The 255,635-nt window shown below is 41.6% G+C and overlaps 4 protein-coding genes and 1 long non-coding RNA gene across 10 annotated transcripts; all 5 read left to right on the top strand.

Annotated features, from left to right (window-relative positions):
- The first annotated feature begins 14,648 nt into the window (after positions 1-14,648).
- On the top strand, positions 14,649-174,247 carry LOC311035428 (uncharacterized protein). Of its 6 annotated transcripts, XM_084043611.1 has the most exons (11): positions 14,649-14,739; positions 22,883-23,012; positions 24,875-24,997; positions 26,192-26,332; positions 26,848-26,988; positions 27,674-27,820; positions 90,424-90,525; positions 91,135-91,954; positions 168,937-169,675; positions 171,405-171,566; positions 173,452-174,247. In XM_084043611.1, the coding sequence occupies exons 2-10, from the start codon at positions 22,964-22,966 to the stop codon at positions 171,531-171,533; spliced, it is 2,391 nt and encodes a 796-aa protein (XP_083899737.1). In that variant the 5' UTR covers positions 14,649-14,739; positions 22,883-22,963; the 3' UTR covers positions 171,534-171,566; positions 173,452-174,247. The 6 variants fall into 6 exon arrangements, with proteins under 6 accessions (XP_083899737.1, XP_083899735.1, XP_083899738.1 ...); XM_084043609.1 differs by lacking the exons at positions 168,937-169,675; positions 171,405-171,566; positions 173,452-174,247 and adding an exon at positions 93,802-94,317 and having other exon boundaries at positions 91,135-92,999; XM_084043610.1 differs by lacking the exons at positions 14,649-14,739; positions 168,937-169,675; positions 171,405-171,566; positions 173,452-174,247 and adding exons at positions 22,148-22,261; positions 93,802-94,317 and having other exon boundaries at positions 91,135-92,999.
- Positions 65,863-85,674, top strand: LOC311035106 (uncharacterized protein; the record flags this gene model as incomplete). Its single annotated transcript, XM_084043187.1, has 9 exons — positions 65,863-65,985; positions 67,333-67,463; positions 68,100-68,240; positions 69,404-69,538; positions 70,633-70,773; positions 71,930-72,064; positions 78,616-78,717; positions 78,960-80,816; positions 85,616-85,674. Exons 2-9 carry the CDS (start codon positions 67,430-67,432, stop codon positions 85,672-85,674), a joined length of 2,604 nt encoding a protein of 867 aa, XP_083899313.1. The 5' UTR covers positions 65,863-65,985; positions 67,333-67,429.
- Positions 125,895-128,252, top strand: LOC311035105 (uncharacterized protein; the record flags this gene model as incomplete). Its single annotated transcript, XM_084043186.1, has 3 exons — positions 125,895-126,042; positions 126,484-127,445; positions 128,226-128,252. 3 exons carry the CDS (start codon positions 125,895-125,897, stop codon positions 128,250-128,252), a joined length of 1,137 nt encoding a protein of 378 aa, XP_083899312.1.
- Positions 174,248-192,921: 18,674 nt separating the features above from the next.
- Positions 192,922-194,306, top strand: LOC311034670. The gene is made up of 4 exons (XR_014599613.1): positions 192,922-193,062; positions 193,197-193,330; positions 193,477-193,580; positions 193,814-194,306. It is a non-coding gene; the product is annotated as an uncharacterized lncRNA (long non-coding RNA).
- Positions 194,307-194,768: 462 nt separating this feature from the next.
- LOC311035104 (uncharacterized protein) lies at positions 194,769-206,638 on the top strand (the record flags this gene model as incomplete). The annotated part of the gene is made up of 6 exons (XM_084043185.1): positions 194,769-195,054; positions 200,288-200,434; positions 202,727-202,975; positions 204,081-204,758; positions 205,738-205,833; positions 206,436-206,638. 6 exons carry the CDS (start codon positions 194,769-194,771, stop codon positions 206,636-206,638), a joined length of 1,659 nt encoding a protein of 552 aa, XP_083899311.1.
- Between the last annotated feature and the right edge of the window lie 48,997 nt (positions 206,639-255,635).

The following is a 255,635-nucleotide window of genomic DNA, read 5'->3' as shown; positions in this document are numbered from 1 at the left end:
CGACGTCCAAGTCTCGACCTTAGCCATAGGTCGCTAAAGTCGCGACCTCAGCGACGTCAGGTCCCGACGCACGTTGCCTGCCAGTTAGGTCGCCAGCAAGACCAGTGTGCCAGGCTCCCGACCGACTATCTATCTATCTATCTATCTATCTATCTATCTATCTATCTATCTATCTGTCTGTCTGTCTGTCTGTCTGTCTGTCTGTCTGTCTGTCTGTCTGTCTGTCTGTCTGTCTGTCTGTCTGTCTGTCTGTCTGTCTGTCTGTCTGTATGTCTAGAAGTAAAAGTATAGAAACATGGAAATACTCCAGTAATAATAATAAAGTCTATTATTGCAATAGGTCGATAACAACAACAATAATAATAATTTAAAAAATCAATTTCTCCACCATAATAAAGAATGTGATGATATTATATACATAATAATTTAATTCCAACATGAACTCTAACGCAGATAGATAGATAGATAGATAGATAGATAGATACATAGATAGATAGATAGATAGATAGATAGATAGATAGTTAAAGGGGTTTAAAATCATTTCCATGGGCAAAAATGTCGTCTTAATGTAATTTTTTTTCTTAAATTATTTATTCACCTTGGAGGGGGGACGCACAGCAATAACATGGGGGTTAACTGCGTCTGTGTTTGTATTACAGCCGCGGACTTTTGACAGACATAACAATAATAATAATAATAATAATAATCCTACACTTTGCAGAGTAAAAATGTTTTATATTATAACCATACATTAACCACTTCAGCCATATTTTATACAAAGGCTAGCGGACAGTAGGCTGTTGTGTACTGTATAAGTACGTCACAGCATGGATTTACGTGCGTAATTACGCGCAAGAAACCCTGGCTTGATATCCTTTGATAGACAGATTATTATGAGTGACGACGCAAGGGGTGTGTGGAGGTGGGGGGATTAATGAAGGAATAAGTATTTGAAATGCAACCTAAATTGGGAGTAGAACATGACTCGTCATGGCCGTAGGCCTACTGCGTACTTGTCCGCTTGATTTTCGCTTGCTATGTTTGATAGACAGAAAATAAATTCATGATTCATACACCAAATGAAAATAGAAACGTGATAGATCATAGAAAACTTTTAATTACAAGAATCCATTGATTACTGACAGAGTTCTCCCTTAGTAAAATGTCAACTCCGCTCCATGCCCTGTTTGAAAATAGACGATCTACAAGCTCACAATAGCCTATTATTTATTTGAAATTTATTATGAGTGGGGGGGGGGGGGGCACATGGGGGGTGGGGACGGGGGGCTTGCCATTAGAGACGCTGGTCAGGCACAGCATGCTCGACCTTCCCAACTTGGTCATGTCGTGCCCGACGTGGTCGTTAAATACCCGACCTGGTCGTTAAATACCCGACCTAGTCGTTAAGTACCCGACCTGGTCGTTAAATACCCGACCTGGTCGTTAAATACCCGACCTGGTCGTTAAGTACCCGACCTGGTCGTTAAGTACCCGACCTGGTCATGACGCACGACGCAGCGTCGCGGGGCACTCCAGCCGCGACTAAGGAAACGACTAGCGGCTAAGGAAACGACTAGCAACTAAGGAGCCGACTATCACGACCTAGGCGACTTCAGACACAACCTGAGTCGAGTCGGTGGTGGATTTCGCTGTCTCTCCCACAGGGGCCCTACACAGGATACGGGACACATGCACGCGCGCGCGCTGCTCGGGTTTCCCGCGGATAAAGTTACTTTTTTTGTTACTTTATTTTGGTTTTAGTGTGCTGCGCAGCCTGCGCTGATGTGAACGCAGTAATGCACGTTATTTTCTGCTGAAGGGAGGGGGCGGAGAGGGGGCCTCTTTGATCGGCGGGTAGGCGGGGCCCCACGCAACCTGCATAGTGTGCCTGTAGGGAGAAGCGGCCCTGTTTTGTCATAAAGGATAGACTTTTGCTTTTAATTATTAAATAGATTGATGGCTCAAGGGTATAACCAATAGGCTAACACAATTTCACAGTTTCTATTCTTTCTGTAGGCTGAAAATCCACCAGCACCCAATTATAAATACATCAACAGCACTGTTCCTGTGTTTTTTGATGGGGAATAAAACCTCCTGCACCTTGTAGGCCTTGATGCGATGACTGTGGCCCCAAAGGTCAACTTTTGAAAGTCGTAGGGTTGAGGTTGGTGATAAGCAACTTTAGCAAGTACTAAAATGTGTATTCATGTGGAAAACTCACTGCTAAAGCATGCAGAGGTACTGCTCGACAGTGAGGGTTTTCACTTCCTTCTTCTCTTGCCGTTACCACACAATGTGGTTTACAATAAAGACAAGCTTTAGATCCTATAGGACATATAGGCTTGTACAGCAGACACCAACCTAGCATCTGTCTAAATAACTTATGTGACAGAGGTCACTAACTATAGACTATACACCACCTAAGGAATTTCACACACGGTTCAGAAATATATATGTAAAGAATGTATGTCTACTTCTATGGGGAGAAGGTAAACAATGATTTTTTGTCTAAAAAAAACGAAATAAACTTACATTCTTAAATGTTTTCTATTAAATTCATATTTCTATATTTCTGTTTGCAGTTAATGTTGTTCAGTTAGAACAGTGCTAGAACAGCAGAATGGTTTCAGAATGGCCGATGCCAGAGACACCGTGACTTTGAACTGCTTCAATCAAGGCAACTTCAGGAACTTCTCCTAGTACAAGCACAGTCTTGGAGATAAACACTGAGCTGTTAGTGTCCCGGATCAGATTCAAAGGGAATACTACTTTTTCCGAAAGATTTAAGAACGATCCTCATTTTTCCAAGGTCGCAGGAGAAGAAATAAATCATCATATATAAAGAAATACAAGACCAGGAGACCTGGTTCTGCCAGACCTAGAATAAATTCCTGGCTGTCTGTCCCTTTTATACAGCCGGTAAACGGGAAACGTTGAAAAAAGACCGGCTGTACAACGGGAAACATTGCAGAGCCTCATGTAGGCCAGACCCTGGGTCTGGCAATAATGATATTTCTTTATATTATTGTCAAAATGTTTGCATTTCTTTTATCCATGTTGTTGAATTATTGTCTTTCAAATGTTAAAATCATTTTGAAAAGGTTCAGTGCATTGAGTTGTATTTGAACAATGTGAGGCCGATCACATTTTCCTGTGTAATTAACCTCTTCTTGCTATTAAGACAGTGGAAAGTACCTAGTGGTCTCTACATCTCTGAGAGGGCCTGATCACTGCTATAGCCTTGTCCACCAGTTTGACAATGTGGTAGAGATATTGGTTTCGGTTCCTCAACATTGCAGCAAGAACAAAATTATAATTAAGATAATTAAGAATAAGATGTCGTGTGCATGGGTCATACTGCTAAATATTACACATACATTGTACATACAGTGTGTGTGTGTGTGTGTGTGTGTGTGTGTGTGTGTGTGTGTGTGTGTGTGTGTGTGTGTGTCATTTTCAACCTCTTCCTCTCAGCAGTCACTCTCCTCTCCCACAAAGCTCTGGGACCCACAGACGGCATTCACATACAGTTCCGGCTGGACGGCAGTCTCTTCAACATCCGGCGCCTCCAGGCCTTCACCAAAACCACAAAACAAACCATCCTTGAACTTCAGTATGCTGACGATTGTGCTCTCCTGGCCCACACGCCAGATTCTCTGCAACGTGCACTTAACGTGGTCTCATCCATATACAGTGCCTTAGGACTCAAGGTCAACATATCAAAAACCCAGGTCATTATGCAACACTCTACCCACCAGTCAGAAGTGCCTGTCTTCAACATTGATGGCCAGCAGCTCACCATCGTTCCACACTTCACTTACCTCGGAAGCGTCCTGTCCCCCACATGTAACATCGACCATGACATCCAGGTCCGTGTTGGCTTAGCCTCTGCTGCATTCGGCAGGCTCAAAACCAGGGTCTTCCTCAGTAGAAACCTGACAGTTTCCACCAAGGCAGCTGTATACAGAGCAGTCTGTTTGTCCACACTGCTATATGGCTCGGAAGCCTGGACCCCGTACCAAAGGCACGTCAGAATCCTGGAGAGATTCCACATCCGCTGCCTACAACGGATCCTGGGTCTGACCTGGGAGGACAGGGTCCCATATGTGGATATCTATGACCGGACCCAAACACCCAGCATTCAAGTGTTCCTTGCGCAAAGACATCTGCGCTGGGTGGGGCATGTAATCCGCATGCCCACCCAGAGGCTCCCCCGACAGATCCTCTACGGCCAACTCCAGGAAGGCTGTAGGTCTCCCGGGGGACAGCGGAAACGCTACAAGGACCACATAAAAACCCTCCTGAAGCGCTGTGCTATCCAACCCTCGGCACTAGAAGACCTGGCTGCTGATCGCCATACCTGGCGCACCACCAGTCACGAGGGGATCGCACACCTCCAGGAGCAGACCACAGAGAGGAGAAAGCAGCAACGTGTGCAGCGACACCAGCGTGCTGCAGGGGCCCCCCTCTCATGTGTGGACTTCATCTGCCCCACATGTGGCAAACCATGCGGGTCACGCATTGGCCTGCACAGTCACATGCAATGGCACAACCGCAATCCCCCTCAATAACCCATTCCTGGAGCAACGTCATCATCGAAATCGATGGACAGCCATAAGCAAGTAAGTGTGTGTGTGTGTGTGTGTGCGGGCATTGAAGTGGATGTGAGTAGTAGGCAGGGAAGCAACAGTTGTTCATAAACCTGGTTGTTTGGGCCAAATTGGGGGAACTAGCAGTATAGGCTCTCAGAGCCTATACTGGTCATGCCACAGCTTTTTATTTAAGATCTCCTTGTTATCTTTTCAGTATTACACTCCCCCCCCCCCCCCCCCCTCTGCACTGAAATTCCCAAAAAGTATGCAGTCTTAATTTAATTGCAACATGCTTGAGGTTGTTTATATAATCACAATTATACAACAGGTAGTTCCGACCAAGCAATCTGATTGGTTGAAATAGCTATCTAGTCGTGCTTCAAACCAGCATGATAGCACGGGCCGAATCACATTAATAAATCACTCCGCACTGCAGTCCGCACCTGATTAGACCATATATGGCACAGCTGTGCTGTGACATCACGCTGTCCCATGGTAGGAAAACAAACAGACAGTAGCCTGACCCACCGCCGCCACCGGTGAACAAACAGCTATGCAAAATGGACTATTTATGCGAAAATAGCCGATCTACAAGTTCACAACTTGTCGCCATCGCGACGTGTTGTCAGCTTGTAGATCAGCTATTTTGGCCACGTGACACGGTCGTACGACGGAGCATATAGCCTACTGGAATCAGCTGTGTTGATGAGACGATGCCTCAGAGCGCTGCTACAGGGACTATTTAATGTCTCAGTCAAATAAACTCTTCTCTTTACAGGGAAACGGATAATAGCGAAACATTTTTATTATGAATTGCCCCACAATATGAATACATTTGGATGTGTTTTGTTGGTAACTGTTGTATAATCGCAATATTACACTCGAGGGTGTGCTTTACCTACATTATTGGCACTTCAGTGATGCTTGCGGAACTCGGCTCCGCCTCGTTCCTGACCGCATCCTCCCTCTAATGAGGAGAGCACAAGAGTACAGTATGTAACAATAGCAGCAGGGGGAGGGGGCTTTTTTTTGCACTTCATCTAGACAACATAGATATGTCTGTATTGTATTTTACAGATTACTTAGATTACTATAAGTGGAAAAGAATAATGTTTAAAGATGCTGCATTTGCATTGACTGCAATTACTTCATGTCCATGGTACTAGGCTGGTCAGTACATGAGTAACATTACCACCTGGTGGTGGTTTGCTGAGAATTACAGCTTGTCTACTTAGTACTGTATGCCTGCTATCAGAACACTGCCTGCTTTGTGAATAAACAATAGCGCTGAGTTTCGCTGTGTTATTATTATTATGTGTAAATCTGTCTTTCCTATGAGCCAGTGGTCGGCCACACAGCACCCCTCACTTAAAGTAATGGTTTCATGGCCATGGTAGTCACAAGCAATCTCTAATGACATCATCACAAGACAGAGCAATCAGTTTGTCCAATCACACACAGCTCCACCTCTAAGATGTGGTCTATGTCTGTAAACTGTTTCCACTAAAGAGACACACTTGAAGATGATGGCAGCACCAAAGATTGTCCTGCATCTCATGTTACTTATATGGGGAGAAGGTAAAATACCACTATATCTTTTTTACCTACACTCAAAATAAACAACGATTTTCAATGTTATTTATTATATATTTATATATACATATATATATATTTCTGTTTCCAGTTCATTTTGCTAAGCTGTCACTGGTTGAACAGCTGAAGGATGTCGGAGACACCGTGACTTTGAGCTGCTTCGTTCAAGATCTGTCACGAATCGGCCACGGAAGGAAAGGGAGGACCCAAGCGCAGGACGCAACACAGGTGTAAGATAATAAATGATACTTTACTTCAATAAAAGACAGAACAGAAAACAACCTCACAACAAGAGGGATCACGGACAGGTACAAAACCAACAGAACAGGGACAGGCAGGTCCGCCGTGAGCAATAATTATAATCCAGCGACAAGGCTGCCGGCTGGAAAGTCTTAAATACAAAACACAAGTCATTAGCCCAAGGGCTTGCAGCCGGGCACGCTGCGGGTCCAGGCACAGCAAGGCCAGAATCAGAGTCAAGAGAAGGAAGGGGGCGGGGCCGAAACCCCGCACCGTGACAGTACCTCCCCTCCACGGGACGACTTCCAGGCGTCCCAGAACCGGGGGGGGGGGGGGGGGGCAGAGACGAGACCGGGAGGGGCACTGCCAGGGCTCTGCGCGGAGGGCATCGGCGCAGAGGGCGCAGGCAGAGTAGAGCGAAGAGGTGAAGGTCGAGGCCGGGAAACCAACCGGGTCCAGCCGAACAGCGGCAGGGGAAAGCCGGAATGGCAGGCGAAGAACCGGGGCAGAGACGGGGGGGGGGGGGGGGGGGGGCGGGGGAAGATGCCAGGGCTCTGCGCGGAGGGCATCCGCGCAGAGGGCGCAGGCAGGTAGGAACAGAGTAGTGGGTCGAGGCCAGGGGGTCCGCCAGGGTCCAGCCGGCAGGCTGGGGAGACCTGGACGACAGGCGACGATCCGGGGGGGGGGGGGGGGGGGGGGTCGAAAACCAAGACAGAAAGAGGAAAGACCCCGGACTGCGACGACCGGAGAACGGGACACGAGCGGCCCTGCCGGGGCCGCGGACCAGTCAGGAGGACCGGACGGCGCACCTGGATACTGGCGCCGCCCGTCCAGGTTCGGGCCCCCCGGCAGGCCGCCCGTCGTTGGTCGCCGCTGGCCCGGGGCGAAACAGGAGCTGGAGACAGGATAGGTCAGAAAGAGAGACAGAGGGGAAAAACCAAGGCAAGAAAGGTGAGCACAAAAAACAGGACCACAGCAGCAACAAACTAACTAAAAAGGGTAGCAGCAGAACAGAACAGGAACTTAACTTCTCTACTTAGGACGCGGGGGCCTCACGAGGCAGTTGTTGATCTGGTGGTCCCCGTCGCCACAGTAGAAGCAAAGTCCAAGCCGGGCCCGCCGCCGCTTCACCGTCTCGGGCTCCGGCGGGAACCCTTCCAAAGGAGGAGAAGCAGGACGGGGAACAGGAACAGGACGGCGAGAGAGAAGAGAATCGGAGGACACCGCCCGGCGAGGACAGTGACTCTCCCTCTCGCGGGAGTAACCGGGACGACTCCCCGAAGACGACCTCCATCGCCGGGCTCGCGCTCCCTCGGGGGAGGGAGTGTGGTGACGAACCCGTGGCATCCCCCGACGGCGGGTTCTCCCGCGGGTCGGAGGCCGGGTACGGGCCCTCACCCGCAGGTCCGAGGAAGAGGAGGCCGTGGCCGCGGGCTGCGGAGTGGAACTGGAGTCCGAGGCTCCGGAGGATCCGCTCCCCGTGTCGGGAACATCCACCTCCACGGCGTGAGAGCGGACCGTCGCCGCCGCCGAGCGCGCGGGGGCGGGCGCCCTCTCCGCCTGGAGCATACGTTCCCACATGTTGGAGACACGGAACAATATCGCGGAATGGCCGCCCGACAGGCTCGTCTCGAGGCGCAGCAGGCGGTCCTCTATACGGCGCAGGGTGACAAAGATGGCGTCCAAACACCCCATGATGACCACGCCATCCACTGCGTCTCCAGGCGCCGTCATGCGCCCCGCTGGATCCATAGTATGGCTGGATTATACTGTCACGAATCGGCCACGGAAGGAAAGGGAGGACCCAAGCGCAGGACGCAACACAGGTGTAAGATAATAAATGATACTTTACTTCAATAAAAGACAGAACAGAAAACAACCTCACAACAAGAGGGATCACGGACAGGTACAAAACCAACAGAACAGGGACAGGCAGGTCCGCCGTGAGCAATAATTATAATCCAGCGACAAGGCTGCCGGCTGGAAAGTCTTAAATACAAAACACAAGTCATTAGCCCAAGGGCTTGCAGCCGGGCACGCTGCGGGTCCAGGCACAGCAAGGCCAGAATCAGAGTCAAGAGAAGGAAGGGGGCGGGGCCGAAACCCCGCACCGTGACAAGATCACTTCAAGCTCTACTACTGGTACAAGCTACGTTTTGGAGATAAACCTGAGCCGTTAGCGTTCCGGAACAAGTACAATGACAAAGCTACTTTCTTCGAGAAATTAAACAATTCCCGTTTCTCGGTGGTCACAGGAGAAAGAAAGAATCATCTCAAGATCTCAGATGTGCAAATGTCAGACTCTGCTGTGTATTACTGTGGGATGTGGCGGCTTACTGAAATTCAGTTCCAAGAAGGAATCAGGCTCCATGTTAAAGGTTCCTCATCCAGCATCCAAGCCATTGTCCAGCAGCCTCCAGAGAAGAAGCCAGGAGAGTCTGTGACTCTGAACTGCACCGTCCACACTGCTGGTACTTACAACTGTGCTGTGGCCTCATGTGGGGAGATAGGGGGCGGGGACAGTGAGGAAGATGAGTATCGTAACCAGATGAAGATCCTGGTGTTTCTCTCCATCAGCAGAATTGGAGTCGTGCTCTGCTGTGTCCTCATCTTCACCATCATCTACATGAGCAGAAAATAGACATAGACTTGTGGACAGATAAAAACACACATTATTATTTGTCTCTCACTTGTTTAGCTTGCTGAACCTCTTCATCAGATTTTGTCTCATAATGCTCTATAATGCCACCATTATAATATTTCCATTTGCATCCAAAATAGCTTTATTTTTCAACAGACATTATGAACAACAATATTATTATGATTCTATTCTATACTATTCTATTCTATATTACGTTTATTTTACTAGCTTTAATATATAATGACATTTCTTATATTATCAAAAAGCTGTGATTTACTTTACTTGGGTGTCATTTAAAAAAAGAAAAAGTACACTGTGTGCATTGAGATGTGTGAGAACAATGTGATGTGTGTTGTACCAACGGACCACGTTTTCCTGTGTAAAAACCTCTTCTTGGTATTTTGACTGAGTGGAAAGTTCCTAGTGGTCTCTACAGGGGGGCACATCACTCTTGTCAGCCTATAGCCAGCAGTTTGATGTGGTATATATTGGTTTCGGTTCCTCAACATTGCAGCAAGAATTAAGAATAACAAGACATAATAAGGCAAGGCTTGTGCTGTGTGCATGGGTCTTACTGCTATATATTACATGCATATGTATACAGTATGTGTAGGCTACATGTGTGCATGCATGCATGTGTGCATGCGTGTGTGCATGCGTGCGTGCATGTGTGCGAGCGTGCATGTGTGCGTGTGTGCTTGCGTGTCTGTACAGACAGGCAATAGGCTTTTAGTGTCAATTGTTCATACACCTGGTTGTCTGAGAGCGAAGTAAGTTAACTGTCTCAGAGCCTACTTGTCATGTCGCTTTCTAATTAATAAAGATCTCCTTACATTCTCTTCAGTATTAAACCTTATATTCTTCTGGACTTGAATTCAAAAAGAAAAAAAACTTGACGTGCTTAATTTGGTTGCAGCGTGCTTGATTAAACACGTACTTGATTACACAAGTAAAAGGTGAACATAAGCCAACATGTAAGTCATAAAGCTCTAAAAAACGAAGTTCATAGCTGCTGTGCAGTAATGGTTCAGGACTAGGGATTTTGAGAAGGAACAAGGAGGAAGTGAATGAAAGAGAAAATAGCAAGAGAAGGAAACCAAATGAGAAATACAGGATCGGGTCATTGAGAAGAACTGTTTGGATCAAAATGTTCATTAAACCTTGACAGCATCAGCACAATGCCTGAGAAGGTATAAGATGTTTATTCTGCATCACCCAGGTCGTGAACTCACAGCAGTTCTCACAAAAGGCATGTCATAAGGGGAAAATCTGAGGTGACTACTAACATTTATGAACAGGGCAGGCTGGCCATATCTAGCACCATAAACATTTTCCAACTACGAGGTGAAGTAGTTGGAAAATGAGGTGAAGGAAACAGCAACACATTATTTGTAAAAAATATTTGTAACCGAAGTAAAACTACTGGGCTAATACTACAACCCACGGTCGCTGTCCACAGTAAAATGTACCACCATCGATTCTCTACACGGAACCCTGGCCTAAAGCTACATAAGGGGGAAGACACTCTAAACCAGTAGTCTTCAACAGGGGGTATGGGATCCCCAGGGGGTCCTCAGAGTTACCACTCTGAGGAGTTACACTCTCTACTCTCGACTATCAAATCTATGCCTGATAGGATTCTTTTTTTCCATAAACCACTTGAACCCTAGCATCCCTATTCTGGGGGCGAGGTGTTGTGAGCTTGTAGACCTGCTATTTTTGGCAAATAGGTTTGAAAATACACATGAACATGAATCCAACACTGATGATAGTGAGTCTATGAAGCTATCAATGAAAAAGTTGAATCTGCAACACAATTTTATACAATGTGTAGTGGGGGTCCCTGCTTCATCTCTCTCTCTCAGCTGGACCTAAAAAACGTTGAAAGACCCCTGCTCTAAACAACGCCTACAGTAACTAACGCCAAACACAAGCTATGCCCTAGCCTTACATAGAGCCAGATTTTCAGAAACCTCTGCCTAGGCAGAGTTATCAAAATGTTTCGCTGTGCAAGACTAGTTTTACCCTTTAGCACACTGGACCTAAACAGAGCACTGAAACAGAGCTCCTCCTGCTAACAACCTCCACTCTGCAACCACTTCCTTCAGAGAGCACAAGCAGTAGGATGTAACAATAGCAGCAGGGGGAGGGATATCACTTTAGGCCGATTTCAAGCTATAGTGTCAACAAGTCAATTATCAATACAACATTCTGGCACTTTTTGTCTGTCTGTCTTTTTTTTTTTTTTTTTATATACCTTTTTTAGGCTATTTCTGACTTTATTGATAGGAAAGTAGGCTGACAGGAAATGGGGAGAGAGATTGAATGGTAATAAACATTGAATAGGCTACTAGGAGAATGTGGGAGGAAATAGGTTTAATTAGTTGTACAGTTCATGAGAAAAAGAGAGTGATGAACTTCATAATTTCAAGCAGCTCAAAGCAAATGAACATTTCTGCTTACTTGGGCTTACAAGCTGTGACTTTGTACATCTGCTATTTCTGAACATTTAAAAAAGAAATCTTGAAAAGTGTTTGAAAAATGTTGAATCATTTTAATCTTTTTAAACACAAATCTTCTCTTCCGGGGGTGGGGGGGACAAAACATTTTCAGATGGGGGTCCGTGGCCAAATATATATCAGTTTGGGGTCCTTGACACGAAAAGGTTTGAGAACCACTGTATTAGCCTAGAGTGCCAGTTGAGGACATTTGGCATAGGACTGGACCTACTGTATGTGCCAAGTTGTGTTCATTTTCATGCATGGGAAGGTATTTCCTGGCAGAATAAGAGATCATTAATTAGTATGGTGCAGCTCTGTTGCTTACTAGTCTGCCATGTTTTTTAATCTGCTGTAGTCTTTAACCTGAACTGGAAAACAAACTACAACATCAGGCTGGGGTTTCATGGCCCCTGTAATGTCTAAATGGAAGTTCATTTCATCCACTAGAGGGCATGATAACGCAACAAAATAATAACTTATTAACCTCCATATGCTGGCCTTTTAGTGTAAAGTAACAAAGTACATTCGAGTAGTACTGTAGCCTATAATTAAGTAAAATTTTGAGGTATTTTTTTTAACTTTACTGGAGTGTTTCCAAATGTCAGTACTTTTACTTCTATTCCACTACATCTCAGAGGCAAATATTGTAATTTTACTCCACTACAATTATTTTTAGAAGTTTAGTTACTAGTTACTTTGTAGATTTTGATTATTATTACAAAACATACATTAACCATATACATTACCACATTAACCGTTTTATCCATTCTTTATATTTGAAAACTTGTGAAATGAGACATTCTGCACAATGAGTACTTTTACTTTTGTCTCGTGAGCAGCAGTGGTAATGTAACATCATAGACAGAGCCAGCTCTGACTAATTTAGTGTCCTATAGGCAAGAGGCTCTGTTGTTTATGAATTTTAGATCGTATCGGTGAGTATGCCATTCCCATACCATAATTTATCACATGATCACAATTATTTTGTGATCATGTGATAATTTTTGAATGTTTCAGTTGATGTTGCACTACTGTTTTATATATATTTATCCATTTGTATTAATTCCTAGATTAGTGGTTCTCAAACTTTTTAATTTCAAGGACCCCCATGACTCTGAGAGAAATGGAACCAAATGGACCATACGTGTCCATTTGGTTCCATACACTCTCAGAGTTACAGACATGTAAGGGTCCATTTCGAACCCCCTCAAGAAACCTAGAATTTCTTTTTTTTAATATACACTGTTATTGGATTGGTACTACTCAGTATGGACCGATACTCAAGTTATAGGTATCGATATCGGGAAGGAAAAAATGGGGACCACGCTCCTCTTTGGGCAGCACTCAGGTGGGTGAAGCTGAAAATTGAAGTTGCCCCGTGAGATATGATAGGTATCAAAAAAAAAAAGGTAGGGTAAGTGATAGCCTATATATGTTAAAGGAGAGATCCGTCCATTTTAAGTGTTATCTTTGATGTGTCGCTAATCACTCACCAACATTGAAAGGGACGTTGAGTTATTAACCTGGCGTCTGTGAGAGAAACAAGCAACCAGCGTCATCTCGTTCTGCACGAACGGTAGCTTGTGTGCGACATTCAGTGCATGTTTGAGTGAGACTCCACGATGAGCAGTAGTAGAGAAAAAAAATACTTTGCATCGGTTATAATAGACGATTTTCACTCTTACACAGGCTCCCATTATGCCAACGGAGGGGGTCGCCAGACTGGACGACAGGGGACTCCCTGGAATAACTCAACGTCCCTTTCAATGTTGGTGAGTGATTAGCGACACATCAAAGATAACACTTAAAATGGCCGGATCTCTCCTTTAATAGCTCTATATTCTGATAGAAGGCTACTCATTGCTAGAGTGTTTGTTCAGTAACGGGAGTCTCCCCGTCTCATACATAAAATGCATTTTCAGGTCGGGATATCTATTTTATCCAGCCAGGCAGAGAACTTGCACAGAATACAGAATAAACAAGTGCAGGAAAAAATAAACAAGGGCTGAAAATGTTCAACCCACCTGAAAATGAATTTCTGTTTATTAAAGAGCTGGAGCGATGGGGAGACCCCTGTTACTGAACAAACACAATAGCAATCATTACTATCAGAATATATAGTGCTTTAACCTTTTAACAAAATAAACGTTTTGTTTTAACAAAACATATCAGTTACCCTACCTTTATAATGAATCAGTACAAAAATCCTGACAAAAATAAATAAATGCATTTCACACCCTTTGGATTGTATTAATAAAGTTATTAATACAGCCATAATCCATTTATACTACTTATCTCAAGGTATGTGGGCAAAACCGTATCTGTACTGCCTCCTGGGGAAAGTTATACTTGTGTTTTGAATTATTCTTTTGTTGTAATCTTTATTGAGAACAGCCATGAAGAAGCATTCTTATGCATTCTCCTTACTACATTGAATTCTGAATACAGGTTAGGCCTATATGTTATTCATCATGACTGCCCTCTATTGACGGGGTTTGGTAACTGCACTAGAGACGTTTGTACTAAAGTTTCACTTCCTGAATCCTGTTTATCCTCCATGGTAAACAGAACACTCGCCCCAAAACACACTCGCCCCCATTTTTTTCCGCCGACCACTCACTTCCAGCGGTTCTTGTATTTGTTTTTGAGCATACATTTAGAAATAAGTTAAGGTAAGGGTTACGCATACTTTTACAGAGGTTAAGGTTAGGAATAAGTTTAGGTTTAGGCATAGTTTTACTGAGGTTAAGTTTAGGAATAAGGTTAGGTTCGTTTAGGCATAGTTTTACTGAGGTTATGTTTAGGAATAAGGTTAGGTTCGTTGGCTTAGGCATAGTTTTACTGAGGTTATGTTTAGGAATAAGGTTAGGTTTAGGCATAGTTTTACTGAGGTTATGTTTAGGAATAAGGTTAGGTTATAGGCATAGTTTTTATACTGAGGTTGCGTTTAGGAATACCAGGTGGCGACCGTTCCGAGGTTGTCGGACAGACCCGGAATTTCCCCGCGGCGACTGTGTTTTGGGGCGAGTGTTTTGGTATTCATACTCCATTACTTTGTGACAGAGCTACTGTCCGTTGGATCTTGAGCTATATATCGCGTTGAATACAAGCAGTGAGAGGGTGCTGCAAATCCAGTCGTTTTCCTCGTCCAAACCTCGGAGTAGTTTTATCCGTGAGTATCAGAAGAAGGTTAAACAGTGCCATAGATGTATTATTAGAGTGGAGGATGTTTGTTTGACGTTGAGGTTGACTTGAGAGAATTCTTGTTTAGTTGTTTTCCAGTCTATGGTTGCCACATCTAGCCATTGTTCACATGACGGTCTGTCTGCGTCACGATGACAGTCATTTCAGGGCTACCACATATCAAGCTTATTGTCTGTAATGATAATAGATGGTGAATTCTCGATACATGAAAAACATGATGTTGTAGATACAGTGGTGCTAACCTGTGGGTCCCTGATTTTTTTGGGGGTGGGGGTCTCCAGGTCAGTAAAGTGACAATGTAAGGACTTTTAAGACCTTTCCAAAACCTTTAAAAGTTGACTAAATATTGTTTAAGTGGTTAATATCTGAAAAATAATACACATGAATCCTACATATTAGTAGAAAAGATCATGATTCGTGAGTAAAACAAACTATTAATTTACACAACAACACTGATGATTTTGCTGTCAAACAAGTCTATAAAGCAATGTTTAATCGGCAACACAATTTATTACAATATGTAATAGGGGGGTTCCGTGCTTCATCTCTCAGCTAAGGGGTACTTGGCCTGAAAAACTGCTGCTGTTAAGAAAACATGTTCTATACTCACTTTGGTGTTTAAAACTTACCTAGGCTACTGTAAAATCACAGGTTAAAAACACATTAATGGTTAAAACACTTTAAATGGTTAAAAAGCAACTGAAAGCTATATTTCATTGTTAACTTATAATGTTACAATGTTTAAAAAAAAAGTCATGCCTTTTGACGGGGAAGGGGGGGGGGGTCCTTTGGGGGGAGTCCAGGGTTGTCCCCAGATAAATGATGGATATTTAGGAACCAAATGAGAGTGTACAAATGGAAGCAAATGGACCCTTACGGTCCTTTTTGTTTTAATTTTTACTCTCTCAGAGTTACGGTGGTCCGTGGTCTAATGCAAGGTTCTCAAAGTGGGGTCCGGGGACCGCCAGGGCCCTATATATATACACATAAGCTGTTTTTAAAAAAATCTTGAAATTATGTGATTTAAAAGAAAATATTTTTTACATTTTTAACACCACAAATATCTTGTATGGGGTTCAGATTAGGGTACGCAGCCAAATACACATTCGTTTAGGGAACTTGAAAAAAGTTTGAGAACCACTGCCTTACATTGTTCGGTAAAATACTTATTTTCTGTTTATGTTTCCAGTTTGACAAAATTGATGAACATCCCAGTCATGCCATACTCGGTTCTTCATTTTGTTTGCTCTCTGTCTAAGCCTTGGTAAAGACAACAGTCTTCCACGCCGACATCTCGCCACTCCGACTAGTGGCTTCCGCGTGCGGTTAGGGTTAGGGTGAGGGTTAGGTATAGGGTTCGTTAACGTCGGAAAGGCGACATGTCGGAAAGCCGCCATGTAACCCGTAAAGACGCAATTGCCAGGGCCCTGTCCTAATCTCAGTCACATTTTTATGTATGACTCACATCCCCCCTCAACCCCCCCCCCCCCGGAACCGCTGCCGGTCATCAAATTATTGGCTCAGGAATGCAACAAAATCTAAAAAATATCCATGAATTCAAGTCTCCATGGGGTGACTAATAGAAAAAAAGTCATTTTTGGGGGTGAACTATCCCTTGAAGGACCCACATTAAAATGCATTAGGCCGTGGACCCTCATCTGATATATCTTGTGCCATGGTCCCCTGCATACAAGATTTGTGTTGTTGAGATGTTTAAAAAACATACACACGGACCCCCGGGAGTACCCCGAACCCCACTTTGAGAAACCACCAGTCTACCCATTCAATACAGCTGGTCATTATTCATTAAAGCAACATCCAGCCTTATAGTGAGTGCAAATACTGTATGACCCAGTACCAGTGTTGATTTCGTCGACTAAAACTATGACAAAAGATGTTCGTCGACTACCAATTTCGTCAACAAATCAAAACTAGCCTAAATGTTAGAGAGGGACTAGTGGAGAAGAGATCCAGTAGAACTAAGACAAGTCATGTTACTGTATGTTTGGTTGCACTCAGGTGTTGCACTCTGAAAATAGCAGATCTTCAAGCTCACAACGCGTCGTGCTGCGACGCGCTGTGAGCTTGTAGATCGGCTATTTTCAGCATGCAACCAAGTGTAAAATCATCCATTATGATGCCGTCACGGCCCGCCAAAATACATTTTAGTCGACTAAATCAACTGTGCATTTAGTCGACTATAATCTTATGATATTTAGTCGACTAAAACTAGACAAAAACATTTCTTAAAATATGAAAATATGACAAACTAAATGGAATTTGATTCAAAAGACTATGACTGAAACTGAATAAACATTTGCTGTCAAAATCAACACTATGACCCACTGACCCAGGCCAGTGCAAAGATTGTAACACTCCCAATTGAACCCACTAGAAGCTCGGCCCTGCTATGCAGGGCCTCGCGTCTAGCCCGCGGCCACGCCCACGTAGCGCCCGCGGCCACTTGGCAGCGCATATAAGTGGCGTAGTGTCATGAGGGCCAGTGGGGCCGTGGCTCGGTCAGTGAAGACCCTGTAGCGCGGATGATATGTGGCATAAAGGGGCAGATTTTAAATCTCCAGAGGAAACATCCGTGGGCTACCATTGGTTCAGCGATGTGTGCGGTCGCCCTGCGGCCCCTCCTCCTCCACCGATGTGCAGTATTGAGAGCCCTGACGTCACAACATTTGGAGCGATGGGCACTGCACTCTGGTTGGTTAGGGTACACCTAGGGCCCAGGTAGAACCCAGTTAAAGCCTGCATGGGCAAACCCAGTTAGGACCCGCCTTGGTCCCACATAAACGTGGCTAGTTGGGGCCCACCTAAGGGCCAGGTAGAAGCTACTTATAGCCCGCATGGGCATCGCAGTTAAGACCCACCTCGGCCCCACATAGAATTGCCTAGGTGGGGCCCACCTAAGGCCCAGGTAGAACACACGTATGTCCCACAAGGGCATCCCAGTTGGGACTGAAGTGGATCCTGCTGACATTGCTGACATGGGGTCCATATGGTTTAGCCCACCTTGAAAGCATATGGGAAGTACGCTGGCGTGCTGGCTGGAATGCAAACGCTGCATCATACCTGTAGTGTGTAGTTTGATGTTGTGTGTGTAACAGACATACCTGCAGTGTGTAGATCAATGTCCATATGAAAGTCAATGCCCAGCAGTGTCTTTTTTTTTCTCCAGCAGAGTTTCTAGTGTCTCTATCTCTCTCTGGAAGAGGTTGCACATGAACTCTGCAGCCGCACTGAGGCGCTCCAACACAAAGACTCTGACATTAAGCTGCTTCACACAACAAACATCAGCACCACGCTGCTGTTTGTCCAAAAGACACAATATGTCCTCTCCCACCAACGTCATGTGTTCATTTATCGACAGCCGTACAGACTCCTTTGGACATTTTACCTTGTTTATCCAGCTCTCATGGACTCTCCCCTAATACAGTGGTTCTCAACCTTTAGATGTGAATCTTAGCCAATCGGGATGGAATATGAAAGATTAAACAGATCCGTGTTGATCACATGACTATAGAGATCATGTGTACCGATTTGCGTGAAATTTAGATAAAATCGGAAGGAGTAATGTAAAGAAATATGTTTTACATAAGTCGGCCTCCTGGTGGCGCTATTAAAGGTAGATGTGAAAAATGCAGGGGAAAGGTTTTTCCTTGACCTCTAGAGAGTGCACATACAAAGTTTTACACAGATTGGTGCAGTTATAGGTAAAAACACAAATCGGACTGTTATAGCGCCACCATGAGGCTGATTAGAAAAATCTCAAGTGGAATTTCTTCCTCGGCATAGTGGGAATGTGGGTGCAAAGTTGCACGGAAATTGCATGCTGTGTTCATAATTTGAGGCATTTTGGTCAAAACGGAGCAGTCCTGCAAACTTTGGCAGCCATTTTTAGTCAATCAGGATGGAATATGAAAAATCTGAAAGACTATTTAAAAAAAAAAATGACTATAGAGATACTGTGTATCGATTTGCGTGATGTTAGGACAAAATATGTAGGAGTACTGTGAGAAAATGTGTTTTGCAAAAAGCGGCCTCCTGGTGGCACTATAACAGGGCCATGTGAAAGAAATGGGGCAGAGGTTCTGAATTGGCATCCAGGGAGTGTGTGTGCATCGTTTCGCTGCGATCAAGCCAACGATGCAGGAGATTAGCTATCCACAGACGGACGGACAGGGGGTAAAACATACTCTCGCGCCATGCCTTTCGGCCTGGCGGAGACAATAAAAAAGCTAAAGTAAAGGAAAAGACATTTACTGCAACAGAAGTAGTCAACAAACTATACTATAAAACATTGGCCACATTGTCAAATAATATAAGAAAGAGGCAAACATGTTGAAAATAGCCGATCTACAAGCTTACAATGCCTCTCAAAGTGAGGCATTGTGAGCTTGTAGATCTGCTATTTTCACAATATTGACTTGTGGAACGGAGTCAAACAAATTTCACATACATTTCGGTCCGACCGATGATCTGAAATTACTACATTACCATAATGCAGCCTAAGCGTGCGTTGCACGGGGCGGTCCTGCCATTACGTTAGTTACTGGAGTTGCTGTGGAGCTACACCAGAAGACACACTGTCACAAGCCCACAACATACTACACCATCTACAATGGACTAACGGAGCAGCAATAATAACATTTACCACACGAACGTGCATTGTTGACAAAGTGATGCACAGCCGCTGCAGGCTGTGCATCACTTTGCATCACGTTAGCGTTAGCTACATGCCAACTATCACAGCGCCCTGTCCGTCGTCGCTGCGACTGACTCTGGTGGCTACAGTCATAGATATATAAACACTACAGCAAGCTCTCTGCGATGCCATTGTCTGGAAACTGCTCTTAGCGTGACACGACCAATGAGAGTGAGCGCTTTCGTTGTTGCTAAGATACGGTGCATGGCACACGGCGTCTCTGGCCCATAGCTTGTAGATCTCTCACACATGATTGGCGTAGGCTGCGTTGGCAGGTCTGACTTTTTGTATAAGCAATGGTCGGCTTATTTTTACTCGCCTTTGGGCTCGTTCGCATAGTGCGCACGGCAGCGCGACGTGGCAACGGACGTGGCAACGTGAAAGGGTGGTCACTGTTTGGCAGATGATGATTGGCTGGTGAGATTAACCACCCGGAAGTAAATTGCGAGCAGACACTTTATGACACTTTATGATTATTAGAAAAGGAGGCACATGTGAAGGTTGAAAATTAAGTAGAATTACTTATATACTTTTGCATGAGTGATTTTTGTAGCAAGTTGGGAGTAAAATGGAGCAGTGCTTTGGCCGTGAGTTGTTCCTTAGTGGTTGAGGTTCCAAAGGCGCACGGCTCTCTGATTGTATTGTTGGGATATTACAGAGGAATAATCTGTTAAGTAATGGAGAGATCATATACTGTAGGCCAGCGGTTCTCAAACGTTTTCATGTCAAGGACCCCTAAATGAATGTGTATTTGACGGTGGACCCCCACCCCCAGTACAAGATTTGTGTTGTTCAAAATGTTTCCATATTATTTTAAAAATAGCAGATCTACAAGCTTACAACGTGTGTGTGCATGTGTGTTTGTATATATTAAAGTGGTTACATAGATTTTTATGATATTTTTTTTATACATTTTTGGGGACCCCCTGTAACCCCTCTGAAGGACCCCTGGGGGTCCCCAGGTGCTACTTTGAGAACCACTCCTAATAGGCAAGGCACATTATAGCACATTTCAACAACGAGGAAATTACATCAAGCAAAGGAAACACAATTATACAATGACATTAGGATGTATAAAAACAAAAGAAGAAAAAAATAGAAAAAGTGCTCCTCGGAGCACAGGTCTCCGCCAGGTCAGGTACGTTATTGTGGCCTCCTGGTGGCGTTATAATAGGCCAATGTGAAAAGGGTGCCATTTATTCTTAGGTCTTTCACGGCAATCAGACACTGCATTCATGATTTGAGGCATTTTGTTCCAAAAATGTGTTTTGCTAAATTAGACCTGCTGGTGGCGCTATAACAGGCCAATGTGAAAAGGGTGGCATTTCTTCCTCGGCCTAGTGGGAATGTGCGTGTGAAATTTCACGGAAATCGCAAGCTGCGTGCATAGTTTGAGGCTTTTTGTTCAAAACGGACCAATCCTGCAAACTTTGGGAGCCAACCATAGGTAATGAGGATGGAATAAGGGAAATCGGACAGATCCGTGTTGATCACATGACTATAGAGATACTGTGTACCGATTTGCATGACGTTTGGATAAAATCTGTAGGAGTAATGTAAAAAAATGGGTTTTGCACAAATCGGCCTCCTGGTGGCGCTATAACAGGCCCATGTGAAAACATTGGGGCAGAGGTTCTGAATTGGCATCGAGGGAGTGTGTGTGCACAGTTTCGGAGCGAACGGGCCAACGGGGCCGGAGATTAGCTGGTAACACACAGACAGGACGGACACACACACGGACACACGGACACACGGACGGACGGACGGAGGGTAAAACATACTCTCTCGCCATGCCTTCGGCCTGGCGGAGACAATAACAGTTACAATTAAAGAGCAGCAGATAAAGAAAAAGAAAAGTAACTCAGTCAAAGGCAGAAGCGAACAGAAAGGTCATATATCCACCTCCCAACAGTAGTAGGAACTACACTGTGTGTGATAGCTAACCAGCGTTGCCATGTCTGCTTATTATAAGCGACTTTGGGCTTTAGTTTAGTTGCGGGCTACGTTTTTTTGGGCTTGTTTCTCAAGTAAAGTGTAGTTGCTTTTTTGGGCTTGCTTCCTAATGTTGTTCAACCCAGTGGTTCTATGTATTTGTCCATGGACCCCCCCTCATCTAAAAATATGTTGTGCCAGGGACCCCTGTCCGTACCAGATTTGAAACTTGAAACTTCTTTTACTATTTTTGTTAGAAAATAGCAGATCTGCAAACTCACAACGCATCACATCACAACACTTTGTGAGCTTGTAAATCTGCTATTTTCAAATAGCCGATGCATTGGTTTAAAGAGCTCGATGGCCTAGTCCAAGGGTTCCCAAACTTTTCAGGCCGCGACCCCCCAAAATGATCATATTTGAACCCCCACCCTGACAAGCACTTGTAGACATTACATTTAGTTTGACTCGGTTCCACAGATAGATATTGTTAAAATAGCCAAACTGCAAGCTCACAACGCCTCGCACTGCGAGGGGTTGTGAGCTTGTAGATCGACTCTTTTCGCAATGTTTGCCTAACGTCTTTCTTACGTAATATTTGGGGACCCCCTGGATCCCCAGTTTGGGAACCACTGGCCTGGTCGCTTCTCTTGGTCTTGTTTTCATAGACCGGGTCCGGGTTGCTTACTTCTCTCGCAGAATCTGGCAACACTGTAGCCAACAAAGGAATTCACCTTCCTTGTAAGCTAACCAACCAGGAAGTGAAATCCTACTGATGCAACTCGGAGAAACGTGTGATTCTGTACTTTGAGTGACATACGTACACTTTCCTTCAGTTTTTCAGGTAATAACATTGATATTCCTGTAAGATAGGAATGTAATGAAACTAGGACAACTGATATGTTGCCGTGTTTAAGTTCATTAGTAACATTTTATTGTTATTGCAACATTGTCTGAAATAATCAGATCATGACATTGTGTTTTTTGGGACACTGTCTTTATTTCCGTATTGTGGGTTAAAATGTTACGGAAGCTGTGTTTGAGTTTACAGTTGTAGTGTGGGGGTGTTGAGAACCATGTGGGAAACTGTGTGGCAGTTAGTAATTACTTTACTTACTTAGGCCTTTTATATTCCCTAGAGGTGTTTTAAAGTGACACACACACACACACACACACACACACACACACACACACACACACACACACACACACACACACACACACACACACACACACACACACAGAGCGCACATTCATACATGCAGGGGAGAGAAAGGAGCCAGAAACACATTTCCTGGTCTGTTTATTCTTGGCTTACCGCAGTCTCTCTCTCTCTCTCTCTCGCTCTCTCTCTCTCTCGCTCTCTCTCTTTTGGTCAACCATATTTGAGGGCCTTAGTGAATGATTGACAGATTACTAGGTCCAGGTTTATTTATTTTTTATTATTCTGTTTTTGTTTGTTTAGATCCGGAGCAATTCATAAAACATTTGCCGCGACACCCATCCGTTTTCCATCAGTGTGTGAAGAAGAACAAGAGTTGCAGTGATGAAAACCACCATGTTGAAACCAGCAGAGACCAAGTTACACGGAATAGGTATGTACTGTTTTACTATGTTCACTGTGAACATTTAGTCTGAATAGGTATGTAATACCCTGGTGCCCAAATGCCGAAGATTAGAGCCGTGGTTCTCAACCTTTTCAGGCCGTGACCCCCCCCCCCCCCAAAAAAAATAATCATACAACAATCTCCACCCTGACAAGCATTTGGAATTGTAGGAGGCATTACATTTCGTTTGACTCGGTTCCACAAATAAATGTTGTGAAAATAGCTATGTGAGCTTGTAGATCAGCTATTTTCACAATTTTCCCCTCTTTCTTATATTATTTGACAATTTGGACAATGTTTGACCTGTTTTTTATGCTATAGTTTGTTGATTACTTTTAATGCAGTAATGATCTTTTTTCATTTCATTTATTTTCTTTTTTTCAAGTATTAAAAAGGTCTTAAAACTCCATAAATTGTCACTTTACTGTCATCTGGGGACCCTCCCAAAATCATGTGTCGTCCCCCCCCCCGACCCACAGGTTGAGAACCACGGGATTAGAGCAGCGAGCAGGCGTACTGGGGTTTCAGACGAATGATAGAAGCATGCACAATATCGTTTTTAAATGTGGTTTTAAATGCAGAAGTTTAGCAATACCAGCTTCCATGGCAGCTTCAAGAATCCTCCTGGGGTCTTTGTTTTGGCTCACCACAATAACAACTGCCTAGAGGCGCAGTAAAATGACATCATACATACCAGCTTAACCAGTTACTCTCCCTTAAAGCCTAAAAGGGACAATGGCTGACTGGCTGACACACACACACACACACACACACACACACACACACACACACACACACACACACACACACACACACACACACACACACACACACACACACACACACACACACACACACACACACACACACACACAGCAAAGTTAGTTAATATAGCATCACAATCAGTATTTAAACTATATACATCTGGTATTTGAAAATAGCCGATCCACAAGCTCACAACACATCCTGATGCAACGCGTTGTGAGCTTGTAGAGCTGCTATTTTCAACAAAAACGTGAAAATAAGCTTATAATAAGTGGACATGGCAACACTGATTGGAATAGCAGCGTTCTTTATGATGTCACCATCTCACCACTGTATCATGTTCAGTGCAGATCTACAAGCTAACAATACGTCCCATCGCAAGGTGTTGTTAGCTTGTAGATCTGTTGTTTTTGTTGGCTTAATGTGCATTTTACAATGCAAATATTGCCTCTTTTCGTTTTATTATTTATAAATGTAAATATTTTTACTCTTAGATAAAAGAAAACTGAAATAAATGCCATTTATTTATGACATACACTGACCGACTGTGTATCTTAAAAGGTGCAGTAAGTGATATTTTTAAGTAAGTGCTCTATATTCTGATCAAATAAAAAAACATGCTATAGAGTTTTTCATTAACACAAGTCTCCATGTCTCTCCAGCTCTCTAGTAAACAGAAAATATATTTTCAGGTCAGGATACCAATTTTTTTCCAATCAGGATAGAGAACTCACACAGGATACAGGATAAACACGTGAAACTGAAGGTGATGACACAAAGAAATGAGCAGACACAATTGGAACTGTAACACAAAAAAACCTAGGCCGATAAAAGGGTACTCTCTTCCGATTGGATAACATTGGCAACCCATCTGAACATTTATTCTGCGGTTTATTAAAGAGCTAGAGAGACAGGGAGAATGCAATGATTACTCTATTGAATATAGAGCTTTAACGTAAAAATAATATATATATATATGTATTTTTTGTTTTAACCATAAATATCATTTTTAAATGAGTGCCCAGGTGATTACTCTATTATTATTATGCCATTCTTGCAATCGTTTTTTGTCCCTCTCTCTACAGAAAAGCAAGGTCCGGAGCCTACCAACACCCAGAATGGTATGGGGAATCACCCTCTCTCCGAGCGGCAGCAGGTGGCCTTGCTCATGAAAATGACAGCTGGAGGAGAGTCTGTCAACAGTCCAGGTGCGTGCTTGTAATGGAGGCTACGTCTCCCCTGGGGGTTATTCATTTTAAACAGTTTATACATGATTAACACAAGTCAATGATTGTGGTTTGTTTTAATGATGAAGACAAACCAATGATTGAGTACTTTGTTGTTAATGATAAATTGGTCTCAAATTAAAAAAAGTCTCCCCTGAACCTCCAGAAACCCTTCAATTAAAGTAAACATTAACTGCACACACAGAGAGATAAACATGAATCAAACATTATGCAGACTGAGGCAGTATGATCTCCAAAATGTGCTGAGACTACCACCCACAACAAATTAGATATCATGTTTAACAACTACACAGACATCAGAACCAGAGGACATTTCATAAAGGACTGGCTGCAATAAGGCTGCTCTCGGCCAGAAAACTGGAGCGCACCTTCAACCAGGCTTTATCTTGATAAATGACCACAGATTTTAAGTTTATACAGCATTCTCGCTTAACAATTTTGACATTTCTGTGTGGTGCATTATGGGATTTGTGCTTTGTTGTAAGTCAAAGATGCATTGAAGGAGGCATGACCTCGGCCCTGGGCTCCCTAGGCTGGGGGGGAGTGTAGCGCCCAGGATCACCAGGATCACTCATAATTGGCATCGGGTGAAAAAAAGTTTCAAAATCGTGGGATAAAAAAATATTTAAAAAAAAGAAGTCAAAGATGGTGGATTTAGAAAGATATGCCATCCCAATTGTAGTCACTAGAGGCGAGATGGTACACAAATGGCATACAAATGGTCTCCTAAGTGTCTGATGGCAGATCTCGCGAACGTCCTCTGTCTACTGGTGGTGTTGATTTGATCCTGATCTGTCCGTCTGAAACTCTTTTGAGTGTCAAAATGTTCGGAAAATTGTGTGACTTGTGGCGATTTTGGTCCAATGTTTAGTTCAGTGACCATGGAGCTAAAGAATAGTTCAGAAGCTGTGTTCATGTTCACTTCTCCCATTGAAATGAATTAACTCCCACCTAATTTTGGTCTCCTAAAAAGGCATGCACCTACGTCACCCAGATACGAGAAGTAAACCGTAGATGGCATGTCTTTCCTTTTTTTTGTTGTCTTGGGTCCACACAAGTCAACTCTGATGCATCCTCAGTAAAGTGGGCGGATCATGTTCACTTCCACGTATTTCTTTACTATTCTTTGGTATTTCTTCCCCCCCCCCCCTTTAGATCCAGAGCATTTAAAAAAGCATTTGACACCCAGGCCTGACAACACCCATCCTGAAGGTTTCCATCAGAGTGTGAAGAACAGAGTTGTAGCAGTGAAGCAGACCCTCATGTTGAAACCAGTGATCAAGTTACACAGAATAGGTATGTACTGTTCTACTCTAACATACCTGTGTTTCAAATTGTTATGTGTTTTCTCGTAATCAAATGTCCTACTTCATCATACAAGAGTGTCACACAAAAGTAGTGAAAATAGCAGATCTACAAGCTTGTAGATCGGCTATTCACACTATCTTAATAACTGTCTTCAGTTATTAACGTTTCGACCACGGTCTGTGTCCGCCGTTTTTCAAGTGGCTGCGTGGTGTTAGTGCAAAATGCATCAATAATTAGCTGTGTTAAGTCCACACAAGTCAACTCTGATGCCTCCTTCGTAAAGTGGGCGGGTCAGGTTCACTTACAGGCATTTCTTTACTATTCTTTGGTAATCTATTAATTTTTTATTACTCTTTAGATCCAGAGCATTTAAAAAATCATTTGGCACCCAGGCCTGACAGCACCCATCCTAAAGGTTTCCGTCAGAGTGAGAGTGAAAGATCTGGGGCTATTTATGTTATTATTATCATTATTTTTTCATTTATTTATTCTTTTTCTTTTAGATCCGGGGCTGTTAAAACAACATTTGACATCCAGCTCTAACAACACCCATCCTAAAGGTTTCCGTCAGAGTGTGAAGAACAGAGTAGTAGCAGTGAAGCAGACCACCATGTTGAAACCAGTGATCAAGTTACACAGAATAGGTATGTACTGTTTCACTATAACATAACGTTTACTGTCACGATTACATTGAATCGTCAACTTGACGATTAATTGTCATACAAATAATTGCGATTAACAATGTAATTGTGTTTTTGACATTGAACATTGGAACGTATGAATAAAGATAAAATGATAGGATTCGTAATAAGAAATTGCACAGGGCAGACATGACAAATAACTTAAATATACAATAATTTCTTTGTGTATTTAATACTTTTATACTTAAAAATAAATAAATAGCCGAAATAGCTGATCTACAAGCTTTAAAGCTTACAATGCGTCAAAGAAAGTATATGCCAAAAATATGCCAAAATGTGCCAAAAATATGCCAGCATGGATGTCTGGCTTTATCTGAAGAAAACTGTAACTGTATACTATAGCTTAACACTGTGGTGTACCCACCCCTTAAAACGTTTTTTTGGCCCACAAACAATTCGATCTTGTCACCTTTTTCACCCCTGGTCTGTTTGCATGCCTGCTGGGGGGAATGAGTGCTCCCTCTGGTGTTGTGCCCGTGGATGACACACGGAGGACCCAAAACATACTTATGTTTTTGATCAACAATATCGAGGACTTAAATGCAAGACTGGAATGACATTATGAATAGATCAGGTCTATTTTTTGTATTATTCTTATTTTTTCATTTATTTATTATTTTTCTTTTAGATCCGGGGCTGTTAAAACAACATTTGACATCCAGCTCTAACGACACCCATCCTAAAGTTCTCCATCAGAGTGTGAAGAACAGAGTTGTAGCAGCGAAGCAGACCACCATGTTGAAACCAGTGATCAAGTTACACAGACACAGAATAGGTATGTACTGTACTGTTTTACTCTGCACAGGCTTTGGGGACTTCACCGCAGCATGGTCTGTGCGGATGACGAAGGCCATTAACTACTACTGCATGTGGACGACTTCACCCATTTTCAACTTATCTTCATATAATTCAGAAACCCGCCTACCAGTGACATAATTGTTTGGCAGGATTTACATTTTTTTATTTTGATTTTTTTATTAACCCATTTAGACCTGAGGCCGATTCTAAAAACGCTTTCTAAATCCTGACCTAAGTTTTCTGAAAAACAGCCGTCTCTATTGCTCCAATGGTAGCCCACATTACAAATGTATCCATCAGCCAATGTCACGTCCCACAATAATTCAAGCTGGCGAGAGTAATCCCTCTGTATAACAAGGAAAGAAATTAGAACCTGGCAATTACCGCCCTGTTTCCATCCTTTGTTCCATCTCAAAGGTTATAGAGAGATTAATTCACGATCAGATCAGTAGTTACCTCGCAGAATGAAAAACGCTGTTTGAATTTCAATCTGGCTCCACTGACTCCGCACTTGGCTTTCCGATAACAAACTGTCTTAACAACACCTTGGCAAAACACAATCCATTGTTTTTGGGTCCAAACATACCTTTTGTAATTCAAACGATTTCAAAGTCAGAGTTGACAATATTGTAATCTCACAAGCTGTATTCTTGACAAAAGAAAAGTGTAAAAATGGCATCAAAAGTTATTAAGAAAGTCAATCAAAGATTTGTGGGCAGAATTTCCTCTTAACAAACAAAAGTGCTGTCAAGACTATAGCTGGAGCCCTCATTCAATGCCAGCTAATTCCAACACACTTTGCTAGTTTGGGATGGCTCAGGGTAGAAGACATGGTTAATCAAATATCAATGGGATTGGTATTTAAGATAGTCAAAGGGACAGTGCCCTCAACACCCTCATACCTGTCACTACTGTGACACCCACAGCCACAACACTAGAGGGAAAATTGTCATTCTACTACTCTGCCACCAAAATGTGGAATGCACTGACACCATCCTACAGGTTAAGTGTTAAAGGCTGATGTATGCGATGCATGAATCTGCTCTTATCAGGTCTATGTTTTCTATCTCAGATACCCGTCCTGCCCTGTCCTCAGTTAAACCAAGACAGCGCCACTGTGACCAATGTGGACAGAGCTTCGTTTCAATTTATTATCTCAAAGTACACCAGCGAATTCATACCGGAGAGAGGCCTTACAGCTGTGAACAATGTGGAGAAAAGTTCAGTAGACTGGATGTTCTAAAAGAACACAAGAGAACGCACACTGGAGAGAAGCCTCACCGCTGTGAACAATGTGGGAAAGGATTCACTCAAAAATCCACCCTCATAGACCACAAGAATGTTCACACTGGAGAGAGGCCGTTCAGCTGTGAAGTATGTGGGATGCATTTATCTCGGCATTCAGCCTTAAAAAGACACATCCGTGTCATGCATATTGCAGAAAGACCTTACTGTTGTGACGAGTGTGGGAAAAGGTTCGCTCAAATGACTCAGCTAACATTTCACCAGAAACGTCACACTAAGCCTTACTGTGAACAATGTGATAAAACATTCACAACAAAATCTGGCTTCAGACAACACAAGAAGCTTCACACCGGAGTGAAGCCGTTCAGCTGTGAAATATGTGGGAAGAGTTTTCCGTATAGAACACCCTTTAAACGACACATGATGGTCCATACAGGAGAAAAACCTTACTACTGTGGGCAGTGTGGGTGTAGGTTCGCTCAACTAGGTAGTTTCAAAGCACACCAGAGAATTCACACCGGAGAGAAGCCCTACGGCTGTGACGGATGTGAGAAATGGTTCAGTGATAAGTCTTACCTCAAAGCACACCGGAGAATTCACACTGGAGAGAAACCTTATAGCTGTGATCAATGTGGGGAAACGTTTAGATTCTTGACCCATGTCACTACGCATAAGAGAATTCACACCGGAGAGAAGCCGTACCGCTGTGACCAATGTGGGGATAGCTTCAGGCAAAAGCAGCACCTCGTGGCGCACACCAGAATGCACACCGGAGAGAAACGCTTTACGTGTGACCAATGTGGAAAAATGTTCAACGAATTGCATATGTTCAACAAACACCAGAGAATCCACACTGGAGAGGAGCCTTACTGCTGTGACCAGTGTGGGAAAAAGTTTGCTGTGTTGCCTAATTTCAAAAAACACCTGAAAACCCACAGTTTGGAGAAGCCTCACTGCTGTGACCAATGTGGGAAGAAGTTCAAGGTTCGGTCTCACCTCAAAAGACACCATAGAATTCACACCGGAGAGAAGCCTTACGGCTGTGACCAGTGTGAGAAAAGGTTCATTACAAGTACAAGCCTCAAAGTACACGAGAGAGTACACACTACAGAGAAGCTTTACGCCTGTGACCAGTGTGGGAAAAAATTCAATGTAAAGACAAATCTCATAAGACACCAAGTAATTCATACTGGACTGAAGCCTCACGGCTGTGACCAGTGTGAGAAAACGTTCTCTCATGCTAGTAATCTGAAAGCACATCTAAGAAGCCACACTGGAGAGAAGCCCTTTTTCTGTGTCCAGTGTGGGAAATGGTTCGCTACATTGGGTAATCTCAAGGTGCACCACTTAAGTCACACTAGAACTCGCAAAGAGAGGCCTAAAGTTGTGTACACAATGGCAGCTACAAAGACACAGTCTACCGTTCATTTTCAAAGGAAGCCGGCGACATGAAGATGCAAAGATACACCCGACGTTTGTAGCTGCTGCAAAAGCTACAACAGCTCCAATGCTACAAAAAGGTTCAGCTGGTTTCAACTTCAGCTACAAAGATGCAAATATGCTGTGTGGCTTTGTATCTTTTGTATCTGCCAGTGTGAACGAATAGCATTGGGGCGGTGGGTACACTGTCGCGTCGCGTCGCAAGTTGTAGGGAAGCGTCGAGCATCGGATAGCAGCGAGCTTGTTGTTGAAAAAGACATCAGGCCAATAGGCCATTTTTAGCACCATAGTAGCCGTCTGTCGGTGTCGTCTCTCAGGTGCATTCAGCAACTATTTTTTCACACCTTCCAACCAGGCCTGGAATTTCGTCATTTTAGGGGCAAGGCCACTTGGCCTTTGGTGTTGTAATTTTTTGGAGGGCACAAAGGCCAAATGCCAGGGCAGGAAGGCCATCCAAAAAAAAAAAAGTTTTTTAAGTCCAAAAAAGTTTTGGACTTAAAAAAGTCCACGGAAATAATGCATTTAACTTGAAGGTTAAGGATGAATGTATTTTAATATATTATAAGAATTGTATAACTATCTGTGAAATATAACCCATTTATTTCACAAAATAATGTGTTGGCAAATGACCAATATTTGGTTATATAGGTCTCAATATGTCACATTCAGCCCTGGACTTCATTGACTGAAGTAGGGGTCACATTAATCACATTAGATTCACAGATTAGGGGTCTTCAACCTTTTCAGGCCAGGGACCCCCAAACTGATGGGGTGATGGAGCAGGGACCCCCTACCTCGTAGGGTAGGTAGGGGGTAGGCTACTATATATATATCATATATTTATGTATAAAATTGTGTTTTATATAAATACACATGAAAAAATTGCCTGCTCCTACGCACAGGTTGACCCAGTAGGTGTGCAAAAGGACCTTTCTCAGGGGCGTCAATTGGGTATGGCAAGGCATGGCAGGTGCCATACCTTGGCTCCAGAAAAAAAAGAGAAATAAAATCATGAATAGTAGCCTAATGCAGGTGTAAGACCATTGTGTTTGCTTTGTGTTATAGGTATAATCTAATGCATAGTTTCTATGCATTTCAGGGGTTTTGGGGGGGTTGACCCCCTAAAAAAAAGGATAGATGTCCCTTATTTTAATCTCTGGGAGTTGGCAACCCTAACCTTTCCATACCTTAGCTTTTGCTGAACTGACACCACTGATCTTTCTCTACAAAATATGTATAAACATACCATGTTATTGTGCATTCATTACTAAGCTATTAAAATATGTCATGTTATGTTTAAAGACAAATTTACATTTTTGAAAAAAAAAGAATGAAAACAAGTTTTTAAAGTTTTTAAAAACAAAAATATTTTTTAATCAAACAACAATTTCGCGGACCCCCTGCAGTACCTTCGCGGACCCCCTAGGGGTCGCGGACCCCCTGTTGAAGACCTCTGGTAGAGATTTTGTCTTTTCCCCACAAGTTATTTTCATTCAAATGAAATGTGATTGAACTTGCACTAATTTTTCACTCTTTAAAATATAGTATTTCTTATTATTAATAATTACAGCTTGTAGATTGGCTATTTTCACGATTTTAAATTGTTTTTAAATAATAATAAAAAGGAACATACAAGATTTCCACCCCACAGCCATAATATATAGCCAATATATGGTTCTGTATGAGTCCGTTTTTGCAGATTTCATTCTAATTGGCTACTATGCCTGCATATGAATTTCATGAGCCTGGGTAGGTCACCCTGGCTTGGCGGAGATATGCCCTGTTGCGCACACTCCACCACACACTGCGCTGCAGGTGAAAGTAATTCACTTAACGAGGGCTGTGTTGCGCACCAACAAACGGACTAAAACTGTCACATTCTAGCTGTTGAAATAAACTTCCCAATTAGAACATTGTTGACAAACGAACAGATATCATGGATGTGGTTTGCAAAAGGAATATATATTTCTTGTCCATCAGAGCGGTGAGGTCACTCTTTTGTATGATATTGATAGCCTAAACTTTTAATTTGTCTGCAGTTATTCTGTTGCTTGCTTTATATTAAGACTTATAATTTGGGGATTTCGCTGTATTTTATTAGATGTATTCATCTATATTTTGCTGTTGAAAAAAACATCGGGGCACATCGGTCTGTAGGACTACGGAATCCTCTCTCTCTCTCTCAGGCTAGAAATCAATTCAATTCAATTCAACAGGCTGCGTTAGATTTATCTCCGGTTTGGCCCGGTAATGCTTTTGTGTCTATTACACGGTGTTGCGGGATTCCGAAGGTTCATAGGAGGCTCAAAATCAAACCTACCTACCACTGTGCATGTTGTAGCTGCGCAGCTCAACCAAAGGGACTGGTGTCTAAAAAAACGTATTGACAGGAAAATCGCGCAGAGGAAAAACTGTGAAATCAGTTGCTGGGCGCAGCTGGGGCACCACGGCCACTGTGGCCGTGAAGGCATGTCATTATTCGAGGGGCACACGGCCAATAAGAGGGGCAACGACGGCCGTGGCCGCCGTGAAATTCCTGCCCTGCTTCCAACCGACTGATCTCCCTGCCAGTCTGTAGTAATCTGTGGTAGTCTATTTGGTGGAGAGCTATCTAAAAACGGCAGACATGAGTGACCGAGCACGCTGTACTTACGCCTGTAACCAGTGTGAAATCACACCAGATAATTCACACGGGAAAACCTGAAGACCCAGTTCTTCTACCTTGTTTTTAGTTCTGTTAGAGGGTGTCCAATGGTTTTATTTCCACTTTGTCTGTCCACTGCATGCATTTTAATGTGTTTTTTTTTCTTTTCTTTTTTTCCGATAGATTTGTTCTTTTGATCTGTTCTACCGGAAGTTACTTGTTTATAACTTGCCTTGTATGTGGCTATCAGGTTGTTGCTGGTCGTCTTTGATTGGAAAGCACTTAAGGTCAACTGCTGTTGTCTTTAAATGTATATATCAGTGTTGTACTTGGTATAAAACATTAAAAACTCAAATGATGCAATTATCTGCTGACATAACGCCACTAACATCTGAATGATGTTATTCAAAGATTTTGGAAGGATTCATTTAGTTGATAAAGCTTCACTAAATCACTTTTGTGTAGCTCAGTAATCTTCCACTTGACATTAGGGCAAATGCTTTACATTTATTTAGATAATTTCATGTCAATTATTTGTGCTGTTATGGTTAGTGAAAGTTACAATCATTCAGTGGTGGATTTACTCAGTAAAATGAATGGTTTACTCATTTTACTCTTAAGTAAAAGTACCAATACCACAATGTAGAAATACTCTGTTAGAAATAAAAGTCTGGTATTCAAAATGTACTTGAGTAACTTTTACTGAAAGTAAACCTTTATTTATTCTCGAAAAGAGCATTGAGGTTTACCCTCATTTGCAATGCTGTCGAGATTACATATACAAAAAAATCAACAATTAAGGCACATACAGACATAAAACATGTTAAGTTAAAAACAATTACATGGTCAAATGTTTTGAAAATAGCAGATCTACAAACTCACAACGCGTTGCTATTTTCAAATAGCTTAAGTATACATAGGGTTGAAGTGGTTAATGTATATTTTGTAATAATGATACAAATCTTCAAAGTAACTAGTAAGTAAAGCTTTTAAATAATTGTAGTCGATTAACAAGTACAATATTTGCCTCTGAGATGTAGTGGAGTAGAAGTAAATACATTGAAAAATGGAAATACTCCAGTAGAGTAAAAGTACCTTAACATTGTACTCAAGTACAGTACTTGTGTACATGTACGTAGTTACTTTACACCACTGCTGTTATGGTTATTGAAAGTTACAATCATTTATACACACTAGCTTATGCTGCCACTTGCCTTAATTGAAGAAGAGCTCAATCCTACCCACTTCACCCAATCATTTTAAGGGGTATAAATTAAATGCAAACATATCCATCAATGTATCACATACAGTGTTGATTTTGTGACAACAAATGTCACTGACGAAAACGGGAAAAAAACTAAGCTATAATGACTAAAACTAAGACTAAATATTTTGACAATTTCATCAACAAATAAAAACTAAACTAAAGTGTTAATGAGGGAGATCCAGTAGAACTAAAAGACAAGTAATTTTATGTTTGGTTGTGCTCGGGTGTTGCGCTCTGAAAATATCAGATCTACACGCGTTGTGAGCTTGTAGATCTGCTATTTTAAGCATGCAACCAAGTGCAAGATCAGCCACGACGCCATCAAGGCCCGCCAAAATACATTTTAGTCGACTAAATCAACTGTAGATTTAGTGGACTAACATCTTATGATATTTAGTCGACTAAATCTAGACAAAAACTAAAACATTTCAGAGGACTAAAATATGACTAAATGAAACTTTATTCAAAAGACTATGACTAAAACGGAATCAAAATTTGCTGTAAAAATCAACACTGTCACATCAAATGAGATGAACTGTTTTGCTAAAAAAGTGCCAGATCACTCCCATAAGATTCAGATCTTATGTCTTCGCCTTAAATAGATATAATTTTCACCTTTTGTACCTGTTTCATACCCCTGTTCTTGTATGTATGTATTATGCTCTGTTTTATCCTATATAATGTAAATGTACTCTATTGTCTGCCTGTTTTTGTTTTTATGTGTTTTTCTTTTGTGGGGATGCAGATGTAAATTAGCATCTTTGCTAAATCCTGTGTATTTACATTATATTGATATGTATTGTTCATTAATATGCGGTGTCCCGCCTGAATAAACAAATAAAGTAAAGTAAAGATATCTCTTTTTTTTTAATATATGGGGGGAAAAAAAGTTAAAGTATTGGAAAAATCACGCTTGTAGATCGGCTATTTTCAAATGGCTGAAATATAGGGCTGAAGTGGTTAATGTATGTTTTGTAATAATCAAAATCTACAAAGTAGCTATAAAGCATTCACGGTTGACCATTCATTACGCTCTTTGCTTATCTGTCTTTAAATATCTGATATATTTTTCTCAGTCATACTAGCCTGCCTGAAAGCCTACTGTCTGTCTCGTGTCTTTGTGTCCTTGCACTGCGTTTATTGGAGCATGCTGACATATGTATATAATTGCTACTATGTGCAGTGCTGATGAGACTGGAGCTGGAGCAGCTGGATCCGAGCTGGATCCTGTTTTTTAGGGTTACATTCATGTTAACATAAGTTATGATAAGGTTCAAGGTTACGGTTAGAGTTCAGTCAGACAACTCTTGTATTGAATAAATATATTTAATGAGCATTAATGTAAAATATATCAACCATAAATATCGACAAGCATATTTGGCTTTGAGGCTCTGTGTGTGTGTGTGTGTGTGTGTGTGTGTGTGTGTGTGTGTGTGTGTGTGTGTGTGTGTGTGTGTGTGTGTGTGTTCGTTCTTGTGTTGTGTTCTCGCTTGCACGCATGCGGGGGTATGTGTAAAAGTTGAAGAAACCAGTAGTTCTCTCTGTTGTTATGTAAGTGTACACACAGTATACTGTATGTAACCAGATGGAGTCAACTAGTACTCACATTATACACACTACGCCACACCCAATTACAGGGTGGGAGACCCGAGTTAATATTTAGTTAAGCTTCCCAAAAGTAAGTATTCAGTTTGAGTGAATAGACAGAGAGGTCGGCTTTAACTACAAAATGACAATTTATTCACAGTTAGGAGAATTGTACAAAGCATTTATATCTTTAATGGTCAAAACTATGTCCAATAGTAGATTGCATAGGGCCACTAAAAAGACAGATAAAATAGCTTGGCTAAGTAGCTGCACTGAAATGTACTCATTGGTTAAGCCAATTAAGTGCAAATCTTCAGTATAACCATTAACCAAGTATATTTCTGTCTCAGGCTGTAGCCTAATTAAACCTCTTGGTTTTGGACAGGTGCCACAGCGGCTATAGCACTGAATCTAAGTACAGCACAAAATAAAAAAAGTAGCAGCATAAACTATAAAAAAAACTGTAATAAAAACAAACATTGAATTAGTCTCACCATTTACCCTGGTGCTATCCACAAGTTTCCTAGGGCGTTGCGGGCATCACTTCCTGGCAATTTAATCCAATCAAATCCAATGACATCCAAAGAAATCGACAGGAAGTGATGCCCACAACCCCTAGGAAACTTGTGGATAGATGTTTGGCTGATGTCTGGTTGGAATCAGAATCAAATTCTGACTACTACTTCGACATCAGCCCAACCTTTACAATAATATACCCAGTACAAAATTACCAGTAAAATGCATTCAGTGTGCTTTACAATGTTTATCGTGAAAGTTAACACATACCCTGTTAACAGGTGGTCAGGAATGCCCAGGTTGTTGGTGCAAACAGTTCGCTCGGTCCTAGCACCGCCTGCATGATAAAATACACCAGCGTGAGAACTCATTCTTTTCATTCATAAAAAGCGGTTGTGCTGTCGCAATGCAAAAGCTAGCCTACCTCCAGACCCGTGTGTAAACACACTAGCAGGGCTCTAGTTCGGCGCTCTTTGACGCACGTCTAACAAAGAAGAGATAAACATGTACATAAATAACCTGTAGAATGTCAAACATTCAAATCGAATTCAGGAACATGTTTGTGCTGTTGCAGTACAAAGTAAACCTACCTTTGTTTCTCTAAGCCTGTGTGCAAACACACACTCCCACACAAGCAGGGCTCTGTGCTCCTAAACGAACGTGTAACAAAGAAAAACATGTGCGTAAGATACCTGAAGGATGTCTACATAAATCAAACTAGAAACAGATAACACTACCTCATTAAAACAAAGGCTTACCTTCATACTTGACGCTACGAGCACAAACATTCAACGCAACCCGCCACGAAACAGGGACGTGGCGGGGAACCTGGGCAAACGCAGTTTAACACTCTGCCTGCCCAGGGGTGGTGCTGCTACCCACACCGGTTCCCAGTCCCACTGATTACATGTACCTACACAATAAAATCCTCAGTGTTAATGTGCAGTACCCATTAAATGAGGGTGCTTTTACTGCGTACTGTATGCCATTGCTGAGTTCTCATTTCCCCTGTTGTTTGTTAACTCGGGCTCATGCTTATTACTCTGATCTTGCACTTTGTAAGTAACTCTGTTGTCGTCACACTGAAATGGCAGATCTTCGAGCTCAAGCTTGTAGATCGTCTACTCTATTTATGGTGTGCAACTAAGTATACATCAACCTTCATGGTTTAGACTGGCTTCATGGTTCTGCAATTATTACATGTTCAAAGCACTGTGTGTTTCATGGTTTGGTTTTCTGAGGAGCTACCAGCTCCTTCAGAATGTCAACTCAACACACCTGCACAGCCACACGTGTCTCTATCTAGCTACTCAGTGTGCAGTGGTGGAAGAAGTACTCAGATATTTTACTTAAGTAAAAGTAGCAATATAAACACAATATAAAAATATGACAAGTAAAAAGCCTGTGTTCAAAATGTTACTTGAGTAAAAGTACAAAAGTATTGGCATCAAAATATACTTAAAGTACCAAAAGTAAAAATACTGACATTTTCGAAAATAGCTGATCTAAAAGCTCACAACGCATCGCAATGCGACGCGTTTCGAGCTTGTAAAACGACTATTTTCAAATAGCCTATGTATAAAATAGGGCTAACGTGGTTAATGTATGTTTTATAATATAATAATTTATACCTGCAAAGTAACTAGTAACTAAAGTTTTCAAATAATTGTAGTGGAGTATAAGTACAATATTTGCCTCTGAGATGAGTAGAAGTAAAAGTATTGGAAATACTCCAGTAAAGTAAAAACACCTCAAAACAAACTGTACTTAAGGACAGTACTTGAGTAAATGTACTTAGTTCCTTTACACCACTGTCAGTGTGTCACAACATACAGCAGCAACGGCGCCACAAAGCTCAACAGAGTCGCTTTAATTGAAGGGCTTCCACCGTGCGTCGTAGTGGCCACAGTTGTTGTGTTGCTGGCAGAGGTCTCTGCAGTGGTCACTGCCATGGGCGCTGCTGTCGTGGGTTCTGTGGTCGTGGGTTCTGCGGTCGTGGGATCTGCTGTCGTGGGTGCTGTGGTCATGGGTTCTGCTGTCGTGGGTTCTGCTGTCGTGGGTTCTGCGGTCGTGGGTTCTGCGGTCGTGGGTTCTGCTGTCGTGGGTTCTGCTGTCGTGGGTTCTGCGGTCGTGGGTTCTGCGGTCGTGGGTGCTGCGGTCGTGGGTGCTGCTGTCGTGGGTTCTGCTGTCGTGGGTTCTGCGGTCGTGGGTTCTGCGGTCGTGGGTTCTGCGGTCGTGGGTTCTGCGGTCGTGGGTTCTGCGGTCGTGGGTGCTGCGGTCGTGGGTGCTGCGGTCGTGGGTGCTGCGGTCGTGGGTGCTGATGTCTTGGGTTCTGCTGTCGTGGGTTCTTCTGTCGTGGGTTCTGCTGTCGTGGGTTCTTCGGTCGTGGGTTCTGCTGTCGTGGGTTCTGCTGTCGTGGGTTCTGCTGTCGTGGGTTCTGCTGTCGTGGGTTCTTCGGTCGTGGGTTCTGCTGTCGTGGGTGCTGCTGTCGTGGGTTCTGCTGTCGTGGGTTCTGTGGTCGTGGGTTCTGCGGCCGTGGGTGCTGCTGTCGTGGGTGCTGCTGTCGTGGGTTCTGCTGTCGTGGGTTCTGCTGTCGTGGGTTCTGCGGTCGTGGGTTCTGCGGTCGTGGGTGCTGCTGTCGTGGGTGCTGCTGTCGTGGGTGCTGCTGTCGTGGGTGCTGCTGTCGTGGGTTCTGCTGTGATGGGTTCTGCGGTCGTGGGTGCTGCTGTCGTGGGTGCTGCGGTCGTGGGTTCTGCGGTCGTGGGTTCTTCTGTCGTGGGTTCTTCTGTCGTGGGTTCTGCTGTCGTGGGTTCTGCTGTCGTGGGTTCTGCGGTCGTTGGTGCTGCTGTCGTGGTTTCTGCGGCCGTGGTTTCTGCGGTCGTGGGTGCGGCGGTCGTGGGTTCTGTCGTCGTGGGTTCTGCTGTCGTGGGTTCTGCGGTCGTGGGTCCTGCGGTCGTGGGTGCTGCGGTCGTGGGTTCTGCTGTCGTGGGTTCTGTTGTCGTGGGTTCTGCGGTCGTGGGTTCTGCTGTCGTGGGTACTGTTGTCGTGGGTTCTGCGGTCGTGGGTTCTGCGGTCGTGGATGCTGCGGTCGTGGGATCTGTTGTCGTGGGTTCTGTTGTCGTGGGTTCTGCTGTCGTGGGTGCTGCGGTCGTGGGTGCTGCGGTCGTGGATGCTGCGGTCGTGGGTTCTGCTGTCGTGGGTTCTGCTGTCGTGGGTTCTGCTGTCGTGGTTTCTGCAGCCGTGGTTTCTGCTGTCGTGGATGAGGCGGTCGTGGGTTCTGTGGTCGTGGGTTCTGTGGTCGTGGGTGCTGCGGTCGTTGGTGCTGTGGTCGTTGGTGCGGCGGTCGTGGGTTCTGCTGTCGTGGGTTCTGCTGTCGTGGGTTCTGCGGTCGTGGGTGCTGTGGTCGTTGGTGCGGCAGTTGTGGGTGTGGCGGTCATCGCTGCGGTGGTGTTGGAAGTGACGTCTGGAACCGGGGTTGTTCCAGCCTAGGTGGAATTATGGATGGAGAGGATGAGATACAGTATATTAGTCAGTGCCATTTTCAGTGTTTTGTAAAGTTATAGTGGTAGGCTATAGAACTTCTGATGTGTGCCATCAAGAAATGCCTCTGTTAGGGTCGAGGGCTATTATCAGAGAGAGAGGGCTGTTTTGCTAGTCCAAATAAAAGGATGACAGGACCGACCTAAAAAACAGACATCACTATAATATGTATATATGTTCGTTTTTTTAAATTATTATATTATAATACATTTTATTTTTTATAATAAGAAAACGTCTTATGTGGCAGATTATAGGACTAGTAGAAGTCCACCCAAGACAAGGTCAATTACTGTTGAGAATGAGCTCTGGCACAACTTCACTCACATACAATGAGCATGGAAATGGAATTAATACTTATACAGGAATAAGACCAAAGCCACACTTTACTTGCTTGTAGATCTGCTACTTTTGCTATTTTTGATTTGAATTCTGAAAATTAATAGTTTTGGAGGTTTCCACCCGACAGAGACGATATACAGTATAACTACATGATTAAATATGTACCTAGAGTTACAAAACAATGCGCCGCAATTTATTGCAGTACATATAACACTTGCTGCTGTCATTGAATGCAACAGAGGACTGTGGCTCTATTGTACACTGTCACCTGTCCCGAATCGTTAGTAGATCTGTTATTCTTAGCTAATAACATAGTTCTAACCATTTAAGCCCTATATACTGTACTGCAGCACACAATGAATAGCAAAAATAGCCAATCTACAAGCTCACAACTCGCTCACAGTGCAATGCGATGTGCTGTAGATCTGCTGTTTTTTTATTTTTTGGGGGAAAATGTTCGCCTACATGACCAAAATAGGGACATCTGGTTGAAAATGGCCTTATTTCATCAAGACTGGTGACCAGGGATGGGCTGACGGTGGAGCCCACCGGAGCACCGCTCCACTAGCTCTGATGCTGCAGGCACGCGCGCCCCACATGCGCACGCCCGCGAGAGAGCCGTCAACGCGCGTTGACGGCGCCTCAACACCTAGAACAATAGCCGCCTACCTGGCTGCTTTGCATAACGTTAAGCAACTCGAGAAAAGCCATGGAATTGAATGTGTTTACATTCCTCTCACAATGAGAAAAGGGATTCAGCCATGTAAAGGGCTTTCATATAAAACTAAAAGTGAAATAAAATAATTAATTCATTGACACAAAAATTAAAACAATACATTATCAATGCCACAAAATAATAAGAAGTATAATTACATTAAAAATCACATATGTTGAGTACGGTATTTCAACTAGCACTGAGCTGAGTGGCTGTGTGCACATGCGCGCGCCTGCATATGCGCATGCATGTGCACGTGCACGTGACGTCTTTAAAATAGAGCTCCACCAGCTCAAAAATCCACAGCACACCCCTGCTGATGACCGTTATGCCGCCAAAAAAACAAACCACTTCGACTAATACCAAGCGTTGGTGAGATAATTTGAAGAACGGTTATGTCATGAACAATTATGTCAAGTGAGATGCAGAACAAGAATACTTTATGTAGTCGAATAATTACCTGCGCTGCAACTGAAGCCAGAAGAGTCAGCGCACACAGTCCCAGAGCCAGAATCTTCATGATGTCAAGAAGTGTGCAGATGTATCACTGGAATTGTTATAACGATGTTCAAACCACTGACATATTATGGTCAAAGTATTTCTGATGTTATTTAAGCCTTTAATGCGTCAGTCTGCTGTCCACACGTATGTCCTATCCTTCTGGATATTGAGAATTGGTTAACGTACTGTTTTTTTCCAACAGCTTTATATAGCAAGGTGTGTGTGTGTGTGTGTGTGTGTGTGTGTGTGTGTGTGTGTGAGACATACACCTTGGCCCTGGTACAGTACGTACCAGGAAGATACAGTTACAGTTGGTTAATTGTGTGTGTGTTAAAACTAACAACACTAACGCACTCACCTTGCAGTGTGTGCGTGCGTAAATGCGTGCATGCGTGTGCGAGCGTGTGTGTCTGTTCTACCTGTTTATGTGCAAGCTTCTTAACTCTCAGTGTGCTGTGTGTATTCCTATGTTTAGTATGAGTAGCAAGGTTCATTGTGGCTGTTGCGTGGGTATCACAAACGTAACTTGCCCATATATAAAGACCAATTTAAACTATACTTTCAGGCCTGAAAATCTAGTATACCAAACTTAATTAATACATCACGGACGTTTGAATTTAGTCTGTAAATGCAACTTTTCTACAGCTCATTGAAAATAACTAATAGCAGCACAATTAACTTGTGTGCTTTGGATTATCTTCCTGGACAATCAAACAAACCAACAATGCTTTGGAAAATGCCAGTTAATATCAAGTACACCGTGATCTATGGGCTGAACATGACCGACCGCCAGTATGGTCATTTAATAGCTGTTTACCCTGCTGAAAGCTGAAAGAAAAACCCCAGCATAGACGAGCTTAAGATGGTTGCTGGTTTTAGCTGGTCTTAACTGGTGTTATCCAATGTATGAATGAATGAACCATTGTAAAGCGCTTTGAGTAAGTTTGAGTACTTATAAAAGCGCCATAAAAATGCAATTCATTATAAAAATGCAATCCATTAGGCTGGTGTAGTTGGTTTAATGATAGCAGAAGAATGTCTGCTGTCTCACGGAAATGTCTTTTAGGTAATATTTAGAATGGCACGGGCAACTCACAAGTTATCCGTGCCATTCTAAATAAAAAAGTATCTGAAGGACATTTCCTTGAGTGTTGGCATTCTTCTGCTGCCATTGAACTCTTCTGAGCCATGTAAGGCCTACCCTGTAAATGTGTTTGTTTGTTTGGCTGGACACCCAGCTGGAATCTCCTGGTCAAGCTGGTAGGCTGGATTGGCCTTCATTGAAAATTCTGCTACTGGGAATCACGACTGTTGGGCCGATTTTAAACATTTGTGGCGGAGGTTCTTCCTTGGCCTCCTGGGAATGTGTGTGCAAACTTTCACGCCCTTTGCAACACACTCCCACCTCACATCAAAGGCATTTTTTTGTTTGCTCCTATATAAAGTTTATTTTTATATCTGTTTTGTAAAGCGACTTTGGGTACTAAGAAAAGTGCTATATAAGTCTGATGTATTATTAATATTATTATTATTATTGGTCCAACGGTGCGGAGATCCCTGGCTATTGGAAAAAATGCCAGAAAAAAACAAATGACAAAATAGCTTATCTACAAGCTCACAGCACGTCTAAATGTGACGTGTTGAGAGCTTTTTTCACTATATTAGATTTACTATGTTCATTATATTTGAAAGTGGAATTCGTAATTCATAATGTATTGTTTCCCCCCTTCCTATAAATGTAGTGGAGTCAAAAGCACAATATTTGTCTTTCAAATGTAATGGAGTGAAGTTAATAGGCTAATAATAAAAAAAGGTAAAGTACACATACTCTTAAGGCCCCATAAAGATTTGTGTTTAAAACTTTCAAAAGTATTAAGAAATTGTAAGATTCTTCAAGATGTAGAACAGCTATTTGTAGGATTTGAACCCAAGACCTTTGGGTCTTTAACACAGTGAGCTATTGAACTTGTTAATCATATGAAGCCAAATGGATTTATCACAAAAAAAGCCAGTGTTTTGTGCTCCAAACTGCTCAATAAACTATCCAGACAAGAAACAGTACAACAAACAACGATATAAAAATAAAATCAACTGCATATCTTGATATATTTTGTTTGTATCATTGTTTGTTGTTAGTTAAAATAGGAGGAAAACCGATTCAGAGCAGGCAGCATGGTAGCTCACTGTGAAGACACTGTCTACATCAGTGGTTTTCAACCCTTTTCATATAAAGGTCCATTATTTATTCCGCATTTGAGCCACGGACCAAAAACTTTTAAAAACATTTTTGGAAAAGATTTTGTCCACAATTCCATGCTGTATTGATAGGAGAGATAACAGGCAAACGTTGGTAAAAATAACAATTATTTTACATTCTCTAATTGTGTAGACTTTTTATAAAGCAAGTAATGCAGATGTTTAACAATAATTTTACTTTTGAGAGCGTATAAATGAACTTTACACTCTCATGAGTAAAATGATCTTTACACTCAAAAGTTAAAGATCTATAAGGGTCCTTTCGTTACCAACTCTCCATCGTTTAGCTGGGGACCACCTGGAACCCCCTCAAGGACCACTGGCGGTCCCCGGACCACTGATTGAGAACCACTGCTCTATGATCCAAAGGCCGTGGGTTCAAATCCTCCCGCTTCTTTATTGTGAAGCATGTTTTGAAGACTACCATCCAGAAACGAGTAAAAGAAACATGTGCAAATGTGTGGAGGTGCCGTAGGGCAGCGGATAGTTGGTCTTTGGCAAATACCACACGGCGACCATGGGCACAGGTTCAATTCCAACTCCTGCAAGCAAGGCCACAGGTTCAAGTCCAGCCTAGGGAGGCACCGAAGCCAATAGACCCCTTAACAGACAAGGTCACACTGGTTGCAAATGAAACCCATTCTGCAGGTCTCGCTAGGACGCACAGCACTATAACCAACACACAAGAGGGGGGGTTGGGGTGCTGAAACCAGCGCACCCCAAAACAACAGGTTGAGAATTGATTGCATGAAACAATCACATGTGTGTGTGTGTGTGTGTGTGTGTGTGTGTGTGTGTGTGTGTGTGTGTGTGTGTGTGTGTGTGTGTGTGTGTGTGTGTGTGTGTGTGTGTGTGTGTGTGTGTGTGTGTCCGAAGCCAGGAGATTCAAATGGCGCGGGCCGGGGTGGGGTTGGCTGGGACATACTGTACCATTAGGTTTAAATAGGATATGGAACATTTGAACTGCTTTACTCCTTGTACTCTCTGTTGAAAGGCAACTTTTAGATGTTCGTCATTACGCACAAACCTTAGGAACATTTATACATAATAAAAAAGAATCACAACCCATTGTCCTCAACATATGGTGCTTTATTTAAAATGTATGTGACCCCCCCCCATAAAATGGTCTCACCCAGAGCCTTCCCGTGATCCCCCCCTGCCCTTCCACGCCCCCTTCCCAAAAAACAACAACCGTCAACAACATATAGATTCAATTTTGATTCAATGTTGGAATTTCAATAATTAATTTCATTGTACCATAAGTCAATGTTGATTTAACAACTTTCGCTATAAGTACAAGTACAATATTTGCCTCTGAAATGTAGTGGAGTAGAAGTAAAAGTACTGAGAATTGGAAATACACCAGTAAAGTAAAAAATACCTCAACATTTTAATTAAGTAGCCTACACTTGAATAAATGTACTTAGTTACTTTACATCACTGCTCACACCTGTCCTTAGTTGATGTCTAAATGGAAGTTCATTTCATCCACTAGAGGGCAGGATAAGACAACAAAACGATCACATAATTATTGCTTCTCTTTAGAAATACTCTGTTACAAGTAAAAGTCCGGAATTCAAAATGTACTTAAAGTACCAAAAGTCATGCAGAATGTCATTTCACAAGTTTTCCAATGTATTTAATGTATACAAATCTTTTGAAAATAGCAGATGTACAAGCTCACAATGCGTTGCATCGCCACGCATTGTGAGCTTGTAGATCGGCTATTTTCAAATGGCCAAAATCTATATTTTGTAATGATAATCAAAATCTACAAACAGGTAACTAAAGTTGAGTAAAAGTACAATATTTGCCTCTGAGGTGTAATAAAGTAAAAGTATTGAAAATTGGAAAAACATTAAAGTAAGAAATACCTCAAAATTGTACTTATAAGCACAGTACTTGAGTAAATATACTTACAGTATAGTTACTTTAACTGGCAGTGGCAATGTGACACCATAGAATGTGAAAGTAGGTAGCTGATATATTGCACTTTTACCTTAGCGCTAGGTATACTCTTGGTTGCTTGTTTTAGCAGAAAATGCACTTAGGACTTCTGGTGATAGTTTTCGTTTCCTACCTATGTTGAATGCACTTATTGTAAGTCGCTTTGGATAAAAGCGTCTGCTAAATGACTGTAATGTAATGTAATGTAGACAGAGCAGAGCCAGCTCTGACAAATTTAGTGTCCTATACTATTAGACAAGATGCAGTTTCTGTATTTCATTAGATTCCCCTTTATTAGATGATAGTGTTTCTACATTGCAGTATTGATGCTTTTACTTAAAGGAGTAGTTCAACCCCCAAAAAATAAAAATTCTATCAATTACACACCCCATGAAGCATTGAATTCATGGAGAGTTTTTTTGTTGTCGCACTCAAGCCAATAATTTGATTAACAGAAATATTCTAATGTATCCGGTAGGAGACTCAAAGGAGACTCTTTGAACTCTCCTACCGGAGAGACTGCCGGTCATCAAATTATTGTCTCAGGAATGCTACAAAAACAAAACAATCTCCATGAATTCAAGGCTTCATGGGGTGTGTAACTGATAGAAAATAAGTCCTTTTTTGGGTGAACTGCTCCTTTAAGTACAACATTTGAGTACTTTTTACTCTGCTGATGTCCCTGTACAGAGGTCAGTGAGTGAACCACATGTGACCCCAGCAATGTCTCCAGTATTGCTTTCATCTGTTGCTGCTTACAGCATGGATGCCAGTGTTGTTATTGGTTCACAGTTCAGTCACATGATTCCCTAACAGGTTATGAAAAAAAAAAGAAAACACTGTAGGCTCAGTCACATTTACAGGACACATGTGGAGTGATGGCCATCATGTGATCCCTGCAGTATGTGTTAGTTTAGAGATGGTTAAGTTTAGGCATTAGTTTAGAGATGGTTACATTTAGGCATCATTAGGTTAGAGATGATACACCACTTGAACCCTAGTGTCCCTATATATTCTGGTTTAGGCATTCGTTTAGATATGGTTAAATCGTAGTCATTAGTTTACACACACACACACACACACACACACACACACACACACACACACACACACACACACACACACACACACACACACACACACACACACACACACACACTCATTTTGACAATTTATCTACTGACATTTATCTACTGAAAGCTAGTTTATTTCAATCAAGAAAATAAAAGACTGAACTGTTGAAGGAAGGTGCCTGAAAAAAAGTGAAGTATGGTGTGAACGGGAAAGTAAGGAAAGCTAGCCCGTCATAGAATTTGACTGGCACCAGTTTAAAGGAATGAAAACTACACACATACAGTAGTGCAAATCATTTATTGGGTTATAGCCCACAAATTAGTATATAGGATGAGCTTTAGAGATACAGTTCAAAATGAATGAGGAGTGCACCTATTGGAATCATATATGAGTAAATGATATAACACCCCCACAGGGAAGCTGATATAACAAAGTGTAGCATTGGTAATATTATTGTGTCCTCATTACGCAAGGTCTGAGTTAACAGTAATAAAAGTAGGTTTCATGAGCAGGCATACACCATGAGGTGAAGCCATGAATACTAATCTAAACACAGATGTTTGTCTGCAGGAAACCGTTACAGACAGACATGCTTTAGCATAGATTAGAGAAACCACACACGCACACACACGCACGCGGAGCAGGGCAGAAAGGATACTAATTTCTGGTCTATTACTTAACCGTTCATTTTGGCTTAGGGCCTGCAAAGCCCTCTATGGCTGCGAATCTCTTTCTCTCTCTCTCTGTGTCAGGGAGGAGGACCCAAAATGTACTGGATAGGCTAATATGATCATCAACATGAAGGGCTTTAATGCATGATTGTAATGAATAGATCTGCGGCTGTTAATGTTTTATTATTATATATATACGTACATTCTGATTTTGTTTCACGATCCGGAGCTATTCACAGAACATTTGGCGCCGCGGTTAACATTTGCACAAGTTACACAGAATCGGTGTACTGTTTTACTATGTTCACTATAAACATTTGGTCTAATAGGTATGTACTGTTTTCCTCAGTTATCTCCGGTCGTGGGTGCGGCGGTCGTGGGTGCGGCGGTCGTTTTCCGGCGTTCGGTTTCCTCAGTTATCTCCGGTCGTGGGATTTGTGACCTTGGCTGTCGTGGTTGCGGCGGCCGCGGATGCACCGGTCTTCCCTGCGGCGGTCTTCCCCGCGGCAATCTCTGCGGCGGTTTTGGAAATGACGGCTGGAATCGGGCCTGTTCCAGCCTAGGTGGAATTATGGATGGAGAGGAAGAGATATGAGTCAGTGTTTTGTAAAGTTATAGTGGTAGGCTATAGGACTATGGGGTGCATTTCGCCTTTCCGACATGTTGCCTTTCCGACGTTGACGAACCCTATACCTAACCCTAACCCTAACCCTAACCGCACGCGGAAGCCACTAGTCGGAGTGGCGAGATGTCGGAATGGAAGGAGAACCCCAGGACTATGTGTGCCATGCAAGAAATGCCTCTGTTAGGGTCAAGGGCTATTATCAGAGAGAGAGGGCCGTTATGGTAGTCCAAATAAAAGGATGGCAGGACCGACCTAAAAAACAGTCATCATTATAATACTTATACAGGAATAAGGCCAAAGCCACACTTTACTTGCTTGTAGATCTGCTACTTTTGCTATTTTTGAATATGAATTCTGAAAAGTAACAGTTTTGGAGGTTTCCACCCGACAGAGACGATATACAGTATAACTACAAAACAAAACAATGCGTCACAATTTACTACAGTAAATATAACACTTCCTGCTGTCATTGAACGCAACAGAGGACTGTGGCTCTATTGTACACTGTCACCTGTCCCGAATTGTTGGTAGATCTGTTATTTTTAGCTAATAACATAGTTATAACCACTTAAGCCCTATATACTGTACTGCAGCACACAATGAATAGCAAAAATAACCAATCTACAAGCTCACAACTCGCTCACAGTGCAATGCGATGTGCTGTAGATCTGCTGTTTTGCTATTTTTGCCAATTAAAATATCTGTTTTATTTTTTGAAAATGTTCGCCTATATGACCAAAACAGGGACATCTGGTTGAAAGTGGCCTTATGTCTTCATGACTGATGACCATTATGCCCCCAAAAAAACTAACCACTTACAACTAATACCAAGCAATTGGTGAGATCATTTGATGAACGGTTATGTCACGAACAATGTATGTCAACAGTGGTGGAAAAGTACTTTTTTACTTGAGTAAAAGTATCAATACTGCAATGTAGAAATACTCTGTTACTAGTAAGAATCAGAAATTCAGAATTTACTTGATTAAAAGTACAAAAGTATTGGTATCAAAATGTACTTAAAGTAAAGTAAAAGTACTAAAATGTTTGAAAATAGCCTACTGTATGTATAAAATCGGCTGAAGTGGTTAATGTATGTTTTATAATATAATCATTTATCTGCAAAGAAACTAGTAACTAAAGTTTTCAAATACTTGTAGTGGAGTAAAAGTACAATATTTGCCTCTGAGATGTAGTGGAGTAGAAGTAAAAGTATTGAAAATTGGACATACTCAAGTAAAGTAAAAAATATCTCAACATTGTACTTAAGTACAGTACTTGAGTAAATGTACAGTACTTAGTTACTTTACACCACTCTATGTCAAGTGAGATGCAGAAAAAGAATACTTTATATAGTCGAATAATTACCTGCGCTGCAACTGAAGCTATAAGAATCAGCGCACACAGTCCCAGAGCCAGAGTCTTCATGGTGTCAAGAAGTGTGCAGACGTATCACTGGAATTGTTATAACGATGTTCAAACCGTTGTTCAGTCTGCTGTCCACACGTCCGTCCTGTCCTTCTGGATATTGAGAATTGGTTAACGTACTGTCTGTTGCAACAGCTTTATATAGCAATACAGCAAGGTGAGTGTGTGTGTGTGTGTGTGTGTGTGTGTGTGTGTGTGTGTGTGTGTGAGACATACACCTTGGCCCTCGTACCAGGAAGATACAGTTACAGTGGGTTAATTGTGTGCTTTAAAACTAACAACACTTACACACTCACCTTGCTGTGTGTGTGTGTGTGTGTGTGTGTGTGTGTGTGTGTGTGTGTGTGTGTGTGTGTGTGTGTGTGCGTGCGTGTGCGTCTAAGTATCTTAGTTCTCAGTGTGCTGTGTGTATTCCTATGTTTAGTAGGAGTAGCAAGGTTCATTGTGGCTGTTGCGTAGGTATCACAAGCGTAACTTGCCCATATATAAAGACCAATTTAAACTATACTTTCAGGCCTGAAAATCTAGTATACCAAACTTAATTAATAAATCATGGACGTTTGAATTTAGTCTGTAAATGCAACTTCTCTACAGCTCATTGAAAATAACTAATAGCACAATTAACTTGGATAATGCAAGTTAATATCAAGTACACCGTGATCTATGGGCTGAACATGACCGACCGCCAGTATGGTCATTTAATAGCTGTTTTACCCTGCTGAAAGCTGAAAGAAAAACCCCAGCATAGACAAGCTTACAGTAAGATGGTTGCTGGTTTTAGCCGGTCTTAGCTGGTGTTATCCAATATATGAATGAATGAACCATTGTAAACCGCTTTGAGTAAGTTTGAGCCTTAAAAATGCAATTCATTACGAAAATGCGATTCATTAGGCTGGTGTAGTTGGTTTAGTGATAGCAGAATGTCTGCTGTCTCACGGAAATGTCTTTGAGGTATTATTTAGAATGGCACGGGCAACTCACAAGTTACCCGTGCCATTCTAAATAAAAAGTATCTGAAAGACATTTCCTTGAGTGTTGGCATTCTTCTGCTGCCATTGAACTCTTCTGAGCCATGTAGGCTTACGCTGTAAATGTGTTTGTTTGTGAGCTCACATTCTTTAGTTTAGTTGGATTACCATGCTGGACAAGCTTCCAGCTGGACACCCAGCTGGAATCTGTTGGTCAAGCTGGTAGGCTGGACTGGCCTTCATTGAAAATTCTGCTACTGTGAATCACTGTTGGGCCAATTTTAAACATTGGTGGCGCAGGTTCTTCTTTGGCCTCCTGGGAGTGTGTGTGCAAACTTTCACACCCTTTTGAACCCACTCCCACCTCACATCAAAGCCTTTTTTTTACTGTGATACTGACGTCATACTAAAATAATACTGACAATGAAACTGACCATGATACTATCTGTTATTTTGACAAGTGACACCGTTGTATGACAAAGTATGAATCAAGTTTCAGTGTACGAGTGTTCAGAAATCTGATCAGAATCTAATTTCAAACCACTTCATTCATAGAAAAAAAATGCCAGAAAAAAACAAATGTCAAAATAGCTTATCTAAGCTCACAGCACGTCTAAATGTGACGTGTTGTGAGCTTGTAGATAAGCTATTTTCACTACTATATTAGATTTACTATGTTCATTATGGAATTTGTAATTCATAATGTATTGTTCCTATAAATGTAGTGGAGGCAAAAAAAAAAAAAAGTTTAAAACTCTTTAAAAAAGACATTGTAAGATTCTTCAAGATGTAGATCAGCTATTTGCAGGATTTGAACCCAGGACCTTTGGATCATGTAGAGAGGGTCTTTAAACAGTGAGCTATTGAACTTGTTGCTAATGTGAAACCAAATGGATTCATCACAAAAAAGCCAGAGTTTTTTGCTCCAAACGGCTCCATAGACAGCAGATCCAGACAAGCTTCCTGTTCTAACGTAACTATGTTTAAGCAATATTACACGAGAGGGTGTGCTTTACCGTCATTATTGGCACGCCAGTGATGCGGTCAGGAACGAGGCGCAGCCGAGTTCCGCCAGCATCACTGAAGTGCCAATAATGTAAGGTAAAGCACACCCTCGAGTGTAATATTGCGATTATACAACAGTTACCAACAAAACACATCCAAATGTATTCATATTGTGGGGCAATTCATAATAAAAATGTTTCGCTATTATGTTTCCCTGTAAAGAGAAGAGTTTATTTGACTGAGACAAAATAGTCCCTGTAGCAGCGCTCTGAGGCACTCAGAGCGCGCAGCTGAGGCACAACACCGCTGATTCCAGTAGGCTATATGCTCCGTCGTACGAAGGTATCGCGCGGCGAAAATAGCCGATCTACAAGCTCACAACGCGTCACGTTGTGAACTTGTAGATCGGCTATTTTATAACATACATTGGACTGTTAACGAAATGGGAGTAATTTTACTTTAACATAGGAGGATATTTATACAGTATGGATGTTACCATTGAAATAAAGCACACTTTTTTCCCAGTTATTCCTTTTATTATAGGATTTTAGGCGATTTAGGCTACAACATACATAAACATAGTCCATTTTGCGTAGCTGTTTGTTCTCCGGTGGGTCAGGATACTCTCTGTTTGTTTTCGTACCGTGGGACAGCGTGACGTCACAGCACATCTGTGCCATATATGGTCTAAGCAGGCGCTGACTGCAGTGCGGAGTGATTTATTAATGTGATTCGGCCCGTGCTATGATGCTGGTTTGAAGCACGGCTAGAAAGCTATTTCAACCAATCAGATTGCTTGGTCGGAACTACCTGTTGTATAATTGTACTTCACTCAAAGACTTGATTTTATCATTTAAAACACCCGGTCTCTTCTACTTCAAAAGGTTTCCACCATGGGAACAGGATTATATTTAAATTAGTATTGTTATCTATTTCATCTTACCAGTGTGTCAAATGCTCTTGGGAGTGGCTCTCACCACCCCCTGAAGCTATGGGAATATATTGTAATTAGGCTCCAGTGTGTCTCTTCTGGGGATAAGACATCAACATTATAACATTACGTTTGTATACCAAAATGGTTCTTATGACAAATGGGTTTGGACTTCATATTTATGTTTAATAAACAAGTCCAGGACCCGAATACACGACACACACACACACACACGCACACACACACACACACACACACACACGCACGCACGCACGCACGCACGCACGCACGCACGCACACACACACACGCACGCACGCACGCACGCGCACGCACGCACGCACTCTTTTTTTATTGGGTTATAGTCCACAAAAGAGTATGTAGAATGAGCTGTAGAGATTCAGTTCAAAATTAATTAGGAGTGCACCTAGGAATCATTTATGAGTGAATGATATAACACCCCCACAGAGAAGCTTACATAACAAAGTGTAGCATTGGTAATATTATTGTGTTCTCATTGCTTAAGGTCTGAGTTAAGCAATATTACACGAGAGGGTGTGCTTTACCGTCATTATTGGCACGCCAGTGATGCGGTCAGGAACGAGGCGCAGCCGAGTTCCGCCAGCATCGCTGAAGTGCCAATAATGTAAGGTAAAGCACACCCTCGAGTGTAATATTGCGATTATACAACAGTTACCAACAAAACACATTCAAATGTATTCATATTGTGGGGCAATTAATAATAAAAATGTTTCGCTATTGTCCGTTTCCCTGTAAAGAGAAGAGTTTTTGACTGAGAGACATTAAATAGTCCCTGTAGCAGCGCTTTGAGTTTGAGGCACCGTCTCATCAACACAGCTGAGCTATCAATGCTTGCGCAGCGGAATGAATTCCAGTAGGCTATATGCTCCGTCGTACGACCGTGTCACGCGGCCAAAATAACTGATCTACAAGCTGACAACGCGTTGCGATGGCGACGCGTTGTGAACTTGTAGATCGGCTATTTTGGCCGCGTGACACGGTCGTACGACGGAGCATATAGCCTACTGGACTGTTAACGAAATGGGAGTAATTTTACTTTACACAGGAGGATATTTATAACCTTCTAACCATTGATCAACCGTAAATCCACCAAATTAACAACATAGTCCATTTTGCATAGCTGTTTGTTCTCCGGTGGCGGCGGTGGGTCAGGCTACTGTCTGTTTGTTTTCCTACCGTGGGACAGCTTGACTTCACAGCACAGCTGTGCCATATATGGTCTAATCAGGTGCGGACTGGACTGCAGTGCGGAGTGATTTATTAATGTGATTAGGCCCGTGCTATGATGCTGGTTTGAAGCACGGCTAGAAAGCTATTTCAACCAATCAGATTGCTTGGTCGGAACTACCTGTTGTGTAATTGACAGTAATACAAGCAGGTATCGTGAGCAGTCATTAGGGCCAGGAAACACATGTCCTGGTCTGTTTATTGGCTCAGCGCCAACTCTCTGTGGCCGCAGATGCAGACTCCCCCCCCTCTCTCTCTCTCTCTCTCTCTCTCTCTCCCTGTGTGTCGGGGAGGTGGACCCAAAATGTACTGCATAGGCTAATCATCAACATCAAGGGCTTTAATGCATGGTTGTAATGAATAGATATGTATTTGTTCATTCTTTATTATTATATAGTATACGTAGTATATTCTGATTTTGTTTACAGATCTGGAGCTATTCACGAAACTTTTGACGCCACGGCCACCTAAAGCTTTCCATTAGAGTGTGAAGAACAGAGTTGTAGCAGTGATGCAGACTACCATGTTGAAACCGTGATCAAGTTACACAGAATAGGTATGTGCTGTTTTATTGTGTTCATTATAAACATTTAGTCTAATAGGTATGTACTGTTTTACTATGTTCATTATAAACATTTAGTCTAATAGGTATGTACTGTTTTATTATGTTCACTGTAAACATATAGTCTAATAGGTATGTACTGTTTTATTATGTTACTGTACACATTTAGTATTAATAGCTGTTGTAGGAATTGTAAGAAGACTTTAACTTTTCTTGTTGATTGCACAAACACCATTTTTGCTCACAACAATGACAACTGCCTAGAGGCAGAAAAATGACATCATCTCAGCCAGTGTTGCCTATTTGAAAATAGCCGATCTACAAGCTCAAAGGCTTTGCATTGTGAGCTTGTAGATCTGCTATTATCAAAAGATCTGGAAAGAAAAAGTGAAATGTTTGTAATATTTCTGAAACATTTTAACAGCATAAATCTTGTATGGGGGCCTGGTACAAACTATTTTAAGATGAGGGGGTACATATATAAATAAATACATATTATTTTGTGTCCTTGACATGAAAATATTTGAGAAACACTGGTTTAAACAACATTAGGAAGCAAGCCCAAATAAGTAAATAACTTAAAGGCCAGTCCACACCAATGCAACTCCTTGCAACCATTATCCCCAAAGTGGCAGTTGCAAGTTAGAAGCACACACAGGACAAGTGCATGCGGTTAACCATAAGCACACATGACAAAGCACATGCAGATAACCATAAGCACCCAGGACAAACAAACTCATGTTCGACCCCGGATTATTATCAATGAACACACACAGAGCATCTATACATAGCCAGTTCATGACAGATAACCAGTTCACAACTGGATTTTCTCCCATCCTACACAAACCTCCACGCACGCGCACGCACACACACACACACGCACACGCACACACACACACGCACACACACACATGTGTGTCGTCTCACACATACACGCACATTCATGTACTCTCATGCACGGGAACCAGTTACCTTGAACATTCAGAACAAACAAGATCCAGGCCTCTCTATTGGACCATACAACTCCGAACGCACACACCCGACACACAGAATTGACTGAGGTGCATGTAGGCAGACACTCACTTTAAATTCCCTATAAAGGCAGACGGAACAAAGCGAGGTACCAACTCTCACCCTTTTCCGTCTTCTCTTATCCATTTGTCGCCTAGTCTCGCGTGGCCAGACTGTTGCCTCCCACAATTTACAAATGTTTCCAGCATACAGTCTGGGACTCGGAAGCTCTGATCATGTGTAAGGGGAAAGCGGATGCCCCTCCCCTACCCACGTCCGTTTCAGCATTGTGAAGTGGCGCAAAGGAGTCCGACTGGAATCAACGAATCTCATAAACATCGTTTATGTCTACTAGTGTCTTCTTTCACAGTTTTTTCGGCGTTAATTCCATGATGCCTTTCTCAGTTTTCTGTGATAAACAATCCTCGCACAAATAACATGAATCTACCGCTCCTATGACTATGCTTCCGCCTCGGTTCTGTTTCCACTAGGACTACAGGTCCGCGGGCACCGCGTAGTGATTGGTCGAATGTTTTTCCGGTCTGAACAACTTCCGTTACACAGCTTTCGGGAAGTGGAGTTCCAGACTCTATATAGCATTCAGAGATTGTGGAATAGTAGTCTGGTGACGCGAGACTATTTGTCGCCCATTCCTATACACTTCCTTCCCTTTACCCCTCCATTCTTCACTTTCTGTAATAACTGTTGTTATACGTAGAACTTTGTTAAAGCCTCAGCGTCCCGTCTTTCCCAACCCTGAAGATACCACACTTTCTTTCTTTCTTTTTTTCGTTCAATCCAGAGCATTTCAAAAAACATTTGACAACCAGCTGTAACAACATCCATCCTAAAGGTTTCCATCAGAGTGTGAAGAACACAGTTGTAGCAGCGATGCAGACCACCATGTTGAAACCAGTGATCAAGTTACACAGAATAGGTATGTGTTGTTTTACTATACTAGAGGTTTGGCCCGCTATACGGCCCACACATCTAGAGTTCTGGGTCGCTACGCGGCCCTCACACCTACGTTGCACTGCCAATCCGATCAATATGTCTGAGTCAGTGTCGGGGGCTTTGTCAGTGTACCTGTTGTACCCGTCTGTCTGTGTCCCTTTCGTTCCCATGTATGGAAATACCTGATGTAGTTAGTATATGCCCATAACCTGTTTATTGGCATGCCCATATATGGGCTTATTGGTTGGATCAGCAGTTCTGGACAACTGGATATCCATTTGTGCCTATATATGGACATATCAGGATCGGTGGTTCCGGACTACCACGTTTTCGAACGACTCTGCGGAGGGCACCGCACTCCCTCGAGTACCTGGCCAATGTGCGCCGAGTTCGAAGTCGGTCGGTCTCATATATGCACATGACCGCATATGCTGGTATAGTGGTCTGAACTCTAGCTCCAGAATACCAGGTTTCCATATGCCTATATATGGCCGTATCGGGTTTGTTTATGATTACGTCTGAGTCAGATTGACGTGGCCGTGGTCCTGCCTATATTTGGGTGTATCGGGTCTGTAAATATAGCTATTTGTTGATGACATGTATTGATGTGTTGATATGCTCTGTTGATGAATTGAATACATAGGACCACGGTGGAAACAAGTCCTCAGGACTTGTTTGTGTTATATGTTTAGCCTAAATGTTTTACTGTACCTCTGTGCTGTTTCAATCATTTGAGGTTAGGCCAGCTGTTTATAAGCCAGAGGCTCTAAGAATGGCAATTTTGTTCTGTCAAACACTTTGATATCAAAACAAGACATCTTGAAAACGGCTGGCTGGATTGTTGTGGGATTTGCTGTGAACCTTCATGCTTCCCAGTAGATACTGATGTTGGTGGCCCATGGCCTTTTACAACAACTCCACAAGTATTCCAGTTGCACACAATGTATGTTTAAATCAAGTGGGATTAGTGCACTTGCTCTGTACAGTGCATGATGATTAAACATGTAATGAATCAATACAGTTATAGGCCAAGTCTTGGCCAAGTCTATTCACCCATTAATGTATGTTATTGTTGAAGTTGACTTATATATATCCTGAATTAATGGTATTTAAATTTCAGACCAGTCTTTGGAGTCCAGACTGCAGGTGAAGATGAACTCTCCAGACACAGCCAGGTCTGTTTCCAATAAACAGAAGAAACAAGGAGACCACCAGGACCTCGGTAAGTTTCATGTTTCTGTTTCTTTGCTTCTGTTGACCATCGTCTTTCACATCTAATGTAACAGTGGAGATTAATGTTGATGATTATGTTATTTCTCTCTCGTACAAAATTCAAATTTCGTCAAAGATGTAGACACATGTAAAACGGACCTTTCTTGTAATATAAGCTTTGCACTTAGATGCTGATTAATGCATGAAGCTAGCTCTATGATGTCTGTGTTTTCTATCTCAGATTCCTGTCCTGCTCTGTCCTCAGTTAAACAAAGACGGTGGTGCTGTGACCAATGTGAACAAAGCTTCACCTCAGTTTATCGTCTAAAAGTACACCAGCAAATTCACACCGGAGAGAAGCCTCACTGTGACCAATGTGGACAAAGCTTCACCTCAGTTTATCATCTAAAAGTACACCAGCAAATTCACAACGGAGAGAAGCCTCACTGTGAACAATGTGGCAAAACCTTCAGTGTAAAATCTAGCCTTGTACAACACCAGAAGATTCACACTGGAGAGAAGCCATTCAGCTGTGAAATATGTGGGAAGTGTTTTGCTCAGTCTGTACATTTAAAAAATCATGAGATTATCCATAGTGGAGAGAAACCGTATTGTTGTGACCAGTGTTGGAAAAAGTTCAAACAATTGTCTGATCTAAAAAAACACCAGAAAACGCACACTGGAGAGAGGCCTTACTGCTGTGACCAGTGTGGAAAAAGCTTCACTAGACTGAACCATCTGAAAATACACCAGCGAATACACACCGGAGAGAAACCTTACAGCTGCGGCCAATGTGGGGACAAGTTTACTCAAATGGGTATTCTCAAAATACACCAGAGAATGCACACTGGAGAGAAGCCTTACTGCTGTGACCAATGTGGGAAAAGCTTCAGACAAAGGCCTCACCTTGTGACACACAAGAGGATTCACACTGGAGAGAAACGTTACTGCTGTGACCAGTGTGGGAAAAGGTTTGACGACAAGCGTTGTCTCAAAGAACACCACAGAATTCACACTGGAGAGAAGCCTTACTGCTGTGACACATGTTCTAAAAGGTTCAGAACATTGTCTGATCTCAAAAATCACCAGAGATCTCACAGTGGACAGAAGCCTTACTCCTGTGACCAGTGTGGGAAAAAGTTCTCTACATCATCTTGTCTCAAAGTACACCAGGTAATTCACACCGGAGCAAAACCTTACAGCTGTGCCCAGTGTGGTAAAAGGTGCACTCAAAGGGGTAATCTTAAAACACACCAAATGATTCACACAGGAGAGAAGCCTTACAGCTGTGACCAGTGTGGGAAAAGGTTCAGTACATTGTCTTCTCTCAAAAATCACCACATAATTCACACTGGAGAGAAGCCTTATAGCTGTGACCAGTGTGGGAAAAGGTTTACTCTAAAACAAGATCTCAAAATACACCAACGGATACACACCGGAGAGAAGCCTTACAGCTGTGTCCAGTGTGGTAAAAAGTTCAGTACATCTTCTAGTCTCAAAGTACACCATAGAATTCACACCGGAGAGAAACCCTACTGCTGCGACCAGTGTGGGAAAAGGTTTAGTAAATCATCTCACCTCATACAACACAAGATAAATCACACAGGAGTGAGGTCATTCGGCTGTGACCAGTGTGGGAAAGGTTTTACTGTATCATCTAAGCTTGTACAACACAAGTTAACTCACACTGGTGAGAAGCCATTCAGCTGTGAAATGTGTGGGAAGTGTTTTACTCAGCGTGGACACTTAAAAACTCATCAGCGCATCCATACTGGAGAGCTTACTGCTGTGACCGATCCAGGACCATCTCTGTTAAACAGGTGGAACATGAAGACCACCAGGACCTCAGTAAGTTTCATTCTCACTGTCTATTTCTTTCTCTCACAGCCAAGCTGCTAATAGTTCCACTATAGACTCTCTAGAAGAACCAAGGATCAGCGTTAACTTGTTTTTTACCTTGCCTGGCCAGCTAACTGGCCTGGATGTTGAGTAGAGTTGTGGAAAATAATTGATTATAAGATGCATTGCAATGCGGCTGTGCACGATTCTGCATCGATGCAGTGACATGATGTGATGTTTTATAGCCTACATACATAGCATATTACATACATGTATTGTTTATTAAGTTCCTCTGACACAACGTTTCATTCAACTGTCTGTGGTGCTGTGACTGAGTGGGTGATAGTCATTATTCATAAAGGCCAGTGTTTTCAAAGCAGAGAATTAAATCAGCTGTAATTACGTCTGCTTTCACACTCTACAGTGTGTTCGACACACTCACAATACATCACAAGCTGGTAGGTCCATACAGCTATCCCACAGTGCCCTTCTCTCACAGATGTGAAAAACTTTTTTTTCTTTTTCTTTTAAGTACATGTAGATTGAGGATCAAAAGAGGCGCACATCCATTATCCATTTAAAGGAAGGTGCTGAATTGAATTTCCAACTACAAAACTTTAGAAACAAAATAAAAGTTTCCGCACCGTAGTTCCCTCTTTGCTTATTTATTTTTGGTATCACCTGAGCAGGCTGAGCATGTGTGTATATGTAGCACAATTCTAAAGTTTTAATTCAAGGATTTGTTTGTTATTGAAGACTGAGCATTATTTCAATAGGTTGGCTAGGTCTTAACCATTTACTTACTTCTGTTTACAATATTTAATTTAATCTTAAGACATTTATGTTTGTATTAACTGAGACATTAGCGGTATAGACAAATATAGAACATTGAGATGCATCTTAGAATCAAATCGCTAACTTCAAAATCAAATTGAATCGTGAGACCAATGAAGACACCTCTAATGTTGATGTTGAGGCAAATATATCACTGTACTGCATTAAACACAGTAGTTTAGGCGCACGCACGCACGTACGCACACACACACACACACACACACACACACACACACACACACACACACACACACACACACACACACACACACACACACACACTGATGTAGTAGAGCAGAAAATAAGACAGATTTAGACTCAGCCCTATCATTACACAACCAAGAGTAAAATGCATAACAAACAGTTTTTCCTGGTTAAGAATGTATTAAGATCAGAAATCCCAGGATCCTAATTTCCATTTTGCAACCTTAAAGTGTACATAGCTGCACCTCTGCTCTAATAATAACAACAGTGCTCCTCTTGATGCTCTGGGTTTTGGGTAATGCTCTGGGTAGAAATGACTTAGAACGTTTAATTTTCTACTCAATGTTCTACCCAGTGTGAGTTTCATGCATGTCAACATGTCCTGTCTTACTTTGCCATCCAATGTGTTCACCTCTCTCACAGGCTCCGTTAAGCAGCTCTGAGTCATCTGATGATTGATGTCCAACTACCAGGGTCCTCTGGACATCCAGGAGGATAAGGCGCGCCGTCTAAAGCTGACTTGAGCCACGAGAGGCCCCGCAGAGTCGTTGTGCCGAGCGTTGCGAAGTCCGCTCCAGCCATCTCGGCGCCGTTCGAGTTATGTGATAGGGACGAACTCATAGGGTACCCCCCCCTTTCAGTCAAACGTTTGACGTTTGGGAGTGAGAGTGTGTTGTATTTACGAGTTTAGAGGTTGAGAATTAACCTAGTTCAGTGGTTTTCAACCGGGTCCTTGAGGGAGTACCAGGGGGTCCCCAGCGAAATTGGTTCACATAGCGTCACATTCATTTTTAACCACTTAGCTTTGGCTATTCAAAAATAGCAGATGTACAAGCTCATAGCGCGGCACCGAGTGCCGCGCTATGAGCTTGTAGATCTGCTATTTTGGAATATATATCTTTGAATATTGATATTTTTTAAAGCGAAAATTAACTGATATCTTTGCTTCTGGGGGTCCCTGGCACAAAACATTTTCAAATGGGGGTCCACGGCCAAATGTATATCAATTTAGGGGTCCTTGGCATGAAAAAGGTTGAAAACCACTGACCTAGATGAATAGTAAAACAAATATATAGATAATGTTAATTCATAAAAATGTCATACCTTTTGGACAGAAATGTTGTGAAATTGTGATTCATTCATTGTAATTGTCTCCGCCATGACGAAGACTCCGACATTGGCCTATTATAACGCCACCAGGACGCCACATTAACCTACCTGACCAGGCGGAGACTTGTGCTCCGATGAGCACTTTTTCTATTTTGATTTGATTTTAAACATATATTGTAGCAGTCTTTTTGGCGACACCCCTTTTAGCTCTGTTGTCATTACAGTGTTTATACAAAATGCTTAATTAGATACATTTCCGGTACATTTCTGGTGCCTGGGGCAAACATCAACATGACTTTTGTTTAATTGAAACGGTTACACAGTATGACTTTAATAAATCAGAATATATTATGAATAATCTAATCTTTTTATGTTTCTTTTTATTCCATACTACTTTATTTCGTTTGTGATTCTTTTTATAGCAACGTTTTTAAATAGTTTCATGAATATTTAGCACATAATCACATTTCATTATATAAATTATGTTATAGTTGAATCAGTTGTGTATGTGGACTAACACATGTTTGTCCAGCATTGTGCTTGTACTTAAGCACTCCAGGTTATTGTTCTGTTCGTTGAGTCAATGATGACCATGTCCTTTAATTCCATAGGCTTCTTTATTTATATCGACCACATGTGCACAAATGTTTGTCAGATGCATCAACTCTATATGAACTCCCTTCCTGCCTCTGTGCATTCATTATATAGATACTGACCCACTACTGACACTACTGACACCTTGTGGCTACAGACAATACAAACTATCATGGATAATCATCACAGTTATCATGTTTTTTCTTTTCTGTTTTTTTTTTCACGATTTTTGTAACTCTATTTTTTCACCCAGTGCCAATGCCTAAGCTGTAATCCTGAGCACTACTCTCCCTCTGCCAGCCTGGGGAGAGGCCCGAACTGAGCTCATGCTTCCTTCAATGCATGAGGAGTGAGCAGGCCACTTCTTATCACCTGACAGGGGGGAGTTTCCCTGGTAGGACGTAGCGCGTGGAAGGAACACGTTATTCCAACCAGTTCCTTTTCCCTCCATCAGGCTCCCCGGCTAACCAGGGGGAGGCAGTATAGAGACCAGGATTACTGCATGTTTTTTGTGAGGGTACCTACCCTAGGGGACACGAGGAGAACATGCAAACTCCACACAGAAAGGCCCTGCGCCCACAGCGTCCCCAGGGGGAATCGAACGCAGGACCTTCTACCTGTAGGGTATCATGTCTGAATGACTGGAGACCTGTGTGGGTATCATGTCTAAATGCAATTTGCATTGACGGCAATTGTATACATTAAGATATAGCTTAACATTATGTCAAAAGGTTTGGGAGGTACCATACTGAAGCTTCCTGTAGATGTTTGCTTAGATGTATCTGTATTACTTTGATCATTCAAACATCTGGCTGTGGATCGTTTCTGGAGAACAGTCTGAAGATGCTGTCACTGTGTGTGAGTTAAAATGTGGAGGGAGATGGGTTTAATTAAATGTACAGTTCACAAGAAAAATGTATCATTATTCTGACCAGTTCAAAGCATACAGTAACTTATATTTTGGTAATAGTGTGCACGACTGATTTGTTATGCATTTTCAAATAAAGACGGTTGCTCTAGCACCACCATCAGCACTATTATCATTTAGTGCCATTTCGATTATGCTTCCACCTCTTGGTTCTCCAACATCTCAACGACACTGACAACTAAGCCTCAGACCAAGCAAACAATACAATACGGTAGAAGCAATTTTTTTTTGTTTATACTTAAAATCCAGAGCATCAAGAGGAGCACTGTTATTATTAGAGCAGAGGTGCAGCTATGTACACTTTAATGTTGCATACAGGGCATTAGGATCCTGGGATTTCTGATCTTAACAGTAGCCTACTGTTTTTTTTTTTGTTACAAAAAAATGTACTTCCTGCTGATTTTGCTATTTTTATTAAGAAGAAAACCCGGACTGGATCCGCGGATCCGGATCCGGGTTTTCAGTAGTAAAATCAGCAGGAAGTTGACATTTTTATAAAAATAAATAAACAGTATATATTGTCTTATATTGTCTGAATCAGCTTCATTTGCGTTCGTTTATGTGCTAACAGAGTGACTGTGAGAGCTGTTTCACTGTACAATGTAAATCAATGAGGAGCATATTTTGAATTATCAATTTATAATCAAGGACTTATCTTTGACTTATTTTTGATTTGTTGTCATGCATGGGAAGGCATTTCCTGGCAGAATAATTTAGAATAAAGAAGTTCAAAAATACAAGAGGGACAGGCGTAGCTGCCTGGCCATTAACATTGTTCATTGCAACCTGAAGAAGTTGCAAAGATGCAAGAGGCATTGCTCACATCTCTCCTTACTTAATGTCCAAATAGAAGAGGTTCATTTCATCCACTAGAGGGAAGCATAAGACAACAAAATGATCACATATTGAACTCCATTTGTCTTCATACATAATGGCCATTTCAGTATTGTGTGCAGTTGCAATGTAACATAACAGACAAAGCCAGCTCTGACACATTTAGTGTCCTATAAGCAAGAGGTTCTGTACTTTCTGTATTGTATTTTATTTGTTTCCGGTTCCAAACTTTAAGCGTATACTTGTTTAATATACTGTATAGTGCAACTATTAGCAAAGAAAAACTATGAGATCCTAATTCGCGTTTTCAGAGTAACACAAGACGCAGACATCATTCATTTGCAAAAAGTGTAACTCCCTTCCCCCTCCAAGACCACCATAAGAGAGCTCCTGTCTGCAATTTACAACTTTACTGGAGCCAGACAAGTCTTCTAGCTTGCCAAAATAAAGGACCCCCCTGCACTGTTTCTCTGTTAGTATACCTTTACTACTGCTATATTGATGATCTCTTGTATAGTATAGGCTTTTTGTGTTACCCTTTAGCATTATTGTATAACACCTGTACTTTTTGCAAACTGTTAAAAAAGTATTCAATCGATCAATCAATCAAAACTCTTAAGCTTATAGTTAATATTATGGCCCATGGCTTAATACATACTTTATGTAATGTCTCAATGACAAGCGTCATGTCTCCATGGCAACGGTGTGAGCCAGTACAAGTTTCAGGGGTTAAAAGCCATAAGTGTCTCTCAGCCTGAGAGACTTTAAATGACATCAATGAGTCAACAAATATGCCTCAAAGGCCTTGAGTATGAATTACTACTGTGAGATAGTAATTCAGGTACTTTCAGTGTGATATATATTACTATTATTATTATTATTATTATTATTATTATTATTATTATTACACCTATAATCTAGTGTGTGATACATTGTAGGAGTAGTAGTTGTTTAATAAAGTGGTTATTAACATTATGTTGACCTGTATTCTCCTACATTATTGACAATATTAACCATGCACTTAGTACTTAGAACCCTAAAGAATATGTTGACCGAGTTCCCCCAACGGTTCATACTTATAGCCTCATTCTTTTTTCACTCTTCACCAAATGTCTTCGATAAAAAAGCTGATCTACAAGCGTGAACTTATATAGATCTGCTTAATGAATCAGAAGAAATGCATTTCACATCCTTTGGCCTGTATGATGGATTTAAAAAAAGTTATTAATACAGCCATAATCTGTTCATACCTCACTCTTATCTCATAAATGGGCAAATTCTATCCTAATCTCAGACACATTTGTATGTATGGCCCTACACACCATTGGTTCTGAAAGTGGGATCGGGGGACCCCCAGGGGTCCTTGGGGGGGTACCAGGGGGTCCCCAGCTAAATTTGTTGGTATAGCGTCACGATCATTTTAACCACTTATACCCATATTTTATACTTTGGCTATTCAAGAATTGCAGATATACAAGCTCACAGCGACGCGCTATGAGCTTGTACACAAGATCCCCCACCATGGGATCCCTGGTTTATGTGTTAATTTAGATGGTTAAGTTTAGGCATTAGTTTAGAGATGGTTACATTTAGGCATCATTAGGTTAGAAAGGATTAACCACTTGAACCCTATATGTATCTGTGTCTCTATATATTCTGATTCTTACAGTGTACTCTCTCTCTCTCTCTCTCTCTCTCTCTCTCTCTCTCTCTCTCTCTCTCTCTCTCTCTCTCCTTCTCTCTCTTAACCCTGGACAGGGTGTGTCTCCCTTTTGTGTATACTTCCTGGAGCAGGGCAGGATACACATTCCTGGTCTATTACTAACATCTGTTCTTGGCTTAGGGCCTGCAAAGCTCTCGTAGCTGCGAATCTCTCTCTCTCTCTCTCTCTCTCTCTCTCTGTCAGGGGGAGGACCCTGTTGTATCTAGGGTTGGGAAAGACAGGACACTGAGGCTTTAACAACATAGTTTATTACAGAAAGTGGAGAACGAGGGATAAAGGGAAGGAGAGGTATAGGAATGGGCGACAAATGGATAAGAGAAGAAGGAAAAGGATGAGAGGGGGTAACTCTGAGGGTCGCTTTGTTCTTTAAAGTGAGTGTCTGTCTACATCAGTGAATTCTATGTGTCGGGTGTGTGCGCTCTGAGTTGTATGGTCCAATAGAGAGGCCTGGATCTTGTTTGTTCTGAATGTTCAAGGTAACTGGTTCCCGTGCATGAGAGAACATGAGAGTACATGTATGTGTGTGTGTGTGTGTGTGTGTGTGTGTGTGTGTGTGTGTGTGTGTGTGTGTGTGTGTGTGTGTGTGTGTGTGTGTGTGTGTGTGTGTGTGTGTGTGTGTGTGTGTGTGTGTGGGATGGGAGAAAATCCAGCTGTGAACTGGTTACTGTCATATAGGTGAGTCAATATATGGTTTAACCCCCAAAACATTTATACAAAAGGTTTTTCAATGGATTCTGGTAGTATTTGTCATGCTAAATAACATGTTGACCAACATATACGTCCCAGAAAGCCGTCATTTTCAAAATGGCGTCCCAGATGGCTGAAACTGATTTAAATGGTGAAATCAGTATCATCTGAAGGTATTTTTTTTGTGTAACGGTACCACAATAAATTGAGATTTTAAGCTCCCGGCTGCCATTTTGGACGCCATCTTGAAAATGAAGCCTTTCCGGAAGGTGTATTTTCCGAGATTTTTAGTATGTTCATAAGCATGTCTAGAGGTACCAGAATCAAGTGAAAAATCATTCGTATATATTTTTTCTATTGAGATAAATAGACATTTTAACCTTGGCCAGCTGCCATTTTGAACGCCATCTTGGAAATGATGCCTTTCCGGAAGGCATATTTTCCTAAATTTGTAGTACGGTCTTAAGCATGCATAGAGGTACCAGAATCAGTGAAAAATCCTTTGTAACATTTTTTTCCATTTGAGATATAGCCATTTTAAGCTCCCTGCAGCCATCTGGGACGCCATCTTGAAAATGGCGGCTTTCTGGGACGTATATTTTGGTAAACCTTTAGTATGTTATTTAGCATGCCAAATACTACCAAAATCCATAGAAAAACCTTTTGTATCAATTTTTTGGGGGTTAAGTGATTTTTTTTCATAGATTGACTCACCTATCAACTGGCTACATATAGATGCTCAGTGTGTGTTCATCAATCAATAATAATCCGGGGTCGAACGTGAGTTTGTTTGTCCTGTGTGCTTATGGTTAACCGCATGTACTTGTCCTGTGTGTGCTTCCAACTTGAACCTGTGATGATGAAGATGAGGCGATGTATAATGGCGATATATAATGTGTGTGTATGCTACAGATATACTACAAGCCAAAATGTACTGCGTAGGCTGATATGATCATCAACATCGTGGGCTTTAATGCATGATTGTAATGTTTTTTTTTAATTATATATGTATATTCTGATTTTGTTTTAAGATCTGGAGCTATTCACAAAACATTTGGCGCCACCGTTAACGACGCCCACCTAAAGTATTGTGAAGTGTGAAGAGTTGTAGCAGTGAAGCAGACCACCATGTTGAAACCAGTGATCAAGTTACACAGAATAGGTTTGTACCGTTTTACTATAACAGTACTTTATGATGTCAATCATAGTACTAATGTCATACACTGTCCTACTATGTTAGAAAGTACTGTGATAATGGGTACAGCACCAAGTACTCTGACAACGGCTACAACGAGCATAACCGAGAGGCATAATTCCCAACAAAACCGTTCCCAAACGGGCACCGTTCCAATTATAGGCATGTTCCCAACAGGCATAGTTTCCATAGCCTAGAAACCAGACGAATCTGCCCACTCAGTTGTGATTGGATGTTGCTGCCCCCGAAGTTGTGGGACACCAATCAGGGGCCAGTATGCAAATATGGGGCGGGTTTATCACCAGAGGCATTCTCTTTTATCCCCCGGGTTCCACACAGAGATTCCAAGCTATAGTTTCCAGTGGGCACCGTTCCAAATAGGTATCGGCCTATTTCTGTAAAGTTCAAGTTATCTGTCTTATCTGTCTGTCTGTGAGTCTGTCTGGACACACATCCCCATATATGGGCTGGACATGTCCAATGTCAAAGCAAATTGCTGCTGTAAGACAACCGTTTTCTGTTATTATTGATGATGTCATACTAGAACCCGATCAGTGAGATAGACAATCTTATTTTAATGATGTATTATTTTTCTTTTTGTAGATCCGGAGCTATTCATGATACATTTGACACCCAGGCCTGACAACGCCCATCCTAAAGTTCTCCGTCAGAGTGTGAAGAACAGGGTTGTAGCAGTGATGCAGACCACCATGTTGAAACCAGTGATCAAGTTACACAGAATAGGTTTGTACTGTTTTACCATGTTCATTACAAACATTTAGTGTAATAGCTATGTACTGTTTGTCTACACAAGGCCGAAGGCCGAAGGCGTGGCAGAGATGTTTTGCACCCTGGCCTCTTGGTCCTAGAGGCCAAGGAAAAACCTTTGCCCTGCAATTTTCACAACTGCCTTTTATAGTTTCAATAGGAGACCGACTTATGAAAAACATTGTTTTATATTACTCCAGATCTTCCAAATTCCTCTCAAATTGATACACATGATCTCTATAGTCATGTGATCAAGATGGCTCTGTTTGATTTTTCATATTCCATCCTGATTGGCTAAGATTGCCATTTAAAGTTTACAGGAGTGGCCCGTTTTGAACAAAATGCCTCATGAACGCAGCGTCCGATTGCCGTGCAACTTTGCACGCACATTTGCATTAAGTTGAGCAACAAATGCCACCCTTTTAACATTGCCCTAATATAGTGCCACCAGGAGGCCGATTTTAGCAAAACACAGTTGTTATAATATTACTCCTACAGATTTTGTCCAAACATCACGCAAATCGGTACACATTATCTCTATAGTCATGTGATCAAGATGGATCTGTCTGATTCATCATATTCCATCAACATTGCTGGCCCACAATAACCTACCTGACCTGGCGGAGACCTGTAGCCTGGGATCCAGCCTGCTTCACTACGTTCGGCGATTTTTTTCTCACTTCGTTTCTCAGTCTGGAAAGCCTCCTATCTCCAAGGGAGGCGGGACATGCCATACGGCTGAAAACAAGCCGTGGCTTCTGATTAGTCTGTGGTGCGGGGCGGGACAAAAACACCAGTGTGATCGTTGTTATTCGTGATTTGTTTGAACAACATCCAATCACCAACGACGTTGCCTACGTAACATATATAGTTCCAGTGTAGTTCTGCAAAACGAGTCAAAGAGGAGCCTTTCCAGACTGAGAAATGAAGTGAGAAAAAAAAGAATAAAAAATCAGTCAATCAATCAATCAAGGTCTTTACTGCCTGATTTGAATAACATTGGAATGATTGGGTCTAATTCTTTATTATTCTTATGTTATGTTATGTAATTTATTCCCATGTTCTTTCTTTCTTTCTTTCTTTCTTTCTTTCTTTCTTTCTTTCTTTCTTTCTTTCTTTCTTTCTTTCTATCGATCCAGAGCATTTCAAAAAACATTTGACAACCAGCTCTAACAAAAGCCATCCTAAAGTTTTCCATCAGAGTGTGAAGAACAGAGTTGTAGCAGTGATGCAGACCACCATGTTGAGACCAGTGATCAAGTTACACAGAATAGGTATGTGTTGTTTTCCTATACTAGAGGTTCAGGTCGCTACGCAGCCCTCACACCTACGTTGCACCGCCAATCCGGCCAATATGTCTGAGTCGCAGTTTTGGGGGGCTTTGTCAGAGTACCCGTTGTACGTGCAACGGGTACACACACACACACACACACACACACACACACACACACACACACACACACACACACACACACACACACACACACACACACTCACACACGTCGGATTTTCCTTATTTAATCCATTTTTTATTTTCTTTCTTTCTTTCTTTCTTTCTTTCTTTCTTTCTTTCTTTCTTTCTTTCTTTCGATCCAGAGCATTTCAAAAAACATTTGACACCCAGCTCTAACAACACCCATCCTAAAGTTTTCCATCAGAGTGTGAAGAACAGAGTTGCAGCAGTGAAGCAGACCACCATGTTGAAACCAGTGATCAAGTTACACAGAATAGGTTTGTACCGTTTTACTATAACATTACTCTATGATGTCAATCATAGTACTAATGTCATACACTGTCCTACTATTTTAGAAAGTACTGTATTAATGGGTACTGCACTAAGTACTCTGACAACGGCTACAACGAGCATAACCGAGAGACATACTTCCCAACAACATCGTTCCCAAGCGGGCACCGTTCCAATTATAGAAAATGTTCCCAACAGGCATAGTTTCCATAGCTTGGAAACCAGACGAATCTGCCCGCTCAGTTGTGATTGGATGTTGCTGCCCCCAAAGTTGTGGGACACCAATCAGGGGCCAGTATGCAAATATGGGGCGGGTTTATCACCAGAGGCATTCTCTTTTATCCCCCGGGTTCCACACAGAGATTCCAAGCTATAGTTTCCAGTGGGCACCGTTCCAAATAGGTATCGGCCTATTTCTGTAAAGTTCAAGTTATCTGTCTTATGTGTCTGTCTGTGAGTCTGTCTGGACACACATCTCCATATATGGGCTGGATATGCCCAATGTCAAAGAAAATTGCTGCTGTAAGACAACCGTTTTCTGTTATTATTGATGATGTCATACCAGAACCCGATCAGTAAGACAGACAATCTTATTTTAATGATGTATTATTTTTCTTTTTGTAGATCCGGAGCTATTCATGATACATTTGACACCCAGGCCTGACAACGCCCATCCTAAAGTTCTCCGTCAGAGTGTGAAGAACAGAGTTGTAGCAGTGAAGCAGACCACCATGTTGAGACCAGTGATCAAGTTACACAGAATAGGTTTGTACTGTTTCACTATGTTCATTATAAACATTTAGTGTAATAGCTATGTACTGTTTGTCTACGCCAGGCTGAAGGCCGAAGGCGTGGCAGAGATGTTTTGCACCCTGGCCTCTAGGTCCTAGAGGCCAAGGAAAAACCTTTGCCCTGCAATTTTCACCACTGCCTTTTATAGTTTCAATAGGAGACCGACTTATGAAAAACATTGTTTTATATTACTCCAGATCTTCCAAATTCCACTCAAATTGGTACACATGATCTCTATAGTCATGTGATCAAGATGGCTCTGTTTGATTTTTCATATTCCATCCTGATTGGCTAAGATTGACATTTAAAGTTTACAGGAGTGGCCCGTTTTGAACAAAATGCCTCATGAACGCAGCGTCCGATTGCCGTGCAACTTTGCATGCACATTCGCATTAAGTTGAGGAACAAATGCCACCCTTTTAACATTGCCCTAATATAGTGCCACCAGGAGGCCGATTTTAGCAAAACACATTTGTTATAATATTACTCCTACAGATTTTGTCCAAACATCACGCAAATCGGTACACATTATCTCTATAGTCATGTGATCAAGATGGATCTGTCTGATTCATCATATTCCATCAATATTGCTGGCCCACAATAACCTACCTGACCTGGCGGAGACCTGTAGCCTGGGATCCAGCCTGCTTCACTACGTTCGGCGGATTTTTTTTCTCACTTCGTTTCTCAGTCTTGAAAGCCTCCTATCTCCAAGGGACATGCCATACGGCTGAAAACGAGCCGTGGCTTCTGATTAGCCTGTGGTGCGGGGCAGGGCACAAAAACACCAGTGTGATCGTTGTGATTCGTGATTTGTTTGAACAACATCCAATCAGCAACGACGTTGCCTATGTAACAAATGTAGTTCCAGTGTAGTTCTGCAAAACGAGTCAAAGAGGAGCCTTTCCAGACATGAAATTGAAATGAAGTGAGAAAAAAATATCAGTCAATCAATCAATCAAGGTCTTTACTGCCTGATTGGAATAACATTGGAATGATTGGGGCTAATTCTTTATTATTCTTATGTTATGTTATGTAATTTATTCCCATGTTCTTTCTTTCTTTCTTTCTTTCTTTCTTTCTTTCTTTCTTTCTTTCTTTCTTTCTTTCTTTCTTTCTATCGATCCAGAGCATTTCAAAAAACATTTGACAACCAGCTCTAACAACAGCCATCCTAAAGTTTTCCATCAGAGTGTGAAGAACAGAGTTGTAGCAGTGATGCAGACCACCATGTTGAGACCAGTGATCAAGTTACACAGAATAGGTATGTGTTGTTTTACTATACTAGAGGTTCGGGTCGCTACGCGGTCCTCACACCTACGTTGCACCGCCAATCCGGCCAATATGTCAGAGTCACAGTGTCGGGGGCTTTGTCAGAGTACCCGTTGTACGTGCAACGGGTAAACACACACACACACACACGCACGCACGCACGCACGCACGCACACGCACACGCATACGCACACACAAACACAAACTAAAAATATAGCTGCAAGCAGCAATGAGCGGTTTCGAGAATAATGGCAGACTGGCAGACTGGCAGACTGTGACAGAGTGGCAGACTGGCAGACTGTGACAGAGTGGCAGACTGGCAGACTGTGACAGACTGGCAGACTGGCAGACTGTGACAGACTGGCAGACTGGCAGACTGGCAGACTGGCAGACTGTGACAGAGTGGCAGACTGGCAGACTGTGACAGAGTGGCAGACTGGCAGACTGTGACAGAGTGGCAGACTGTGACAGAGTGGCAGACTGGCAGACTGGCAGACTGTGACAGAGTGGCAGACTGGCAGACAGACAGACTGTGACAGAGTGGCAGACTGGCAGACTGGCAGACTGGCAGACTGGCAGACTGTGACAGAGTGGCAGACTGGCAGACAGACAGACTGTGACAGACTGGCAGACTGGCAGACTGGCAGACAGTGACAGAGTGGCAGACTGGCAGACTGGCAGACTGTGACAGAGTGGCAGACTGGCAGACTGGCAGACAGACAGACTGGCAGACTGGCAGACAGACAGACTGGCAGACTGGCAGACAGACAGACTGTGACAGACTGGCAGACTGGCAGACAGTGACAGAGTGGCAGACTGGCAGACTGGCAGACTGTGACAGAGTGGCAGACTGGCAGACTGGCAGACAGACAGACTGTGGCAGACTGGCAGACTGTGACAGAGTGGCAGACTGGCAGACTGTGACAGAGTGGCAGACTGGCAGACTGTGACAGAGTGGCAGACAGACAGACAGACAGACAGACAGACAGACAGACAGACTGTGACAGAGTGGCAGAGTGGCAGACAGACAGACAGTGACAGAGTGGCAGACTGGCAGACTGGCAGACAGACAGACTGTGGCAGACTGGCAGACAGACAGACAGACAGACAGACAGACAGACAGACAGACAGACAGACAGTGACAGAGTGGCAGACTGGCAGACAGACAGACAGACAGACAGTATGGCAGACTGGCAGACTGGCAGACTGGCAGACAGACAGACAGATAGTGGCAGACTGGCAGACAGACAGACAGACTGTGACAGAGTGACAGAGTGGCAGACTGGCAGACTGGCAGACAGACAGACAGTGACAGAGTGGCAGACTGGCAGACAGACAGTGACAGAGTGGCAGACTGACAGACAGACAGTGACAGAGTGACAGACTGGCAGACTGGCAGACAGTGACAGAGTGGCAGACTGGCAGACAGACAGACAGACAGACAGTGACAGATTGGCAGACAGACAGTGACAGAGTGAGAGAGAGGCAGACAGATAGACAGGCTACCAGGAGTATGTTTGTAACAAAGTAAGAATTCCAAATAATGATCACCTCAATGCATTGTTGGGGACAGGGATCAAACCAGCGACCTAATGGATTCACAGGCTGCCTCTCTTCTCATTGAGCTAGAGATATGGCCTCCCTGATGGTGTCTGTTGATATCTATAGGTTTTTCCGTCTGTTATGGACCAAGCCTCTGTTTCGCTAACTACTGTAGATCACTGATTCACAAAACATTTACCAATAAAGTTTTTTTTTTGTGTGAAAATAGTCGATCTACAAGCTCACAACGCGTTGCTATCTGAAAAGTTGTGAGATTGTAGATCGGCTATTTTCACAAGAAAGTATGTCATACATAAAAAACAACTACTCTCAAAAAAGCATTTCATGTTCTTGTTTAAAAATTGCACATGTCTGAATTAACAGGGTCATGTTTTGTATAATGCAATATAAATGTAAACTGTAATAAGTGGGATTTGAACCAGGGACCTTCGGCACATGAGGCTCACACTCTACTGGTGGAGCTATTGAATCGACAGCATTAGATAGTGAGAAAGGAGAATCCAACAACACAAAACAAAAGGGCAAATGAATTACGTCATACATTGAAAATAACTACTTTCAAGTATGCATTTCTCGTTATCTTTAACAATTGCACATGTATTGATACAGTCATTTTGTGTGCAATGCAATTGAGTTGAGGTCTGCATGAGGTGAGATTTGAACCAGCGACCCTGTGGTATCAAGGCAGATGATTAAGCCATTGGCCCAACAGACCCGAACTGATGAAAAGGGAGTTCACACACATGACACACTTTCACGCAAATTGCTCAGAAATGCTGGATTTAAATGTTTTTCAAACTGCTCAAAATTGCAGACAATCTAAGGGCGGAGCTTACTGGTCAAAGTGATAGATATGTTCCTCATTGATACAGTCATGTTATGTGCAATGCAATTATAATGAAGTCTACCTGAGGTGGTATTCGAACCAGCAACCCTGTGGTTTCAAGGCAGATGATTAAGCTATCAAGCTATTGAACCTACACATCTGAACTAGTGAAAAGGGAGTTCACACACATGACACACTTTCACGCAAATTGCTCAGAAATCCTGGATTTAAATGTTTTTCAAACTGCTCAAAATTGCAGACAATCTAAGGGCAGAGCTTACTGGTCAAAGTGATACATGTGTTCCTCATGAGTCAAGGCACATGTGTAAGCAGGTTTAACGGCTGTCGGCCAAACGAGGCATGACTTTTGCCTGTTTAAAGTTTGCATTTTCAAAAAATTGCTATAGCGCCCCCCTTTGACCAATTGGAGTAAGATTGGTTTCAGTGATACTTGGAATGACCTTCTACAATATTGCAAAGTGTCAAACAAATGCGAGTCTGCATGTATGTTTTAGGGGCAGATGAATAATTGTCATAAAACTGCAATTTTCATTGGCTTATAAAAGCTTAACGTTTTCACTTATGGAAAATCCGCTTGCTCACGTCTGTCGGCATTGGTCCAAAGTTCATGTGTATACAGTTTCGTACAGATTGCTCAATCTGTACGAAGGAAGAGTCTTTTTTACTGCTTTTCATAGAATTCGAAATGGTGGGAGATCTAAAGGTCAGAGGTCAAAAGTCAGAGTGTGAAAGTTGTTAGGCATGAGGAGACGCATGTGTGCATCGAAGTTTCATGGCTGTGGGTCAAACAGGGCATGAGTTGTACCTGTTCAAAGTTGGCATATTTCAATTGAGTGCTACAGCGCCACCCTTTGGCCAATGTTTGTGAGTTTCGGGTTTTCGCCGTTTGGCATAGCCCTCTACCATATTGCCGAATTTCATAAAAAGTGACCACGCGGTTAGGCCAGAACTGGCAAAACCGGCGGAAGAATAATGAACTCTTACAGATGTAATAGGGTTCGAAGCCTGATAGGCTCTCGAAAACTAATAATAGTGAAAGCCAAGGAATGCAATAAGGCTTCGAAGCCTTACAGGCTCTCGAAACCTTAAAAAGAGGGAATGAAGTACATCATACATTGAAAACAACTACTCTCAATAAGCATTTCATTTAACAATTGCATGTTTATTCATTGATACAGTCATGTTGTGTGCAATGCAATTGAGTTGAGGTCTGCATGAGGTGAGATTTGAACCGGCGACCCTCTGGTATCAAGGCAGATGATTAAGCCATTGGGCCAACAGACCCGAACTGATGAAAAGGGAGTTCACACACATGACACACTTTCACGCAAATTGCTCAGAAATAGTGGATTTAAATGTTTTTCAAACTGCTCAAAATTGCAGACAATCTAAGGGCGGAGTTTACTGGTTAACAATTGCACATGTATTCATTGATACAGTCATGTTGTGTGCAATGCAATTATAATGAATTCTACATGACGTGGGATTCGAACCAGGAACCCTGTGGTTTCAAGGCAGATGATTAAGCCATTGGGCCAACAGACCTGTACTAGTGAAAAGGGAGTCTACACACATGACACACTTTCACGCAAATTGCTCAGAAATCCTTGGTTTAAATGTTTTTCAAACTGCTCAATATATTTCGGAATGGAAACTAGTGGAAAATAGTCGATCTACAAGCTCACAACGCGTTGCTATCTAAAAAGGTGTGAGATTGTAGATCGGCTATTTTCACAAGAAAGTATGTCATACATAAAAAACAACTACTCTCAAAAGCATTTTGTGTTATTGTCTAAACATTGCACATGTCTGAATTAACAGGGTCATGTTTTGTACAATGCAATTTAAATGTGAACTGTAATAAGTGGGATTCGAACCAGGGACCTTTGGCACATGAGACTCACACTCTACTGGTGGAGCTATCCAATACACAGCCTTAGACAGTGAAAAGGGAGAATCCAACAAAACAAAACAAAAGCGCGAATGAAGTACGTCATACATTGAAAATAACTACTTTCAAGTATTCATTTCTCGTCATCTTTAACAATTGCACATGTATTCATTGATATAGTCATGTTGTGTGCAATGCAATTATAATTAAGTCTACCTGAGGTGGGATTCGAACCGGCTACCCTATGGTTTCAAGGCAGATGATTAAGCGATCAAGCTATTGAACCAACACACCTGAACCTGTGAAAAAGGGCCTCAAACATGTATTTGACACAGTTTCATGCAAATTGCTCAGAAATCCTGGATTTAAATGTTTTTCAAACTGCTCAAAATTGCAGACAATCTAAGGGCAGAGCTTACTGGTCAAAGTGATACATGTGTTCCTCATGAGTCAAGGCACATGTGTAAGCAGGTTTAACGGCTGTCGGCCAAACGAGGCATGACTTTTGCCTGTTTAAAGTTTGCATTTTCAAAAAATTGCTATAGCGCCCCCCTTTGACCAATTGGAGTAAGATTGGTTTCAGTGATACTTGGAAGGACCCTCTACAATATTGCAAAGTGTCAAACAAATGTGAGTCTGCATGTATGTGTTAGGGGCAGATGAATAATTTTAAAAAAGCTGCAATTTTCATTGGCTTATAAAAGCTTAACGTTCTCACTTATGGAAAATCCGCTTGGTTACGTCTGTCGGCATTGGTCCAAAGTTCATGTGTATACAGTTTCGTACAGATTGCTCATAAATCCCAGGAGGAGTAGGCTTTTTACTGCTTTTTACTGCTTTTCATAGAATTCGAAATGGTGGGAGATCTAAAGGTCAGAGGTCAAAAGTCAGAGTGTGAAAGTTGTTAGGCATGAGGAGACGCATGTGTGCATCGAAGTTTCATGGCTGTGGGTCAAACAGGGCATGAGTTGTACCTGTTCAAAGTTGGCATATTTCAATTGAGTGCTACAGCGCCACCCTTTGGCCAATGTTTGTGAGTTTCGGGTTTTCGCCGTTTGGCATAGCCCTCTACCATATTGCCGAATTTCATAAAAAGTGACCACGCGGTTAGGCCAGAACTGGCAAAACCGGCGGAAGAATAATGAACTCTTACAGATGTAATAGGGTTCGAAGCCTGATAGGCTCTCGAAACCTAATGACCCATCTACAATTTGAGTAAAAGTACTTTAAGCACTTGAAAGTTACTTCAGTGAGTAAAAATATTTAAAAGTAAATACATTGAGTAAAAATACTTAAAAGATGTTTCTGCCATCATAAAGTTCTTTTAAAGCATTCTTAGGCTAATAATAGCTTAATGAAATGAACTCATCGAAGCAGGGCCGGCCCTAAGATTTTCATGGCCCTAAGCAAGATTAGGAGATAGATGAAATAATTACGATATGACTTTTTTTTTTCTTTTTTATAGCAGCAGCCGGCCCTGGGTGGGATTAGTAATAATTATAGTAATAATAAACTGTATTTGTAAAGCACCTTTCATGACATGAAATGCATCTCAAAGTGCTTTACAGAGCAAGAATACAATAACAGCAGAAGTACAAATGATTTAACATTAAAGCAAAAAAGAAAAGCAAAAGCATAAAACAACATTAAAATAATATCAAAACTTGCTCTGCACAGTGCATGTCTGCATGATGATTAAATAAGTAATGAATCAATACAGAAGTTATTGGCCAAATCTATTAATCCAGGGGTATTCAACTAGATTAGGCAGGGGGCCACAACTGTAAAATAATTTGGAGTTGGGGGCCACACAGTGCGCACACAATTTGCGCGCACGCGCGGGTCTAGTTCGGTCTAATTCGGGTCTAATTCGGTTCTATTTGACCAATATAAATCAACCTTTTTTCGGGTCTAATTCAGTCTAATTCGGTTCTATTTAAGGTTCTAAGTTAAGTTCCAATGAAAGATGGCCTTTCAAGAACTAATGAAGGATAAATAATTTGTACTGTTTTAACTTTGATAACATAAAAACGAACATATATTTACATAAATAATAATTATGAAAATAAAAAAAATAAAAAATAAAAAAAGTTTTTTTTTTGGAATATGGCCAGGGGCCACAAGGAAGCTCCTCGCAGGCCGCACGTGGCCCGCGGGCCGCCAGTTGAATAAATTAATCCATTAATGTATGTTATTGTTGAAGTTGACTTTATATCCTGAATTAATGGTATTTCAATTTCAGATCAGTCTATGGAGTCCAGACTGCAGGTGAAGAAGAACTCTCCAGACACAGCCACGTCTGTTTCTAATAAACAGAAGGAACATGGAGACCACCAGGACCTCGGTAAGTTTCATACTCTGTTTCTTTTCTTTATCTGCTGAACATCGTCTTTCACTTCTAATGTAAAACTGGAGATTAATGTTGATGATTATTTTATTTCTCACTTGTACAAAATTCAAAAATTCAAATTTCGTCAAAGATATAGACACGGACGAAACAGACCTTTCTTGTAATATAGGCTTTGAAATTAGATGCTGATTAATGCACAAAGCTGGCTCTTATGATGTCTGTGTTTTCTCTGTCAGATACCTGTCGTGTCCTGTCCTCAGTTAAACAAAGACGGTGGTGCTGTGACCAATGTGGACAAAGCTTCACCTCAGTTTATCATCTAAAAGTACACCGGCAAATTCACTCCGGAGGGAAGCCTTACTGTGAACAATGTGGCAAAATCTTCAGTGTAAAATCTAGCCTCGTACAACACCAGAAGATTCACACTGGAGAGAAGCCATTCAGCTGTGAAATATGTGGGAAGTGTTTTACTCATGTTGTACTCTTAAAAAGACATAAGTATGTACATACTGGAGAGAAACCTTACTGCTGTGACCAGTGTGAGAAAAAGTTCAAACAATTGTCTCATCTAAAACAACACCAGAACATTCACAATAGAGAGAAGCCTTACTGCTGTGACCAGTGTGGGAAAAGCTTTCATAGACTGGAACATCTCAAAATACACCAGCGTATTCACACCGGAGAGAAACCTTACAGCTGCGGCCAATGTGGGGACAAGTTTACTCAAATGTGTAATCTCAGAACACACCAGAGATTGCACACTGGAGAGAAGCCTTACTGCTGTGACCAATGTGGGAAAAGCTTCAGACAAAGGCCTCACCTTGTGAAACACAAGAGAATTCACACTGGAGAGAAGCGTTACTGCTGTGACCTATGTGGGAAAAAGTTTGGTGACATGCGTTGTCTCAAAGAACACCAGAGAATTCACACTGGAGAGAAGCCTTACTGCTGTGACACATGTTGTAAAATGTTCAGTACATTGTCTAGTCTCAAAGTACACCAGCGATCTCACAGTGGACAGAAGCCTTACTCCTGTGACCAGTGTGGGAAAAAGTTCACTACATCATCTGGTCTCAAAGTACACCAGATAATTCACACCGGAGTAAAACCTTACAACTGTGCCCAGTGTGGTAAAAGGTTCACTCAAAGGGATAGTTTAAAAAAACACCAAATGATTCACACTGGAGAGAAGCCTTACAGCTGTGACCAGTGTGGGAAAAGATTCAGTACATTGTCTTCTCTCAAAAAACACCGCCGAATTCATACTGGAGAAAAGCCTTATAGCTGTGACCAATGTGGGAAAAGGTTTACTCTAAAACCAGATCTCAAAATACACCAACGGATACACACTGGAGAGAAGCCTTACAGGTGTGTCCAGTGTGGTAAAAAGTTCAGAACATCTTATAGTCTCAAAGTACACCATAGAATTCACACCGGAGAGAAACCTTACTGCTGCGACCAGTGTGGGAAAAGGTTTAGTAAATTGTCTCACCTCGTACAACACAAGATAAATCACACCGGAGTAAGGTCATTCAGCTGTGAACAGTGTGGGAAAAGCTTCACTCAAAAGTCAATCCTTGTACAACACAAAAAAATTCACACTGAAGAGAAGCCTCACAGCTGTGACCAATGTGGGAAGAAGTTCAATAGATTGGATTCTCTAAAAACACACCAGAGAATTCACACTGGAGAGAAGCCTTACTGCTGTGACCAGTGTGGGAAAAGGTTCGCTCTAAAGGCGGATCTCAACAAACATCAAAGAATTCACAGTGGAGAGAAGCCTTACTGCTGTGACCAGTGTGGGAAAAGGTCCACTACATTGTTTAGTCATAAAGTACACCAGAGAATACACACTGGAGAGAAGCCTTACTGCTGTGACCAGTGTGGGAAAGGTTTTACTGTATCATCTCACCTCGTACAACACAAGTTAACTCACACTGGTGTGAAGCCATTCAGCTGTGAAATGTGTGGGAAGTGTTTTACTCAGCATGTACACTTAAAAACTCATCGCTGCATCCATACTGGAGAGCTTACTAATGTGACCCATCCAGGACCATCTCTGTTAAACAGGAGGAACCTGAAGACCCCCCCCAGTAAGATCATTCTCACTGTTTATTTATTTTTGTCACATCCAAGCTGCTAATAGTTCCACTATAGACTCTCTAGAAGTGTTAACTTGTTTTTTACCTTGCCTGGCCAGCTAACTGGCCTGGATGTTGAGTAGAGGTCAGGGAAAGAATTGATTATAAGATGCATCGCAATGCAGCCGTGCACGATTCTGCATCAATGCAGAGACGTAATGTATCGCGCGAGCGAAATCTCCGACTTTTGGGCGAAATGTCTGGGCGAAATATCCGACTTTTTGGGCGAACGTCCGGCCGGGCGAAATGACTGGTATTCTTTCAAATACCCACTACAGTTGAAACAAATACAAGCCCGGGTCACTATTAGAGGAAATACGGTAGCTGCACCTATGCTCTGGATTTTAAGTACAAACAAACAAACAAAATGGCTTCTACAGTATTGTATTGTTTGCTTATTAGACATAACTTAGAACATTTAATTGTCTACTCAATGTTCTACCCAGTGTGAGTTTCATGCATGTCAACATGTCCTGTCTTACTTTGCCATCCAATGTGTGTGGCAGCGGTGGCCTAGTGGTTAGAGGGGCGGCCTTGATACCGGAAGGTCCCTAGTTCGATTCCCCAATTCATCACATCAATCATGAATCACCGCTGAATAGCCCTTGAGCAAGGCTTCCATGCAGGGTCCGGCTGGAAACAAGTTTCGTACTTAGTCCGACACCCTGGGTAAACAACAAACTTTGCTTTGCTTTGCTTTGCTTTGCTTTGCTTTGTTCACCTCTCTCACAGGCTCCGTTAAGCAGCTCTGAGTCATCTGATGATTGATGTCCAGCTACCAGGGTCCTCTGGACATCCAGGAGGATAAGGAGCGCCGTCTAAAGCGGACTTGAGCCACGAGAGGCCCCGCAGAGTCGCTGTGCCGAGCGTTGCGAAGTCCACTTCAGCCGTCCCAGCGCTGTTCGAGTTATATGTCCCGATAGGGACAGAATCGTAACTCATAGGGTACCCCCCCCCCCCCTTACAGTCAAACGTTTGACATTTGGGAGTGAGAGTGTGTTATATTTACAAGTCTAGAGCAGTGGTCTTCAACAGGGGGTCCGGGACCCCTAGGGGGTCCTCAGAGCTACTACAGGGGGTCCGCCAAATATTTGTGTGATAGGATTTAGTTTTTTTACATTAACCACTTGAACCCTAGAATTCCTTTTCTGAGGGCAACATTAGCCGAAAATAGACGATCTACAAGCTTTTTATGAAAATAAATAATCAGTACTGGGTTTGGTGATGTTCTATATTGTCTGAATCAGCTTTGTTTGCGTTTGTTTATGTGCTAACAGAGTGAATGTGAGAGCTGTTTCACTGTACAATGTAAATTAACGAGGAGCATATTTTGAATTATCAATTTCTAATCAAGGGAGCACTTATTTTTGATTTCTTGTCCACCTTTGGAGTTACATCATGGCAACCCAAACCTCTACCAAAGTGGTCTTGCCCTTTAAGATAGTCAAAGAGACAGTGCTCTCAATACCCTCATACCTGTGTAACTACTTCTCTAAAGATGGTACCACACACATTTAGAACAAACATGGGACAGTTCTCGTTCTACTGCTCTGCCACCAAAATGTGGAATGCCCTGATACCATCCATTAAAGGATGTGTAAGAACAAAAAGAAACATCTATCAGGAGACCACAAGGGGATGCAAATGCAATGTTCCATCTCTTTGTACATATAGTGTTTGTATTGGTTGATGACATGTATTTTTGTGTATAATGTTTGTGCAATGTTGATGAGTTTAATACAGGACCACAATGGAAACAAGTCCCCAGTATGTTTTTGTGTTATTTACTGTACCATGTGCTATTTACATTTCTGACAAAGGTATTCAATCAATAAAAGCACACAATGCCAGTTGAGGATGATTGACTGGACATATCTGAACTATATGTGTGAAAGTGTTGTTTATTGTCATGCATGGGAAGGCATTTCCTGGCAGAATAATTTAGAATGAAGAAGTTCAAAAATACAAGAGGGACAGGCGTAGCTGCCTGGCCATTAACATTGTTCATTGCAACCTGAAGAAGTTGCAAAGATGCAAGAGGCCTCCTTACTGTACTTAATGTCCAAATAGAGGTTCATTTCATCCACTAGAGGGCAGCATAAGACAACAAAATTATCACATATTGAACTCCATTTGTCTTCATATATAATGGCCATTTCGGTATTGTGTGCAGTTGCAATGTAACATAATAGACAGAGCCAGCTCTGACACATTTAGTGTATAAGCAAGAGGTTCTGTACTTTCTGTATTTTATTTTATTTGTTTCCGGTTCCAAGCTTTATGCGTATACTTGTTGAATATACTGTATAGTGCAAATATTAGTAAAGAAAAACAATGCGATCCTAATTCGCGTTTTCAGAGTAACACAAAACGCTGACATCATTCATTTGCAAAAATGAATAGGAAGGTGCATAACTACCCATGTACTAGTCTGGGAGGCATTGCCTCGGAGTTTGGACAGCGGGGGCGCGGCCACTGCGTTGTGATTCAAATCAACAGCCAATGAAGAAAAGGGGGCGGGATCCACATGCAGTGGGTGTTGCATCTAAATAGGATCGACGGGAAGCAATTTCCCCTTGAGAAATTTCGGCCGCCATTGTTGTGTACTGCTGTTTGCCTCTCGTCTGACTTTTTACACGAGTTGCACAGCTCCAGACCGGTAAGAGGCGTGTCCGCTCAGATTCAGAGCGTAAATTACATCCCGCCCACAAATCCCAGGGCTCTGGCCCAGAAGTTCCTCGCCGAGCCGGCGAAAACTTCTGGGAACTCAGATTACCCATGTACCTGTCAAACCACTTCAAAAGAGTGAGAACACAGGGAGCTCCACTGATCTCATTCCCCCTAGATCCGGCACAAACATGGGGACAAATTCATTGTACTGTTATGCCACCAAAATGTGGAATGCCCCCACCAACAGCCATCAAAAAGTGTGACTCCCAATTCCCTCCTTCAAAACCGCCATGAAGAGCACCTGTCTGTAATTTGCAACTGGACTTAGACAAGTCTTCTAGCTTGCCAAAAGAAATGACCCTCCAACAGTTTTTCTGTCAATATACTTTCTTGTATAGTTTTGTATCTCTTTATATGTCTTGATGAATTGAATACATACTGTAGGACCACAATGGAAACAAGCCCCCAGGGCTTATTGTGTTATCCATTTAGCATTATTAGTTAGAAGCAGTTAGAAGCAGATATGTAACTTTAATCTGTGCTGCAAACTGTACAAATTTGTATTCAATCAATCAATCAAACCTCTTAAGCTTAGTTTATATTAAGCCTCATTGCTCATGGCTTTTATACTTAATACATGTCTCAATGACAAGGATCATGTCTCCATTGCAACAGTGTGAGCCAGTAGAAGTTTCAGGAGTTAAAGCCAAGTGTCTCTCAGCCTGAGAGACTTTAAATGACATTAATGAGCCTCAAAGGCCTTGTCTTACACAGTATGAATACGACTTTAGGTCCTAATGTGAGGTAGGAGAGTTTTTATTCATTTAGAAACCGACTTTCAGTGTGATTATATTATTATTATTATTGTCTCCGCCAGGAGACATTGTTTTCACTTTCCACATGTCAAGCTAACATTGGTCAAGCCTCACGTGACACGTGACAATACGGTGAAATAGTGTGATCTGATTGGCTAGTGACGTATAGCGGCCTATAAATACATTTGTCACTTTGAAAGAGTCTTAGCCTCTTTCAAAGTGAGGTAAGACAGGAATAATCACACTTACACAGACAGGACAGATAGGACACTTACATAGGACACTTACATAGACAGGACGGATAGGACACTTATACAGACAGGACGGATAGGACACTTATACAGACAGGACGGATAGGACACTTATAGAGACAGGACGGATAGGACAGTTATACAGACGGATAGGACACTTGTGTCATGTTACTATGACACAGTAACATGTTCTATTTTTTGTAAGAATTAGAACATAAGAAGTAGAACATTCCCAACATTCCCAAGTCTGCTGGCGGAGACTTGTGCTCCGAGGAGCACTTTTTCTAGTTATTATTATTATTGTCTCCGCCAGGAGACTACGTTTTCGTTCTCGTCCTTCCGTGTGTCCACCAAGCTAACATTGGTCAAGCTTCACGTGACACGTGACAATATGTTGAAAGGGTGTGCTGTGATTGGCTAGCGAGACGCATGATGAAATAGTGGGAACAGCCTATCCTAATCTCAGACACACTTGTATGTATGGCCCAACAGGGGTCTTTGGGGGGTACCAGGGGGTCCCCAGCAAAATTAGTTGATATAGCGTCACAATAATTTTAACCACTTACCCATATTTCATACTTTGGCTATTCACAAATAGCAGACCTATAGGCTCATAGCGCGGCTTGCAGATCTGCTATTTTTGAAAAATCCCTGGCACAAAATATTTTTGAGATGGGGGGGGGGGGGTCCACAGCCAAATACATATAATTTTGGGGGTCCTTGACATGAAAAAGTTTAAGAACCACTGTCCTGAACACCCATGCAGGCACACACACACACACACACACACATACACGCGCGCGCGCACACGCACGCACGCACGCACGCACGCACGCACGCACGCACACACACACACACACACACACACACACACACACACACAGCTCAGAGCAGAAAGGATACGCATTCCTAATCTATTACTAGCTGTCATTCTTGGCTTAGGGCCTGCCAAGGCTCTCTTAGCTCAGTTGCGGATCTCTCACTCACTCACTCTCTCACTCTCTCTCTCTCTCAGGGAGGAGGACCCAGAATCTGCGCATTATGATCATCAACATCGAGGGCTTTAATGCATGATTGTAATGATAGATGAATAGATCCTGATTTTGTTTTAAGATCCGGAGCTGTTCACAAAACATTTGTTGCCGCGGTTAACAACGGCCACCCTACAGTTTTCCATCAGAGTGTGATCACACTCTGACTTCGAAGAACAGAGTTGTAGCAGCGATGCAGACCATCATGTTGAAACCAGTGATCAAGTTACATAGGATAGGTATGTACTGTTTTACTATGTTCATTATAAACATTTAGTCTAATGGTGTTGTAGCAATTGTAAGAATATTGAAACTTTTGTCGTTGACTGTACAACCAACACCATTTTTATTCACAAGCATATTAACTGCCAAGTGTGCCAAGGGGCAGCAAAATGGCATCATAACAGACCGTTGCCAGATTTTGAAGAAACAAGCAACTAGGCCACATGAGCGCACACACACACACACACACACACACACACACACACACACACACACACACACACACACACACACACACACACACACACACACACACACACACACACACACACACACAACATTAGGAAGCAAGCCCAAATAAGCAACTACACTTTAGAAACAAGCCCAAAAACCCGCAACCCGCAACTACCAATATTTACAAGCGACTTTACAGAGAAAAAAAAAAGCCCAAAGTCACTTATAATAAGCGGACATGGCAACACTGATCCAGCCACGCAGTATCTCCCTCTTAACCTATTCAAACCAGGAACGCGCATCTGTGTAACCACTTTATCCATATTTTATACTTTGGCTATTAAAAAATAGCTGATATACAAGCACAGCACCGAGTGCCACGCTATGAGCTTGCAGATCTGCTATTTTTGAAAAATATTTGAATATATATATATATAGGTCTATATATATAAATATATATTTTTTTAAGGAAACGTTTTTGACGAAAATATTTGCTTCTGGAGCAAAATATTTTGAGTTGGGGGTCGCGGTCAAATACTTAGGCCTAAATTCGGGGGTCCTTGCATGAAAAAGTTTGAGCACCACTGACGTAGCAACAATATGTGTTTCAGAAAACTGTTGGGATTTAGAGGACATGCGTAGAATTGGTCTCAGATCTAAATGGGTTAAAGCAAATGGGTTAGTGGCTTTAAATGGGTTATTCACAAATAGCAGACCTATAAGCTCATAGCGCGGCTTGCAGATCTGCTATTTTTGAAAAATCCCTGGCACAAAATATTTTTGAGATGGGGGGGGTCCACAGCCAAATACATATAATTTTGGGGGTCCTTGACATGAAAAAGTTTAAGAACCACTGTCCTGAACACCCATACAGGCACACACACACACACCAGCGCGTGCACGCACGCACGCACGCACGCACGCACGCACGCACGCACGCACGCACGCACGCACACACACACACACACACACACACACACACACACACACACACACACACACACACACACACACAGCTCAGAGCAGAAAGGATACGCATTCCTAGTCTATTATAGCTGTCATTCTTGGCTTAGGGCCTGCCAAGGCTCTCTTAGCTCAGCTGCGGATCTCTCTCTCTCTCTCTCTCTCTCTCTGTGTCAGGGAGGAGGACCCAGAATCTGCACATTATGATCATCAACATCGAGGGCTTTAATGCATGATTGTAATGATCGATGAATAGATCTTGATTTTGTTTTAAGATCCGGAGCTATACTCACAAAACATTTGTTGCCGCACCCACCCTACAGTTTTCCATCAGAGTGTGAAGAACAGAGTTGTAGCAGTGATGCAGACCACCATGTTGAAACCAGTGATCAAGTTACATAGGATAGGTATGTAGCCTACTGTTTTACTATGTTCATTATAAACATTTAGTCTAATGGTGTTGTAGCAATTGTAAGAATATTGAAACTTTTGTCGTTGACTGTACAACCAACACCATTTTTATTCACAAGCATATTAACTGCCAAGTGTGCCAAGGGGCAGCAAAATGGCATCATAACAGACAGCGTTGCCAGATTTTGAAGAAACAAGCAACTAGGCCACATGAGCGCACACACACACACACACACACACACACACACACACACACACACACACTGACACACAACATTAGGAAGCTAGCCCAAATAAGCAACTACACTTTAGAAACAAGCCCAAAAACCCGCAACCCGCAACTACCAATATTTACAAGCGACTTTACAGAGAAAAAAAAGGCCAAAGTCACTTATAATAAGCGGACATGGCAACACTGATCCCAGCCACGCAGTATCTCCCTCTTAACATATTCAAACCAGGAACGCATCTGTGTAACCACTTTATCCATATTTTATACTTTGGCTATTAAAAAATAGCAGATATACAAGCACAGCACCGAGTGCCACGCCTTGAGCTTGCAGATCTGCTATTTTTGTGCAAATATTAAAAAAAAAAAATATATATATATATATATATATATATATATATATATATATATATATATATATATATATATATATATATTTTTTTTTTAAGGAAACATTTTTGACTAAAATATTTGCTTCTGGAACAAAATATTTTGAGATGGGGGTCGGCGGTCAAATACTTAGGCCTAAATTCGGGGGTCCTTGCATAAAAAAGTTTGAGCACCACTGACGTAGCAACAATATGTGTTTCAGAAAACTGTTGGGATTTAGAGGACATGCGTAGAATTGGTCTCAGATCTAAATGGATTAAAGGGACCATCTCCATCCGGCCCCAAACCCTAGCTATGATGAATCATATACTGTACCCTTTCTTGGTTGGTACCACCATTTTCAATATATTTTAAGTTATTTGTCATATCTGCCCTGTGCAATTTCTGTTTACAGACCCTAAAAAGTAAACAAAAGCAATTTGTATTTACATGTTCCATGCCAAAAAAACAAAATTAAACCTTTAACCACAATTATTTGTACAACAATTAATCATCAGCTAAAAGGTCAGGATCGTTACAGCCCTAATGACAGACCCCCCGCCTCACCCATCGTACTTGTCTGGCACCGGCCAAAGCTTCTGCCTTCTTCAGACCCTTTATCACGTGCTGCAAATTGGTATAAACACGTTTCTTATCTGTCCCCGATTCCTGTTGCCTTCCTATCATTTCACACAGAGGTTCAGAGCAATTAAACTGACGTTATACACAACACCATAGATGGGAGAGGAGAGCCCAGGGAATGCATGTAAATATGACATGATACATAGTGTTAGGGGTGAAGTCGGGAAGACCTCAGAAAGTAGATTGGTGAAGATCTACGAGGGAGTCCAGGCCGGCTAGTTGCCTCCTGGAGTATTGGGCTGTTAAGCTTATCGTCAGAGTTGTTTGGATGAACAACTAAAAGGGGATGAGATAGTTAGCTGAATAGACTTTAAGAAACTGTTATAATCTTTTATTATCAGACAGCTAGAACAGGAAGGGGACGAGATAGATAAAGGGCCGAGGGATGACATCATCGTCGGAGATGGCGTAACGGTCACATAACCGTTACGTCACCCTCAGACCTCAGAAAGTAGATTGGTGAAGATCTACGAGGGAGTCCAGGCCGGCTGGTTGCCTCCTGGAGTATTGGGCTGTTAAGCTTATCGTCAGAGTTGTTCGAATGAACAACTAAAAGGGGATGAGATAGTTAGCTGAATAGACTTTAAGAAACTGTTAGTAATCTTTTATTATCAGACAGCTAGAACAGGAAGGGGACGAGATAGATAAAGGGCTGAGGGATGACATCATCGTCGGAGATGGCGTAACGGTCACATAACCGTTACGTCACCCTTAACACATAGGCCTATATGACAAGCAGGCACCGACGCATGTGACACACCATTCATTATACATTAATTATTTCAAGCAAATATGCTTTTATTGCCTGGTCTATTGGTGCCTAAAGTTGCTGTTCTTCATCTCAAGTGTAAATAACTCATTTAAGATGATCAACTCATAAAGATTATTATCGTGATTGGTGATCGCCACGGCCTGGGATCATTTTGATGCCCCCTCGGGAACATGGGGCCCTATGCACAGTGTGTGGTATGCGAGTGCGTTGCGGCGGTACTGAATACACACATAGCAGGTACTTGTGTATTTAGCATCCGGGATGCTACAGCAGTATCAGGCGACTACACATGTATCTACACTAACATTGTGGCATCTGGTGTTACACAAAGACGAATACATACTGTATGTAGTGTTTCTTTTCTTTTTTTTTGCCCCACATTCCACCGACTGGGTTGGACCAACCAGGGCTCAGTAGGCCTATGTGCTAGAGGTAAGCCCATGGGGGCACCAGAATGTACTGACTGACATGTACATCCTTAGCCTACATCAGCTGTGCAGGCTAAAAGTATACCACAACTTTGTGTTGTCAACATGCCTATGTTAACATGCATAATATGTTTGGAATTGTTTTCAAGCCAGCTAAGAGGTTCAAAGAAAGGGCACTTTTGGTCAGTTGAACACTTTGGTATCAGAACAAGACATCTTGAAAACTGGCTGCATTGTCATCGTTGGATTTGCTGTGAACCTTCATGCTTCCCAGTAGATACTGACGTTGGCGACCCATGGCCTTTTACTTAACGCCACTTTTAGGCCAAGTATTCAAGTTGCACACATTTAAGTCAAGTGGGATTAGTGCACTTGCTCTGCACACTGCATGATGAATTGAAAAGTAATTGATGAATCAATGTACAAGTTGCTGTCCAAGTCTATTCCTCCATTAATGTCTTTTATTGTTGAAGTTGACTTAATACATACTGAATTAATGGGATTTCAATTCCTTCATTCCAGACCAGTCTATGGAGTCCAGACTGCAGGTGAAGATGAACTCTCCAGACACAGCCAGGTCTGTTTCTATTAAACAGAAGGAGCATGGAGACAGTCAGGACCTCGGTAAGTTTCATTTTCTCTCTCTTAATTTATGCCTATATATCCTTCCTACATGTTGGTTTAACTTAGTAACATCATTTATAAAGTTCATTGAATGAACACTCAAAAATATTTTGTAAATACATTCAAGACTTCTTACGTTGTTTGTAGTAATCCAACACTCGAAAATATTCAATATTTACATTCATGTCTTCATTCTTATACACATTTATACACCCGAATGCGTGCGTATACCCATATACACACATTCTAATATGCATACCGTTATATACAAAGGCCAACACTACCACATCACACCAATACCCCTCAATCTACGTGTTACACCTTATATAATCAGTTTAATTTTGTACTGTATAACATTTATATTTTCTATAAATCCCTTAATTATCATGTCTATATTTCTCCAAGATAATCTGCTTGTACTGTTTTTTAAATTGTATTATATTTTTACATTGTTGCACCACTCTGTTTCCCTCTCATAAGAAATTCAATAACATTTGTCAAAGATATAGACACATGTAAAACGGACCTTTCTTATAATTTAGGCTCTGAAATTAGATGCTGATCAATGCATGAATCTGGCTCTAATCAGGTCTGTGTTTTCTATCTCAGATACCTGTCCTGTCTTGTCCTCAGTTAAACCAAGACGGTGCTGTTGTGACCAATGTGGACAAAGCTTCACCTCAGTGTATTTTCTCAAAGTACATCAGCAAATTCATACCGGAGAGAAGCCTTACTGCTGTGAACAATGTGGCAAAATCTTCACTGTAAAATCTAGCCTCGTACAACACCAGAAGATTCACACAGGAGAGAAGTCATTCAGCTGTGAAATGTGTGAAAAGTGTTTTACTCATGCCGGACACTTAAAAAGACATAAGTATGTACATACTGGAGGGAAACCTTACTGTTGTGACCAGTGTGGGAAAATGTTCAAACAATTGTCTGATCTAAAAAAACACCAGAGAATTCACACTGGAGAGAGGCCTTACTGCTGTGACCAGTGTGGAAAAAGCTACACTAGACCGAACCATCTCAAAAGACACCAACGAATTCACACCGGAGAGAAACCTTACAGCTGCGGCCAATGTTGGGAAAAGTTTACTGAAATGGGTATTCTCAAAATACACCAGAGAATGCATACTGGAGAGAAGCCTTACTGCTGTGACCAATGTGGGAAAAGCTTCAGACAAAGGCCTCACCTTGTGACACACAAGAGAATTCACACTGGAGAGAAACGTTACTGCTGTGACCAATGTGGGAAAAAGTTTGATGACAAGCGCCATCTCAAAGAACACCAGAGAATTCACACTGGAGAGAAGCCTTACTGCTGTGACACATGTTCTAAAATGTTCAGTACATTGTCTGGTCTCAAAGTACACCAGAGATTTCATAGTGGACAGAAGCCTTACTGCTGTGACCAGTGTGGGAAAAGGTTCACTATATCATCTAATCTCAAAGTACACCAGAGAATACACACCGGAGCAAAACCTTACAGCTGTGCCCAGTGTGGTAAAAGGTTCACTCGAAGGGATAGTTTTAAAAAACACCAATTGATTCACACTGGAGAGAAGCCTTACAGCTGTGACCAGTGTGGGAAAAGGTTCAGTACATTGGCTTCTCTCAAAAAACACCACAGCGTTCACACTGGAGAGAAGCTTCACAGCTGTGACCAATGTGGGAAAAGGTTTACTCTAAAACCAGATCTCAAAATACACCAACGGATACACACTGGAGAGAAGCCTTACAGCTGTGTCCAGTGTGGTAAAAAGTTCAGAACATCTTCTTATCTCAAAGTACACCATAGAATTCACACCGGAGAGAAACCTTACTGCTGCGACCAGTGTGGGAAAAGGTTCAGTAAATCGTCTCACCTCGTACAACACAAGATAAATCACACTGGAGTGAGGTCATTCAGCTGTGACCAGTGTGAGAAAAGCTTCACTCAAAAGTCAATCCTTGTACAACACAAAAAAATTCACACTGAAGAGAAGCCTCACAGCTGTGACCAATGTGGGAAGAAGTTCAACAGATTGGATTCTCTCAAAAAACACCAGAGAATTCACACTGGAGAAAAGCCTTACTGCTGTGACCAGTGTGGGAAAAGGTTCGCTCTAAAGGCGGATCTCAAAACACACCAAAGAATTCACACTGGAGAGAAGCCTTACTGCTGTGACCAGTGTGGGAAAAAGTCCACTACATTGTTTAGTCATAAAGTACACCAGAGAATACACACTGGAGAGAAGCCTTACTGCTGTGACCAGTGTGGGAAAAGTTTTACTGTATCATCTCACCTCGTACAACACAAGTTAACTCACACTGGTGTGAAGCCATTCAGCTGTGAAATGTGTGGGAAGTGTTTTACTCAGCGTGCATCCTTCAAAAGGCATCGGTGCATCCATACTGGAGAGCCTACTGCTCTGACCCATACAGGACCATCTCTATTAAACAAGAGGAATATGAAGACCACCAGGACATCAGTAAGTCTCATTCTCTCTGTTTCTGTCTTTCTCTCACATCCAAGCCATCCATATTTCAACTGGGCTTTTAGCCGTGGTTGCCGCAGTTAACGCGGTTTGGGTGGATTCGGGTCAATCAAATATAATTATTAATTAACATCGGATAAACCGCGGGTGAAATATTGCGGTAAATAAATTAATGACATCTAATATATCTATCCATAAAATAGCTAAATCTCTGCGTGCTTGTGTCTGTGTGAGTGTGTAGAGCAGCCCCTGCGATGCGATCACAAAATGCATTGATTTAGCCTATGGAATGTCGGTGGCTCGTGCGTCTTTTTTCTTTTTTTAAACCGGCACTGCTCTGCTGCGCTGGCAGTTGGATGCTGCATGTCTGTTGGATGCCTGTATGTTGGATGCCGCACTGTTCATCGCAGCAGAGCAGTGCGCTCTGTATGTTCAGCGCAGCACCGGTTTAAAAAAAAGAAAAAAAGACGCACCGACATTCCATAGGCTAAAATCAAAGCATTTTGATTGCATCGCACAACTAATACTAAAACTAACGGGGAATACCAGAAAATAATAATATTTTGACATACGGGAAAAACGGTTCGTGCGGATATTTAAATTGGATAATATAATTATTGCGGTTGGATAACGGGCGGATAATTAATTTGTACATGCGGATTCGGGTGACGCATCTCTAGTATGTTGGCTTATTAGACATGACTTCCAACATTTAATTGTCTACTCAATGTTCTACTCAGTGTGAGTTACATGCATGCTCTGTCTTACTTTGCCATCAAATGTGTTTCTCTCACAGGCTCCGTTAAGCAGCTCTGAGTCATCTGATCATTGATGTCCAACTACCAGGGTCCTCTGGACATCCAGGAGGATGAACCTATGTGAACTTTCTACTTACATTTACTTTTTAGTTTGAGGTTGTATTTAGAGCTGATGAGTTTAGAGGTTGAGAATTTACCTATAGTTGAATTGTTAAAAATGTTTATACATAAAAATGTCTACATTTTGGACAGGCATTTTGTAACATTTTGACTAGTTCTTCACCAATTAATTTGATTTCATTTTTAAACAATTATTTTAGCCGTTTTAGTGTTGTAATAAACAGGTCAAAAGCGTGGGTATACCAAACTTTTCTCAGCTGTTCCTTAATGTAATTGTTGACGTAGAATGCTTGATACATTTTTGTATTGTGCATAATTAATGAGACAATTTGCATATTTGAATAGATTAGCAGAAATAATGAGTTGTGTTTTGGTGATTGTTTTTGTAAATTAATATTGTGTCTCAGTTAGGTGCAAGCTACAGTATGTGCAATGTAACCATTGGGAATGTTTAAAGTGGTTAATTAGCATAGATTATGCATATAACAACTCAAAGCAAACACATGGTTATTAGTCTTCTAGTTTGCCAAAAAAAATACCCCCCACTGTTTTTATGTAAATATACTTTTACTGCTCCTAGTATTGATGATTTCTACTAGTATAGTATTGCATGTCTTTATATGTCTTGATTAATTGAATACATAGGACCACAATAGAAACAAGCCCTCAGGGCTTTTTGTGTATCCTTTTAGCATGTATTGTATAATGTGCATCTGTTCAATCAATCAGTCAAGCCTTTTAAGCTTAGTTTATACTAGACAAGCCTCATGGCTCTCTAGGTGTTTATATGTAATACAATGTCTCAATGACAAGCTTCTTGTCTCCATGGTAACGGTGTGAGCCGGTAGAAGTTTTAGGAGTTATAAGCCAAGTGTCTCACAGCCTGTGAGACTTTCCTAATCAATGAGCCAACAAATCTGCCTCAAAGGCGTTGTCTTACACAAAAATAGCTGATCTACAAGCTCTGTGACGAGTTGTGAACTTATAGATTTGCTTATTTCTGCAGAATGTTCACATCATTTTCACCAAATGTCGGCCCCAGAATTAGGGATGGGTCCAAATAATTGAATATTCGAGTAATCGTTTGTAGGATACCTAGTATGGCTGTAATATGTATTTATTCTCTATTTTGCGTTTACAGGAAGTAATTCAAAATATAGGGACTTTTGATATAACAAATACACAAAAATGGATTGACCGTGGGCATGCTCTAAAAGTGTGAAAAACATGTTTTTTTTTTTTTCTCCACGTCTTTAATGGTTTAGTTACAATAATGTAAAAGATATACATGCTACTGTCTTTGTTTATTTCTGAAAATCAGTTTATAGGCCAATGCAATGCTGTTATTGTAACCTATGATAGTCATTTGATGAAAAAACTAAACAAATCCCCAGAACAATTTTACCCAAAGAAATCCCACCATAAAAAATAATCAAAACAAATAAATATATTATTTTAGTCAAATAATCAGTATGAATAGAATTATACTAATCGATTATCATTTTGGTCACTTTTACACATCCCTACCCAGAATAGGGACGCTGGGATTCATGTGGTTATAATGAATCAGAAGTAATGCATTTCACATCCTTTGGAGTCTGTATGATGGATTTAAAAACAAAATAAGTTATTAATACAGACATAATAGTATTACATTAATACTACATTCTTTTATCATAGGGCACAGTCTATCCTATGGCCCTGCACACACACCTATACAGGCGCTTACACACAAACACGTACGGGCACGCACGCACGCACGTACGCACGCACGCACGCGCACACACACACACACACACACACACACACACACACACACACACACACACACACACACACACACACACACACACACACACACACACACATACACACACACTGCACCCTGTCTCTCTCACTTACTCTCAGGAGAATATTAGTCTGCCCCTTCAATGCCAACACGATCTCATTAGCAAACGTAGCCTACAATGGATAAGTAATGACCACACCATGAAAACGTGCATAGATTAAGTTAGGTCTTGAAATACATAACATATTTACTGCCAATACTTCCGCTTGTTATGTTTATTTGTCCCCTGTATGTACATTACATATTCAAAATGGTCAGTAAGAATACATTGAGTATTCTAGCAGGAGCACTCATCCAATGTCACTTCCCACACCAAAGGGAGCTCCACAAATCACGTTCAACCCAGATTTGGCTCTAACAAGGGATACACATACATGCATTCATTCTACTGTACTGCTATGCCACAACAATGTGGAATGCCCTAACAACATAAAAAAGGTGAATCCTTACTCTCCTTCAAAACTGCTCAAAAAGAGCACTTACAGGTGTCATGTATAAAGGCTCTTGATTTACAACATAAACGTTTAAGCAAATTGTACATGCGTTTTGACCTTTTCTACAGCACCCATGAGTGTATCCTGCTTCCATCTGTGATGGCACAAATTGGCATGATCACGGCCCCTGTTGTGCCCTTGATGTGACTATTTTGCCACTGAGCGTGCTTCTGCACCTCCCTTGCCCTGCTCCTATTTCCCCTCAGCCAATCTCCTACTCTCCCTTCTACCTGAGGCCAAGAGTTGCCCTGAGTCTTGTCACCTGTGAGGACCAGCTGAGCCTGGTTGGGTGACGATCTCCTGAGACTATAAAGCAGGGGTGGGCAAGGTTGATGATGGAGATTGCCACCATATTTCCACACTCACTCGAGGGCTACATTGCTTACACTGTCTTTGTTTTTTGGTGGTATTTTTTAATTGGAATCCTGAAAAGTATCATTTTTATTTAATTTCAAATGTATTTACTTATATTATGTTAACTTTATTAACTTAAATACAAATACATTGGACATACAAAAAATTAAAAATACTAATACTAATATAGACTGAAGTAATTAAAGTGGGTCATGTTTGCATGTTTGGAATTGTAACAGCTGAAATCAATAGTGTATCAGTAATCCGATATTAACCTGCGGGCCGCATTAAGTGAAGGTGGGGGCCACATGTGGCCCCCGGGGCCGCCAGTTGCCCATGTATGCTTTAAAGACATATGTTTTAGTGTATTCAGCGCTGGGTCATAAGAAGTGTGTCAGGTTCTCTGTTGCCAGTGTCATGTTATGAGTTCAGTTATTGTGTTAGTTACTAGAGTGTTTCTGTAAGTTGTATCATTGTTCATCTGTGTCATTCTTAGTAAACTTAGGTTTGTGATCCTCATCTCCTGCGTTGTCTGAGTTCCTGCTCTTGCATGGGTCCTACATTCCTGACATGAATGAAGGTAGATATAGGCTAAATGAGAATTTGTACCTGTCGTTTCTATTTGCAGGGGCCTCTAACCGTTGGCCGGAAGGCAAGAGCCTGTACTCAAGATTTAGGGGATGAGAGCCGTCCGCTCTAATAGATGACGCTTTCTTAAGCAGATGCTTGTCATAAATATATGACTGAGACAGCTGCATTGTACCCCCACAATCTTGCTAGCCCCCCCTCACGACCCCGTTAAGGGCATTATTCGGTCACTGAGCCAACAAATCTGCCTCACAGGCGTTGTCTTCAGTGGTGTAAAGTAACTAAGTACATTGAAGTACTGTACTTAAGTACAATTTTGAGGTACTTTTACTTTACTGAAGTATTTCCAATTGTCTGTACGTTTGCTTCTACTCCACTACATCTCAGAGGCAAATATTATACTTTTACTCCACTACCATTATTTGAAAACTTTAGTTACTAGTTACTTTGTAGATTTTGATTATTATTACAAAACATACATTAACTACTAAATACATTTCGGCCATTTGAACATAGTCGATCTACAAGCTCACAATGTGTCGTGATGCAACGCATTGTGAGCTTGTAGTTATGCTATTTTCAAAAGATTTTTATACATTTGAAAACCTATGCAGACATTCTGCACAATGAGTATTTTACTTTTGTACTTTAAGTACATTTTGATACCAATACTTTTGTACTTTTACTCAAGTATATTTTGAATATCGGACTTCTACGTGTAACTATATAAATACTTTTACTTAAGTAAAACATGTGAGTACTTCCACCGCTGGTTGTCCTCTCACACAGTATAAATTAGACTTTGGGTCCTACTCTCAGGTAGGAAGGATTCATTGTTATTTGTTTCTAGTCAGACTTTCAGTGTGATTATAATAATATTATGATCTAGTGTGTGATAAATTCAATTGTAGGAGTAGTAGTGTAGTGTAGGAGTAGTGTTTAATTAAGTGGTTATTAACATTATGTTGTCGTGTATTTTCCTACATTATTGACAGTATTAACCACTTGAACCCTATATACTTTGTTGACCGGGTTTCCCCCAGCGTCCATACTTATAGTCTCATTCTTTTTTTACCTCTTCATCAAATGTCTTCGATGAAAATAGCTGATCTACAAGCGCTGTGACAAGATGTGTTTTGCAGATTGTTCACATTATTTTCATCCAATGTTGCCCAGTATAGGGACGCTGGGATTCATGTTGCCCAGTTCTCGACAATTTAAGGACCTTTAAGACCTTTTTAATACTTAAAAAAAAGAAAGAAAAAGACCATTACTGCATCAAGTAATCAACAAACTGTACTATACATTTTCAAATAATATAAGAAAAAGGCAACAATTGTGAAAATAGCCGATCTACGAGCTTGTAGATCAGCTATTTTCACAATATTTATCTGTGGAATGGAGTCATGCGCAATTCAATGCCTCAACTTTTACATTCCACAATGCTGTTGTGGGGGGTCCCCAGTTCAAATATGATTATTTTGGGGGGTCCCCAGCTGAAATATGATTATTTTGGGGGGTCCCCAGCTCAAATATGATTATTTTGGAGGGTTACAGCCTGAAAAGGTTGAGAACCACTGGCCTAGTTAATGAATCAGTACAACACTGACAAATAAAAAATCATTTCACATTTTGGACTGTATGGTGGATTAATTCATTACTAAAGTTATTAATACATCCACAATCTGTTCATACTACACTCTTATCTCAAGATAAGTGGAGACAGTCTCTCCTATGATGTCAGACACATTTGTACGGCCCCCACACACACCCATACAGGCGAGTGAGCGCGCGCGCACACACACACACACACACACACATACACACACACACACACACACACACACACACACACACACACACACACACACACACACACAATCCAACTGCACCCTGTCTCTCTCAGGAGATAGTTGTCTACCCCTTCTATGCACCTGGTGCGTTGAAGGCGCCATCATAGCGCCGTAGTGAGTGTAAACACTACCAGAGTACAGTATGTCCCAGTGCAAAGATGAGTGAGTGAACCACATGTGGCACACGCACGCACGCGCACACACACACACACACACGCACACACACACACACACACACACACACACACACACACACACACACACACACACACACACACACACACACACACACACACACACACACACACACACACACACACACCACCACCACGCACCACACACCACACACCACACACACACACACACACACACACAGGGGAGAGAGAGGAACCACATTCCTGGTCAGTGGCCACCTGTTCCTTCTTGTGGCCACCTGTTCCTCTCTCTCTCTCTCTCTCTCTCTCTCTCTCTCTCTCTCTCTCTCTCTCTCTCTCTCTCTCTCTCTCTCTGTCTCTCTCTCTGTCAGGGGGAGGAGGATGTGCACTGCGTTTTCGTTCAACAATATCGAGGGCTTTAAAGCATGATTGTAACGATAGATTTATATTTACTGTTTTAATCTGAGGTTGTTTTTATATCCAGGGCTACTCGTAAGACATTTGTCGCCACGGTTAACGACGCCCATCCTAAAGTTTTCCATCAGAGTGTGAAGAACAGAGTTGTAGCAGTGATGCAGACCACCATGTTGAAACCAGTGATCAAGTTACACAGAATGGGTTTGTGCTGTTTTACTATGTTCATTATAAATCAATTTAGTCAAATGGGTATTGTAGGAATTGCAAGAATGAAAGGACTTCAACTTTTCTCGTTGACTGCAAAAACAAGTTTAAGTTGAAATGTAATTGTGTGTTTGACATTGAACATTGGATGAATACAACTTTAATTTCCGTTTGCCTTTTAGGCTACCTAATAATAAATTGCACAAAGTAGATATGACAAATAACCTAAATATACAAATACATTATTGACATACTTAATCATTTTATAGATGTAAAAATAGCAGAAATAGCTGATCTACAAGCTTACAACACATCACAAAGTGGCGCGTTGTAAGCTTGTAGATCTGCTATTTCTGCTTTTTTTTATATTTGAAAATGTGCGAACATTTTTCAACATGGAAACGATTATGAAATAATTGTAACAGGCCTAATTTAGATAAGTGGTTCTGTACTTTGCCACCGACCCCCATCTGAAAATGTTGAGTGCCAGGGACCCATTTCACTTACCAATATATTATTAACAAATGAAGAAAAAGCAACACATTCTGTGATAGCCTGGCATGACTAAATATCACTGCGTAGCCATTAGTCTGGAATCTCTGTGTGGAACCTGCATTTCCAATGCAGGCGAATACAAAAAAACTTGATAAACCCGGCCCATATTTGCATATACTGGGCCCTGATCACCAATCAGGGCCCAGTATATGCGAATATGGGCCGCTTCGGGGGCAGGGAAATCCAATCACAACCGAGCGGGGCCAGACTAATTCTGCCGAGGGCTATATATACTTTTTTTTTTTGCACTGGCAGATTTGTCTGGTTTCCAGGCTAATTCTGTGAGGTCAACAGAAAAGCTAATAGGCATATGAAATGTCCAAGCTAATAGGTTAGTTGAACTTGCCTGACCTTTTTCTGTGTGTGTGTGTGTGTGTGTGTGTGTGTGTGTGTGTGTGTGTGTGTGTGTGTGTGTGTGTGTGTGTGTGTGTGTGTGTGTGTGTGTGTGTGTGTGTGTGTGTGTGTGTGTGTGTGTGTGCGTGCGTGCGTGTGCGTGTGTGTGTGCTACAATAAATGTACGAAATCTTGGTACGTACATATGTAGAGTACATCCCATCTGTAGTTCATATATCTATATAACTTGTAGTTTTTGATCAATACCAAGGTCATGTATATGAATTGTCAATAAATGCATCGATCAATGAATCAATCAATCAATCAATCAATCAATCAAGGGCTTCACTGCCTGGAATAACATTGAAATGATTAGGGCTATTTCTTTATTATTCAAATTTTCTTTCTTCTTTCTTTCTATCGATCCAGAGCATTTAAAAACACATTTGACATCCAGCTCAATCAACAGCCATCCTAAAGATTTCAATCAGAGTGTGAAGAACAGAGTTGTAGCAGCGGTGCAGACCACCATGTTGAAACCAGTGATCAAGTTACACAGAATAGGTATGTACTGTTTTACTAATGGAGCATGCACAAAAACTAATTTCACCCACTGTTTTACACCTGTAAACCTGTGAAGGCTGTGATGTGACAATAAAGTCGATTCTGATTCTAATAGGTATGTACTGTTTTACTATGTTCTCACATGTGTGGCCTGGGTTTGATCCAGGGCACCGGCAACTCAGCGTATGAGTAGCACGGCATGGGTAGCTATAAGTGTTGTAAGAAAGTACTGGCTGGGGGCGTGTTCTCTCCTCCGCGTCATCAGTGCCCACACCCTAGGTGGGGTTGGCGAAAGGGCCTTTCTGTGTGGAGTTTGCATGTTCTCCCCATGTCTCCTAGGGTAGGTACCCTCACAAAAAAACATGCAGTAATCCTGGTCACTATACTGCCTCCCCCTGGCCAGCCGGGGCGCCTGATGGAGGGGAAGGGAACTGGTTGGAATAACGTGTTCCTTCCACGCGCTACGTCCAACCAGGGAAACTCTCCCCTGTCAGGTGACAAGAAGGTCAGTTGGCTCTCATGCATTGAAGGAGGCATGAGCTCAGCCCTGGCCTCCCTAGGTTGGCAGAGGGAAGGTAGTGCCCAGGATTACACGCTTAGGCATTGGCACCAGGGTGAAAAAATAGGGGTTACAAAATCGTGGGATAAAAATGTGTTAAAAAAAAAAGAAAGTACTGGGAGCAGATGGTAGGTGTTACGCTTCAACCAGGTGGCAAGCATCCGTTTTTTTAAGATGAGGCCGATAAAGAAGAGCCATTTCTGCTGCAATTCTCGTTATTGGCCCTGCAGATGTTGCTATTTCCCCCTCCTGCTGGCTGCAGACAAACTAACACTCCTTTCAAGTGAATGAGGTTTTGGCCGGACTTTATACTTGATTTTATTACCTTAGCTAACATTTTCATAAATAATTTTATGTTTTCAATCGCTAGTTGAAAGATTTGAAAGACATGCGTTTAATAAATGATGGTCCCATAAATGTTTTAATTAATGATAAAGTAGGGTACGCACTATGCTTCTAGGGGTTTCTACTGGTTCTACCGAGTGAAGACCTGCCCTCACTGCCCTTTCAGCCAATAGCATTCGTTTCCGGTTGCTTTTTGCGACCGGAAGTTCCAAAATGATGGATTTGAATTGGCAGAAAAAGAGGCTTCAAAACTAGTCTGTAGAAACCAATGGGTCTGCCTTCGTCCATATGTTTTACAGTCAATGGCTTATTGGCTTCACCTCAGAATTCTATCTCCCAGTGGTCTAGTGCAGTGTTTATCAACCCTGGTACGCGGGACACTTTTGTACCGCGAAGTAATGGTAGGTGTTCCGCGTAAAATTTCGAATGAAAAAGAAAGAAGTCAACCCCCTCCACCCAGAACAATAGATGCGTCGTGGACTGCTGCTGCCTTGAGCCATTGGCTCATCGTCCGTCGCGGACACACATCCAGTGAATCGACCCTCGCACATATAAATGCAAATGTGTGGCTTTGTCTACTCTTCACGGGGCCATCACTGTACTCGCCTAGCTGGCAGGTACTCAGGGGTGAAAGTGGGTCGGAACGGCCCGATACGAAGAGGGGCTGTTAAAAGCCCATATTATAATCTGCCATGTTGAATGTACTAACGTTAAATCAACATACGGGTTAGATTTCTTATAAAGTGCTTCTAAATGGCTCCAGGGTGTCAGTGTGAACGTAATCCGTGGTTTGTTGTGTTTAATTACTCCACGGCTGCTGCGAGCCTGCGACGTTGACTGACTGGGGTAAGCGAAAGTCTCGCCCCAATGCACGCTACCCCCATTTGTTTTCGTGGACCTGCGGTTCTTGTATTTGTTTTACTGAGGATAAGGTTAGAAATAAGTTTAGGATTAGGCATAGTTTTACCGATGTTACGTTTAGGATTAAGGTTAGGTTTAGATATAGTTTACTGAGGTTACGTTTAGGAATACCAGATGGGCGACTGTGTTTTGGGGCGAGTGTTTTGGTATCAGTCTGCAGTGGGCAACTGGGAGCTCCGTGTGTGCTTGTCATCATTCTCAGCCAGGATACAAACTCTGCGTTCAGCGAAACAAGCTCAAGTTTCACACTAAGACTTTTGTAGAGTTGTATTGTGGCCTAATTTTTTATTTTATTTTTACAAATCTTTTTATTACGTTTTAAAGTATTTCTCTAAAAAAGGACTGAAGTTTCAAACAAAGACACTGTCTCTTTCCTTTTTTTTTCTTTTTAAAGTTATTTTTTGAGTGAGTGCTGTCATAAATGTTTGGATGTTGTGTTTTTAGAAGTATATTGGGTTTAGTACAGAAGTACAGAGTAAAAAATAAGTTTTACTCTGGTAAGGTGAAATCAAAGTCCTCGGGTCAGCATTGACCCACGTTTAATGTTCAAGGTTTCTTTATTACATCTTGTGTACATGAGAGTAAATATTTTGTAGCAGCATATACTGTATATATATACTGTGTATATATATATATATATATATATATATATATATATATATATATATATATATATATATGTATATATATATGTATATATATATATATATATATATATGTATATATATATATATATACGTATATATATATATATATGTATATATATATATATATATATATATATATATATATATATATATATATATATATATATATATATATATATATATATATAAATAATAGCAAATCTGACCTACTTATTACTTAAATGAATGAAGGGAATTTAAATACGGTCAAATGCTGCTAGAGGGAATGGACTTTTATAATATAGTATATATTTTATAGTATACAAGTTTATTAAGTATATTTCAAGTAAGTGACATACTGGTAAAACATTGCAATGTGTTGTTCTGCTCACCTTCAACTTGAGTCAACATATGAGGAGATTAGGGCTGTTTTTTTGTTTTTGTTTAAATATATATATATATATATATATATATATTTTTTTTTCCACTATTCTCATTGTTGTCATTTATTTATTTATTTTATTTATTGCAGATCCCGAGCTATTCATGATACATTTGACACCCAGGCCTGATAACATCCATCCTAGAGTTTTCCATCAGAGTGTGAAGAACAGAGTTGTAGCAGTGATGCAGACCACCATGTTGAAACCAGTGATCAAGTTACACAGAATAGGTATGTACTGTTTATTTTAATATGTTCACTGTATGTTCACTACTTATTACTTTAATAAATAAAGGGAATTTAAATACGGTCACATGCTGCTAGAGGGAATGGACTTTTATAATAAAGTTCAAGTATATTTCCATTTAAGTCACAGTAAGTGACATACTGGTAAACCGTTGCGATGTGTTGCTCTGCTCACCTTCAACTAGAGTCAACATAATATGTTGACATAATATGTCATAACATAATGATGAGATTAGGGCTCATTTTTTATACTATTCTTATTGTTGTCATTTATAAGAATAAAAATGAAACATCTTTTCTTTCTTCTTTTTTTTTGCAGATCCTGAGCTATTCATGATACATTTGACACCCAGGCCCAATAACATCCATCCTAAAGTTTTCCATCAGAGTGTGAAGAACAGAGTTGTAGCAGTGATGCAGACCACCATGTTGAAACCAGTGATCAAGTTACACAGAATAGGTATGTACTGTTTTATCTATGTTCATTATAAACATTTAGTCTAATAGGTTTGTACTGTTCTACTATGTTCATTGTAAACATTTTGTCTAATGGGTTTGTACTGTTCTACCATGTTCATAGGTATGTACTGTTTTACTATGTTCATTATAAACATTTAGTCGAATAGGTATGTACTAAACATTTAGTCTAATAGGTATGTACTGTTTTACTATGTTCACTGTAAACATTTAGTCTAATAGATACTGTTTTATGTTCACGGTAAACATTTAGTCTAACAGATACTGTTTTGACTGTTTGGGGTTAATGTCGGAAATGTCTAGTGGCTTTAACCACTGCCATAGTTCCTCTCAGGTTTGCTGAATTTACGGCAATGGTACGCCACCCCCTCCACCATGCTGGGAGGCCGGGGATAGCATTGCCCCCAGGCCCAGGCCCTCAGTGCTATAGCATCCGTAACCAGAATGGTGGGCTTGGCTTCTATTGTGGGTGTGTGTGTGTGTGTGTGTGTGTGTGTGTGTGTGTGTGTGTGTGTGTGTGTGTGTGTGTGTGTGTGTGTGTGTGTGTGTGTTCTTCACCAGCCGATGTAGGGGCACAGCAATTACGGAACAGCCAGTAGTATGATTCTGTTGCCTGAGAATTTCGGTTGTGGTCAATTTCAGACTGCTGCCACCTGGCCGTCGGTGCTCACTTTGTGACCCACAACTTTGTGTTGTCAACATGCCCATGTTAACTGACCCATGGCCTTTTACAATAACACCATATTTTGGCCAAATATTCCAGTTGCACACAAGTGCACTAATAACACAAAGTATTATTAGTGCACTTGCTCTGCACAGTGCATGATGATCAAAAGAATAATAATTGCTGAATCAATACACATCTATTAATGTCTGCTATTGTTAAAGTTGACTTAATATTTAATGGGATTTCAATTCCTTAACTCCAGACCAGTCTATGGAGTCCAGACTGCCAGGGAAAATGAACTCTCCAGACACAGCCAGGTCTGTTTCTATTAAACAGAAGGAACATGGAGACCACCAGGACCTCAGTAAGTTTCACGCTCTCTCTGTTTCTTTGATTTTTTTTCTTGTGTCCCTCATCTTTCACATCTAATGTAAACTGCCATTTTGTGTAATGTAGAATATGAACTTCGATGCTGTTAAATGCACAAATCTGGCTCATGCATTCAATCTGGCTCTGTGTTTTCTATCTTAGATACCTGTCCTGCCCTGTCCTCAGTTAAAACAAGACAACATTGCAGCTGTGACCGATGTGGACTAAGCTTCACTTCACGTTATTATCTCAAAGTGCACAAGCAAATTCACACCGGAGAGAAGCCTTACTGCTGTGAACAATGTGGAAAAAGCTTCACTGTCAAATCTAGCCTCATACAACACAAGAAGATTCACACTGGAGAGAGGCCTTACTGCTGTGACCAGTGTTTGAAAAGGTTCACTCTAAAGGCAGATCTGAAAAAACACCTAAAAATTCACACTGGAGAGAAGCCTTACTGCTGTGACCAGTGTTTGAAAAGATTTTCTGATATGTCTTATCTCAAAACACACCAGAAAAGTCACACTGGAGAGAAGCCTTATTGCTGTGACCAATGTGGGAAAAGCTACTCTAGACTGGAACATCTTAAAATACACCAGCGAATACACACCGGAGAGAAACCTTACAGCTGTGACCAATGTGGGGAAACGTTTACTCAATCCAGTATTCTCAAAATACACCAGAGAATGCACACTGGAGAAAAGCCTTACTGCTGTGACCAATGTGGAAAAAGCTTCAGACAAAAGCCTCACCTTGTAAAACACAAGAGAATTCACACTGGAGAGAAACGTTACTGCTGTGACCAATGTGGGAAAAAGTTTGATGACATGCGTCGTCTCAAAGAACACCAGAGAATTCACACTGGAGAGAAGCCTTACTGCTGTGGCACGTGTTATAAAATGTTCAGTACATTGTCTAGTCTCAAAGTACACCAGAGATTTCACAGTGGACAGAAGCCATACTCCTGTGACCAGTGTGGGAAAAGCTACACCTTAGGATCTCAGCTTAAAAGTCACCAGAAGATTCACACAGGAGAGAAGCCTTACTGCTGTGACCAGTGTGGGCTACGGTTTACTTTAGGGTCTCAGCTTAAAAGTCACCAGAAGATTCACCAGAAGAAGATTCACACAGGAGAGAAGCCTTACTCCTGTGACCAGTGTGGTAAAATGTTAAGTTCTGTGTATTCTCTAAAAACCCACCAGATGATTCACTCTGGAGAGAAGCCTCACAGCTGTGACCAGTGTGGGAAAAGGTTCATTCTAAAGGCGGATCTCAAAACACACCAAAGAATTCACAGTGGAGAGAAGCCTTACTGCTGTGTCCAGTGTGCGAAAAGGTTCACTACACTGTCTGCTCTCAATATACACCAGAGAATTCACACCGGAGAGAAATCTTACTACTGTGACAAGTGTGGGAAAATGTTTCGCAGATCGCATCACCTGAAACTACACGAGGTAACTCACACTGGAGTGAGGCCGTTCAGCTGTGACCAGTGTGAGAAAAGCTTCACCGGAAAGTGTAGCCTCGTACAACACCAGAGAATGCACACTGGAGAGAAACCTTACTGCTGTGATCAGTGTGGGAAGAGGTTCAATAGATTTGATTCTCTCAAAAAACACCATATAATTCACACTGGACAAAAGCGTTACTGCTGTGATCAGTGTGGGAAAAGGTTCCCTACTAAGACAGTGCTCAAGATACACCAAATAATCCACAGTGGAGAGAAGCCTTACTGCTGTGACCAGTGTGGGAAAAAGTCCACTACATTGTCTAATCATAAAGTACACCAGAGAATACACACCGGAGAGAAGCCTTACTGCTGTGACCAGTGTGGGAAAAGTTTTACTGTATCATCTCACCTCGTACAACACAAGTTAACTCACACTGGTGTGAAGCCATTCAGCTGTGCAATGTGTGGGAAGTGTTTTACTCAGCAGGGACACATAAAAACTCATCGGTGCATGCATACTGGAGAGCTTACCGCTGTGACCCATCCAGGACCATCTATGATAAACAGGAGAAACCGGAAGACCACCAGTACCTCAGTAAGTTTCATATATCTGCAGAATGCACCTACATTTATGGAAAGCCAAAAGGATAATATTTCACTTCACATCTCCTGTACACTTGTACTATCACAGAGTTTAATGAACACTGGAGTTTTTACTGTGTGTAACCTACTCTGAAGTGCCACTCTCTCACAGAAACACTTATTTTTGTATGTTATATATATGTAGCACTATTCTAAAGTTGTAACTCACTGCAGAAGGATTCATTTTTTGTTATTGAAGACTGCCCAATCTCACAATAGGTTGGCTAAGCCTTAACCATTTATTTTATTATTATCGTTTACAATATTTCATTTAATGTTAAGACATGTTTGCCTGAGGGTGAGTGATTCTAAAAACATGTTACAGCACTTCACGAATAAAAAAGGAGTCATAAAACTGCTTGTATTAGCTGCTTGAGCCAATAGCGGTTAAATATAGAACATTTAGATGCATCGTAGACTTGAAGGGGGCCTTACAAAATGTAATTGTCTACTCAATGTTCTACTCAGTGTGAGTTGCATGCATGTTAACATACCGTCTTACTTTGCCATCAAATGTGTTCAACTCTCTCACAGGCTCCGTTAAGCAGCTCTGAGTCATCTGAAGATTGATGTCCAACTACCACGGTCCTCTGGACATCCAGGAGGATGAACCTGTGTGAACATTCTACTTAACATTTATCATAGTTTGGGGCTTTAATTAGAGCTCAGTTTGGAGTTGTAGAATTAACGTATAATTGAATGGTTAATTTCAATTGTTTATTCATAAGAATGTCACACCTTTTAGCTTCCGTATTAGGCATTGTGTGACAATTTGACTAGTTGATATTGAAAACATATTAATGAAGTAGTAAATGTTGAGACCCTTCTAATCCATATTAATACATTAGGTTCCTTTTATGCCATATTCCCTTCATGAAATATTTTTCCAATGACATTCTTAAATCATTTGATGCATATTCAGCATCATAATGACATAATAATGACATTTCATTGTACAGAATATGTTATAGTTTTATCAGTTGTGGGGTAATACTGCAGTGGACCTAAATGTTTTTGTGCAAATACATGTAGCAATATTGAACAAAGTCAAATCATTGGACCAATCACTTTTTATTTAAAATTAATGTTTATTTGTATTAGTTTTACCTCATATCTTTTTAAAATACGCTTTTAATAGCTTTAGTTAACTACAATAACCCTGTGCTATACCTAGCTATTCTCTATCTGTGTCAAAGAGGGAGGTGTTCGTCCATGAGCAACTCCTCCTATTGAAGCAAAAGTTACACAGAACCCATAAGGGTCCATTTGGTTCCATTTGTACACACTCAAGAGTTACAGACCTATACAGGTCTATTTGGTTCCTAACTACCAATAATAACTATCTATCATTTAACTGGGGACCCCCCTGAAACAACCTCAAGGACCCATGGGGGTCCTCGGACCCCACTTTGAGAACCACTGTGCTAAGGAACCTTCGACAGCAAAGCCACCACTGACACAGAGCTCTCCAATATGACACAAAACCAACCTCCGTCTTGTTCTGTGAACAATGCTTTAAAGGACAACTTTGTCAGGTGGCAGGTCAGGTGGCTTTGGCAGGTGGCCAAATATGTATTTATTCACACAATAACACGGCGATTTCTTTATTATTATTTACAGTAGCTCTTCTAGACCGCAATAACTCACATCTGGCCATCAAAGACCTTTTTTATTGTGTAAAAAATACATATTTAGACGCCTGCCCAAATGCCCCCGCCCCCTAAAAAAAAATACGAAAATTGCTAAAACTATAGAAAGCAGTAAATGAAAAAATGTTAACGCTCATCTTTTATTTACTTTAATTACAAGCTAAAACATAAACCTTGGTTGTAAAAAAACAAAGTTGTCCTTTACTTCATGAATTGTAGTGCTTTGTTTTCACTGTGTTGTGTTGTTTTCATTATATTCTAGCGTGTGATGATAATATTGTAGGAGTAGCAGTTGTTTAATAAAGTTGTTAATAACATTATGTCGTCCTGTATATACCTATTATCCACTTGAACCTTACAGTATAATAGCTTTTGCCAAATGTTCGCTTATTCATGCTCTGAACAGGGATGCTGGGATTAATGGGTTTAAAACAACACTAATTCAAAAATAGATGCAATTCAGTCCATCATCCTTGGACTGTATGATGTATGATGAATAAGATTTGTCCAAAACTATTTTACTACACAGAGTATTGTAATATATGGGTTTATTTCATGTATTCAGTCCGGATTCACATTCATCCACTTGTTACTGTCTCTTTAAGAGCCCTGTGAGGTGCTCTGATCTAGCCAATGAAGCAATTGGCCAATGAGGTTTCTCAATTAATAGACTGCTCTGTGAAGTCAACACCAGCCCCGGTAATGTGATTTAGCTAATTGCATGGCCACAGAGGACAGAATGTTCTGGAAAGAACATGAGACAGAAGCCTGTTAAACAAACAGCTAGAAGAAAGACAGACACAAAGACGTGTGATGAATGTGAACATAATATTTACTGTTAAAAAATGTTTTGGTTGATCCCATCTCTTTTTGAGACAGGAGTGCTTTTGATCCTGATGAAACATTTGATCCTGAATCTCTTTGAATTCAGTGAACACTGACTTGGTGAGTTGAACTGTAGGCCTACTGTGTTTGTGACAGACTGCAGCAGCAGCCTCTGTCTAATTTTCATGTTTTTTTTTTCATTCAGTTTTCATTTCATTGAGCATCCAGCTAATTGTAAATGTACTGTTAGTAGTAAGATGATGTATTTTTATTTATTTATTTTGATTTCTAAACATTTAAGGGCGTGATCCTAATTTGTGAATGTATGACACTGTTGTATAAACAGGTCCGTTTTTTTTGGTGCTTTTATTGGAGTTGGAGTGATATTGCCATATCACTTCCGATGGATGAAGTTTGATGGCGAGCTACCCAAGATACTACTGATCAAGATCTCAAAGCAGAACCCTTAAACAGATATTGAGCACTTGGTAGTGTGGTAGCACTCAACACTACTCATCTCACATCACTGCAGCAGCAGTGAGACTCACAGTGCTAGCCACTTGCACTGCAAACACCTACCCATACCTGGATGGACACTCAGTGAACTTTACAGTTACACTGTCATTCACTACACACTCAGATGGACTCTTTAGCCACACATTCATTAATCTCATACACAACTTACTGCCACACACAGTGGAACTCACTTTGGACTTTTAAAACCTGTAAATGGACATTTATGGTTATTATTACGTTCATGGGAATTGTAATGTGAATATTGATCTAGTGATTTGATTTAACAATGTTGATTGAGTGATTAAGTGAAATTGAGTATATACTGTGAATGTTTTGAGCCGGGTAATTTCATTAAAGGGACACTTCACCCCAAAAAAACTTTGTTTCAATGGATTAGTCACCCCATGGAGACTTGAATTCATGGATATTTTTTATTTTTTGTCTCATTCCTAAGATAATAATTTGATGTCCAGCGGACCGGTAGGCAGCGGTTCCGGTAGGAGACACAACGGAGACTCGTTGTGTCTCCTACCGGAACCACTGCCGGTCATCAAATTATCGTCTTAGGAATGAGACAAAAAACTAAAAAAATATCCATGCATTCAAGTCTCCATGGGGTGACTAATCCATTGAAACAACGTTTTTTTTTGGGTGAAGTGTCCCTTTAAGGTGTTTTGATTTTCTAAATAGGATAATGCATTGATAGAAAAACAAATACTTACCGTGAACCTAAACAAGGAATAATTTACTTTATACTTACCTTAGTTAGACCAAAACCTGAAAAGTATAAACAAATAGATCTAAAACCTGAAAGGGAAACTAAAATAGAGACCAGGGCAGGAATTTCTCGGCGGCCACGGCGGCCATGGCCGTCGTTGCCCCTCTCATTGGCCGTGTGCCCCTCGAATAATGACATGCCTTCACGGCCACAGTGGCCGTGGTGCCCCAGCTGCGCCCAGCAACTGATTTCACAGTTTTTCCTCTGCGCGATTTTCTTGTCAATACGTTTTTTTTTTAGTCACCAGTCCCTTTGGTTCAGCTGCGCAGCTACAACATGCACAGTGGTAGGTAGGTTTGATTTTAAGCCTCCTATGAACCTTCGGAATCCCGCAACACAGTGTAATAGACACAAAAGCATTACCGGGCCAAACAGGAGATAAATCTAACGCAGCCTGAACTAATCAATGGTAGATTTGATTTCTAGCCTGAGAGAGAGAGAGAGAGAGAGAGAGAGAGAGAGGATTCTGTAGTCCTACAGACCGATGTGCCCCGATGTTTTTTTCAACAGCAAAATATAGATGAATACATCTAATAAAATACAGCAAAATCCTCAAATTATGAGTCTTAATATAAAGCAAGCAACAGAATAACTGCAAACAAATTAAAAGTGTAGGCTATCAATATCATACAAAAGAGTGACCTCACCGCTCTGATGGACAAGAAATAAATCCTTTTGCAAACCACATCCATGATATCTGTCAACAATGTTCTAATTGGGAAGTTTATTTAAGTTTAAATTCAGCAGAATGTGACAGTTTTAGTCAGTTTTTTGGTGCGCAACACAGCCCTCGTTTAAGTGATTGCTTTCACCTGCTGCTGCAGTGTGCGGAGCTTGTGCGCAACAGGGCATATCTCCGCCAAGCCAGGGTGACCTACCCAGGGCCATAGATTCATATGCAGGCATAGTAGCCAATTAGAATGAAATCTGCAAAAACGGACTAATATACTGATACAGAACCATATATTGGCTATATATTATGGCTTTCAGGTGGAAATCTTGTATGTTCCTTTTTTATTATTATTTAAAAACAATTTAAAATCATGAAAATAGCCAATCTACAAGCTGTAATTATTAATAATGAAGAAATACTATATTTTAAAGAGAGAGAAAATCAACTAAAGTCATTATTAGTGCAAGTTCAATCACATTTCATTTGAATGAAAATAACTTGTGGGGAAAATACATAAAATCTCTCAGAGGTCTTCAACAGGGGGTCCACGACCCCTAGGGGGTCCACGAAGGTACTGCAGGGGGTCCACGAAATTGTTGTTTGATTTAAAAAAAAATGTTTTTAAAAACTTTAAAAACTTTTTTCTTCTTTTTTTTCCAAAAATGTAAATTTGTCTTTAAACATAACATGACATATTTTAATAGCTTAGTAATGAATGCACAATAACATGGTATGTTTATACATATTTTGTAGAGAAAGATCAGTGGTGTCAGTTCAGCAAAAGCTAAGGTATGGCAAGGTTAGGGTTGCCAACTCCCAGAGATTAAAATAAGGGACATCTATCCTTTTTTTAGGGGTTCAACCCCCCCAAAACCCCTGAAATGCATAGAAACTATGCATTATACCTATAACACAATGCAAACACAATGGTCTGGTCTTACACCTGCATTAGGCTACTATTCATGATTTTTTTTTCTGGAGCCAAGGTATGGCACCTGCCATGCCTTGCCATACCCAATTGACGCCCCTGAGAAAGGTCCTTTTGCACACCTACTGGGTCAACCTGTGCGTAGGAGCAGGCAATTTTTTCATGTTTATTTATATAAAACACAATTTTATACATAAATATATGATATATAGTAGCCTACCCCCTACCCTACGAGGTAGGGGGTCCCTGCTCCATCACCCCATCAGTTTGGGGGTCCCTGGCCTGAAAATGTTGAAGACCCCTAATTATTCTGTGAATCTAATGTGATTAATGTGACCCCTACTTCAGTCAGTGAAGTCCAGGGCTGAATGTGACATATTGAGACCTATATAACTAAATATTGGTCATTTGCCAACACATTATTTTGTGAAATAAATGAGTTATATTTCACAGATAGTTATACAATTCTTATAATATATTAAAATACAATCATCCTTAACCTTCAAGTTAAATGCATTATTTCTGGGGACTTAAACACTTTTTTTTTTGGATGGCCTTCCTGCCCTGGCATTTGGCCTTTGTGCCCTCCAAAAAATTACAACACCAAAGGCCAAGTGGCCTTGCCCCTAAAATGACGAAATTCCAGGCCTGATAGAGACTAAAATAAGATTTAGAAAAGTACTTACGTGTTTAACCTGTGGTTTCATAGGGGTGTGTAAAAGGAGGTACTTATCTGTGACACTTAACTGTCTAAGCACAGTTGGTTTTCTTTTGTTTTATGTGATTGTTATTGTTTTGTGCGTCTGCCATTCTATTTTTATTTGCTGTTAATACAAGCCGTCGGGCTACTATAAAACCTTACCCATGGTCTGTGGTCTAAATTATTCTTCTGTGATAGCCTACTGCTCTTCCGAACCTAGTAACTAGTCCTATAATACCCTGCCTGTAATAACTGTATCATCATCAGGGTTGCCATGTCCACTTATTATAAGCGACTTTGGGCTTGTGTTTCTGTAAAGCTGCTTGTAAATATTGGTAGTGGTGGGTTGCGGTTTTTGGGGTTTGTTTCTAAAGTGTAAGTTTGCTTATTTGTGCTTGTTTCCTAATGTTGTTTGAACCAGTTTGGTTCAGTTTTGTGTTGTTAAAATGTTTCACAAATATTCCACATTTTACTCACTTTTTTCAAGATTTGTTTAGAAAATAGCAGATCTACAAGCTCACAACGCGCCGTCGCATCGTGGCGCGTTGTGAGCTTGCAAATCGGCTATTTTCAAACAGCCAATTTATACAGGTTTAAAGTCCTCATGTGGCCAATTCAGTCGGTTATTTTTGTTTCCATTGACCTGGTTGCTTATTTCTCTCCCAAAATCTGGCAACAGTGGTCACCATCCTATTCCCCCAACCCCTCACTCTGGATGAAAGCGGGGTAAGCGTGTGAGAACGGGGAATGATTGATTGATTGATTGAATACTTTATAAGCAGTTTGTACAAACTTGTATAAGCTTGAACATCTGCTATTTCTGAACATTTTAGAAACATCTTGAATCATTTTCAAAACACTTTTTTTAAAACACAAATCTTCTCTTCTGGGGGGTTCTTGGCACAAAATATTTTCAGAATGGGGGGCCTGTGGCCAAATACATGTTATTTTGGGGTCTTTGGCACATTTTTTTTAGAACTACTTAATGGGTTAAGTAAGAATCTGTTTGCTGTCAAGGGCAGCTGAGAAAGTAGTGTCAGTTAGGATTTAACCACAAGAACAAGGCAGTTGCTATAGTAACAGCCTAGCTGGAAAGAGGAACTAACTGTGAAGGCAGTAGAAAACAGGAAACCACAGACAGGGTGGGAGCGACCCAAGCAGAAGTGCAAGTGACAACCCAGACAAAGTTGTGATAATCATTTATTTATTGATAGATTTATTGAAAGCAAGTTTATTTCAATCAAGAAAAGAAAAGATTGAACTGTTGAAGGAAGGTACCTGAACATTTTTAAGTATGGTGTGAACGGGAAAGTAAGGAAAGTTAGTTAGTTAAATCATTTATTGGGTTATAGCCCACAACATATTATATAGAATGAACTGTAGAGAAATACAGTTCAAAATGAATGAGGAGCGCACCTAGGAATCATTTATGAGTGAATGATATAACACCCCCACAGAGAAGCTGATATAACAAAGTGTAGCATTGGTAATATTATTGTGTCCTCATTGCGCAAGGTTTCATGAGCAGGCATACACCATAAGGTGAAGCCACGAGCAAATGGTGGTGAAGTACAACTCTAGTCTTTGCACAGTGCAACCAACCGCTCCTTATCTAAACACAGGTGTTTGTCTGCAGGAAACCGATAGAGAGACCAGGAAACCGTTAGAGAGACAGACACAGAAACCACACACACTCACACACGCGCACACGCACACACACGCACGCACGCACACACACACACACACACACACACACACACACACACACACACACACACACACACACACACACACACACACACACACACACACACACACACACACACACACACACACACACACACACACACGAGGGGAGAGACATGAGGGGAGAGAAGGAGCACATTTTTCTTTTTCTCTCTGAGGGAAGAGGACCCAAAACGTAAGCTACTGCGTTTTCAATCAACATTATTGAGGCTGTAATGCTTGATTGTAATGACAGATTGATAGATCCGAGGCTTTTTCTTTCTCATTTTGTTTTTATACCCAGAGCTGTTCATGAAACATTTGGCCAGGGTTAACGACACCCATCCTAAAGTTTTCCATCACAGTGTGAAGAACAGAGTTGTAGCGGTGAAGCAGACCACCATGTTGAAACCAGTGATCAAGTTACACAGAATAGGTGTGTGCTGTTTTACTATGTTCATTATAAACATTTAGTCTAATAGCTATGTACTGTTTTACTATGTTCATTATAAACATTTAGTCTAATAGGTGTGTACTGTTTTATTATGTTCATTATAAACATTTAGTCTAATATCTATGTACTGTTTTACTATGTTCATTATAAACATTTAGTCTAATAGCTATGTACTGTTTTATTATGTTCATTATAAACATTTAGTCTAATAGGTGTGTACTGTTTTATTATGTTCATTATAAACATTTAGTCTAATAGGTGTGTACTGTTTTACTATGTTCATTATACACATTTAGTCTAATAGGTGTGTACTGTTTTATTATGTTCATTATAAACATTTAGTCTAATAGGTATGTACTGTTTTACTATGTTCATTATACACATTTAATGTAATAGGTTTGTACAGTTTTACTATATTACTCAAGATGATGTCATATTGACATCTGGCATGGACTAGATATGCCTGCGTCAGAGCAAATTGCTGCTGTAACACAACGGTTTCTGTTGTGTGCGTTATACTAGAACTCGTTCAGACAGACAGACAGACAGACAGACAGACAGAATATTCTATGAATATGCATGCTAATAAGCAGTTAATGATGAACCAATATCTTTAATATAATGTGTTGATAAACTATATTGAGGGTTTTAATGCAGCATATAGGAATGACATGAAAAGATATGGGCTTTTTGTCTCCGCCAGGCTGAAGGCATGGCCGAGACTATGTTTTGCACCCTGTCTGTCTGTCCGTCCGTCCATCCGTCCGTCCGTCCGTCCGCCTTCCCCCCTCTTCATTCTTCACATGGGCCTGTTATAGCGCCACCAGGAGGCCAATTTTTACTAAACAATTATTTTGACAGTCGGCCTACAGATTTTTACCAAACATCACGCAAATCTACACAGTATCTCTATAGACATTTAATTAAACGGGTCTTTCAGATTTTGCATATTCCATCCTGATTGGCTAAGATTGGCTTCCAAAGTTTGCAGGAGTGCTCCGTTTTGAACAAAATGCCTCAAATCATGAACACTGCGTTCGATTTCTGTGAAATGTTGCATGCATATTCCCACTAGGCCGAGAAAGAAATGACAATTGATTTTTTTCAAATCAGCCTCATGGTAGTGCTGTAACAGGCCGATTCGTGTTTTTACCTATAACAGATTTTTCATATTCCATCCTGATTGGCTAACATTGACATCTAAAGCTTGCAGGAGTGGCCCGTTTTGAACGAAATTCCGCAAATCATGAATGCAGTGTCCGATTGCGGTGAAACTTTGCACACACATTTGCACTACACTGAGTAATAAATGCCACCCTTTTAACATTTCCATATTATAGCGCCACCAGGAATATGATTTTTGTGATTTTTTTTTTTTAATATTATGATTTTTCATATTCCATCCTGATTGGCAAATTCCAAACATTGCTGGCCCACAATAACCTACCTGACTTTGACCTTTTTGTAGTTTTGTATTATTAATTAATTTGTTTGTTTGTTTGTAGATCCGGAGCTATTCATGAAACATTTGACATCCAGCTCTAACAACGGCGATCCTATCGGCGTTTTCCATCAGAGTGTGAAGAACAGAGTTGTAGCAGTGATGCAGACCACCATGTTGAAACCAGTGATCAAGTTACACAGAATAGGTTTGTTCTGTTTAACTATGTTCATTGTAAACATACATTTTTAGTCTGCATTTGTGTGTGTAATGGGGCCACTTGGCTTCTTCTCCTTTTAGAGTTGTTCCCATGCTTCACCAAAATAGAGGTACATTTTGGATCAGAGAATGTTTTTTATAATAGTGGGACATTCAATTGATAAACCCCTCAAACTCATTACAAAACGTTTAACCACAATTATTTGTACGACAATTAATTATCAGCTAAAATGTCAGGGTCGTGACCCTAATGACGCTAATGAACCCTGATGACAAGGCATTTTTCCCATCTCACCCATCTCACTTGTCTGGCACCAGCAAATGCTTCTGCCTTCTTCAGCCCCTTCATTGCGTGCTGCAAATTGATACGAATACGTTTAATCTCTCTCTGCCCCTCGACTCTAAACTGATGTTATACACAACACAATAATCACAAGACAGGGGAGAAGAGCCCAGGGAATGCATGTAAATACTACATGATACATTGGCATATATGACGTGCAGGCACCGACACATTGACACACCATTCATTATTTCGAGAAAAAGCACTACTCTCACGCCCTGCCTCTAAGGGGGGGGCAGTGCGGGAGGGGAGCGGAAAAAAAGGAGCCCAGGGGGGGAGGAGCGGGTGCAAGGAAGCGAAGGCGTGTGTGTGTGCGGGTTATGTTAAATTCATGAGAACCATGTGTTCGTGTGTGGAGAGAGTAGGCCTGAAGTTTGTCCTTGGTGTTTTCACCCAGTGTAGTTATCTCGTGCGCTGGTGTCAGAGCGATAACACAGCGAGTTGTGAGGCTGTGGGAGACGTCCTTGATTGGGTTCCGACCCAGAGTCATAACAACAGGTGTCCATGGGGGGTGGGGGGGGGGGGGGGGGTCTTCTTCTCCACAATGTAGCCACCGGAGGTTGTCCAGTTTGATGTTGTCCAGTTTGGTGTCCAGCTTGAGGACCCTCTCATTGATGTTATTCGTGTCGCATTTCAGTTCAGTGGTCACACCCGTCTGAGTTGTCAGCGCTCTGCCAATCTCCATTATCATTACAGGCAGCCTGGGGGCTCCATCCAGGGCAGCTGTCTTGCCAATTTTCCGATACACAAGTGCAATGCCCGCTCCAATTAGCAAAAAACCTGTTATCGAACCACCTAAGCCTATGCTGTCTATTTTCCAAGTCAAGGAGCAACGGTTCTACTCCGAGTCTCTCACAGGTGACTGAACTTCTCACCCTATCTCTAAGGGAGAGGCCAGCTGCCACCCGTCCGAGAAAACTCATTTTTTTCGGCAGCTTGTATCCGCAATCTTATATCTTTTTTTTCGGTCATGACCCTACATTTCATGACCATAAATAACTCATCTAAGACTATAAACTCATTTATGATCATTATTGTGATTGCTGATTGGCTTTAATATGTTTATATTTATTTGTTTATTATTGACACTGTGGTGAAGCTAAATTGTTTGTGGGTCACTCCTCTGCAGTGCTGACAGTCCTGTTGATTGGAAGGGGCCAAGCACTGTAGAGGAGGGGTGTTTCATTCCCTGTAGTGCAGCAGATTAACTCATTTTTTCAAGACGATACTTCACTTTGGTATAGAAGCATGAAATTTGGCACAGATACTCTCCAAGGTCTACTCTTTAGGGAACAGGCGCGTGCCACTCAAAATTCCAAGATGGCGGCCCCAAAATCTAAGATGTCCGCCCAAAAACGTGCTTTTTCCTTTATAACTCGAAATGCCTTGATTTTAAGCCCCATAGATATATTAAAGTTGAATATAAAGTTGGGTATTGTGGACATTTTGGTACCAAGTACATGTCTGTATCCATTACGGTTCTTGAGATACATCATATAGAAACTTGTATATACCCGGAAAAGTGAGAATTTTGTAAGATTGATTGTTGTTACGAGAACATGGATTTATGAAAATGTTACTCTCATAACCTGATATTTTCAGTAGGGTTACTTACTATTAAGACAACCTGAGGGTTGTCTTATTAGTTAAAGATGTCGGCCCTTTTTTCAAGATGGCCGTCAAATTCTCATTATATCAATCGTTCAAACAGTGATGCAAGTATATAAGTACACTCTAAAGTTTTTTTTTAGTGAAAGGGTGCTTGTCCCTCATATTCAAGATGACAACACTTTTCAAGATGTCTGCCACTTATACCGAATGCTCATTATGTCAATTTTTCAAAGTGTAACATACATTTAAGCAAAAATATTCAGCAAGGGTTTTGTTATGCTGCTGATTCATGTATCAGTATGAGAGAACATTTTAATGAGTTTAATAATTATGTATAGTAGAGTGAATGTCACTACACAACCAGGGCACACTGGTGACATCACTGCTGTGGAACTCAGCATGGGGTTCAGTGCCAGTTGATCTAGTTGTACTAATACTGTAGTTGTTGTCTAGTAGTGATAGTATAGCTTTGTTTAGTGTCCCAAATGCTGTCTAACAGCCACATGTCAATTAGCTAGTACTAGTTAGATGTAGTTAGATAGCCGCACCTGAATTGACAGGTTGTGCCAGCGCGGGAGAGCCGAGCCAAGGGTAAGTGGGGCATTACAAGACTTGTTCATGTATTCTTACCTGGAAGGTGTACAGATCACATGGGACTTAAATGGCACTGGATGAATGATCGGGCTAGGTGTAGGTGACCCAAACCTAGTTGAATCCCATACCCGAATGTGTAGCATTATGATTAAAGTGGTATATAAGGATAACCCCTCGGCCGTAATCAGACATGGCAAATGCAAACCCAATGTTAGCCAAGAGGCAAACTGATTGGAAGAAATGCTGTCTTTGTCAGACAGACAAGAAAGAAGATCTCCAATCACCACCTACCCATCATGTTCTTCAACATGATGGCTATACAATGCTCGCCACCAACGTTCCACTCTTCCATGAGATCAAGCAAATGCCAATGATACTGGACCTGGGAAGGCTGGATGAAGGTGGTGGGATAGAAGCTACTTTGAGAAGGAACCAAGCAAAGTACCATTTAAACTGTCGAGCTTTGTTCAACAACACAAAGTTACTTCGTGCAAGGAAGAGACACTCCAATACTCAGTGCAGTGAAACAGATGACAGCCAAGTAAAGCATCGCAAATCCATGATGCAAAAAAGTAAGGATGATCAGGTTTGCTTTCTTTGTGATAAGATATCTCCTGCATCTGAGCTCAGCCAGGTCATGACAATGCACACAAACAACAGACTACATGAATGTGCACACACACTGAATGATGGTAAATTATTGGCTAAACTCAGTGGGGGTGATGCCATTGCACAGGAGCTGAAATACCATCCTGCGTGCCTCGCTTGTCTTTACGGGTGCAATACGTTAGTCCGACAGCGCATTCCTCCGACAGCGCAGTGCTCCGACATTAAACAGTAAACCCGAACCCAACCCGCACCCTAACCCTAACCGCACGCGGATGCCACATAGTCGGAGAAAAGGTCTGTCGGATTAACGCATGCCTCCCGTCTTTACAACAGGGAGAAACTCCACCTCAGAAGACTTGAGTCCCTTCAGAGTGAAACAGTTCAAACAGATCTCTTTCCTCAGGCTCTCTGTGAATTGGTGAACTATATTGTAGACACCAGTCACTACCTCCTTCCGACTTGCAGATATGTGCAACCTGTACCAGCAGCGTCTGGAGCAACTGGGTGTTAACTCCCCTCCAGTAAACTGTACTAGACTTAAGGAAAACTGTGCGGTTGCAAATGTGAATAGAGCAAGTACACTGAAAACCTTGTGGTGGGCCTGGAGCCTATCGAGTACCGTGATGACAAGTGCACCTTCCTTGATATGATGCCCCTGATGCAACCCATAATACTGAGTGCCAAGCAGGGAGAACTGTAGTATTTCAGATGGTCTTTCGTTTGACTCGGCGGGGGATCGAATGCACAACCTTTCAAATTCAGTGTGGACATTAACATCTTTAATTTTTGCTGGTCATTGAATTTTGCGATAACAGTGGCCCTTTGTATGCCTGCATCTTGCAAAAGGCAGCATCTTGATTTTTTTACTGGCTATACACTTTTTCAAAAAGAGTGGCCAACACAATATGTGTAGCACATATGCTTGCATCACTATTTAAGCATTGTGACAATGAATATAGGACAGGAGTGGAAGACATGTTAAAAAACGGTCGCCATCTTGAATTTTTACTGGCCATTTTCCAAACGAGTGGCCCTTCCTCTCTGTAAGCTGCACGTTGCCGTGGTGGAGAGGCTTGAGTACTCCAGTGATCCTGAGGGCTATGCCGGTGGGGATTTTAATTTATATCCCTGGCAAGTTTAACTAAGCCGGATAGGTCAAAGGGGAGGAGGCAGACAGGTTGAGGGTTGGCCATGGGGATATCTACCCCATAACCCAGGAACAAATTCAATTCAAGTCCCAGGATCCCAGGAACAAATTCCCTGGAACAAATTCAAAGTGAAGTATCGTTTCACTAATCTGCTGTACGATTGATATAATGAGAATTTGACGGCCATCTTGAAAAAAAGTCTGGTTTAAGAGTTCTATGTTATAAACCTAAGGAAAGTAAAAGATTATGAAAATAACATTTTCATATGACCATATTCACTTAACAACCATCAATGTTACAAATGTATCACTCTCCCGAGTCTGTACAAGTTTCTACATGCTGTATCTCAAGAACCGTAATGGATACAGACATGTACTTGGTACCAAAATGTCCACGATACCCAACTTTATATTCAACTTCAATATATTTATGGGGCTTAAAATCAAGGCATTTTGAGTTATAAAGGAAAAAACACATTTTTGGGCGGACATCTTGGATTTTGGGGCCGCCATCTTGGAATTTTGAGTGGCACGCGCCTTTTTCCTAAAGAGTAGACCTTGGAGAGTATCTGTGCCAAATTTCATGCTTCTATACCAAAGTGAAGTATCGTTTCACAATTCTGCTGTACTACTGCCTAGAACGACTAAAACGACTTCTGTCCCTAAGCCATGCCTGCCTAGAACGACTATAACGACTTTTAAAAAAAAAAACAAAAAAAAAATTATATATATATATATATATATATATTTATTTTTAATTTTTTTATTTTTTTATTTTACCCAAAGACCAAGGAGATATGATTTTTCGAAGATCTAGACTCCCATCCACTTCCTTGTTAACTTAAAACCTAAAAATGCTGTAGCTCGGCTCCTGAGTACTTTTTTTTTTCAATTAAAAATCTTGGCAGTGGGCAAACGCGGCCAGAAATAATTCTGGCAGTGAATGAAGTTATTCAGCATTTTGCTTGTATGTGTTTGGCGCCTGAAATATTTATTGAAGGGCATTTATTGAAAATAAGTTGAAGAAGCATTTATGTAATTGTAGATTAACTCATGGGCCTTGGTTTGCCTCGTTTGAGATAATGGATACAAATGACTTTAATGGTGCTTGGTTTATCCCACCTGGTTAAAAGGCAGGCATGCTACAGGTGTAGGGGTTCAGTTTGGCTTGGGGCTTGCAGGCGACAACATCAGGGAAGAGCTGCCAGGGTCCTAGATAGAAAGGGCATTGCCTGTGTCCAGTTTCTTTAAGTTGTGGTTTGTTGTTTTTCCTGAGTGTTTATTTCCTAATTTTGGAAGATTTACTTTTGGCCAATCTATCCCAGTCTGAAATCTGCATAGTGGACCTGTCTACTTTTGGAGCCTTGAACCGTCGGCCAACCTTTCCACAGTAACATCACAGGTTTACAGGTGTAAAACAGTGGGTGAAATTCATTTTTGGCCAGCTCTACATTGTTTTTGTTATTTCCATAAGATAAAGGGAAGAAGAAGGGGGCAAGGGGGAAGACAAAACAAGACAAATAAATTAAAGACAAAACGAATTATCCATATATTTACACATAGTACCTGATATCTATCCAGTGCGGTAAATAGGCTACCTGAGGTAAGACATAAAGTGCGGTAAGTAGCCTACCTGAGGTAAGACATAAAGTGCGGTAAGTAGCCTACCTGAGGTAAGACATAAAGTGCGGTAAGTAACTGAGGTAAGACATAAACGTGCGCGAGCATAGCAGCAGATATATACTGTACTATGGACGTTGGATGTGGGAGAAAAAGGATGCCGTCCTCTTTGATGTGTACTCGAAAGAACTTGAACTCGCTGACCCTTTCAGCTCGATTGATGAGGATGGGTGCATGATCTCTCTGAGGCCTCCTGAAGTCCATGATCAGTTCATTGGTCTTGTCGACGTTGAGAGTGAGGTTCTTCTCCCGGCGCCGAGTGCCAGTGAGTTGATCTCATCTTTAGGCAGACTCATCATTGTTGATAATCCAACCTATCACTGTTGTGTCGTCTGCATACTTGATGATGGTGTTGGAGTCATATGTGGCTGTGCAGTCATGCGTGTACAGAGGTAGAGGAGAGGGCTCAGCACGTATCCCTGGGGTGCTCCAGTGTTGAGGGTCAGGGGGTCAGATGGGATGCTGCCCATTCTCACCACCTGATTTCGGTTTGTCAGGAAGTCTTGTATCCAGTCGCACATGCTTGGGTGTAGCTCTAGGTCTCATAGCTTTGTGACAAGCTTTGCAGGGACAATGGTGTTGAATCGTAAGCTGTAGTCCATGCATACTTACATATGTCTTTCAGCTGCTTATCATCCATGTGCGAGAGGACGGTTTGGAGAGCCATGGCAATAGCGTCATTGGTATATCTGTTTTGACGGTACGCAAACTGCCACAGGTCCAGCAAGGCAGGTAGCGTGGAGCAGATGTATTCTCTCATCAGCTTCTGAAAGCAGTTGCTGACTATTTGGGTGAGACACAGGTCTCCAGTCATTCAGGCATGTCACTTTGGCCTTTTTGGGGATGGGCACAATGGTTGACATTTTGAAGCCTGCGAGGACCACAGCCTGGGAGACGGAAAGGTTGAAGATGTCAGCATCCGCTGTGCAGGCTAAAAGCACACCACAACTTTGTGTTGTCAACATGCCTATGATAACAATGCATATGCTTGGAATGGAGCCTCTATGAACAGTGATTTTGGTCTATAAAACGCTTTGCTGACTGAATTGTCATTGGATTTGCTGTGAACTTTTATGCTTCCCAGTAGATAGTGATGTTGGTGACTCATGGCCTTTTCAAATAATGCCATATTTAAGACAAATATTCCACATGCACACAAGCTATTTCTAAATCAAGTGGGATTAGTGCACTTGTTCTGCACAGTGCATGATGATAAAAGGTAATTGCTTAATAAATACACAAGTCATTGCCATGTCTATTCCTCCATTAATGTCTGTTATTGTTGAAGTTGACTTGATATATTCTAGATTAATGGGATTTCAAATCCTTCATTTCAGACCATTCTATGGAGTCCAGACTGCAGGTGAAGATGAACTCTCCAGACACAGCCAGGTCTGTTTCTATTAAACGGAACAAACCTGGAGACCACCAGGACCTCGGTAAGTTCCATGCTTTTTCTGTTTCTTTACTTTATTCTGTTGACCATCATCTTTCACTTCAAATGTAAAACTGGAGATTACTGTTGATGATTATTTTTTCTCTCTCTCTAAATGTTTTTAAAACCATTTGTCAAAGAAGCAGAGACACAGTAAAACTGACATTTCGTGTAATGTAGAATCTGAACTTTGATGCTAATAGATATTATAAATCTGGCTCTTATCAGGTTTGTGTTTTCTATCTTAGATACCTGTCCTACTCTGTCCTCGGTTAAAACAAGGCGATGCTGCTGTGACCAATGTGGACAAAGCTTCACTTCACTTTATTTTCTCAAAGTACACAAGCAAATTCACAACAGAGAGAAGCCTTACTGCTGTGAACAATGTGGTAAAATCTTCACTGTCAAATCTAGCCTCATACAACACAAGAAGATTCACACTGGAGAGAGGCCTTACTGCTGTGACCAGTGTTTGAAAAGGTTCACTCTAAAGACGGATCTGAAAAAACACCTAAAAATTCACACTGGAGAGAAGCCTTACTGCTGTGACCAGTGTTTGAAAAGATTTTCTGATATGTCTTATCTCAAAACACACCAGAAAAGTCACACTGGAGAGAAGCCTTATTGCTGTGACCAATGTGGGAAAAGCTTCTCTACTCTAAACCATCTCAAAATACACCAGCGAATACACACCGGAGAGAAACCTTACAGCTGTGACCAATGTGGGGAAAAGTTTACTCAATCCAGTAATCTCAAAACACACCAGAGAATGCACACTGGAGAGAAGCCTTACTGCTGTGACCAATGTGGGAAAAGCTTCAGACAAAGGCCTCACCTCGTGACACACAAGAGAATTCACACCGAAGAGAAACTTTACTGCTGTGACCAATGTGGGAAAAAGTGTAATGACCTGCATTGTTTCCAAATACACCAGAGAACTCACACTGGAGAGAAGCCTTACTGCTGTGTCATATGTTGGAAAATGTTCAGTACATTGTCTTATCTCAAAGTACACCAGAGATTTCACTCTGGAGAGAAGCCTTATAGCTGTGACCAGTGTGGGAAAAGCTACACCTTAGGGTCTCAGCTCAAATTTCACCAAAAAAAACACAGTGGAGGGAAGCCTTACTGCTGTGACCAGTGTGGGAAACTGTTTACTTTAGGGTATCAGCTTAAAAGTCACCAGAAGATTCACCAGAAGATTCACACAGGAGAGAAGCCTTACTCCTGTGACCAGTGTGGTAAAATGTTAAGTTCTGTGAATTCTTTAAAAAGCCACCAGATGATTCACTCTGGAGAGAAGCCTCACAGCTGTGACCAGTGTGGGAAAAGGTTCATTCTAAAGGCGGATCTCAAAAAACACCAAAGAATTCACAGTGGAGAGAAGCCTTACTGCTGTGACCAGTGTGCGAAAAAGTTCACTACACTGTCTACTCTCAATATACACCAGAGAATTCACACCGGAGAGAAATCTTACTACTGTGACAAGTGTGGGAAAATGTTTCGCAGATCGCATCACCTCAAACGACACGAGGCAACTCACACTGGAGTGAGGTTATTCAGCTGTGACCAGTGTGGGAAAAGCTTTGCTCGTAAGTGCAGCCTCGTACAACACCAGATAATGCACAGTGGAGAGAAGCCTTACTGCTGTGACCAGTGTGGGGAAAGGTTCAATAGATTGGATTCTCTCAAAAAACACCAGAGAATTCACACTGGAGAGAAGCCTTACTGCTGTGACCAGTGTGGGAAAAGGTTTAGACTAAAGCCGGATCTCAAAACACACCAAAGAATTCACAGTGGAGAGAAGCCTTACTGCTGTGAACAGTGTGGGAAAAAGTCCACTACATCGTCTGGTCATAAAGTACACCAGAGAATACACACCGGAGAGAAGCCTTACTGCTGTGACCAGTGTGGGAAAAGTTTTACTGTATCATCTAGCCTCGTAAATCACAAGTTAACTCACACTGGTGTGAAGCCATTCAGCTGTGCAATGTGTGGGAAGTGTTTTACTCTGCATGGACAATTAAAAACTCATCATTGCATCCATACTGGAGAGCTTACTGCTGTGACCCATCCAGGACCATCTCTGTTAAACAAGAGAAACCTGAAGACCACCAGGACCTCAGTAAGTCTCATTATCACTTTGTCTTTCCTTCTCCCGTGTCCAAGTTACTAATAGACTCTCCAGAAGAACCGAGGCTCAGTGTTAACTTGTTTTGTACCTTGCCTGGCCAGCTAACTAGACTAGATGTTGAGTAGAGGTTTGGAAAATAATATCTGCAACCTTAAAGTGTATATAAAGCGACACCTATGTTCTAATAATAACATTGCTCCTCTTGATATGCTGGGTTTTAAGTACAAACAAACAAACAAACAAACAAACAAACAAACAAACAAACAGGCAAAATAGCTTCTACAGTATTGTATTGTTGGCTTATTTGACATGACTTAAATCATTTATTTGTCTACTCAATGTTCTACTCAGTGTGAGTTTCATGCATGTTAACAATTCCTGTCTTACTTTGCCATCCAATGTGTTCAACTCTCTCACAGGCTCCGTTAAGCAGCTCTGAGTCATCTGATGATTGATGTCCAACGACCAGGGTCCTCTGGACATCCAGGAGGATGAATCTGCGTGAGCTCTGACTTAACATTTACTATAGTTAAGATAGTTTGAGGTTTTATTTAGAGCTTCTGAGTGTGGAGTTTGATAATTTACCTATGGTTGAATTGTTAAAATGTTTGGATTTTTGGACATTTTCCACAGTAGGGTGTGACTGACATCGTGTCTAGTTCTTTATTTAAAGGGCATTTCACCGATTTTTTACTCAATCCTGTTTTATTGAAGTTGAGGAGATACAGTGTATGTGAGTGTGATGATGTCTTCCCCTGTGACATCACAAAGGTGAAATGCCAGTTCTTCGTGGACTAAAATGCCATGTTTCCTGAAGTTCCAGTCAAACCGGGCCCTCCAGCTGTCAATCACCTTGTTGTCAAGACTGTCAAATATCTTGTCAGACTGTAACAAGTGGACAGGGAAGAGAGAGGGGTGTGGTTGACGGTTGTTTAGTTTGGCTTTTGTTTGGTATTTAGTTCAGTCATGCAATTCTTTTAAACTTGTTAGTTAGTAATTTGTATTGTGTCTGCAAATGTTTGTGTTGTTACAGAATGATCTTCTAAAGTTATTGTGGGAGTGTCACGTTGCCCTTCACTGTGGAGAGGCTGGTAGACAAAATAACCTTGAGCAGTCTTAAGAACATCGGCTGGAGGGGACAAAACACACTCCAACAACATGTTTATTATGTAAAAAATGGGATTGTTATATTTTGTTAAAATGGGATTTGGATGCAAAGTCGGTGAAGTGCTCCATTAATTGTATAATCTGATTGAAAGAACATATTAATTCATTAGTAATTATATATAATCGAATCCATATTAACAAATCAGCATATGTTATGAATCATATAATCTTTTATGTATGTTTGCTGTAATACCATATTATTCCTTCTTGTGAACGTTTTTATTTTGTTTTTCAACGTTCTTAAATCATTTATTGGATATACAGTGGTCTACTGAAGGTTTGATTCTGGCTATATAGCCAACAATGGGATGTCATTTATGACTGGGGAGGCATAACGTTCCTTTTAGGTTTTTACTTATGAAATGCACAGGCACGGTTTACAGGTTGGGTCAGTGTGTGGTTCTACAGGAGAAATAATAAATAAAACATATACAGACAATCAATATCAATGCAGTATTTGGCAAACTTAAACAAACAGTTCAAATGTGTGAGCAATAATACAACATACTGTGCTCGTTGGCGAGTGACTCATGAGGAGGTCACTCTGACCCCTGAATCACCAGTTGAGCCTTTTGTACAAGTAGGCTACATAATAACATGTCATTATATAAATTACTTTACAGTTGTATCAGTTATGGTGTATACTGCAGTGGACAAACCTAAATGTATGTCATGTTGCATTAAACTAAGTGAAAACATTGGGCCAAGGACGGTAACTGCATCTGGCAACGCTACACTCATCTATTCTCTGTCTGTGTCAAAGACATTGGTGTTTGTCCATGAGCAACCCAACTCCTCCTATTGAAGCAAGGACTTCCTGCTAAGTTACCTTGGTAGCATGCTGCCTCTATGGACGGTGGTACCGTCCACTCTACGCTATATTCATACTCCCAAGTTGGTAGTTACAGATCTGTAAGGGTCCATTTGGTTCCTAACAATCAATAATAACTATCAATAATTTAGCTGGGGACCCCCTGAAATCACCTCAAGGACCCCTGGGGTCAGGTTGAGAACCAATACCCTTATAACTAGATGCAGTTAAGGCTCCAAGGAACCCTGGACACAGCAAAGCCACCACTGCCACAGAGCTCTCCAAGACGCCACAACACCAACCTCCGTCTTGTTCTGTGAACAATGCTTTAATATTCATGAATTCTAGTGCTTTGTTTTCACAGTAGGCTATTGTGTTGTTTTCATTATATTCTAGTGTGTGATGATAACATTGTAGGAGTAGCAGTTGTTTAATAAAGTTGTTATTAACATTATGCTGTCCTTTATATTCCTATTATCCACTTGAACCCTATATTCTTCTTTGAAATGTCTTTGCTGAAAATAGCTGATCCATACGTTTGTAGATCTGCTAATTTGCCAAATGTTCGCTTAAAATCACATGCTCTGAATAGGGACGCTGGGATTCATGTGGTTAATGAACCGGTACAACACTAATTAAAAAGGAAATGCATTTCATATCCTTTTGACTGTAGCCTATGATGGATTCATTGATAAAGTCATTAATACAGCCATAATACATTCATACTACATTCTTAGGACATGAGGTAGAACCTGACACAGTAATGGTGGTGTTGGGGGTCCCAGGAGATAACAGTCCTCTTAAAGCAAGTGTAACCCAGGTTTCAAATAAAGTCAATTATAGGAATGAAAAGTCAAATAGGCCTAGATCAGTATAAAAAGTCATACTGGATTAAATAAACTAATGGTCAATTCATGATATCAAATGCTCTTTATTTAAAAACAACAATAGATAGTTGGTTCATAAAAAGTAATACATAATCTTAAAAAGGTTAAAATCTGAGGCTGTTGTGTGTAAAATGAGCTGAAACCATTTTCTATGAGAGGTTAAAAATCGGATTTGACAAATCCCTTTAAGTGCACTCCAATGTATAAGGTGCACTGCCCCTTTAAGAAGTCTCTTCCTGACTGCTGCAGTGTGTGTGTGTGTGTGTGTGTGTGTGTGTGAAGAAACAGCAACAGAGTGAACAGACAGAAAAACGTCTTTTTTAGACTGTTTTAAGTTACATTTTGTGAGTTAAATTATTATTTTTGTACAACTTGAGTGATTGAAGATTTAACTAAGTTTGAGAAGTTGTTTGAGTCTACAAAAACGAACTTTGTGACTGTTTAGCAGTTGAATACAGACAAGAGAGATTTTTTCATGAAATGTTTGGACAAGATGGATTCCTCACCATGTGTGTGTGGTAGTGGGAGACAGCACACACAGTCACAGAAGACATCAGATGGTCAGTAAAACCAAAAGAAGTCAAAAATAAATAGGTCTCACCTGTTAAAATAGGCTATACACATAGAATAAAGACTGACCGGTCATAAATAGAAACAATCTTAGTTTAACTTAACTGAACAAACATTTAGTTCATATACTAAATGGAAAACTAAACCTGAGAGTCTGCTCTATAAGAAAAGGGTTAAAACTAAGGGTTTTTGAATATTACCTGCCTGCCTACCTCCACCATTGTACATAGTTTGTATGCATACTGTGAAACTATTATTTTCTTTATTCTACCTTCAGTAAAGCTTGCCGGCTTATTTACATTTAAGCTCTTGTCTCTGATCTATTCATTTCAACCACTCCCTACGAATCTAGAAGCGTAAAGGTTGTTACACACCGGGGCGAACCGGCGAAAATAGCGAAAATACGCAAAATTCGGACTCGTTCCGAATAATTAAAAGACGCTTTTTCGCTTCGCTTTTTCGCTTTTTCGCTCCATGTACGGAGCCATTGACTTTATAAGGTTTAAAAAAAAAACGCATTATTCGCACGAAAAAAACGCCCCGGTGTGTAAGGACCTTTATCCTGGTCCAATATCATATATATAAGTTGCCTGTGATACAGTGACACAAGTGCTACACAAGGGTTCCCAAACCTTTCAGGCCGCTAGCCCCCAAAATAATTATAATTATTTGAACTGGGAACCCCTGAAAATAATCATATTTGAACTGGGGACCCCCCCAAAATATCATATTTGAAGTGGGACCGCCTAAAATGATCATATTTGAACTGGGGACCTCCTAAAATAATCATATTTGAACTGGGGATCCCCTCAAATAATCATATTTGAACTGGGGACCGCCCAAAATAATCATATTTTAACTGGGGACCCCCCACCCTGACAAGCACTTGGAATTGTAGGCATTACATTTAGTTTGATTCGGTTTCACAGATAAATATTGTGAAAATAGCCGAATTACAAACTTGTAGATCGGCTATTTTCACAATGTTTGCCTCTTTCTTGTGTCATTTTTGACAATTTGGTATTAAAAAGGTCTTTAAAGCAATTACATGTTAACGAAATGTGTAGTTACCCTGTATACACTTATACTGTGTGTTGGTTTGTTTACTGTTGAGAGAGAAAACAATTAAGCTAATAACCTGGGGACCCCCCAAAATCATTTGGGGACCCCCCTGGGTCCCAACCCCCAGTTTGGGAACCAGTATCTTAGAGGACGCAACTCCGCTATGGCGGGATTTGTGACCCTCTTGGCACGTAGACTCATTTTATTGAACTGGAAACAGGCCCAACCTCCCACATTCAATGTTGATCAATGTAACACCGTAAATTGGAGAAACTTAGAATTACATCGCAGGGTTCTGTACGAGAAATGTAATAAAACTTGGCAGCTCTTTATTGACTACGTAGAGGCCAGGCGATGAATGTCCTCTGGTTTATTGTGGTTTATTATGAGATATCATTATTGTTCAGCCACCATAAAAACAGCCTTTGTATGTTGGTTTTATTTTTAATTCTTATTGTAACGGCTCCTCGGCTTGGTAGGTACAGTATATAGGTAATAATGAGACAGTTGAGTTTCAAACTGATGCTGGGTTTATTTCTCTGGATTACCATAGCTCAGCACCGTGAAAACTATAGAAAAATATACACAAAAATATGCTTTCACTAAATGACAATAAAGCCATTAGACAAACATTTGACCAAAAGAGATGAACATATTATAAAGTTGCGGCAACATAAAGTAGAACAACTATCAGTAAAAGTAGGTAAGGATTAGCCCAACTATCAGTGCAAGTAATAGTTGTTTGAACTTGACTACAAACAAATAATGCACTTCTTAAAGGGTAAGACCACTTTGGTAGAGGTTTGGGTTGTGTAGTTACCTTGCCATGATGTAACTCCAAAGGTGGGCAAGAAATCAAAAATAATTGCTCCATTGATTAGAAATTGATAATTCAAAATATGCTCCTCATTGACTTACATTGTACGGTAAAACAGCTCACAAAGTCACTCTTTTAGCACGTAAATGAACCCAAACAAAGTTGATTCAGACAATATAGAGCATCACCAAACCCAGTACTGTTTGTTTTTTTAATAAAAATGTTAACTTCCTGTTGATTTTACTATTTGAAGATCCGGATCCGGATCCGCGGATCCAGTCCAGGTTTTCTACTTATTAAAAATGGCAAAATCAACAGGAAGTTGACATTTTTATTTAAAAAAAAAAAACAGTACTGGGTTTGGTGATGTTCTATATTATCTGAATCAACTTTGTTTGTGTTCGTTTTTGTGCTAAAAGAGTGACTTTGTGAGCTGTTTTACCGTACAATGTAAGTCAATGAGGAGCATATTTTGAATTATCAATTTCTAATCAATGGAGCAATTATTTTTGATTTCTTGCCCACCTTTGGAGTTACATCATGGCAAGGTAACTACACAACCCAAACCTCTACCAAAGTGGTCTTACCCTTTAAACAGTACACATAAGCCAACTTGGAACAATAAACAACATTAGACATATGACATTACCCTTTGTAAACATGACATGCTTTAAGTACACATGTGCTTCTGTTGCATTCAACATGGCATGGCATTGATGTGAACATGAACAAAATGAGAAAGAAAAAGCCTCGGATCTATTAATCTGTAATTACAATCAAGCATTACAGCCTCAATGATGTTTATTGAAAAGCAGTAGCTTACGTTTTGGGCCCTCTTCCCTCAGAGAGAAAAATAAAAATGTGCTCCTTTTCTCCCCTCGTGTGTGCGTGCGTGTTCATGTGTGTATATGAAGGGTGGCCTGGAAGGGTGTATGAACTTTATTGTTGTTAGGCCTCCACTTCCAAACCTAGACCCAGCTCTAAGGGTCTTTGTCCGTTCAACAGGGCAGACAGGCTGAGTTTCACACCTGCACAGGTGAGAGGCAGAAAGGATCGGATGAGTATCCATCGTAATTAAAAACACAGAATTACACTCATCAAACCAAATGGATTAACGAAAACATTTTCACATCGAGAAATAAAACTGTCAGTAAACACAACTGAAAAAGTATTTATGCTTGTACGTAATAGAGTGTGCTTTTGTCTCCCTAATTAAATAGTTTAAGTAATCTGGGTGGAGTCGTTTTCAGAGCTTTCACTAACAAATACAGCAGATGAGGTTTAAGTGTCGGGGTGGGAGACCTCCATAGTTAAGTGAGACACATTTAGAGCATGTCCAAACATTCCTATCAAACCCATGATATTCATTCTGAAATCGGTACCTACCAATCTATAACTAAAGACAGATTATGCTCTTGACATAAGCATTGTACAAGCCCAAAAACAAATTGCCTTCAACCAACGGTTGGGGAAGACTCGGATTATCACCTTTTAGAATGTTGCACATACCCAAGTGTAAACACAATGTTCAACTCCACATTTATAACATGCATCATAATTATTTTTAATGAACATTAATACTCGTAATTTTGAACAAAAAACAAGATTGAGTCTATTTATGGCACTGCCTCTTTGTCCAATCTTTAGCCATCAATAATAAGTTACTATGTGCAGTTTCTGAACGAAGCCGCACAAATCCCGACGCTGTGTTCAATTGCAAAGCCGCACAACACAGGCTGCCTGCATGTGTGCATGCAAGTCCTAGTGTGGGATGAACCATGTCTGTGGCTAAATGCAAGGATTTCAATCTAACTTTCACATGCAAGTTTTACTTCACTTTCAGCAACAAGGGGGGAAAAGGAGACAATAACTTCAGCAGCACATAATTCCTTTCATCAATTATGTTTTATCTTTTTATGTTTTCTCACCAGTCAATATGCCAATCCCCCCCCCTCCCCCATGTGTATAGTCCTCGTCACGGTCAATCCCTAGTCTGTCTGGCCTTGGGTAGGGTGTAGACAACCACATTAAGTCCGAAGCCATCTCTTTCCACTTGACAGTGAGGAGTTTCACCATGAGGGCCAACATGTGCAGAGGAACACGTGATACCTCCCAGTTCCGCTCTACGCTGAATAGGTGCTCTGATACAGTGACAGAACACTCTCCCCTACCGGCTTCCCACCCACAAACACAGCCAATGGACTCTGTATACAGTAACTGTAGTTCCAGGTTTTCAGAAGGTTGTATACCCGTTTCCTGTTCCAGTTCCCTTTCCCCATTGCTTTGTTTGATTGGCTCGGCAGCAGGTTTTAACTGGAAGATATCGTTTGTATAGAATGTAGTTGTTTAACTTCATATATGTGGTCAATTTATCATGACAGAGCCTATTTAAAAATAAAAATTCAGAGAACCGGCAGGTGCGGGCACTGGCACGCATTGTATCCGAATAAAGCAACCTATTTTCGGCATGGCCCATTTAGAAGTCCCCCCTGCATCACTCCCTGGTGATCGGGGAAACAAACTGCTGTTGAGGAGGGGGGGGGGGGGGGGGGGGGGGCGGTCTCTGAACTTGCCTACAATCCCTCGCCCCAAAACACGCTCACGCGGTTCTTGTATATTCTTGTATTTGTTCTATACTGCTGAGGATAAGGTTAGAAATAAGTTTAGGGATAGGCATAGTTTTACTGAGGTTTAGTTTAGGGATAAGGTGTTTTGGCACCATTTTACTGAGGTTACGTTTAGTAATAAGGTTAGGTTTAGGCATAGTTTACCGAGGTTACGTTTAGGAATACCAGGTGAATACCGCCCAATGTGCGGTGAGTGTTTTGGGGCGAGTGTTTTGGTACTCGTTAGCGAATGAGATTTTGTTCATTTAAATCGGCTGTTGACATTAAACTATGCGAGAACAGACTATATGGATTTGGGAGCGGTCTCATTTTATACATAAAACTGAAGGTTAAAGAGATTCATATAATAGAAAGCTGGTCGTCGGGTCCATCCATGGAACCGAACTGACCCGGCTCGAGTCTCCGGTTCTGGGCGGACCTGTGCTACCCTCTACCACAGAGGGAGGTGTCTTTTAGTCTTTGTTTTGGCAGGTTTTCCCGCCTGCATGACCTATTGTCCCGCTGAACTATAGACTAGGGATTAAGTATATACGTTTAGGGTAAATCTAGATTTTAATTGGAATTAATAGTTCTATGCCCACTTCCTATCAATGAAAAATGTATACAGTATAAGCTAGTGTAGTCAGTTCACAAACTGCAAATTATTGCTACTAAACTGAGATGATACTATCTTCTATGACCCATGTCCCTGACCAGTTGTACCACACACAACATTTGCATTTGATCATGTTCATTATATCTGGGGTGAGTAGAGTCTCTGACTTCAAACAAATTTAAAGCTGTGTAATTTGCTTAGATTAATTAAATGGCTCAACCTTTCACAATCACACATGTTCCCGTTTGCAACCCGGGCTGGTGACATTTTAATATAAAGAAATCTCTCTTTAGTTAAATTGTTTTTTATTATGCAAACAAATTATCAAATTCAAAAAGTTAAACAGGCTGCTGGAACAAAGGTGCTTAAAGACAAGAAGAGCTAGCTGCTCATTTCTTGAGATCCAGTGGTCTGGTCAGTTGCTTCCAGTCTCCCCAGTCGCCATGTGCTCGGCCGTGTCCCCATCTCCTCCGCCATCAGACTCAGTCCATCCCTGCTTCCCCATGATTATAGTCCACGCCTCGTCAACCTTTGATTGAATTGAGTGAAACATTTATTTTGAAGTTTGCAGAAAAAAGCACATAAAAGTACAGTTCAAATACACGGTCGACTAAATCAAATTAAAACCCCCAAAAGTCTATGGTTGGTTTCAATTGAGGTTCTTTTGTACTCAATTCATAGGGCTCTTCCTCCAGTTCCTCCGGCTCCTCTGGCTGCTCTGGTTGCTCCTCCGGCTGCTCTGGCTGCTCCTCCGGCTCCTCTGTTTCCTCTGGCTCCTCCGGCTCCTCTGGCTCCTCCGGCTGCTCATCCTCGGCCTTCACCGTCTGGTCAACCTTGAATTTAATGAATAATTTATTTAGAAGTTTGCAGATATAAAGCACATGAAAGCACAGTTCAAATACAAGGCCAACTAAATAAAATTAAAACGCCAAAAAGCCTATGGCTTGTTTCAATTGGGGTCCTATTGTACTCAATTCATAGTGCATACCTCGATTTTTAGAGTTCACAGAGCTGTCTGTAGTCAGCGGACGCCAGATATGACTGCTTCCACGCTGCTTTAGCGTCTGCTAACACCGCGCGGCTGTATGCACGGGCATGTCTTGAGTCCCCTCCAAACCTCAACCTGGGCGCTCCCACTATGGAGAACGCTCGTCGATACGGTGGTGATGGAGAAAGGGTCAGGGTTGAGTGTAGCAGCCCATTTAAGAGTAGCAATATCGTCTTTAATCTTCGCAGCGCGCTTGCAGCTCGAATTGGTCTCCGTTTCCGGTGAGGGTCTACGGCTTCGGCTTCGGCTTTTTGGCGGTTTCTTCTTACTGCCGCCCTTGGGGCCGGTTTTGCTAAACCTTTCTCTGCCAGACACGTTGCTTGCTTGAGGGTTGAACGCCGACGTAAAGACCTGTCGTAGTGACAAACACGGCATTGTATAAGAAACCAATGCTCCACCCCCCAGGATACCCGAACCATACAGATTCTACCACTTTCGTTCACGTGATCCACATACAACGGCCCCCACCTGTAGTAGCCTGATTATCACAGAGAGTGGGCGGGGTCTATGGTTTGTAACCCGGCTACGCATGCATGATAGACACACATGGCCGGAAGAGGGGCTCATACAAATCCACGCCCACTTTTGACACAACGCCGCTACTCGAGGTCCTTTAGAACGATGAACTGCAGCTCTCAATGCAATCTCTATGAGAGGCATTGTAAAATACCGTAATTTCACTGGATAACTACTGGGGCTGTAGCGATTTTTTTTGTGTTCTAGTAAACTGCCATTCGTTGAATTTATCCTTTTTAATGTCCCATATCTGTCATCTCGATATACTACCCACAATATACTATAATATACTCCATCAGTGTGTCAAAATGTCTAGCTTCTGAAAATCGTTTAAGTGGTCGCATGGTATATGCGTCACGGACGCATCCCTTTCAGCAACAAGGCGGGAAAAATGAGACAATAACTTCAGCAGCACATCATTTCTTTCATCAATTATGTTCTATCTTTTTTATCTTTTCTCACCAGTCAATATGCCAATTAATTTTCCATTAAGGATGTAACAATTTGATAAGATTCACGATATTTGGTTAAAGATACGATTTTCTCACTTTCTAGTTCAGTACCGTTTCCATTGTATGTGCACAGTAATTGACAGTATGCACCAAGAGGCGATTAGTTAACATGCTAATGAACACTTTCGTACCAGCGCTAACACCTAGCGACCAAAATTACATGATTCAAGCGATTAAAAATATATTTTCACGTCCGGTGGGATTGTTTTATCTAGGGATGTGATCTAATCTAATTTCAAATCTAATGTGAATATTCTACTGCCCTGGCGATGATTCTTTGACTATTCGACACAGCTAACCTAAAGCCACACCGCGTTGCATCCCCGACACGTTGTGGGCTTGCAGATCAGCTTGTGCTTGGCGCACGACACTGTCATATAAACAGAGTTCAGGGAGACGAGCATGAGAGGCGGAGTCGAGCTACAGGACTGACAGAGAGAGGCAGAGAATTAAGAGCTCCTCTACATTAGGCTACAGTTGTACTGAGATATCAAACAGCTGACAGCGTGAACAATAAATCAATGGCAACTTACTGTACAGTAGCATTAGCCTATATTTTAGCTGTAAATTAAAAAAAAAAAAAAAAAAATCTAATTGGAGACTGCCAGGCATCCCTAGTTGTATCGCCATCCATCTATATAAATAACCAGCTAAGTGGTTCAGTGAACCGGTGGGTTTCCAAGGCTACTTACACACACTTCCTTTTCAATTAGGCCCCCACTGAAAACCAGGACTTTAGGATGAGTACTTACTTTGACGGTGGCATCCTTGTGCAGCTTGTATTGGGCTACAATGGCAACGAGTGTGAGGTTGGTGTTTGCGTCCCAAATCGCTTGCATGGCTGTCTCCAGTTTGTCGTTTACTTCCTTGTAGACACTAGCTCCGTATTCTGGATAGTTGTTGCTATAGACATGACCGAAGGGGAGGGTGATTTTACATGATATTTGAAAAAGTATGTGTTTCTTTATTCTGCTGCAAAATGTCTAGTTTTCAATAATTGTCTGTCTTACACCCAGGCGTGCATCTGTATTATGTCTCCCTTGTTGTACTGGACAGTAAGTGGCGTTGTAGATGTTTGGTTGAAGTTGGTTGTTGTCGAGGAACAACTCGCAGCCGGCGAGCCACCCCAGCCGACAACGCCAGCTCCATTGAAAGTGGTGTGTCCCAGTCCACAGCACAGTTCAAGTTGACATACTTCTGTTTGTAGGCAAACTTAACCTTTCCAGTCAACGTGCTGGTGATGTAGGAGAACAGCTGATTAAATACAGATTAAGTGATTGCTAGCTAATACTGTGTATAGAGAGGTTTCCCGTTTTTCTGGAAATGTTTTCCACTGCCTTTTGGTTTCCTAGTTGTCTTTTATCAGCTACGGTTTCAGAGCCAAGTAATCTTTTGTTTTAAAAGCCAAGCTCTTGAAAGTGAAACTTAACTAAGATTTATGTAGAATACAAATCAGCTTATTATCCCCTGCCTTTGAAATTGTATTTAGAGTAGCCATTTATTCTTAGCTCTTTTTTTTCATACATGGGGCAAACAGGAGACACAGCTCTCCCTACAAAATATGCCGGCCACTATGACGCATCACTTCAACGAACAGCAGCGGCCAATGAGGCATTGAGAAAATGCCAGAAATCTAAAGCCTGGCACTTCTATAGTCAGACGACAGCCAAAAGCACCTGCATTATGTAACCAATAACACAGTCATCTTACCCAGTGGCTAGCCAAAATGTGCTGTCAACGGTCACGGTTCCTTGGCCCATCTCAACTATTTTAGTACAGTCACACAGTAGAAATGGGACAATAAAGTATAGCTGAGATGGTTTTCCTGACCTGATCTTCAAGAGTGATCCCTGTTAACATGTTGTTCGGGTCTGTCACTGTCTGTAGGGAGTTTGTGATGGTCAAGGCATGTTTTGGCACCTTGCGATTTATTTCCAGTTTCTTGGGGAGACGGGTACCAGTATCACCAACTATTCTGAATCCCTGAGACAAACAAGGACAGCCAGCCACAAGAATAAAGTTAAGGTTGAGCACTAGTGGTAAATGGTAAATGGTGCATTTATATAGCGCTTTTATCCAAAGCGCTTTACATTGATTGTGCCATTCACCCATTCACACACCGATGGCGGAGGAAACCATGCAAGGCACCAACCTGCTCATCGGGAGCAATTAGGGGTTCAGCGTCTCGCTCAAGGACACTTCAACACAGCCCGGGATCGAAGTGTGAACCTTGCGGTTTCCAGTTCACTCTACCCGGCCACCCCTGAGCCCAGGGCCGCTGACAGGCGGGGCTAAAGGGTACAGATGTCCCCCCACCCGGAGCGGGGGGGCCTCAGGTGAGGGGGGTCCCGCCGTAACAGAGACGTCGCAAATGTATTTATTTATATTTGTGTGGCGAGTGGCGACGACGAGGTCACTGGACCGGTTTAACTGCGCGCAGCGCTGCGCTGCGCTGCCGGCTGCGCCGCTCTGGCTGGTGGAGGGGGGGGGGGTCACACAGCTGAGCTACCCATAATCACTGTGTATGCGCGCTGCGTGCGTCGCGACTTGTCTGTGAGAGAGAGAGAGGGAGAGAGAGAGAGAGAGAGAGAGAGAGAGAGAGTGGGGGGGGGGGGGGGGGGGGGGGGGGGGGGGGGGGTTGCCAGGTAAAGTGTATGTAAAAAGCAAACATTTGCGAAAACCTGCCCTTACAGTATTGATTGATTGATTGAATATTTTATTGGCAGAAAGTACAGTTAAAACACTTTGTCTAAAAGGTCCGTCCAAAAAAGTCCTTGCGGTCTTGTTTCCATTGAGGTCCTTGGTATTCAATTCATAAACATATAATATTCATTGACCGGTTGCTTATTGCTCTCACAGAATACATGGCAACACTAGAAGGGGTCGGTCGGGTGAGAAAAGTAAACAGGATTTATGATGAGACAGAAAATAGCATGTTTTCAACTAGAAATTATGAATTTAGGAGATATTTGGACGTTGGAGGGACATCTATTGTGAGTGAGTACAGAATGTTTAATGTGCATAAATGGCCGCCGTGCCTAAGTAAAAGTGCAAAAGTATAAAATGCACTCGTATCGAAAGTAAAAGTACTCATTATGCAGAATGTCCCATTTCAAGTTTTCAAATGTATAAAAACCTTTTGAAAATAGCAGATCTACAAGCTCTGTGAGCTTGTAGATCTCTGTGAGCTGTAGATCTCACCCTATAAAGGCTACATCTCGAGTAAAAGTACTCACAAGGACTGGAGTACTTTTACTTTTGTTACTCAAAGTACATTTTTATACCAATACTTTTGTACCTTTACTGAAATACATTTTGAATTGACTTTTACTTGTAAGGGAGTATTTCTACATTGCAGTATTTATAATTTTACTTAAGTAAAACATGAGAATACTTTTTCCACCACTGGTTATGAACAGAACTGACTATATATTGGCTTGAGGTGGCTAAAGTGGCCAACGCGAAATCGCGCAGACACCCGACTTAATGTTTTGAGGTAAAAAATAATAATAAATTAATTCAAAAACCGAGAAAAACCCGAATAAAATGATAAGAAATTAATAAATAACCGAATTAAAACCGGAAAAAAATCGCGCGCGTGCATGAGGCATGGGGGGGGGGCCCACTTTCAAAAAACCTGTCCCCCCGAATCCTGTCCTCAGCCCTGAGCCACTCGTTTGCCATTCGCAAAATCAAGAAAGAGTGCTTACCACTAGTGCTTACCCATCTTTCGAGCTTTTTCTTGACATCAAACTCCACCGTGTTACCTCCTAAAGGATTAATTTCATTCAAGTTAAACCATTTTGCAAACTTAATATTGTACATGTTGTGGCACTTTGTTGTGCTTATTTCACTACAATGATCATTGGTCAACATGTAAGAAAAAGGATAAAGAGGAAGAAAAAATTCTCATCATCATCTGATGATGTCATAAATAAATGTCAGGTTTGTGTGAATAAAAGATAACTTAATGGAGCAATCGCCATGCCTTTTTAGCAGTTGTCGGTAATATGCATGTTATTGTTTTACCCGTCCGTTCGTCCGTCCGTCCGTCCGTCCGTCCGTGTGTGTGTGTGTGTGTGTGTGTGTGTGTGTGTGTGTGTGTGTGTGTGTGTGTGTGTGTGTGTGTGTGTGTGTGTGTGTGTGTGTGTGTGTGTGTGTGTGTGTGTGTGTGTGTGTGTGTGTGTGTGTGTTGTGTGTGTGTCCGTGTCCGTGTGTGTCCGTGTGTCCTGTTTGTGTGTTAGCAGCTAATCTCTGGCACCGTTGGCCCGGTCGCTCCGAAACTGTGCACACACACTCCCTGGATGCCAATTCAGAACCTCTGCCTCAAACTTTTCACATGGGCCTGTTATAGCTCCACCTGGAGGCCGATTTGTGCAAAACCCATTTTTTAATATTACTCCTACAGATTTTATCCAAACGTCATGCAAATCGGTACACAGTATCTCTACAGTCATGTGATCAACACGGATCTGTCCGATTTCCCATATTCCATCCTCATTGCCTATGGTTGGCTTCCAAAGTTTGCAGGATTGGTCCATTTTGAACAAAATGCCTCAAACCATGAACGCAGCTTGCGATTTCCGTGAAATTTCACAAACACATTCCCACTAGGCCAAGGAAGAAATGCCACCCTTTTTCACATTGGCCTGTTATAGCGTCACCAGCAGGTCTAATTTAGCAAAACACATTTTTGGAACAAAATGCCTCACATCATGAATGCAGTGTCCCATTGCCGTGAACGACCTAAGAAGAAATGGCACCCTTTTCACATTGGCCTATTATAGCGCCACCAGGAGGCCACAATAACGTACCTGACCTGGTGGAGAGCTGTAAATTGTATAATAATTAGTAATTGATTTGTGAGATTACTATAATGTGTAGCCTACCTCTATTTGTTCAATGTCAATTGTATACAAAAAAGATAAGAGGGCACTATAACTGCAATTTATATTCCTGTTTGATTATTGATTTATTATTGTTTTATTTATTTCATTTCAGTGATATAGTGTGTGTGTGTGTGTGTGTGTGTGTGTGTGTGTGTGTGTGTGTGTGTGTGTGTGTGTGTGTGTGTGTGTGTGTGTGTGTGTGTGTGTGTGTGTGTGTGTGTGTGTGAGAGTGTGCTCGTTCATGTGTGTATATGAAGGGTGGTCTGGAAGGGTGTATGACTCTCTGCCTGAACTACTGTCCCAGTCTGTCCCTGCCCATGTATTTAGAACTCTGGCATTTTATAGTCTATTCACCAACTTTCAGATAAATGTGAGTCTTCTACAACCTTCAACGGACGCTGGTGTAAAGAAGGTGTAAAGAAGTCATGGGTGAAATTAGTTTTTGTCCGGTGATAAGCTTAGACTTTTTACGGGGGCCAGTTACAAATTGCAGCCACCTGTAGGCGCTCTTTTATAGAGGTTTTGAAGGAGGCACATTTTGTTATGACTGTTGGCAGGACATTCCACATTCTACCGGCATAGCAGATAGAAAGAAAAGAAGGTGGAATTTAGTGGTAATGATGAGGATATTCATATTTAATCCACATTTAATCTGATCTGACATTGTTATGATCATGAATATCTCCCAAACCTTAGTAGTGTTAGTACTGTTATAATACTAAATCTCCTATCTGACTATTGGAATGTGTTTTAGCAGTCTCGTGTCTTCACTTGGATCATTCCAGAGTGTTATGTTACACTAAGGGACTGGGGCCTGTCTGTGACTTTTTGACCCTTGGAGCCCCAACTTTGTGTTTATGTTACAGAGAGAGAGAGAGAGAGAGAGAGAGAGAGAGAGAGAGAGGGGGGGGGGGGGGGCAGGTGGGGGTGTTGGGTTGGGTGTCCTGTCTCCTGCACTCTCCTGGTTCCCTGGTTAACTCTCTCCCTCTCCCTCTCTCTCTGCAAAAATAGCAGATCTACAAGCTCAAAATGATACGAGAGTCTGTCTGCCCGACGGTATATGCAATGTGGCCCTCTGGAGTGAGTGTGGAAATATAGTGGCCTTCTACATCATCAAAGTTGCCCACCCCTGCTCTAGTGCATGATATTCCGCTTGCCTGCTTATTATTATATCCTGATATCCTGTTTCAAAGGAAACCTTTTGTCTGCAGGAAACCAACAGACATGCTTTAGCATAGATAAGAGAAACCGCACGCACGCGCGCACGCACGCACGCACGCACGCACGCACGCACGCACGCACGCACGCACGCACGCACGCACGCACGGGGAGAGAAGGAGCCCATTTTAATTTTTCACTCTGAGGGAGAGGACCCAAAGTATAAGCTGCTGCGTTTTCATTCAACATTATTGAGGCTGTAATGCTTGATTGTAATGACAGATTAATAGCAACCTTAAGGCTTTTTCTTTCTCATTTTGTTTTTATATCAAGAAACATGAATGACGCTCATCCTAACGTCTTCCGTCAGAGTGTGAAGAACAGAGTTGTAGCAGTGATGCAGACCACCATGTTGAAACCAGTGATCAAGTTACACAGAATAGGTATGTACTGTTTTACTATGTTTATTGTAAACATTTAGTCTAATAGGTATGTACAGATTTATTATGTTACTGTAAACATTTGTGGCCCTATCTTGGGCACCGCCTTACCCCTTAACCCTAAACTTACTAGCCATTTTTTTAAAATACTTCAACTAGCCGATCTACATCGACACATTGTGAGCTAGCAGGGCGGGAAATTGCCGTTTTCAATACACGATAGTGCACTTGGTGATACAAGCGCGAAATTTGGCACAGATGTCCTTCATATGACCCTAATTGATAATCAACCTCTGGCCACGCAAAAATCCTAAGATTTCAAGATGGCCACCACCAGTTTTCAAAATGGCTGCAACTGGGCAAATGTTTTGGACTATATAACTTTGCTGGGGCTTATTTTAATATATGAGAATATGTTCTGGAGGTATTTCTACCCAGTACGATCAAAAATAACATTAGGTTCCAATATGGCGGCATGTTTTCCAATATGGCTGCCGATAAATTGCAGAAATGTGCATCTGCTTATGGTTTATCCACATGAGCTTGTAGTACATGTATTTGTATTAATTACCATACATAGAATCCATTTATGGAACATTTGAAAGTGATTTATTAGCTTGGTAAAGCTTAGCGCTTACTTTTTGTTTTCATCATCAAGTCATGATAAACACATTCTCATTTACAATGGTGGCTGGGCAAGTGACAGGCCAGTGTACTAGCAACTGCAACCACAGAGGGGTGTGCAGATAAGTCCAAACTTAAAGCATTTGCAGTGTCCAGAACATGCTTTTTTACTTCCACATCGTGTCAGCTTCTGGCATAATTTGGCAAACAGGACTGCACAATAGTGACTGGCCCTGTATATGTCCTACTTGGAATGCACTTCACTTGCATTCACTTCCTTGTAGGAACTACTTCTATGAAGTTCTATCGTACATGAGTACTATGAACTCCTCAATGACTTGCATATGTTTATCATTTATTGCAACAGGTGTTGAACCTAATTTGGAGAAGTTGTCTGCCATGCTGACCTTTTTCCCTTTCCATGGAAGGACGAAACTGTGGCATCCCCTGATTGCATGAAAGAAGCAAAGACCTGATGACTTTGATTCAATAGCTGATGCAATTTCATGAACAGGGATCCATCTGAGATCCTTCCCTCCTTCCAAAGGCAATCCACAGCTAATTCAAGACAAGGCTTTGAACAAGTGAAACTGTTATGTCAACAATGTCAGTATCTGAGGCAGAGCTCAGAGGATAGCATCTGACACATCATGATTCACAGCTCAGATACTGACGTCTTATAGACCCCCTGGTATTGCTGAGGTGGAGCGCCACACTCACCGTACCGTACACTGATCCTGATCGAACCCATGACCATGTGATCCGAAGGTGAAAGCTCTACCGACTGAGCTACCCAGACACAAAGACTTGGCTTGAAAAAGCTGTTGAAGAACCTCAGATGGATCCCTCTTCATGAAAATGCATCAGCTATTGGATCAAAGTCATCAGGTCTTTGCTTCTTTCATGCGTTCAGCAGATGCCATACAGTTTTGTCCTTCCACGGAAAGAGAAAAGGGTCAGCACCTGTTTGAGAAAATATCCCTATATATATATATCTAAGTTTTTGTATTTATTGGTGAACATATTGAAAATTCTGTTGCCATAGGTCATTAAAAAGCTACCAAATCACTTTAAAATGTGCTATAAATTGATTCTGTGTATGGTAATTAATACAAATACATGTGCTACAAGCTCATGTGAATGTACATTTATGCAATGTATCGGCAGCCATATTGGAAAATATGCCGCCATATTGGAACCTAATATATATTTTTTAATCTGATTTGGTAGAAATACTGTCAGAACATATTCTCCTACATTAAAATAAGGGGGAAATCAAAGATTTACAGCCCCAGCAAAGTGATATAGTCCAAAATGTTGGCCCAGTTGCAGCCATTTTGAAAACTGGTGGTGGCCATCTTGAAATCTTAGGATTTTTGTGTGGCCAGAGGTTGATTATCAATTAGGGTCATATGAAGGACATCTGTGCCAAATTTCGCGCTTGTATCACCAAGTGCACTATGGTATCAATTTCCCGCCCTGCTAAGCTTGTAGATTGGCTATTTGAACTATTTGAAAATGTTTGTCAAAATAGTAAAAAATGACAAAGAAGTTTAGGGATAAGGGGTAAGGCGGCGCCCACGATAGGGCCCTTGGTCTAATAGCTATGTACTGATTTATTATGTTATGTAAACATCTAGTCTAATAGGTATACTGATTTTTTTTTCTTTTCTTAAGAATTATAATTTACATTTGTGTGGTCGTGGAACTGTGTGTGTGTGTGTGTGTGTGTGTGTGTGTGTGTGTGTGTGTGTGTGTGTGTGTGTGTGTGTGTGTGTGTGTGTGTGTGTGTGTGTGTGTGTGTGTGTGTGTGTGTGTGTGTGTGTGTGTGTGTGTGTGTGTGTGTGTGTGTGCGAGAGAGAGAGAGAGAGAGAGAGGGAGAGAAACAATGTTGCCATATGTTGTGAGAGAGATAAGCAACCAGGGGCCTGTTTCACGAAACCTATATTGGTTATTATTATGCTTATTATTATAAATAAATTAAATTATAAATTCATAAATATAATACTTTTTTTTTTAACTGGAAACACAGTTTTCTGCTCCTCATTATCAACCTGTGGTTTGGATCCTGTTTCCAAGGAAACCTTTTGTCTGCAGGAAACCGACAGAAATGCTTTAGCATAGATAAGAGAAACCGCACGCACGCACGTACGCACGCACGCACGCACGCACGCACGCACGCACGCACGCACGCACGCACGCACGCACGCACACACACACACACACACACACACACACACACACACACACACTCGGGGAGAGAAGGAGCCCATTTTCATTTTTCATTTTTCGCTGATTGCAACACAAAGATGCAACCAGTTACACTAATTATACACAAACAAGAGTGCAACACACACACGCGCGCGCGCACACACACACACACACACACACACACACACACACACACACACACACACACACACACACACACACACACACACACACACACACACACACACACACACAGGGAGAGAGAGAGAGAGAGAGAGAGAGAGAGAGAGAGAGAGAGAGAGAGAGAGAGAGAGAGAGAGAGAGAGAGAGAGAGAGAGAGAGAGAGAGAGAGAGAGAGAGAGAGAGAGAGAGAGAGAGAGAGAGAGAGCGTGCGTGCGTGTGCGTTTCCCAACAAGGTGTTGCAATTCATAGGTGCCGGAAGGGGGGCAAGACAAATAATAGAACACCAGATACACCACATGTGGTGTATCTGGTGTGTCCATGGAAACTAATGTGGCATTGCAGAACACAAGATACTCAATATATGGGGGAACAAAGCACACGCCCAAACTATTCACCTGTTTCTTGGCTGTGTGTTTTCCACTTCCTGTCGGATTTCATTGGATATCATTAGTCATCTGACCGGTTTCATTGGATTTCATTGGATCAAAAGACAGGAAGTGGAACACAGTGAAAAGTCTAGGAAACAGGTGGATACTTCCGTGGAATTTAAGTGCACATGCACTGTGGCATGTGTGATCATGGACTCCTTATTCATCGAGGTGAAAACACATAATTTAAAGTCATTGGGCCTCATGCAGCAATAAGTTCCTATTACATTTCTTCCTAAGTGAATTCCTAAGAGAAATCGAGTCAGATTCATGAAACATTCTTAAAAGGCAGAATTGTAACTATCGTAATCGTAAAGTTCATCCCAATTACCATAGGTAGCCGCCCCACCAATCCCCATAAGGCATGACTGCATGGCTCATGCCTGCAGTCACACCTGTGTGTGATTGCTGCACACAGAAATCACAGGAAATCACACACAGAAATAAAATTGAGAGAATGAAGTAAAGAATATAGATGGTTGCACACCAGACTCCAAACATAAAAATAAATACATTAATAGTTCTGTGGAGGTACTTCTGAAATGAACAGAAACTTGTTTTATTTAATTAATTAATGTATTTTATTATTTCTCTCACATTAATCAACATATCACCACTAGACATCAATGTACATTTGCTGAAATTAGCAGTTAAAAATGTTATCCATATTTCATGTTCAGGAGTAGCGTTGGTAGTGGATATAAAACATTTTATTACTGAAAGCTGGAGGGTGGATATGGAGGGTCTTTAAGGTAGCAGCTGCTTGCTACGTAATGGGGTGGAAATAAGGGTGATATGGTGGTGCAAGGAGGGGTTTAGGGGGCTGTGTGGGGGGTATGGGGGTGAAAACACTGAGCTTGTAGATCGGCTATTTTCAAACAAAGTATAAAATAGGGTTAAAGTGATTACACTGTTCCTCGTTTGCTGTGGACCCCCTAGAACCCCCTTGGGACAGATCACAGCTAAGAAAACATTGGAGTATACCAAAATCTTCTTAAAAACCTCTTAAGTGGGTCGAAGAAGAAATGCCCTCTTAAGAAAGTGTGCGTAGATTCTCTTCTTACCTAAGAACAGATCACAATTAAGAAAACATTGGAGTATACCAAAATCTTCTTAAAAACTTTTTAAGTGGGTTTAAGAAGAAATTTCCTCTTAAGAACGGTTGCTGCATGAGGCCCATTGTTAATGTCTCTTATTGTAAGCTAGTACAGCAAGGCTAGATTTCATATGGAGTATAGCTTACATCTTGCTGACTGTGTTAGAACAGTATTTTAGGTTTGTCGGGTCCATAAAATAATGGGTGCTGACCGGGTTTGTCTTTTTTTTTCTTTCTTTTTTTTTGTCGGCTCCCCTCGGATCTTGGAAACCATTTCAGGGGTCCAGTAGGGTTTGGGTTCGTCATTTTGAACCTGTGTATAATATTTAATAATCTAATATGTTTATTATTTATTCTGACTTCTTTATTACTAAGGGATGTTTATTGAAATGCAATGTTTCATAAAGTTCTTCTAACTTTCACTATAGACCATATTCACACGGCGGCCATGTTTCTATGAAGTCAATGAAAGTTGTCACCCCGGGTGGCGGCACTTTCAATGTTAAATTCCAATATGGCCGCCGTGTGAATATGGTCTATACACTAGCATAGTAGCATCAGGTGTTTGCATACATTTTTCCCCCCTTTTTGACCACATTGTCCCTCGGGCTGGGTTGGACCCTCTAGGGGTCAGAATTGTGACACCCCTGGTCTAGAGGTAAGGCCATGGGGGTACCAATATAGACAGACAGATGTAGACATCCTTAGCCTGCATCAGCTGTGCAGGCTAAAAACACACGAAAACACCACACAATGTAACATGCCCATGTTACATGCATATGCTTGGAATATTTTAGGCCAGCTAAGAGGCTCAGAATTTGCTCTGAACTATCTTCCCAGTAGATAGTGATGTTGGTGATCCATATGGCCTTTTCCATTAATGCCATATTTTGGCCAAATATTCTAGTTGCACACAATATATTTTTAAATGAAGTGGGATTTGTGCACTTGCTCTGCACAGTGCATGATGATAAAAAATAAGTATAATTGCTGAATCAATACACATCCATTATTGTCTGTTATTGTTGAAGTTGACTTAATATAAGTGTCCTATGTTAATGGGAATTCCTTAATTCCAGACCAGTCTATGGAGTGCGGACTGCCGGTGAAGATGAACTCTCAAGACACAGCCAGGTCTGTTTCTAATAAACAGAAGGAACATGGAGACCAACAGGACCTCGGTAAGTTTCAAGCTCTCTTTTTCTTTGCTTTCTTTAATGTTGTCCATCATCTTTCACATCTAATGTAAAACTGAAGATTATTGTTACTGTCTCTCCTAAAAAAAAGTAAAAACTATTTGGCAAAGACACATTGTAAAACTGACATTTCGTGTAATGTAGGCAATGAACTACAATGCTGGTGAATGTATGAATCTGGCTCTTATCAGGTTTGTGTTTTCTATCTTAGATACCCATCTTGCCCTGTCCTCAGTTACAACAAGACGATTCTGCTGTAACCAATGTGGACTAAGCTTCACTTCACTTTATTATCTCAAAGTACACAAGCAAATTCACACCGGAGAGAAGCCTTACTGCTGTGAACAATGTGGAAAAAGCTTCACTGTCAAATCTAGCCTCGTACAACACAAGAAGATTCACACTGGAGAGAGGCCTTACTGCTGTGACCAGTGTTTGAAAAGGTTCACTCTAAAGGCAGATCTGAAAAAACACCTAAAAATTCACACTGGAGAGAAGCCTTACTGCTGTGACCAGTGTTTGAAAAGATTTTCTGATATGTCTTATCTCAAAACACACCAGAAAAGTCACACTGGAGAGAAGCCTTATTGCTGTGACCAATGTGGGAAAAGCTACTCTAGACTGGAACATCTTAAAATACACCAGCGAATACACACCGGAGAGAAACCTTACAGCTGTGACCAATGTGGGGAAAGGTTTACTCAATCCAGTATTCTCAAAATACACCAGAGAATGCACACTGGAGAGAAGCCTTTCTGCTGTGACCAATGTGGGAAAAGCTTCAGACAAAGGCCTCACCTTGTGAAACACAAGAGAATTCACACTGGAGAGAAGCCTTACTGCTGTGACCAATGTGGGAAGAAGTTTGGCGACAATCCTCAACTCAAAGAACATCAGAGAATTCACACTGGAGAGAAGCCTTACTGCTGTGGCACGTGTTATAAAATGTTCAGAACACTGACTCATCTCAAAGTACACCAGAAATGTCACAGTGGACAGAAGCCTTACTCCTGTGACCAGTGTGGAAAAAGCTACACCTTAGGGTCTCAGCTTAAAAGTCACCAGAAGATTCACAAAGGAGAGAAGCCTTACTTCTGTGACCAGTGTGGGCTACGGTTTACTTTAGGGTCTCAGCTTAAAAGTCACCAGAAGATTCACCAGAAGAAGATTCACCAGAAGAAGATTCACACAGGAGAGAAGCCTTACTCCTGTGACCAGTGTGGCAAAATGTTAAGTTCTGTGCTTTCTTTAAAAAGACACCAGATGAATCACTCTAGAGAGAAGCCTCACAGCTGTGACCAGTGTGGGAAAAGGTTTGCTCTAAAGCCGGCTCTCAAATCACACCAAAGAATGCACACTGGAGAGAAGCCTTACTGCTGTGTCCAGTGTGCGAAAAGGTTCACTAGACTGTCTACTCTCAATATTCACCAGAGAATTCACACCGGAGAGAAATCTTACTACTGTGACAAGTGTGGGAAAATGTTTCGCAGATCGCATCACCTGAAACTACACGAGGTAACTCACACTGGAGTGAGGTCATTCAGCTGTGACCAGTGTGGGAAAAGCTTCACTCAAAATAGTAGCCTCGTTCAACACCAGATAATTCACAGTGGAGAGAAGCCTTACTGCTGTGACCAGTGTGGGAAAAGGTTCAATAGATTGGATTCTCTCAAAAAACACCAGAGAATTCACACTGGAGAAAAGCGTTACTGCTGTGACCAGTGTGGGAAAAGGTTCGCTCTAAAGGGGGATCTCAACAAACACCAAATAACTCACAGTGGAGAGAAGCCTTACTGCTGTGACCAGTGTGGGAAAAAGTCCACTACATCGTCTGGTCATAAAGTACACCAGAGAATACACACCGGAGAGAAGCCTTACTGCTGTGACCAGTGTGGGAAAAAGTCCACTACATTGTCTGGTCATAAAGTACACCAGATAATACACACCGGAGAGAAGCCTTACAGCTGTGATCAGTGTGGGAAGTGTTTTACTCAGTGTGGATCCTTCAAAAGGCATCGGTGCATCCATACTGGAGAGCTTACTGCTGTGACCCATCCAGGACCATCTCTGTTAAACAGGAGGAACATGAAGACCACCAGGACCTCAGTAAGTCTCATTCTCACAGTTTATTTCGCTCACATCCTAGCTACTAGGTTCCAAAATAGGCTTTCTAGAAGAATCCAGGCTCAGTGTGAACTCATTGTGTATATTTGGGTTCCCAAATCTATTTTTCCTGGTTAAGAATAGATCGAAATAAGAAATCCCGGGATGCTAATTCCCTATACAGTAGGCAACCCTAGAGCAGTGGTTCTCAAAGTGGGGTCCGGGGACTCCCAGGAGTCTTTGAGGGAGTTCCAGGGGGCCCCCAGCTAAATGATAGATAGTTAAGAACCAAATGGACCCTTATGGATCTGTAACTCAGAGAGTGTACAAAAACATTTGTAAACTCTCTAAGTTAAATTCACATTGATTTTACAATATAAATTGGGGTCCCAAAGAAAGAAATGCCATTAAATGGGGGTTCGTAGCCTAATGCATGTCAAACTGGGGGTCTTTGAAATTAAAAACCACTGCTAGAGCCGTAAAAATCTTGGCACATCTTTTCAAATGGAGGTCCGCAGGCTAGTAAGTGTCAATTTGGGGGTCCTTGACGTGAAAAGGTTTGACAACCACTGCCCTAGAGTGCACCTTTAGCTGCAGCTATGCTCTAATAATAATAGTGCTCCCCTTAGTGTCTTTTATTTAATGCAAACAAACAGGCAAAATGTCTTATGTATCTATTAGACATGGTTTACGACATCGAATGTTATACTCAAATGTTCTACTCAGTGTTAGTTTAATGCATGTCAACATGCTCTGTCTTACTTTGCCATCAAATGTGTTCACCTCTCTCACAGGCTCCGTTAAGCAGCTCTGAGCCATCTGATGATTGATGTCCAACTACCAGGGTCCTCTGGACATCCAGGAGGATGAACCTGTGGGAAGTTTCTGCTTACATTTGCCATAATTAAAGGACGACTTCACCGCTTTTCAACCTAGCTTCATATAATTGGTCCTCACTCATTGGTCCTCACTCATGATGAAATGGTACAATTTTTTTCTACTTGGTCTGTGTCTCATAGGAGGGCTGTGGACAGTCCAGAAACCCGTCTACCAGTGACATCATCGTTAGGCAGGATTTTTTTTTTCAACAAGATTTCACATTTTTTATTTAGATTTGTATTAACACGAGAACAATGGCTTCTTTTATTGCATTGCAACTTTCCAGGAATAGAAAGCCTGCAGTTTCTGTTAGCTTGGATTCCCCATTGATGATGTCACTGGTAGACGGGACTCTGAACTGTCCACAACCCTCCTCTGAGACACAGACCGAGTAGATTTTTTTTTTACCATTTTATCATGAGTATTAGTGAGGACCAATTATATGAAGACATGTTGAAAAGTGGTGAAGTCGTCCTTTAAGATAGTTTGAGATTGTATTTAGAGCTGCTGAGTGTGGAGTTTGAGAATTTACCTATAGTTGTTAAAAATGTTTATTCATAAAATCTCATACCTTTTGGAGAGTTTCCATAGTAGGGCATTGTGTGACGGTGGCCCTCATTTATAAAAGTTGCGCAGACCAAATAATGGGCGTACGCCGAGTTCACCGCAATTGTCAGGATGTATCAATATATCGTGACTTTGACTTGAGTGTACGGCCCGCTCAGATCTCACGTCTGGTCTGAGGGCGTGTAGGATTTGTCTTCACCAGCTTGTTCCATCGTAGACATGCGGAGCAGCATTGTCTGACCATCTGACAGGCATCTAAACAATGCATTCACTCCAGAAATGTATAGGTATAAAACTAATATAATACATGAGAGAAAGAAAATATTTGTAAGGGCATACATCGACGATGTGTCTAAGACTCTACATCATATTCCCTAATACAGTGGATCTCAAACGTTTTAATTTCAAGGAACCCCAAGTTGGTGTGCATTAGGACACCAACCCCGATGACCAGATGGCCCCTTACGGGTCCTGTTGGTTCTATTTGTACACGCTTAGAGTTAAGCGCACTACATACTCCATACAGCGTCTGAAAATCTCCCGGGTGGGAAAGGCTTTCCGAAACATAAGAACTATATATGGGAGAGTCAGGACATCTGGACGCACGGGTTCCGAGGAAAGGTTTTGGGACCGCCCTTTCCGAAGCTCGGAATGAAGCTCGATTTGGAGTTATATCACCTCTCTTTCTGAAGAAAGTTGTGCATGTTCACTTTTTTTTCTCATTATGATCGCAAGTCTTATCGTTTCTAAACACACCGGCGATACGTGCACGCCGCTCAGACAACAGACATTCCGATCGGGGCGGAGTCTCTGTCCAGCAGCCCAGCGTAAAAACACCATGTTTCGCCATGTGAGCGGAAAACTCACTTACTTTTTCACCTCTCCACAGACCTCGCTAAATCCCTTATGATCGCGTGTTCAACTGTTTGTAGACAAACAGGGTAGTTGTGTGAGTGGCCCAGAGAAGAAATGTTCAATCGGCGACATTCCATTTAGCAGTAGTAGCAGTTTCTAAACAGCGTTTCTGTTACAATCCTTATGTCTAGGAGTGAAGGACTGTGACATAAAGTTGGTGTGTGAAATGAAGCTTTATTGATTTTGACCGTTTTTTCTATGGCATACAGAAAGTGACAGATATTGAATATACAAATAGGTGAATTAACTTAAATTATACAAACTTTATAAAGGGACCCCAGTGCAGAAAATCAATAAACAAATATAAGAAGCTTACCTACTCTTTTAAACCCCTATCTAGCCTAATCTCTATCAAATCAAAATTACATCAAATCCCTAATCTAAACTAACTTCCCTAATCTAACCTGAATCAAAACAAGACAAGTACAAAAAGCAGGCACTAGCGGCCCAACATAAATACACAACAAAGTTGTGCACCGTATTTTTACTTCTGAGGGTTATCACTTATCCGTGGGTCAATACTATTATAGCAAGCTCGAGGCAACCAGGACGCAATACAAGGCAACACAGAATACCAGGGGATACCAAACTTTTAGCCCCCAAAGTATTGACAATATGTTTAAATGGACAGCGTGTAGCAGCACAGCTTTAGCACACCACACACTGCCAATGTGCACAGCTGTTGACAGCACTTAAATAGGTGGCCTTCTTCAGTGATTGGTCCAGTCTGATTGAAGGTGCCTAGCCAATCAATGGCAGCCAGGTGTCCTCCACAGCAGGACCTGAGCTGGATAAATGCATGTCAGGGTGCATACCAATACAACAGTGAAGACAATAACTAAAACCCTTACATGTAACACCCCCACCCTCAAAATCAAATCCCGGACGAGCCCCCATTTATGTTACAATCCTTATGTCTAGGAGTGAAGGACTGTGACATAAAGTTGGTGTGTGAAATGAAGCTTTATTGGTTTTGACCGTTTTTTCTATGGCATACAGAAAGTGACAGATATCGAATATACAAATAGGTGAATTAACTTAAATTATACAAACTTTATAAAGGGACCCCAGTGCAGAAAATCAATAAACAAATATACGATACGATACGATACGATAATACTTTATTGTCAGTTTGCACTGAAATTTGTCTTGCGACCCAGAAACAGCCATGTATGCAACATATAACAGTACACACATTTGACATGACACAAGAAAACAACAAAATACAAATACATACATAAAGACATGCAAAGACAAGAGCAATGTCCAAAAAAATATAAGAAGCTTACCTACTCTTTTAAACCCCTATCTAGCCTAATCTCTATCAAATCAAAATTACATCAAATCCCTAATCTAAACTAACATCCCTAATCAGGAGAGAGCACTGAACATGCATTTTCTGTTTAATAAAGAGCTGGAGAGACATGGGAGACTCCTTTTACTGAACAAACACTCTATAGCAATGAGTTCTATCAGAATATAGAGCTATTTAACCAAAGTAAATCACTTACCCTACCTTTAAGGGTCCATTTGGTTCTTTTTGTACACTCTCAGAGTTACAGACCTGTAAGGTTCCATTTGGTTCCTAGATATCAATAATACAGTTTACAGTTTGCAGTTTAGGCATTTAGCAGACGCTCTTAATCCAGAGCAATTTACTTATAATAACTATCAATAATTTAGCTGGGGGACCCTTGAAACCACCTCAAGGACCCATTGGGTTACGGTGAGAACCACTACCCTTATACTTATTGTCGGAAAGACATGGCTTTCAGATCAGCCTTTCAACCCTGCTTCCCTTAACCTTGGGTACCTTGGACCCCTTATGGCAAATCCCAGCCCAGGGCAGGTGATATGAAGTCTCATGTCTGCCTATTAAACGATGGTCAAAGAAGAGAGGAATTAATAGGACAGAGAATAGCACATGCAGCGGGGCTCATAAACCTTGCTTATAAGCTTACAATAATGAAGAATGAATCAAATCACTTAACTGCATAGTGCTGTGTGTGTAAAGCTTGTATTGCTAAAATTACACATCTTAGGGACAGGATGTTACTGCAATACATACACACGCAAAGTGGTTACTGGACGCCAAAGTTACTGGACGTGCATTGGGTCATGATAGGGCCTCGTATGACACAGGAGATGTCGACAGGACTGGTCACTCAGAAGTGGCAAACAGGATGAAGAAATACATGAGAATGTAATCTGAATCTAATCTCTAATTTGGTTGTGTTATATCGTAGAACCAATTATAAATTATGCTAACGCGTGATATCAATTATCTGAACTCATGTTACTATGATGTACAGTACTATGACAAAATGGTTATTTTTGTGAATTATTGTTGATTTAATTCATTCTTATACTTTGAGACTATGAGTCAGTCCTTCCTTAATATTACTTTTTTGATCCTGAAGAAATAATCAAGAATGTGATTATATTATTTTGGTTTATTTTATTGTTTTTTGACCATACTGTATTATTATGTCTAATCATGTGTTTGAATTGTACTCAACTTGGGAGATGTAATGTATGGGGCTGTTTGTGCAGCAGTGACAGTGGAGCAAGGAGGCAAACAGAAGTTGGTTAAATGACGAAATTAAGTAGGAAAGTACATAGCAGGTGCATCCTGTACTTTGGGCTGGTGAATGCAGATTACACCCCCCCCCCCCACACACACACACACACACACACACACACACACACACACACACACACACACACACACACACACACACACACACAGACAGACAGACACACACGCAAACGCAAACGCAAACGCACACACACACACACACACACACACACACACACACACACACACACACACACACACACACACACACACACACACACACACACACACACACACACACACACACACAGGCAGAAGCACTCACATAGATTGCTTAGGGCGTGGGGGCACAACACTGCTGCAATACACACAGGCACAGGCTCACACATGTGTGAGGCACGAATGCTGTGATACAGACACACACGCATATGGGAAAAGTACCGGGCCATGACAAGATCACAGGAGGGAGGTCAAGAAAGAGGATCTTGACTTTAATGAAGCAGAGAGGCAGATCTAATGCTGGACATGATGGAAAATTATGATTATTTGAATAATGTAATTAATCAACAGTATTGATCATGCTGAAGTATGAAACCAACTAAAATATATGTGTACAACATCTGATAATGAAATGGAGGAGAAGATCTGATGCTTAATAGGCTTGTCAGTGGGTAATACCGTGCCAGGCCACTAGGCGTCGCTGACAGGCTTTCTTACACCAGTGCAGTGTTAAATACCACCAGACAGGCTCGGACTTGGAACCCTCAGCCTGAGGGTTCCAAGTCCGAGCCTGTCTGGTGGTTACCCTAACCCTCCGTTTCTCTTCCCCTGAGGGCCTCAGGGGAAGAGAAACAGAGGCCGGCCCAAAAACACCTGGCGGGGGGTCTCCAGGCAGACACCAAGAGACTGGGATGCACCTTCCACCTATCGAGCTGTCCTGGTCACAGATAGAAAAGAACGCCAGTGACCGAGAACTCTGGAGGTCCATGGTCGACGGCCACGGCCTATTCCCTGTTAAGGGTGTCAGGCATAACTAAGTAATTAGGTTTAATAGAGTTGTTTATATTTAGGTAGTTTATAGATATTTAAGTTTAGGCATTAGGTTATAGATATGTAAGTTTAGATTTAAGTTTTTGGTTAGAAATGGTTAAGTTGGCGTGAAGGTTTAATTGAATTGATAGATCAACCCCTCAATCATCCCTCCTCCATTTGTTCATCATTTCTAGGTGAAATTGTATGTACCTATAGTTTGATAGATGAGAGTGCTAATCACCTCCAGACCAGGCCATCATCCAGTTTGTTGTAGTAGGCTACCCAAGAGACAAAATAAAAACCAACTGTATCACATTCACATCAACTTTACTTGTGTTTTAATTCACTGAAATCATTCTAATGGCTCTGGAACTAATCCTGTCAAAATTATTACACTGTATTTGCCTGATCATCGGAATCATGAAATATTCACAATATGTTTTTCTTAGTTGTCAGAATTGTTTCTATTCATCTGTATACATTTGCATGTTGAAAGATATAAGCCAATAAAGCGGTTCCGGTAGGAGACACAAAGAGTCTTCCTACCGGAACCACTGCCTACCGGTTTAATTGCTGGTCATCAAATTATGGGCTTAGGAATGCGACAAAAACAAAAACAAATATCCATGAATTCAAGTCTCCATGGCGTGACTAATAGATAGAAAAAAAGTTATTATTTTTTTGGGTGAACTATCCCTTTAAGAATTGACGAAGGGAGGTAAGCTCCGCCTACTTCCTGAAACAACATCAGCTGTAGTGACCTTATTTATTCTAGGTAGTGACGGGGACGCGCACTGGCCTTTCCCAATTCCCACCACGTATGTGAGAGAGGCGCGTGCGTCACAGACAGTGGTGGAAAAAGTACTCAAATGTCTTACTTAAGTAAAAGTATAAATACTGCTAGAAACAAGTAAAGTATAGGTTACAAGTAAAAGTCCGGTAATTCAAACTTACTTGAGTAAAAGTTTTATTGGCATCAAAATATACTTTAAAGTACCGAAAGCATTTCACAAGTTTTCAAATACATCAAATGTATAAAAAGCTTTTGAAAATAGCAGATCTACAAGCTCACAACGCGTCATTAGATTGTAGATCTGCTATTTTCAAACAGCCAATGTGAAGTGATAAATGTATGTTTTGTAATAATAATCACAATCAAAAAGTAAGTAGCTAAAGTTTTCAAATAATTGTTGTGGAGTAAAAAAAGTACAATATTTGTCTCTTAGTAGAGTAAAATGACTGCAAAAAGGGAAATGCTCCAGTAAAGCAAAAGGATACCTCAAAAGTGTACTTAAAGTACAGTACTTGAGTACATGTACTTAGCAACTACTTTACACCACTAGTCACAAAAGGGGGCGTTGCCAAGTTACGTTATCCGGTGGGAAAGGCCATTTAAGGCTCGTTTGCGTCGGGGACGCGCCCGTCGCGCAGGCAACCAGTTGAACCAAAGGGCAGTAAATCATTCCGATGTAGGACAGTGATATATTAATCCAAAAGACGGTAATCAGTAACCAATAAGCTCTGGTCCGTCGTAATCTATCTATCTATCGGGTAGCAGCGTTTCACTAACAGTAGGACCTGGATTTCTTTGCCTCGGTAAAAGGTGAGCAATGTTCACTGTTCAGTAGACGTATTTATGATTCTGACGTTTTCAATCTACGAGAGTTGTAGGGTTCACGCCCCATTGACACAGGGACTTTCAGCACTATGCCCCGTAGACACTCCAATTTGGAGTGTCTACGGGGCATAGTGTTACCAATAATACTAATTAAGGCTCTGTTCCATTTAGTGTGGCATAGTGGTTGTCTTATTTTCAAGGACCTCCATAGCTCTGAGAGTGTACAAATGGAACCAAATGGACCCGTAAGGGTCCATTTGGTTCCATTTGTACACTTTCAGAGTTACACACCCACCATAAGGGGCCATTTGGGAACCAAAATGGAGTGTTTCTAGTGAGCCAACATGCACAATATCAGCACCCTGACCAGAATGGAACAGAGCCTTCATTAGTATCATTGGTAACACCTGGGAAGGAAGTAAGGAAGGGGCCCAATTTGTTTCCAATATGGCTGCTGTGCATAAAGCCTATTGAACTCACAGAATTGACGTTGAGTCAATAAATCTAATAAACCGGATGTCATGTCAAGCGGGTAATCATAAATAAATACAAACAATACACAAGGAATGCCTTCTGCAAACGCAATACATAAAAAAAGAAAAGAAAATGATGAAAGACTACATTTCCCATGAACACGGCTGCTGTAGGGACAGTGATTTCAGACCCGGAGGTAGTAGTTCTTAAGACTTTTAAGGCAGAATTAATTCCATTTTCGCCAGAAACAGGCTGTACCAACTATGAATGGATATCATAAACAATGCAGAGCCTTCCCCCTGACAGAAATGCCGGGGTGGTGTGTTTATTTTTGGAACACAGTTCTTATATGACGTGATCTTAGATTCCCCTATGGGGATTTGAACCATAGACAGTAAAAAGAATGGACAAAGCCACACCATTGGTTTCTACAGACCGCAAATGAAGCCGATTGTTCAGGAATTTCAAATCCGCCATCTTTCTATATGGCTTCATATCGCGTCATATCCTGCGCAATGCAACCAGACCAATATTGGTTGGGTAGCTTGTCAATCAAGAGCGGGGCGGGGAATGAATGCTATTGGTTTTGTAGCTTGTCAATCAAATCATCCCGCCTCTCCTAGAGCATACCCTACTTTATCGTCCATTTTATAATAATTTACCAAAACGCATCATCATGATGATTAAAAGAAGCATGATTGTAATGACGGATGAATAGATTCGGGGGATGAATAGATTTGGGGGATGAATAGATTCGGGGCTGTTTTTTAATTATTATTCTTATATTTTGTTTCTAGATCCGAAGCTATTCATGATACATCAGGCCCCAGGCCTAATGACGCCCATCCTACAGTTTTCCATCAGAGTGTGAAGAACAGAGTTGTAGCAGACCATCATGTTGAAACCAGTGATCAACTTACACAGAATAGGTATGTGTTGTTCTACTATTACAATACATTACTCAATAGGATGTCATATTGTTGAGAAAATTGCTTCTGTAAGACAACGGTTAACTGTTGTGTGCGATTTCATACTAGAACTCGATCAGTGAGACAGACAGACAGACAGACAGACAGAATATTCCATGTATATGCATGCTAATATGAAGCTAGTTAACCCATTTAGACCGGGAAAGAACCTTTGTCATTTTTAGATTTCTTTGGCTATTCAAAAGTCACACCCTGTGTCAAGGAAGCGGTGCCTTTGGGGCGGGCCTTAGCTCATTTCAGTTTGTCCCTATTGGTGGTCTGAGTCCACTTACCAAATTTGTACTTGGTAGCATGCTGCAAACTGGAATGATGGCTGTTTAAAGCCCAGCCAATGGGCAGACAGAGGGGACGGGGCTTAAGTAATGACAGTTAGTCCCTATTGCTGGCTTTAGTCCATGTACAAAATTTGTACTCCATAGCATGCTGCGAACTTGAGTTATGGCTGTTTGAAGGCCAGCCAATGGGAAGACAGAGGGGGCGGGGCTTCAGCAATTCATGCTGGTCCCTATTGGTGGTCTAAGTCCACATACCAAATGTGGACTTGGTGGCATGCTGCAAACTGGAGTTATAGCTGTTTAAAATCCCGTGCTCATACGGGCGCTGGGGGTCCCTGGACCCCTCTTTGATAACTTCATCAATTCATGCTCGTGCCTATTGGTGGTCTAAGTCCACATACCAAATGTGGACTTGGTGGCATGCTGCAAACTGGAGTTATAGCTGTTTAAAATCCTGTGCTCATCCCGTGCTCATACGGGCGCTGGGGGTCCCTGGACCCCTCTTTGATAACGTCATCAATTCATGCTCGTCCCTATTGGTGGTCTAAGTCCACATACCAAATTTGGACTTGGTGGCATGCTGCAAACTGAAGTTATAGCTGTTTGCTTCTTTGCCGTGCTCATCCCGTGCTCACACAAACGGACGGACGGACGGACCCGCAGACAGAGTCAAACGTAGAGCGGTTGGCACCGCTAAAAAGTTTTCAAAAATAGCCGATCAAATCTTTGCTTCTGGGGGATTCTACAAATGTATCAGTGGTGCTCAAACGTTGTCATGTCAAGGACCACTCAAAAAAATTATATTTATTTGGCTGCGGACCCCCATCTCAAAATGTGTTGTTCCAGGGACCCCTCCCAGAAGCAAAGATTTTAGTAAAAAATGGTACACAAATGTATGCACACATTTTCAAGATTATTCGTGCTACCAGCTTGTAGATCTGCTATTTTTGAATCGTGCCCAAAGTATAAAATAATGGTTAAAGTGGTTACACAGATGCGTTCTAATGGGTTGAATGATGAATATTATGTATCTTTAATATAATGGGTTGATTAAACTTTATTAAGGGGTTTAATGCAATATTGGAATGACATGAAAAGACCTGGGCATTGTTTAAATATTATTATTTTTTGTTGTTTGTTTGTAGACCCGGTGCTAATCATGAAGCATTTAACATCCAGCAACAACAGCCATCCTACAGTTTTCCATCAGAGTGTGAAGAACAGAGTTGTAGCAGTGATGCAGACCACCATGTTGAAACCAGTGATCAAGTTACACAGAATAGGTATGTACTGTTTTATTATGTTTATTATAAACATTTAGTCTAATGGGTATATACTGTTTATTATGTTCATTGTAAACATTTAGTCTAATAGGCATGTATTATTTTACTATGTTCAATTAAATTCAATTTTATTAACCCATTTATACCTGTTGTAACCTATTCGTTGTTATACCTTTCAATCCGGGAGCCACCTCTGTGTCTCATTAGTTGGTGCTATACTGTACATAGAGCAACATAATTTTGTATTCATCTTTCAAGTAAGAATTTGAACGTTTTCAGAAAACTTAGGTTAGGTTTTAGAAGTTGTTTTTAGAATCGGCCTCAGGTCTAAATAATAAAGTGTCAAATCATTATTTCTCAAGACACTTTACATGTAGAGTAGACATGTTTGTATTAAGCGACTTTGGGCTTCTTTTTCTGTAAAGTTGCTTGTAAATGTTGGGCTTTTTTTGGGCTTGTTTCTAAAGTGTAGTTGCTTATTTGGGCTTGCTTCCACATTTTTGAATTATTATTTAAACCAGTGGTTCTCTTGTCAAATACTTTCATGTCATGGACCCCCAAATTGATATGTATTTGTCCCTATCTTCCATCTGAAAATCTCACAAAATACATATTTTTTCAAGATGCATATACTGTAGGTTTTAAGTGCTCACTTTTTTTTAATAGTCACTTTTCATAGACCTGGTTTTTCTCTCGCAAAATCTGGAAACACTGATCATACACTTCAGGGTCTAATTCAGCCTTAGCTGCAGCAGGAATGTAGCCTACATTGTATTTGCCGTACTATTTATGCCAGCATAAGCCATGGCCAATGCAGGGCTAACAGTACTGTAGCCTATACCTAACTTTATATTTCTACCTCCTAACAATGACTAATCTCTCAAGAACAGATTCTGCTCTCCGCTTGAATCTGTCGGGGGGGGGGGGGGGGTTCGTCATAACATGTACGCACTGGCCTACAAGTGGGTGTGCCTTCAGGAAAGATATTCACATTTTAACTTGCTCTTTCATCATAGAAACAAGTGGGCTTATAACCAAAACGATCCATGTTCTCTGGGAGAAGTGGTGTTAGTGTTCCGTGTAGAAATATTGTTAGTGGGAATGAAAACATAAGCGCACCACCGGAAGTGGAGCGCTGAGGGCAGACCAAAAACCCCGGTTTCGTTGCGCACGGTGCTCCATTTAGCTCCCCCCAGAGCCAAGTGAAAGAGTAAAAAAACAGCAGGCGCTGTTTTTCCTTTTTATTTGGCGATGGGTTCCCAGATTGAACAATGACAGACAAGCAGACAGTGCATAATAAAAAACTAAACACAACAAATGTCTCCATTCGGAAATCAGATTGGGTTACTTTTAGAATGATTATCATATCATACAATTATTTGCATAATGAACATTTGCTTTAGGCCTATATTAATGTGTCTATTTGTAGCTAGTTGTAGTAGTTATAGAAAATACATATTTACATATGATATGGAATAGGCAGCAGAAGTTATTTTTTTTTGCTTGTTTATTTTAGGGGGAAATAAGGGATTTTTCCTTATTATGGGATCAATACTTGATGAATGTCCTGGGCCAGTGGTTACAATGGTTGGGCCAGTGATTTTGGACATTTCCCTTAATGTTAGGGATGTTAACAATTAATCTATCGATTAACTACCGTTAAGAATTTATTTGATTAAAATTATCGATTTTCAATCAATTGAAAAAATATATTTTTGAAAAAAAATATATATATTTTTGTTTAAGTATTTTATTTTGGGGGCTAGTGAAAGTTACAGGTATGGTGTGTGTGATATCAAATGTTGATTTACCATAATCACAGTAATCCTTAATCATATTCCATCCTATTCAAGGGCTTTTGGAGAGAAATGAGACTCCATAGAGCACTGCAGAGGGGAGGTGTGTGTGTGTGTGTGTGTGTGTGTGTGTGTGTGTGTCTGTGTACAGCTGATGCTCGTTCATGTTATATACATCAAGGCAATTATGTTTCTGCACTCATTTTCGGTTTCGGACAAGAATTTTCCTTTTGGTCCTAGACAACGCTGCTTATCAATTAATCTGTTAATCGATTGATAAGGTTATCAATTAATGAATTCATCGATAATTTGCACCCCTGACCTGACCCATAGGTTAAGTATGTGACACATCACCGACACAAACAGACCCATAGCCTTCACAGATCTAAAAGGCACTTCCGCATACTGTACGTCACATACTATTACTTGGACACATGAACAGTGAGGATTTCACTGCATGCGTTGTGTGAGCGAGATGCCTTAGAGTAGACACTGAAAGCGAGTTGTTGCCCTCACAAAGTTTACAATGGAAAGCAATGTTTTTATCTTTTGACTGACGCAATCTCAGAATTATGACAATACCTCCAAGTGTTTAAAGTGTGCCTTTACGCGCTGTGCTTTGTTTTGAGCCACACACACACGCACGCACACATGCAGGCTGGGCTGTATGTGATTGGCCTCTTTTCTTGTCCAGGACTTAGTTGGACTCTAGCTATCATGGCCTGCCGCTCCTTTGCAACCTCTTGATGGATGTGCTCAACACAGCTTCTGTCAACCAGCTGTGCTGACTCTGCACATGGACCCTTCAGGTTGGGATACTCTGTGGAAGCATTGTTCCACATAGAGGCCAAACAGGGCCTGGACTGCCCTCCTCATGTGCTTCCCTTGTAGGATATGCCTAGTTGTGGTATATATACCTCCCTCGTTCCTAGCTTCATTAAGCCCACTATCTTCTATGGTGTTGCTGGTAGCCCTTAAGGTGACTCTCCACCAAACAGACTACTTCAGACTACAACAGACTGCAACAGAGTTGGCAAAAGTTGGCATTTCGTTCAGCACAAGCAGTCGGCTGATCCGCACATTGTTGTGCAAATGCCATCACTGGCCTACCAGATCTTGCCAGTGTTGCCAGGTCTGCTTATTGTAAGCGACTTTGGGCTTGTTTTTCTGTAAAGTCGCTTGTAAATATTTATAATTGCAGGTTGCTTTTGTTTGGGCTTTTTGAAAATACCTGATTTAATAGGGCTCAGGTGGTGAAACTGGTCGCTTCTTTTGGGCTTGTTTTCATAGACCTTTCATAGACCTGCTCGCTTGTTTCACTCGCACCAAAACAAAACACACATAGCATTTTTAGCACTAGTCTAGTCGGGACCGACCAAGCAAGTTCGGTTTCTCATCGGCGGGTCGATGGAGGTCCCGACCCGACGGAATGACGCTATCCGCCAACAATTTGTCGGCAGCAGACGCTTTCCAATGCTGAGCCTTTAGTGCTGTCATCACAGTATGCATTTTCACCCATAGTCTCAGGTCTCATGACCAAGCTCATCATAGTCTTCCGGTCATTGACTGCCCATGACTATGCAGTTGGTCTGTTGTGTCAAGAGTGTTTGCCATTCATGAGCTAGTGCTGCAATCAAAGACCTCTGTCAAAAGCTTCTCAGGTGCCAGGATTGAGTTACAAGCTGACCAGGTATGTATATTGTGATGCTTAACCCTGGTTGCAGCTGCAGGATGTGGTCAAGCTTGGACTGTTGTTGCCTCTGATCTTTCAGAGGGCAACTGGTCATTTCCAGAAGTAGTGTCCATAACTGGACATTTAACTCAGTAGGCTGTGATGGAGGTCTGACCTCTAAGCCCTCAAAGACATCTTGCTGGGAACCCAAGCGCTTGGCAGGTCATCTGCTGGCATGGTGACCATGACCTGGACATCCTCAGCTTCAGTTGTGTGCATGATGAAACTTGAAAGTAATAGTGTCTTGTGCTTAGTAGGGTTTGATTTCTTCAAGGCTTGTTCCAGGTTCAAAGTCAGCACATTTTCCACAAATCAAACGATGCTAATAAGGAAAGGTTGCACGACAAGAGATGAATTTATGGACATCCGAACAGACCTGGACTGTAAGATTGAATATATATTGATCCTTCTCAATACACTGGTTTCAGCCTCATTATTACATCATTTATGCAAATTATGCTTAATTACAAAAGGTGACATAATTAGTTAGGACAAGATAGGAATATCTGGACATGTTAACGGACTCAGAGTTGCTCTTTGACTCTCATATGAGAGTCAAAGAGCATCTTTCTACGTTGACATAACTTTCATAATGTATGCACATTATGCAAAGTGAGAAATGTGGCATGATTGCACCATGGTAACAAGATGAATTTCTAGACATCACCAACATAGACTTAGACTCTTATATCACCTTTCTAAGTTAACTAGAAGGAAAGGTAAATACACCAACATAATGAGATTCTAAGAGGGTTTCCAAGTTACACCGCTTACAAGGAAATGGGGTTGCACATTCATGTTCGGGGCACGGGTGCAAGCTATATTCAACAGCCAATAACTGAAGAACAGAGGGTCGCGGTGACATGCTTTCCCCCCCCGATGGGAGCAGTGACACTCCTCCGTCTTTTGCGACACTCTGTGTGTCGATCGTCCTGGAGAGAAATATTGAAAGGTTAGTAAAAATGCTCAAAAACGCTGGCACTGGCTGCACACTACCAGAAAAAACTCTGGCAGTGAATGAGTTAATTCTCATTCTACGACAGGATCTCATGGGAAAAGTGCTTGGAACCCGGCAAGAATTGACAGCAGCATACGTCAAAGATTCCATTATGCAAATGTTCACACTTTTTGGCAGAAGTGAACAACTGAGCCTATTACGTATCTCCCCCACTATAGTGTCTGTTGCAGTTGACTTGTACATCCTGAATTAATGTGAATTAAATTCTGCAATTCCAGATCAGTCTATGGAGTCCAGACTGCAGGTGAAGATGAAGAGCAATTCTCCAGCCAGGACTGTTTCTATTAAACGGAAGAAACCTGGAGACCTCAGTAAGTTTATTTACTTCATTCTGTTGTCCCTCATCTTTCACTTATAATGTAAAACTGGAGAATAATATTGATGGTTATTTTGTCTCTCTCCTAAAAAAAAAAGTCTGGGATGCAGAGACATTTCTATATTTCAAAGTAAAACTGACTTTTGTTGTGATGAAGGCTCTGAATTGAAAGGCTGATTTAATGTGTAAAGTTGGCTTTTTAATGTGTAAGGTCTGTTTTTCTTTATTTTTATTTTATTTTTTATCTCAGATACCTCTCCTGCCCTGTCCTCAGTTAAACCAAGACAATATTGCTGTGACCAGTGTGGACAACACTTCACTTCATGGTATTATCTGAAAGTACACCAGCAAATTCACACAGATCAGAAACCTTACAGTTGTGAACAATGCGGCAAAATCTTCACAAAAAAATCTAGCCTGGTAATACACGAGAGAATTCACACTGGAGTGAGGCCATTCGGCTGTGAACTTTGTGGGAAGGGTTTTACTAATTCTGGAGGCTTGAAAATACATATGATTAACCATACTGGAGAGAAGCCTTACTGCTGTGACCAGTGTGGGAAAAGGTTTGGTGCAAAGTCTAGATTAGAAATGCACCAGACAATCCATGTTGGAGAGAGGCCTTACTACTGTGACCAATGTGGGAAAAATTTCCCTAGACTGTATCATCTCATAATACACCAGCGAGTGCACACCGGAGAGAAACCTTACTGCTGTGGCGAATGTGGTGAAAGCTTCACACAAGGCTCTACACTCAAAATACACCAGAGAAGGCACACTGGCGAGAAGCCTTTCTGCTGTGACCAATGTGGTAAAAGCTTCAGACAAACGTCTAACCTTAGTACACACAAGAGAAGCCACACTGGGGAGAAACATTACAGCTGTGACCAATGTGGGAAAAAGTTCAGTGACAATCGTTGTTTAAAACAGCATCATAAAACTCACACTGGAGAGAAGCCTTACTGCTGTGTCACGTGTTGGAGACCGTTCAGTACGGCGTCTCATCTCAAAGTACACCAGAGAGTCCACACTGGAGAGAAGCCTTATCACTGTGACCAGTGTGGGAAAAGCTACCAATCACGGTATGGGCTCAAAATACACCAAAGAAGTCACACGGGAGAGAAGCCTTACTGCTGTGACCATTGTGGGGCAAGGTTCAGTGTATTGGCTGTTTTCAAATTACACAAAGCAATTCACAGTGGAGAGAAGCCCTACCGGTGTGACCAGTGTGGGAAAACGTTTGCTCGTAAGGATTGTCTAAAATCACATCAGAAAGTTCACACTGGAGAGAAGACTCACGGCTGCGACCAGTGTGGGAAATGGTTTGCTGTAAAGAAGGCTCTCAAAACACACTATATAATTCACACTGGAGAGAAGCCTCACTGCTGTGAACAGTGTGGGAAAAAATTCACTGCACGGTCTACTCTCAAACAACACGAGAAAACTCACACCGGAGTGAAACCTTACTGCTGTGAGATGTGTGGGAAAGTGTTCCGCAGATCGCATCAGCTCGCATATCACAAGATGTCTCACACTGGACTGAAGCCATCATTCAGCTGTAACCAGTGTGAGAAAAGCTTCACTCAATATTCTACTCACAAAAAACGCCAATGCATTCACACTGGAGAGAAGCCTTACAGCTGCGACCAGTGTGAGAAAAAGTTCACTGCGTTGTCTAATCTCAAAGTACACCAGAGAATTCACACTAGAGAGGAGCCTTATCAGCGCATCCATACTGGAGAGAAACCTGACTGCTGTGACCCACCCAGGACCATCTCTAGTACACAGGAGGAGATCTCCAGGACCTCAGTAAGTTTAATTGACCCTCATTTATCAACCTTGCACAGACCAAAAATGGGGTGTACGCTGATCTAACTGCAATTTAACATTCTATGGTCACTTCGACGTGTGCTTGCTGTAACCAACGCTCATATCTCACGTCAGGTCTCTAGGTCGTGTACTCGTTTTCATATTAGATATGCAGTGCGGTATTTTCTTGACAATCTGACAGGAATCTAAACGTACGCAGCAGCCACGTATGATTCACTTAAAAGGATGTTACAGAACACTTTCTGCCTTTTTTTGTAAAAAAAACATTACATTAATATTCATAATAAAAAAAGGCTTCATAAATGACTTAAAAAGACTAAAGTCAAAGGAAGTTTTAAATTTGTATTTAGGTCTTAAAAAATCACACCCAGTGTGAAGTGGGCGGTGTGTGGTCATCACAACATGACTCACTTTAAAAAAAGGATAAATTACTTTTTTTAAAGTCCATACTGCTATTCATAGGGCTGCACATGTGTCATGTGTTTCGATAGCCAATCACATTACAGTTAGTGGTGATGACACTAGCTGTAATGTGATTGGCTGACTTTGCAAAAGTATCGATTTGCATTAACAATGGAAGGGTTAGGGGTGTACAATGCGTTGTAGACTATTGGCCAATCACGGTGCAGGATTGGTCAGTGTCCAAAACTCACTTATAAAAATGCCATAAAATGCTTCCTGTTCTAATACAAAATTCGTAACTATGAGTGAATCTATTCAGGTGATAAATAGACTGGTCGTAGTTGGTTTCCTGGCATTCCTGGCACTTAATAAACTATGGATATTATGACTGCCCTGTTATGTATGTAAACATTAGGGCTATCTTGGCTTCGATACAAAATTGACCCAACATTTTTGTTATTTGTGTGTGTGTGTGTGTGTGTGTGTGTGTGTGTGTGTGTGTGTGTGTGTGTGTGTGTGTGTGTGTGTGTGTGTGTGTGTGTGTGTGTGTGTGTGTGTGTTGTTATCGATAAATTGGTTTTAAACGTAAGTCTGAGGGTTATTAAAACAAAAGTTTAGATTTTTTTTAGTGGCCTGAAAAGGTTGAGAACCGCTGCTGTAGAGAGAGGTAGCCACTCCCAGTAGGGGTGGGTTAAATTAATCGATACGCCAATAATCGTATCGTATTCCTTGACGATAATCGTATCGATACAGAGGCTACCATATCAATACGGCAGGAAATGCTGTGTTAGACACGGCTTTAAAAAAAACAAAACATCAGCATCAGTTTCTGCTCGACAGTGACGATATACATGAAAAAAAAACTTCAATCTATTAAATGTATCCATCAAAACATTATTTATTATTTAAATGTTATCAACTAAGTTTTTCAAATTCATTTTGGATTTTGGAAACTGGAAATTTTCTGACAATATACTGGTCAAAACATCAGCAATCGGTGTTCTAGGTTGTTGGCAATACCCAGCCCTAACTCCCAGGCACATTCACCTTGGCTCTGAGTATAATATTAACATCACTGTAAATATTGTGCAGGAATGCCCTGCATCGTAATTTGTTCATAATTTAGTTGGATATATAGTATGTGTACCATGGACACAGGGATGGTTGGTTTAATGCCTCCTCTCTTTAAAAAAAAACATCCTTCAGAGACGCAGGACCCGGACCGTTAAACCATGACAACCAAGTTAAGTGGTCTAAAACCATGATTGTCATGATTTTGTTTTTGTCTTTCCCTCTCTCTTTACAGAGCAGCAAGGTCCGGAGCGGAAGCGCATTAGAAAGGAGCCTACCAACACCCAGAATGGTATGGGGATGCCAGGGATCCGGGCCGGGAATCACCCTCTCTCCGAGCGGCAGCAGGTGGCCTTGCTCATGAAAATGACAGCTGAAGAGTCCGTCAACAGTCCAGGTTGGTGCTCGTAATGGAGGCCACCTCTCCATTATCTCCATTGCCTTGTACAGTTTTAGTTATTTATATTGTATTGTGTAGCTGCTCTTTTGTATTTGATTATTGTATTCCTCCTATCTGAATCGCTCTGAGACGGAGAATCGTCTTTAGAAGGACTGTGGTCATCACGTCTAGATTTAGAGATTTTTTTGAAAACAGGTTAAAGGGCAAGACCACTTTGGTAGAGATTTGGGTTGTGTAGTTACCTTGCCATGATGTAACTCCAAAGGTCAATTATTGAGGGGAAGCCAGATTTCTTCAGAGATCAATTGTTTAATGCAGGTCTAAAACATAGATATCAAACAAGACAGGTAAGCTCAGGGTATTTGGAACTTCCAAAGTCAGAAGTACTTTAAAAAACTGTTATTTATAGAGCCACCCAACAATGGAACTCATTATCCGTAAATATTAGACAAATTAAGAGCAAATATGTATTCAAAAAATCTATTAAACAGATATTAATGGGAGAGATCACACAATTAGAATGATCAATATGTTTTTGTACATGATGTTTAACCAATGTTTCTGTGTCTATATCATTGGCACTTTTAATGTAGCTTAGTTTTGGACTGACGAGTGTCAGTTGATGGTTGTATGTATATTGTATGTTGTTTTATGTTGTGATGTTTTATGTGGACCCCAGGAAGACTAGCGACCGCGGCAGCGGAAGCTAATGGGGATCCGAATAAAGAAAGAAAGAAAGAAAGAAAGGTGGACAAGAAATCAAAATGAATTGCTCCATTTATTAGAATTATTCCATTCTAATTGAAAATATGCTCCTCATTGACTTGCCAGACCCATTGTACGGTAAAACAGCTCTCAAAGTCACTCTTTTAGCACATAAACGAACGCAAACAAAGTTGATTCAGACAATATAGAACATCACCAAAACCCAGTACGTTTTTTTTTTTTTTATAAAAAATTATAACGTCCTGTTGATTTTGATTTTTATTATTAAAAAGAAAACCGCGGAGCCGAATCTTCAAATAGTAAAATCAGCAGGAAGTTGACATATATATATATATATATATATATATATATATATAAAAAAAAAAAACAGTACTCGGTTTGGTAATGTTTGTTTACATTTGTTTACGTGCTAAAAGAGTGACTTTGAGAGCTGTTTTACAATGCAAGTCAATGAGGAGCATATTTTGAATTATCAATTTCTAATCAATGGAGCAATTATTTTTGATTTCTTGTTCACCTTACATCATGGCAAGGTAACTACACAACCCAAACCTCTACCAAAATGGTCTTGCAGTTGACTGCCATGGACGAGTTGCCTCGTCAAATTCTGCCAGGGCTCACAGTGCCAACGACGAGTTTGGACACGTTTTTTTCTTCTTTTTTTCTCACACAGAACTAGGAGATAACGTGATCCAAATAAAATATTTACTTCTCCATTCACTCCCTGGTTAACTTATTACTTAAAAATCCTGTATTTTTTTCTTGTGATGTATTTTTGCCCAAACATGCTATTTTTAACGGCGTACAACAAGCGAACAGGAGGTCGCGATGACATTTTTTTCATCAGGGGATGAGAGATAAATATTCTGTGACTACTTGAAAAGGTAAGAAAATCAAAAAAATGCTGGCAGTCTGGGCCTTATTTAGTTGTACATACTCTGGCAGTTAAACAGTTAAATGGTCTAACTCCACAATCCATTACCACGTACTTCACATACTTTTTACATGTTTTCAGCCATTGATTTATAAAGTGTTTAGAAACAAATCATTGACTTTCCTTTTCAGGGTCCTTAACGTCGGACCCTGGTGTTAGATTCATGCATGTTAACATGTCCTGTCTTTGTCATCCAATGTGTTCTGTTAAACTCTCTCACAGGCTCCCTTAAGCAGCTCTGAGTCATCTGATGATTGATGTCCAACTACCAGGGTCCTCTGGACATCCAGGAGGAAGACTCTGTGTGATCCTTCTACTTACAATGACCATAGTTTGAGGTTGTATTCAGAGCTTCTGAGTTTGGAGTAAAACAAATGCAGTTGGTAGCGCTGTCGCGTCACAGCTAGAAGGGTCCTGGGTTCGATTCCAGCCGGGGCCGTTGTGGCCGCTGGGGGCGTGTTCTCTCCTCCGCGTCATCAGTGCCCATACCCTAGGTGGGGTTGGCGAAAGGGCCTTTCTGTGTGGAGTTTGCATGTTCCCCTCGTGTCCCCTAGGGTAGGTACCCTCACAAAAACATGCAGTAATCCTGGTCACTATACTGCCTCCCCCTGGTCAGCCGGGGCGCCTGATAGAGGGGAAAGGAACTGGTTGGAATAACATGTTCCTTCCACGTGCTACGTCCTACCGAGGAAACTCCCCCCTGTCAGGTGATAAGAAGCGGCCTGCTCACTCAGTGTTGAAGGAAGCATGAGCTCAGTTCGGGGCTCTCCCCAGGCTGGCAGTGGGAGAGTAGTGCCCAGGAATACGCCATTGGCACTGGGTGAAAAAATCGTAGGATCATCTTTTTTTTCTTTTTTTTATGCAGATTCATAAAAATGCCACACCTTTTTGACAGTTTCCATAGGCATTGTATGACTTTGTGACAGGTTCTCCGTTAATAATAATTTGATATATGAAATAACCTATTGATTGATGAATGAATTGTGAATTATGTAATCATTGTACGTTTCCTCCTATCGTATACACAGATGTATAATAAGTAATAGATTTTTGAGATTACTATAACGTGTACCTCTATTTGTTCCATGTCAATTGTATAAAAAAACGAATAAACAGACTTAAAAAAAAACTGATTAGAGATGTGTTTTCCTGTTTGATTATTGATTTATTAATTTAATTTCAGCTTTAGTGTGTGTGTGTGTGTGTGTGTGTGTGTGTGTGTGTGTGTGTGTGTGTGTGTGTGTGTGTGTGTGTGTGTGTGTGTGTGTGTGTGTGTGTGTGTGTGTGTGTGTGTGTGTGACTCCCACCCTGAATTACTGTCCCAGTGGCCTGCCCATGTCTTCTTTTCACCAAGTTTCAGATCAATGTGAGTCTTCTACAACCTTCAACGGACGCTGGTGTAAAGAACAGGACAGACAAAAAGAAAGAGCGACAGGGAAACATGTTGAGGATAGACAAAAAAAGAAGGTGTTTATTTTTATGTTCATGAATATCTCCCAAACCTTAGTAGTGTTAGTATTATCATTTTGAATGTCCTATCTGACTATTGGAATGTGTTTTAGCAGATCTCCTGTCTACACTTTGATCATTCCAGAGTGTTATCTAGCCCCAACTTGTGTCTATGTTTAACAAGCCCCAACTTGTGTTTATGTTACTGAGAATGAAGAGAGGGAGGGAGAGAGGGGAATGTGTTGGGTTTCCTGCTCTCTCTCCTGGTTCATGGTTAACTCTCTGTCTGTCTGTCTGTCTGTCTGTCTGTGGGAGGGAGGAGGATCCACACAGACCGAGTAGGAAAAAATCGTACCATTTTATCATGAGCATTAGTGAGGAGCAATTATGTGGGCAAAGTCGTCCTTTCAGGTAAAACATAATACGTTTGAATTTTCAGCTGACTTCCACTTCTATCCTGTATCCTGTATGAGTATCCTGAAAATGTGTTTTCTGTTTACTAAAGACCTGGAGAGACCCTGGTTACTGAACAAACACTTCATAGCAATGGTTACTATCATAATATATTGTAGTAGAGATAACCAGTTATAAAAAATAAATCACTTATTGCACCTTTAGCCGAAAGCAATTCTTATGCTAAGTCTAATTCTAATGCAACCCTTGACAGCCCAAACAGAAATGTCCGATCCGATTGTATTAAACCACTTTAAAATCACCGTCATTGTAGCTGTGCGGAAAGCTTGCTGGATTATCCTCTTTGCATCTTTGTATCTAGTTTTTGATTCATAAAAATCCACCATAGACATGTTATGAGCTACTCTCTGTCAATAAAGTTTGGAAGCGCTCATGGGAAATCACTCAACGGTCCTTGGTACCACCTGTTTCTAAATGTGAGAGACAGGTAAATTACTCATAATACAGGAGGCAGCAGGACGTTGAGTTATAGCAAACGAGCGCTTCCAAACTCCAACACTTAACAATAATCACCTGCACGGAATATTTATTGACAGAAAGTAGCTCATAACATGTCTATGATGCATTTTTATGAAACAAAAACTTGGCCGCACGTCAATGTGGTGGGATATCCTTAACAGTAATCACACGCACATTGTGTCTTGGTGTTAAAAGTAACCTACTTCTGCCCTGTAATATGTCACCGTGGTCACGTGTTGTGTTGTGTGACCCACAGTTAAATAAGGGGGGTGGGTCACAAATCACTTCACCTGATGAAGGTCATGTGGCCGAAATGTTGCGCCACCTGTACCACTTTCTGTGTTTTAAAGTAAAAAAAAAAAAAAACATTTTTGAAAATGCTTGAATATTTTTTTTTTAAACACAAATCTTTTATTCTGGTGGTCCCCTGGCAAAAACCTTTTCAGATAAGGGGTCCTTGGCACAAAAACGTTTGAGAACTATAACTATACTGATGCATTGGTAGAATCGGACTCAGGTCTTAGTGGTTAAACTATAGGGTTTAAACTTTAATGTGTCGTGAGGATCATGTTCATTATTTGTGTATGTGTCACATCAGGGTGGTAGAGAGGGGTAGTTGTGGTGTTGGCCTCCTCTCCATTTCCTCATGTGAATAGGTTTGGTGTTTGGTTTGCTGTGTCACAAATAAAATAAATATTCATATAAATAGTCATAATAACTAATTATTCCGATCTGAAGAAGCCCACCGTTCACTACAATACTGTAGTTTATTTTGATGTATCTACGTTTGGGGTATTTTGGATTAACAACCATTTTGGTGTAACGTTGCCCAATGACGTACGATTGATTGATTGATTGAACGTTGCCCAAACCCTATCTGTATTATGACACTGTACAAATGTAGACCTAGCTACAGTAGTTGTAAACATGGCACCACTGTGTTCTAGTTAATTAATGTTATCATGTTTTGTCAATCGTCTCATTGGACCTTAAAGTTAATTATCTTCCAACAGTGTGCCTGTTGAGCCACCATTTCATCACCCTTGGGCCATATTTCATCACTGGGAATCATACACCTGCCTTTGCTTGCCTCACGTTTAATTTGTATCCACCTGGGCATAGTTTGTTGTTGTCAGACGATCAGAGATGTCCGCCTAGGCGCCTACTGATACGTCTAGACACTTCTGAATGCAAGGTACCAGCGAGACAAAGCTACGCCCACTGTTTTTCAAACCAATCATATAATTGTTTTTGTACTCTAATTGTGTCCAACAAGTTTTAGCAATGACAGCTGAGAGATTGCATCATTCTGGTAATTTTCCAGGTGCTGGAGCTCTCAAACAATCTGTTCCCTTGAGGAACAGATTGTACGACATTTATGTATGTATGTGTGTACGTTCTTAAGTATGCACTGTATGTCTGTATGTATGACGTACGTACCAGGCCAAAGGCGTGGCCGAGATGATGTTCTCGCCCCTGTCCATCCGTCTGTCCGTCTGTCTGTCTGTCTGTCTGTGGACAGCTAATCTCTGGCACCAATAGGAGAGAAACTGCACACACACACTCCCTGGAGGCCAGAGCAGAACCTCTGCCCCAAATCTTTCACATCGGACAGTTATACCGCTACCAGGAGGCAGAACACATTTGTTTTCATATTACTACTACAGCTTTTGTCCAAACACCCCTCAAATCGGTACGCATTATCTCTGGGGTCATGTGAAGATCCCATTCCGTGTGTGTGTGTGTGTGTGTGTGTGTGTGTGTGTGTGTGTGTGTGTGTGTGTGTGTGTGTGTGTGTGTGTGTGTGTGTGTGTGTGTGTGTGTGTGTGTGTGTGTGTGTGTGTGTGTGTGTGTGTGTGTGTGTGTGTGTGCGTGCGTGCGTGCGTGCGTGCGTGCGTGCGTGCGTGTGTGAGAACGCATGCGTGCATGTACATTTCATGATGGGTGAATAGTTGCCAATGTTACCCTGGTGAGATACTGCCTCAGCCCAGATGGGTGCTGTGAAAGATTACGTAATGCCATAAAGTGGTACGTCCCGCCCCCCCCAACATTTTCAGGCCATTTTTGAAAGAAACCAGTCTTACACATCCTTTATGGTGTCAGGGCATTCCATATTTTGTTGGCAGAGTAGTATAATGACAACTTTCCCATGTTTGTTCTAAATGTGGGTGTTATCAGATCATGCTCGCTCTCTCTAGTGTTGTGGCTGTGGGTGTCGTCACTTTGGAGGAACAGGCAATGGCACAGCAATGATGGGTGGTGTAAAACATAGATTTAGAAACCTAGATACCTAATTGGCCGCTGCAGTTCATTGGAGCGACCTGTATCCACGGCCGCCATTTTCGGAAAGCACGCTGCCACTCAAAGTGACTACTGGCCAATCACAGCAAGTCTTTAACGGGACTTTTGAGAAGCTAGTTGTATACAATTATCCTGTTATATTTGTATACAACTTTGACTGCCAAGGGGACTGCCAAGTCCCGGAAAAGACGCTCTGTGATTGGCCATTAGTCACTTTGAAAGGCAGTTTGCCTTCCCAAAAATGGCGCCCGCAGATACAGACGCCCAGACAGAAGTCGGAGGAGGCATCTACCTTTATATGTCTGTGTGTGAAAGATTATGTAATGCCATAAGGTGGCACAGGGGATGGCACTGCACCGATGGGTGGTGTGAAAGATTACGTAATGCCATAAAGGTGGCACAGCACTGTGTATAAAATGTAGCAACTGGACAATGGATTCATAAAGGGGAGGGGAGTGTTAGACAGATAGTGGAGGACAGTCATGAGGGCTTCTCTAGACATACTTCTGCTTTCATACCTGTACTTGACCTTGATATGGTTCTCTTCATTCTCTCCTTTGTCTTCCTCGTCTTCCTCTTCATGTGAGTTACAGGAACAGTTTAATGTCAACAGATTAGACAAGGCTGGGGACTTGGTTTTGGGTGGTTTGTTTCCGATCCACTACGTCCCTGTGTTTCCTGAGCTGTCTTTCATCTCCAAGCCTCAGCCCCCCACATGCACTGGGTAAGTATCACACATGCAAAACAGCAAGCAAGACTACAGGGAGCAGTTTTGATATATATAGCATTTATGTATATCACTGTTTCCCAAACAATGGGTCCGGATTTATGTGTGGGTCGCGGATACATTTTCGCGGGTAGCGAGTGTATATCCCTTGATTTTTTTGTTTCCTAAATTTTGGCATGAATTATTATTTTAAAAGTCTTTCTAAAGATTTCCACAAAAACTCACACATGAACAACTTCAAACATTTGAAAATAAAAGATAATGCAAGAAATTCCCTAAAATAGAAAACGAAATATTTAAGAAGTAGTGAAAAGTAGCAGATCTGCAAGCTCGCAACGTGGCGCGATGTGAGCTTGTAGATCTGCTATTTTTCACTAGTTTGGGTCTTGGGCAAACATCTGATTTCTCTTTTGGGTCTTGAGCTAAAAAGTTTGGAATAACCACTGATAGTAGATAGTAGGCGTAGCTATGTTGTATTTCTACAAAGATAAATATTCAAGGTTACACAGTGGAATTGTATGTGTTAGTTTTTACATTCAAGGGTTCAGATGGGCCCAGTCCATGGCTTTTGCAGTTAATGAGATCAACAGAAACCCCAGCCTGCTGCCCAACGTGACTCTGGGCTATAGGATCTATGATAACTGCTACACGCTTGGAGTCGGGTTCCGTACAGCGTTGTCATTGGCCAGTGGGAGAGAGGAGCAGTTTCCATTGGAGGAGAGCTGCGTCGGGTCTCCTCCGGTACTGGGAATAGTGGGTGCTGCGTCCTCAACCAATTCTATTGCCATCTCTAGTATACTAGGTTTGTACAGAGTGCCCATGGTAAGTTCATCACTTTTACTGTCACCGATTTTATATTATCGTCTCTGTTGGATGTCCAAAACCGTTGCTTTACGGGATTCTTATTCAAAAGTAGCAAAAGCAGCAGATCTACAAGCTCAAAGTGAGTCGATTTGCGCTGCGTTTCGAGCTTGCGGATCTGCTACTTTTGATGCTTGTGTGTGACGCTGTAGTATGATCAATAAGGCATTAATTAACGAAAAAACACAAAAAGTTAGAATATGGAGATTCAGTCAGTGGTTTCTGCCCAACATGATTGATTTTGGTTATTTACTATATTTACGAATATAAAATGTGATAAACATAGTATAGTCTTCTTCTTTTTTTACGGTTTGAAAGTCATTATTATCTCAATGTGTCGCATGCTTCCATAGAAGACATGCCGACTACAGAATCCAAATGACTGAAATCAGTCGTGGCGACTGAGAACTTTAATCCATCCTGATGTTTTGTACATTTTGTAGGTCAGTTATGGTGCCACCTGCGCCTGTCTGAGTGACCAGGAGCAGTTCCCCTCCTTCTTTAGAACAATCCCAAGCGATGCCTTCCAGGTGAACTGCAGTATTTATTTAAAAAATGATTTAAATACGGTGTATCAGCATGCATACAAAAAGGGGCAATCTAACAGTGGTTCCCAAACTGGGGGAGGGGTTCCCAGATGATTAGCTTATTGTGCAATATTGTTTGTAACAGTAAACAGACCAACATACAGTATAAGTGGGTCCCCAGTTCAAATATGATTATTTTTGGGGGGTCGTCGTCTGAAAGGTTTGGGAACCACTGCTGTAGAGAGAGGCAGCCACTCAGGAGAGGAGGAGACGAGACCCGCAGGCGCATTCACTGGTTGTTTAAAAAAAAAAAAATGTTATGATATACCTTTCGATAGGCTAAATACATCCTCTAAAACATCTAGTGAACTTGCCAGAGTTTTAAATGATAAATTAAAATGATAGAAAATGGATGAGATTAAATAAATTGGTTCTTAATAAAGAAAAAAAAAGTGTAGGATTAGGTCAAAACTGTTCATTAAAATCTGTATCAACTTTACACTTAACTATGTACAGATATATACAGCACACAGATATTGAGCATGTAACCGAAGTAAAGTTATTAGGTATTACTGTTGATTGTAAAATGTCTTGGAATAGTCAAATTGATCAACTGGTGAAAGGAATGGGCAGAGGTATGGCTGCTATAAAACATTGTAGGAAATACATGCCTAAACACTTAATCAACAATGAGTACAAATCACATTTAGATTATTGTTCCGTGATTTGGTCCAATACAACAGGAAGTAACAGGTTGCAGGTGGCCCAAAAACAAAGCAGCTGACATAGTTTTCCAATGCCCATATTGAACAAGAGGAATAATGAACAATAATTTAGTTTGGTTAAGGGTAAAAAGTAGGTTGCACTATTCACTAGTGTGTTTTATTCAAAACATTATCATTACTAAGAACCGAGATACACATCAATATTCTACTCGGCAGTCATCAGAGTGTCGGTTCCCTTCATGTAAAACTAATGTAAAACAAAGAACAGTTCATAACAGAGCAATGGTGGCATGGAATTCATTACCTTTTTTTTCCTGAAAGTGATACTATAAGTTTTAAGAAAAAGTGAAAATTGTATTTGTTCACACAACACATTATTTTTTCTAGCTTTTCTCTCTATTATGTTATATGAGCTATACATCCCAGTCAATTTGACATTTAAGGTTGAGTTAAGAGATCTATCAATTGTGTTGAAGATTAAATTGTAATATGGAGCAATTAGACAGGTTATGAGTTAGTGTATTTGTGTTGTACTGTATGTTGTGGTGAGTATGTTGTATGAATGATGAGTAGGCCAGGGGTCTTCAACGTTTTCAGGCCAAGGACGCCCTAGCTGAGAGAGAGATGAAGCAGGGACCCCCTCTATATTGTATAAAATTGTGTTTCAGATTTCAAAAAATGTGTTTACTTGGTCGGCTCTCGTTTCCCTCTACACCAAACACCTCTTTGCCAAAAATAGCAGATCTACAAGCTCACAACGCCTCGCAGCGCGAGGCGTTGTGAGCTTGTAGATCTGCTATTTTTGGCTAAAGTTCTCCTCAGAAAAGGGATGCTAAGGTTCAAGTGGTTAATGTAAAAAAAACAAATCCTATCACACAAAGATTCGGCGGACCCCCTGTTGTAACTCTGAGGACCCCCTAGGGGTCCCGGACCCCCTGTTGAAGACCCCTGGTGTAGGCCTATTGATTTAAACTGTGTTTTTGATGATGCTGGTTGAGACCCCAGGAAGAGTAGCTGCTGTAACAGTACAGTAAGCTAATGGGGATCTAATAAATAAATCACATCAAATCAAACTGCTACAGATAAAACATGTGTTGGTATCAAGTAGTTCAGGTTCCACACACTTGACACATACCTCCCTCTAGTGAGTGTAATGGATATTGCACATGGCCTCTCATTTGCTTGAGCGTATTAGGCTGCTGTGGTCTTTAGTTGAGTTTATTAGGTTAGTTTCGTTTATTACAAAAGTCATAACACATGTTAAAATCATTCGAGGATATGACACAATAAAGTCTAGGACAAGCTCACAACACCGCGTTGTGAGCTTGTAGATCTTCTATTTTCACCACTTCTTTTTATTTATTCATGGTAATTATTATTATTTTATTTTTTATTTATGAAATACTTTTGAAACTTACTTTTTGGAATTGTTTTTAATCTTTTGAAATGATGTTATTATATTTAATATATATTTTGAAATGTAGGAAACTGAAAAAAGGAGACATTTACTAGCGATCCATAAAAAATTGTCTGCGGCCCAAACGCGGGTCCCGACCCACTGTTTGGGGAAACGGTGATCCCTAGCCTAGCAACTCGTCCTTCCATTCTTCTTCATCCAATCAGGTGCAAGCTATGCTCCAGATCATGCAGCGGTTGGGGTGGACCTGGGTGGGACTGGTGATGGTCGATAATGACTATGGACACAGCGTCGCCCAGTCCTTCCGGTCTGAGATGGACCGCTCTGGGTCGGCCTGTCTGGCGTACGTGGAGGTGGTCCCCATGGACGCCGACCCGGCGGAGCTTCGGAGGATCGTCACAGTGATGAAGACCTCCACAGCCCGTGTGGTCGTTGCATTTCTATATGAGAGCCATATGGTTGAACTCATGCAGGAGGTCGGGTTATGATGATACATGTTCATTATGACATGGTTTGCATGATTGTAAGGCAGGGGTCTTGACAGGGGGTCCTTACTACAGGGGGGGCCACCAAATCTTTGTGTGATAGGATTTTTTTTTTAACCCTAGCATCCCTATTCTGAGGAGCCACTTTAGCCAAAACATCTGCTATCTTTAGCCAAAAATAACAAATCCAACGGTCAATTTGACTAAGTATTGAGGGTTACGTGTTTAGAAAACATTAATTTACACAACACTGATGATAGGGCTGTCAAACAAGTCTATGAAGCTATCTATGAAATCTATGAACAAGTTTGATCTGCAACCCAATGTTATACAATATGTAGTGGGGGTCTCTGCTTCATCTCTCTCTCTCAGCTAAGGGGTCTTTGGCCTGAAAAACATTGAAGGCCCTTTAAGACATTCTTTCAGAAGAAATATTATGTTGTTGTTTTTTTAAATCCTTTTTCAACAATTCAACGATTTGCTCAGCATTTGTTTATTTTGTTTTTGCAGTTTTGCTTTTGCTTTTTATTTGGTCTCTGTCCAATAATCAAACAGATAATCACACCATTCACAGATCTCACTGCTATAACTATTTGTTATAAAGTCTATCTGTGGGTTAACATTAATATAGCTTGATATTAACAAGCGTTTGTGACTAATTAACAATTACATTGGATCCATTTTCAAAGCAGGCCTGTGTTTATTTTAATGATCAATCAATCAATCCTCTCAACGAAAACACATTCATCAATGTTTTGAAGAAAAAATACCATGACATGTTATCTTATCATTAAGATCTTAGTGTTGTGCTAATTATGTTGCGGCCCACTTGCTAAACAGGGCTCCCTCATAAAAGAGCTCTTACATCTCAGGATTTCACCTTTATAAATAAAGGTAAAAGAAATACAATAAAAAACACTGCTTTAGACTGAACACATACAAATATAATTTGTTCACCATAACAGGTGGTAAAGCAGAATGTGACAGGTCTGCTATGGATGGCCAGTGAGGCCTGGACGTCCAAGACTGGACTCCAGACTCCTGCCTTCATGCCATTCCTGAGAGGCACCCTGGGCATCGACATCCATCGTGGAGAGATGCCAGGTCTGAAGGACTTCTTGTTGAAAATACATCCTGACAATGACCCTGACAACAGCCATGAAAATAACATAGTAAGGCTCTTGTTCAGTTTAGAATTAAATAATTAAAATATTTAAAAAATCACATTCTATTTTATTCATGGTTAAAGGTGCCATGACATGGCTAGAAAACATCATATTTGATGCTATATGTTAAGTGGTTTCTCTGAAAAGAGTCAGCTAGGGCAGGACATACTGCATCACAGATATTGATTGGCATTTGCAGTAGCCAATGCGATGACCTTATAGTGTGTCCATTGGTCAAATAGTACTGGCATCAAGTCTTTGGGGCTGTTTTGAGTTGGCATAGTCCAGGTAGCTCAGGCGGTAGAGCTCTTGCCTTCAGACCACGAGGTCATGGGTTCGATCTCGGGCACCGCCAACTCAGCGTATGAGTAGCACAGCTTGGGTGCGGTAAGTTGTGTGGTAAGTACTGGGAGCTGAGGATAGGTGTGGCGCCCCACCTCAGAAATCCATCTCCCAGGGGTCCAGCACATTGTAACGGGGACAGATTCCCGCGTGTTACTCGGCTGATACCGACAATAAGCCACTTCCCGACCTACTTATTATAGCCATTTTCATGAATGTACCACTCACTTGGTCTGAGAAAAGGGGGGTGGACAGTCCCTAGCAAGCAAATTTGTGTTGCCGGATACAGTCCGCCTCCTTTAATTTCTGTTTTCGGAATCAGTGGGGTCAAGTAGTGCTGGCATCGTGTCTTTGGGGCTGTTTGGAGTTGGCATAGCCATTTTCATGAATATACCACTCACCTGGTCTGGTAACTAGCTCTTTTTTATTTGTTTCTGAAAATGTGAATTTCAATGCCAGCTAACTCATTTTGGGGGAAGATATTGCATATACAGTGAAGCACAAGAAATAAGGGATAAACGTAAACGTTGATTTCTTTTTTTATGCCATTACCCCTTTAAGTCTTCATTGTGATTCTTCAGGTGAGGCAGTTTTGGGAGCACACATTTCGGTGTAAATTTGCACCCCTTCCATCAGAGTGGGTGGATGCTGGTGGAACGGTGTGTACTGGACAAGAGGACCTAGGAACCGCAGAAACTACCCTGTTGGATGTGTCAGACCTCAGGGGAGAGTACACCGCGTACATGGCTGTGTATGCTCTGGCCCATGCCCTCCATGACATGTTGCAATGTGCGCCAGGAAGAGGGCCATTCGCTGGGCACAGCTGTGCCAGGTTGCAGACAATACAGCCATGGCAGGTGTGATATTCATACATTCACAGTTCACCTTTTACTGTTTCTAGCTGTATTTTAGGGTTAGGGTTAGGGTTAGAATAGTAATGAAAATGTTAATTTAACATCGGTGAAAGGCAATATTTTGTAGCTATTTTTACCCCCCCCCCTCCCACAAGTTATAAAGCTCTATTCTGACAGTAATCATTGCCATCAAGTGGTTCTTCAGTAACAGTCTGTCTCCCCATCTCTCCAGCTCTTTAATGAACAGAAAATACATTTCCAGGTGGAATACAAATGTCATCCAATCAGGAGAGAGGCAAAGACTTAACTTAATTGTCCTGAATGAGTTCTCTCTTTTGATTGAATTAAATTGGTATCCCTACCTGAGAATGTATTTTCTGTTTAGTAAAGAGACGGAGAGACCCCTGCCATTGAACAAGCATTCTACAGCAATGATTACTATCATGCTGTGTCCACACTATAGCGGATACAGTGCAAAGCTACAGTGCACCATTCATTTTCATTGGAGGCCAGCGACATGAAGAAAAAGCTACACCCAGTGTTTGTAGCTGCTACAAAATCTTCAAAGCTGAAATCCAAATTGAGCTTCAACTCTAGACACATGCTATACAACGACAAAAGCTCCAAATGTGTTGTTTAGCCATTTCGACTCACCTTCACTTACCACACAGAAAATATTTGTATTTGTCCTCTAGTTGTCTTTTTAACCCCAGCCTTTATTTTCCTCTCTTCTTTTCTTGCTTGTCCGACTGACGCTGATAACGTCAACGAGCTCGTTGTGAAACAATTAAATAGCAATATGCTACTTTGCTTTGTTAGCTTTGTATCTTTTGTATTTGCCAGTGTGAGTTGTTATTATATTTCCATAATTTGGCTCGTTAACATTTCTAGCTTGTGTATTACCTGGAAAAGGTCAACTTCACCACATCATTTGGTGATGATGTATCATTTGATGAGAATGGTGATCCGTTTCCAATCTATGATGTCATGAACTGGGTGTGGCTCCCTGACGGAAGCGTAAAGGTTCAGAATGTAGGCGTGGTCAAGAAGTCTGCCTCCGGAGACGAAGAACTCATCCTGGATGAAGACAAAATCTTCTGGAGCTTTGAATCCACAAAGGTCCCTTTGACTTTCTCATGTTGAGCTCATGATGAGAAAGTCATTTACTTTAGTCCAGTGGTTCTACACTAAAGTATTCAGACTTTAGTATTAAGACTTCAGCCTCTTGGCTGCCGTGTTAAGTGGACTGTGTGCATTTTCAAAGCATGATCAATCAATTGATCCTTTTTTATCCGGCATCACAATGAAAACAGATTTTGTTTTAAAGAAAACATATAGTATTTCTTAATTACAATTTTCTTTTAAATGTTATATTATCATGTAGTGTTGTGCCAATTATTTGGCCCACATATCGAGAATCGTTACATATTGGGAATCGTTACATATTGATCATTGTTACTCTCCTTTGTAGCCTCCTCGGTCAATGTGCAGTGAGAGCTGTACTCCTGGAACTTATCTGGCCAGAAGGAAAGGAGAGCCTGCCTGCTGCTTTGACTGCATTGCTTGTTCTGATGGAGAGATCAGCAATGAGACTGGTTGGTTTACCCTGTTTACTAGTCCCTACCCTGTTTACTAGTCCCTCCCTACCCTGTTTACTAATCCATACCTAGTGATGTTTGCACCCAAACTACGTATAGTCTTGAGACTTGGGACTGCAACTACCATTACATATTCATAGCCCATGGCAAAACACAGCTTAAGAAGTAAAAAAAAACAGCTTCCGTCATTTTCATATCGATATACCAACAACACACGTTGTAGAAGAGAAAACTGCATTAGAACGGCCATGTAACTGTGAAGTCCCCGTCTGCCGATTGGTCATTAAGTCACCGTAGGATGCTGAGTGGGTTATTGATGACACAATTGATGAGATCATTTTGTATTTAAAGCTTCTGTGCTTTACTGAACACACACACATTGTCTCTCTCACTCACTCACTCACACACACACACACACACACACACACACACACACACACACACACACACACACACACACACACACACACACACACACACACACACACACACACACACACACACACACACACACACACACACAAGGTTAGGATAGGATAGTGGTATAGTATGATAGGATCTAACAACTCAGGTTATCTTCAGGACAATGCTTACACACTATTGTGTGTCCCTTTATCTTTACTGTCTTTGTTAGACTCTACCGAGTGCACCAGTTGTCGAGAGGATTTCTGGTCCAATCTCGAGCGTGACCACTGTGTCCCTAAGACTGTGGAGTTCCTCTCCTACCATGAGGCCCTGGGTATCTCCTTGACAACCATTGCATTGCTAGGAACATTTATCTGTGCGATTGTCCTGGGCATCTTCGTCTATCATCGAGACACACCCATTGTGCGTGCCAACAACGCAGAACTCAGCTTCCAACTTTTGCCGTCACTCAAGCTGTGTTTCATGTGCTCACTTCTGTTCATTGGTCGTCCCAGAATCTGGACTTGTCAGCTGAGGCATGCGGTATTTGGGATCAGCTTTGTGCTGTGTGTCTCGTGTATCCTGGTAAAGACTATGGTGGTGTTGGCCGTGTTCAAATCCTCCAAGCCTGGGGGTGCTGACGTTATGAAGTTTTTCGGTGCTATGCAGCAGAGAGGAACAGTGCTGGGTCTTACCTCCATTCAAGCAATAATCTGCACAGCCTGGCTTGTGTCTGCCTCACCAACTCCTCATAAAAACACACAATACCTCGGTGATAAGATAGTTTATGAGTGTGATGTGGGATCAAAGGTTGGTTTTGCAGTGTTACTAGGTTATATTGGTTTACTGGCACTCCTCAGCTTTGTCCTAGCATTCATGGCCAGGAATCTTCCAGACAACTTCAATGAAGCCAAGTACATCACTTTCAGCATGTTGATCTTCTGTGCCGTGTGGATAGCTTTCATCCCAGCATATATCAGCTCGCCAGGCAAATATGCAGATGTGGTGGAGGTATTTGCTATTTTAGCATCTAGTTTCGGCCTTTTGGTGGCGCTGTTTGGACCAAAGTGTTATATAATGCTTTTGAAACCTGAGAGAAACACAAAGAAGTCCATCATGGGCCGAGGTGCCACCAAGACATAGAAGCAGGAATTCCATGATAACACATTCTCTGTGTATTTTATAACAATAATATGTGGATTTATTTGACTGCTGCCTTGTAAGTAATAGATTCAGTTTTCTAACAGATTAAACTAAAAGCATGAACCTGGTCAGAGATACAAACATCTATTATAAATCTTCATCTGTCATAAAGAAAAGTTAGTGTAAAGTTAATTACCCATCCATAAAGACTATCTTTGGTGATTTTAGACCTACTGTATACGTACAGATAAGAAAAAGTACTAGAGGTCAATTATGTATGCAACGTAACCTTGTTATTTTTTTTATTTTTTTTTGACTGCATTATCTTTGAAGGCCTCTGGTTTCAATGAGTTAAAGCTGCTTTGTTATTGTCATGGTCAAAAAGGCCCAAAAGCCATATGCTCTGTAAAGTATGATAACTAATAGTACAATGTTATGGTAAAACAAGGTACTACTTTTATCTTTCATATTTCTATGAAATATGTGACTCTCTCGGTCAGCCTTTATGGGTTGTGGACTCAGAGAAAAACAATGTAATGATATTTGAATATGTTGAAACACCATGCTCACTGACTGGTGCTACTGACTGCATGTGTCTACAATTATTTCACCACTATGTTGAAACACAGCCTTCAATATAAACTCACATATACTTAGGTTGGTTTCACCAATGCTTAGTGAAGTGAGTGCCCGCAGTGTGTTTTGTGGTGAGGTGATGAGTAATAAGAACTTAAAAACGACCAAACTTAAACACTATTCTTAGTTGACCAGAGTCCTTGGGCCTCTATACTATATATTTGCACAGAATATTCTCCCCAGAATAGGGACACTAGGGGTTAAACCGAAACATCCAAACAAAGCAACCTCAGCATCAGAAAAGGGGAAGAGGGATTTTCTGCTGTGCTCTGTGTGTGTGTGTGTGTGTGTGTGTGTGTGTGTGTGTGTGTGTGTGTGTGTGTGTGTGTGTGTGTGTGTGTGTGTGTGTGTGTGTGTGTGTGTGTGTGTGTGTGTGTGTGTGTGTGTGTGTGTGTGTGTGTGAAAACTAATGCATTTCGATACATATGCACATTCCAGACAGGCTTATTTGACTTAATTGATTGTTGACTAATTGAGATGTTATGACAATTCATCATTTTTGTGAGTTTGGAATCCAGGAAGACACCAGATTTAGCTTTTGGGTCCCAAGACCAGAATGTTTTAAAACTCATGTTGTATAGGTCAGGGGGGGTGGATGTTCTAGGGATGTTTTGAAACGCTAAGGAAGGCCGACGTGCCGAAACACGTCCGTTTCTGTAGATAGACTGCTGCTGCTGTGCAAACCTATTAATAAAATAACATAAGAAAATACTCTGGATAGTGCGGATAATCCTTTCATTCTAGGTCAGGGGTGGACGACCTATTCAGAAACAAGATCTACTTAACCGTTTTCCAACGCTGGTGAGATCTACAGTAGCACCAGCCGTTTGGTTGTTTGAATACTGTAGCCTGTTGGGTGTTGTATATGTTTTATAATGGACCACAATGGAAACAAGCTTCGGCTTTTTTGTATTTAATTCATTTTGGCACTTTTGGTTGCTGATACTGTGCTTTTGATTGTTGCCTAAGTATTCTATTCTATAAAGTACCACCAGAAAGTGAAAAGCATTACTAGTGATAATAGACTGCTAAATAACCCATTAAAGGAGACATCCGGTCATTTTAAGTGAATATGTTTGATGTGTGTCAAATCACTTACCAACGTATAAATGAAAATCGCGTGACTCCACAGATCCCCCTATCGACCCCCACCGTTGGCATTATAGGAGTATATAGGATAGCAGCAATTCGCCTATTTTAACAAATGTAAAGTCTGTTTTTTTCTCCTAGTACTCATTGTGGAGTCCCATGATAACGTAACAGGCGCTAAAACTCCGAAAAGCTAACGGCTAATAACAGAACGAGCTAATGCTGGGGCTGCTTATCTCTCTGCATGGCAGCCCCAGGTTGCCAGGTCGGGAGAGAAACCAGCAACCAGCATTAGCTCGTTCTGTTATTAGCCGTTAGCTTGTCGGGAGTTTTAGCGCCTGTTACGTTATCATGGGACTCCACAATGAGTACTAGGAGAAAAAAACAGACTTTACATTTGTTAAAATAGGCGAATTGCTGCTATCCTATATACTCCTATAATGCCAACGGTGGGGGTCGATAGGGGGATCTGTGGAGTCACGCGATTTTCATTTATACGTTGGTAAGTGATTTGACACACATCAAACATAACACTTAAAATGACCGGATGTCTCCTTTAAGACCTGAGGCCGATTCTGCAAATGCCTCCTAAATCAGTGGTTTTCACACTTTCAAGATTTAAAAAAAAAGTTAAAAAATAGCAAGCTGCAGCGCGTCACTTTGTGCCGCACTGCGAGCTTGTACATCTGCTATTTTTGAATGGCCAACGCTAAAATCAAAAATGACACGGATTTTAATGGGTTAAGTCAATAATTGTATTTAAAAACAGTATCAACAACAACAACACTAACGTAGAACAATTATATAATATAATATGAATAATAAAGCCAAGATAAACTTTGGGGAGAAAAGTGTATGCACATCAAACAAGGATGCAAAAATTACTTTAAAAATACTTGGACAGCACTTTCAGTTCCTTCTTAGTTCACCATCAGCTGTGGAACAAACCAAAACATAAGAGGAAGAGAGGCACATTAATAAGAAAGACCACACATCTCTTGTCTTGAAAAAACGAAAATAAAAGAGAAAGAGACGCACACTAATAAAAGAAAGAAAACACTTCTCTTTTGTTCAGTGTTTTGTGAAGAGGTGGGCCATGTCCTGCAAGAAGAATTAAAGTAATACATGTAGAAATGGCTGCATTTGGACGTTATGAAAACCTTGAGCTAGACGATGTAATGAATGAAGATGTTAGGATCAAGACTGCAGCTCAGAACCAAGATCCACAGATGACATCACAGTCTGGTAAGAGATTTTACTAAAATGAGAATATAATACTGTCGTGAAATACCTTCTTTTTTAAATGAGAACCAAGATCTCACTTAATCCTTTGCTGTGTTTGTGTGTGTGTGTGTGTGTGTGTGTGTGTGTGTGTGTGTGTGTGTGTGTGTGTGTGTGTGTGTGTGTGTGTGTGTGTGTGTGTGTGTGTGTGTGTGTGTGTGTGTGTGTGTGTGTGTGTGTGTGTGTGTGTGTGCGCGTGTGCGCACGCGTGTGTGTGTGTGTGTGTGTGTGTGTGTGTGTGTGTGTGTGTGTGTGTGTGTCGATGTGTGTGTCCTCCAGACATAAGACGGTGCAGGCGGGTTGGAGTCAGTGTTGGATTGCTTTGTGCCGTTCTAGCTCTCCTCAACATTGCTGTCCCACTCTATCTCTGTAAGTCAAGTATAATAACAATGTACTTTATTACAATGTTTTAAATCTGTGATGATCAAACATTATGACCCTCCCTAATACATCAGTATATTATAGTTGTAGCTGTAGTAGCAGCAGCAATACAGTAGTTGTAGCAGCATTGGTAGTTATTATCTCTGCCAGGAGATCATGGCAGAGATAATAAAGATGTACACTGTGTCTGTGTACATCTCATCCTAGCCCTAATGGCAATGGCATTACAGATCTTGTGTGCAGCAGCAAAAACCTAAAACCTGTATTTAATTAAAACCACACGCGTTGATTCATAGGTGATCAATCGATCAATTCTTAATCGTAATCGTAATAAATATGAGAGTAGAAATGATGTAATCACATGGTGCACTGTCATGGTTGTAGGTAGAAATGCCACTGCATACATCACCCTTATCATTAGGACATACAGTACCTCCTGGTGGAGATTTGCACTCTACTGAGCACACCTTTCTAGTTGGACAATTAGTAGTGTCAAATCAAATATAAATGTTATTGCAACTCAGTTCAAGTGGTATTAAACTCATGTTGTGACCTCACTGACCTCAGCTAGCTGGTCTCCAGCGGAACCATTGTAAACAATGACACATGCATTACTCAAAGCAACCCTGATGAGATTTTGAATACGGTGGTCCTTAATGTAAACTCATTCCTTAGAGCTTCACTTCACCACTTGAAAAGGATCTTTTACCACAGTTTTTATTATTTTGAAAAACATTTTAAAATTGTAATCTACTTCGACACTTGTACCTTGGCTATTTTCATTATTTTAAAATGTTTTTCAAAATAATACAATAAGATTATGCATAAGGGATAAGATAGGGCAAGATGGGGCCCAGAGTGTATTCAACTCTCATGGTCCCTCTCATGGTGTTGGTGAGAGGAGGGTTGACAGTTTGGGTGTGGCCAGAGACAAAGTGCATTTTCAAGGATATTGATATCCACTGATTAATATGTAGGATACAAATTATTACAATAAAGTTATACGTTATTCTATACCTGTATGAAAATGCATCCTCTGCATCTGACCCATTGTAACTATCGGGAGCAGTGAGCATCCACTGAGCAGAACCCAGGGACCAGCTCCAGCTCTAATGTCAGTGCCTTGCTCAAGGGCACTGACAGGAGGTTGTCCCTAATACTGTACATGCATGTGATTTGGTGTGGGAGGAAACCCAAGTGAACACTGGGAGAACATTCAAACTCCACACAGAAAGACTCCAGTCTGGTTTGAATCCAGGACCTTCTTTCTGTGTGTTTTGGAAATACCTTTTTCAAGATAGATACATGTATTATTTACTTCTTATGACTGATACCAAACCTAGCCAACTGACTAAAGAGAAAGATCAGCTACAGACTAGTAATGACCAGCTACAGACCAGAAATAGCCAACTGACTAAACAGAGTGATCAGGTACAGAGTAGTTTTGACCAGCTACAGACCAGACACAGCCAACTGACTAAAGAGCGAGATGACATGAAGATGATGCTCTGTGGTGAGTGAGACATCACTGTTTCTTCATTGTTATATGTTGTTCACAATATTCATTATTTGAGACAAATAATGAATATTATTCCTATTCATTATTTGAGAGAAAGTGGCTAACTACAGTATATGTGTTGTTGTTAGAATCACCTGGATGGCAGAAATTTGACAGAGGTTGTTATTACATCTCTACTGAGAGGAAAACCTGGGAGGAGAGCAGACAGTGGTGTAGAGACAGACAATCAGACCTGATGGTCATGAAGAGCAAAGACAAACAGGTGTGTGTGTGTGTGTGTGTGTGTGTGTGTGTGTGTGTGTGTGTGTGTGTGTGTGTGTGTGTGTGTGTGTGTGTGTGTGTGTGTGTGTGTGTGCGTGTGCGTGTGTGTGTGTGTGCACATCAGTAACCAGCAGTTTTTCTGTCCAGGACTTTGTTGCCAGTTTCAACAAGAGAGTGTGGCTGGGTTTGAGTGACAAAGACACAGAAGGGTCTTTCCAGTGGGTAGATGGAACGCCATTGACCACACCAACGTAAGACTGCATCATCTTCATTTTACCTTCATTCTTCTAAATTGATGTTAAAATACAACCCTACTAGTACACTGTCACAGAGACAGTGTCCATTGTCTACTTCACTGTCCAGCTAATTTGCATCTAATATCACCAGAATATAATTTGAGGTCATGATTGAGGAACAAAATATTTAGGATGAAAATGGTTTCCTTGTAAAGGTATTGTAATTAATTAAATGTTCACTTCTCCAGGTTCTGGTGCACTGGTCAGCCTAATAACAAAGCAAAGCAACCTCCTAATACACAAGACTGTGTTATGTTTGATAATGGGACTCATGTTTCCTGTCCTAAAGGATGGAACGACGCATATTGTACTCGCAATTACCAGTGGATCTGTGAAAGAGTTCTGTGCTGAAATAATCATTTTCACAATGCATTAGTTAGCTGGTGTTTTGGTACAGCTACTGTTGGTTTGTTTCATCTGCCTTGCAATTGTACCAAATATGCACTGTGACATAAACATGTACTGTATATCAATATTTTCTTCATTTGGTTAAAGGGAAGCCTATTGAATGTGAATAACACATTATATAAATATCCATCTGAATACTAAATTGTTCATAGATTAATGAAAAATCAAAAGTGTTATAAATGATTAAAGTATTTTTTTTTCTTTTTAAAATGCAAGTCTTGCTTTTTTAATCTTTCTCCTGTTTTTCTTCTCTCTTTAATGTAAGCCCTTTGAGCTGCCTATTTCCTTTTATTAAAGGTCCTAAACAAATAAAGTCTCTTCATTATTATTATTATTACCATTATACTTTCTATGAAATTCATGTATACAGTAGTACATGTTAAATTATTCAGACTCTGTGAGGTTTAGTGTCAGACTTTAAGTAGCCTATATTCATTATATTTTCTAATACCTGTACATATCCTGTGCTTCACAGTTTCAGCATTTGCTGATACAACCCCCTCTTTCCCAAGGGGATCAATAAGATCCATCCATGATCCATCCATCCATCCATCCATCTGCAATGGCATTTCTTTCTTTCTTTCTTTCTTTTTTCTTCAGTGACAGTTATACCCCTCCTCCACCAGGGGGCGAAAGCAACATTGCGTCGACCATTTAAAGCGCAGATGCGAAACACGTTGATCCGACCAGAAGTAGGCGCATTGTCGTGGTAGTGAAAAATGTGTGATAAACGCTATGGATAAACGAGGTAAAATGTCTCAAATAGAGTCTGTACGGCTGTCGATAAATGAACAGCTGACGTCGGTGGGAGAGGAGATATTGTGTGTTTTGGAAAAACAGCGTGGTGATGTTTGTTGTGTGAAGCTTGTCAGAGTGGTTGTGTTGGAGCGCCTCAGTGCGGCTGCAGAGTTCATGTGCAACCTCTTCCAGAGAGAGATAGAGACACTAGAAACTCTGCTGAAGAGAGAAAACAAACTGCTGCACGTGATGCTACAGCCACACATCAAACTACACAGAGCAGGTTTGTTAATGCTGCATTTATACCACATGTTTACTGTACTCATTGCTAAGCTACGTATAGCTAAGTTAACATGTTTACCACTGTTGGACTGATACTCATAGCTAAGCTAAGATACATAGCTAAGTTTGCAGTTTGTCCATCACATCAAAGAGAGAATAATTCATCCATCCATTTGTTTCTTTTGTAGTCGTGTTTTATTCAATCACTCAATGTCATAACATGCCCTCAGCTACATTATACCAACCACATTAGGTACTGTAAATAGCTTCAAAGTAGCTAGATACTTTTACTAAGTAATATGTAGTGTAGATAGTTACTTCCCATCCCCTTTGGAAGACACTTTTGGTGTGTGTTCTTATTCGTTTTGTCCATAAATGGTAATAATGTAAATAGCATGTTCTTTAGACAACTTGCTAGGTTGATGATTACCTTGTATCCTAGTTCTCTATCGTGGTCGAGACTGGCTCTCCACTACATATTATTCAATATGTACGGGAACTGACCCCCTGGGGCAGTGCTCGTGGATACTCTTTAAGACACATCACTCATGGTGGCCCTGCCCTGATCTGTGATCAGTGGGGTATTTAAGCCCCACCCAGGCAGAGCCACTTCGACTCTTTGATTTCCACGAGAGCAGACGCTTGTGGGCTCAGCTTAAGACAGAATACAGAACGGGTGTTTGGCGGCGTGGTCCACTTACGTTGAGAGCAGGTCTTGTGAGGCTCCTCTCGGGACGCTTCGCTGTCATATTTACACCAACAAAAGTATTCCATAGTATTCCATATTATTCCTGGCGCGCGGCGTGCACCCTGGTTCCGAGTCTGACCCAGTCAGAGGGCGGATCAGGGCGGCAGCTGCTCTGCTCGAGCGACCAAGTTGTGAAGCCGTCTGTCGGCCGAACGCTTGGATCGCCGACATCGTCAGAGGGGAAAAAAGAAAAGAAAAAGCCGCCGCGGCTGCAGCCCGGTTCCGAGCCTGACCCAGTCAGGGGGCGGACCAGGGCAGCTGTTGGTTGGGCGCGGTACCGAGGTGGAACCCGAGTGAGGCTGACCCAGTCGGCGGACCTCCGGGCCATCTACTACCGGCTATCATTGCCGCCGCGGCCGAGAAAGCCAGTAATCTATTACAAACAAAGTTTGCAGCGTGCAGCGTGTACCTACTTCCGCGTTGATGCAGGGCGTCAGCGTGGGGGGAGGGGCCTGGGTTCCCTAGAGAAGGGCTGCACTGTGCCCCACAGGTCACAAGAGGGCAGTGTGGCGCTAGGTCAGGAGTTATCTCCTGGCGGCCCACTGACAAACTGCTGCAAAGTCACTGTTGCAAATCACTGACTTTGGAATAAATAATTAAGTGAAAAACAGATAAAGAGACACTTGGCTCTGCCCATACACTTATAGAGATTAAGTGTATTTAATATACAAATATATAGACGGACGAATATTTAGTATATGAGTATACAATATTCGAGTATTGGGTATAGTATAGTATATAGATATACAAATACATACGTCTACGAATTTATACCTTTTATATATACAATTTAGGTATAGATTGGCATACATAGCTAAATAATATAGCAAACATGGCCAGCCCAGCGCCCCACAACTGTCTGGGCTGTGGGATAAAAATGCCCGTGGAGGACGGCCTTGATAAATGTATGCTGTGCTGCCTTAGGGCAGCTGCATCCGGCACTCAGAGCGGCGAGGCCTCGCGTTCCCATGGGAACAGGCGCTCGCTCGGTGACGAAAGCGACATTAGCCCAGCTAACGCCAGCAGGCGAGGCTACAGGGCGGATGTCGACGGTCAGTGGGAATCCCCGTTTACGTCACGGACGTCACGGGCTTCCCTCGCCAGCGTACGATCAGAACCCGACAGGGCAGATGACGTCAGCAGCCCCCACCTTCCCCACGAATCCTCTCGCTCGCTGTCTTTCCAGATGGAAAGCTGCAATCCACATCCTTGGGTGTTACGCACCATGCAAAAAGGATACGGATTACAAGTCAAGAGCTCACCTCCACTGTCCACTACGGTAGTGTTCTCCCGAGCGTCAGGCCAGGCGGCCATCACGCTGCGGGACGAGGTATCAGCTCTTTTGAGCAAGGGGGCTATCAGAGAACTATCTCCGGATCAGAACCGGCTCGGTTTCTACTCGGAATATTTCCTGGTGAAAAAGAAGGGGGGGGGGCGTAAGACCTATTCTGAACCTCAAAGGCCTGAACAGGTACTTGATGGTTTTCAAGCTGCACGTACAGGACTTGCAGGCAGGCTGCCGGACTCATGGCCTCGGCCGTGAGCCTGATTCAGCTTGGCGGACTGAACATGAGACCTTTTCAGAGGCCATGGGCTCTCAAAAGGCGGTAGTGTCAGCACAGTGTGATAAAGCACTATACGGCGTGTCGCTGACGAGGTCAGTTCACACGACCGTGGTGTAGTTCTGTCTGTCGATCTGCAGTGACACAGACAGGACGTGCTGGTCTGTCGAACACAAACTGGGCGGCCATTATAGCCCGCTATATGGCGTATCACCGATTGGGTCGGTTTGCGCGTCCATGGCGGAGTCCCGTCAGTGGAGACACTGGGCGGGGCGTGCTGGTAGTCAGTTGAACAGTGTTATACCCGCGGCCATTATAGCCCGCTTTACGGCGTATTACCGATTGGGTCGGTTTACGTGTCCGGGGCGGAGTTCTGTCTGTGGATCTGGTCTCAGTGTCGCAAGACAGAACGGGCTGGGTCTGCCAGGGGTCCCCTGAATCAGTCATCGCACACTACACAGCGTATAGCCGACTGGGCCGGTCTACGCGGCTGTGGCGTGGTTTGCTGGAGAACCGGGTGTGGTGATACCAGCAGAGTGCATCCGTGCTGTCAGGGGCGAGCGGAGCGCACCATATATGGTGTTGCACGGTGGGGCCGTCTACACACCTAGGTGTAATTCTGCGTGGTGGAATCCGTCATCGGTGTGAAGCCACGGAGTAAGCTCCTTGCTCATCCCGAGAATGCACAGAGCCATGGCTATCCGGATGCAGCTAGCCAACACAGAGGCTATTCCGTCACCGTTGCGTGACCAGAATAGCCCTTACCTTTATTGAGGAGCTGCAGCAACTGGCTTGCAGGCTCCCCAGGCTGTTTGAGGAACAGGCAGGGTATGGCTGCTCTCCGGTCGGTGAGGCGCCATCGGTGGCGGTCCTAGTCCAAGCTGTGGCAGGGGGACCGAGCTTGTCCGATGAAGCGGCCTATTGAGCCATCGGCCATGTTGGGCCAAGAGGCCAGTGCCCGGCTACAACGAGCTAAGGAGGCTCGTGGATGTGCACGGGAGGTGGTGGCAGGAATGCTCCGGCAGGCAAGCTAGAGTACTTTCTCCACCACTGGTGTGGACAGTCATTATAGCCCGCTTACGGCGTATTACCGATTGGGTCGGTTTACGCGTCCGTGGCTGAGTCCCGTCAGTGGAAACACTTGGCGGGCGGTCTGGTGGTCTGTCGAGCACAACCTGGGCGGCCATTATAGTCCGCTATGCGGCGTATCACCGATTGGGTCGGTCTGCGCGTCCGTGGCGGAGTTCTGTCTGTGGATCTGGTCTCAGCGACGCAAGACAGAACGTGCTGGGTCTGCCAGGGGTCCCCTGAATCAGTCATTGCACACTATACAGCGTATCGCCGACTGGGTCGGTTTACACGCGCCGTGGCGTAGTTTGCTGGAGAACCGGGTTCGGTGATTCCAGCGGAGCACATCCGTACTGTCAGGGACGAGCGGAGCGCAACATATATGGTGGGTTGCCGCTTCTACTCCAGCCCAACGGACTAAACGTCCGAGGGCGGCAGAGCGGTGAGAGCCAAGCTCAGGCTATGGCTCCCCCTCTTTACCTACCGTACCTACCTAAGGCTAGGCTCTGGTGGAAACAACCCAGGAGGCGTACAGACAGGCAATCAAGCCAGTCCAACGACGGGAGTACGGGCACACTCGACACAGGGCCTTGCTACCTAGCATCGGCTCTGGCGAGGTGCCCCTTTGTCCGAGATCTGTACGGCGGCCTCTTGGGCGGCGCCCTCCACATTCACCAGGTTCTACTGCATGAACGTGGCAGCCAGCACCCCATCCACGGAGCGAGTGCTGGGCTCCAGGCAGTAGAGCAGGTCATACTCACCGTGCCTCCGAGACCCCGGCTCCCGCAGGACGGGCCCGGGCTCGGAGTGATGTCATGCATGGGAAGCTAGCCCTGCGCCTTGCGGGCTAGCTAGGTGGCTAATCAGTTGATTGGCCTGACGCCAGCTGGGCCTAGGTAGCGGCTTGCGCCTAGGCCACGAGTATTACATACTTCGTTGGATGACAGGATTTTGGAGCACGCCTTGGGCTCTGATACTTCGGGCTTAAACTGCTTCGGGCTGCCGCGGGGGCAGCTGGGTCTGCTTATTTCCTCGCGGTGTGTCTTAGAGTGTTCCCGTACATATTGAATAATATGTAGTGGAGAGCCAGTCTCGACCACGATAGAGAACGGAAGGTTACATCCGATGTAACCCAGGTTCTCTGAGTGGAGAGACTGGCTCTCCACGTTTGAGCCGCTCCGAAATTCGTGTCAATCAAAGTTAATCGAAGTGGCTCTGCCTGGGTGGGGCATAAATACCCCACTGATCACAGATCAGGGCAGGGCCACCATGAGTGATGTGTCTTAAAGAGTATCCACGAGCACTGCCCCAGGGGGTCAGTTCCCGTACATATTGAATAATATGTAGTGGAGAGCCAGTCTCTCCACTCAGAGAACCTGGGTTACATCGGATGTAACCTTCCGTTACTTTGAAGCAGTATTATTGTCTTGAGTTATTGGCCAGAGTTAGTGTCGAAGTGTCCTTGAGCAAGACGCTGCACAATTGCTCCCGATGAGCAGGTTGGTGCCTTGCATGGTTTCCTCCACCATCGGTGTATGAATGGGTGAATGTAATGCACAATCTATGTAAAGCGCTTTGGATAAAAGCACTATATAAATGCACCATTTACCATTTACCATTTTGATGTAGAGTAATCTATTTGGGCAGGCTGCCATAATAGATTATGTGTTTGGGAAATCCTGGTAACTACAAATCACTATTTATATATGTAGGTCATTTCAGTATTTTCAATACTTCAAATGAACAAATACGAAATAAATCTTGAATAAATCTCATCCAATGAGAAAAACACTTTGAGTTGTTCTGCTGAATTTGATGCTGATCTTCTCTCCTCCTCCTTCTGTCTGTGTGTAAAGTGGTTTCCCCTGAACATGAGGAGAGGAGCCCCAGTCTGGTCCAGGAGGAACCACAACCGCCACAGATTAAAGAGGAACAGGAAGAGGAGGCTGATATGTCAACATTGACATTACTACACAGAAAGACAAGCTGTGACGCTCTCTCAGGTAAGAAATAAATAAATATCACTTTATCAATTCTACTCTAGCAAGACTAAGTCTAAAAGCCCCTAGATGGGTGTGTGTTCAGAAACAAGGTCAAGTTCAAGTTTCAAGTTGTTTGTCACATACTCAATACAGCGTTGGCCTATATACATTCTTCATTGACTGGGGTCCCCCAGGGTCATTAATTTCTTTAAAACGTTTTTCCCTCTACACAAAATCGCTTGTAGATCTTTCCACTGAATGTTTGCCTATTATGAGATGTCCAGAATAGGGACGTTAAGGTTCATTTGGTTAAGGCGTTTATTATACAGGGTTGGTTTACTTTAAATAGGGAAGCCATTCTAGTTAGCAGGAATGGGTTTCATTACTTATAGAGGAGGTGAAGTGTATTTCTATTTTTAAAATTATGTATTGTGAAAGTAGAAGTGGTATTTTAGTTATATCACTAATCTCCACTGTAAAAAGCAAACATCCCACAACCTTCCTTGAGAGAGCTTTCCGCCTCCACAACCACATTAAACCAGAAACTGCCAAAATGTCTTCGTCATGCATTTTACAACACTTTTATCCTACTTGAGAAACATTTTAGTTGGACAGGTGAGGATTTTACCACGGCAGGCTGTACAAATATCAGGGCAAAGACCTGCTGTTTAGTGCCAGCTGTACCAGTGCCACTGCACTGTGTCAATCTTCTAAACCAATCAGCTGTGCTCCCAATTAAATTAACATAACTGTAGGGGTTAAACAGTTATCAAACTAATCAATTAAATGTATTGTTTAAACTAAATCATTGATCTTGGGAGGACATTTTTAAATTTCCTTATTTTTCATACATTTTTAAATTACAGTAGCATAAATGGATCATTAAGCCCAACAGGGCTGCAACAGTTAACAACTGAGAACCTGGCATCCCTATTTTCTAACAAAAAAATAACCAAAAGAGCAGATCTACAAGCTCACATCATGACATGTTGTAAGCTTGTATATTTGCTATGTTTGTTCTTTTTGCATGACACCATTATACCATGGGGCGGCTCAGGGGTAGAGTCGCCGGGTAGAGTGAACTGGAAAACCGCAAGGTTCCCAGTTCGATTCCGGGCTGGGGCGCTCCCCTAGAGTTAGTGTCGAAGTGTCCTTGAGCAAGACACTGAACCCCTAATTGCTCCCGATGAGCAGGTTGGTGCCTTGCATGGTTTCCTCCGCCATCGGTGTTTGAATGTGTGTGTGAATGGGTTAATGGCACAATCAATGTAAAGCGCTTTGGATAAAAGCGCTATATAAATGCACCATTTACAATATACCATTTATACGACAAAATATGAAGTAGGGCTTTAGTGCTTAATCAAATTAATACATTTTGTCAACTATAAAATAAATCAATTAGAATGTTTTTCCGTTGATTCGTTGATATAAGTATAATGATAAATACATACAAGTATTTAACCTTAAATTAATTGTTAATCGGCACAGCCACCAAAGGGGTTCAATGTATGTTTTGGGGGCAAAATAATTAATGATAATCTATACAGCAACCATGCTGCTCTCTGGTCGCTCTCGCTCCCCCTCACTGGCAGCTTGTTGTGTGTATAGAAGACAATAGATGGCAGATAACCATCCACTGTGTATGAGTACCTAACACCCTGTACTGAAGAGCACTGCGGCTCCAATTACATCATTACACGCAAGCAACAACGTTTTCTTCAACCTTGTAGTAATCCAAACAGATGATTTTATTTACTCTCTACCACACTGAAGTCTGCTGTTTGAGCAGAAGAGCTTCTTTTCTGTGTATGAGTACCTAACACCCTGTACTGAAGAACACTACGGCTGCAATTACATCATTATTATACACAAGGAACAATGTGTTCTCCCGCCTCTACCAAAATGGTTAATTGTATTAACCATACTCTTATCACACTGAAGTCCACTGCTTGAGCAGAGGAGATGTTTTTCAAGTATGTGTGTGAAATTGGACTGATCATAAGCGAGAAAGGGAAGCCAGTGGCAGAGTTGTTACAGAATGCTACAACAGCATTTGTGCCTTTCAAATTAAATTAGCTCTGTTTCCCGGGGCAACCCACATCATTTTCCCTCTTTACAGTCTGTGTGTGTTGTTCATGGGAATAATTACAACATGGACAAAATATCACTAGAATCTGCATTCATGTGTATATGATTAATTAATGGTACAGGAGCTATAAATAGCCTATTAACAACAGTGTGTAATGAAAAGCTGTCGGAGAACTCTGTTCCTTTTCCATTCAATGGTTTACCCTGATTTGATCTTTTGTCTAGACTTCCTGCACCTCCCTGTGTGTAAAGAGGAGGTTTACGTTGAGCAGCAGGAGAGTAATCCTAGTCTGGTCCAGGAGGAACCAGAGGCTCTGCAGATTAAAGAGGAGCAGCAGGAGCTACGTCAAAGACCAGAGGAGGCTGCTGGGTCAACATTGATGTTACTAGCAGTGAAACATGAAGATGATGATGTAAACATAGAGACAGAGCCTCTAGCCAGCACCTCAACTGAACACATGAAAACACAAGCAAGTGAGTAATGCATTTCCTCTCTTTAAAAATCTTTATTGTGAAAATAAAATGAGTTACATCATTAATCTCCACTGGATCTCCAGCTCAGTCAAAATGTGTCGTGTCATGACCTGTTGTGAGCTTGTAGAGAGCTTGTAGATCTGCTATTCTTTTTGTATTTTTGAACAACACCATTATGACAAAGTAGAGCTTTAGTGGTTAATCAGACTAATCAATTTGGTCAACTATATAAAACAACACAATTATAATGTGTTGCCGTTGATTTGTTGATATATGTATATAAAAAAAGAAAGAAAGAAAAACACATTCAACTTATTTGTTGATCAATCTGAAGCACAGCCACCAAAGGAGTTCAATACGCAGTGTGTTTTGGGGGGAAATGACTCATGATCATTGATAATCTACTTTATATCTGTACGGAAAACCAATCTGATGCTGCTCTCTGGCCACTATCTCTCCCCCTCACTGGCAGCTTGGTGAATATAATAGATCACTTAAACGTGTTGTTACAGAATACTACGACAGCATTGGTGCCTTTCAAATTAAATTAGCTGTCCGTGTGTGTTGCTCATGGGAATAATTACAACATGGACAAAATAGTTTCAGTCTGCATTGAGCTTGATGTGCACGTGATTAATTAGTGGTGCAGGAGCTATACATAGCATATTAACGTAATGTCAGATAACACTGCTGATGCAATGACGCTAATGAGTGGTGGATCAGGCACAAGTATTGATATACAAACAGATGTTTTTGTGAATTACGGTTCAAGGAGGCTTTATTTTTCAGTCACTCAGTCTTTGCAGTGAAATATACTGTCCCAGACACATATTTAGTGTGTCAGATGCTGTTTTGCACGTGTATCCCCGCAGCATGTGTGCATTGACGCACGCACAAGTGGTCACATGACGTAGAATTTTTGCCCCAATCAGATTGCGACCTAAATGAGTTTGCCCCCCTGGCTTATGGTCTGTTCAATATAACATTGGTATCACAACTCTCACTAGAATCAAACCTTTGACCAAAGGAATGCCAGCTCTAGAACCAACTAAAATGTTTAAGTTCAAAGATTCAGTGGTTTACTCTCATTTTATCTGTTGTCTAGACTTCCTGCACCTCCCTGTGTGTAAAGAGGAGGTTTCCGTAGAACAGCGGGAGTGGAACTCCAGTCTGGTCCAGGTGGAACCAGAGCCTCAACAGATTAAAGAGGAACAGCAGGAGCTACTTCAAAGTCCAGAGGAGGCTGCTGAGTCGATGTTGATATTACTAGCAGTAAAACATGAAGAAGATGATGAAAACAGAGAGACAGAGCCTCTAGCCAGCACCTCAACTGAACACATGAAAACACAAGCTGATGTAGAGGACTGTGGAACATCACAACCAACTAGTGATGGCCAGCTCCTCTCTTCACACTGTTCTGAATCTGACACTGAAGACAGTGATGAGTGGAAGGAGACCAGGGAAGATCAGTCAGCTTTAAACACACTGAAATCACACAAGACAAGAAATTTGGAAGGAAAAAGATTATCTTTCAGCAGCAAGCTGTCCCAGGACCTGAAATCACCCAAACAAACCCCATCCATGAGGATTCACACAGCAAAGACAAGCTTCAATTGTACAGAGTGTGGCAGAGGCTTTGGTCAAATGAGAGATCTAAAACGACACATGAGGATTCACACTGGGGAAAAGCCCTTTTCTTGTTCAGTTTGTGCCAAGGGCTTTGCTCGAATGGATTATTTGAAGACACACATGCGATCACATACAGGGGAAAAGCCATTTCCTTGTACAGTTTGTTCCAAAGTCTTTACTCAAACGAGTAATCTGAAGAAACACATGAGGAGTCATACAGGGGAAAAACCCTTTCCTTGTAATGTTTGTTCCAAAGGCTTTGCTCTAATGGGAGATCTGAAGACACACATGAGGATTCATACACGGGAAAAGCCCTTCACTTGTACAGTTTGTGCCAAAGGCTTTACTCAAATGTGTAATCTGAAGACACACATGAGGTCTCATACAGGGGAAAAGCCCTTTTCTTGTTCAGTTTGTGAAAGAAGCTTCAATCAAGATGTTAGTCTGAAGAGACACATGAGGAGTCATACAGGGGAAAAGCCCTTCACTTGTACAGTTTGTATCAAAGGCTTTGGTGAAATGGCGTATCTGAAACAACACATGAGGAGTCACACAGGGGGAAAACCCTTTACTTGTACAGTTTGTGCCAAAGGCTTTGGTCAAATGTGTGATCTGAAGAAACACATGAGTTCTCATACAGGAGAAAAGCCCTTCACTTCTACAGTTTGTCAGAGGCGCTTCAGTGGAAATCTGAAGAAGCACATGATGACCCATACAGGTAAAAATACAGCACTATCTGTAAAAAAAAAATGCTTTGGATGAAATGCTACTCTTACTTTTGTGTGACACTGTGTCCTACAACATGGTATAAAATAGGGGGAAAAAGCAAATAGATTTGACCCCCCCCCACCACACACACACACACACACACACACACACACACACACACACACACACACACACACACACACACACACACACACACACACACACACACAGACAAACACTTATTCCACACAAACATACTTTTGTATCATTTCATTTGGATTATTTGTGTTTTTATCGTGTTATCATTGCACCTATTCTCAATATGTTCCCAAATACATTTACCCATTATGTGCACATTTTGTACATTTCCATGTTAATAACATTTATATATTTATTACGTTACTTTTCATTTGTGCAACTGCCAGCAGAAAAGAAACAGCAACAGTCCTCCTCTGACGGAGAACCTGTTAAAAAGAAGAGCCGAACCTCCACCATTGAACTGCAGGGGGCGCCCAGTGATGGTAAGAGCAAATATGTATTATTGTCTCCGCCAGGAGACTATTGTTTTCGTTCTCGTCCTTCCGTGTGTCCACCAAGCTAACATTGGTCAAGCTTCACGTGACACGTGACAATATGTTGAAAGGGTGTGCTTTGATTGGCTAGCTAGACGATGACGAAATAGAGCCCTATAAATAGGTGTGTCACTTCGAAACATTGTTTACATGTTTTGAAGTGACATCAGTGCCATCAGCCAAGCTAACATTGGACATGTTAGCTTGGCTGATTGAACATGTTAGCCAAGCTAACATGTTCTAATCCTTAGATGTTCTAATCTAAGAATCAGAACATTCCTAGAAAACTATGGTTAAAGATAGGGTAAGTGATTTCCTTTGGTTAAAATAGCACGGGTCCGCTGGCGGAGACTTGTGCTCCGAGGAGCACATTTTCTATTTATTATTATTATTATTGCTGTTGTTGTTGAGATTGGCGGATTTACTTTACACAGGGTTTAAGTGATATTTCTTTGTCAAAAGAAGTGTTACATTTCTATTCATTCTTATAGTAATCATTATTATATAGTGTTTGGGTAATTTCATTGAATTGTGTATCATTTTCTGTACAGAGGATCATTCATTGCTAGGAGTGAAAGCTCACAACAAGTCCAAGAAGAAGGGGGCGGGCCGGCCCAAAAGTAAAGACAAAGATTTCACCTTCAGTTCCAAACCTTACCAGGATGAGAGGTCCTCCTACCCTGCAGAGACCATGGACAGCACTGGGACAGGAGCAGTAGAGTCAGGCATTGGTGGTGGGTCTTGTGACAGGTAAGGACGCCACAAACTACACCATGAAACATTTAGAGCTACACTATTCTCCTGCTAGCCTGCTAGTCCTGAATACAACAAGAACGCTCGCCCCAAAACACGCACGCCCCGGGTCAAATTCGGCGACCTCGGAACGGTCGCCACCAGGTATTCCTAAACGTAATCTCAGTAAAACTATGCCTAAACCTAACCTTATTCCTAACCTTAACCTCAGTAAAACTATGGCTAACTCTAAACGTATTCCTAACTTTAACCTCAGGAAAACAGATACAAGAACCGCTGTGGTTCTTGGCCCTGGCCCCCACCTGTTGGCACTTGAGTCCAGTTCACCTATTTGATCATGTTGAGATATTTAGGTTTAAACAACAGTTGGTTTCTGTCAAGTAATTTGATTTGGTAAAGAGGCGCTCTATGAGTGCATATACTGTATACCACCACTGGATCTTTACATTGTGGCTCTGCAGGAGGCTAGTTCAAAGAGAAGATTGTGTGCACATCCCATGCCTGCATTTAGGCCAGGTGCTGGACATCAAGCACCTGGCGCGCGTGCGTGTGTGTGTGTGTGTGTGCGTGCGTTTTACTGTAGTGTGAGAAAGAGAATACAACACTGCAAACTTAAAATATGATCATTGAAACAGGTAACAGCCTACTTCATCCACCATGGAATGTTAACTCGGACGGCCTAGCAGTTCACTCTGATGAGCCTCACAAGCCTCAAGGCCTGGCTGTTTGTCACGCCTGCCTTGTTTACATGAGATGTATAAAGTCATGCATGTAAAAACATTCTTTATGAAGTTTTTTAAAGACATTTTTTGGGGCTTTTTTATGCCTTTATTTGGACAGGACAGTAGGCTGACAGGAAATGGGGAGAGAGATGGGGGGAGACATACAGCAAAGGTCGTCGGGAACGGGAGTTGAACCCGCGACACGCTGTCATGCTGGATTACCAGTTTATGTGGTATGCGCCTGGACCGCTAGGCCAGCGGACGCCCCCATTCTTTATGAAGTAGCTTCATTAACTTCACTAACTGCCTCAGATCATTGTGACACATGGCAACGTGTCGCTACACATATTGAGGTTGTAGATCAGCTATTTCAGTGAAGGATTCTTTTAGAATGATATAGAAGTGTATAAAGTTTAATTCGTTAGGCCATTAAAGCCAGGACAATACAGCACTTATAGATACAATATTGATAACTACCACTGGGTAATGTGTTCCTTTTTTTCTCTCTCTCTCTCTCTCTCTCTCTCTCTCTCTCTCTCTCTCTCTCTCTCTCTCTCTCTCTCTCTCTCTCAGAACCACTTGAAGACAGTGCCTCCAGTCATATCAGTCATGTTTCACTACAATTAAAGTCTTTTTCCAGACTTTCACAATAGGAAAGTGTTCATTAAAATATAATATGTGATCAAGTTTGACTTTACCTATGTTCATCTTTAACCCTCACAGTTTATTCCCTCAGTTTATGATGTGTGTAGAAGTTTCCACTTTGACTTTGCTGAATGATTACTTGAGATTAATGTTTCCGTCAGTTATGTTTTTGATTCACTAAACCATTTGCAAAAGACAGCTATGGGAACATGCAGTAGTTTTGAGATATTTTCTGACACTGAGTGACCAGGACCCAAAGAGCTGCATAGAAAAAAATATTTATAAAATATTTGTGAAAAGTAATGGCATTGTTGATTGCTATAGTTTAGTTTACTCGCTAGTTCGATTACATTTCTGCACCACCAGAGCCGTGTTTGTAACAATATTTACAGCAATAAATAACTTGAGCAGGACAAACGTTTTGTAATTTATTTTTGAGGTCTTATATACAGTTTATATATATATATATATATATATATATATATATATACATCTTGTCACATGCAGGAGCTGATGTCATGCTGTCATGTTCTACAGTCTGGAGCTTGCTTTGATTTGATGCTTGGAATGGGGTACAGAGTGGTTGTGTTGCATTTTTATTTATTTTTGCAAGAATCCAAATATTTGCCCAAATCTCCATGAAGGATCTACTCAAGTATCTATGACAGAATCAATATAACTAATAGTGGAGCTGCTAAGAGAAAAATCGTTCACTTTGTGATGCAAGCATGAAATTTGGTACATTTACTCTTCAAACCCCACTCTTTTCAAAAATACCGCTGGCCACGCAAAATTCCAAAATGGCGGCCCACAAATCCAAGATGTCTGTCCAAAAGTTAGGTTTTTCCTTTATAACTCGAAATGTATTGGTTTTAAGCACCATAAATGTATTAAAGTTGAACATAAATGTGGGCATTGCGGATATTTTGGTACCAGGTACATGTCTGTATCTATTACGGTTCTTGAGATACAGCATATACACTGTAGGTACTTTTACAGACTCAGGAGAGTAAGACATGTGTAACATTGATTGTTAATAAGTGAATATGGTGATATTTGGTGTTATTTTCATAACCTGTTATTTTCAGTAGGGTTATAACATACAATTCTAAATCCAAGATGGCGTCCAAGATGGCTGCCGTTAACTTGAAGTAATCATATCTTAGCAACTATGATACTTTTTTTTTGGCGTGCATATGTTTTTTGGTCTATGAATCCAATGGGGCCATTGCAGTACAGAATTTAGACGTTGATAAAAGTGGATATTTTTGTACCTAGTGCATGTCTATATTATTGCGGTTCTTGAGATGCAGCTTATAGGTTCTTTTACGGAATCGGGAGAGCATAAAAAATAGGTTTGAGTTACACCTCACAGTTGCAACTGCACAGAGCTGTACACATGAGACGCAGTTTATAGCACTTGTACCTGCCACGACAGCCACATTTACAGCCACATTTGGTAAGCTGTTCGCACGTCTTGGCTATTGGAGAGTTGGCTGTCCAGAAGACCTGCCATTCCTCACCAACCTTCTGCCATCCCCAGTCTGCAGGGTCCTCTGCTCCTGGCTGACACTGGGTTGCCTGGGCCCACACACAACCAGCCTGGTAGGCAGCACGCCTGGTGTGTTGGAGCAAAGCTGCTCTGGTTGGTGGGATTGACTCATAAGGCCTCTGCTTTCTGGCAAACATGTCAAACCTGGCCTCATCCACAGTAGCAGCTGTGCTGGATCTGTCATACATTAGGATGACAAACCTCTCCAGAATCTGTAGGTCACAATCCTCCACTGTGGGAGGGTAAATACCCAGTTTGGAGAATACAGGCGAGACCTCTGGGCATATGTCCCATGTCTGCCAAGCAGTTTTCTTGCCTTTGTTGCGGAAGGCTGACACGGTGTCACATCCTGTAAAGGCATGAAAGAATAGCATGCCTTTGACCTTCTCCTGGCCAACAAAATGAAATAAGTCATGCACACTGATCCAGCGCAGGCTCTGACCTTGTCCAAATGCAACCCACATCTGCTGTAGTCCAGCCTCTTGAAGAGCAGCGAAGACACTTAGTGCTAAGATGAGAACATCTGTGTCATTTGCCTTGATCAGGATGGATTGGCTACCATGTTCTGCAGCATGTTTGGCGTGCACAAAGATGCAACTATCAGCTTCCTCATGAGAGCATTTATCCAGTCCATCAAGACCAGTTTCATGCGTGCTGAGGACAGCAGGTCCCTTTGTGACAATCACAATATTTGGAACGAACATTTGTGCAACCTTGTCGGCAAGAAAGTGATACAACTTGTGCCTCAGGAAGTTATGCCAGTTAGATGGCATAGTGTTCTTATTTGTCACCTTGCGTCTTCCTCCATGGCCACGTTTGGACCTGGTTTCAGCTTTAAGACTCGATGGGCTGTACACATCAAAGACCAGATGTGTCATTGTGTACTTGCTGCTGTACATGTATATCACTGGTAGGAAGTCAAGAGCTGCATAGTCCTCAAATGTCTTGGATCTTTTTGGTGGTAGGGCATGGACCAAAGCTGACCCATCTACAATGAGAACATCTGCCTCAGGTTCTTTGTCAACTGGTGGGACATAAGTCTCAAGGATAGAGGTCAGCTGAGACTTCTGGCAAGAGTACAGTCTTCCACCCTTGCTCAACGCAGCAGGAAAGGACTGGTTCTCATGCTGAAAGAACTCCTGCAGGTCACACTCTCGGCTCTGACAGGAGATGAAAAGCTTTGAGAACAGCTAACAGTCCTCCTTGAGAAGCTTCTGCTTTGAGGGGTCAGCAGAAGAGGAATCCTGTCTGAAGAAGTCAGCTTTGTTTTTCTTGAGTGGCTCATAGAAGAAGGATGGATTGTCTTCCAGTGCCTTACAACTAGGTTCAGTTATTATCGGTGAACCTACACCTAGCCCGATCATTCATCCAATGCCATTTAAGTCCTGTGTGATCTGTACACCATCCGGGTAACTTAAGCCCCGTTACCTTTGGCTCGGCTCTCCCGCGCTGGCACACCCTGTCGATTCAGGTGCGGCTATCTAACTATATCTACTAACTACCAACTATGGTTTACTAGCTAATGGATATGGGGCAGTCAGACAGCATTTGGGACACTAAACTAAACTATACTACAACTACAAGGCTAATAAAACATTAGTATATCTAGATCAGCCGACACTGAACCCCATGCTGAGTTACACAGCAGTGATGTCACCAGTGTGCCCTGGTTGTGTGCTGACATTCACTCTATTGCATTTGTAAGATTTTATCAATGTCTAAATTCTGTACTGCAATGGCCCCATTTGAACGCATAGACCAAAAACATGTGCACGCCAAAAAGAAAGTTTCATAGTTGTTAAGAGTTGTTAAGTTGTTTTAGTTTTTGATTTAGAATTTTATGTTACAGCCCTACTGAAAACAGGTTATGAAAATAACATTTTCATTTTGCCATATTCACTTAACAACAATCAGTGTTACAAATGTATTGCTCTCCCGAGTCTGTAAAAGTACCTATATGCTGTATCTCAAGAACCGTAATAGATACATACATGTACTTGGTACCAAAATATCCGCAATGCCCAAATTTATATTCACCTTTAATACATTTATGGTGCTTAACATCAATACATTTCGAGTTATAAAGGAAACCCTAACTTTTGGACGGACATCTTGGATTTGTGGGCCGCCATTTTGGAATTTTGCGTGGCCAGCGGTATTTTTGAAAAGAGTGGGGTTTGAAGAGTAAATGTACCAAATGTCATGCTTGCATCACAAAGTGAACGATTCTTGCTATATTCTGCAGTTAGCTGCTGCACTATAACTGTAACTGCAACTCCATGGATCTGATTGAACCGAACATCTACCGTACTCACCGAACTATCGAATATCAACTAAGCCGATAGAGCAAGGGTCTTCCAGCCCAAGGACCCCTTAATGGAGAGAGAGATGAAGCAGGGACCCCCACAGTATAGAATTGTGTTGCACATTAAACCTTTTTGTAGATTTCATAGAAGGCTTCAAAAACTAGATTTTTTGTTGACTTGTCTTTTCTATTAATATGTTGGATTCATGTCAATGTGTATTTTCAGACATTTAACCGCTTAAACCCTCAAAACTTAGTAAACTTGACTGTTGGCTCTGTACATGGTCTGCTCTTTTCCCCTCACCAATCCTCTTTGCCGAAAATAGCAGATCTACAAGTTTGTAGGTCAGCTATAGGGATGCTAGGGTTCAAGTGGTTATAATAAAATAAAATAAAAACATTTCTATCACACAAAGATTTGATTTGTCCCCGGGGCGGTACCCAAGCTATACATGTGAATTAGTCACTTAATATTTCAGAATTGTGAAAATAGTTTTATAAGGGCTTGTAGGGGCTTGTAAAACTCAAATTTGTCCTGATTTGTCTCTCTGAAAATTTTGGTTTTAATTGCAGAATGTTAGGAAAATGTGTGGCTTGTGAAGAATGGGTCCAATACTTAGTTCAGTGACAATGGGACTAATGAATGGGTCAGAAGCTGTGTTCACTCTCCCATTGGAATGAATAGACTCACAACCTACTTCTGGTCTCCTAAAGAGGCGGCCACCTTTGTCACACACATACAGAAAGTAAACCAGAGATGTCAGGTCTTTCTTTCCATTGTTTATCTTGGCTGAAAAACAGAACCAATGTAGTACATGGAGCAGCCACTAGGAAGAGCCATTTACTCATAGACAGCTGGTGAAGTTTTCATGAGGTGTCATGCCATTTAAACAGTGGTGGAAAGTAACTAACAGACACTAACATGTTCTCAGGTACTGTACTTAAGTACAATTTTGAGGTACTTTTACTTTACTGGAGAATTTCCAATTTTCTTTTACTTCTACTCCACCACATCTCAGAGACAATTATTGTACTTTTACTACAATTATTTGAAAACTTGAATTACTAGTTACTTTGCAGATTTGGATTATTATTACAAAACATACATTAACCACTTCAGCCCTATTTAAACTTTGGCTATTTGAAAATAGCAGATCTACAAGCTCACAACACGTTGCGATGTGACGCGTTGTAAGCTTGTATAGATCTGCTATTTTCAGAAGATGTTAATACATGTCATACATAATGATACTTTGGTCATTCTCCATAATTTGTACTTTACTTTTGGTACTTTAAGTATATGTTGATGCCAATACTTTTGTACTTTTACTCAAGTCAATTTTGATTACCGGACCTTTTACTTGTAACAGAATGTTTCTACATTCTAGTATTGATACTTAAGAAAAAAATCAGAGTACTTTTTCCACCACTGCATTTAAATATTTTCCCCCTCTCTTTCTTTCTCATTGTCTCCCTATTTGCTACAGGTGAGCCAACACAAACACGTACAAATACACGGGGTGCGCCTTCCATTCCGACATCTCGCCACTCCGACTAGTGGCTTCCGCGTGCGGTTAGGGTTAGGGTTAGGGTTAGGTATAGGGTTCGTAACGTTAACGTCGGAAAGGCGACATGTCGGAAAGGCGAAATGCACCCCAAATACACAAACACACACACACACACACACACACACACACACACACACACACACACACACACACACACACACACACACACACACGAGCCAACACAAACACGTGCAAATACACAAGCACACACACACACACACACACACACACACTCAAATGACGGGAGTACTATTTGGAAAATACATATTGAATGAACAAGACAGAAAGACCATTTAAGCAAATCAGAGCAGTGATGACAAGTAAAGGCTGCTAAAAATCATATACAAAGAGAATATATTAGTTGCTCTTATGTGCTCTGTATGCATTTATTTTGCGGCTATTTTATAACTTTGCATTTATACAGTACATCATGCAATGCCATTGTGCATTGTATTTGTACAAAGTTGACTTAGTTCACTTTTAAATGTCTCAAATACACACTTTGTCTCCAAAAAACACTTACCAAGTTTGACACTTGCCTATGCCGTACCTACAGCCTCGGATACTATATTGGTGGCAGCGGTGGGATTCGCCAGAAGCCGGGCTATTTCGCTACTTTAGTCAACACTCTACCTACCAGGCTGGATGGGGCAGCTTTCCTGTTGTGGGGCAGTTTCCCTGGACCAACACCCTGGACATACAACGTGATTATGGACGTGTGAAGGAGAAGCTGAAACAATCCCTGGGACGAAACAATTCCTGCTGTATTTTCAGCAGGAATGTTCATGGCCAGATATTTCCAGGCTCGTGGCAGAGGCATTTCCTGAATATGACCTGGTTGCACAGAATGGAATTCTGGCGTTTTCTTGCTGGGCTGGATCCTGCTCTCCGAGCTAAGTGCCATGCTGAACGGGGGGGGGGGGGGGGGGGGGGCACAGGACCGAGGGAGGCAGGTGGGGCACCCTGCCCGCGAGGACTGGGCCGTCCTGTGAATGTGGCAGGTTTGGCTGCAGGTCTACGGTCGGGAGCCACCAGAGGGAGGACCACACGAGGGGCCATTCTCCACAACGTGGGCTGCAGAGAGGTTACAGCGCCAGGGAGTGGTCTCTATGAGAGCAGGGGACCCGAGCTGACTTCTCGCCACACTGATCAGACGACAAGAAGCATCGGGAGCGACGCGTCACGGAGGATCGGCAGCCGAGGTGAGGAGTGAGGTTCCTATCTCCTTCCTGGCGGTCACCATCTCTATCCCCGTGGGGACGGCAGCAGGGCAACTTTGAGGAGCTGGCTTCGGGACCCGGATGCCAGTTTCACCAACCCAGGGTCAAAGTGACACCTCAGCAGCTCCAGGTTAGACAACAGACTCATGTGCTGTGGGTGAGTCCAAGTGTGCGGCCTATATGTTAAACGGTCGTGCACTGGTTCCAGTGTTTCACTGATTTCTGAAGAGTTCATGTCCATGAAAATGTCCATTCCAACCCTAAGTAGACATGTGTTGAGTAGGCAGTACAGCTTTGCCCGTGCAGTGAATGGACAATTACTGGACACTTCATGACTCTTCCCATACGGTTGGGTGGCGGACACTGGGAGCAGGTTGTTCATGTGGTACGTGGGGGCAACACAAGCTGTTCTGTTGGGGTTTGATTACATGCTGCTGAACCATGCTGTTTTGGACGCTGGTCAGGGACTACTTCGCCTTGGAGATTTTGAAGTGCCTCTCATGCATGCCAATGATTTCATACCAGAGTATTGTAACATATATGTGTCTGTTAATGCTACTGTCCCACCTTTTAGCGAAGTGGTTGTACCTGTTCGGGTTGAGCCTGAGGTGCGTGAGACTCTGGGTCTGGTGGTCGCATGTACGGTGGCGCGGGTACAGGATGGGTGCATGTATGGTGGCGCGGTTGCTCAACCCAACAGACAGTGAACTGAAACTGTATCCTGGTTCCTGCCGGGGTGTTGTTTACCATTAAAATTGGCTGATCTGATCTTGGATGTATACTTTCAGGTCTGCCGGTTACTGTTCTCACCAGTGTTGTTTTTGGCAGGCATTTTAGATTTAGTCTAAAGGTCGTTTCAGACGGGGAGCGGTTGACGTGTATGCGAGGCGGGCGATTATTTGGGAGGCGCAAAGAAATTGAGGGGCGGAGAGGCAAGCGGCCATGGTCCCGTGAAATTCTCGCGCTCGTGTTCATTTGTGCACACGCCCGCGGGCGGCAAGAGCTAGATTGTGGGACGATCCCCACTGATCCGAGTGAGAACGCCTGTGTCAATCGCTCCGCGTCTGAAACGACCTTTAGTCTTAGTCTTTTGGACAAAATGTTTATTAGTTTTGGTCACATTTTAGTCATTTATATCATTCAAAAGGTTTTTGTCCAATTTTTTTTTATTCAAAAAGAAAAATATGTCTGTAAATAAATAAATTAGGCCAATATAGGTATTAGACATTGGAATCAAGGTTGACGTTGACAGGTTGTATAAAGTGTTCCAATTGAATTCACAAATTCACAAACAGTTAACTCTCTTAACCCTTTTGTATATTAACTGGATTCCTTACAAGATTGATAGCTCTTTATTTGGCGATTGTGGCTTTATTTCTGAGAACCTAAGTGCAATGAACACATACATGGCCAAAATATGAGCAATATATGAGGAAAACATCAGCTTGACCTTGTCTGCCACTGCACTGGCAATGCAATTGAGAAGATGCATATTATTTGACCATTATGATGTAAACAGACATCACGTTATACAATCAATATAGACCTTGTGCCAGGCTGCCAGCTGCAAAGTGCAAACATTCTCAAACAAAAAATAAATAAAACATCCTGAGGTACAGTGAGGCTGTAAGGTTATACTTGAATGGTGTTAAACAACAAACATGACACTTGGAAGTATTGGAACATAAAATGACAAACTTGAATTGAAATTGATAGGTGAGGTTTAAAGAGTTGGCAACCTAACTATCCCTTACCTCAACTTTCTCCTTACAAAAACAACAAGTGCTTGAAATGCTTGTAGAATAAGACAACCCCTGAATACTATAAAACACTGCATTGGGTACAAAAAACTATTCTAAAACAATCAGAGACGGAGTCCTAGTGCAATCTCACAGCAACATAAAACAATCAGAGGCGTAAGAAAACTTAGTGCAGTCTTACAAGTACAAACAGACACAGAAAGACAGAAATCTGTACTAATGACAGTAGTAACAACTTGCTGTTAACAGAATTAGCCTACCGGTTCAGTTTGAGGAAAGCGCTTCTCTCTGAAATGACTCTGGCTCTATAATGACGGCCAGGACTGAGGTCACCTGTATTGCAAATGCTTGAGATGCTGGCACGGCCAGACGATCTAAGGCGATAGGTTTCAGGCTCGGATATAACATAAAACAGAATCTCCATGTGCAACCCAAAAGTCAAGGGCAGTCTCTTTGTTTATGAGCTGTGACAGCTCCTCCTTGAATTTCTTCATTTTCTGCCCGACACACGGCTTTGAGAGGCGAGGCCTGGATGGCCGACTTGTTTTTGAATCTGGCTTTTTTCTCTGTGGTCCTGGTCCCTCTTCTGTTTCTTCTTCACCCTCCTCTGGCTCCCCATCCTCTCTCTCTCTCTCTCTCTCTCTCTCTCTCTCTCTCTCTCTCTCTCTCTCTCTCTCTCTCTCTCTCTCTCTCCTCTGCCCTGCAGGAGTTAACAAGCATATTTTTTTCCTCTGAAAATCTAAATCAAACTACAATAATAAGGACTGTATATCTGTCACCCTGACATAATGTGTGAAGGGTATAACATGTAAGCAAGCTGTGACACTTAGGCCTACAGAGGTCATCAACATGGATCCGTACACGGACAAGCGTGCGTGTCTGTGGCAAGTATGTCTATGTCCGTGGCACTTTTTTTATTTTGACAAATAATTAAAAATATTGCCTATATATTTTCTTCATTATAATGAAAAATATAAAAATGTGTTTGAATAACTTTGGTGACTCGTAAAGTAACATGCTCATTAATATGTGCAGGAGATTTGTATTGCACATGGTACCTGAACACAATTGCATTGTGTACAGGTCAGACGATTTGGTGTGGTCAGACAATTACATAATTAATGTCAACGGCATGCAAGGGACAATAGTGAAACAATGGTGCAGGAGAACAGCAAAAACAGAAGGCATGTCATCTGTTCAGAAGGAGCAATTTGCTACCAAGGCAAAGGAGGGCAGAACTGGACAAGTAACAACTATAAAAACTATAATAACACAACAATCATAATCCATGGACACCATCCATCCACAGCCTGGGTCCTAATCCAACCTAAAAGTTAGCTCACCTCTGATCAGAGTTAGGTGCCTTCGCATTAAACGCTCGCCTCTGAAATCAACTTAATTTCTTGCTCTACAATTCATGTATTGTATCTGTTCAAAAATAATAATATATTAAATACTAATACATTGATTAGTCATTACACTATGTGCGTCCATAGTTTCTGATTAAAACAGGCCTTGTGTATTTAGAACTAGTGTTTTCTCTTAACGATGGCACATATTTGTCACCCAGTAAAGGTTGTTTACGTACAGATTGATTTATGTTATGCTTACTTAGACTATTAAACTATTATAGTATATAGTTTATAATTAAACTATTGTGACTGCCTTCAATCATGTTGGCCTACATATCTTTTTTGACTCTCTAGCTTCCTTGTTCCAGTGTTCCATTGGCATTTTATGCTTGACGTTTCCGTGAGAAGCATTTCTCACTTGGACTTTCCCATCAACAGCAGAATACCTGATCACCACAACTAGCTAACGTACCGTGCCAAACCAAACCACTGGTTTAGCTGATAGAACTTGATTTGATCTCCTTCTGTACTCAAGTAACACTGTCCTTTGAAGAGCCATGCAATCTCTATGAAAGTCATATGATGTATAATACGCACCCACTCACCTTTGCAGCTAAGAGTTCCTTTTGCGATGGAAGCACTGTCTGTACTGATCAGACTCAATTATTATTATCCAAAATAATTAGGATTCTTTTTGGGTGGTCAAGTGGCTCAGTATAATGCAGACATACTATTGTTTAAAAATGTGCAGCACATTAGAATAGACCCATATGATCCATTAGGAGTCCATTAGTATACATTTTGGGCTAGGCCAATGTGTTTTTGGTAAAATGTATTATTTTGCATGTCCGTGGCAAAAATGAAATATTAATGAAAACGTCCATCACAAGCTGCCATGGTGATGACTTCTGCCTACATGGAATGTTACATTATTAGTTACATTGTTTGTTTTGCTTACTTTGCAACTGTCTGCCAGTTTAGCCTAATTGTTTTATTGGCTTAAGTAGGCAACTTTGCAAATGGAGTACCGTTTTTATCCAGTGTTCATAATATAAGATGATGTATTTGCACCGTATTAGCCATACTGATGACTGTAGTGTAGATTAATAGTGTTGTCTCTTGACAATTTGTTGATTGGTGAGTCCAGCCCACCTGCTATTTACAGAGGATACAGGATAAGTGGGCACTAGGGACATCTGGGCACCTTGATGTAAAATTAGCTATTTTGTCCAAAATGTAAAAAAATATATACATGATGTGAACATGCACAGTACATCATTGTCAGACATAATGTTATCCTTCAACTTCTTGTTTATGTCTCAAAATGACTGGATATACAGGTTTTGAAGCTCCCCCCATGACAAAATCGGCCCCCCCCCCCCTCCTGACAGAGGCTAAAATTGCCTATGCCGCCCGTTGTTGATAAATGTGATGGAGCCTCGCCCCACATGTTTTTCGTCATGAAGTAACGGAATACGGCCAAGAATAGGAACTTATCAGTCATGTGAAGTTACCCCACCAATCATCTCCGTGGATTCACACACAGCTACACAGCACACACTCATACATGTGTTATCTGGCATGGCACATGCTATTTGCATACACAGGGCACAGACCCGATTCCTGACACAGACATGTCCAATAAGAATATCTAACACAAATTTAAAAAAAATACGACCACATTCTTAACAGCGCAAGTCCAGTCATCTATAAAGTGTCACGATATGTCACAAGAATGCAGTTTTTTGGGCTTTCATGCCTTTAATGATATGATATCATTATAGGATAGTTTAGGCTGACAGGAAATGGGGAGAGATGGGGGGGTGACATGCAGCAAAGGCTGTCGGGATTGGGACTCGAACCTGCAACGCGCTGTCAGGCTACTTTGGACCGCTACGCCAGCGGTCCAGGCAGCTTTTTTTTAAATCTAGACATAACTAAAGATATATCCTATATTCATGAATTAAATAATAAATAGTCTGTTTCACAACACCCACTCCATGAATTTCACCCACGAAAGCCTTTTATTTATATATTTTCTATTGAACGCTGTCGAGCATGACTTTCCCTCGAAAATGACGTCATCTGGCCTGAAATTTTGCGGTAGTTCCTGTTTGGTCAGGAATTACCGCGCCGGTTTCCTGTTTGGCCAGGAACTACCGCGCTAATAACAAAAGGAAACTCACGCTGATTTTAAGAGATTGTATGATTTGAAGAACGAAAAAAAAACAGAAAAAGAAAACGCAGCTCACGGTAACTAATGCTCCACTGGCTAAGAGAAACGATCCACAGATCGTATAAAACAATTAAAAGAACGCTTTTTGAAACACTTCCGTCTTCCGGTGAAAACGTATGGAATTCTGGGTTGCGCAGTAATAAAGAAACGGCCTGCAGTGACGGTAATGACCAGCAGAGGTAAAAGTCGTTTTTTGGAAATTTGCACAGAACAACTTTAATGATTAAACATTGTTATATTGTTTTCAATTGCTCGATTTCACCACTTTCATATGACACATCGTTGATGTATGCCTTTACGAAATGCATATTTTTCACATGTATTGTTTATTAGTTGTATACCTTTTTGGAGTGAATACATATGTTTAGATGCCTGTCAGATGGTCAGACAATGCTGCTCCGCAGGTCTACGATGGAACAAACAGGTGTAGCCAAAGTCTACATGTCCTCAGACCAGACGTGAGATCTGAGCGGGCCGTACACTCAAGTCAAAGTCACGATATAAACGCAGACAATTACGGTGATCTCGTCGTACGCCCTTTTTTTTGTCAACGCAACTTTCATAAATGAGGGCCACTATGTCCATACCTAACAATATATGCCAAAAAAACTGGAAACAATCGTAAAAGGACAATCTTAATTACTAACCAGCAAACGAAAATGTACGGCGTGATGACATCGACAGACCCTTATGAATAAATATGAATATTGATTTCATTGACCAGTGTGATTCCCATAGCTGCACGTTCCTCCACACACACCTGCTTTTAACAGAGCTACTAAGTTTTGAATCTCATTCAAGATGACATCCAGACGGTGTATACCTAATTTTAAACTTTTTTTAAAAAACTTAATCTGAAAACAAGTTAGAAATAAGCAACGTAGTGACAAACATGCTTCACACTGGTTCTTTCGCTCTCCTGTGGGCAGCTTCAACCACAGGCTACACTAGCCTGCTGCACATCTGCAGTGAGTAAGATCCCAGCGTTCCATAGCCTGAGGGGACTGGACCTTCTGATTGGTTGAGACGCAGTTTCAGACTGAAACTTCTAAATAAAATGACGATAAAAGCTATTTTACGAGGTCTTTAATGAAAAAGCTCAAAGTAGTCTGAGCTGCTCCAGTGGGTTCATCATCATGTGTAAACATGAGCTAAATGAAGTAGTGAACTCCACCTATAGGGGAAGATAGACACACCTTGATTCTTAAACATAGAGAGCAGGTGGATTTAAATTGTATTCCATGTTACCAAACAGGCTTGAATTGTATCTTCACAGACATGATACAATTAGGTTAATTGTACGCTGTAAAGAACAGTATCATTTTTTAATTGGATTAAATACTGTAAATCACCATATCTGAAAGGGTCGGACGATCATATAAAATATACAGACGTTAAAGTTTGATCCTGTGTACACACAAGTGAACGTGTTCTGAGGCGTTGTTACCTGCATTATCCTTTCCAGAGAAGCATTTCATTTCCTCATACCAGGTTATGATCTTGCTGCACTGTCAGATTAGAATTTTCCATATGTTTGGAATGTGTGTGTGGCGCATGTGTGTGTGTGGGGCGCACGCGTGTGTGTGTGTGTGTGTGTGTGTGTGTGTGTGTGTGTGTGTGTGTGTGTGTGTGTGTGTGTGTGTGTGTGTGTGTGTGTGTGTGTGTGTGTGTGTGTGTGTGTGTGTGTGTGTGTGTGTGTGTGTGTGTGTGTGTGTGTGTGTGTGTGTGTGTGTGTGCGTGCGTGCGTGCGTGCGTGCGTGTATAAAACCTGATGGTAGATTACACTCCCACAGTAAACCATGAGTCTCTCTTCAATACCAGTGGTGTTGCTGTTGCTCTGTGGAGCCCAGCATGGAGGAGCCCAACAGAACAACTTTTATGGAGCTGTCATGACCTATGAACCAAAGGACCCGTACGCCAATGGAACTATAAAGGTAGGTACAGGGCAAGATTATTATAGTTAATTAAACTAATGAAATGAAAACTAGAATAAAAAAACAACCAAAAAAAATATTTTAGGTAACTGAAATAAAAAACAAGGCTTTATTAAAGGAGACACACCATGAATTTAAAAAAAATATTTGATATTTAATATCATATGGTGTATGTCCCTCAAACCATTTTCAAAAGGTTTGAGCCTAAATCAACACTCAGATATACTCATCCCAAGTCAATTCTCTCAGGCTTATAAAGCACTTTCAGCTGCAATACCAAAACGTCCAGTTGGCTAGGGGGGTGCTGTACTGCGGTACTGAGCAATTCTGTCTGTCAAAATACATGGGCAGAAAGTTTGGTGAGGTAAGCAAACTTGCCATTCTGAGATGGCCTGTTCAGACACGCCCATTCTGAAAATCTCTGAAATGAGAATGAATGACTGAATGTTAAAAGAAAATATTTTTTGGGGTACAAGAGACACTGGGGAGCCAAAAAAATACAAAAAAAATAAATAAAAAAGTGAAATTCATGGTGTGTCTCCTTTAAGAACAAACTAACTGAACTGTATTGTGTTGAGTCCAGTCTGCAAGTGAAGATCAGTTCTCCAGCCAGGACTGTTTCTATTAAACAGGAACCTGAAGACCACCTTAAACAGGAACATGTAGACCACCTTAAACAGGAACCTGAAGACCACCTGGATCTCAGTAAGTTTCAAGCACACTCTCTTTATTTATTGGTGAACGTGGGCCGGTACTGAGGGTGTAAAGATGAACAGACATGAAGCGGGTAATCGATTTTAGCATTAACAATGTGACTACATTGATGCATGGACCGCTGCATCAATCTAAATGTACCATGAATCAGACAATGGTTCAGTTGTGGGCAAAGAGTAATTTGTTGATACTTATTCCAGCCACAACTCTGCACTGAGGTACTGCAGTGGATGTACAAGCTTCAAACATTTTACAGTCTCATTGTATTTTCTTTCCCCGTAGACTTCCTGCATGTCCCTGTGTGTAAAGAGGAGGTTTCCCCTGAAGAGGAGAGGAGCCCCAGTCCGCTCCGGGAGGAACCACAACCTCCACAGATTAAGGAGGAACAAGAGGAGCTACTTCAAAGACTAGAAGAGGCTGGTGGGTCAACGTTGACATTACTAGCAGTGAAAAGTGAAGATGATGATGCAAACAGAGAGACAGAGCCTGTAGCCAGCACCTCAACTGAACACGTGAAAACACAAGCTGATTTAGAGGACTCTGGAACATCACAACCAACTAGTGATGACCAGCTCCTCTCTTCACACTGTTCTGAATCAGACACTGAAGACAGTGATGACTGGGAGGAGACTATGGGAGATCAGTCAGCTTTAAACACACTGAAATCACACAAGATACAAAAAGTGGGAGGACAGCAAAAGCTGTCCCAAGACCTGAAATCACCAAAACAAACTCATACAGGCGAAAAGCCATTGTCTTGTACAGTATGTGGTAAAGGCTTTAAGCAACCGGGTCATCTAAAAACACACATGATGACTCATACAGGCGAAAAGCCCTATACCTGTACAGTTTGTGGTAAAGGCTGTGTTAACAAGGGTAATCTAAACACACACATGAGGACTCATACAGGTGAAAAGCCCTTTTCACCTGTATTGTCATTTTTAATTGGATTAAATACTGTAAATCACCATATCTGAAAGGGTCGGACGATCATATAAAATATACAGACGTTAAAGTTTGATCCTGTGTACACACAAGTGAACACAGTGTTCTGAGGCGTTGTTACCTGCATTATCCTTTCCAGAGAAGCATTTCATTTCCTCATACCAGGTTATGATCTTGCTGCACTGTCAGATTAGAATTTTCCATATGTTTGGAATGTGTGTGTGGCGCATGTGTGTGTGTGTGTGTGTGTGTGTGTGTGTGTGTGTGTGTGTGTGTGTGTGTGTGTGTGTGTGTGTGTGTGTGTGTGTGTGTGTGTGTGTGTGTGTGTGTGTGTGTGCGTGTGCGCGTGTGTGTATGTATAAAACCTGATGGTAGATTACACTCCCACAGTAAACCATGAGTCTCTCTTCAATACCAGTGGTGTTGCTGTTGCTCTGTGGAGCCCAGCATGGAGGAGCCCAACAGAACAACTTTTATGGAGCTGTCATGACCTATGAACCAAAGGACCCGTACGCCAATGGAACTATAAAGGTAGGTACAGGGCAAGATTATTATAGTTAATTAAACTAATGAAATGAAAACTAGAATAAAAAAACAACAAAAATACATATTTTAGGTAACTGAAATAAAAAACAAGGCTTTATTAAGAACAAACTAACTGAACTGTATTGTGTTGAAAAAAAACTAAAACTAACTAAAATCATGAAAAACGTCCTGTTTTAGACTCAAGCCATTTAGCTGTGCCAGTTTTAAGCCCTGTTAAAGCCCTGTGCCACAAAGCTTCACTAATAGTGAAAATAGTCGATCTACAATCTCACAACGCGTCACATCGAGATGCATCGGGAGATTAGATGTGATATTTTCACTATCATTCTGAACGTTTTGAATCTCGCACCTGATTACCCCATATTAGGATATACAAAATAAAATGAATACTAAAATAAATGAAAACTAAACTAAAACTAAAGGTTGATGCATACTACACTTTTAGAGCCTAAATAAATTTGCCTCTGCTTGGTCCAGACTATAATATGATGTCATTCAGAGGTTCAGGTGTGCGGTAGCCATACTAATTTTGTTTGTTCGGTGGGTTAGCCTAGATGTTGTCACATCCGGAACTCGGTTCGGCGTTCCGCATTGTTTCCTCATTCCAGCTTCAAGTTAATTCTGTCAGCAGTGAAGTCAGGGAAAACTGCAGTAGTTTATAAGAGTCTTCCAGGAGGAACAAACACATTTTAAATGTCTGTCTAGTGACCATTCATGAACACAACGTATCACTAGAAAGGGAAAACCTCCATATACCTCCATCACAAATTCCCCACAGTGCGTCGCAGTCACAATATCGAGGCATTAATTTAACCATCTGTTCCACTTCCAGTAGTGCTGCTGGCTGTAGTGTTTCCTACACACTGCTTAGACTAAAGTTTCTAAATAAGCTGCCAAATGACCTGGACAAGCCGTCTCTACTTCTCCAGCCCCAACCGCTGAGCTAGGACAAGCGCACGCACAAATGCACGCACGCACGCACGCACGCACGCACGCACGCACGCACGCACGCACGCACGCACGCACACACACACACACACACACACACACACACACACACACACACACACACACACACACACACCCCCCCATACACACACACACACACACACACTGGGGACAAAGGAGAGTGGAGAGCCAAACCGACCACCGCGGAATCTGTGTATATAAAACATGTTACACCAACATTGTTTAAGTGAAGCAGTTTGTTTATACTTATGTTTTGAAATGATAAAAATAGCTTTTAGAGGGTGCCCCTTGAAAACAAAGAGGCTGTATAATATTAAAGACGGGGTGCCGTGATACCCCCCCCACCCCCCCCCCCCCCCCCCCATCATCAGGTTAGGTTAGGGTTCCCTAATCATCAGGTTAGGGTACAGAAATTGTAAAAATTATGTTTTTATGTGGACACGCCTCCAGTTCATTAAGTATAGAGTGTCGCAGTTCCCGCCCACTTCTAGTTGCCGGAAGTAAATACTCAATGCATTTTTCCCATTGACTTTTCCGAAAATATTTATATAAATTAATTTAAACCTAGAATCAAGCTATCCAGGATCCTGGTGAATCATGACCATAAAACGTTTGATTCTGTGAAAAAAACTTTTTTGAAAACGGCAAAACAAAGGGTATTTATTAAATATAGTATATCATATCATTAAATATAAAATTAAAAAAATCACAGAAAAAAGGTTTTATGGTCATGATTCACCAGCATCCTGGATGGCTTGATTCTAGGCTTAAATTCATTGATATAAATATTTTTGGAAAAGTCAATGGGAAAAATGCATCGAGTATTTACTTCCGGCACCAGGAAATTGCGGAACTGCGATGCTCTATACCTGGTTCTCACCTTAGCACCTCCTCCACCACCTTAGCACCACCCACCTGTCCTAGTCCCTCCTCCTCCTCATGCCCACACCTGTTGTGTTATGATAATGAGGGGGAGGGTATGTTTTTACTATGTCACTAAAGCACTGTTTTTCTATTGGCACGTTTGACCCTCAAGGTTTCAGCCTCCAGGAAGAAACTCCAAATAGTCATATAGTAAGACATAAAACACCATAAAACCACCACCGGGGGGCTTAATGAAGTTCTATCAACCTCATAGACACATGAAAAACAGAAAAAGTGCAAAAGCATGGCACCAGCTCTTTAATTAATATTGAACAACTATACGTGACATATATATCGGCTAAAATGAACAGTTTGTTTAGAAACAAGCTGTGACAGTCCAGCAAAGAGTTTCTCTCTCTATTTCTCCCCTTCGTTGGTCTGTCCCCAGCCAGCACGGACCGGCCAGCGAGAGCTGTATCAACTCTGAGGAGCATTTTCATGTCAAGGACCCCCAACATTTACAAGCGAGCCGTGAGCGTGAGCCACATTAGTGTAAAATCACTTTTATTGAGCCAAAATAAAATCGGGTCAGGGACCCCTCCCGAACGGGAAATACTCCAGTAAAGTAAAAGTACCTAAAAATTGTACTTAAGTACAGTACTTAGTTACTTTCCACCACTACTTTTCTAAAAATAACAACTATTCTAAATAGCAAACCCTCTTTAAAAACAAAAAGTGCAAAACTATGATAACCTTGGGGGTGTCTGTTTCAAATTATATTGATTAACATCCTGCCACAATAATTGACAAGCAAACTCATGGAGTCATCATGATTGCATGTGGAGGGTATCCAAGCAGACCCATGGCCCAACTAACTCCAAACTTTTCACAAAAATGCTATGTTAAACAACGCTGCTGTCGTCACTCAAACGGCTATGTTAAACATCTAATCAACAACCTGTATGAACGTTAGTGTGGTCAATGTCATCAATGCTAACTAATTAGCCCGTTGAACAGTGTTATTTTGGTGTCTTTTGTGGGTTTTTGTGACACAATGTCACGTCCACATGTGTTAGTGTTGGAGCGCCTCAGTGCGGCTGCAGAGTTCATGTGCAACCTCTAATAAGTCAACATGTTTAAAAAATATTTAGAAAACAGTTGATCTACAAGCTCACAACAACTCACAAAGCCACGCGTGTACAAGTATATAGGGATAAAGTGGTTAATGCAGGTTTTGTAATAATTATACACATCTACAGTTTACTAAAGGACAATATGCCTCTGAGATGTAGTGGAGTAGAAAATTGAAGATAATCCAGTACAGTTAAAACCCTTCAAATTTGTACAGTACTTGAGTACAAACAAATGTACATTATCTATCTATCCATCAGCAACAGCCATCAGCATAACACGAATATTCTATCTATCTATCTAACTATATATCTATCTATATCTAGCCTGTCTGTCTCTCTGTGAACACATTACTTAATAAAATGTATGATGATTCATTATATTATTATATGATTATTAGATAATGATTATACGTGGCCCATGATTATTATAAGATCATAAATCTTAATCAAATATAATTAATCCTCATATAAGTTATTAATAATCATTATAAAATAATCCTAAAAACCAACAGAAAAAAAAATTGTGCTAAATATCGTCTATCGTGATAGTATATTTTTCAATATCGGCCACCCATACGCCCATTCATTCACAACAAACTATATATTGCCCATTTTCACCCAGCCGTTTCGCCATTATATGTATGTATGTATGTATGTATGTGTATATATATATAGAGAGAGAGAGAGAGAGAGAGAGAGAGAGAGAGAGAGAGAGAGAGAGAGAGAGAGAGAGAGAGAGAGAGAGAGAGAGAGAGAGAGAGAGAGAGAGAGAGAGAGAGAGAGAGAGAGAGAGAGAGAGAGAGAGAGAGAGAGAGAGAGAGAGAGTGTGACTGAAACGGCTATGTTACACATCTTACCAACAACCTGTATGAACGTTACTCTGGTAAATGTCATCAATGCTACCTAATTAGCCCGTTGAAGAGTTTCATTTTAGTGGATTTTGTGGGCTTTTGTCACACAATGTAACGTAATGGCAGCGACGCGTTGCTGACCATCAGAGGGGATCATGGGAAATGTAGTCATTTCTGCTAATTTCGGTTCTACTGTGTTATGCTTGTGTTACATTACTGCTGCTTAAGGCCCCTGCATGCTACCAAATGAGGTGGTCACCCTAGCACCGTTTGTGACCACCAAAACGGCCCTTAGGTGGGCCCCACCTAGCCAATTCTATGTGGGGCCGAGGTGGTTCTTAACTGGGATGCCCATGTGGGCTATAAGTGGGTTCTACCTGGGTGTATTCCAACCAACCACAGTGCAGTGGCCATCACTCCAAATGTTGTGACGTCAGGGCTCTCAATACTGCACATTGGGGGAGGAGGAGGGGTGCAGGGCGGGCGCACAGATCGCTGAACCAATGGTAGCCCACGGATGTTTTTTCTGGAGATTTAAAATCTGCCCCTCTATGCCACATATCAGACGCGCTAGGGTCTTTACTCACTGAGCCATGGCCCCACTGGCTACACCAGTGATATGCGCTGCCAAGTGGGCGCGGGCGCTAGCTAGAGGCGCGGCCGAAGTTATAGTCAATGTAATTTGCAATTCCCAAAACTAAATCCATATTCTGTAATGAATTTAATTGTTATGTAATCTCGATAATTACAATTATTATTATTATTATTATTATTATTATTATTATTATCATCATTACTATTTTTATTATCATCATCATCATCATCATTTACACATTACACATTAACTTTTAAATTCATTTACAAACCTCTGTGTCCGTATCCACCTATTGTAAACAGAATCAAAGTCATGTAATGTATAACTTTGATATCATTATCTCATAATCACAGGTGGTTTTCCGCTATAAGACAGCCTTCACATCATGCACAGATTCAGACACATGGGGGTGCTATAGTGTGGACTGTAGCATTGAGGTAAACACAGTGCAGAGCACCACAGAGTGGTGTCAACGAGAAGGAATCATGACTCGTCTGGTTCCCAATCCCAACAACAATGCCTTCTATATGTGGTGAGTGAAGAGGGATACACCATGACACAACAAAAACAATGACACTTTAAATACCATTTTAATGTTTTACACAGTAGGTCATTTAATTTGCATTTAAATCCCCAGCCTGCCATGACTCAGCTAAATAAGAGGAGCTGGTCAAGTTTGAAAGATCACAGGTTCAATCCCTGAAACAAACAGGTTGTCCATTGATGTGTCATGTGACAAATAGCAGGACATTTATTTGTTGACTGCTTTTAGCTGTCATATATGTAAGGCTGAAACTGATGATTTTCTAAACATGTATTCTATTGATTTTTTTTTATATAATTGAAGAGTTGAGACGAAGAACCACAAGTGCATATTTTAAACATTTTGAAAATAGATACTTTTTTAGATTTATCGGGACAACCCACAATCTAGTAGTTTTTAATCTGTTAAATGCTTAATGCACTCCCCTCTTATTTTATTCAAACATTTTTTTTTGCGTAATTCATGTATAATATATATATATATATATATATATATTAGGAAATAATAAGAAATACTGTGTATGGAAAGTGTAAAAACAGTATATCTCCAACAGTTTGTGGAACAACAGTATAAGTCCTGTACAAGCAATTCAGCAGACAAAGGGAGCAGATAACATTAATACAGAATGTATTGCAAAAAATCACACCCTGTGTGAAGGAAGCGGTGCCTTTGGGGCGGGGCTTAACTCATTTCAGTTCGTCCCTATTGGTGGTCTGAGTCCACGTACCAAATTTGTACTTGGTAGCATGCTGCAAACTGGAATGATGGCTGTTTAAAGCCCAGCCAATGGGCAGACAGAGGGGGCGGGGCTTAAGTAATTACAGTTCGTCCCTATTGGTGGTTTTAGTCCATGTACAAAATTTGTACTCCGTAGCATGCTGCGAACTTGAGTTATGGCTGTTTAAAGGCCAGCCAATGGGAACACAGAGGGGGCGGGGCTTCAGCAATTCATGCTTGTCCCTATTGGTGGTCTAAGTCCACATACCAAATTTGGACTTGGTGGCATGCTGCAAACTGGAGTTATAGCTGTTTAAAATCCCGTGCTCATCCCGTGCTCATACGGGCGGACGGACATAACATATGCTGGGGGTCCCTGGACCCCACTTTGATAACTTCAGCAATTCATGCTCGTCCCTATTGGTGGTCTAAGTCCACATACCAAATTTGGACTTGGTGGCATGCTGCAAACTGGAGTTATAGCTGTTTAAAATCCCATGCTCATCCCGTGCTCATACGGGCGGACGGACATAACATACGCTGGGGGTCCCTGGACCCCTCTTTGATAACCAGTGGCACGTGTGGCCAATGAGAGGAGAGATGGCATAGGCAATCTCCAAGTCTGTGTGTGTGTGTGTGTGTGTGTGTGTGTGTGTGTGTGTGTGTGTGTGTGTGTGTGTGTGTGTGTGTGTGTGTGTGTGTGTGTGTGCGTGTGTGTGTGTGTGCGTGTGTTTGTATGTGTTGCTTCTTTGCCGTGCTCATCCCGTGCTCATACGGACATAACATACGGACATAACATACGGACATAACATACGGACAGAACCAGTGGCACGTGTGGTCAATGAGAGGAGAGATGGCATAGGCAATCTCCAAGTCCGTGTGTGTGTGTGTGTGTGTGTGTGTGTGTGTGTGTGTGTGTGTGTGTGCGCGTGTGTTTGTATGTGTTGCTTCTTTGCCCTGCTCATCCCGTGCGCATACGGACATAACATACGGACATAACATACGGACGCTCATACGGACAGAGTCAAACGTAGAGTGGTTGGCACCGCTAAAAAGGCACATCAAAATACACCTTTCAAAATACAACTTTAACTTAACCGTCTTAAAGGGTAAGACCACTTTGGTAGAAGTTTGGGTTACTGTATGTAGTTACCTTGCCATAATGTAACTCCAAAGGTGAGTAATAAATCAAAAATAATTGCTCCATTGATTAGAAATTGATCATTCAAATTATGATCCTCATTGACTTAACATTGTGTGGTGAAACAGCTCTCAAAGTCACTCTTTTAGCATATAGATGAACACAAACAAAGCTGATTCAGACAATATGGAACCCAGTAGGACTACTGTTTGTTTTTTAAATAAAAATGTCAACGTCCTGTTGATTTTACTATTTCAATATCCGGATCCGGATCCGCAGATCCAGTCCGGGCTTTCTTCCTAATAACAATTGTAAAACATGTAAACTTTTCTTTTTTAAACAAACAGTACTGGGTTTGGTGATGTTCTATATTGTCTGAATCAGCTTTGTTGTGTTCGTTTATGTGCTAAAATAGTGACTTTGAGAGCAATTTCACTGTACAATGTAAGTCAATGAGGAGCACATTTTGAATTCTAATCAATGGAGCAATTATTTCTGATTTCTTGTCCACCGTTGGAGTTACATTATGGCAAGGTAATTACACAACCAAACCTCTACCAAAGTGTCGTGCCCTTTAAGTCGGTTAAATTAAAGTTGTGTGTGTGTGTGTGTGTGTGTGTGTGTGTGTGTGTGTGTGTGTGTGTGTGTGTGTGTGTGTGTGTGTGTGTGTGTGTGTGTGTGTGTGTGTGTGTGTGTCTTTGCGTTTTCTGTCCTTCCACTCATATCTCATTTAATATTTTTCCCTAAATGACTTCTGTTTACATCTGCTGCAGACATGTACTGTACACGGTCTGTGAGTCCATTTCAGATTGTGGAGATTTTATGTGGCGCGTTGAAGAAAGTGAAGACGCTATTCAAAGTTACCATGACAGACGACGTTGCTTCTGCATTCAACATAGCGGTCACAGAAGAGCGTAATCACATGCCCAAAATAGGGATAGTTTATTAATTGATTTATTTGATTAGTTTAATTAACTCTTGCACCCCTACATGTTTTACATTTACTTTTTATTCCTATTTGTGTTTCACAATTGCTTCATCTTATACATTGTGAGAAAAATTATGACAGAAATAAACTGTGTTGTACTGTTGTCTGTCACTTTTTAAATAACAATAATAATAATAATAATAAGTGTAATAATAATAATAATCTCATCTCCTACAGGTTACGAGGTGGTAACTGGATAAATAACATAAATAACATTGAGAACTGGGAAGCTTATATGTATGTGAACCTCAGGACCAGATCTGACACTGGGAAAGCCAACAGGTCTCCTCAGACCACCATCATACCTTCACTACGGTAACATAATACACTTCTTTTTTGTTCTTATGCTCATTACTAACATTAACATAATACTAATTATAACCATAGATATCATTATTGATGTAGTTAATTTTATTATATTTTACATCTCAGTTTTAATCTCTCATTAAGCTGAACAGCAGAGTGACAGGAAGAGTAGTGGTTCCCAAACTGGGGTTCCCCAGATGATTAGCTTAAAGGACCACCTCACCCATTTTCAACCTATCTTCATGGTACCATTTTTGTCTATTCACTCAGTGTCTCAGAGAAGGGCTGTGGACACTTCAGAAACCTGCCTACCAGTGACTTCATCAATGGGGAATCCAAGCTAAAAGACACTGCAGGCTTTCCATTCCTGGAAAGTTAGCATGCTATAATGGACGTGTTAATAAAAATCTAAATAAAAAACAATACATCTTGTTGGGAAAAAAAATCTGCCAAACGATGATGTCACTGGTAGGCGTGTTTCTGAAGTGTCCACAGCCCTCCTATGAGATTTTTTTTATTTTTTTTATTTTTATCATTTTATCATGAACAATGGTGAGGACCAATTATATGAAGATAGGTTGAAAATGGGTGAAGTCGTCCTTTAATGTGCAACATTGATTTCTCACTCAACAGTAAACAAACCAATATACAGTCTAAGTGTATAAAGGGTATCTACACATTTCTAAAGGTGCAATTTGTTCCACTTGTTTAAAACTAAATTGGTCAAATTGTCAAATATAACATAAGAAAGAAGCAAGCATTGTGAAAATATCCGAAATACAAGCTCACCACTACACAACAACACATGATGGTTTTAATGGGACATGGGGACATTTAATGGTTCAGAGGTGTAAGTCCTACATTCAAATACAACTAATGTGGACATAATATCTCAAACAAAAATGATCTGAGTCCACAGTAAATCACTAACTCAATGTATACTATTCAAGATAACTGGAAAAGCACAATGTAAATTCTGTTTCAGGGTAAATATTTCCTTTAACATGTATACTAAAATGTTATATTTATAATAATACTTTTATAATACTACTAGTACTATGTAGTTCTACTAATAAAGAAGTGGAAAAGAAACTAATTATATAATCTCATTCTGTCTCTTTCTTTTTTTCCTTCCGTCTCTCTTTGTCTCTCAGAGTTCCTTCTAACTGTGTGAGAAACTTCAACCTGTTAGCATTTGACCCAGATGGAGACCGGGTTGAATGTGTTTCTAATACTCCTCTTCCTTCTTTTCTCATCATGTCAGACGTGAGTTGAATGCTTTTAATTTGTAAATAAGAACATATATCACATCAAACTGATGCTAATACACATTTTATGTTAATTTGATTAATGCTAACACACATTTTAATTAACATTGCATGCATTTTGTACTAAGTATGATTACTGCTATGATTAGTCTGTACTGTTTTTCTATAGCCACGTCTTCTTAGAAATGTGACCCATTGTTTCTCCTGTTTGTTTTTTTTTACTCCTGTCCTGTGTTCCTTCTCCCTTCTTTCAGGATTGCACTTTGTCATTTGCTGCCACCAACAGCAGTAATGAGGGTCCCTACGTTGTCCGGTTGGTTATGAATGACCATCCCAACCAGTCTATCACCCTCACAAACGGAGGAGGATATCAGCACAATTTCTCTACCAGCAGTTGGATCAGCCTTATACCTCTACAGTTTGTTGTCAAAGGTACACAGCAAACCCCTAAGTTCATCTAAAAAATGACCCTTGCAGGTGTATTTTCTCAGAGGATCCTGGCAACTCAACCAGTTAATGTGCTAATAAATTAAATAGATAATCAAATTAAATCAATAATAAAATGTAAAGCCATTAAAATGGTTATATTTCTCCTTTGTGTTCAGTGGATGGAGCAGTACCCAGCTGTACAGAGGGACAGTATCTACCCAGGTTCCTGCCTCCCACCCCGGCTAACAGAGCACAGCTCTACACCCCTGTTGGTCACACACTGGAAATCACCATCAACACAGAGGCAACAAACGACACGTGAGTAAAAGACAACAAGACTGAGGCCTGTAGTTTGAGGACAGTAAACTGGAGCACTCTGCCTATAACTACACAGCATATTGTTTTTAATTCCACTCTAATCTGTCTCTGTGGGTATGCATGGTGTTCCTGATGCGGGCATGTCAGCAAATTCCACTGACAACGTGCAAGTTGGGCTAATGACAGACATATCTACCTCTTTCTACTGTAGCCTAGTATGCAGTCAAACAGGAATAGCTTGACGTAGGAATTCATTTAGTCATTAACTGTCACCTTAACCCTGGATCGGTTGCTGCAATTTGTGTAGCAACCAGTCTGCCATAACCAGTGATTTATATACTCAAGTAAATACTCAAGTACTCAAATGTACAGATCAAAGTGTATGATATAAATGCATTGCTGTATTAAATTTGGAATATTTCCAACAAAATGATTTAAGAAATAAAGTCAGAAATATTTAGACATTTTCAAAACGTAAGACATTTTGAAAATATCAGACACGTTGTGAGCTTGTAGATCTCCTATTTTGGAAGAATCTCTTCCTAGAAATGAATTAATGTACTTACATACTGTCCACCACTGGCCGTAACTCAGAATTCCTTCCAATGGACCAAAAGAAGACATTTGAAGAGTGTGTTTTTTTCCGTGGGGTGTATTTTAATGTTCATGTAGTTCATTCAATTCAATTCAATTCAATTCAAAGGGCTTTATTGGCATGAGAAAACATACGTTTACATTGCCAAAGCAAAAAGCACAATACAACAATACAGCAATACAATCAAAACAAAAAATGTACATTTGAAAGTCAGAATCTTCAATAGATCAATTTCTATGTACCAAGATCACTGGGTGCAGGTATAGTGCAGGAATATACACAATGATTAGTCTTTAGGGTGGTTGTGTTCCGTTCGATATCCTTCTCCTATCACAGCAACTCACGAATCTTGCTGCTGTGTTTGCACATTGTTGTACTTCGCCCAGCAGATATGGGAGTTTTTTGTCATTGGTCATGTTTTCAAAATCTCTGTGTGTGGTTGTAATCTGTGGGAAGCATGTGTCTCTGATGTCTTGGTACAATGGACAGACGGTTAGGAAGTGTAGCTCGGTTTCCACTTCCTGTTGTGTGCAGTGGGTGCATAGTCTGTCTTCTCTCGGGATACAGGTCTGCCTGTGACGACCTTTTTGATCGCAAGACTGTGCTCACTGAGTCTGTACCTAGTTAAGATTTTTCTTTGTTTTGGGTCGGTCACGGTGCTCAGGTATTCTGCCACTGCGTATTCTCTGTTTAGGGCCAGATAGCATTCTAGTTTACTCTGCTTTTGTGTTGCTTCTTTCCAATGTGTCAGGTAGTTTTCCTTTTGCTGTTTTATAATTTGGTTTGGTCCGATGGGTTTTCTATCTCGTGGCTCTGTTTGTGTTTGTGCCCGGAGTTCCATTGCCAGCTGGCTGAGGGGGCATCTCTCTAGAGTTTCGCTGTGTGTGAGTGCTTTGTTATGGAGTGCATCTAGGTCACTTTCTTTTAGGTGGTTGTAGAACTTAAGTGCTCTCTTTTTTATTTTGATTATGAGTGGGTATCGTCCTAGTTCTGCCCTGCATGCATTATTTGGTGTTTTTCGCTGGGTACGGAGAATGGATTTGCAGAATTCTGTGTGTAGGGTCTCGGTTTGGTGTTTAGCCCATTTTTCATTGTCATGGTTTGCTAATGGTCCCCAGATCTCACAACCATAGAGGGAAATTGGTTCTATCACAGAGTCCAGTATTTTAAGCCAGGTTTTAATTGGGATGTCTATTTTGATGTTTCTTTTGATAGCATAGAATGCCCTTCTTGCCTTGTCTCTCAGGTCCTTTACAGCTTGGTTGTAGTTCCCTGTGCTGCTGATGTTTAGGCCAAGGTAGGTATAGTTTTTTGTTTGTTCTAGTGGGATTGTATTTAGGAAAAATTGATGGTTTTGGCGGCTGGATCTTTTTTGAAATATCATGATTTTAGTCTTAGTTAGGTTCACTGTCAGGGCCCATGTCTGCAAGAATTTGTGTAGGAGATCAAGTTGCTGCTGTAGTCCTTCCTTGGTTGGAGACAGCAGCAGCAGGTCATCTGCAAAAAGTAAGCATTTGATTTCTGTGTTTACCAAGGGGATGCCTGGAGCTGTAGACTGTTCTAACGTTTTTGCCAACTCGTTAATTGCTAATATATCGTTGATATATATGTTGAAGAGTGTTGGACTCAGGCTGCATCCCTATCTAACTCCTCGGCTTTGGGGGAAAAAGTCTGTGTGCTTTTCGCCTATTTTAACTGCGCATTTGTTGTTTGTGTACATTGATTTTATGATGTCATAGGTTTTCCCCCCTATGCCACTTTCCAATAGTTTGTACATCAGACCCTCATGCCAAATTGAATCGAATGCTTTTTTAATTTGCTTTTGTTTTTGTTTATTTGGTTGTCAATTAGGGTGTTTAGAGTGTAAATGTGGTCTGTTGTGCGATATTTTGGTAGAAAGCCAATTTGTGATTTGCTCAGGACATTGCTTTCTGTGAGGAAGTTTAGGATTCTGTGGTTGAGGATCATGCAGAGGATCTTTCCGAGGTTGCTGTTTACACAGATCCCACGGTAGTTATTTGGGTCATATTTGTCTCCACTTTTGTGGAGTGGCGTTATCAGCCCTTGATTCCATGTGCTGGGGAAGATCCCAGAGCTGAGCACGATATTTAGGAGTTTTAGTATTTAGTGGAATTTGAGGTCGGTGAATTTTATCATTTCATTTAGAATACCGTCTGCCCCACAGGCCTTCTTGGTTTTAAGTGTTTTTATTTTGTCTTGTAGTTCTTTTAGTTCTTTTAGGTTGATTTGGGAATCTAGTGGATTCTGGTAGTCTTTTACGGCTGACTCTAGGTTTTGTAGTTTATCTTTTATTTGTTTTTGCTCTTTGTTCTTCTCGATTGGGCCAAAGAGGCTAGAAAAATGATTCACCCATATATCTCCATTTTGGATGGGTAGTTCGTCCTGTTTTACCTTATTAAGTCTGTTCCAGTTTTCCCAGAAGCTGTTTGTGTATGGAATCTTCGATATCTTGCAGTTGGTTTCTAACATGTTGATCTCTTTTTTCTCTTACTGTATTTTTGTATTGTTTCAGTGTTTCCCCATATTGGAGACGTGTGTTGTGGTTGTCTGGGTCTCTGTGTTTTTGGTTTGATAGTTTCCTTAATTTTTTCCTGAGATTATTGCAGTCATTATCGTACCATTTGTCATTCTCAACATTTTTTCTGGCTTTCCTGTTTGATACTTTTAGGCTTGCTAGTGAGGCTGTTAGTTCAAATATATGATTGAGGCCTTCTACTGCCCTGTTTACACTTTCACTGTTTTCTTCAAAGGTTTTTTTCTAGGAAATGATCCAGTTGTGATTAGACTTGTTTTTGCCTAATAGCATTTTGGAAAGATTCTGCGCTATGTTCATTCCATTTGTAACGTTTTCTTATAGTATGTAGTTTGTTTGGCGTTTGTTCTTTGTGTCTGTGTGTTGATTTAGATAGGCTGTGATTCTGTTGTGGTCTGACAGGGGTGTTTGCGGGCTGACTGTGAAGGCTCTGAGCGATGCTAGGTTTATGTCCGTGATAAAGTAATCTACCGAGCTGTTTCCCAGGGATGAGCTGTATGTATATCTACCGAAGGAGTCCCCTCGGAGTCTACCGTTAACGATGTACAGACCCAGTGAGCGACAGAGCAATTCATTCGTATATCATATGTAGGGTTGGGTACCGAAATACGGTTCCGGTACGGAACCGATAAAGAAATTGTCGGTACCGGGTACCCAAACAAAATATGTAATTTCGGTTCTGCATATCGGTTCCTAGATGCGCTAAAAGCCGTTCAAACAAAGGCGTTAGAAGTCCTACACAAACAGCACAATCTGAGCAAAAATCACAAATCCGGTAAAACACCTATGTATGGAGAAGTATAGATCAGTAGCGTCTCTCCGTATGGAAGAGTAGACACTGCTGCTTCTCTACGGGCGCACTCAGCCCAGCCTCATTCCTCCCCGCATCGCCCCCCCTCCCCTCACTCACCACCATCTGAACTGAAGTAGTAAGGAAAGGAATAACCTGCCCTGCAAACTTTGTAACCAAGATTTGCTGTTGTCAACTTGAAAACTAGAATCCACATGTCAGAGGGTGTAACGTTAGTTGGAAAACCAGCGCTAGTTAAGAACTCGCGCAGGGCTAAATAATTAACACCAGCTGTGAACGCTTCTGTTTGATTGTGTGTGTGTGTGTGTGTGTGTGTGTGTGTGTGTGTGTGTGTGTGTGTGTGTGTGTGTGTGTGTGTGTGTGTGTGTGTGTGTGTGTGTGTGTGTGTGTGTGTGTGTGTGTGTGTGTGTGAGAAACTGAAAGTGACTTCTTCAAAAGGAAGGAATGGCAGACCTAATATTATTAATGCATTTTGGCTGTGTGTGCAATAATGCAAATGCAGACATTATAATGCCTTTTGCTAGGCTATTCAATATTTGTTTTTAATTTCTTGAATATGGCAGGGTAATGTTTTGAGGCATATTGTATTTTATTACTATACAATAGTAAATCAATAATTCTACACAATAAATAAATGTTTTAAATAACTGATCTCAATATGGACCCATTATAGTTATGATAAGTTTTGCCATAATCATGTAGCTCTACAACAGAGGCACAGCCATGGCAGCAATGGTACAAAAAACTTTTTTTTAATTAATAATTTCCGGCTATTCGGTTTCGGCCAAGTGTTTCCTGTATTCGGTATTCGTTTCGACCAAGAATTTTCCATTCGGTGCATCTCTATTAAATAAACATTTGACCTCTTATTTTTTTACCATTTTGGAACCGAAATATGGAACCGATAGGAACCGGATCCGATAAGCAGAACCGGAACCGGAACCGGACTCGTAAAAATCCTAACGATACCCATCCCTAATCATATGTCATATATTTTCATTTGGTGTGATTTTAATTTTTTCTCTATTATCATTTTAGGTTTAAAAGCAGAACATGGATAATGGGCCCGTTCAGGGTACTAACGTGTTGTCCTTAGGTGTACTATGTCTAAAGGGTTTCTGCACATCTGACATACCAAATGAGGTAATTTAGTATGAAGGTCTGGATATGTAAATTAAGACTTTTGAACCATGTTCTCTTCTTTGGTGGTCTTGTAGGGTCTCTGAGCTGTTATTCAGCGGACCCCACAACATGATCCTGACTGGATCAGCACAGGGACAGTTCATCCTGAGATGGTCACCATCACAGTCAGAGGATGGAGAACATCACCCTGTCTGCTTTGTCGCTCAGGCCAACGGGTCAGCATCCATTTAAATGAGCTGTCTGTCTGTCTGTCTGTCTGTCTGTCTGTCCATATAACCTTTTTGAATGTACTGTATAGGGAATCTTATCAAAGTACTACAGTGTATTACTGTGTCAGAAAGTCAATAACGTCTTTATTTTATAATTTTTTTAATCTATGCGATACAAAAGCATTGTATTTATATTGTTTTATCTCAACTGCTGCAACCTCAAACATAATCCAATAAGTAACATTAAGATAATACAAAACTCCTGTTAATTAAACTTGTTTGTTTTCTCAGTGCGGCCACATATCAGTCGGAGCTTCGCTGTGTCATTGTCAGTGTCTCAACTGGTGGGTGAAAATACACCTGTTTACTACTGCACCATATTTCACATTCCATCAGTGATGATGTGGTTTCAGGATCAAGTTAAATATGTCAACTTTATGTTCTCCACCTGCAGCACCTGCAACCACCACACCACCTGCTACTGCACCCATGCCACCTCCTACTGCGGAAACTACAACACCACCTGCTATTGCAACCACACCACCTCCTACTGCGGAAACTACAACACCACCTGCTATTGCAACCACACCACCTCCTACTGCTGAAACTACAACACCACCTGCTATTACAACCACACCACCTCCTACTGCGGAAACTACAACACCACCTGCTATTGCAACCACACCACCTCCTACTGCTGAAACTACAACACCACCTGCTATTACAACCACACCACCTCCTACTGCGGAAACTACAACACCACCTGCTATTACAACCACACCACCTCCTACTGCTGAAACTACAACACCACCTGCTATTACAACCACACCACCTCCTACTGCGGAAACTACAACACCACCTGCTATTGCAACCACACCACCTCCTACTGCGGAAACTACAACACCACCTGCTATTGCAACCACACCACCTCCTACTGCGGAAACTGCAACACCACCTGCTATTGCAACCACACCACCTCCTACTACTGAAACTACAACACCACCTGCTATTGCAACCACACCACCTCCTACTGCTGAAACTACAACACTACCTGCTATTACAACCACACCACCTCCTACTACTGAAACTACAACACCACCTGCTATTGCAACCACACCACCTCCTACTGCTGAAACTACAACACCACCTGCTACTGCAACCACACCACCTCCTACTGCGGAAACTACAACACCACCTGCTACTGCACCCATGCCACCTCCTACTGCTGAAACTACACCACCAGCTATTACAACCACAACACCTCCTACAACTGAAACTACGACACCACCTGCTATTACAACCACACCACCTCCTACTACTGAAACTACAACACCACCTGCTATTGCAACCACACCACCTCCTACTGCTGAAACTACAACACCACATGCTATTGCAACCACACCACCTCCTACTGCGGAAACTACAACACCACCTGCTATTAAAACCACACCACCTCCTACGACTGAAACTACAACAACACCTGCTATTAAAACCACACCACCTCCTACGACTGAAACTACAACACCTCCTACTACTGAAACTACAACACCACCTGCTATTACAACCACACCACCTCCTACTGCTGAAACTACAACACCACCTGCTATTGCAACCACACCACCTCCTACTGCTGAAACTACAACACCACCTGCTATTACAACCACACCACCTCCTACTGCGGAAACTACAACACCACCTGCTATTAAAACCACACCACCTCCTACGTCTGAAACTACAACACCACCTGCTATTACAACCACACCACCTCCTACGACTGAAACTACAACACCACCTGCTATTACAACCACACCACCTCCTACTACTGAAACTACAACACCACCTGCTATTAAAACCACACCACCTCCTACGACTGAAACTACAACACCACCTGCTATTACAACCACACCACCTCCTACTACTGAAACTACAACACCACCTGCTATTACAACCACACCACCTCCTACTACTGAAACTACAACACCACCTACTATTACAGCCACACCACCTCCTACTGCTGAAACTACAACACCACCTACAGTCACAATCGTATTGCCCGAGGCAACAGTCTCAATTAGCTACACCCCTGGGTCTCGTAAGTGTGATGAAATTATGATTATTATTTTTCTAATGTTGTAACTTACAGTCTCATGTGGAAGTTACCACTACCATTTTAAATGTAACTTAAGTCTCATGTGGAAGTTACCTCTACCATTTTAAATGTAACTTACAGTCTCATGTGGAAGTTACCTCTACCATTTTAAATGTAACTTACAGTCTCATGTGGAAGTTACCACTACCATTTTAAATGAATCCATTGATGAGTTTTAAATGAGTCCATTGTGTGTAACCAGGGATATCTGAAGAAGTAACAGCAGTTTTAACTGATGTTGAACTTTGGTAGAACTTTGTTTTCTGTAGGTCAGTCGTTCTCAAACGTTTTAATGTCAAGGACCCCCAAAATGATTTGGCTGCGGACCCCCATCTCAAAAATACGATGTGCCAGGGACCTCCAGAAACAAAGATTTGAGTTAACAACGTTCGCTCGGAAAAAATATCTACAAGCTCAGCGCAGCACCGACTGACACGCTATAAGCTTGTAGATCTGCTGTTTTAAAGGTTTCATGACATTCAGTTTTACAACACATTAAACGTCTTTATCATGGTCCTTCAAACGTGTATAAATAGTTTTAACTGAAAATTCCACTCCAGTTATCCATTGCAGGTGTTTTTCTCAACTGCAATGAAAAAAGAAATCTTTGCCCGCGGGTGTCGCTGTTGAGGGATTTTGCCTGTCAATCATCACCTCTGCGATTCTTAACACATTGGGTGCCAGCATTTTATAATAACAGATTACTTTCGGTGCCGAAATCTCAGCGTTGAGCTGCGCAGCGCTGTTTAAGCTGTAGACTCCACGATGTGCATTACATGTGAAAAAAAGCATGCCTCCATTTTGGCCGATGGTCCTGGCTAACGCCTGGAATGCGATCTCTCACACGAGGAACAATGGCGGAGCGATCGTGCATACAAAATGAGTTGTTTTCCCCAGCGTAAAAAGTTTCGGAGTTATAGGGGTTTTAGAGAAGGAAATAGAGCGGAAGCGTATGGGCGCCATGTTTTTTGACACAATGATCCATCTGGCCTATCCTTCTCAGAATCACCACGGGTGATCCCAGCGCTGCTCCAGCCCCTCCCGTATGGAAAAAAACAAAAAGACACCAAACACGGTTCAGACCGTGTTCGGCACCAAAGCGCTACTCTGTGAAAACACGGTGCAGACCGTGTTCGGCACCCGATATGTTAAAACAATATTTGTATAGTTATAGTTATAGTTATAGTTATAGTTATAGTTATAGTTATAGTGCTCACTGAGAATGGCCCTTAAAACTCATTCACTGACTTATTTCTGGCTGTGTTTGAGAAGAAAACACACAGAATTAAATGAATTAAATCAAGACCAGAGACATACGTTGTGCACTCCCCTCTTGCAGTGATTTCAGTGTGTGTCTGACCATGAGAATGAACATGCTTTAACATGTGGTAGGAGTGGCACCAGAGCAGCTTGTACAGAGGACTGTTGTCCAAAGAAGTTCCTTCTGACCTTTAAAAAAAAAAACTCAACATCACACTGTTTACTGCCAGTATTTTAAAGCTGGGATATCTTTCATGTAGGTGCTGGCACCATCGGCCTGAGAGTGACAATCTCCTCCAAGACTCCTTTGACCAAAGAAGACATCAGGACAAAAGTGCTGCCAAAGGTAATAATGATAATGATAATGATAATAATAAAAGCTGCAAGCAGTGGTGACCGGGCCCATGCACCTTTATACACATCGTGGGATGCGTGGCCATCTGCCATTACCACAGGAGTAGTTTGTAAATGTATAGGGACTATAACTTCATGTTGCCAGCTGGTGGCGCTGTGACTATGGGGGGGGGGGGGGGGGGGGGGGTATACAGTAGCTGTGTCGGACGAACTACTGAGAACACTTTGACAAGCGGTACGTTGCTCTGTGATTCTGGTGTGTTGAACAGTGCTCGAACTGACCGACCCCAAGACTCCTTTTGGAAGTTACTGACATTTCTTTATCACAACTACACATCTGGTATCAAAAATATAAACGGTTGAAACTGCACATGAGTCTCTAAACATGGTCATGAATCTAATAAACAGTGATTTAGGATGCATCGAGCCAAAGTAACCATGTCAATACATCAGCATCAGTGAGGACTCAGAGAGGGGGGGACATACTGTGTACAGGTAGTAGTACAGGAGAGGGCTCAACACGCATCCCTGAGGGGCTCCTGTGTTGATGGTCTAAACCCCAGCATCTGTATTGTGGGGAAAGCTTTAGCAAAAAATAGTCAGTATCAACTATCAATATCAATCGGCTATTTTCAGCAAAAGCTTTCCCCACAATAACAGAAAACAGAACTAGTATAGAGCCCTGAGGGACTCCGGTTACCCAAATGGGGTTTAAGTGGTTAAGGGATAGCATATTTTTTAGCCAAGCAAATCAAGCAATCAAGCAATGTACAAACAAACACACAGACATGCAATCATTTCAAACATATGTAAAACTGTTTATCCAGCATGACAAACTATGCAAAAAAAAACATCCTAACCTGTTATGACATAACATTGTGTTCTTTCACTTCCAGCTTAAAGAGGAACTGGTCCAACGTGGGCTGCCAACAGACACCATACTAAAGCTGATAAACGTTCAATATTTCAATACACCTTTTTAAGGGCAGCCATATTGACCAGAATGACCAGAATAGTAGGATAGTAATATCCTTTACAGGTGTTACTAGTAGATCAGACAGATATCTCTGCCTGCTGATATGTCTGGTGGCATATACATTTATAATAATCAATGAATGGGCTAAAACTGGGTGGAAACAATTCAGAGTTAAAAATAAATCAATAACTAGAGCCAATATTCAATTCAATTCAATTCAAAGGGCTTTATTGGCATGAGAAAACATACGTTTACATTGCCAAAGCAGAAAGCACAATATAACAATACAGCAATACAATCAAAACAAAAAATATGTACATTTGAAGGTCAGAATCTTCAATAGATCAATTGCTATGTACCAAGATCACTGGGTGCAGGTATAGTGCAGGAATACGTACTGTATACACAATGATTAGTCTTTAGGGTGGTTGTGTTCCTATCACAGCAACTCACAAATCTTGCTGCTGTGTTTGCACATTGTTGTACTTCGCCCAGCAGATATGGGAGTTTTTTGTCATTGGTCATGTTTTCAAAATCTCCATGCGTGGTTGTAATCTGTGGGAAGTATGTTTCTCTGATGTCTTGGTACAATGGACAGACGGTTAGGAAGTGTAGCTCGGTTTCAACTTCATTTTGTGTGCAGTGGGTGCATAGTCTGTCTTCTCTCGGGATACAGGTCTGCCTGTGACGACCTTTCTTGATCAGAAGACTGTGCTCACTGAGTCTGTACCTAGTTAAGATTTTTCTTTGTTTTGGGTCGGTCACGGTGCTCAGGTATTCTGCCACTGTGTATTCTCTGTTTAGGGCCAGATAGCATTCTAGTTTACTCTGCTTTTGTGTTGCTTCTTTCCAATGTGTTAGGTAGTTTTCCTTTTGCTGTTTTATAATTTGGTTTAGTCCAATGGGTTATCTCGTGGCTCTGTTTGTGTTTGTGCCCGGAGTTCCAAGGCCAGCTGGCTGAGGGGGCATCTCTCTAGAGTTTCGCTGCCAATAACAAGCCTTTGGGTGATTCTTCATATATGGGGGTATCAGGATTGGATTGGTTTTCAAAGCAGAGAGCGTAGGTTTGTTATTATCTCTGACCATCTGGCAATGCAAGACTTTTCCAGATTTGTTATGGCCCAGCTCCCAGACCACAACAAATAAAATGGAAACAGCGAGGGATACAATGCAAAAATGTTAGAATGTAAAAAAATAGAACAATGAATTGAATAGAACAGCAAATGCAGTCTTCAACAAAGATCTGGCAGGTAAACTGCCATCAACTAAAGATTTACTAAAGCAAAACAGAGAACAAAATGCTCTGGTGAGGCCCAGGTGGAAGAGGAAGTGTGGCTTCCACATTTTTTTATTATTATTTAAACCAGTGGTTCTGAAATATCTTCATGTCATGGATAACCTTTTTCTGAAAATGTTTTGTGCCAGGGAGCCCCTTACCAGATTTTAAAATATTCCACATTGTATACCACACACTAAAAGACAAACTAGCGAGGCACACAACCCTGACAGTGACAGAGGCCATATGGTCTCTGTGAATAATTCTAATTAAGCTAAAGGTTTTGTTCCACGCAAGTCAAACAGAGTCAGGGTGCAGTTATTGCGCTTGCTGGCTCACTGGAAAGCAATGCTACAATAACAGAGCCTGAATTAGTACGTAGTACGTACTGCATTACTATTTGTCAATATGGCTGCTGTGTGAAAGGTCTATTGCACAATATCCCCATATACAAAATCAAACAACAAAAAACAAGAAAGGGTCTGATAACATTGTGGCGTCTCTGTGCAACAGTATACTGTTTAGCAAGTTAGTTGCTATTGTGCTAATGTGAACTTAGTAGGCTAGTATGAGGTCAGCTCAGCTCTGATTGGTGTAGCGTCAGCTGTGATATACATATTATTATACACTAGACATTTGTCTAATGGGATTTTGGTCCGATGGGATTTTTTTTTGCTGACTATTGGGGTTTCGGAATAACAGGCTGTCGGACCAATGCCATGGCACTAGGCCTACACATCACCGATGAAGAGCTAAGATGCTAAGAGCTTTGTGTGCTTAATGTTGCTGAGCTGTCATTAGCGTAGCAGTGTTAACTGAGGGCTCGAGTGTATGTCGTTATTGACTTAACAGCATCAGCTGAGGTGTGGAGTTTGATGTGATTGGTTGCTTTCGTAGGAACACGGGGGAACATACAGACCAACCCTTTTAGAGACAGCAGGCTCCTTCGGTGCCATGCCATAAACAGCTTAGATGTTATATGTTTAATACAATACCTGCATCTTACTATCCACTTTTGTATTAATGAGACATGGTGGCCAAACGTGGGTGAAAATTGTAATCTTTAAGCAAATAGAATAAAGATTTTAACAAAATGTTCTGTTTCACTATTCATATTCATATACATTATTCATATTATATGAGAGAGAGAGAGAGAGAGAGAGAGAGAGAGAGAGAGAGAGAGAGAGAGAGAGAGAGAGAGAGAGAGAGAGAGAGAGAGAACCCCACAAATATCATCACTTCCAATTTCACTTGTTTATCTTGTATATGAGTTTTCTCGTCTCCTTATTGGATAACATTTGTATCCCAACGGAGAGACACCTATTACTGAACAAACACTCTGTTTTGATCTGAATATTTAGCTACTTATAACAATGTCACTTTAACCCTTTAACTTTGTAAAAAGGAAATGAAGAGTTTAGTTAGGGTTTCAACGTGGTACATGCTGGAAAATATCACAGTGGGTGACTGATTTTCGTGTCCTGCACACAAACCCTCATGGGTTTATAAGCATATGCTTACATGTTTACAGTATATTCACATAACACATTCAATTACAGCTCAGAATTATACAGAGTGTTCTGTCTTATCTCCCAAGCTTGACAAATACAATCTGCCACAACAAAAGCTCCTTTAACAAAACATATTGTTAGTTTTTTATAATCATCTAACTCAAGGAAATCACCACAAATAGAAGACATCTTACTAACAAATACCATGTATTAATCATTTATTCTTCCATACAGGTACATACTGTATCTCTCATCCATCCATTCCATCTGTTCAGCCGGGTATACATACAATAAATAGTAAACTTGGTCGTGAAGCAATGATATCAAAACCTTTATTTGATTTTAATCCGATCACAGTGGCCAATTAGTTCACAATTACTATCAGCCAAAGCGCATTAGCCATACAAAGCCAGTGTTTCCAAACGAGTAGTTCAAGGACCAAACGAGTAGTTCAAGGACCTTAAAGTGGGTAATGAGGTAATCTGAGAGGGTCATAGACAGGTGCCATGGCATTGTTGAAAGCAAAACCATTTCACACTATTGGGAAGAAATCAACTGCTACGTTGATTTTTTGGTGGGCAGCCCAGGTGCCCCCCCTGCCTCGGGGGTTCCATGCAATTTTGTGGTTTGCCTAGTGCATAAAACCGCCCCTGCTTTCAGAGACGGGAGTGAAAGTTTACAGATAGCATTTCAAACAAGGCAAATCTACCATCTATAAATAAGTATTTAAGATGTTGTGTTCCCCAGTCAGAGCACAGGAGCAACTGTCAAAGATGATAATATTAGGCCTTATATCATGACCAGGTTCTACTCATAGTCAGGGAATAATATCAGAATAATATCAAATCTGGGAATAAATTCCTTACCAAGAAATGTCTTCACAAATGTGTTCGTAAAGGTGTCTAGTAACACATCTCATAAAGATTGAAATTCAATTTCCCTGGGAGAATTTATGACAGCTGTTGAAAGTTGGGGTATCCTTAACCTTATGCGCGAAATAAATAAATAATTACCAGGGGTCAAACTAGGTTTTTTTTTTATGATTCTGAAAAAAAAACGGCCAAAAACGGCCATAGCCATTTTTTTTTTAGCTTTTCCAGGTCATCACAAACAATGTTTTAGTGTAAAAAGAAATATTGCTGCATGCATGTAAATTAAACAGCATTGTTTATTTCATGATTCTGAATCCATTGCAAGCATTTGTTTTGCACCAAAACCACTCCTTGGCACCTTTCCAGCTCATTGCATAGGCTATGGAGGGTTTTTGGGGGGTTTTCTTTCTAAAGATCCAATATGTCAAATCAAGTCATATCTATATGTCTTGCACATTTTAGGAAACACTTCACCATCATAGCTACCTTGTTGTACAGTAGTCTAGGTCTCCCTTCTAGCCCTTGCATTGTGTTAGAAAACTGCATCCACTTGTGGTGTTAGCGGGTCAAATTTGACCCGTGATTTAAATCAGCCCAAAATACTCAAAGAATAAGTATTTTCAATCATTTTTTTCTCCCACCTCATAGCTGACTTGTAATGCATCCATGTAAACACTTTTAAATATTATGTTGGGTTATGGCTAGGGTTTCATCTTTCAATATATCTCGTTTTCTATCATAAAAATTATGATTATGATGTTATCTAGCTATAACAGAATAATTCCAAAAATATAAATACAAAAAATACTTGTTTTCATTTTTTAACTTTAAAAAATGTGAAAATTATAAAAAATAGTGACACTAGTGGTGTTAGGGTCCGAAATGACCCGTATACCATAGAAGGTAAAAAGTCAAACTTTATTTTACTCCTAAATGCTAATTGAGGACAAGTCTCTCTCACTCTCAAACATGTAAACATTGAATATTGACAATTTGGGGGGGAATTGAGCCACACTTCTCTGCCGGGTCATTTCGGACCCTAACACCACTAGTGTCACTATTTTTTTTTGAGACCAACATAATTAATTTAAATGATGATAAATAATTGTGTTGCGTTAAAATGGCTATTTCTGAGGATATCATGAAGCCTCGTTCCAATAAAGAAATGTAAATGGTACTTTTTACCTATTTAAACTTGAAAACGGGTCAAAAATGACCCTAACACAATGGAAGGGCTAGAGAGATAATTAATCTCAATGGGCAAGGCCATGAGTTTTGGAGGGGGTTTAACTGTTCTACCATGGGGTGGACGAGAGGAGAAATGGGGTAGGTATAATCCTAATGGAAGAGTATATCAACAGGTTGAGTTGAAGAGAAGGTCAGACAGAGTGATGAGCATATGTGTCCGGGTAGCTCAGGTAGAGCTCTTGCCTTTAGACCACAAGGTCATAGGTTCCATCCCGAGCTATTTGTGACAGGAGGGCACCAGTGAGAGGGAAGATGTATAAGACAGTAGGCTTGGAAACGGTGGCACTGAGGAAAAGGTGAGGGAGCTGAGAGCATGTAGCCACAGGACCGAGGGAGGCAGGTGGGGCACTCTACCCCATGAGGACTGGCCGCCCTGTGAATGTGGCAGGTTTGGCTGCAGGTCTACGGTCGGGAGCCACCAGAGGGCTGCAGAGAGGTTACAGCGCCAGGGAGTGGTCTCTACGAGAGCGGGGGACCCGGGCTGACTTCTCGCCACACAGATGACAAGAAGCCTCGCGAGCAACGCGTCAGGGAGGATCGGCAGCCGAGGTGAGGATTGAGGTTCCTATCTCCCTCCTGGCTGTCACCATCTCCATCCCCGTGGGGACGGCAGCAGGGAAACTTCGAGGAGCTGGCGTCGGGACCCGGATGCCAGTTTCACCACCCCAGGGTCAAAGTGACACCTCAGCAGCAGCAGCTCCAGCTTAGACAACAGACTCATGTGCTGTGGGTGAGTCAAAATGTGTGCGGCCTATGTTAAAGGGTCGTAGACACTGGTTCCAGTGTTTCACTGATTTCTGAAGAGTTTAAAATGTCCATTCCAACCCTAAGTAGACATGTGTTGAGTAGGCAGTACAGCTTTGCCCGTGCAGTGAATGGACAATTACTGGACACTTAATGACTCTTCCCATACGGTTGGGTGGCGGACACTGGGAGCAGGTTGTTCATGTGGTACGGGGGGGCAACACAAGCTGTTCTGTTGGGGTTTGATTACATGCTGAACCATGCTGTTTTGGACGCTGGTCAGGGACTACTTTGCCTTGGAGATTTTGAAGTGACTCTAATGCATGCCAATGATTTCATACCAGAGTGTTGTAACATACATGTAGTTCACTGTCTGTTGGGTTGAGCCACCATGCACCCATCCTGTACCCGCGCCACCGTACGTGTGACCACCAGACCCAGATACCCAGGCACAATCACTTCGCTAAAAGGTGGGACAGTAGCATTAACATGCCCAAAATATGAGCAATAGATGAGGAAAACATCAGCTTGACCTTGTCTGCCACTGCACTGTCAATGCAATTGAGAAGATGCATTATTTGACCATTATGATGTAAACAGACATCAAGTTATACAGTCAATATAGACCTTGTGCCAGGCTGCCAGCTGCAAAGTGCAAACATTCTCAAACAAAAAACAAATAAAACATCCTGAGGTACAGTGACAAATAAAAAAAATAAAAAAACATTTTTTTTTTTCTTTTTTTTTCTTTTTTTTTCTTTTCTTTTGGTTAGAACTGAAAAACGGGAGGAATTGTTCCCAGACGTGACGTAGGCAGGGGGAACAAATCTGACGGACTGTTTTCAGAGCAATTTACATAAAAAACACAGATAGCCTATGAAAGCCTGCATGCTCGAAGTCGGGTATTTGTTGGAACAGAAGAGAGGTGGGGGAGACCAAAAACACACAAAAATGAAAATTCATGGTGTAGCCCCTTTAAGGCAAAAAAACTATTCTAAAACAATCACAGACGGACTCCTAGTGCAATCTCACAGCAACATAAAACAATCAGAGGCGGAAGAAGACTTAGTGCAGTCTTACAAGTACAAACAGACACAGAAAGACAGTAGTCTGTACTAATGACAGTAGTAACAACTTGCTGTTAACAGAATTAGCCTTCCGGTTTAGTTTGAGGAAAGAGCGTCTCTCTAAAATGACTCTGGCTCTATTGCAACGGCCATGACTGAAGTCACCTGTAACGCAAATGCTTGAGATGCTGGCACGGCCAGACAATCTAAGGCGATAGGTTTCAGGCTCGGAAGAATCTCCCTGTGCAACCCAAAAGTCAAGGGCAGTCTCTTTGTTTTTGAGCTTCTTCTTTCGTGTGTCATCATCAGATGTCCAGTTCAGTAGCGTACAGCCACGCCCTCATCTCAGGTCCCACATCAAAGAGGCCGGCCTCTGAGGGTGGTTTATACAGGGGACAGACTGTGATTATGTGCTCAGCGGTCTGCACCGGCTCCCCACACTCGCATGCTGCGCCGTCCGCCAGGCCCCACTTCCTCATGGATGTTTTGAAGCATCCGACACCGGTTTGCATGCGGTTCAGCAGGGTCCATTGCCGGCGTGGCAGTTCCTCTCCTTTAATGCCGCCTCCCGGGTCCTGGATGTAACGGTGGATGCGTGTAGGCCCGGCCGACTCCCACTCCTGCTTCCAGGCTGCCGCCAGCCATGGCTCTGTAGACAGGTCTGGATGGCTGGCTTGTTTTTGAATCTGGACCGCTTTCTCTGTGGTCCTGGTCCCTCTTTTGTTTCTTCTTCTCCCTCCTCTGGCTCCCCATCCTCAGCGGCGATTTGTATTGGCCAGCCCAGTTTGCATATAAGTGGCATTAGGCATTGTAAATAGATATGTATTAAATGAAAGCCTGCCAGGTACTTGTAACAAGGCTCTCTCTCTCTCTCTCTCTCTCTCTCTCTCTCTCTCTCTCTCTCTCTCTCTCTCTCTCTCTCTCTCTCTCTCTCTTTATATATATATATATATCTGTCACCCTGACATATGTGTGAAGGATATAACATGTACACTTAGGCCTACAGATGTCATCAACGTGTCCGTACACACAAGCGTGTCCGTGGCAAGTATGTCTATGTCTGTGGCACTTTTTTTATTTTGACAAATAATTTAAAAAAACATCGGTGCCTACTCTGTTTGATGAGTGTGTGCTGTCATTCAGTTGGTACAAATCTATTTGATGTGTGGGCACTGGCATTCAGACTGGTATTGAGGCGGTACTAAAAGAGTATTTGTACTTTTTTATCGACTTTTAAGTATTTTGACTAATTTTAAACATGTTTAAGTATTTTTACTCATTTGAAGTACTATGAGTATTTTTTACTCAATGTAAGTACTCTTAAGTATTGTTACTCATTGTATTTACTTTACAACTTTTAAGTATTTTTACTCTTTAACTTCAACTTTTAAGTCTTTTTTTACTGTTTTTATCAACTTTTAAGTATTTTTACTCATTGTGAGTACTCTGAAGTATTTTTACTCAAGGTATTAACTTGTAATTATTTGTACTGACTTTATTTACTTTTAATAATCTTTACTCACATTGTAGATCGGTCGTTTTAGTGTGTGTGTGTGTGTGTGTGTGTGTGTGTGTGTGTGTGTGTGTGTGTGTGTGTGTGTGTGTGTGTGTGTGTGTGTGTGTGTGTGTGTGTGTGTGTGCACATGTCTTGAAGTGGCACATGTGTTGCATCTTTGCCGTCCGCAAACATACGTAAGTTAGCTCACCTCTGATCAAAGTTAGGTGCCTTCGCATTAAACGCTCGCCTCTGAAATGAACTTAATTTCTTGCCCTACAATTCATGTATTGTATCTGTTCAAAAATAATAATATATTAAATATTAATACATTGATTAGTCATTACACTATGTGCGTCCATAGTTTCTGATTAAAACAGGCCATGTGTATTTAGAACTAGTGTTTTCTCTTAACGATGGCACATATTTGTCACCCAGTAAAGGTTGTTTACGCACAGATTGATTTATGTTATGCTTACCTAGATGAGTGATTCACCACATGTATGTGTGTACTGAGTCATGCAGATAAAGGTAAATACATAAATCATAAATCATGACAGTCAAGTGCCTTCGCATTAAACTATTGTGACACTGCATTAAATTAAAATCCTGGCATGCCCTTCATTAATCACTCATCTTGTTGGCCTACATATCTTTTTTGTCTCTCAAGTTTCCTTGTTCCAGTGTTCCATTGGCATTTTATGCTTGACGTTTCCGTGAGAAGCATTTAACATGTCATTATTACGTCTAGTAAATCAAATCAAGTGTAGCTTGCCGTGTGTCTTTTTTTTACATTGTTACATTTGCATGCCTTGGACTTTCCCATCAGCAGCAGAATACCTGATCACCCGTTTAGCTGGTAGAACTTGATTTGATCTCCTTCTGTACTCAAGTAACACTGTCCTTTGAAAAGCCAGCAATCTCTATAATAGCCATTATGATGTATAATACGCACCCACTCACCTTTGCAGCTAAATGTCCCTTTTGCGATGGAAGCACTGTCTGTAGCTTACTGATTAGACTCAATTATTATTATCCAAAATAACTAGGATTGTTTTTGGGTGGTGAAGTGGCTCAATAGTTAATGCTATTGTTTTATGTGCAGCACATTGGAATAGACCCTATGACATATTATGAGTCCATTATTTAGGGCTAGGCCAATGTGTTTTTGGTAAAAGAAATATTATTTTGCATGTTTGTGGCAAAAAATGAAATATGAATGAAAATGTACATCATGAGCTGCCATGGTGATGACCCATGCCTACATGGAATGTTACATTATTAGTTACATTGTTTGTTTTGCTTACTTTGCAACTGTCTGCCAGTTTAGCCTAATTGTTTTATTGGCTTAAGTAGGCTACTTTGCAAATGGAGTACCGTTTTTATTCAGTGTTCATAATATAAGATGATGTACAGTATTTGCACCGTATAGCCATACTGATGACTGTAGATTAATAGTGTTGTCTCTTGTGTTGATCGGTGAATCCAGCCCACCTGCTATTTACAGAGGATACAGGATAAGTGGGCACTAGGGACATCTGGGCACCTTGATGTAAAATTAGCTATTTTGTCCAAAATGTTTTAAAAAAAGTGAAGTAATGTAATGTAAAGTATACATGATTAAATAATCTAAAGTATTCATGATGTGAACATGCACAGTACATCATTGTCAGACATAATGTTATCCTTCAACGTCTTGTTTATGTCCAAAATGACTCCTGCCCAAAATCCCCCCCCCCCCCCCCCCCCTCCTGACAGAGGCTACAATTGCCTATGGCGCCTGTTGTTGATAAATGTGGCGGAGCCTCGCCCCACATGTTTTTCGACATGAAGTGACGGAATACGGCCAAGAAGAGGAACTTCTCAGTCATGTGAAGTTACCCCACCAATCATCTCTGTGGATTCACACACAGCTACACAGCACACACTTTCTGGCATGGCACATGCTATTTGCATACACAGGACACAGACTCGATTCCTGACACAGACATGTCCAATAAGAACATCTAACACAAATTTAAAAAAAATACGACCACATTCTTAACAGCGCAAGTGTCACGGTCCGCTCCGCGGGCCGTGGACTCATTGCCCTTATATGGTCGTGGACACTTTAGGCCTGTTCTTTAGGCCTGTCACGGTCCGCTCCTCCGGCCGCGGACTCTGACTTTATTGTTTAGACCTTCCTGCCCTTATAAGGTCTTGGACTTATTAGGCCTTTGTTCTGTTCTGTACCTAGTCTGGTTATTCTGTTGTAGTTGCCCTGCGTTTGTTCTGTACCTTATTTTGTAGTCTTGTGTTCTGCCTAGTTACTGTTACCTGTCTTGTCTCACCTCCCTGTTGATTAGTCATGTTCTCCTCCTGTGCCCTCTTAGTCCCTCAGCCTATCCCAGTGTTGATTGTCTGTTGAGTTCACCTGTGTCTTATTATTTCCCTGTCTATTTAAGCCCTGTGTTTACACCTGTTCTTGCTTGTTCATTGTATTGTATTGTGTGTAGATACATCGTGAGTTCAGTCCCTTACTTGTATTAAACCTTTTGAGTTAATAAACCCGTTAAACCGACCAGTTCTGCCTCTGTCTCTCCTGCACTTGGGTCCTACAATCTGCCCTGACTCAAACCGTGACAGCAAGTCCAGTCCAGTCAACTATAGTCCAGTCAACTATAAAGTGTCACGATATGTCAGAAGAATGTAGTCTTTTATGCCTTTAATGATAGGATAGTATAGTATAGGCTGACATGAAATGGGGAGAGATGGGGGGGTGACAAGCAGCAAATGCTGTCGGGATCGGGACTCAAACTCGCAACGCGCTGTCAGGCGACTTTAGAGACTAGGTGCCTGGACCACTACGCCAGCGGTCCAGGCAGCTTTTTTTAAATTCTAGACATAACTAAAGATATATCCTATAATCATGAATTATATAAAAAATAGTCTGTTTCCCGTAAGCCTATGTTGCTGAATGACACCAATCACATCGTCATGATCGGAATAAGCTTGGGTTTTAATTTAACCCTCGAGCAGTGCACACTGATAGTGGCGATGCGTACACTCTGCTGTTTTGAATAATAAAGGAGGCCTGCGTCCTCCTGTGGTCCGTGGCTGACACCACGTTTAT

Source organism: Gymnoscopelus microlampas (assembly GCF_963454915.1).
Source record: "Gymnoscopelus microlampas genome assembly, chromosome: 19".
Taxonomy (NCBI): Eukaryota; Metazoa; Chordata; class Actinopteri; order Myctophiformes; family Myctophidae; genus Gymnoscopelus; species Gymnoscopelus microlampas.
The sequence above is the reverse complement of the archived record's forward strand: the minus strand, read 5'-3'. Positions and strand labels throughout refer to the sequence as shown.

Coding starts and splice junctions, on each gene's coding strand:
- LOC311035428 (XM_084043609.1), top strand. CDS start 22,964: ATGAAAACCACCATGTTGAAACCAGCAGAGACCAAGTTACACGGAATA. Junction 26,333..26,847: donor GATCAAGTTACACAGAATAG/GTATGTACTGTT, acceptor TTTTTCTTTTAG/ATCCGGGGCTGTTAAAACAA. Junction 90,526..91,134: donor TGGAGACAGTCAGGACCTCG/GTAAGTTTCATT, acceptor TTTCTATCTCAG/ATACCTGTCCTGTCTTGTCC.